This window comes from Amphiura filiformis, chromosome 14, assembly GCF_039555335.1.
Source record: "Amphiura filiformis chromosome 14, Afil_fr2py, whole genome shotgun sequence".
NCBI classification, from domain to species: domain Eukaryota; kingdom Metazoa; phylum Echinodermata; class Ophiuroidea; order Amphilepidida; family Amphiuridae; genus Amphiura; species Amphiura filiformis.
The window spans coordinates 21,773,294-22,009,593 of record NC_092641.1 but is presented as its reverse complement, the minus strand read 5'-3'; the positions used below and the strand labels follow the sequence as shown (position 1 = coordinate 22,009,593).

Here is a 236,300-nt window from a genome sequence, read left to right as displayed (position 1 = left end):
TATTCAAAATTCCCGCGCCGAAATTGTCTAAGTGCAATGACGTAATGGTTATTTGTGTTCAATTGTCGTCAGCCTTCATTGTAATACTGGGACGTCATTGCACTCGGCGCCCGGGAATTTTGAATATCGCGTGTTGAGAAACGGTGTTTTTATTCATTTTATGGTCACTATGAGTTTGTTTTAAATAAAACCATGTGATTCGTGCTTGACAATTATGTTTCTAACATATAAGGAATAATGTTGTGATTGCCGGAGACTTCCTTTAAGTATCTCCATGAATGACATTGAAATTTAGTTTTAGATGCAGAAAAACTTATTGTAGAATTAATTAATTTGAGACTTTAATACTGCGTTGCTAATTTAATTGAAAAAATCACAGCACTAAACAATCTATATTTTTTCAACCCGATCGAGTGACAAAATAGTCACTTTACTATTGCATTGCTTTATGTAGCAAGGGTTTTTCCCACCCAAGTCTATGCACTGGGAATCTCCCCAGTATATTTTGCATACATGTCTGGAACTGTATTGCTGAACATATAATGATAATACAGGGTTTATCAAAATGATTGGTACCGGGATATGTGACATTTTCAAAAATATATCAAAAATATAAAATTGCTAATTAATATATATTTTTGTACTATAAATAGAAAGGGGCATATGTTAACTTATTGATCTAATAATCTGAAGATAAGGCGCGTGAAAGTTGATTCCGAGTTTATCGTTCCCCGCCCGCGTCACTCTTTGGACACCAAAAACACCCGCGTCAGATTTTCAAAAATGCCAAAATAATTCATTTTTTCAAAGTATCAGTGTTTTCACCAGTTTTAGCAATTGAATATATGAATACAAAACCCACCCAAGTCCATACTGTGGCCAAATTGAGTTAAGCATGGGAATTTGTTGCTATGCATAGGCCTGTCATATGTATGAAAAAACAACTCAAATTCATCCACTGTGTCTATTGAGCATGTGAAAAATAGCATGTATGAAAGAATGACCCAAGTCCATGATTTGAGTCTTGTAGCACATTGATTGAAATCCAGTATGTATAAAAGTCCGCTTGTAACACATTCATTGCTGGAGAGTGACTTTTGAAAAAAAAAAGGTTTAATAAAGGAAAGTGTGTGGTTTATATTACATGGCAGAATGCTTACCAGCATTATACATACCTATATGCTTTATTTTGTATTATCTTACTAGTGGTAATCTCATTCAAACATTGTTGTCTTTGTATATGATTCAAAAAACCACCAAGTCCAAAATTTAAAATGAACCCCACGAAGTCCCTGAAATGCTAATCGTCATACTTAATACAGTTTAACCCAGTCATTTGCATGTAAAACTTACCATATCGACCAGGTAAATATATCTGAAGGAATTAAAATGATACACAGGTTTTTCTCTCAAAATCACTTCCCATGGACTTGGGTGGGTTTTGTATTCATGTATTCAATTGGAAACATATATTTTTGTTTGTAAAACATGTAAATTTATAACTTGGAACCAAAACCAGGCTCTTTTCTAACTTTTCTAGTCCCTACCCATATAAAAACATGTTTATAAATAACATGTATGAGTGTGGCTTTAAATCAACACGCACTTTAGGTCAATAATGAAATCTGAGGAAATAACGAAAATGAAAAAGTCACTTCACCAACCTGGGGAAATAAAGGGACGATAAACTCGGAATTGACTTTCATGGGTTGATGCATTTGGGAGCTATTGTCATTTAAACGAAGATCGACGTAATCATGGTTTTAGTTACACACCTTAGGATGAATATATTCCCTGCTTGAACTATTTATTGCATACATGCTCAATAATCAATATCTCACTTCGTGAAAAAATTGCTTTACATACTTTTAAACAGATAGTTCTTGATCTTAACACCCGGGATTGATCCATTTTGTAACTGCCCATATTGTAAGTAGCATGTTTGCATCGGGTCCTCCATGCTCTCGGAAACTTCTAAATCTTCTCTGCACTTTTCCATAGCTTCGTGAAAGCACGCCGAAGTGTGGAATACGGTGGAGCCATTCCAACAACTCTTACCAGGTCTAACCTAACAGACACTGTCTACAGTCTATTCTGCCACACCATCTACTTTGTAATGTCAATGCATCTTCTACAATTACCGCCATAGAAGGTGTAAATACACAAACCTCTTTCACCCCACTTAAATTATTCGAGTCAATAAGGTATTACAGCTTTGACATTACTCTCAACCAATAAATATTGATTGGAACATTTATACATCATGAATGAAGAAATAGGCAAGGACATAATAAAACATTTCCAAGATTTTCACCATATTAGTCTCACAATTTGAGCACCATATATCCGCGACCATGACCCAAAAAGTTGGTGAACTGCAGCTAATAATCTGTATCTGCCGACTCAACCAAGAAGAAGAAGAAAAATTTATTTGTAGTAAAATAGAGCTTTGAAAATGATGCACTACGGATCCAGCGTTACGATGAAAAGTGTAAAAACACCTACTATCCTTTAGAATCATGTAACTTCTGAACGGAATGTGCTATCTTAATGATCTAAAGTTCTTAGAAAAGTTAAAACTACAATAAGTTCCAATATTTAAACAATTAACCCGAAACTGGTACCAAAAATAGTTTTAAAAATTCTGCAAAAATGAAAAGGCGTCGGTACCAATCATTTTGATACACCCTGTACGCTCTGCAAGTTAAAGGCTACCCAACAAGATTATGTAAGGTATAAGGGTGCATGTTGATATAACTTTTTTCCGGACATATTATGCAATTATTTGCATATAAATTTGTGTTTTATAAGATTTCCATGGATGTAATAGTTATTTGCATGGAAACGTTCAGCTTGAATTTCAATAACAGATTTAACACCCCCCACCATAATTCTCAATCTTCATGTAAAGTTTGGAATACATCAATTAATTTCTTTTGAAACTGACAAATTCTGTATAAATGTCTTTAAATGTCTTCTTTTATACATTCCTTGTCTGCATTTCCCTTTGCTTTTATACAAAAAAACAGTGACTTTTTTTTTCTTGTAAAGGGTTTTTGATCATTTCACATTATTTTCAAAGTGTTTTGTTACATTTGCTGAATAAATTCAAACAATCTTGAGCAAGTGGTGTATTGTAAGATCACTTTAATTAGGTCTAAATGTACTTAAGTCCTCTCTGTTGATAACTTGAGTTCGGATGCAAAAGCTGATAAATGCCAGTTTCAAATGTATGATGGTTTAACTTTTTAATTACCCTTGAATATACACCTGAATACCAGTACCTTTTTGTTTTCCATAATGTGATTATTTCGTACCCTATGTTGTGTATAAAAGGGTATTTTTCCATTGCTAAATTTAGCTAATCAAATCTACTTTAATGTAATCATTTAAATGTTTGAAGTTACTCTTTTTTTCAACAAACCATTTTATGAGTTTTGCTATTTTGTGGGTGAAGGTGCTTACGAGCACAATTTTGAAATTTTACCCTATTTGGGCACAAAACACAGTAATTTTCGTACTAAAAACCCAAATGTACAGGTCAATTAAGGCTTTATGTTTTCTTCTGTTATAATTTTTAGTTAGGCCAAAAAAAAATGCTTGCCCTCAAATGAATTTTAAGAATTGGGTCGGTCGGTCAGGATTTTTTTTTTTTAATTACTAGCAAGCTCTACTGTTTGTTTTATTTAAGGCTCAAAATATGAAAAGTCAGACAATTTTGTTGTCAAAATGAATCAACTAACATTACAAAACAACTAAAATGTTGAACACAAGCTCTTAAAATACATTTCTTTACATCTTCAGAATGCAAAAATTTGAAAAAAAAAAACTTTTTCAGGAATTTCCAAAAATAGGGTCGGTATTCTTTTGTACAGTAAATTGAATACCGCCTAAAAGCACTGAGCTCCACTCGATACGCTCGCTTTGCTCATTTTCTTTTCTGACATTAGGAATTTTTCTAACCTTACCCAGTCTAGCTGACATGGCTGGCTACGCCCTTGACCAAGCTACGACGTATGTCATTTTAGAATAATGGATGTTAGCTGTTGGCGTTCAAGCCACCATATGTGACCGTACAGCACGAATGAGCCGTAAATGTCCTCAATTGTATTCTGAGTTACAGTGTAAAATGGGCATGAAGGTCATATTCATAGGTATTTCAATTTGGTGCTACGTGTATCTCATTAAATGAGGTACACGTAGCACCAAATTGAGGTACCTATGAATACGACCTTCATGTCCATTTTACACTGTAACTCAGAATACAATTGAGGACATTTACGGCTCATTCGTGCTGTACGGTCACATATGGACTATCTATAGCTTCACGTACTGAGCAGCAGTTGCTCAAATGTGCATCGATCCCGATACTGTTGATCGCCACCATCACCTCAAAAAAGTATTGAAAATTAAAACCTCACAATTCAGGAGATCAAAAGAGAATGAAATTCTTACCTTCTCTGCTGCCACGCTAAAAGATGTATTAATGTTTCCATTTGGCTGCCAGTGTCACGCGCTCAGACGTTGAACACGAAATGATGTTGATGGGAATTTCCAATGTTTTACGCAAACGTAGCGCAGCAAGATCGTCCTTTGTGTAAATACATCCATTTTGTTTTAATGTTACACATTGCGACAGGTTTCAAATTATTGCAGAGTGAAAAATTATAACAAGCTTTTCATGACCTCATACCAATATTTGTTTGGAGCGTTGTCATATACCAGATACGGCAGCCTTTAGGTGATCGTTGGTATGAGTGACTGATATTTTAATAAATTCTTGTCCCTATTTAAATTCATTCCGAGGCACAGGTGGCGCAGTGGAACTACTGCATACGCCCTATGTGCAGATGGTGGCCTCAATGTAATAATAATAGTAGGCCTAATAATGATAATATTGCTAAAAGTGTGCTGAGGCTTGCGGATCAACGTCTAGGCGTTATGCCTGTGCGTAGCGCACTAAAAATCACTGAGTTTGCTGCAAAACATGATCTGTTAACATGAATATTAAACAGATTGTCAGGCTCAACAAACCGCGGGTATTCATGCTTGTCGATGAACTTTAAAAACACCCCCTTTTGCATCTCATTTCGCGAAGTTTTTAAAGGAAAAGCACCCCTTTTTTAGCGATTTCGCGAATTATTTGCCCTTCGAAAATACCCCTATTTTCCCTAAAACGCAAAGAATATTTAATATTTTGAAGTAAACGTTATAAATCTGATGGTTTATAAAATACTTAAAGTGTAAGTAGGTGGGATGAAAAGCCGACGATCAATTGAAAATGTTGACCTTTCTTATTGAAGATATGGATTTTTTCCCAAAACACCAAAAAAAATAGGTCTTTGGGGGAAAAAATCCATATCTTCAATATAAAAGGTCAAAATTTTCAATTGATCGTCGGCTTTTCCTCCCAGCTACATACACTTTGAGAATATATCATTAGATTTGTACAATTAATTTCGAGGACTGTTATATATCAAAAATTTAAAAAATATCAAATTTTAGTAATTTGTCATCAAATTTGTATTGTATCGTGAATTTCAAAAAATGAAAATTATTTGCAATTCGATACGTCTGAGGTGCTCTCATGTCCCACAAAAAATACTGTCGAAACGCCATAAACGCTCATTCTTGATCCCTTAAGAATACAGGCCAGGGCACAAACTATCGCGATATCGGTAACATTTAACATATCAGTGTAAGCACAACAACGTTACACTTTTCATTCATGCCTACAGATTCGATGACCAATCAACATTTTTAAAAAAGCAAGAAATATCATAAAGCAGGAATTCGCATCCGAGTTGTGTTACGAGCCGTAAGGCCAAAATCCAGTGGCGTAACCAGTGGGGTGGCCGGGGGGGGGCAAGCTGCCCCCCCGGACACAAAAAAACTGGGAAGAAGAGCAAAAAATTGGGAAGGAGAAAAGGGGAAGGAGAGAAAAAGAGGGAAGAAGAGAAAGAGGAAAGAAAAGAAAAAAGAGGGGAAAAAAGGGGAAGGGAGAAGAGAAAAAGGGAAGGGAGAAGAGAAAAGGGAAAGAAAGAGGGAATTTGAAATTTGTACTCTTAAACACTGATTTTTAGCTTCTAATATGCCAAAACCAGGAGCTTCAGGGGCTCCGCCCTTGACCCCCCGGGGCTTTGCCCCTGGACCCCACCAGGGCCCCTAAGGCGGGCCCCTGGACCCCACCCGTTTAACGCTTCGTGGCAAGCCGCTCGCGACTTTTGGTCAACAATTGGGAAATTGATCAATCTTGCCCCCCCCGGAAGGTCAGGTCTGGTTACGCCCCTGCCAAAATCACCCTTTTCCCAAGTTCACACGAATACTCAACAATAATTCACTGTTTGATTAAGTTAACAATATCTGTTTTTTAATTGAAAGTAATAATATGATCGGTATATGAACACTAAATGCATATACAATATAATCACACAATCACACATTCCATAGTAATTAGTACTTAACCAGCAGTCTTCTTCTTGATAATTATACTGTTCTGGTACATTGTTCTGGCTGGTTGATGTATATATCATTGTTCGCTTTAATCCTGCGAAAAAACTCGCACAGAAATGATGCTGCTTTATCTTTTCACAGTTGCACTTTCTACACTGATACTTTTATTGACAGACGTGTTGTTTTATAAACCAGACTCCAGCAAGTCGACAGAAGAAATTGTATTCCTTCGGGGAGGAGGAATTAAATTACTCAAGGCACATCACAGTTTAACCCAAGAGCACAGGGCCAAAAAGTGGTATCTCTGCTATTTACAGACTTGACATTTAATATAGAATATTTTTCGCAAAATTTCAAGACTGGTTTGGACGTAGTCTGCATAGACCGCACGGGCTAAATATTAATTGGGATGTGTCGGGGGATGGTGTACAATAATTGTTTGATAGATAATGTGCTTTCCATATATTTACATTGTGGTGCTCATAATGTAGCGAATTTGCCTAAAATGGCGGATTTAGGGAGGCAGAATTTGAGCTTTGTGGGGGACACAATTTCAGACTTTATGCAACATGGTTCTGTTATTATCAAATTTATAGGGGTTTGAGGTGATATTTCTAAAACTTCGTCAGCAACTCTCATTCATCACAGCAGAAATACACTTACAATGTACCCAGTTTTTTAGACAGGGGAGGAGCATAAAATGGGGCTCTTAGAAGCTATACGTACTCAGAAAGTTTGAATGGCCCCTGGGGTCAAATGTTATAAACTTACGGTACAAAAGCAACTGTGTAGATTCCTGGTTGTCCAATGAACTCACACTGCTTCTTTGTGTACAGTAAGTTTATAACATTTGGCTCCAGGGGACCATTCAAACTTTCTGAGTACGTATCACTTTTGAGAGTAATATTTTAATTATAAGCTCCTCCCACTTTCAAAACTGGTAGATCACAGGTGCATTTCAGTTCAGACGAACACTTATTGGTATTCAGGTTCAGTAAAATCGCCGCAAACCTCAATTAATTTGATAATATCAGAATAACGTTGCTCAAATTTTAGGCTAATTCACTACATTATGAGCGCCATAATGTTAACTAATGGAAAGCACATTTTCTGTCATACAATAATTATGTCGTACCATCTCCCGACACACACCCCATATATATTTAGCCCGTGCCGTTTATGCAGACCTCTACCAGACCAGTCTTGGAATTTTGCGAAAAAGTATTCCATATTAAATGTCAAGTCTGTATTTATTTATTTTTATCTTATAGTGATTTTCAGATACATATTGGTACTACCCATCCCCAGAGCTAGATACCTATATAAAAGTACACACAGCTCAATCTAGGGGTCACATTTTCCCCTACACATTAATGAATAGGAAGGACAGCCTTCTCAGAAAAGTTATGTCCACATTTCCCCTGTAATTTTTTTTTTCATCATAGTCAACTGTGTTTTGTCTAGAAAGATATTTTCAAGTCTTGTGATTAAGCAATTAATTAGGCAAGTTTTGGGTGACAAGCTATGATTAGCCTATGAATGGTAAACGGGCTCCATATAGGTATTTTAGCACGTGTGATGTAAACATGCAAAACCATAGGGTTGTGATTTTCATGTTGGCATCATTTCACCTATTCTTCCTCATGCATCTAGCTGCATAAATGAGAATAAAATTAGAATAATTAAGAATATTGGAATATAAATATCACAACGCCCTTTGTCACTTTCAAGACTAATTCTCTATTATTTTCCAAAAAGGGGATTTCTACAATGCATTTTTTAATATAAAGAATGCAACATAGAATCTCAGTTTTCTTACAGATACAGTTGGTCATAGGGTTAGCCAGATACAAGAAAGCAGATGATCACAAGAACTTAAAATCCAGCGGAAAATTGCCAGGGGATTTTTTGGGGCGATAGCCAAACCAAAATTAAGCAGCAAAACAGCGCCTATTTACAGCAACAGTGGAATCGGTACTGCTCTATGGGTGTGAGGCATGGAGTGGACAGTCACTTCCAAACTGGCAAATGAGCTGGATGGCTGCTATACCAGACTGTTGAGGTCAATGCGTAATGTCCACTGGAAACAACACATGACAAACAAAGAGCTGTATGGCGACCTTCCAAAGTTATCGGACAAGATCAGAGAGAGAAGGGCTCGGTTTGCGGGTCACTGCTATAGAAGCAAGACAGAACATGTATCACAACTGGTGCACTGGATTCCGAAGCATGGGAAAAGGAAACAAGGAAGGCTTGCCCTAACATATGTCGACATTTTGAAACAAGACACCGGACTTGAAACAACTGACATGACAACAGCAATGCAAGACAGGAAGATATGGAGGGCCATCACAGTTCGAGGACACCACTCGACATTGAAATAACTTAACCATTTTCAGTCTTCAGCAATTGTGACAAAATTAGGGTGCTATTACACAGTTGAACAATCACATAATATTCTTTATAAAAAATGTGATTTTAACATAATTTTTAATATGATCTTCGAAACTGGATGTATAGAAGGCCTACATGCTGTTGAGAACAAAGTAGGTAACATGTATATGGCACATTCTGTTAAGAACTTTTAAACTTCACAACATTTGTGGGCCTACTTCCAGTTTCGAAGATCATTAATTATGAAGTAATTGAAGTTAAAATCACATTTTGTTTTGTTATTACCTGAAGGAAACAATAAGATGATTAAAAATCTCAAAACGCAGCTTGCGAGCAAGATTTAGAAGAATTCAAACTGCTACGTGTACTTCAGTATCTTCGTCATCGCTAAAGTTCACATCATCATCGTGGTCATCTTCATCATTTGCTGGGTGATTTACAATTATGGTTTTATTTGCATCCACTACAACGGTGAACACATCAACAACCTCCGCTTTTCTCTTTGATGACACGCTTTTCAACAAAGCAATATTATTAACTTCGACAGAAGTATTCAGTGAATTCCATAATTTACACTGGTTCTTAAGTTATGTTACTGTAAGTTGAGCAAGTTCATCTCTTGAATGGATAAGAGATCGGTCATTTTTGTTTTCGCTTCAACTGCATTTTGTTTGATCCCCTTCTTTTTCAGCAACTCTCTACCAGCGTGGCACTTACACACAAGTCATTTCTGATAGTTGGGGTTTGGTGTTCCAGAAACTCAACGATGGTGCATGATCATGTTTTGATGACACATTTCCACTGCACTAAGCATGAAAAGTGATATGGGGTTGCTTCTGTGACATTTTGTTATTTCTTGGTCAACTGAGGCGAATTGGCCTTCTACAGCATTAGTGGTAGAATCTCCCACTATTCTTGATGATGCATTGGTCAGCTGGCGGCCAGGAGTGTCGAAATATTCAAAACCTGGCAAATGTTCTTGTGTTTTCGGAGTTTTTCATCACTTTTAGTAGATCATCCAGCACGTGTTCATCGGTGTTACTTGTTTCCCGTATTCTCTCCATGTAAGCATGTTTCTTGCAGGTGGAACTATCATGCCGTTGAACTATATATATTGAGATCATTCTCTCTATAAGAAGGCCGTGAGGGTGTACAGAGAACATTACCAGTTTCTGATTGAACTTTTTAACAAGAACATGTAACAAGAATTCCAATTCGTCCCGATTTTAACGATGACATAGTGCCTCACAAGCCTTATTCAGCCTATTACTGGACTCTAGTACGACAAGTTTACAACAACTTGTTACAGGTGTCAAGATAGGTGATGTCAAGATCAACAACATTCGTCATGGGGATGACACAACCCTACTAGATGTGGGTTTTGTCAAGTTCCAAATTGCAACAGATAAATTATATATCACTGTATATGGCATGCAAGAAATTGGTTATGAAGATCAACCCAACTAAATGCACAATTAGGAAAAACGACCCACGGGATATCATCCTCAATGATGCACCAGTGACCAGTTGAAAAAATTCAACTAATAGTTTGTATTCCTGGGGAGCAAGATGTGAAGAGACAAGCCAAACTTGCTGTGTGGTCCTTCGCTCCGCTTAAAACACAGTCGAGTTCAGTTCAGTTCACTTTTATGTTATCCAAATACCATAAAAATACAAACAACATTGTGCAATATAAATCATAAAACTATATGACAAAATACATACGATGGGTTAGTCTTTGAGATGAGATGTTTCGCTCCATACTTGGTGTATCATTGACAGATAGGTTGAGAAATGTGGAGATTCGTGCCCAGCTCAAAATTATAACGACAATCTCAAGCAACATTGCGTAATCTGACTGAATTGACGATCGGAATTATTTTTACAGAAGTGCGGTATCACATTGTAGCTAACAAATGTCTTCACAATGTTCATACCAAATTGAATGTTATTAATTGTAAGTATGTTATTAGTAACCACTGAAAGGAGATTGGACTTCCTTTTTGCGCGGTGTTCATTTTGAACACTTTGGAAAGGTCTTTGAGATTTCCGGAATACTATCCAAAATTACTATTTTGTGAATTTTAGAAGGGAATGTAAATGTTTTATCAATAGAAATCGACGATACGACTAAATACTGAGGATAGTTTTAGCTGAAGCATCTGTTTACTATAATCATTTTAATCTTACTTTAGGCCTTTTACTGTCCATCATTTTTAATAATGAATATTGCTGCCATTCCTCCTTAACAAAACGGTACAAAATGTTTGAATAATCACGCATCCACCAGAAACACACTGGTATCATGACCTGGATCAATATAATAATGCGTAGGTGCATTTACCGACTATTCTCCAGACTTGTTGCCTGTTATAAAAGTTGTACGAAGTCATCCAATTCTTCTGGTTGAACACCATCAGGTAGTAAGCGTCTCGTGAACCTATAAATATAGAAGAAAAAACCCAATTACGTTATTGTAATACATAATTTAGATAAGATTAATAAAGACTAATAACGTTATTATCTATATTAATTGAAATTCCTGACCATGGTAAAATTGTAGAGGTGAACTGGTCATTTGTTTTCTGGTTACCTGGTTTTGTTTATTGTTATATTAAATTTAAACACTTAATATAATAACAAAAAATAAACAAACAAGTGGTTTAACATATTATTACGAATGTTAAATAAATCCGATAAGGAAAAATAAAGAGTAATAAATGTATAGAATAGAAAAGGTGAAATGAAATGTGACTTATTTTAAAGAAACTTTACTATTTATATTATTAAAGTTCTTGACATTACACGAACTAACAAAAATGTGAACAAACAAGTTGTCTGTTAAAACACAAGTACCAATTATTTTTAAATAGAATAGAATAGAAAAAAATAAATTAAATGCAACTTATTTTTAATGCAGCTTTACTTTTCCTTTTATGAATAGGTCTAAGCATGTGCAATTATTGAGGTTGAGTTTTCACATTTCACGTTACACTATATCCTGCCTCCTGATTAAAAATAATACTTACATAAACTCATTAAGGCATTTCAGTCGACATAGTCGTATCAGTTCATGAAACGACCCCCTGTCTAGACGTATTCCTAGCAAATACAACCTCTTGATATTACTTGCTTGCTGCATTCCCTGCATGAATATCGTCACACAATCGTTAGGAATTAAATCCATGCATGAAGAGTTTAGACTAAGCCCATTCAATTGAGTGCATGATATCAATTCTAGGCCACCGTGTTTCACTAACTCATCTGGATGTGGACTGTCATTGACATTCAGTACATGTAGACGCGTGAGTTTGCAATGTATTGAGTACAATAACTCCCTATGCTTACTTTTACTCAGATTGTACACACTGATTCGCAGCCTTTCCAAATGCCGAGGTAGAATGACCATAAGATGTGAAGCTACTGCATCACTCATCCCATTACTGGCAATATCTAATCTTGTTAGCTGTGATGGTAAATTACGTGCCAATAATTCCATATTATCTGATGGTGCACGCATGTTGATACAGACAACACCTGCAATGCTTTACATTGGTTGAGTTTGTTAGCCAGGATTGGGATACTTTTTCCTGCCTCAGCTTTATTGTGTGAGATATCCAGTACACGCAGTAGTGGCATCTTGTGAAGGGATGACACAAGTTTTGTGATTTGTTGCTTTGTGGATGCTGTTGATCTTGCATTCATCACCAAGAGTGACTGCATATCACCTTCTTCTATTGATTTTAGTAAATAATCGAAATTACTACCAAGTTTGAAGTTGTTTATAGTTAGTTTTTTTAATTTGATATTCTTGAAGCTGTGTATAATAGGTACAATGTTTGTTTCCGATGAAGATGGTAATCCCTCATATGCCTGAATGCATGGAATGTAAGCTACTAGCTGTATTGAACTAGAAGTACGAATCCAGCTCTCGTGTACGTTTGAGTTGGACTCAATAAAGGACTGCCGCATTTGCTGTATTTTGTCATCAGAAAGATATTTCATCTTACGTAGAGAATTTGCGAACATTGCTCGAGATGGTCCAATACAAACGTCTGTATCACTGACGTGTGCAATTGGTCGTAATGTTATATCGGAGATAGCCTCAGGATAACAGTAACTCATGAAGTATGCGAGTGCAATTGCAGTCTTCGATGAAATTCCATGAAACAAGACCTTGCCATCCACGAATAAACTTTTAAGAATTGACCCAAACTCTGCCTTAGCATCGGCCTCAAAGTTGCAATCGAGACACATTTCAATGTATTGTTGAATATATCGCGCCTCTTCTAAGGATAGCTGTTCTTTATAATATTTCTGTGATTGAATTTCAGACTTGAACATTGACAACAGTTTTTGCAGAATAAAATTGGCGACAAGTTTTGATCTAGATGCAAATATCAACACAGGAGCTATACTTAGGGCATCTTTGACAGTTTTTACACTTTGTAGATAGGATGCTACCTTGCAGATATTATTTTGGAGATACTTTCCAGCACAAAATTCCTGTCCTGATTTATGGAAGAATTGCAATGTATGTTCTCCTCTCCTACATAAAATTTCCATGCCGCGTGCTTGGTCTAGGTATTTCTGGCCACACGATTTCTTGACTTCTTCTTCTGTAAATACAATCTTTGTCGTTGTCGGTGTCAACCTATTGATAGCTAATGCTCCGAGATGGGAACATAACATTTCCTGTAACATAATTTATCAAATGGGCATTTAAGAATGCGTCTTATAAGACTGACGATATTATAGGCGTTTATTTTGATTATGTTGCATTTTAAAACGTTATATCTATTATATTTTATTCCTAGTTTTAAAACCTTGGTGGTATCAATACAGACCTCATCAAGCATAATAAGAATTACTATTATGCAACACAGTTTCATATCAACAATTTATCAAATAAAAATACAAACGTCACACCTTTTTAAATTACCCAGAACACACAGTTAACTTCACAAATCAATTTATAATTAATGAAATAGAACTCAAATAATCGCAATAAACTGATTTCATAGTTTCTACTATATTGGTTATTCCGGAAGATACATTTCTAAATAAATACAAAAATATATAAATAAATAAATAAATACATAACATTAATTTTACCTTATTTCGATTACATTCCACGAAGTTATCATACATGATGGTTACTATATCTTCATAGAATTCACCGATTCTGTCTGGTATGCCTCTTTCGCCGTTTGTTGCAATCCAGTACCACGAAGTTAACAATACCATTAATGGAGTAGAAGTATCCAATAAGAGTTTGTTTTCGTCGATATATTGAAGCAAACGCTTTCCTAATGCTATTGTTGCTATATCTGAAGGATTCTGTCCAAAGAGTTTCTTAACGTATGATCTAACATCAGATCGCTTCATCTTTTCTAACTCTAAGCGTCTATATACAGGCATCTCTGATGTAATTTCCGTTTCCCGCCATGGCCTTGTCGTCAAAAGTACACAGCAATGACGGTATTGATTGAATCGTATGATCTCAACAAGATTCCCAGTGATTTTGTATTTCAATAAATCAGTAGGGGCTTCGTCTAACCCGTCTAGTACGATAACAACCTCTTTACCAAGAGTATGAATAACTTTCGCAAGGACAGACCTATTCACATTCGAAGACAACAACTGCGAACAGATAGCATCTTCAATATTGCTTGAATGTTTTAATGTTGCTAATTGAATAATAAATAACAGTTGTGTGTTTTTGAGGGGAGACAGACTAGATTTGTGACACCAGTCAAATGCCAATTTGGAGCAGAATGTAGACTTTCCTTGACCAGGACTGCCTGTCAGTATATAACGTGTATCTTCCTCGTTCTCGAAAATCTCTTGATATGATTTCAAACGCTGCTTTATCGGCCGCATTCCAGGTATTGTAATGTCAATAGTGACGGGTATATAGATGCTATCTAAGTCCACATAATTTCCAGGTTGCCATGGATACATTTGTTTTTTGCAGTAACTATTCAGGTAGTACTTCTTTAAATCTGCAGCTATTGATTGCACCAAGTCTGGAAACAAGAATATTGAATTGGAAGAAGAAGAATATTATTGGATCGTTGAAGTAAATATAACTAAATATCTAGGCCCACGAATACCTTTGAATGTATAGGTAGCTAGCTGAATGATAACAATATATATCTTGATTTAAGAAGCAACGATTTTTAATGCACGTTTCTAAACTTACCGTCGTAATTTTTTGGATTGTTGGACGGAGTTACCGGTTCTTTATCAGACTCTCGAAAGTGTTCACCGATATTCGTTTGGTTTCCAGACACAGGGGGCTCATTTGTCAATTCGCCTGGCTTTGAATCAGCATAACCAGCTAAGACCAATATAAAAATTTTAAAAAAGTAAGCAATGTTTATATAATTTATATCTATAAGTCCAAAATGTTCGAAGACATACTTAGATTATGATATTCTGATGACGTCTGAATGGGCATAGTTCTATTTGTTTGGTAGAGCAGCGGTACAGCTCAGGCGCGGATCCAGAAGTTTTGAAAAGGGGAGGCACAAAATGAGAATCATTATGTGCTGCAGCGTCACGCCTGCAGGGGGTGTCTGAGGGGGGTGTGCCCTCGCCGTCAGTAGTGAGAAGCTTTTGCAAAATTGAAGCCATTTGGTGGAACATTTTGGCACTATTAACGTGTATAACGGCCCAATTGAAGCCATTCGTGGACAAGTTTTCACTATTATGTAAATTATTGCTTTAAACATAACTTATGGAGTGCCCAAACCAAAAGCGAAAAGGCTCCTCAGAAGTGAGAAATGTTTGCAAAATGAAGATTTGTAGTGGACCATTTTAGCACTATTGTTGTGTAAAATGTAAATTTGAGAAACCCGAGAATTTGATAAATGAAGGCCAAATTGAACCCATTTGGTGCATCATTTTTACACTATTATCATTGCTTTAAAGCCTTAATGTACGATTTCCGTCAAATTTTGATTTTGTTATTATTTATTCAAAATGTTGAAATAATATTAGTAATAACTGACGAGAAGGGTTGCTGTCCATTTTAGCTTGAAATAACAAGGTAAAGTGAAAGAAACCCCACTGGTTATTTTGGCTATTTAACACGCAGTTCTATGGGAGGACATATTATCATAATTTTTGATTTATGATAATATGTCGAACTTTGCTCTGTTGACCTACACAGACAACAACTTTGGCCGATTCCATTTAGGTGCAAGTTGCGACATGTGTAAACATTACAAATATGCAAAATTTAAAAAAAAATTCATGTTATAAGATCGTACATTAAACAAAAAAGGGCCCGAACTCAATTTACAAAATTTTAAATATTGCACTGGTCCCGACTGACACTTGTAATTAGGCTAAAAAGGTCACCAAATTATTCCTCTTGTCATAACGATCCAGGTCCAGTAAACATATTTTTGAAATTGGTGGTCTTGAGAAGCAGAATCTATCCAAAAAAAATATGTACACCAAAACAACGCCAAACCCACTGGCAGCCAGACAAAGTAGTATTATGGACAGAGTGAGATATGTGTGTTAGAGGGAGGTATTCAGTGAGCGAGGAACGGACGGACGGATGAATGAATGGAACGAATGATGGTGAAAACAATTGCTAGTTCCTGAACTAAAGTATGATATACTTAAATATCTTACGAGAAACCAGGAACTTGGCTCTAAATGTAGTATTCGCTTACCTTGGGAAACAAAGGACCATTTTTTAACTAGTATCTCTTTTGCATCGACCAAACGGCACTCTTCCAAAGCCAGAATGACTGCGTTTCTTGTTGCTTTTGCTCCATTTCTTTGTCGCCAGGATCGTAACACTATATTTGATTGTAGTTCAAAATCCCTTGTGTCTGCTCTTCGCCTAGCATTCTCAATATCTGAATCTTCTATGCGAAGTTCTTTGAAGAGATGATTTAGCTCATCGCGTCCAAGTTTGGCTTTGGATGCTATATCATTTATGTCATTGTCAGAAACCTGAACATCCATACCTGCAGGAAAGAAACGCATTAGCAGTACAATCATGCATAACATTTGTACCGCACTTCATTCACCTATATCGTATATAATAATTGCAGCAATATGAAACAAACACAACCTTAGCAAAACAACGTTGTTAATTAGGGTGTATATATGCGTTGGTCCGACACGCCGCTAGTCCGATTCTAAAATACACTCTGCCAGTCCGACACGCTGCTAGTCCGAATAGGAAAAACACTGCGCTAGTCAAAAACTAAAAACCACTGCGCTACTAGTAGTCTGAATCTGGAAAACACTCCTTCAGTCCGACACTGCGCTGGTCCGAATCTAAAAAAACCACTGCTCTAGTCCGAAACTGAAAACCATTGCGCTAGTTCGAATTTGAAAAGCATTGCGCTAGTCTGAAAGACTGAGACCATTATTATATTATTTTGCATTAAACCTTTGACGAGAGCGTATTTTAAGCGTACATCGCGTATCTGCTGCGTTGAACGCACTCGTCTCTGATTGGCTGCTGAGGCGATCTGCTGTTGCCGAGTGGAAATTTATGAATGAACTTTGCGCCGTACGCGTTGCTAGCTTCAACTTTGCAACATCACGGTGTTACGCGCTCGTCAAAGGTTTACTGAGACATTGGTTGGATTCTCACCCATGTTAATTCACTACTGTTTTGTCATCAATAACTGTAAAGTCATTATGTCCATAATTATTTTAAACTTAATTTTAAACTAATTCACACATGCAAAATTATGTCCAATTTATGTTTGAATCCTTTGAGTATAATAATATTGTGGGATACAGTTTGACTGTTACATTGATAATTACGTCCGTCTAACATCACAGGATAGTAATTGTGAAAATTGGACGATTGTAAGCACTAACGCGTAAGGCTCTCAAATGTATATAAATTTTTGTTGCTGGTGGTAACACCTGTTCACCCCCTTCCATGATTATACGACTACTATAAAACAACATCCATAATGACGGTTATTAGTTTGATTAACTTTGGCATTCCATTTCAAAGTTGGGTGCAATGGGGGAGAATGAAACAATTTGATTTTCTTTATATCCCAAAGATGGTGCAAATAATGTATAAATTCTGGTATAGGCAGGACTTGGTCAATACATATCCTACAGGGAAAACATTAGTTATAGTATCCAATTTACGACTGAGTTGCTTATGCGGCTCATACGCGTTCAATTTTATTTCAATAATATTAAAGACCCTATATACAAAATCTGCCGTTGCGCACTATTAATGATCGTTTGTACAATGTTAGAAGTTGTATCGAGGGTCTTTGATATTGCCCAATATAATTTAACGTGTATGGACCGCATCTATAAACATGGTAAATATAGAAAAAGGTGTAGAAATGAAAAAAAAACCCTCTGTTATCTATTTTACTAATCAATTTAAGGAATTAGGGTGATATGGAATTTGAATTTTTCAATGAAAATGGCTTTGATTTTAGCATATTTTGGAGAAATTCGCTATTGTATTTTCTTTGTGATACAGTAACACAACTTCTAATTTCCCTTATTACAAATGTTTGATAAATCAATATAGTTTCAACCAATTTTAGAAAATTAAGCAGCATTATATCGAATAACATGTTGTACATCGTCAGTGTTAAAATCGTTAAAATGGTTATCAAATTTTTTAAATTGGTTGAAACAATATCGATTTTATTCATAAATTCTTCTAATTTCCCTTATTACAAATGTTTGATAAATCAATATAGTTTCAACCAATTTTAGAAAATTAAGCAGCATTATATCGAATAACATGTTGTACATCTTCAGTGTTAAAATCGTTAAAATGGTTATCAAATTTTTTTAAATTGGTTGAAACAATATCGACTTATTCAAATATTTGTCAGAGGGAACTTAGAAGTTGTGTTATCTGTACAGCAAATGACCATTAATATGTTGTCCAACTTCCGAGTTGTCCAATTTGTATATTCGTGCGTTTTGGGTTTTTTTCTTTCGAAAATATATTCACCTTTAGGAACTTTACTTAGCCAAAGAAACATTCATTTTGATATGTGGTGCTGGCTGTTGTGCTTGTCGACTTCTAAAGTGGTACACAGGGATGTTTGAGTCACAGGACAACACCACCAACGATAACGAATGAACGGCTGTAAGGTGCAAGGTGTCAGGAGCATCCTCTCTAATAAAATAACGTTTACGTACTTTTATCCTGGCTTCATTTAATTTGCCGGATTTTATCTTCTCAAAACTACTTTATGTATCGCCATTTGAAGCTTATTCCAAAACAATAAAGCAAGCACTTACCGATTGCACAATAACTAATGCATATGCAGGGCGGTACCAATGAAAAATAACGACAGTAGTGAGGCGGATATGTGAAATAGATGTTCACTTCTGGCAGAAATCATAGAAATTGGTACCTAGGGGTTCTGAAGTATGCTGATTTCAAAAATTTACGGATACAAATGATACGAGTATCCGTTTGGCCGCCATCTTGGATTTCAAAATGGCCGCCCTTGAAATATACAGAATATTCAATATCTCAGCCTGTGAAGGTCACATGATGCTAAAATTGGTGGTTATACCTATATTTGTAATGCCAAGGGTCCCATTAAAAGTATTTTTAGATATGAAAACTGTTACCTTAAGGGACCAGCTTGGATTTCAAAATGGCCGCCATTTCAACATGGTATGTTGAATATCTTGGTCTGTGAAGATCACATGATGCTAAAATTGGTGGTTATACCTATATTTGCAATGCCAAGGGTCCCATTAAAAGTACTTTTAAATATGAAAACTGTTACCTTAAGGGACCAGCTTGGATTTCAAAATGGCCGCCATTTCAACATAGTATGTTGAATATCTTGGCCTGTGAAGATCACAGGATGATAAGATTGGTGGTTATACCTATATTTGTAATGCCAAAGGTCCCATATAAATTATATAATTATATTATTGTAATCATGAGAAATGCTACCCTATAATTTGATTTCAGACATATCTGATTTCAAAATGGCCGTATCCTTTGTTATCTGTGAGCATCACAAGTAAAATGGTGCTTGGTAACCGTCGGTAGTCCTATCAAGGGTAGCAAATACCACTATTAAATAATAGAGCTATTTCAGTGAACTTGTACATCTTGAATTTTAAATTGGCTGCCTTGGTATGTGTTTTGGTAGTATGTTATCAAGATCTGTTCATTGAATATATGTTGAAATGATTGAATAATAATTATGTACATTTCCATTTTCATAACAACCTTAATACTGGACTCTTCTGTTATAAGATGGTTGGAATTAGCTGGTATTGGATATTAGAGTTATAACGTCATTATTGTTCACACTGACCAGCGCAGAAAATTTCAAATTTGCATTATAGTATTTACATCTTCCATGATAGTTCCTCATGCAGTTACATTTGACAAGTTAACTACATGCTTTGGATGCTTCTGGAAGTGTTGTCCAAACAGAAGCCCATTGTGCTGTGTTGTCTTCTTTTACCCAGCCGCAGTATGAAGGAGAGGGAATTACTGGATTGGAAGTTAGTGGTTGTCCCAAATAAATCAAGCCTGGAATACAGGTCGCTTGACATGCTGGACAAGTGCAGACCTAGTTGGAGGAATGTTCTCAACCTGATGTTCTCTTATATAGGAGAATAACATACCTCTCTAGCTCATCCATATCGTTATTGTTTGTGGAGCTTCAGATACGCGTTTGAAGACTGGTTTTAGTTATGGCAACGGTCTCTATACTTTCCAGGCAGTCTTCTTACCAATCTCGCTAAACAATAATATGGCATCACATCCAGAAGAAGAGCATGCATGAATAGAAGCCCGTCGAGCGCCCCCATGACCAATATGTGCCTATACCGTGTACCGATATGTACCTGAAGTTGGATCCATGTCCAAATACCAGCCGCAGTTCACACCCGGGTAAAATAATTGCTGTTTCTATAGCTAATACAAGGACATCTGTATCTGAGGCAAGTATCATTGCTTCTCGAGGTCTCCATGAAGGGCACCCATATGCGTTTGAAGACTGGTTTAGTTGTGGCAGCGATCTCTATACTTTTCAGGTAGTCTTCTTACCAATCTCGCTAGACAATGTTATGGTATCCAATCCAGAAACACAATACATGAATAAAAGGCCCCATGATTATGTGCCTGGCTGATTGGCAATACCGTGTGCCGATATGTACCTGAAGTTGGATCCATGTCCAAATGCCCGCCACAGTTCACACCCTTTTACCCTTGTTATTGCTATGACTAATACAAGGACATCTGTATCTAAGACAAGTATTATTGCTTTCTCGTAGTCTCCATGAAGGGCATGCATAGCATGCATCATCATCCTGTAGTCGGCCTCTTCAAGATTGCATTGTTGAAGTTTAGGTACTTCTGATGGTGGGTTTGAAAAAACACGTTCTTCATTGGTTGTCAGGAGCAATTTACCTTCTGTTACCAAGACTGCTATAGCAGAAGAGAGAAACCGGAAAAGTCTTAACATGCTTAATGGAATCCACACGAAGGAAAATTTTCCAGTTTCTTGGGATTCTTGTGTTGTCAGGAACACGAAGTGCTTCTTGGCCATCACTACGACATTGCCTTGCAATGATTTGAGGTTGTCAGGCTTGTATGTGTCCCATATCATATATGAACATATAATTCATGTAATATGGACTTGCCCGACCTGACGGCCCGAGTCATAGAAGGGTTTGATTGTGTCTGCAAGACGTTCCTGTACAAAATCATGGTGTTGGGTATCACGAAGTTCCTTGACTGTCTGTACAGCGAGGACAACTTCATCTGACATATGGCATTATGGTGTCTAAGGTAAACATTCAGTACCATCTTCTGCGAAGGGGTTTTCCAGGTCTTCAATTATCTTCACTGTATTCGTAGCGCCCCTCCCCCACAATGTCAAATAGTTGAGATTTTGGTGGTTATGCCCAGGTTTCTGGGGTCAAAGAATCTATTGGAGTAATCAGATATTACATAGCGTCGTTGTCTTTACCAACAATCCAAATGGCCACAAGTATGACTGCCATATTGCCTCCAAAATGGTGGATATAAGTACAGAAATACTTGTTTATTTGGCATATTCCAAACTTAAGGCATATATTTTGGTGTACTTACTATTATGCATCATTAGCTCTACAGACAGGAAGAGTTTTTTCTTCTTGTTGAACTTCTCAAAATGCTGACCGACGTTTGTGCTGTTCTCCATCACCAGATGGCTCAATGATATATGTAATGACAAATATTGAGTTTGTTTGTTTGCATCATGAATAGATGCAAAAATAAATATTTCTCAATTTTGGCACCATTTTGGCGGCCATTTTGAATTAGTTGTAGATACAGCGACTCTACATATTAACTGATTCTTTCAGTGGATTTGTTGACCCTCCAAAAAATGGGTATAGCCATAAAAACCACAACTCTATGTACAATGTGGACTGAGATATGGTCAAAAATAGTTTTGAATGGCGGCCATTTTGAAAAAAAAGGCCGCCATATTTTTTTCAGTAGCATATGTCAGGGTTGTCCACCTAGAGGTTGTTCAGAAAGGTCCCCTGAACTTATTTATACCACACAACCTTTTACAGCAAAAAGTTGAGTTGTTATGTGCTGTCTTCATATAATACCAATGGAGACACATTCTAAAATAATTACGGCAAACATATTTTGAATTGGCGGCCATTTTGAAATTCAAGAAGACAAAAAGGTAACAGCTATCATGATTAATAACACCTTTATTGGGACCCTTGGCATTACAAAATGCCACTAATTTTACCTGTGACCTTCACAAGTGGAGAAATTCAACATACTATATATTCCAACGGCGGCCATTTTGAATTCCAAGATGGCCGCCAAACGGCTGCTCGAATGACTTGTATCCGTAACTTTTTGAAATCAGCACACATTTGAGCCCCTATATACCAATTTTCATGATTTCTGCCAGAAGTGAACATCTCATCCAATATATGTCACATATCCGCCTCACTACAGTTGCTCTAACTTAGAAATATGTACGTCATCGACCTGTTAGTCATCATTCGGGTCATGTTAGTGCTCAAGAGTCTTGAACACACCATTCTACGTATTATATGAAAGAGAAAAACCAAAACATGTACTTTTGTTGACCAAACGTATCTTACTTTAATGTTTCATAAAAAAACCCACTATGAACTAATAACAGGGCGGTAGCAATGAATAATAGCGACCTTTGCTCGAACCGGGCCATGCTCAAACTTTGGACCCCGGGCTTAGGAAGTGCCAGCCCTTCTCGTGGTTACACGTCAACGTTACTCTGTTATCAGCTGTGGCTTTAATGCACGTATACCACTGAGCGGACTTTGTTTTCTATGCAAAGGTTGACTCTAAACAAGAAAGGTCGATGCCACCCCGACTGTCTGCCAGTGTGGATCATTCGTCACAGAATTAGAGGTCCTTTGTGCAATACGCCTTCACATGTTGCATTATTCGTACACCGGGGCAACCGAGGAAGATGGGTCAATATTTGCAATGATAAAATGGACCAAAATGAGGTCAATGTTGGCATAAAACCGGGTCAAAGGAACTTATATTTGCACATTACAACCTTGTCCCTTTTTTGAAGCCGGGGGAAACTCCCCCTCCTTTTCCCCCCGGTCGGTACGCGTCGGCTAGTATAGATATTACTCTTGCTCCAAAGCCAGGGCCGGTCGGACAATATTAAAAAACACAAGTTCCATACCGGCAGTTACTGTTCATTTTCCTATACACAATACACAGTGGTCTCACCATTGGCGCGTGACCTCTTCAAGCACGTTATAGGTATAGGGTATTGCCTAGTTAACGTCACTGTGTGAAAAATAACCGGCCAGTATGTTTTATGCTCAGTCTCTGAACTTCTAGAAAATATAGTTTTGTAACATGTCCTAAATTTTTAGCTAATTTAGATGTTTGGAAATATTCGCACTTTGGTGATTTAGTAAGGAAGGGTACGCAAGGCCTGCAAAATTCCCTGTGTAAATCCAAGTGGTACAGTCCAACCCCCGGGCTCACATACTATTATAACATGTGTTTAAAAAAGCATCAAATGGGCAAGATATTTCAACAATAAAAGCTTGCATGGTCTGACGATCGTAAATAAGGAGATCAGGTATTCGGTGACGGATATTGAACATCAACGAGTGATTGAGTATCAAGAAGGTCACCTGTTATGGGCTGCTCACTGAAAATGTCAAACTGGGGCTGTAGTGATTCCCTCCCTAATGAGAGCCACAATACCAAGGATAATAGAATCAGGAGGTGACAATTACTAATTAGCATGTGTCCATTTTCTTATTTAAATAGCATATTGTTATTAAAATGACGTCGTGACCTTGTTAGAGGGCGTTGATATGTTAGACAGGCAGAGCTTGACTCGACAGTATGATGACGTCTCGTATCTTTCAATAATATTTTATGTTGGGTTAAATGGGTTGATTAATCTACTTTTTATAGTGTATATCTTATCCTTATAGCATCTAGAAAGTGCATAGCTACATTGCGCAACACCCTGGCTACGCCACGGGGGCTGCGTGAGAGAATTCTTGTCAAATATTATTGACTTACTACAGATAGGGCGGTCGCAAACACGGTTTATCTGCATTGAAAACATATAATTTAATAATCGAGTATACCCAATGGCCATGACTACACTCAACTCTGTAAAACGAGCCGTGAATGTTATAAAATCGTAATTTCACGCAGTTTCACGAGCATGTGTCAAGTGCAAAATATTATTGTGTAACTATTACTTTTTCACGCGCGCGAGTAGGGCTACCGACGGGCCGATTGGGTCATATTTTGTTAGATTTTGGATAGTTATAAAACCTTGCTTATGCATGAGATTAGTAACCTGGCTTAAAATTGTTGCATCGATAACAAGCACTTTGAAGGTAATATAACTGATATAAAATGATGTGTTGATGAATGGTCTGGTGAATTAACTCAGGTAAAGACTAAATGAATTTACGATGAAAATACCAAGCTAATAAATGTTCCTTTTTCTTGAGTTTGATATTTATTTAGATCCCATTCTTCAACTTCCAAAACTTAACTAACTTTCAAAAACACATTTCCTGACCCACATCACTCACATCCAACTACACCATCCAATCATCATTACTAAAAGAATGTCAGTGTTATGATCAAAGTTGAGTGACCATCGTGATCTTCAAGTCTTCAAGTGTTGGTCTCCTAACAAAGCTAAGCTTATCCAAGGAGTAAGGTGATTATGCTCATAAAAATGTGCAGAAATGTACAGAGTGCGGAACAACAAACGATGTGAGTAAAAAGAACTGGAGAGCTGGTTAGATGACTTGGTGAGTAGCTGTAGACTGCAAGACCCTCACTTCTAACAGAGCTATGGCCTGGAAAACGTTGACAGATGGTGCTGCAACTGCTTCCGCAGGTAGCCTGTTCCAAGTTGGAATTGTCCTCACAAAGAAGAGTATTAGTAGTGGTAATAACCAACAGTTTCTTTGGCCTATGATACTATCACAGAACCTCCAGCACAGTGTCATCGCCCCGATATTATCATGGCAGGAATCGCCATATATATAATGGTAGGTTGAATCCACAGCCACGCATGGCCATTTTGTTCCGACTTCCGACCTGTTTGAGACGCATAATGGGCCGAGGGACATGCGCTAAGGCTATTGACAATAGCCTGGTGACTGACCTCTGTAGATGTCGGTGAGCATAGTATACGTCATGACGTCATCTGATTTTAGACTGCCTCCACCAGTGGCCTACGCTGCGCTATCATCCGTGTATCTTCCGTGACCCGAGGATTTACGAATGAGGGCAGTTGTCTTTTTTTTTTTGTTCGGCACATATAAAATCAGAATTTTTGTCATTTTTTGAGTTCAAGACGCACGGTTCTTTCTCAATACGCCAGCTAACGACTATCATATCCTTTCAGCACATATATTCAAGTGCAAACATCGAAATCGGCTTCTTTAGAATAAAAAATTACGGGAGATATTCATCATTTTCTATCCCACTATCCAAAGATTTATCGTCTGAATATCAAATCGTGCATAGCACATTCACGTGTATCGATCCCGGGTATTGATTTTAGTGTCTCTGCTGTACAATTATTAACCAGCGATGACACGCTGGCATTGATCCGAGAAGACGAGACACCGAGATTAGAATTTGCCCGTTATCCATGCCACGGTTGACAGACATATCAATCTAGTTCATCAGCATCGGTATGCGTCTCGAGAGGCGCCACGGACTCATTCGAGCACGCTTGGAATCGAGACAGAAAATTACGAAATAATGGTCCAGGCAGTGCTAACATGGCATGGTTACTATGTTTCATCCATTTTTTTGACACTACTCATATACAATGGTATATGGTGCACTGTCTAAAGGTAGCCATAGGTCAATACCAAATGTCATATAGGGTGTACTAATGAATATAATAGCATATGAACATGAGCATTCGTGCCACGAATATGGCAAGCTAAGCGGCTCATTACGTGGAGATGGCTACGCGCAGCTTATTTAAAGCTACGTGCAGCTGTTTGACCAATCAAAATAGTCAATTTAATCACGTGGTTAGGTCGTTAGCTGCGCGTGGTATAGTGCTAGGTATCCTCTTTCACAATTATTATATCGTGTAATTAATTTACGGAATTAGCATAGATAACGCCTGGCTAAAATGACACAAAGCATATTTATTTAGTGTTTCCAAGTGTATACCGTGTTCTGTATTAGCCGTGCAGGGGATATGAAGGTCAAAAACAACTACTACTGATGTAAAGCGCTGTGTAAAGATATTGCAGGGAAGGCGATATCACATGCCACTGTGTAAATATGGAGAGAGTAATGGGTCATCATTTTCTTCGGAAGGGGGGAGTCCTAAATTAACAAAAAGTCGGCGTCAATAAAATTGCGGCCCTCACTATTTCGGCATCAAAAATGTTATGACCCCCGGCTCCCACCACGGGTACACCTTACCCCCTAACAGGCTAAAATTGTATTGAAATCAGTCTCTTTGAATACAATAAACACACTATCTGTAGTCATCTTGTGACTCCCTACATTTTGTCATTATCAATTTATGACCACCTCCCCCCTTATTTTTCTTTCCAAAAAAGTATGACCCCCTATATTTGGGACCCCCTTCCGAAGAAAATGATAGCCCCCTAAATATAGAACAATCATCATTCTGTTCAGATATTACTTTAATAGCACCTATACCATTTTTTTGCTGATATACTACAGATATTTTCATTTACAAAAATTAACAACGTAATATTTGTGAGAGAGGATGTTTACATCAGCTCCATGTGTTTAAAAGCGCGAATCTGATTGGTTAATAAGCTGCTCGTAACGAGAAAGAAGCTACGCGTAGAAGTTCCACGCTTTTGGACCCCTTGGCTTGCCATACACGAAGCACCCCAATAATGGTCCAGGCAAGTTTTCATCCATTTCGGACACTTGTCAAAGTTTACAATTGTAAATGTTAAAACATCTCAGCATGCGCTTTCGTGCCGCGATGCGTAAATTTGGGTAACTTCGTTCAGATATTTCCCATTTTAAAGGTGAATTAAGGAACCAATTACTTGTTTCATGTCTAAGCAAGTTTTTAGTATCCTGGAACGTAATGATGAAGGAAGAACTGTTTGAATGACCCTCGTACGTTTGTTCTCTTACAATAACACCAATCATCAGTGTGATACAATCATGTACCATAGATATTAGTTTTTAATACTTAAAAGTATTACTATACCAGTTTTTACTGTAAAGTTTATGCTAATTAGGCCATAACCTTTAAATACTGATGCAAAACCTTTTAAAAATTACCACGATTTACGTCAATTATAACAGATTGATTTCAAAAGAAAAGTTTGTTTGAACACCGATGGCGCTATTGATCATAAATCTTGTTTGCATTTTTACAAGGGGTAGGCACTTGTATAATGACATTAAAACATCAGAAAACAAGTAACAAATAGCTAGCTAATAAAAATTTTATCATGAAATGAAAGGAATAACTCATATTAAATAATATACAAATAGCGCCTTCAATTTGCACACAAATATACAAATTATAAAATAAATATTACCACAAAGAGGCAAAAAAATCTATGTTAAAAATGTGTGTATTCGAATGATATCTGTTGGTATTGTCCAGGTCTAGAATTGAATATTATTTTAATAATGTTTTGTTGGAAATATTGATAAATGATTACATCAAACAACCGTACCACACAAAAAAAGTAATCTGACAAATTTACGGGGGACGCCATTATAGTCCCTCGTTTCAAATAGTGACGTCCGAAATGCTCCGTATCATACATAGTGACCTTTTGGATTTCATACCATTAAATAGAAAAATAATATAGGTAAGTCCACGCTAATTATTGACTGGTAATCATAGGGTACTTTAAGACATTCCGTCGGCCGTATCACATACTGACGTATTTGCAAAATACGCATTTAGAGAAAATCGAACTTGAAAATCTAGCGATTTTCATTTGGTGCATAATCTTGATTAAAATATTATTGTCGATTAAAACCAGGTTAACAGTAATGCAAATATACCATATTTTCAATATAATTCACTTATCACTATCAGAGCATAACTTATTCTGCAAAAAATCAATATTAAATAAAATACGTCACTATGTGAAAAGGACTAATGTCAATTTCGCCGTTCAAATGACAAATACGTCGCGCAAATACGGCAGTATGTAAAACTGTTGCGCAAATACGTCAGTATGTGAAAAGGACAAAACAGCAATTTTGCCGTGCAATACGTAGCGCAAATACGTCAGTATGTGAAACGGCAAATTCGTCAAATTGCAGATGCGATATACTGGGCTTGCGCAGTATAGGTGATCGACAAATACGTCGTTATGTGATGCAGACATTTCAAGGTTTTGTAAATACAACATAATTAAATTAATTAATATCTTACTAATTAAGCCACTTCGAGGCATGGTTTTTGGTGAATATATAGAGTAGAACATAACAAACTAATAATATACTAATTTTCTCAAAAATGTTAAAAATGTCGAATACGTCAGTATGTGATACGGCCGACGATTCGATGCGTGATAACGTGGAAATGAGGAAATGTAGCTGACTGTTGTTACCTTACAACTGCTGTCTACTGTAAAGTTATATTTCTTCCTAATGTGTTCAGTCGTAGTGATGGAACAGTAAAATTAAGTAAGATTTTTTCTTTAGCTAAAAGGTTGTAGCCAAGTAACTCCATAACATCTGCGCATAAAGCTTGTACCTGTTGTACTTCTTCCCACTTCATGTAGTGACGCCATTTTGATGCGGTTTCTACGGAGTTTTTGCGAAGTTCCATGTTGTTATAGCCGTGGTGTGAAGCATTTGTATTGTCGTCCAGCCATTTAATGACGGCCTCTGGGGTCTGAAGTCCAAGAAAAGAGTAGATTTCTTTAGCGATACGCTTCGGGTTAGCAGCAAGATCCTCATACCTTATTAATTTATATCGATTTTCCAGCAGATTCGGCTGAAGCAGTGCAAGTTGAATGTCGTTATGTAATCGATCACAATATTCATTGATTGATCCTTTCCGACCGATTTGCGTCAACATGCCCAAGCTTTTCAATTGAGGCCTAAGTTTCGATTCACCCCGCACGTATGATTCAAATGCCATAACAGCAGCTCGCCCACCATGCACCATTCGTCGTGAGTTTGCCACACCCCGCGGGTCTCTCACATATTGGATGATCTTCACATTTTCAAGGCGATCAGTGTTCTCTAGAAACTGTACCACATCTTTTAAAGTAGCTCGAATGGTTTTAGTCGCAGCATTGCCCCTGTAACTTAAGCACATATTTCTCAGCATCTGTGCTTTGCTCTCAAATTTGGTGTCAGCGTTAACTCTAACGACAGAAAGATTTTTTGTAAATTGAACTCCTACACCAAAGTTCAGAAAAGAAGTAGCAAACCGCTTGGAAAATTCACAGCGAAGAATCCGCTCTAGTAATTTTGCAATTGTATTTTCATAATTCTCACGTTGTCCGTTGATATCTAAATTTTCAAAAACTTTCAATGGCTCAAAAATATAAAACATATCAGGATTCACATTGAATAGTTGTCCGATGAATGTTGAACCACTTCGAAATTGTGCCAAAATGATGACAACTGTCGGGCGTTTTACCGAACCTCTGGTGATTGGTGTTGTGGGTGTAGTCAACCTATCATGTAAAGATAAATTTCGCTGTAGATTGATGTTGTCATTAACATACCGACCCTGAGTTAGTGTCATTCTAGCCCATGCTTCATCCTTGGAAATCCACCAAGTTGCAAATATGAGAAAGAGTATAATTAAAAGGGGAAATACTTTTTTCGCCCCAATCATGTTTTAGTTTGTAAATTTCGCAGAGAGTTTAGTTTCTATGTATGCTCATGCAAAAAACGGTGATGATAATATACACAGCAACTGCAAGCTATCGATCGGTTATGTGATGTTGGTATATCGATGGGTCGGCTTTCAGTGTTGACAAATTAACACAGGCTGTATAAAAATGATTGGTACTCATCAGAATTGATGGTTATTGAAAAGCCTGCCTCTTCCAAATGCAACGTAGGATCTTCTTCAAATGATCATAATTTATAGTTATGACTGTTTATCATATTCATCAACAAATTATATCTTAATTTACAAAATAATATCAACAAATTATGTTGATCCTATGTTGCATTTCGATGTGGCAGTGATGTTTATATCCAACGCACTGAAGGGTCTATTGTTCTATTGTGTCCGATTTGAGCACTGACATATTGGAAAATGTTGCCAATTCATGAGAGTCTACATTCAACGTCCAGTTATCGAAATTGGGTGACTTGTGTTGGGCAGGTGTGAAATACATCTGACTGGGTGTTTTAATTACGTAACGCATAAAGGTTTTGGTATCATTGAATGGCTGCCTAGTGCTGTTGTACGCTTAGTTTCTATAATAATAATTATTATTTTCTTTATTTTTTCCTTTCTCTGTACTTATTCTTTCTTATAGGCATAACTTAAGCAGTGGCGTAGAATTCTTTTTGACATGGGGATGGGATATTTTTGTAGGCCTACCCGGTATAGTGAATCCAGTACCTGTACCTTATGGTACAAATGCGCGCGATGCACTAAAGAAATGGCATTTTTTTTGCTAACATGGTCAAATATAAGGTTGATTTTGACAGAAACCCATACACAGGCGTCAACGTGGGGGGGGGGTGAATGTATGGACCACCCCTAGGAAAATATTGGGGGGATTTATTCCCCCCCCCCCCGGATTTATACGCCTGCGCACTTTAGGGACCTGTCACTCCATCATTTTCCTTCTAACCCTCTCTCTCTCTCTCTCTCTCTCTCTCTCTCTCTCTCTCTCTCTCTCTCTCTCTCTCTCTCTCTCTCTCTCCTTCTTCCCCTCTTCCTTTTTTTCTTTTTGTCTTCCTCCCCTCCTTGCAATCTCGATTACCCATCTGCTTCTCCTCTTTTCACTCCTCGACCCCTCCTTCACTACCTCAATTACCCCTACTGGTTTTTAAAATGGATATTCGTGATATTAAGATACCCATTAATTTGAGTTTATTGAACAGGCCTATAACCATGATAACAACATGTAGGCCTACTGCGAAGGAGTTAATTATAGAAAGTGGCAGATAGACTTATACATAGCAGCCATGGCACGTTGTTACGGGTAATCGATTAGCAACTCTATTGAATTGATTTAAATGAGGCGCCTAAATAAAGCTGGGTGGTAAATAATTGTACTCCGATGGTGAAGTGTGATTTTGTATGCTGGCGAACACTCAGTCACACCCTTGGGTTGAATAAGGACAATAGGTAGGCCTACCTCTCACTAAAGTGGGCGCTTTCACATGACATTATTTTGATCACTTATTGACAGTAGCCTGCCTGGTAAATCGTTAATACGCTGTCAGGTTAGTTACCGATTTAATGGCGGAAGCCCTTTGTCTGGAACAAAAGGTACCTCTCGATGAATAGCTTGGCGGAACTTCTAATCGGCACAAAGTTACAATGCGTTACATAATCTATTGCGCCTCCACGAATATGATAGCTCCGTGTTTATATCACTGAAACTTGGTGGGTACCAATCATTTTGATACAGCCTGTACGCCCATATTGGGCGCATTTGGGAAAATACACTTAAAAGCACCCAATTAGGGCAAACTGTGTTCTTTTTGTGAAAATTTGGTATACTGGTGGGTTGCAAAAACAGTAAAAGTATGTATAGAGAATGTCAGCATTCGAAAGTCTGCGTGGTAAATCCCTGGGCAAAAGTTTTCGAAAAAACCCTCCCCAGGTTTTGAATAATTAACATATGGCATAATAAGCCGCCGCTAGTTTAGCGGTTCAGGGAACTTTGCCTGTTTTTTGCCGGTCATCTAATTTGATGCGGAATTACTATTTTGCAATAGTAATGTCGAATTCGCCGTAGAGGTAGTGATTTAATTATTTATATTACCATAGCTATGGGTAAAAACAGTCTTTGAACTGAACTCATCACTTATATGCGTACACTGCCGGCATACGCCTCATATCAGAAAAAAGATGATCGTGAAATATAAATACATACATAGATCCCTCCCACATCAGACCAATCACACTAAAGAACTCCAGTAGAAATCTTGGAATGGGAATCCTAGCTAAAAACATGGGCGTCAATCCCGGGGAGGCGCGGGGAACATGTCCCCTCCATAGTCAATGACTTCCTCAGGTGGACACGCAACATGAAAGCCAAACCAATCAAATGCCGGTCGCATGCAATGAAGAGATTCATCACAAAGACGAGAAGGACACAAAACTCAGTATGCTGCCTACGACCGTAGATTAACAATTGATGGAGGAGAGATTGCTAGCTTCCACAATCAGCCGATGAGAAAGACTTGAAAGACCATGCCATCAGATAATCCGTTAAAGACAAACTGGCACATAATTATGCTAAAATCAACGGACAAGTTTTTGTTTACACTACACGGTTGAGTGCATAGCATCATAAGAGCTGTGTGAGATTCTAAATGGTGACTAGTGGAAAATAGGCATCTGTGATTGGTTTTGTCAAAACTCAAGTGTTTTTTTATCATTTTATCAATTTTTTTTTATCGAACGCAATCTAACAATTTCCCCTAAAAAAACCTTTTTTCAAGGCAAATGTGGAAAATCTGTTGAAAATGACCTATGCAAGCACAATTTTTGATCAAAATGTAGGTTTTAAAAGTCAATACCTCAAGTGATCCTTACAATATTTTTCAGATTTTATGTCATCAAATGAAAGAGCTCACTTATATTGTCCATATACTAGCTTCATTTTAAATTGGAAATCTTGTGCGAAAAGTTACTAGTTTCAAGCGCCTGTTTTGTCACACGGTGGTAAATTCGATGAACAACGATTTTACTTAAAGAGCGCTTAAAAATTCATATGTTACTGCACCAAACACTTAAAGCGATGGATTGGAGTAAGCTGATGCACCACCAACACCGCCCTGTACCGAAGGAATAGATACGGCCTCTAGATGAATAACATTCGAAATCAAACAAAAACAAAAGGAAGTCATGAATCGCAGAGCCAAACGTAACACAACTACGCGTATATTCAAAGAATAATATAAAGAACACAATACAAAGTATGTTAGAATGGATTAAAGGAAGTCTCCGGCAATCACAACATTTTGCATTATGATGTCAGAAAAATAATTATCAAGAACGAATCACGTTATTTTATTTTAAACAAATTCACATTGGCCATAAAAATGAGTCAAAACAGCCGTCTCTCAACACGCGATATTCCAAATTCCCGGGCACTGAAATTGCCTGGTGGAAAGACGTCCCAGTAATACAATGTCGGCCGACGACAATTGAGCACTAATAACCATTACGTCAGTGCACTAGACAATTTTGGCGGGGGAATGTTGAATATAGCGTGTTGAGAGCTGGCTGCTTTTGTTCGTTTTTATGGTCAATATGAGTTTGTTTTAAATACAACCATGTAATTCATGTGATTAATTATTTTTCTAACATAAAAGGCATAATGTTATAATTGCCGGAGACTTCCCCCGCTTAAGATTACCTTGTCTTTTGTTTGATAATCTGATCTATTAATTTATGAAATAAACTATAGGGTGACGATGAATTTTTGTGGGAAAGCAAAAATCCAGATTTGAGGATCATAAAGTGCGATTAGAAGTTATAAGTATGATTTGAGCGACTCGATTGTGTTTGGTTCCTTAAAGGAGTATTTCGTGATCCTAGCATCCTCTTTTTATGACATTTTTCAGTACATATCCACAAAAAAGCATATTGTCAAAATTTCAGTTGATTCCGATATTGCGTTTGCGAGTTATACATGATTATGTGTATTACACTGTTCCATAGACAATACGTTGTAATTTCGTTCTGGTGCACCAGAACGAAATTCAAATTTCACGATATCTTTGCTAAACGAATTAATCTGCAAGAAATATTTTGTACATAAACATTATGTAGCCAGAGGTTTCCAGTGATATAAAAATCTCAACTTTTTTGAGAAAAGTGGGGGATGAGGCTGTGGATAACGAAATGCCCTTTTAAATGTCACCACGTGTTTTAATATGAACAATATGTGAAAAACAAATCCACGAACATATGGAATGATCAATATCCATTCAAAGACAAAGGGGTCTCGTCAATTGAACATATTAGCATAAGCTGTGGTATAGAAAATAGCGTGCAAATATAAATCAAAAATTTGAATTATTAAAACATAGTAGTCCTCCAATGTATATATGCGGAAATCACTGTGTTGTTTGAGAAAGCACTTCGAATGTTTATCTTGTACTTTTCCAGAGTATGAGGTAGTACATTAACCTCGTTATACTCGGGGAGCTAGAGGCACCTCCTGTGCATCCCCCCAGGACTAAACCAAACCAACTTTTTTAGGTTCCTGAGATGACCCCAAAACATAATCAGGATATTCCCAAAAATATAAACAGGCCCCAAATGGGTTTTTCCAAAATGGCCCCCAAATGCAGGTTATCACTATAAATGACCATATATGAATACTTTTTCTGAATCAAACTAACTTCTCTAGCCTAATTAAAGAGCCCAACATAAACTCAAGTTGATATAAAGGATAAAATGTCCCAAAAGTCAGTGTATTTTCAAAATGGCTCCCAAAATGGCCGCCAAATGCAGGTAATCACTATAAATGACCATTATAAATACTATGACTAAAAATTCTCAAATATTAATGCTAATTCAGTCAAACATAAAGTCAAACTTGAGACATCTTTGACCCTGAATGAAAAAAAACCCAATTCAAATACATAGCAAATATTGTTTCCTCCCTATTGTCCGTGGCATATTCTGTATTCCTACTTTTTGTCATCGTTTTGATAAGACCAACTTCCAGCAACCTCGCGTTTTTACGTTATAAAGTAATCGACAACACATCAGAAGAAGCTGGCCCACCAGACGAAAATGATTTTGAGCACCATGAATTAGAAACACTAATGAATTAGAAACCTAATTAGTAGGTGAAATTGGTTGGCTCCTAAACGGATCGTAATCATAACCCATTACGTTTCACTACCTAAAGAGAATTGATCAGATCGAAAATTGAATTCCCTCCTGAGGTTGGTATATGTCAATGAGTTGACCACACCACCAGGCTGTCATTATAGCTAGAGGCAGCATATGGTACACATGCGTCAATGAGTTACATAAAAATGACCTTGTGTGGTATTTCGTTCCCAGGATGTGAGTTTGCCTGAGGCAATTTGTGGTTAAATGTTGATTCCTCACTTCAAGAGTTATTACCGTCGATTTGGTTGAAAAGGGATGTGAGACATGAGCAAATCTCTCCAGTCTCCAGGTAACAAAAACGTAATGCAGAATTCCTCAGTGCTTCCTGGTACGTGGTATGGGGGAATGGCAGCGTCGAAAGATTCCTTGTCAGACGAGATGGTAGAGAGTCTTCTATTGATGGATGATGGAATGTTGCGCAATATAGATGGCGGGTGGTTACTTACGTAGAGGGGTGTCATTATTTGGTGTATTGAATGGTTTGAAAAAAATACCAAATGACAATTTGAATGACTTACGCCTATCCTTCTCTTTTAAGCAATTTATAAACAATTTTAATTTTTTTACTCTTGCGCTGGGATCACTGAATGGGTCTTTAAGAAATGTGGCGTATCATGTCAAAAACAGACATCTTTTGGACAGCTTATAAATTTGGAGGCTTTCACATAAAGAGCTATTTTGCTCCACAACGCCGTTTTCCCCAATAAAATCGGACATTCCTCAGCGAAGATATTGAGTTCGTAAGTTATGGTATTAAAAAATTGGAAATTGAAATATCGTGGGTAAAAAGCTGAAAAGACAAATAAAACCAGAACAGAACAATTTAGAGAACAATAATGAATTAATAATAATGAACAATAATGAATTAAAGAGTTGACAGGAGATTAGGAGTTAATGTTTTCTGCAGTTTCAGTGTACATCTTCTCACCGTTGATGGTTTGGTGGACTGTCATGTAACATGGATGTAGTAAGCCGTGATCCTAAAAATGCCTTTCACATTGACCAAAACTAATTACAAGACCTCTTCTACATTGAGGCTGGCTTTCCCTTTTAAAGGGAATTTTTATTTTATATTGTATTATGCGGATTTGAAATAAGCATCTCAAAAAGCTTATTCTTTTGTTTGACTTTGTTTTGTGAAATTTATGGGTTTTAAAATCTGTTTCTTTTTTTATTTTTTATTGTATTATGAGGGACATTGTGAGAATTTGAAATAAGCATCCCGTTTTCTTACCAGGATAAGCTGTGCCGTACTTGGTCCATTATTGGGCCAATTGAAGACTACCCGAATATGGCATCGAGCCGGCACATACATACTGGTCCAGTTGCGGCAGACACTTGTAGGCCGGGCTTGTAGGCCCCCGAGTGCCGGCCATGTATTGGCCCAATGTTGCATTAATGTGGGCGTGGCATTTTCTACTATCAAAATACAATATTTGATCAGTATCATCTTCATTTTGAAGGGCCACATGTTATTATTATTATAAAGAAGAGGCAGTGAGTTTGCGCTTGTTCCGAATATTTCATTTACTGCCTTGTAAAAAATCTACGTGAGCAAGGCATAATTTTTATCTGATGACACCATAGAATATATATTTCATTTATCAATGTCTCCGTTTTGTGAGCTTGGTTTGTTATCGACCTTTAATACTTTGCACATCAGTTAACACAAATTCAATTGTGCTGAGTGCACGTAACCTGTAGCAGAGAGTAGTTATTCTTGAGAGGGCACTCACCTCATTTGCATGGCAAAATTACCCGTCTCCTCTGCAGCCAATTTGGTTTCGCTCCATCGAAATCAAGCTGGTCACGGAGGAGACTACTTTCCTTTGTGTTTGTTCATTTGTGTATGGAGAGCCCTTCTTGGAGTCCGTTTGGACTCAGGCTACGCTCTCAGCTAGAGTCCGACGCTGCATTGTACTAGAAACACCTTCTCTGTGAACTCGCTAGAGCAAGGAAAATAAAAACTGGTTTCATTACTATCTGTTTTGAGCTTTTTTTGCAGGTCTGCGACCATGGTGTTACCACAACTGTCTTTGCGTCATTAACATGTGCTGGAGTCTAGCACAGGTCAACCAAAGTCCCGGATTTTAATAAGACAATAATGATTGACACACACACCAGGAATTTTCTCATCCAAAAGAATGAGAAAATTTAAATTCTCACCATTTTGGCCGTTTCTCATCAAAATGTCCGTTTTCTCATCCAAAACTTCCTTTAGTGTATTAAGTTAGCTTAGGCCTATTGATCCTAAATTTGCTGGTAGGGTAAAACTCGTTTTAGGGGGGTGTTTAAAAAGTTGGCCACACATGCGTATAGGCCTACATTATCATACTTGAGTGCCCCTCCCGGTGAAATTTGAGACTCATTTGGTCACCGTCCTAAGCGTCCTTGCCCACATGAGTCGCCCAGGAGTAGGCCCTACCGGGCATTATTAATTATTAGTGGTTAGCCTCCCTAAATACAGTCGCGTATCGTGTTGTCAATTATCGTTACTTGTGTCCATGGATATGACCCCATGTATAAGTAGGCCCCTAGTCTTCATAGAATTCACACAGTCTATGCCATGTCATTTACGGATACAAAGAGGATAATAATGTTGAGGGCGCCCACAAAATCTTACACCGTCTTACACAATGTTCCAAGGCAAAGTTCAGTTTAATATTTACTCATCGTAAAAATACAGACGTTTTATTATGTGATGATGTTGTCTGGATGGGTGGACAGTTGTCACACTGTGGAAAAACAACAACCGGGAATCCGCATTCATTTACAAATAGCATTAAATTAGTATCACATAGTGGCCTCCGTGCAGTGGAAAACCTTAAATCTTGCATCAAAAAGAAATGAAAATGACAAAAAAAACCGGATCCACCTGTACGCCTATAAAATGGGCACAGAAATTTGTCTCAAATATGAATGAATTTTAAGAAACATACGGGATATGAACCAATGACCTGACGCCATGATAGTATACAAATATTAACTGTCTATGAGTGTGCTGGTCGAAATATAATCACGAGGTGAAAGATGGATTGTTCCATTCCACGAGCCGGAACGGCGAGTGGAATGGAACAATACATCTTTCACCGAGTGATGATTATATCGACCATTACACGAATTTAAGACAGTTAATATTTGTTTTATATCACTCATACATAAATTCTATTACTAAAATACTATTTAAGGTAGGAAATACATTTTTCATCAACATAACACCATGTTTTGCCGTGATATACTTCACATTTTGGGGTCCACCCATAATTAAATCGGCGAGTCCAAGAGTCAGCGCACGGCTTGGCGCAGGCGCACTACGGCAGAGCACTGTGATAGTAAAGACTATCACACGGAGAGGGTGATGGTAAAAATGATAAATGGTAATCAACCAATGAACTGTCTAGAATTTATGTATGAGTGATATAATAGGATATATTAGTCGTTTTATATACAATGTATATACCGTGTTGTCATAATACCAATATTTGACATAATATATAACGAGTAATATTTAGTATTGTAAATATGCAGTTCATATGCACAAACGAACACTGATCTTTATGATATTCAGGTTGTTGTACATCTCATATAACGTGTCATATAGGAGGTCATATGTGTTGACCTTCTCCTATTGTATTTGTTCATCTGTGTATGGAGACGATTAGCGCCATTAAAACTCCATCAGTATTTGGGCGTAGTTCAGTGAACTCACCAGATTGCTATTCCAAGTACTTTGATAAATACAGATTATGTATTAATGGGTCGAGGCGATTGCATTGAAAAACTAATAAATTATTCATAACAGTTACGTAATCAATCGATAGTGCGGACACTTTTCATTTACAAACCACCAAAATTCGTAATCTTTTAGCGTTGGAAAAGAAACCACGTGAATAGAGTGTCATCCCCCTGCCTGTAGGTCTCCTTTATAAAGAAGGAGATCTGGTTTAACAGGTGAAACTGACCAATAATGCCTGAACCAACCGGATAATCGAGGAATGAATAGAAGAATATTCCACACGATGAGCTAGACGTGGACCAAAATGAAATAAAATAAAAAGGACCAAAATTGGACCATTACCGTTTGCTTACGGTTGCATAATGGGAATATATTGGCAATATTATATTGGCCCAGTACAGTATTGAATAAATTGGACCTCTACTGGGCCAATTTCAACCCATTTTGGCCCAGTGCTGGCAATATCTATTGGGCCAGTCGAATGCCCGTGTGCACGACACTGTCGGACCAATACAGGCTGCCATTCTTGGTCCTTTATAGCAGCTTTTATAGAGCCAGTATCGGGCCGATTGTATAATGTTTGCTGGGATGGTAGCCTTCATGGATCGCCTCATGAAAGATGAAACGCGTTTTTGGTATTACAAGAGCGAGTTTCCGGTGCCACAGACTTGCGGAGAAAAGGTCATACCTCTTTGGGATGAGTCTACTGAAAAATGGTTAGTAGTTCAACCACCAACCACACCTCACTCAGACTCCCATGTGGCAAATTCCATAAGGAATGCGATGAAAGAATCCGTCATCCACAAAACATCAAATGTTACAGTTGGGCGAGCAAAGAACAAAGTAACACATGTTATTGGAAATGGCAATTACACATTAATTGTTTACGCATACACTTACTCAAAGAACATATCTCAAGTTGACATTGAAGTTGACTTTCAATCTGCAAATGGCTTTCCATCAATTAAGATACCCAAACTCAGTATTGCTACTAAATTTTATATGATGTAATGTGCTGTGTGTACGTGTTAGAAACGATTGCATGGTTCGATCTCATTGCCTGCAATAGGAAAATATTACTAAGAATTCACTATGTGATGAGTTTGGTGCTTTTAGTTAATGTATTAGCATGCATCTTTGACGCAACTTTCTACTATAGGTATAACAGATTGGTAGATTTTGTCGACACCCCCTCTGTCGCCAAGTTTGTTTTATATCGTAATTTTATATTGGTGGTTCGTAAAATCTCTTCGTTTATATTTCATGATATTATTTAGTCTTGGAGAAGCTAGAAAACTTAAACTCAGCAGACGTTTACGCCCTGGACGTTTGCGTAAGTTCGTACTATTTGTAACAACTCTAATATTACGCTCTCCCCGATACCTATGTCCCATCTTAGGGTCTTACTTCATAGTATACGGCCGATACATGAACGTCCATAGCTTAACCTCCAACCTTATCTATTTATTAGCAATACAAGTAATTACATTCGGACTTCCGTTGGTTGTTGGGATCCTTTTCAGTTGGGTCAAAACAATAAAGCTTCTTTACAAACAGCACGATTTCGGAAAGATAATTTTGTACATATGCGTGATGTTCGTGGTTGTTCTTTATGGGGTGACAAGCACCGCTTCAATAGTATGGCAAGTGAAGACTTTCAACGCAAACACTTGCTTGCATGTGATGGGAATTCTATACGCCGATGGTGTCTTCTTGTCCGTGGCATATTCTGTATTCATTCTTTTTGTCATCGTTTTGATAAGACCAACTTCCAGCAACCTCGCGTTTTTACGTTATAAAGTAATCGACAACACATCAGAAGAAGCTGGCCCACCAGACGAAAATGATTTTGAGCACCATGAATTAGAAACACTAATGAATTAGAAACCTAATTAGTAGGTGAAATTGGTTGGCTCCTAAACGCTTCGTAATCATAACCCATTACGTTTCCACTACCTGAAGAGAATTGATCAAAAATTGAATTCCCTCCTGAGGTTGGTATCTGTCAATGGGTTGACCACATCACCAGGCTGTCATTATAGCTAGAGGCAGTATATGGTACACATGCGTCAATGGGTTACATAAAAATGACCTTGTGTGGTATTTCGTTCCCAGGATGTGAGTTTGCCTGAGGCAATTTGTGGTTAAATGTTGATTCCTCACTTCAAGAGTTATTACCGTCGATTTGGTTGAAAAGGGATGTGAGACATGATCAAATCTCTCCAGTCTCCAAGTAACAAAAACGTAATACAGAATTCCTCAGTGCTTCCTGGTACATGGTATGGGGGAATGGCAGCGTCGAAAGAATCCTTGTCAGACAAGATGGAAGAGAGTCTTCTATTGATGGATGATGGAATGTAAGGTTACTTACGTAGAGGGGTGTCATTGTTTGATGTGTTGAATTGTTTGAAAACTCCTGTGCTAGGCATGTTCATAAAATTTTGAAATTTAATAAATTCATCTAAAATTGCTTTTTCATTAAAAAGAGAATCATTTAACTTAAAAAATGAGGGGTCAATCATGTATGTAGGCCTACAATTGGCAATGTTATGAGGAAAAGTAGCTCGCCTGAAATTCCCAAATTGTGTGTCCCAGCATTATCAATGGCTTCCTATGTCTTAACATGTGTGTATGTATTTTAGGGCCAAATTTTTGAGCACGCAGGGCCATTTTACAAAAATGTGCTAATGTTTCATGAAATGTGGCTTTCACTACTTGATAGTAAGTAGTATTCCACAGATGCACTTTTTCTAAAAATCATGCTAGGTTGGAGTTTTGAGGGTCAAAATCCAAATTTTCTTCATTTTCCTATTGGATTACACAGTTAAGGCAGGATCTTGGTGCACATGAAGCTTAATGAAGCCCGCCCTCACATGTTAAAATGTGACCATGGCTACCTGTGCATAATTTCAATTATATATCTAAGTAACTGACTGATCTCTTATTTGCTTCTATAGTCAAAGTTAAGTTGTGTTCATTAAAAACCTTGCCGATGTCCTTCTTTATTATGTCTATCTTTTTGGGTGTTTCATTAAACGCTGCAAGGCTGTCATCTCGGTAAAGGCCTATTTGATTACCGTACTTCTGTGCAAGCTTGGATAAAAGATAGGAACCCATCAACTCACACGTTTCGGCCCCATCGTGACTCCCCATTGTTACATCACCTTAGGGAGTCAGTGTCGACGCTGGGTTTTGTCGAACAACCTTCCAGACTCGCGCGACGTTTGCCTGAATTCTTGCTGTACTGGGGCGACCAGATCGAGGAGAATCTAGATTCTTTACTGTTCTATGTTCTTCAAACTTGTGGCAAATGCCATATTTTGCTGACTTTACCATACCGGGACTCTTGCTCTGGGGAACCTGTTTCGAAAGCGCTGTTGTGTTTGCACATAGCTACGCGTAAGTAGGGTGTGATTAATCAAAACTCGTTGGGCAACAGTATACCGAGGCCGAGGTCTAACCATCTTGTCTATACTTGGTAGCAGCTGAAGAGAAGCTTCAAGAAACTTACTTGACACAATACTTCTTTTGCATTTTGAAAGGCCCGCCCAGGTGATATTTTCTATAGACAAGATCAATAGGTAGGCATATATACGAACTCTTTAATAGCTAGCTGACATTCAATACGCCTATATACCAGAGGATGTTTAAAGGCATTCCCATAACCCAATGGGGTTTCTGACCTTGGTATGTCTGGCTTTTGTACACATGTGGCAAGTTGACCATACCTTGCATCGGGATTGTGTGCAAATATCTGGTGTTTTCATCCTATTATTTAACATTCAAAACATCGAGACTTATGAATAAAATTAATGCAGTGGGACAATATGAATGTTTCCTGTAAGAAGATCAAATATCAGTCCTAAGTCTCAACTATTAGCTCGTTGGCTGCAGTTTTAAAATGACCATTTTGTGTGTGTGGTAATGGGGACTTTGCCTTTAAAATTAGGTCATATTGATCAAATTTCCCAATCATAGTGCATTGTAGGAATGCCTTTAAGCCTCCTCTGCCTATATACATGATTTTGTGGAGTCTCGTACATTAACGGAAAGTATCAATTGAATGAAAGCATCGACTGATTCATTTTGTCGAGGGTTGAGAGCCGGATAGCCTCAACTCACAATAACCTGCTCCCACAAAATGGGCACTATAGAAAATGCAGTCCAATTATCATGACAAAATTCAATAGAAAACAAAAGACATTGTTGGGGAAATATGATTTTTGAAGACCAAAGCAAGGAGCCAGCTGTATGCTCATTTTGTGAGAGCTGATCATAGTGACTTACGGCTGTCTGCTTCTGAACCCTCGTTGTAACATATCCTATTTTTAAATTTGAAAAGCCCGCGAAAATCTAATTGAAAAACTTATTATGTTAAATATACCAATTAAGATTAGCAACTATTTTAAACTGTTACGATTTGGTAGGTCACAGCATCTTGTGAATGGTAGTGAGCTTTTGCAAAAAATTATGTTGATCATTTCATAGCGAGTGTGTAGAAGAATTCACTTGAGTTATGTTGTAAAGATGGCTGAACCAAGAACACTTTTGTAAAACGTACATAACTCATTAGCAACAATAAATCAAGCAAGTTTTCGAAGTATATGATTTGTAGAATGAACTTTTGCAAAACATCAAACTGTTATTTTTGAATAATATATTGATTAAGATAAAGAAATATAATATTTTGGCTGCTTCGTCCAACAATACCACGTCTACCTTTAAATGACGTTTATCGCACTAGTGAATGCGTTCCGAAGCCTAAATGTTGTTATATATACCTTTCCATGTCATTGGACAGACCGTCGTTTTATCTTTTCTGTTTCTGTTTCAGTTTTCGGTTTCGCATCTCATTGTTATTTTGAAGTGTTAGCATGGTACGTATGACCAACCCTTTTATTCTAGTCTTTTGTTACCTACAGATAAGTTGAACGAAGATCATTTCTGTTCTCGGTTTCGGGAGTTATGTTAATTTTTGACATGCAAATGTGAGATATGAGAGGGTTGGTGCTTATCTAGACAAAGGAAGTGTCTAAATTTTACGGTCGTAAATTCGCGATAAATTGTACGGCTTCAATTGACTTACGTTGGGTATATAGGTACTTCCGCCTAGGCAAGAGTGGCTCGTGAAAATAGCCTAGCGTAGAAATATACATTAATCACTAGTAATCAGTGTTGCCAAGAATTCCGTATACTTGCAATCGCGCAAAAATCGGTCATATGATTATGTAGAGACGAAACGGGGAATTATTTTCGTCCCAAATACACCTTAAAACTTGGTATATATGCAACACCAAAGAAGTGCGTTGAAGTGAAACTAATTGGATTTCTTATTCCGTTGGAATTGGTAATCTGATAATTGCTTCAGGCAAAATTGCCAGACTCAAATCTATTTTAAATGTATATTATTTAGAGAATAAATGATAGGATTTTGTCTTTTGCCTATACAGTCCCTCATTTCAAATATATAGTTTTGGTTTCTCTATTGTTCAGAAACCAAAAATCAAGGGATTAAAATGTGGAGATGAACTGGTATGCAATCATAACACTATTGTGCTGGGAGGACACAAGAGGGTATATATAATCAAAAGTATAATGGCCTATAACCATACGTATATAATAGCCTATTGTGCTAACATTTGTATTATCGATATCTCTCAACGCGGGCGACTTTTGCCGTAAGTGGCACACTTCCATGACACCATAAAATTACACCCGAGTTCCGAGATTCGTTTGATAAGTTATGCATAGACATCGTTGAGACATAAAGTATATACGAGACCTAGGCCTACATGTAGAAATCATGTGCATATATTGAGGGGTGGGGGGGGTGTTTTGTTTATTTGTCTGAAATATAAACGAGGCATGTTGATGTAGATGATTTGATTATGAATTAGATACTTCCCCGGAAAGCACAACCCATACCTCTTACCTTAGTTACCTATGTTCCCTCCGCCACCTATATATAACCTCCTCCCTCCCCACACTCGATATCGACTCTTCCCTATTATTCCACTCCACTCTTCAGCCCCCCTCTCCCCCTCCTTCCCTTCCCACTTCCAATGCTCTCTCCCCTCTGTTTCTCTTTCTCCCTTACCCTTACCCCTCCCCCTCACACACACACACATACCCTCTTTCCCTGGCGATCTCTTCTATCTCTCTCTCTATTCTCCAATAAATAAATTGAATAAAAGTTAGTTTAAACCAGCTTTCTATGATATTGATCTTCCGTCATGCGACATGCACATAAATAGAGTTGTGCATAATAGTGTTTATATCAATGAAGTCATAATCTGTCAAGTGGCTATTTTAATGTCTGTGGAAATATTTCGATGGTCTATATATTTTCACAGTGAAATCAGCTTAGGCTAATTCGTAGTCTCAAGTCAATGCTTTCAAACTAAATCAATGCTTTCAAATGTAGATTTGCTTTGTTCGACTTCTCTGCTCGTGAATATTGCACTGCGAAATTTAAACATTTCTTTTGTATACTTAGAGTAGGTAACTTCAAATCAAATAATTTTACGATCCACACCACTTATAAGAAACTGAAACCAAAACCGAAACTGACTGACACAAATGTTCGGTTTTAAACAAAAGGTAGAAACAATGAGTTCGATATCTTATGATTCAAGTGGTTAGGCAGGACAATAGGACCACGTGACCAAAACCAAAACCAAAACTAAAACTATATATTTGAAATGAGGCAGTATCGTGTCATAATGGATGGGCTGGCCAATATTTTGAGTAGTGGATGCCGGCGCAGCCGGTATACTACGATAAAAATATTGGCCAGCCCATCCATTATGACACGATATTGGATAGGCAAAAGACAAAATCCTATCTTTTATTCTCATTCTTATTCAGTTTTAATGCAATTTTTGCGAGAAAAACTGCCTTTTTTTCAGAAAAAAATAAAGTTACTTTTGTGAGGACATCCCCGTTGTTTTAAATGAACGAAACCATCACGAACATCTAAGCCGCCGAATCGCGTTCTTAGTGGTCGCACGTGTACTACGCGAACGCATTATCGCGCGATCATTGAGGAGCAACAAGCATGCCGCCGTTGCGTGGCGGCGCGCGCCCTGACAAATATCACTATCAACTATTGTGAGATATTATACACCCGAAAACCAATCAAATTACGTGAATTTTTTACAAGACGCACCCATTGAATAAGAATTGTCATTCATTGACGAGCGAAAGGGGCGCTAGACCACTAAAAACACCGGTCTTCCACACACTGTGGGTGTTCCATAATCTTGTCTTCAGCCTTTATTAACAACAGGCATCTACCTCTATTGAAATAAGCTGATTGGTACTTCATACTTAACAATGAATTCAAGGAACAGATCAAGTCACATAATCCCTTGCGTTTTCGTTTCTGAACAATAGAGCTCCCGAAACAGAAAAGATAAACCGACAGAGAGTGTAAAACGGGTACTTTTCTTAAAAAGAACATATCTTCATAAGTTAAGAGCCGATTGAAATAATTGTTTTGGTTTATTGAAGCTAACGAGGTTTCCTTACATACTAAAATATATTTGATCAGCGTTTAAAAAATAGGAGAAAAAAGGGGGAAATGAGGGTTGTGTATTTTGGGGACACCCTGTATTTATTATGACTTAGGCCTAAATTGGGCGGATTTGAAATACGCAAAAAAAAAAATGAAATTCCCTCAGAATAATTATAATGCAAAACACAAGAAATACATTTCGAAAGCCTCGATTCGTATGTTTGATTTTGTTTGATAAGAATAAGTTTTCTGATATTGTAATATGAAGGAGATTATATGAAGAATTAAAATAAACGTCTCAAAATTATTGTTTTGTGTGACTTAGATTAATGAGGGTTTTAAAAATTACTTCTTTTGTTTTATATTGCATTATGCGGATTTGAAATAAGCATCTCAAAAAGCTTATTCTTTTGTTTGCATGACTTTGTTTTATGAAATTTAAAAAACTTTTTTTCTTTGTTAGGCCTAATGTATTATACGGGAAATCATGAGGCATTGAAATAAACAGCTCTACAAATTTTTCTTATATTTGACTTTTTGGTTTTAAAATCTATTTTTTTTTCTTTTATATTGTATTATGAGGGACATTGTGAGAATTTGAAATAAGCATCTCAAAAAGGTTGATTAGTGTGGTTGATTTTGTTTGATAAGGGTTTCAAAATCCATTTTTATTTTGTATTCTCTTATGAAAGAAATAATAAATTCGAAAAAAGTGAATTACTACATGTAGTATGTTTTACTTTCTTATATGAGGGTTTTAAAATCTATTTCTTTTGTTTTATACTGTATTATGAGGGAAATTATGAGGATTTGATGATAAGTATTTCAAAATCCATTTTTGTTTTATATTCTCTTATGAAATACGCATTTGGAAAAAGTGAATTATGTTTTACTTTCTTTTATGAGGGTTTTAAGATCTATTTCTTTTGTTTTTAAGTTAATTATGAGAGAAATTGTAAGGATTTTAAATAAGCATCTCAAAAAGCTTATTCTTTTGTTTGACTTTGTTTTATGAGATTTAAAAATCTTTTTTCTTTTTTATTGTATTATACGGGAAATCAGGAGGCATTGAAATATACCTCTCAACAAATCATTCTTATGTTTAACTTTGTTTTATGAGGGTTTTAAAATCATATCTTTTCTTTTGATGTATTATGAGGGACATTGTAAGGATTTCAAATCAGGATCTCGAAAAAACTTGATCCTTATGTTTGATCCTTATGAAAGATTCCTTGTCAGACAAGATGGAAGAGAGTCTTCTATTGATGGATGATGGAATGTAAGGTTACTTACGTAGAGGGGTGTCATTGTTTGATGTGTTGAATTGTTTGAAAACCTTCTTTATTATGTCTATCTTTTTGGGTGTTTCATTAAACGCTGCAAGGCTGTCATCTCGGTAAAGGCCTATTTGGTTATCGTGCTTCTGTGCAAGCTTGGATAAAAGATAGGAACCCACCAACTCACACGTTTCGGCCCCATCGTGACTCCCCATTGTTACATCACCTTAGGGAGTCAGAGTCGACGCTGGGTTTTGTCGAACAACCTTCCAGACTCGCGCGACGTTTGCCTGAATTCTTGCTGTACTGGGGCGACCAGATCGAGGAGAATCTAGATTCTTTACTGTTCTATGTTCTTCAAACTTGTGGCAAATGCCATATTTTGCTGACTTTACCGGGACTCTTGCTCTGGGGAACCTGTTTCGAAAGCGCTGTTGTGTTTGGACATAGCTACGCGTAAGTAGGGTGTAATTAATCAAAACTCGTTGGGCACAGTATACCGAGGCCGAGGCCTAACCATCTTGTCTATTACTTGGTACATGGTAGCAGCTGAAGAGAAGCTTCAAGAAACTTACTTGACACAATACTTCTTTTGCCTTTTGAAAAGCCCGCCCAGGTGATATTTTCTATAGACAAGATCAATAGGTAGGCATATATACGAACTCTTTAATAGCTAGCTGAGTACGCCTATATACATGATTTTGTGGAGTCTCGTACATTAACGGAAAGTATCAATTCAATGAAAGCATCGACTGATTCATTTTGTCGAGGGTTGAGAGCCGGAAAGCCTCAACTCACAATAACCTGCTCCCACAAAATGAGCATAAAGTCGCCAGGGCACTATAGAAAATGCAGTCCAATTATCATGACAAAATTCAATAGAAAACAAAAGACATTGTTGGGGATAATATGATTTTTGAAGACCAAAGGAAGGAGCCAGCTGTATGCTCATTTTGTGAGAGCTGATCATAGTAAGTTACGGCTGTCTGCTTCTGAACCCTCGTTGCAACATATCCTATTTTTAAATTTGAAAAGCCCGTGAAAATCTAATTGAAAAACTTATTATGTTAAATATACCAATTAAGATTAGCAACTATTTTAAACTGTTACGATTTGGTAGGTCACAGCCCCGGGGTCACAGCATCTTCCGAATGGTAGTGAGCTTTTGCAAAAAATTATATTGATCATTTCATAGCGAGTGTGTAGAAGAATTCACTTGAGTTATGTTGTATAAAGATGGCTGAACCAAGAACACTTTTGTAAAACGTACATAACTCATTAGCAACAATAAATCAAGCAAGTTTTCGAAGTATATGATTTGTAGAATGAACTTTTGCAAAACATCAAACTGTTATCTCTTTGAATAAGTTCATCAGGATTGTTAGATATCAATAATTGGTAAATTATGCTTTACAAATCCACTTGATTACTCACGTTTTTAGACGTTTCATCTTCCTACGGAAGACTTCATCAGTAATGTGATGAACCAGCAACACTCCTACTCTCATCTCCAGAGGGTGTAGTTCTTTGTATTATGAGGGAAATTGTCAGGATTTGAAATAAGAATATCGAAAAAGTGAATTCTTATAATATCCCTAATAATGTACCGTAATACAAACCACAAGAAATACATTTCGAAAGCCTCATAAGCAAAGTGTAACACAAAAATAAGTTTTCTTTCTATTACGAGGGAAAGTTTTAACAGGTGAGGGTTTAGTAATACTAGAAATAAACAACAGATGTCTTGGTGTAGATTATTCATCCAGTAGTTCAAAACATTATTTTTGTAAATTAAATCAAATACTGGAACTAAAATTTGCAACTCACTTTGCTACGTTGGGTCAGGCATCTGATTGAAGATGTTATGATGACACCCCGGACTGTGGCGACTCCTATGTAGGCGAGACAAAACAATCTCTACGAGCGCGATTGAACCAACACAGGCGCCCTAGCTCCAGCGAAGCCCAAAACTCTGCGGTTTACAACCACTGCAACAAGAAAACTGAACATATCTTCAACCCTGAGGAAGCGGTTATTCTAGATAAGGAGGAGAAGTGGTTTGAGCGAGGAGTCAGAGAATCCATATGGGAGAGAGTGGAGGAGCCCGCCATTAACAGAAAAGGGGGACTCCGCTTCCAGTTGTCACACGCATGGGACCCAGCGTTACGAGACATTCCTCGCCGTCTGACGTCACAACATCTGACGTCATCATAACATCTTCAATCAGATGCCTGACGAAGTCCGATGCTTTCGGACGCAACGTACGTAGCAAAGTGAGTTGCAAATTTTAGTTCCAGTATTTGATTTAATTTACAAAAATAATAAACAACATTTGCTCCTCAAAAGACAGTCCCAGCTGAAATACATTTATTATATTATTTTATTCTCTCATAGAGAAAGCATAATTGAAAACATCTGGAACAGGGCCTATTCACCCATTGCACGGTTCCATCACATGCGAAGAGATCCTCGATCTGGCAGCATACATGAATGAACATTCACTGGAATTGCATGAGCCGATGATATTTCAAAATATAAAAAAATTTAAAATTGCAACTTTACACATGGTTCGTTGTGCACAGACGGTCGATGTCAAACGCTAACATCTTATATATCTCTGACATATTTTCTGAATGAAATATCTTTCTAGTACTAAAATGACAAAAGGCACTTTTGTTGCATTAAATATTGGACTAATGTTTGGTCTTGCTTCAATCACACATGGTATATTACAATGAACATTTACTGTTGAATAATTTGGTAACAAGTACAAAAACTGAAGTTATGCTAAACACCCCAAAATAAGGGGAAAATCTGTTATCACAAAAATGCTTAATAAATAAGATCATACTCTTATAAAAATAGAAAGATTATACTCTTTATTTCTTAAAATAGATTACACTTTACACACACTATTATGAAAGACACTTCAACTTACAAAATTTACTGCTGTTCTAGCTGCCCTGTGAACATTTGGCAATTTACACATAGTATACTGTACTCATTTACACATGGCAGCTTTTGACTCACACACACACATTTGTACAATCAAATTGCACTTGATCATGATTATTTTTTAATATAAAATGTACATCCGTGGCAAGTTTTCTGTTTTGTATAAATGTCAAATACTGTTTTTTTTCCCTACAACTACGATTTTAGGAAAATCTGATCGTTTCAATTATGTTCTGGAAACACCATGTAAGGCCCTGTATCCATAGGCTGTTCCCTTAATGTGGCGTGTGCCCTTGTTCCGTGTTCACTTGTTCCCATGTGACCTGCCACACAGACAACGAACCTTTGTTTTGCTTAGTGGCCGAAGCAAAACAAAGGTCCGTTGTCTCTGTGGCTTTCGTTACTATTGAGATCATGGTACTCAACAGGAAAGGAAATACAATGACAAACTTACGACCACTAAAACTTTGTCCAGTGCAGCATTCAAGAATGTGTGTGTGTGTGTGGGGGGTGGAAGGGTGGTTAGAGGGCAAAATTCTCAAAACATTTTCTACACTCTTTTAGGTACATAAAAATAGCATTCAATTTTGCAACCTCAGCAGGCAAAAAGTTCTTCACTCTGCATAAGCAGTGCACACTAATTTGTCTGCTGTTGACCCCATTATTTTAACCAACACGCTTTGTGTACTGACAGCCTTAGATGAACCAATGGCCACGATGAGCCCCACACCACCACCCTACTGGCTATGCCAGTGCTTATATTGCCAGTTAGAACTAAAAGATTAAGATCTACATTTCATTTGGTAAAACAGGATAATATTTTTTAATCCGAAAAAATAAGTGCTGTATTTTTCTGGAATCAGGAGTAATAAATACAACCACATGATCTACCCTCTATTCCAGAAAAATACAGCACTCAATTTTTGGAATTAAAAAAATATTATCCTGTTTTGCCAAACGAAATATAGCTAAAAAGTTCTAACTGGCAAGAAAATTCTCATTTTAATATTTGGCCAATTATTGGAAATATGGGCCAAACATGCATTTTCTTATATCTTTTCCAATGATCAAAATTAACATAAAAATATCAAATTCATGAGCAAACTCATAGCATATAGTCCTACTACAGATTTTGAATGCTTAGACTTGTACCAAGTCTTTGAATTTTGTGACTGAAATTGTCAGAAATTATGCAAATTGCATGTTTTGGGCCCATTTTCCCTCAAATTGTAAGACTATTAAAATTTGACTTTCATTGCTAGTTAGAACTAACTAAAGGATTAAAATTTAGCTATGTTTCATTTGTTTGTACTAAATTCACAGACGAGAAAGGAACAGACCGCATGCAATCAGTCAAAGTCCCCCTGTATTGTATGATGTGAGTTCTCGCATATTCATGAGGGCCGATTGTTCGATTGTGCCATGTCTAACAATCACGCCAGCGCTGCGTGCCTTCGCGTATACGCGATAGAGCGTTGTGTGCTTTTGCGATAATGCGATAGACCGTGAAAATACGCGGTAATTGCATAGCAGTCTCGCCTGTCGCATTTCATGGAACAATTGGCCCTCATTATCGGGTGACGCTGAGACTGACTGATTGCACGCGGTCTGTTTCTTTCTCGTCTGTGACTAAATTATAATTCTATTCAACTGAACTTGCTATTTTTGATGGCTGCAGTATCACGTCATATTCATGACGCATCATCAGGCCGACTGATCTTGAATTGGCTCTGTATTCTTGACCTGTGAAGTCCAGTTGAATAGAATTATAATTTAGTACAACTATTTGATCCACCTGGATGATTGATAAAATGTATTATTTGGCAAAACAGGATAATATTTTTTTTCCTTCCAAAAAATGGTGCTGTATTTTTCAGGAATCAGGGGTAGATGATTCCTTGGCCCTCCGCACCATAGTCTAGTAACCTACAACAAAAAATCCTTGTGACAGGCCTGCTTGGAATACCTGGTGACAGCCCTGCTTGGAAAACGCTGCAACATCTCTTGCACCATCACAAGACTTTGAGCTGTGACCTGACCTCATTGGCCATTCCTCCCACGAAAAACAGATGCTGTGTCACTTGCGCCTTGTGGCTCCTTATTCCTTGTTAGCTACCATGATACTAAAAAGTGAACTGGAATCGGCAAGAAGATTGCATGGGGTGTCGAATTCTGCAACCTGCCATTCCTTGGCACGAAAACAGGTGACTGTTATCAGTTACCTTCCTGTAATGCTGTGTCCCTTACGTCTTCTGGCTCTTTGTTCCTTGTCATATTAGCTACCATGATGGTAAAAAGTGAACTGGAATCAGCAAGAAGATTGGACGGGGTGTCAAATTCTGCAATCTGTGGAAAGATGAGAACAAAACAGAAAGTTATACAAATTGTATCACACAGTAATCCTTCCACTCTCCTTAGAGTTGGGTAAATGAACCATTAGAGAATTGGGCTATTCCAATTAACTATTGGACCCTACTGTCGTAAGCATACTTTGGGGGAGGGGTCCAGGTCCGTTATCAGTGGAAGCACGCTGGCAAAATTTGGTTTGTAGGCCTACATGTTATATTTAAGCGGCCACTTTTCTTGCGCTCAGCAAACATTGTTTTCTTTATTTTGTGGTCCTGGTTATCGCCGGTGCGCAAAAATAACATTGACACGCACAACACGCATCGTTCTCTGCGATGTCTGCAACGCAACGCCGAGCACGACGCGGAGTACGCACGCGTTGAAAAGAGGCGCAATAGTCGAGTCGAATCGGGTGATGACGGAAAACCCTTAAAGTGTATGTAGGTGGGATGAAAAGCCGACAATCAATTGCAAATTTTGACCTTTCGTATTGAAAATATGGATTTTTTTCCCAAAAACACACACAAAAAATTAGGTCTTTTTGGGAAAAAAATCCATATCTTCAATATGAAAGGTCAAAATTTTCAATTGATAGTCGGCTTTTCCTCCAAGCTACAATACACTTTAAGAATATATCATTAGATTTATAAAATTTACTTCGAGGACTGTTATATATCAAAAATGTGAAAAATATCAAATTTTTATAATTTGTATTATCTCGTTCAGGCGAGACAAAAAAAGATGTTTTTGAAGTAGAATAATTTAGTTATCAACAAACCTTTCCATCATCAATGACCATAATTTTGTCCGAATCTAGTACTGTCTGCAGCCTGTGTGCTATAGTCAGCAGTGTACAGTCACTGAAAGCCTCTCGTATTGTTGATTGCACTAAACTGTCAGTCTCTGTGTCTATTGCAGCTGTGGCCTCGTCTAACATTAAAATCTGTGAATAAGATACGCATGATAATGATACAAAAATAATTCTCTATTCATTTATAACACAATTTTGACCCATTCTCACAAAATTTGGAACATGTGGGCCATTTTCACAAAACGTGGAGCATATAGGCCATTCCCCCAAAACTTGGAACATGTAGACCATCCCAAACAACTTAGAACATGTGGGCCATTCCCACAACTTGGAATGTGTGGGCCATTCCCACAAAACTTGGAACATGTGGGCCATTCCCATACAACTTGGAACATGTGGGCCATTCCCACAAAACTTGGAACATGTGGGCCATTCCCACAAAACTTGGAACATGTAGACCATTCTTACAAAACTTGGAACATGTAGGCCATTCCCACAAAACATGGAACATGTGGGTCATTCTTAAAGCCTTAAGTTTGTAAAAAACTACCGTAAAAACTCAATAGTCACAATTTCATGTTTTCAAAAGCATTGGATAGTAAGTATTATATCATGAATACAGTGACTTTAGCTGTGTGATAATTTTTACTATCACATGGCATGAAAAGAAACCATGTAATATCATGATATAAAACAAATATTACATGCCAATATTCGTGTAATAGTAAAAATATATCATTTGGTCAAATTTTGACTTCAAAATTTGACCAAATGATATATTTTGTACTATCACACTCATAGGCATGTAATATTTGTATACAATATGCTAACTATCGAGTTGTTACGATAGTTAAAATAGCCATCAAAGATCTATTGAGGTTGGAATTTTCAATAATTCACACTTATGTTACAGGGAGGGAGGGAGGGAGGGACAGACGAACGGGTCAGCTTTCAGAAGAAAGTGATTTTCTTGACAGGACGTCATCATACTTCTGGGTTGTTCCCTTAGTTGCCACGGTTCTCTTGACCAAAATGGTCAAATTAAAGCATCAGCAGGGTTGTAGCTACACTGGGCGGTGGAGGGCGAACCCGCCGGCACTCTTAATTTCCACCCGGCACTCAAGTTAATTTTGAGCCCAAATATCCGGCACTCTAGTCTCAAATGTTTCAAAATCAATGAACAATCAGTGTAAAAATTAACAATTCTTATCAAAATTTTTACCATTTCATATAAATTTCACCCGGCACTAAAATTTGCCTAGCTATAACCCTGAGCACCAGAAATCACAAAACAAAAATTACCCCTAAATCCTTTGATTCTTTTAAATTCAAATATTATTAATCAGTCAGGCTCAGTAAAACATACCTTGCTTTTACGTAGCACTGCTCTAGCCATACAGAGTAACTGTCTCTCTCCAACTGAGAAATTGTCACCATTTTCTACCACAGGAGCTTCTAGCTGGTTGTCTAACTTGCTTACCTGAAAACAACATACGATAAAGATAAAAGTTTTGACATTACCTTCAATATCTTGTTTTTCCACATAAGCGGCATACCACTTAGCAGCATGCCACTCCAAAAACCAGTGTTGTTGCTTTTTGTTCATTAGTCAAAAATTGTATCATGTGTCATATGTCACGAGCAGCAATGCTACCAAGCGATTTGCCACATTGGGCAAAGTGATGATGTGATTGATGTATTGGCAAAATGCTGCTTGCTGCTGGTCAACGCTGATGCTACGCACCACTGCTTGCTGCTGGTCAACGCTGGTGTTGCTGGCCAGACAGCATAGTGATGTAAAATTTTCATTAGAGCCGCAAGTAACTTGACACTCCCAAAACCAGCATTTTTTTAATTTGAGTAAAAATTGGTCACCAAGGTGATAAAACTTTGAAGGTGATGAGACTTTTTTTCCATACTTTATCAAATTACTGCAACTGAATATTTTCCAGCAAACATGAAAAGTTACAAAATCAGGGGACATATCCGAGATTTAGTACCATCGGGTAATGCCTGGGCGATTCTGGCCCAATGGCTGGGGGTCCAGGGACTGCCTTGGACCTGACAGGGGGCAAAACAATGGGAAATCCTGGGGTTTTACATTTTTAACATCATGCTGCCGCACTTTGGTACCATCTGCATTTTTTTTGCATACCTCCGGTGCCCCCCTCCGCATGCCCTGGAAAGCATTTTTTAAAGTAAAAACAAGTTTACATTTTCAACTTTCTGGTATAAGTTGAGTAATGTATCAATTAATAAAGCCTAGTGTGTGGCCCAATTGAAAGCCTCATCCCTCGCATTTGGCTCGGAAGAAAGCTCTTATTTTTATCATGTGATATGTTATGAACAAAAAACTGGTAGTCCCAACCCCGATGATTGTGTACTAAACCTTTTAAGGTACTGTTGATGGTCCATTATTGTGATTTACCTGTACACTCAGATTGGTGATAGCTGCTTTGTAACGCAGAAAACACTAAGAAAATACCACCATCTTTAAATAACAGAAAACTTGCCATATCTTTCACATATGTTTTCTCTAAGGCACTCCAAATTTCTTCATCATTATGCAGCATAAATGGATCCAAGTTGTACCTGCAAATAATAAAATATAAAATCACACCATCATATTCATCCTTCATTTATATCCATTAATTGATCAGAGCCATTGTCATCTAGTTGTAACTTACTCAAAATTTGATCATATTTGCATCCTTGTAACCTGATATGTGACACAATCTGGTCCATGGGGGCCAAAGGTGGCAAATTTGAAACTGAGATAAAGGTAATAATATGGAATAAAAAACAATAAAATACATAAGAAAATAGACATCAAAAAACTTCATAACTTAAGAACCAAGTATGCTAGACCTTTGGTGTTTTCAGTAAATGATAGCCTATTGTATGTATAATGTTATGATTACAGTAACTCAATTTTCAAAAATGCCTCCTTTGGCCCCCATGGACCAGATCGTGTCATATATTATCGGTGGAATATATAATTAGAGCAGGCTTTTTTCGATACAGAGACGGTACAAATATTTGGTATTTTCCACTATTTTGGCCCATGATCATGGTGACTTTGGGTGAGAAAGAGGCTCCTTGTCCCTTTTCTTTTCCTTTGCCTTTCTGATTTTCTCTTTCTTTTTTGTCAGAGGAGCACTCTTCTCTTTCATTATTTGTCAGGTGAGTATATACACTGCCCACCCCCACTGGCTATGCAACTGCCTGGTCCCTATTATCGTACCTAATAGTTCCAATGAACAACACAGGATCTTGTGGAATTATGGCTAGTTTTGAGCGCAGATCATAGAGCCCTATGGAACTGATATCGATGTCATCAATCTTGATTTCACCTGCTGCTTTCTCCACCAGTCTAAATAGGCTCACACCTAAGGAAGATTTGCCTGTATAGGATATATATATAGAAGCATTATGTAACATAATTTGATCAAATCGGTCAATTCACAATATGTACACCTCTACTGGTTGCTAGGGAGAGGCCAAAATATGCAGTGCATCATGGGAAAAAAATGACATCCAAAGTCTGCGTAATATGAATACAACGTCGGAACATATATCATTATGTGTTTATATTTATAAGGTGGTACTACACCCCCTGATAAATTTTTTGACTAATTTTGCATTTATTTCAAAAAAATAACTATACACACTGGTAACAAAAGTTATGTATATTATAGGGGCAAGGAATCCAATTACTTCACTGAAATTTCAGTGATTCAAGATAAGTGGTTCATTATATATGTTAAGAAATGAGATACATTCTAGTGGTACCTCTTTTCTTATCATCATAAATAACATACCGCTTGTTGAGTCACTGAAATTCCAGTGTACGTAGTAACTGGATTCCTTGTTGCCAGCAAGACTTCCTTTTTTCCCCTCAAGATTTCTTTTTTCCTCAAGTCAATACCCCAGTAAATTGCTGCTGCTGAGAATTGAATCGGTATCGCATGCACCAAAGGGGAGTGAGTACCCTCTTCCTCACAATACTTCATACTATTGGTCTGTTTTCAGATGAAATCACACAAAAGGACAAGAGCAAATTTAATCCGATGGAATTGAACTGGAGCCCTTCTATTTATTTTACTCACCAGAACCAGTTCTCCCAACAATTCCTATCTTTTCTTTGGGTTTTGCTTCAAACGAAATCCCTTGTAAAACTAACGGCAGATTATCACGGTATCTCATCTTCAATTTATCAAACTTTATACGACCTTCTTTAGGCCAGTCTGCTGGAGGTTCATGATCTTTGACCTTTGCTGGTGCTTCTGATGTTAAATTCTGAAAATAAACACACAAAAGAGAGTATCAAAAGCATTAAAAAGTAATGTCTAGACTGTGTTAGTCCATTATTTCATCAGAATTTGTCAGCCTAATTCCGTAGTAGCGTAAGATGGAGCACCGTGAAGAAACAACTTTTCAATAAAATTCCAATAAATTGGAAGTTACCCAATTGCCTATCTATAATAAATTACTGAGTTTTTCGAATTGGTAAGGCTAAAAACCTCTACGTTTTACATTATTTCGGAAAACGGATTTTTGCGTTGCGTAGAGTAAAGTTGTCCGCACCCCAATAAAACGTCCAATTTTGTTTTTGTTTACGTTAAGGGTGTCAAATTATGTTAATTAGTTTCAAAGGCAGGGCAAAGGCAGTGGCAGCGCAGCTGCATGCTAAAAGTTTTCACGCCAACACAATACACTAATGTTGACATAGCCTGATAGCCTGAAATTGGCCTTCTGTTTTGGCATTGGTGTGAAGATACTATGCCTGTAGTCTGGATGGTCATTGAATTACCTATTATACAATCACACAGTATTATATAATACCAGGGACTGTGTATGAACACCTAATTAGTCACACATCAATAAAGTCAACATTTACTCAAAAGGATGAAATGTCCTTTTTGGAAGATTGGAAGATCTCATAATGTCCTTTATGCATGTAGGTCAAGATTGCCATCATGAACGTCTCATACCTATAAGGGATGCCCCATTTGATACTCGGTGGGGAGGGGTAGGAAGTTAGGGTCGGGGAAAGAAATTTTTGTCGGTGAATTGCTTTTGGTGGCGATTTTTTTTTGCCAGGTGGCAAGTTTTTTTTTTTTAATTTCATGCATTTATACACAGTGAGGTGGGGAAAGTGTTTTTTTAGTGTTGGTGGGGAAAGTTTTTTTTTTGCTCAAGTAGTGGGTGAAGTTTTTTTTTTCAAAAACTTCATACCCCCACCCTGAGAATCTAATGATGCGTCCCTAAGGGCTGTTGGTGTAGCAAAGTGAGGAGGGTATTATAGTGAGGAGGGTATTATAGTTCAATTGTGCTAATTATAATATGGTGCAATTGCCTATTTGCCTCTCAAACCACTGAATTTTATTTACCATGAATATGACTACTCTGCTCTTTGTGGTAATGCTATGTTATCAGCATTGTATGATCATAACTTAATAATATGAAACAGAGTGTAAGGAAATGTGAATAAAATAGTTTCATCTGCACAGTGGTGTAGCCAGGACTTTTTCAGAGAGAGAGAGAGGGGGGGACACTGCAAATTTCATGCAGGGGGGGGCAAATTGTCACAAATGGGCTAAAAATAAAAAGTACAACAAATTTATCCAAAATGGGCTAACAAATAAAAAGTACAATAAGTATATGTGCATACAAATCTTAAATATCTGTCAGCCAGCATACCACAGGGGGCCAAAAGGGAATTGAATAAAACTGTGTTCATCCGCTCAGTGATGTAGCCAGGACTTTTGCAGGGGGCAGCAAGGTACATTTCAAGGTGGGGGACAACTTAAAACTTGGACGAAAATGGTACAAAATGGCCAAAAAGTACAACAAAATTGTCCAAAATGGGCTAAAAAGTACTGTAAATGCATAAAAATCTTAAATATCAGGGCGGCCAGCATCAAACAGGGGCAAGACTTCTCACGGTGGATATGATATGGTGGCAAGAAGACTTGCTTCGATCACGATGTAATTGCAATTTCAAGTCATTGATTTATATGGAAAGGATACTACATATTATATTTCCAAATGATATATATATATAATCTCCTCTCATACCACTAATCACATTAAATAAAACATTTACATGTTCACAAAATATAAAAAAATTTACAAACCGCGAAAGACTCTGACCGTGCAAGACGGGTGATCGCTAGTTATATTAGAAACTCGTTTATTCCACAGGGTAGTGTGGATTTTAAATGGAATAGCCCATTCATTATTCTTGATACTTCTGGTGAGATGTATATTCACCATGTACTTTCCCTGCTTGCTTTTTAAGCACATGCCATCACTACAATTTACAAGACCCATTGTTTTGTGTGATTTGGCAGTGTCTGTAGTTTAGTGATTTGGTGCTAATGATGTTACATAAACTATGTGGTATCATATATAGGCCTACATATGGTTTGGAAGACAAAAGTTAGTCTCTATGTGATCATAAAGAAATTCTATCAAAATATTCGATATATAGTGTCAAAGGTCAACTTTCCTTACATATTGACGGACCCTGGTATTGTAGGTACATATTAAGCATATGTGCCACGCATTAGTGTGCACACATTTACAAATGAAAATGTAGCTTGAAGTAAACTGTCCTCAGCTCAATACGGAATATTGTCCAAATTAAAGAACTTCTTTTGCAATCTAACTATTGCCACAGTCTACACATACCTTGATATAATCTACAATTCTTTCTACTGATGCAAAATGAGCATCTACTTCTGTCGTCAATCGGATGGTGTACTGGAATAACCCAAGAAGCTATGGAAACAAACAAAGGTAGAAGCAGATTATCAGACATTTGGGTCATCCAGTGGCCTATCTTGAAAAGTCTGTTAAGATATTGGCATAGATTCAGCAGCTGATTTGATTTTTGGGGTCAGGTCAAATTAGTCAACGAGTGTGGATCGAACAAGACTGAGCCAGGCCACACTGTCGACGCATGCAATTCTTTTTTAGACCATTACTACCACAATGTGTTGCATGATTGCAAGTTGTTGTTTTTCAGGACTCACAAAAAAGTTCTGAGCAAATCTTATATGTTTGTTTAAAACTACATAAAGATAGAAAATGAAAAGCTTAGGAATGAAAACTGAATCATACATACAGTCACATTTCAGTACTTAATTGCATCAATTATGATATCGTATTTACATAAAAAGAAATTCTAATGATATAGACTTAAATGACTGAATGAGTGGTTTAAAAAGTTGCAATTTTAAACAGATTAGTGTAAAATTGCATAGCCCAACATGTTCCACACACCTGAAGTCAGTGGCAGTCAGCATGTGTCACTTAGAGGTTAATAACTGTTTTGTGCATCAGTTATTTGGAGGGCATTGTGAAAAATCTAAACATTTTGCCTTTGGAATGGAGGAATATCTTCCGAGGGTCGAAGCACCAAGGGATATTTCAAAATATTTTACAAATACTAATAAAAATGAAAGATTGGATCACACGCATTGCTTATATGATCAGTAAGAATGCACACTGACATCAGTCTTTTCAAATGGGAGATTATTTATGCATGATTGATACCACTGCATAGCATTTTACACAGCAACTTTGCAAAACATTTCAAATTTCAATCAATCATTAATTTCTTGATCATTTACATTTTTTCACAAGGATGTCTAATCGAAAAGCCAGCCATCTATTAGTTATGCAACGCACACATACGCCTCCACTTACCGATGTTGCATATGACAATGCCAGTCCTGCTAATGCTGGTGGTATATGACCATGAGTAAACACAACACACAATGCAACAGTCGTTGTCAGTAGCATAGTAAGAACATCTAATCGAAAAGCCAGCCATCTATTAGCTATGAAAAACATAACCTTAGGTACCGTGTTCTCATCAAGCAGTCTATGGAACCTAAAATGTGACACAATCAGAGCAACATGCTGTCAGTTCATGCTTGCACAAATTGGCTATTCTGTTTGAAATCTTTTACCCCTGTGGAAGATTTAAGAAAAGAAAAGTCTTCCACCCTGGGCTATTCCAGTTAAATTCCATACACCCCCTATGGCAGACATGACCTTAATATCCCAGAGGGGTAGACTTTAAAATGGAGTCACCCATTCAGATAACCCAATTCATAGGCGTAATCCTGAGGGGATGGGAGGGGGATAAATCCCCCCCCCAATATTTTGCCAGGGGGGTGGTCCATCAATGTTGATGCCTATATGTGGGTTTCTGACCAAATTAACCTCATATTTGACCATTTAAGCCCCAAAAGTGCAATTTTTTTCAAGCTTCGCGCAAATTTATTCCATTTTTGCACCATTTTCAAAAGTTTAGCTTCAAAATGGCAAATTTTTTGTGCGCTTTGCGCGCATTTGTACCATAAACTTATTATGTTACCAAAAGATGCTGAATTTACTTTACTTCAAATTTTTTTTCCAACCCCATCCTCCCCCCAATGTCAAAAAGAAATCTATGCAACTGACTCCATTTGAAGTACATACTCACTGATGAATAGAAGGCCATGTCTTCCATAACTAGGATTAAATACCTCATAGATTCCTGTCATATGATTAATTAAAAGTGAGGGTATTGTTTTAACTATGCCCTGCATTTAAGAGAATTTCATCAAAATGAACTATGGACTGGTCATGGGAACGAACTATGGACCGGTTGCGTCCCGATCAAACTCTACGCGCATGTGATGGCATAGTATGCATTGCGCACATGGCGTTGATGCACTGCCTGGCAGTTGTGGTGACACGATTGGGAAGTCATGAAACTTTCTTTGTAAATTTAACAATGGTCTTTGAGCAATGAAATAGGCCTTTTAACCAATCATGCCAAAAAGCTATATTATTTGGTATATAAAACAAATTTTGACTGCTTTGGGTTATGGTTAAAATGAGAGGCCCGCAGTGATCTCAAAACCATGCTATAACCCTGGGCTGCTAAAAATATATGTATGACATGTAAAAACAAATATGTGACATGATCAAGAGGAATGAGTCACATGTCGACCCTGGTCGAAAATGAGTTTTACTTATGTTTCTTGAGAGGACATTTAGAGCTTTCAGTAACTGAAAACCCCATGTTGATATGACTTTTCTTTGTGAAGTTACATCAATTTATCAATATCTGAAAACAATATAAGCAAAAAAATTTTAACATTTTATTTACCAATATCTCAAAATCAATATTAGCGACATCCAACTCATTTCCCTTGATCGTGTCACATATAGACTGCTCTATATTCAGGAGAAGGTGAGAACTGTTTCTATTTGGTAATCTTGAGACATCATTCCGCCGTACTTTGGTACCATCTACACACACTCCCACCACATGCCCTGGACGGTCTCAGAGAAATTGTAGACCCATGGTATCAATCAGCTTCTGGAAACAGTTCTCACCATCACTCATGGGAAGTCTATATATACACACACATCTACCCCCACAAACACCCCATGAATGCGTAAGACTATCTATATGAGCACAAAAAAACAGCCACACAAACACACAGACATAAAAAAAACGGCAAACACCTGGTTATTCCTTCATGTAATTTTACATGAAATTAGTGTTAGGGTTAAAAGTTAGGGTTAGTTTAGAATTAGGGATAGGATTAGGATTATGATTAGGATTAGGCTTAGGATTAGCCGACACGAAATAATAACATGAAGGATCGACCAAGCACCCCTCATTCTTACTTTCTCATAAATTCATCAGATTTTCCATACGCATGAACAGTTGATAAGCTTTGTACTGTCGTCATCAGATGTGCAAACCATGGTGAGCGTGATATGTTTTCTACACGCTTTATGTGAGTGATGGTGCGGTTGAAAAGCGCTATCACTATGGTATAGAATGATGCCAAGAAAACTACAGCGATGAGAAACCATGGAAATACCATGGCAACAAGTCCAATGGTGAAAAGTATGCGCAGCACGTTTTGAATCCAGAATTCCAAGTACAATGGAAGGCGAACATCAACTGTAAGATAAAGAATGCAAGATAACTGATTGATTGATTGGTAACTGATTGATTGAGTGATTGACTTATATAAATGACGCTGGTTATCAAAGACCTTTGTTGGCCCTCTTTGGTCACTCTACTCCCTATTCCAAATACAGCAATAATTTTTTGGAATTTTGGAATTTGGAAAAACTATTATCTTGTTTTAACAAATGAAAATAGCTAAATCATAATCCTTTAGTTAGTTCTAACTGGCAATAAAAGCCAAATTTTAATATTTGGATAATTTGAGGGAAAATGGGCCAAAAATATGCAATTTTGCATGTTTTCTTACATTCTTACAATTGTCACAAAATTGTAAGACTTGGCACAAGTCTAAGCATTCAAAATCTTGATTAAAGGCTAACGAGTGAGCTCAAATGTTTTGACATTTTATGTTATTTTTGATAGTTGGTTATGGAAAATATAAGAAAATGTGTTTTTCAAAGGATATATAAAAGCATTTAACTTGAAATTTCTCACTGTAGAAGTCTTTAGGCTTGATTGTCACATCATACGAAAAACACCCTAAAAACGCATGTTTTTGGCCCCTATTTCCAAGAATTGATCAAATATTAAAATTTTATTTTTATTGCCAGTTAGAACTAAATTAAGGATTAAGATTTAGTTGCATTTCATTTGGCTAAACAGGATAATATTTTTTTTAATTAAAAAAAATAAGTGCTGTATTTTTCTGGAATAAGGAGTAGAGCTCACACTGCGTAAAGTGGAGTTTTGATTGGCTGGTTTAATCATTTCATGAAACATTGGTCTGTGCTATTCCATTTAAAATCCATACTACACCAGTGGAAGATTTTAGAAATATCTTCTAAGGGGGAGTATGGATTTCAAATGGAACGCAATAGGCCACAGTTGTTTGATGGGCTTATTTATTAGTTTTCAAACAAAACATCATGTACAACCAAAATTTAGGCTTAAACAGCTAAAAGTGACATCATGCTAATGTATACAGATACTTTTGAGTCATTCTCAACTTTAATTTCCCCTCTTTTACAAAATTATTCACTTTTATAGCATTTTTAAAGCTTTTTCGGATATAAAATTATCTATTAATGAAAAAATTGGTGGCGCTATTTAGTTACTGGACATTACTCTTTCAAGCTTTTAATACAAATAATTCCTTTTATTGTTTGATAAAATATGTTTATAAAATTTCCTTGTTGCTTGTTTCACCTATTCCAGGTGTTTTAACGGCAGTATTAATCACCTACCCCTTGCATATAAAGAAATATAATTTAGGATAAATAGCGCCATCTATAGTTTGCATTTAGTTAATAATGAAGCCGATTCTATATACATCAAACAACCGTGAGGCAGCTCCAATTGAATCTTATACACCCAGGTATTCAATTCTGTTTTAATCTCACCCACCTGTGGAAGATTCAAGTTGAATCTTTATCAAAGAATGTATCAGGCCCTTGACAGTAAATTTTGCTGGCATGGGTGCCGACATTTCCAATTCGATTTAGCCAGTGATTCCCGTTGTTGTTTTGGTTCCAGCTTTAGCACCCCGGTACACTGGGGTGCTGGGATGCTAAAAACCAACTGTCATTCATCGGGGGTCAATCGCCTCGAGCTTGACAACGATATCTGAACAGACTATCGCCAAGTCTTACGTGTTTGAAACAGTGTTTTCTTGTATATCTTGGCCCGGATAGCACGATTGTTTTTCGATTTGAGGTATGTAATAAAAATTTGTTCATGGATGTGCTAAAAATGTCAATAAAATATTTAAAATAGCTGTTCAACATTTGATAAAAATACACTGTAGCAGGCTTGATAATTAAAGCCAAACCTTGGATGCAGCAAGCCGCGATTTTTACGGGCAATTTAATTACTTGAACACGGAGCACGTACGGACATGATGTAGCCGGTAGAAATTGGGGTAGTGTTCCCGGCCTATGCGATGGCAGGGTAATGGCGGCTTCCATAGTTTTATTACTTTTATATAGAATGACACTTCCCAATCTTCTGTTGTGCAGCTGTGTTCATCCAATTGAAATTCCCCGTATAGCTCAAGGTCTTATGCAGATTAGTTAGACTGATATGGCTAATTGACCAATTGATTATTGATTGATTGATCAGTTGATTAATCAACTGACCTGATTTATTGGTTGATTCTTACCTTCATCCATATCTTTAGAAAACCTGTTCAATATCGTCCCAGTTGGGGTGGTATTGATTGCTTGATTCTCACCTTCATCCATATCTTTACAAAAGCTGGTCAATATCCTTCTCAGATGGTGAGGGTATTAATTGTTTGATTTATTGGTTGATTCTTACCTTCATCCATATCTTTAGAGAATCTGTTCAATATCCTCCCAGATGGGGTGGTATCAAAGAAACTCATTGGACAGGAAACTACTTTGTTGAAGACCTCGTCATGGAGATGAGTGGTTGCTCGTAGAGTTGTCTGAAATTTGAAAGCACAGCAAGAACTATAAAACATATCTGAATTTTAAAATGAGCTCATTAATAATTTTCAAATGAGTTGACTCTACCTTATACCTTATACAGGAATCCAGCAAATCTTTTGTGGGGTTGGCCCTCAAGTGGTGGCTGGCAGAGGGATGTAAATTACAGAGCACCCATAGATAGTTTAATACATCCATAGATCTGGGTTTTACTACTACAATCAATCAATCAATCAAATTTATTTTATCAATCAATATCATACATAGCATAGCATATATAATAATAACATTGAGTACAATAGACATAGTTTAATAAATATAATAACAATTAATAATAAGAGTAAATTGCAATAATATTAACAACAAGATATGTTGATAATAATTTGTGATGGTTAATATAACTTGAATACATAGTCTGTGTAACATATAATATTACTGTTCATGACGTTAATATACAATTATAATAATATGTTTATATGTGGATATAGGCAATTTACAAATCAGATAATTTATCATATATAATAATTAATATGACTAGAATAATATTGACTGGCGAGGACCCTGCTAAGCGCATAGCGTGGAGCTGCAGGGACCTCAATAATTAATCAAATATAATTTATCATGTGTATAAACTGGTGACGGTATAGGGGACAAAACAATACAATACAAGTTATCCGACTAGATTATAGAAAGCAAAGAAGGGAAGAAGAAGAAAGAAGAAGGAATAGGGATAATTGAGCGTAACTATAATAGGATCAGAATAGGGACAGCTGAATGATTAGGAGCACACGTTACGGGGTAGTAGCATGACTATAACAACCGATGAGGGTTTTTTTTAAACAATATTTAAATGAGGCTAAAGAACGGGAATTTTTTATGTTTGAAGTAAGACTGTTCCAAACCAGCGGACCTTGTGAACAGGATGTATTGCTTGCCAGAACAGTATTGGACGGTTCAATAAATGGGTCGTGAGCGTGTCTAGTGTCATAATGGTGGGACAGTGTTTGAACTTTAAAAAAATTGTTTTCAAGGAGGTCAGTAGGTAAAAGGTCATGGTGAAATTGAAACATAAATGAAGAAAGTTGGATTTTATAAATATCATGAATTTTAAGGGTTTTTAAGGATGCGAAGAGTGGGTCTGTGTGGGCTAGCCAAATAGAATTAGTACATGTGCGAATTACCCTTTTCTGCAATTGAAAGAGTGGTTCAATATTGGAATTATTGGGATCAGCCCAAATCATTGCACCATATGACAAATATGGCAATACAAGGGAATTGTACAGAGTTAGAAGAGACTCTTGAGGCAAGAAGGGTCTGACCTTTCTAATAACTCCATTGTATTTAGAAATAATTTTAGAAACATGTTTAGTGTGAGAGGACCATGACAAATTATGATCAATGAGTATTCCAAGGAATTTGGTGGTCTGAACTTTTGGATGGGTGTATTATTAATTTTAATATCAATTTCAATATCAGGTTTGTTATTATGTTTATTTTTGAAAATAATATAATTAGTTTTTTTAATGTTTAATGATAATTTATTTAGTTTAAACCAATTTGAAATATGATTAAGTTCATTATTAACTATTATTTCTAGTGTCTTAGGGTTTTGATGTGAGAAAAGGATATTTGTGTCATCGGCAAACAAAATAAAATGGGGTTCTTTAGAACAAAGTGGGAGATCATTAATATATAAAAGAAATAATAACGGTCCTAGAATCGATCCTTGAGGAACTCCGCAATTGATATCTGCAGGAGTAGAAAGGGCATTATTAAAGGAAACCTGTTGTTGTCTTCCAGATAGGTAGCTCTTAACCCAATCATTAGCAAGACCTCTGATACCATATTTATTGAGTTTGTCAAGAAGAATGTCATGGTTTATGGTGTCAAAGGCCTTGCTAAGATCTAGGAATATGCCAATTGTGTGAAGTTTGTTGTCCAGGTTGTCCGTTATTTTACAATAAAGTTCGTTAATTGCCATGTATGTGGATCTCTTAGGCCTAAAGCCAAACTGGTGGGGAGTTAGAATGTTATGATGCTCAATGAAGTTAAAGATCCGTGCATAGACAATTTTTTCAAGGAGTTTGGAGATAGATGGAAGGATTGATATAGGCCTATAGTTGGTGACATCATGTTTATTATCTGAAAAAAAAATGGGTGTTACATTAGCATGTTTTAGTGCAGTAGGGACAGTTCCAGAGGCAATAGATAAATTGAAGATATGGGAGAGGACACCACAAATGGATGGAATTATTTGTTTTAGAAGATTATTACTTATGTCATCAGTTCCACTACTGTTGCTATTTTTTAAATCATATGTTAATTTAACAAGTTCTTCTGGAGATGTAGGATGCATAAAAAGTGAATTGGGGTTTGAATAAGACGACAGGGGAGGTTTAAAGTCAGTAGGTGGATCAGATATCTTACTAGCAAGGTTGATGCCAATATTGGCAAAAAAATTATTAAAGTGTTCAGCAATAGTTTGATTATCAGTTATTCGTTGACCTTCATTATTGTTTAAAAAGAAATCAGGGAATTTAGTTTTTTTATTGCGACCAAGTAAATTATTTAAAGTTTTCCACATTTCTTTAGTATTATGTTTATTGTTTTCAATTTTTGAGGTGATGTGTAATTTTTTACTAAGACGAAGTAGAAGGTTTAGATGGTTACGATAGTTTTTATATTTTAGTTTATTATCATTTGATGGGTTTAAAATGTAAGCTTTATATAACTTATCTTTTGTTTGGAGCGATTTAATTAGTCCTTTAGTTACCCAAGGTTTTTTGGGTGAGTTACGTTTAGATATTATATTAGTTTTAATTGGACAATGTATGTTCAGAAGTGTAGATAATTTAGAATTAAATCTGTTGTAGGCCTCGTCTGGATCTAGTATGTTGGTTAACTGATACCAATCAACAAGGGACAATGCGTTGTTTAGACCTTTGATATTGTTAGGTTTCATATGCCGTGTTTTCTTTGTTACAGGTGTGCGTGGTACTGTGTTAGGCCTACATGTTTTTTGTTGGGTGAGGAAAATAGGGAAATGGTCTGAAAGGTCGGTGACAATAATACCGGAGTTGATTTGGGATAAAATGTCATTGGTGAAAATGTTGTCAATCAAGGTCGCGCTGGTATGTCCATGGATGTTGGTTTTAATGCGGGTTGGTCGATCAATTGATGGGATAAAATCATGGGAATAAAGTATGTTAAGAAAGACACTAACTTTGGGATCGGTATCATGTACGAGCAAATCTAAGTTGAAGTCACCCATCAGGTAACAGGGTTTTTTTTCATTGGAAATGGTGTTCAAGGTATTGCTCAGTTGGTCTAAAAAATCACTGTGAATAACGTACTCGGGTTTATAAAGAATACCGATGATAGTTTTTGTAGAATTTTGGGACACCTCAATGAAGAGAGAATCGCAATCTGCACAGTCAAGGGAAAGGTCGGGTCTAAGGCAATAATTTATATCATTGTTGATAAAAAAGAGACACCACCTCCACGACGGTTTGGACGAACACAGTTCTCCCTTGAGTAATTATCAATGTCAATCAATGCAGCCTCATCTTCAGAATTAAACCAGGTTTCAGAAAAACCATATATGTTAAAGTGATGGTCCAAGGAGGCCAAATAGTTAACAATGTCGTTGGAATGTTTGTTGAGACTGCATGCGTTATGGTGAAACAAGGACAGGGTACATGTATTGATAGGGGATCGTGAGTATTTATATTTTCATTGGTGTAGTACTGGCAAGGAATATCTTTGGGGCTGGTAACATCGGTGCTATCAAGAAACTTATCAAACGGGTGCAGAGAGCTGTCAAAGGCAAAGGGTTGGAAAATAGAGTTAGATATAGAGTCGGACATAACAAGTATACAAAACAAATAGACTTAATATATTACTTAACAAAAAAGAAGCAAATTAATTTGCAAAACTATCCGAATTAAAACAAAAAAATATAATTTGGATCAAGCGAGTGAGCATCTCGCTAAAAATGGAATATAATGAAAATAACTTAATGACATTAATTAATTAATGAAATATCTGTCCTCAAGCCGATCTTCAGAGTACAACATTAAAGAAGGTTATTCATGTGCCGATACATATGGATAGGAAGTAATCACACAATCTTAAAATGCCGATGTTAATATACAATAGAGGTTGTGCATATTACATATCATACCGTAAATATGGCGGACTACTCAACTGTATTAAAAAAAAAGCATGATTGCAAACCAACCGTTCGTCTCACATACATAACAAATGCACTACGATAAATAGGTTGATGACAACAAATGATTGAATGAACTGCACTGCGCAATGATTGCGGTGAAGGTCACCGGTACAAGTTTTTTGTTGGAGCCACTCAATAATATCACGCACAACCTCTACAGGTACATTGTATGTATAGTAAACAACGATGATAATCAGGTCATTATGAGGACGAGGGACCCTGGATTAAATTGATGAGTGATCCGAATGATTACACAGAAGGCGTAATATTGGAGTGATCAAGAAGATATTCAAAAGGGATCAACACAGGGCATCTCATAAGACATGGTATTACATAATCATAGATCAATAGTGGTAATATATATATACACATGCTATTTCTTTCACAATATAATCAGTCCCAGAACAACGCCAAATATGGATTAAAAGACCTTTGACCTTGGATGTACAACAGCATGTTATGATCTAATGGGAAACTGTGCACATCAACAAACACCATTTCTATCAAAAAGGCAACGTCTGATATAATTTGAAACCACATAAATTACTAGAGTTGGTTCTTCTCTTGGATTTGGATGATGCATACATGTATGATATAATACAATTTTACCTGAATTAATTCCAGCATGGTAGCATTATGCATATGAACCTTGACTTTATACACATATTTGTGACTACTACTCATCATGACTAACCTTAGTGAATACTACTGATTTAAAGAGAGTAATCAGTATGAGTGCTGGTACAGAGCACCCATAGATTATCTGATACCACCATAGATCTGGGTTGTCTAAGATACTACCAGGATCCGCTGATGATGTGCTATTTGATGCACCCTGAAAAAAAAACAAAAAAACACAATAGCCTAAATGAATGATTTAATAACTTTCACTTTGAATTCAGAATCCATGTTTGGGATAGGTATCTCACACAAAAGCAGTTTTTGGCGGGATGCTCATCTTACCCAAGCATTCCGTCAAAAACTGTTTTTGTTGAAAACCTCCATATATCAGTCATTGTTTTGATGATTTTTTGATGTGTTCTCAAAAATGGGCAAGTGGATGTAAGGGGCTTTGAAACAAAGCTCTTCATATACTGAAATATGATTGGATCGCACACATGAAGTTCATGACGTTATGAATATGTCACTTACCCCATCACCTTGTTGGAACCAATAACTGAGCCACCAATTGGTAAATACAAGACCAAAGGTAACCAGCAAGAAGAGGAGAACCATGAAGAAAGCGATGATAAACCCACCACACGCCCGGATATAGTTCAGCAGAGTCTTGAATCGGCTTACTCTAGCTTCCGCCGATTCAGCCTCAATTAGACCACCTGTGATAATGAAACATAAGAACAAGAATGAAGGTTAGGAAATAAGGCCAGGCTCTTGTGTTAGGGATAGGGTTAGGCTCACAGTTATGTATGATTAGAGCCAGGGCTACATTTGGGGTTGGGATTACAGTTAGGAATATGGCATATGTTATAGGCTAGGGTGAAGTTTAGGGTTGTGTTAAGGATTAGGGTTTATAACTATATTTTAACCAAACCTGTAACCCTCCAATCACGAGTCAGCTCCCGGACCACTAGCGTCACCAAACCTTCATATTCCGGTTCTTCTATACCATTGATATATCAGACATACTGCGTGTTTACACTGAGCACTCTGTATTTTTACCCGATATTACCTGGATACCCACAATCCGATTCAGGCAACAACCAGCACGTTTCTACGGATGCTTAAAATAAGGGTTGTGGTGTGTACCGGAAGTACTGCAAATGTTTTCCTGACCCCAAGCTGCTTTTAAGGTCACGATGTGATACATTAAATGTACATAAAATAAGTTCAACACCCAGCAACCGTTAACCGTTGTGTTTCCACTGGCAGAAATACCGGTTGTCACATCACATGGTCTACCTCATGAGGTGGATCACGGTTGCCAGGTGTCCACATCACATCACTCTGAACCGATCTGTTTCCACTGAGCACATTAACCGGTAACACTCTAAACTAAAATGCATTACCCGCCAACCGTTCCCCAGTAGAAACACGCAGATAGACTTTAGGAAGTTTGGCCTCATGTCCTTCTTGCTTCCGATCTCATCAATTGATGAAGTCAAGCTATGATGACTTGCCCCACAAAGACTTGTGTGTGATACAAGATTGCACCTCGTGTCTAACAACTCGTCACCTTTCTCTTCATCCCATATTTGCGGCATATCCCCGTATGGTACACATCCAGATTCTCATTCACGGTTTACCACCGTGGCAGATTACCTTCGCGGCTACACCTGGTGTAGCCCTAAAGCTACACCTTAATAGAGCTACTCTGAAGCTACTTCGAAGTAGCTACACCTTAGAAAACCCCATAGTGGATACACCATATCAGAGCTACTTCGCTGTTACTCCATCCATTGTCTGTCTAGAAGCCAACTCCGGTGCTACACTAGTGCCAACTTCTAGATACGCCATATCAGAGCTACTCCAAAGGTACTCTTATAAGGCTACTCTGAAGTACATCTGATAGCTGTCAGCCACGAGCCAACCCTGGGGTAACACCGAAGTCAGCTCCGTGTACAACCGCAGCCAAACGGGTCATTGACCGGCAGCGGTAAGCAACTCATCGAACAGCGTAATCGCCGGCGTACTAGTGCGCGATACCTAGCTATTTTTAGCAAAGCGAACGTTTGTTGTTTTGATTAATTGATTGACCATGTTTGCATCGTTTGCATAGGGCGTCATGTCATGACGGAGCGAGAATCACTTGCCGATGTCACGGAGACATTTTGTTTCTCTTTAGTGGTTGTTTCCTTTGTAGAAACTTGTTCTTTTGTTTAACGACAGTACCAGTACGACTTCTTCTCAATTTGTTTTTAAAATCATTTTCAATCATTATTTAATTTTGTGTTCCTTGTTATGTTTTTAGTTTTGCTAACTTGAGATGCTTGTGTGACGTTGTTTTCCTGTGTGCATACTGCGGTTCGCGGTTCCACTTTCTCATGTTGTTTGTTTATTTACCGTACCCAGGTTTATTATTACAGTTAAAATTTACTCATAATTTATACTCCTTGAATTTCTTGTTTTTATGCTGTTTTCCTAACATTTTGCACCGCATTACTTTACTGTTGCAAGGCGTGGGCCTAGGCCTATAATACACCTTCTTGCAATACAGTTTGGGTTTGATTCATTTGGCTAGGCCTTAGGCCTACTAGTCTTTCATCTTTCATTGATGTTATTCACAGTTTTCATATTTTTTTTACTTGGTTGTTATTCATCTTTTAATTTGACTTACCTATTTGATATGTGTTTTTTCGTTTGTTTGAGTAGGCCGTATTTTGTTTGTTTTTAATCATTTTTTCTTTGCTTATTATACTTGAATGATTGGTCACTTAATATTAAAAAGTAAATATTTAAATAAGTTACTAAACAATTAAAAAGTAAATAAGTATAATATAATACATGTAAATAAATAATAAATATAAAACTAATAATAAATTTAATAAAAGCGTAAACAATAAATGAATAAAAGTGGGGTCCTAAAATAAATGACCAATCATTCAAGTATAAATGCAAAGAAAAATGCTTAAAAACATACAAATGCAGGCCTACTCAAACAAATGAAAAAACATGTAATCAAATTAAAAAGCTAAATAACAACCAAGTTAATGATAATTATTATCATTCTAATATTGATTATTTTACATAGGCCTAGGCCTATGAGTACTATTTTTTTTTATTTAGGCCTAAAAGGCCTACACATGTTTACTTATTTACTTTCTTATTTGTGTAGTTTTTACTTGTTAATTTAATTAGGCCTACCTATTATTTTATTTACTTGTTTATTCATTGATACATTTATTTAGTCAGTTATTTACTTCATTAATTTTACTTGCTTATTTCTGAACTTGTTTAAAGGCCTATTTACTTGTTTACTATTTTCTATTATTATACTATTAACATATATTTGAAAAAAAAAATTTAAAAAGAAAGAAAGAAAGAACAAAAATCCCTAATATATCCTAATAAAAGCATACAATAAAGCTAAATTGAGAAAATAGCATTAAATCTGGCAACAGATCATCACACATTTTTTACGGAGTACCTCTAGAGGTACTCCGCTATAAACTGTCTCTACGGGAGGTACACCGTGGAAAACCGGATAGGAGTAGTCCACGGATTTTTGACTCAAGCGTTCTGTGCACCGCTACAGAGTAGCCCTGGGGTAATCCGGAGTAGCTCTAGAGTACATCCAGTGAGAAATTGGATGTGTGAATTTGTACTGAGTACCCCCGGGTCCACTACTAACCTTCATATTCCGGTTCTTCTTCCATATCAAGTCCCATGTCCTTCTTGCTTCCCATCTCTTCCTTTGACGAAGTCAAGTTATGAAGACTTTCCCCACCAAGACTTGTCTGTGATTCGTCCCCTTTCTCTTTGTTTTCATGTTCATCCATGTGGAATGTACGAATTAGATTTGCATATTCTCCATCTTCTGACATCAATTCATCGTGTTTACCCTCCTCGGCTATTCTACCATCACGCATCAGTATGACGTAGTCACAGTCGGCTAGGTACTGAAAGAATAAGTCAAACGTTTATATTTAGACCAAATTTAATTGGCATGTGCCATCTTACCTAATTAATGCCTCCTGTACATGTGGACTTTGTGATTTTACAACTGTTTATTTATGCAATCCTGCCTTTTTATCTTCACTCAATTAAAATGTCATTTTGGTTTAATATGATAGAAAAAGCAGCTTGCTTATGCTTGCTTTTGTGTTTTAGAAATCAGCTTGCTTATGCTGGCCTTTGCTCCATGTCCAGCCTTTTTTTGTTGATTGTGCATATTTAACCAATGTTCTTTGCATTTCTTATCTATAAAATTAATTGCTTTAGTTGTCAGTGTTTGTTCCAATTGACAAATTTGAGGCAATGCTGAGTTCAAATCTGGCCTTGTTTCTCTCTTTCCTATGTTGTCCGGAGGTAATCGGTCAGTGAACAAACTATGTCAGCTATTGCAGACCATGCCATTCTACAAAATCATGTTAGCAATTGGCAAGATGCCCTAGTCTGCAAGAAAAAATATAACTCGGGAGCCCACCGTATCAGAGAAGTGATCTGGATAAGAAAGATACCACTTACCATGAAAGAGACGAGGGGCACATTACTTACAGTCACATACGAAAAGCTTGTTTCCAAACCATGTTAAGTCCACAACCACATGTTTCTCATTTAGCAACAATGAGTTGTACCATCAACAAGTATATCAACAAGCCATTATTTACCACAACAATGCAGCTTAACAATGTGCAGACTATTGTTCTCATTTAGGAACCAAAGGTCTCACACAGTATTGTTACTGTGCATCCATCCACTGTTTGCTTTGTAATGGTGCATCCAACTGAAATTACTATACCTATAGCATCACAACCCATTCCAATATTGCACAGGTAAATCAGAAACATGTGTTTGTGAACTTAACATGGTTTGGAACCAAGCTCTTGATATATGATCCTCTTCTGGGCACCAGTCCATCCTCCGTTGGTGTACAGAAGTTGGATCACATCACTGTTAAGATAGCCAACGTCCAAGATGGTCAAACCTGTCTGGACACTAAATAAATTTTATTTTTAACAAGGTGAAATGTATATTATAAACTAGTCTTTTAAAGGCCTAATAAACCTACCTGTAGTTGATGAGTGACAAATACAACCGATTTTCCATTCCCTTGTAACGCATCTTTGATGCAATGTCTAAAGATATGCTGTCCTACGTGAGTATCCACTGCGCTCAAAGGGTCGTCTAATAGGTACACATCTGTATTGGAGTAAAGCGCCCTCGCCATGCTCACACGTTGCTTCTGACCACCACTGAGATTGATACCCCTTTCACCGATCTGGACACAAATATAAATTATAATTTTAATACTGCTCTATGTAAATGGTACTTCAGTTACCAATAACAACTATACACTGGTGACATTTGAAATTAGTATACATATACCAGTTGTATACTCACTCCACCAATCAATAGCTCAATCAGTCAACCAATCACTTCGTCAATCAATCGGTCAATCAATCAAACAATGAATAAATCTGTCACTCAACCAATCAGTCACACAATGACTTCACTTACTACTCACATTTGTTAATTCTCCCTCATTCCACCAATCAAGCAACAGAACATCAATTGATCAATCAATCAATCAATCAATCATTCTTGCCTCAGTTTCATCTCAATGTGCTAAATCCTCATTTAGTAGTCAAGCACACAAAACTCGGCTTGTCTTGTTTTTCCACGACCACAAACACAGTGAGCATCAATGGCTTTCTCATATCTCTCCTCATTATAACCATCAATCAATCAATCAATCATTCTTACCTCAGTTTCATCTCCCTGTGCTAAGATGTCTAAATCCTCCTGTAAGCTACAAGCATTGATGGCTTTGGCATATCTCTCCTCATCATAATCACCCCAAAATAAGATGTTTTCTTTTACAGTTGCATTGAATATGCATGCTTGTTGTGAGACATATGCTATGGAACCCTCCAGTGCTACGGTGCCATTCATTTTCACCATACGGCCTAGCAGGGCGGATATTAATGAGCTTTTACCACTGCCAACACTGCCACAAATACCTATAAGAGAACCCTAAATTTAAAGAAATAAAAAATACTTAGCATTTGATGCAAAAGTGCTTAAAATTGACATCATTGAGGTTCATTAAAACTTTGGGATTGCAAAACACAAATTTCATACCTGAGAAACACATTTCATATACATGTGTACTTGAATTTTTTTTCCGGCTTTACCAGTGGAAAATTGGGGCAACTCCGGCTAAAACATGATTTACATATATACAGTCATCATCATCAGTCGGCTGCGGAGCAGGCGACTACAAGCTTTCTCCAACTAATGCGATCTTGGGCAAGCGAAACAATTTTGTTTGGCTGCAGCATCCCTTCAGTATCTCCCAGGAGGTGCTGGTCATACTGTAAGTACAGTGAGCGCGGCCGTCCCGGTTTCCTCTTCCCATGTGGTGGAATATAAAGCGCATATTCTTTCACAGGCTCGCCATCTTCAAGACGCAATATATGGCCGAGAAATTTGAGTTGATGAATCTTGACTCTGGCAACCAGTGGAGTGGTGTTGGTCAGGTTGTAGATGGTTTCGTTTGGAATCCGATCCACACGCTTGATGTTTAACATGACTCTGTAGCAAGATGTTGCAAATGCATTGATCTTGTTTTCCATGTCCTTGGTAATTACCCATGACTCGCACCCGTACAGAAAGACAGTAACACACGTTGTCTGAAACAGCTTGATTTTTGTTTCGATTGGCAGGGACGGGCTTCTCCAAAGCTGTCCAGTTTCCAGAAAGCTGCCCAGGCTAGTGCTTTTCTTCTTTTTAGGTCTCCAACACTAGAGCCCATCTTGGAACCCAAATACCTGAAGTCTGTGACATGGTTGATGGTACTACCATAGACTTCAAGTGTTGGTTGGGCGTTACAGTATTCAACTGAATTAGCTTTATAAAACATTTGAAGACATAAAAGATCTGGCATATTGTTCACTGGTTGGTATATTCACCCTCTTAGCCAATCACAAACTGCATTATAATTTGCCATTGGTAGACTGTCTGTGTTCAGGGAGTGGAACTAAACTGGCTGCTGAGGAGACTAACATACAATGTCATCACCCAATAATATACACACCTTTTTAACAACCAAATTCATATCAAAAAGACATGTGATTAAATGCGAGTTGTCATCAAGCAAAATCTCCATTTCTCCATTTGTCTGCTGTAGCTCCATTTCTCCATTTGTCCGCTGTTGCTGATTATCTTTCCCTTTCTCCTGCTGCTGTTGCTGTAAACTCTCATTGCTGGACTCAGATGAACCAGTACTCTCTTTATCCCATGCAAATGTGGCCTTGTTGATTTCTATGGCATTCTCTGGGTTGTTAGGCTTGTTTTGAATGGGCTCCATTTCTTCCATTAGCAATAATTCCTGCACAGTACAGTAAAGCAAATAACAACTTTCACATTGTCACATTTGAAAAGTATAACAAAGTCAAACAGACTAGACACAGGAGTATTACTCTACCATAATTGGGCATCACTTATGGGGTGCAAAATAGTATATCTCCAGATTATTTTGCAATGAGCCTGGAAAAAAATTGATTTAAAGTGTGTGCTTCTTTGCATTGTGTTTAGTAATGTGTTGTGCTGATCAAGCCAAGTAATGTGCACACAAATCTTTAAGACACAACTGATCGTTCAATATACTTTTGCTGATAATTCCTGGAGTTACACTTTTTCAGTCTCCAGGTGTAACAAACTAACTTCTTTATTTATATTGTGCCTGTTCCAATGGCGACAATATAAACATCAAAAAGATCAAATACAGAAAACAAGGCAACAATATTATCTTAAAAGATATGTCTTGAGCATAGTTTTCAATGAGAGTAGCAGCATTCCTGATACGGAAACGGATAACGTGTTGCACAAGCATGGCCAGCATCCTTCTTGGAAAGAGGCACCATAAAGAAGGAAATACTATCTGCCTATATAGTGGGTCTTCATTGCCCTCTCTGATAATCTTTTCACAGTGATGCAGTTATTTATGTACTGGGGAGAGAGCCCATTCAGAGATTTAAATCCATAAAACAACACCTTATGGTCCTGTGTCGCAACCTGGGGTACCTTTGTGTTACATAGTAAAAAAATGAAATGGTTCAAACATTTTACCTACACATCTCATTTGAAGTGGTTCATCCTTCTGAGCATTTTGACACCTTTTTCATGGAAATCGGTTAAAAAATGAGAGAGTGCGGGCAAAAACAATCACAAAGTAGGAGGATGTAACCCCACCTCTTTTTTCCACATTTACAATCATTCTGAGCAAGTATTGGTCTTTTAAATGAACTTTTGTATTTATTCACTTGGTTTAGATGTCTGGGAGTTCATTTAGACATTTTTTACTAGATTCAAATTTTTAAAGGGGTTTTAAATCAAATTTACAATATGAATCCCTCCCCTAATCCTCCTCCCCTAATCCTCAGCCACCCTTGGCACATTTCATGCCAAACGTCATAAGAAAATAATTGAAAAATATTTTAAAACAGGATAAAAACATGAGTAATATAGAATAAATTAGCCTCAATTTAAGACCTAATTGAATTTTCTAAGTGATGGAATACTCAAGAGACAGTGTTTTGAAATCCAAACTGCACATCAAAATGTAACAAAGCCACCTTTTTGTGTACCCCAGTATATGGCACAGGATCTTATACTAAAGCCAAGAATTGTCTGCCTTACACTTGAAGACACAAATTATCCTCAAAGAATGAGAACAAACAATATGAATTTTTTATTTTTACTATCCTCTGCTCGGCAGGCAGGTCTTGATATTTTAACATAGTGTTTAGCGTGCCACCATCCATTACTCTAAATATTGGACCTGCCCGTTATCCATCACATGGTACACACCGACATCGCCTGGTTAATAATTATATTGTACAGCAGAGACACTAAAATCAATACCCCGGATCGATACACGTGAATGTGCTATGCACGATTTGATATTCAGACGATAATCTTTGGATACCGGGGTAAATAATGATGAATATCTCTCGTATTTTTTTATTCTAAAGAAGCCATATTTTTATGCTTGCACTTGAATACATGTGTTACAAGGATATGACAGTTGTTAGCTTGCATATTGGGAAAAAAATGTGCGTATTGAGCTCAAAACCTGACAAAAATTCTGATTTTATATGTGCCGAACTATAGCGCACCGTAGGCCACTCGTGGAGGCAGTCTAAAAGCAGATGACCCCATGGCGTATACCATGCTCACTGACTGTACAGAGGTCAGTCACCAGGCTATTGTCAATATTCTTAGCCGGATGTCCCTCGGCCCACTATGCGTCTCAAAACTATTAAATAGGTCGGAACGAAATGGCCATGCGTGGCCGTGGATTCAACCTACCATGGAGATTTCTGCCATGAAGATATCGGGGCGATGACACTGTGTGGTAGAGGATAGTAAAAATAAAAACTCATATTGTTTACTCTAATACTCACCTTCACCCGTGGCACAGCTACCAGAGTTTCTGCAATTGCCTTAGCAGCAAAAGGTGTTCCAACTATAACAAAACGAATAGAATTCACCAATACCAGGTATGTGAAAGCCTGTAATGAATCATTAGAAAGAGAATAATTAGTTTTAAATCAGAATTCAAATCTTGGTGATAATAGTATTATGAGGGTGGTCAAAAAGTTTGTAGAACAAGGTATATACTATGTCGCACGGTAATGCATTTGGTCTCAATTGGAAAGCTTGTTCTTTCAAAATATTATTGCCAAAATATTCATTTTTTTTGCATTCACTGTAAATGGGTAGGACAGCCTGCAGAGGAAGCCTACCTCCTTGAATTCACAGGTTCTACCAGAAGTGAAAACGGGGTGGTTCATAACCTCCGCGTATCACGCCATTTGTGTGTCCCAATCAAATTGGTCGTTAGATGATTTACGCACACCGCGGTGTACCGGCGCGGAGGTTATTGATATCCATCAATGACCTCCGCGTATGCTTACGCGGTACAATTACTTCGCGCGTGTGTGCATCTATTGCGCCGGAACACTTCACGCGCATGCAACTACCATATTTGCACATGGCGTGATTGCGCAGTGCTGTAATTGGTAAGTCCGTTTCAGCCTTTTGAAGGGCGAAATATAAGTTTTGATACAAATTGTTTATTTCAACAAATTTCAGAGAATAAAATCTTAAGATTTGATTGAGTGATGAATTAAAAATGAAGGTTATGAATTTGGTTAATAACTTTGCATTAGTTATATGTCGGGCATTGTGAAAAATCCCTCGGGGCTGCGCCCCTCCGGATATTCCTCGGTTCAAAAGGCAAAATGTTTAAATTTTTCACAATGCCCTCCAAATAACTAATGCATGCAGTTATTAACCTATAATCATGAAATTTGCCCCAAGGAGGTGAAAACTCAAATGAAATTTAATAATGTATAGTTGCTGTAAATGCAGTGGCTGGTGATGAAATCCTTTGTTATTCAACAGTAAACAAATGGTCAACAAACATGCAAAGAAACAAACAAACAAACCTGTGGTACGTCTATGTCATAGCCCAATGATGTATGAAGGATGATGGTGAATGTTGCACTCAGAATTGGCACAACAGGTAGTGTACCGGTACTTATGCTTTGTATATAGCCAGTCTTCTCTAGGGCACTACGTTCTTGATTGCGTATAGCTGAAAATTGAAGGAACAGTAATTTTGTATTACAATCATTATTGTCACATTACTATACAAATCAAACCACAAACTTAGTAGTGGAAGAACAGGCAAATTTGTAGTTTCAAATCGGCCTGATTTGATTTGATTAGCTTATCGGTTCTGAATCAGAGTCAGTAAAAATCCTCGTATTTGCCGATTTAGAGAACTGATTAATTATTTTTATGCAAAGTAGTATTGAAGCTTCAAAGTGAACAACAGCAATTATAGCTAATATGTTGTATTTTACAGTAAAAGTTGATTACTGGTGTTTATCACAGGTAGGTGCATGGACCTTCCTAAATACATGACCAACAATCACTACATTTCCTACAAAATGGCCCACATCTGGACAAATTTTGTTTATTGTTATGCAATATGCCTCTTGCCTAATTTGTGGAAAGAAATTGCCGCACAAAGTGACCTCCCGTAAAAATAATCTATTATTGTCAATAAGAGTTCATCATGCCACCTGAGATGGTGGTAATTGCATACCTGCCAACCCTAAAACCTCACAAATAGGGACAAATGGGAGAAAAACAATCTGAAAATAGGGTCATTCCTGAATGTCCTATACATTACTAGTTTTATAGTCATATTTTTGCAAAAATAGGGACACATGGTAAAATTGCTCTTTTATGATTTGGACAGTTGGCAGGTATGTAATTGGGTGGTTCCAGTTGAAATCCATACACCCCCTATGGAAAACATGATCTTAATCTTCCACATAGGGAGCGTGAATTTCAAATGGGGCTATACCCCAATGAGTGTTTCACATACCACTGTCAGCAGAAGATAAAGAAACCATGAAAAAACCTCATAAATAAATAAATAGATAATGAAATGGTCTGCTCCTCCTATTTGCTTTGCAAAATGATTTTCCCAAGCGTACATTTTTATTAGCTTAATGCTAATAAGTGATAACTTCAATCATGAGGCGTACATGTTTATTAGTGATTTCAATGCAGTGTTGACAGAAATGAGTTATCATCATAGTTATGGGGTTGTGATCTTACCTCCTATTTGCTTTGAGAATGGAATCTCCCAAGCGTACATCTTGATAAGCTTAATGCAAGTGATAACTTCACTCATGAGACGTACACGTTTATCTGTGATTTTAATGCAGCGTTGACGGAAGTGGGTTATCAGTTTGGACAAGATCCCCTGTATATAAATAAACAAAAACAAACCAATTGACAATATGTGACCAGCTCCAACAAAACCAGGAACAAGTCACCAGACATTTGAGTTCCCAGTAACGTATACAAATATTGACTGCTATGAGGGGCATGGTTAAATTAAGTTATAGGCCTTTAAAGATGACATTCCCATTAAAAATCAAATCAAATTTTGGAATTTTTAATCAATAATGAACAGTTGAACTATGATAATCCCTATTCAATCCTGTGTGATACAGGAAACTAATTGACCCATACTCAGAATAGCAATTTGGCGAAAATATCAAGATACCATTTACAAAGTTATCCATATCGTGAAAAGTATTGATGCTATTTATATAATTTTGGTATCATTTTAAAGCTTATTGCCTTGTGCTTACATATTTATTCAAATTATGAAACGTCAAAAATGCGATTTGTTCCTGGTTTTGTCAGAGCGGGTCACATATATGTGACCCACTCAGCCATTTCAAATCTGGCGGGTCAAAGTTGGGAAAGGGTGAAAAACCTGGCACATTTCATTTTTCAGTTTTTACTAATTTTATTCATTATGTTCACTTTAACCTACCATTGAAAACAAAATATTCTTTTACGTCTAAAGCACCCAAATTTAGCATTTTCTGAGCCAAACAGAGATCTTTAACATGTCACTTTATAAATAACTTTAAAGTAATTTTTCTTGCATTTGCCTTTTTTTTAATTTTTCTCTTCCCCTCTTCCCGTTGAAAGACCGTAGAATGAGAACCACATGTCCCAGAAACATAATTTAGGTATCAAATGAAAGCTGAAGACATATACTAAATGATGACATCAAAACCTCAATTTTCAAAATTAGTGACCTATGTCTGGTTTTGTTGGAGCAGCTCACATATTTTAACAACTCGACTCATTTTTTAAAATATAAAATGCTAGAGTGAACAATAGCTAATTATGAGGAGTGACCCAGGTCAAGAACAGGACAAAAGTACATTGGCACTATGGGCCAAAACCACATGGGCCAATCAGTGATTCACAACAGCTTAGAAACAAGAGTGGTGAAGAGGTACAGTAAAGCATCAGCCACATGAAATAAGATGCTTATGCACTCTGCTCTTGAAAAATGGTGCACCACGCTGTTGCCAGATATGCCATATCTATGTCTATGACTACCAAACATGAACTGCAGTGTGGATGAAGGTCCTGCCAGTAGACATGGGCATAGTCATGGTTTTGAGATCACCTTGGGGCCTGTAATTTTAACCATGCCCCTCGTCATATAGCAGTCAATATTTGTATACTATACTGGGAATTTCAATTGAATGAACATAGCCTGACATAGCACAACGATTTCTTGCCAACACTGCGCGATGTAGGCCAGAGAATCCAACCATGCAAACGCACTTGTGATTGGTTAGTATTGTATCCAAGGTTGTGTGTTCGCATTGTAGTTTGAAATATGCAACAAACAATGGATTGGATCATGTTCAACTATAGTCCACTTAGTTGTGCAAGTATTTTGTATCTTATCAGTAAACTTTTTCCACTTGTGGAAAGCTCAAAACCATGGTAACTTGGTCTGGTTTCTACTGTTTGGTACAGTAGCAGACGATTAAATTGCTGGCTGTCAGGGTGCCAGCAGTGAACCGATGTTTGGATTTTGAAGTCAGCCCTTACCTGTAGCGGATAGAACATGATCAAGCATACTGTCCCAAGAACCGCTGTCCATCCAAGTATTACATAAGAGGCAATAAGACCAAACACACATACAAAAGGGCCACTGATCCCCAGAGGTAGATACATGCCAAGATCAAACACTCTTTCACTGTCGTTTGTACACAGATTAATAAGCTGAAATGACCAAAAAAAGTGTAATTATTTATAGTGCAGGCATGCATGAAAACCATGTTTTTGTACCATTTTCTGTGAAATTGATTCAGAAATAGGGTGAAAAACACTGAAAATAATAACAAAAAATCACTGAAAGTTTTCATGCCTGATAGTGCCCTACATGCAGGTACAATGCCTAGATGTTGGCCCACATCATTCCATAAACCATTTAACAACTCGGGGACTTTGCTGCTTAGAAGCGCACACCCTAGACATTCCATAATTGGCAGTCACAGCCAGGATCAGACAGGGCCCAGGGCCCCCCAAATTTTGGGGCCTCCAAAATTGCCCTGTGCAGTGTGCATCTTCCATTTTAGCTGAAAACACCATGTTTTGGGCCAAAATAGGATACAAAAACTGCAAAATTTTGCGCGCTTCGCGCGCACTGGCCAGTTATCACAGCAAAATTCAGCTTCTATTTGGGCTAAAATAGTCTAAAATTGACATTTTTCACGCGTCGCGCACAAATGTCCTAGTTAGGTCTAAAATCTTGGCCACTTGAGTGCACATGCCTTCCTCACAGTGCATTTGGGGGCCTCCGAATTTTGGTTTCGTACAGGTTACAACAAGACAATTAACATTAAGTTCCTTGTTCAGGGGAATTGCAAGCCGACTCAATTTTTCCAGGAGAGTATACTACACCACCAAGGTTCGAACCCGCAACCTCTTGCATCATAGTCAAACGCCTTATCAACTTGACTGCTATGAAAAAACAAATGGGCTATTCCAAATATTTTCCAAACACCCCCTATGGAGGACATGACCTTTAATCATTCACATATGGGAGTGTGAAAGTCTACATCCCCTGTGTGGAAGATTAAGGTTCGATCGTCTTCATGGGAGTGTCTTAGTTCATTAGTTATAATTTATGCAATATCTGAAGCCAAAACAAAAATAAAAACTGAGACTGAGCTTCCCACTTGCATTGGTTTTAAAATATTCATTTTATCACATTTCTTTTTTCTTCCCATGTTTTTTAATTGTCTAGCTAAAAAAATTAAAAATCGGCCACGATGGGGGCAAAAAAAAGAAAGAAAATAAATCAGTGGGCCCAAAAGGCAATTTAAAACAAAAAGAAATCCTACATCTGCATACTAAAACAACAACAATATTGACAACAACCTAGCACTGAGGGTTTGTAGCCAAAGGAAACTGAGACAAACCTTTCTTTTTTGGCCTTATTATTGGTAAAAATAGTGTTGAAAAATGTGGTCTTTCAGTAAGGATTTCAAAAAGGAAGTGGTCTTTGGGAGGGGGGAACAAGAAAATAACAGGTACATGTATCTTTGGGGTGGCATATTGAGTCAACCCCCTGGTGTTGTCACTTAACATTGACTATGTGTACACATGATTGTTCCCAATTCCGGGAAAAAGGGGTTATTTTCAAACTATGTTCGCGAACATTTTATGTTTGTGATGTTTAAAGAATAGGGTTGTTTTTGACGATGGTGTACTTGAAATCAAAAAATAGTATATATTTTTTTAATCATGAGAATGTTGAAATACTTATCATGCATACTCATGAATAATGCATGGCTTTTTGCTTGAAGTATACAATGTAGATAACTATCATATCAACCACATGATGCATCCAATTGGGTTTATTTGTATATATTTTCTGTTATTTGTTTTCCTCATATATAGGCCTATTAAAGGCCCTTTCAGTGATTTCACAGGAACATTAAAAAAAATGGAAATTTGTCAGAGTTGCTTAGAAATCAAGAATAAGTCTACAGAATTTCATTAAACCACTTTTCCCTGAATACATCGACAAATTAGTCAAAAACAGAAGTTTTAGAAAGGTTTTCTACTTCAACTCAGATCGACTCGAGAAAATCGAGATTTTCATACAGTGCGCCACCACCCGACTGTAAAAACTTCCTAGTCCAGTGTCTCTACCACGGTGCAAGTAGAGGCTACATTGATTTAAAACAGACGCTTAATTTTTGTAGTAGAAAACAAAATAAGCAATTAAAGGTCACCGAGGCAAACTAACGGTCAATTCAAATATGAAAAACAGTTAAAATTGTGTATTTTGTTTAAAATAGTAGCTACTGATGTAATAAGTAGTAGAAACAATACATAAGCGCGTGTTGGTGCGTGGAGAGTGAGCTTCTTTCGATCTCGAGTCGGACTTTTTGTACTGTCAGTATCAAAAGTCCAGAATCATGCAAATGCTTTATTTTGTCTAAAATACACGGCTTTCGACCGAACCACTAGCAGGCTATGTTAGCACATCTATGCCAATTACAAAGGTACCAAAATCTGAATTTTGATGATTTTACGATCGTCCGGATGAGCAAATCACTGAATGGGCCTTTAAAAGGACAATAGAGGTCGCCTCGGAAAAGAAAATGAATCAGAACAGGTGTTTTTTGTGTGTGTTCTTGAAATGTTAAAAAGGGGTGCTTTTGTAAAGTGTACTTTTTAAGGCTAACTTGTACCTGTTTTTGTGTAAAATAGAGGTAACAAATGCTGAAAATGTTCTTGAAACCGAGCAAAATAGGGGGTATTTTTGACTTTGGGAATGATCATGCATTACGCCTTTGAATAAGAAGTGTCCGAAGTGACAACACCGGGGTCAACCCTCTCCCCTAAACCTGTTAACTTAGGCAACATTTACACCATCATATATCTGATAGCTTACCTCACCGACAGATTTACCCTTCAAACTCCGCAGTCGTACAATCTTATGATAAATCATCGCCACCAAAGCTGCCCGTGCCCTTCCAGCCACACGTGCACCCAAGTAGAAAGACAACCCGGAAAAGGCAGATGCTGTAACTTGGAGACACATGAATGCTACCACTAATAAGGAGCCGTAAAGGAAGTCGGGCTCAGGTAATTGTGTAAAGGCTATGAGTCTACGCATTACGACGGTCTGAAATAAATGGATTGACAACAAGTTTAAACCTATGGTAATGTGCACTACTGCTCAAATTACAGGCCTAGCTGTAAGAATTATTTTGATTGGTTGCACAGATTCCTATATCATGTATTGTGCCAATCAGAGATAGAAGGGTAATCAGAGATAGAAGGGTATTACTTAAAATTGATCAAATTGACAAAATATTTAAAAGTATATTTGATTGGTTACTCAGGTCATGTGATCATGTAATGAACTAATCAGGGGCTCTGTAAGGTAATCGAGTACCGGGGGGGGGGTTACTCAGTACAAATGACCATACGGGACGTGCATAAACATGGGTAGCATTTTCAGCCTTCTGGTATATCAATGACCCCTTTTTCAAAGCCTATTTTGGTATATGACTGGGTCCTTTTTTCAAAATTTTCTCAATTTTTTAGGAAAACAGCCCAATTTTTCCTTAATCTAGCCAAAATTTTCCCAAAATTTTGGGGAAAATTTGTAAAAACTAAGACAATTTTGGGTAAATTCGCCGAAAATTTTGACTTTTGGTATATCAATGGGTCCAAATTTCTTGAAAAATTGGTATATTTATGGGTCTACTTCCAAAATCTCATGCACGTCCCTACCAAAACCAAACTTGAGTACCCCGGATTGAGTATAGGCAACAAATCTTCAGTCTGAAATCAATATATTGACAACAAGTTATTTAAAAACAATTTCCTGCCTTGCGTTGGTTTTTATCGAGTTTTTAATTTTTAGTATGTTTTATATCTTAGACTGTTGGTGTATGCGTTTGATATATTAGATGTATATTGCCCAATTAAACCAATACAACTTAACATACAATAACAATATGTGGCCAAAAATAATCAGTTTGTTTCAAGTATAGCATGTCTAAAGAGAGTAATGAACAATGCAAGGTGTTTTTTAATTATCATTTGATCATTATTTTAAATACAAAAACCTGCAATGCACAACATGAACCACTTCAAAATGTGTTTGTTTGTCGCTGCCATGTAGTTAACTCCTGATTATAAACATTTTCATTGCTTCACGTACGTTTGCGTCCACTGATTGTGTAACTGTGATGCGTTTTTCAATTTTTATGTTTGCAAGCTTTTTTTTGCAGATTTGGATCTAAGAAAGTCCTAGCTACACCACATACTACATCCAAGGGTTGAATGTTGGAAAGACATGATGATTTTGTGTGTGGGGGGATGGCTGAGGCACAGCAAAGTTAGAGATAAAAAAGGAAACAGAAACATACACACACACACAGAGTACTCACGGCAGAGACCATAGCTAAGCAGAATCCTATGGTAATGGCAATTGAACTAAGGATGACACCGCTTCGCATGACATATAACAACGCACTGAACAGTGACGCATCTTTGCTTCCATGCTTGCTTAGTAAATGAGCCCATCTTGTCTCAAGCCTAAAATGAAATGAACAAAAATCAATCTACATTGTACATCTACACAAATCAGTGTCTACTGATGCTATCTTATGATGTTGTTCATTGTCTTCTTGATCCCATACGATTCCATATCCGTTTCAGAATACTTTGATGAAAGCAGCTGGGTATGTCAAATTCCTTTGCTAGCTATAAAGCAAACTAAAACAATACCAGCTGTCTGAGCTATGATTAAAAGAAAGTGTACAAAGAAAAGGGAAAACAAAACAAAGGAAAATGAATAGTAGTGACAGCGCAATAGAATAAAAAAGGGGGTTGAATGAACAACAACATTTAAAAAAAAAAAATCTGAGTTTATTCCCCTGATAAGAAATCAAAACTTTTTGAATTTTTTCACCAAAATGTTTTGTGCTATATCCCCCATCCAGTGCAATGGTGAGACAGTGAGTGTTCCCTCCATGTCAGGGGGTGCAAGATGGAACAGCCAAATTAAAAAAATGACCAATGTGATGAAACAATCTGTCGCAATTAAGGGGGTACTGGTCAATTTTTTGCCTATTTTTGCATTTTTCTCAAAAATTATAGTGCATTGGTGACAAGTAAGATATGTATAAAGGACTACAACTACTGCACTGAAAATTCAGCAACTCAAGGCAAATAGTTATTGATCAATCAAATATTGGTTTTCCCTAATTTTTGACTGTAACTCCACAACTGTTGTCTGTGTTGAAATAAAATTCCCAGTTCAGTAGTTATAGTCCTTGCCCATATAATATACATATCTTACTTGTCACCAATGCGCTATAATTTTTGAGAAAAATGCAAAAATAGGCACAAAATTGGGCATCGGTGTAGTACCTCCTTAACATCATGCCGACTGACCGAATGAGTGCTTCTTTCTATTCTCATCTTTCTTTCTTTTTTTGGAAAGCTAATGTAATTAAATATGAAAAATGATGTCAATGTTTATGTTCATATGTGATAAAAATGAAAGAGAACTAACCTCATGTAAAATTTGAAAAGAAAAGAAAGGATAAAAACTTTCGAGTTTGAACTATGAACTATACAGCATTATCTGTGATATCTTTCATGCTACACTGGGCATAATTTGTTAACAATAGATTGATCTTACCCACATGATATGCAGGGAATAACTCCATACAAATCATGTGTACTTGTGCCATTTATGCACTATCCTTGAACTGTATGTTATGCATCATAGCTGTGAATGTGATATCTTTCACGCTACAATGTATGGACATAATTTGTTAGACACAAGTAAGGCAAAGTAAAAAATAAAACATGTTTCTCGTCCAGGTTTTGGAAAAATAGGAGGAAGAGGGGCTTTTTATTTTTTATTGAAAAAAAAATCTTTTTAGCTGAAAAACATGAAGAGGCTCTTTTTATTTTGTTGTTTTGAGATGTCAGCCCCTCTGGTCATCACAAAACACTTCACAAATGCTTCTCATACTATTGTAAAGGCTTATACGAAGAAATTGCAACTTCTCTAGTATCTTTACAAAAAGTTATGACAGAAAGATTGCAAAATAAAAAGAAAAATGCAAAATCTTCAAAAAAGGAAGCGGAAAGGGACGAGAAACATGTTTTTTTATTTACTTGGCCTAATCTAGATCAATCTACCCTTGGGATCGTCTGGGGAACATAACTCCATACAAATCACAGATACATGCATATGTGTACTTGTGCCATTTGCGCACTATCCTTGAACTGTATGTTATGCAGCATATAGCTATATATATTGTGAATGTGATATCCTTCATGCTACATTGTACACTGCTGATGGGCATTATTTTTTAGACACTTTATTTTTTAAGCAATCTACCCCTCCCTCGTGATCAGTGGCGTATCGTGGCCGCTTCTACCCTAGGGGGGGCTGCAGAAAAGGTCAATTTTGATGCCCCTTTCATCAACAGTTGGAAAAGGCTGACCTTTTCTTTGATGGTTTCAAAAAGTGAAGAGCCCCCCAAAAAAGGTTTATAGGCGCTAGTGACCTTAAAACACAAAATGTTAATGTGTATATTATTTTTCCAAAATTTTCATAAATTTTTCATAATTCTTTATTAATAATTCTTTTTGCCGCCCCTTCTTCCGCCGCCCTGCCTTTTTACAGCCCCTGCTTTTACCACGGGTGGCACACACCCCAAAGCCCCCCAAAAAATATGCGCATGGTGATATGCAGGGAACGTAACTCCATAAAAATCACAGATACATGTGCTTGCAGCATTTCTTCAAAATGTATCCATATATACATGTACTGCACACAAACAGTATAAAAGTGTTTTCTTAACGACACTAAAACTAAATTACAAACAAAAGTAGTCAATGGTTGGAGAATTTTGTTCTGCATTACATTGTGATACCTCATTCGCACAATGCTCATGTTATACCCATTTGAATGATTACAGGTGGTTTTGAAAATGACAAATTTTGATTATTATTCCTTCAGGGTGATCCCAACACCTTTTGTGAAGGGTGTATTACAGCTTAACAGATTAAAACACTCACTGGTATGCAGTAGCATAGTCAGTCGTGGGGCAGGTGGGTAGAACCCTCCCCCACAAATCCTGTTTTCCAACAACGTTCACCTCGATCATGGGCCAAAATAATGCAAAATATCAAATTTTGCACAGTGCCCCAAATAAAGTCCTTATTTACAGTCTTTCCAAATAACCCACTTTAAGTATCCCATCGATAATAACGCCTCAAAATGATGCAACCATTTTTTTTTTTTTTTTTTTTTACTTGACTACCAAATTTCTATTTTGCCCCACCTAACCAAGAATGCTGGCTACATCTGCTGGGATAATTTGCATGTTTCGAGGGAAAAGTAAAATTTGTCATTTTTGAAATTCTCTCTTCTTTTATTCTACATCAGGAAAATAAAGTAAAAAAACACAGATAGCAGAGCAAAACACTTCATCTATCATGCCCTTGATTTGATAATTTAGTTTTAGTGTCTTTATGATATCGCTTCAGAGTGTACAGATCATTTGTGTGCATAGTGTTGGCAGCTAGTAGAAGTATGATGTAACAGGATTAACTACCATAGTACCGCAACCACTCGGGTATAAGCCTACCTTCAGCTATAAGCCCACCCCCTATTTTTCAATCCATTCTGGGAACAATTGGTGCACTCTGGTATAAGCCCAGTAGTCATTTTGGCAAGTTCTTAGATCATATCAGTGCTTTTCTTTCACATATAAAAAAAATATCAGTTAAAAATTAACATTCCATACTTATAATTTTAAAAAATTGACATAGATGATAGAAAATACTGGTACATTGGGCATTTTCAAATGAGGAAGATTGTTCTTATTTTTAAATTCAACTACTAGCCCCTCCCCGGTTATAAGCCCATCCCCATTTTTGAAGTGAAAATGCCCATCTAGGGGGTGGGCTTATACCGAGATGGTTACTGTAATAGATGAATACAATTTCTGAATATATCGCCCTACACTATAAGCAGATTGCACTCATCACTTGTGTATGTCTGCAATATATATTGAATACAATGCTACTCTTTTCAAAGCCATTTAAAATCTTACAGGGTGATCAGCATTTCTTTGACATCTGTGTTCACTGTCAGTGGCGAAGCGTGGGTCATCAAATTGGGGGAACCAACCATGCCCCTATGACACTACGTCACTGTTCATTTTATTCATCTATTGCTATGGTTCTGGTAGTTAAGTTAATCCTGTATGAGTCTATGACTTTTACTAGTAGATGAACATTTCCAAAAACCAGGAAAACAAATGTTTTTCTATAATTATGTTCAGCAAACATGTGGACAGTTAAAGATGCAAACAAAGAAAGGGAAAGCAGATGTTAATTATGATCAGAAAACATGTGTACAGTTGGTTATAAAGATGTTAAGATGAAGAATCTAAAGTGCTACAGAATGAGTTCATGCTTTGACTAATACTGCAGAATGACCTCTTACCAGTGCTGTACGGTGCGACTAAATTGGTCGCATTGGCGACTAACATTTTGCCCATGCGACCAAAAGTAAAATTCTTAGCGCCAATGGCGACTAAACATTTCACATGTTAGTCGCCAGGGCTAATCAATATTTACCTCAAAGACTAAACAAAAAATATACAGTGATGATGAGTGATCCATAAAGTATCCATTTAATGCTCATTTTGTACACAAAAATCGACTGGCATTCGGGTGAATTGGCAAATATTTTTCGTAAACACGAGTGTTCAACACTTCCGGGTAGGGATAATCATTAATATTCATCATTCCCGGGATTCCCCGTGACCCCGCGAGCATGTACTGTTCAGCACGTACACTGCACAACGGCGCTGTGCCTCACTACTGTACCACTGTGACCTGTGCATGTCGTGCTGTGTCACTCACATGCACAATGAATATTCAACGCACGTGGCTATACAGGCTGACATCGTGAAGTGTACATGTGCTACACAGTGAGCCAATGCAGAGTGTATGGTCGAGTGTTTAGCATGTGAATACATCGAGGGTGCGCTGGTGTGCTGAAAGTTTATCAGGAGTAGGAGTTTAATAATGGCAACAAAGAGGACATTGTTGGATTTTTTTGGAGGCAAATCGGGAAATACTGTTGCTCCGGAAGTTCGTGTTGAAACTGATGATGGAAGCAGTGGGGGAAATACAGATTCTTCTACCCAACCCGCTCAACCTAAAATGATGTAAATTTCAACCAACATGGGCCGATGACTTCGATTGGTTGGAGTATCATTACTCGTTGACTGCCGATAAAACGCCCAATAAAGACTTAGTCACCGGACCGCGCCGGCCAGTTAAAGTACATGCCCTATCACACCACTCCACACCATACATAAATTCTCCCAGTCACATTTCCCAAATATGAAATTAAAAAAAGTCAAATTTTAATTTACTTCTTTTAAAGTTTGGCAGGCGGGGTTCGAACTCACGGCGCAACACTTAGTACTCTATGAGCCTAGCGCTTTAGACCACTCGCCCACTTGTCTCGTTGTTATTCATCTGAAACTTATTTAAAAATATAATCGCAACTTCAACATAGGCCTACCACGTGACAAGCAAAGGCAGAAAACGTATTATATTTTGGAATTTTATCTGCTTAAAACATTAATGTGTATTATAATAGAGCTACCATTATTTATATTGTTGAATTCTCAAGCGCATAGAGACAATTAATATGAGCGTCCTATGATACATACACAATACATAAAATCGATTTTGATCTTCGGCATTACTCGGTGACCTACGATAAAACGCCCAATAACGCCAGTAAATTAAAAAAAAATGCTTAAGTACATGCCCTATTGAGATAAGCAATCCTTTTGTGATATGTCCATTCATCCATAATAATAGCAATCAGATTTTTGGATGGATGTTTTACACAGTAATTGGAGAAGAATATGTAAATAATCAAAAGTACATGTCTACAAATTGACAAGGACAACTCCTTTTGTCAAAATTGTTTTCACCTATTGCTCAGTATGTTAATTAATCCGATTAATTACGTAATTTCGCCAGCGTATGATATATCAGTACTAATATGTAGGCCCAAGGAGGTTAGATATAGAAAGAAGAGGAAATAGATTACGTATCGCATATTGGTCCTTTGTGCCTATTAGAGTTTCCGCCAAGGGGAGGAAGAAAAAAAGGAAGGAGGGGGGAGCGTAACATCAAAAAGATAGAGCAGGTCCAGCGCAGCAGCGCCCGCTATGTCACTGGCAGCTACGATCGGCACACAAGTGTAACATCCCTGCTCAAGGACCTTCAGTGGCGTCACTTGAAAACAGGCGACTTCAGTACAGATTAACCATGTTATATCGCATCAGGTTCAACTTGGTAGACATCGACTGGAAAGACTACCTCCAAGAAGCGAAATCACGCACCAGAGGTCACAACTCCAGGTTCTGGTTGCCTTACTGTAGCACGCAACAGTTTGCCTCATCCTTCTTCCAACGCTCAAGCCGAGACTGGAATAAACTAGAAAAGGATCCAGCAGACTTCAGATCTCTTGATGCCTTCAAGTTGGCATTAAGGGACACCACCAAGTAGCCAGCATCCAATTATTTTTATCGCACATCACTGTACATATTGAATTGCACCTGATTTTGCTGACTACTCTTTGATTGAGCTACTAGCGCGTGCACCCATCCGCAGTCCGATATTATTCAGGATTCTGAAGTTGGTACTACTAAGGGAGAAGAAGAAGAAAGAGAGAGAGGGAGAGGGAGACCGATGGAGTCACAGGGCTCTAAATTACATAGGCGTAGATCGGGGAATGCCACAATATTTTGCCAGGGGATGGTCAATATAATCACCCCCAATATTGACACCTGTGTATTGGTTTGTAATAAATTAACCTCATATTTGGCCATTTTATAGCCACAAAATGCCATTTTAGCGCTTTGCTGTGAATTTATTCCACTTTTGTCCCATATTTCACCAGTTTAGTTTCAATAGGCCTATGCTAAAATTGTCGCACTGTACTGGGTACTTTAAAAAAATCCTAACCTAACCTAAAACATAACTTTAACCCTAAGATTGGAGCTCTACTAGAAGTAAAAATATAGATAGTGAACGACTTTAGTATTTCTATATCTATGTGAGAATGATACAATAGAGGCCCTGCATGAAATTATTGATTGGCTCCAAACAAAGGTTTTCAACCGGTGTCCTTCACCGTAGTTATGGCGGAGTGCAGTCCATTCAATCAAATGTTGTCATCAACCTATTTGATCGTAGTGCAGGATTATGTGTGTGAGACGAACTGTCACGGTAGATTGCAATCATGCTTTTGTTGAATGCATTTGAGTAGTAGTCCGCCATATTTACGGGATGATACGTCGCATGCAAGGCCTCTATATGTGATGCGATCAAGCCAAATCAGTCGGAACTCGGAAATATTGATTCTGAGATATAGCCAAACAAAGGAACTTTTTTCTTTTGTTTCCTCTTGTTTTAGAAACTCTTTAATTACTCATATCTTTGGAACTGGTTGTTCAATTTCAATGGGGTTTTCTGCAAAATACAGCTGTATAAATGCTTTTTACTATCCTATAGGAAATTGAAAATTTATTATTGCCGAGTTCCGACTGATTTTGCTTGATCGCATCACATATGACATGATGAACATAGTCATTGATGCATCAGTTTTAAAATAGACTAGGCGGTTACCCATATTTGGCGGTTCTCGGCTGGGCGATTACCAGGCTGATGGTGACATGCCCATATGACAATTTTACTAATTTGACCTCAGATGACCCTGGCGACCCCCAAAATGACCTTCCAAAAATTTGTCTCTAAATGTTGACTGTACCCACCAAGTTTCATGCCCATATGACAGTTTTTAGTAATTTGACCTCAGATGACCCCAGGGTGACATTGGGTGACCCCAAAATGACCTAAACTTATAACTCTAAATGTTGACTGTACCTACCAAGTTTCATGCCCATATATGAGTTTTTACTAATTTGACCTCAGATAACCCGTGGTGACCTTGGATGACCCCAAAATGACCTTCAAAAAATATTGCTTTAAATGTTGACTGTACCTACCAAGTTTCATGCCCATACGACACTTTTTAGTAATTTGACCTTAGATGACCCCTGGGAGGGGAACCCGTGGTCAGATGACTTAACGAACATAAACATCTTCTTGCCAGTACAGAACTATACCCACCCACGAGTTTGAGCCCGTGCGACCTAGTTTCATGCCCATATGACAGTTTTTAGTCATTTGACCTCAAATGACCCCTGGGAGGGAGCTCCGGGGGACGGACGACTTAACGAACATAAACATCTTCTTGCCAGGACAGAACTACACCCACCCACCGAGTTTGAGTCCCGTCGACCTAGTTTCATGCCCATATGACAGTTTTTAGTCATTTGACCTCAAATGACCCCTGGGAGGGAGCTCCGGGGTCGGACGACTTAACGAACATAAACATCTTCTTGCCAGGACAGAACTACACCCACCCACCGAGTTTGAGTCCCGTCGACCTAGTTTCATGCCCATATGACAGTTTTAGTCATTTGACCTCAAATGACCCCTGGGAGGGGGGCCCGGGGTCGGATGACTTAACGAACATAAACATCTTCTTGCCAGGACAGAACTACACCCACCCACCGACTTTGAGCCCCGTACGACCTAGTTTCATGTCCATATGACAGTTTTTAGTCATTTGACCTCAAATGACCCCTGGGAGGGGCCCGGGGTCGGATGACTTAACAAACATAAACTTCTTCTTGCCAGGACAGAACTACACCCACCCACCGAGTTTGAGCCTCGTCCGACCTCGTTTCCTGCCCATATGACAGTCTTTAGTCATTTGACCTCAAATGACCCCTGGGGGGGGGGCCCGGGGTCGGATGACTTAACGAACATAAACTTCTTCTTGCCAGGACAGAACTACACCCACCCACCGAGTTTGAGCCCCGCACGACCTCCACGACGGCCTCACATTAGCAGTCACAGACAACCTAAATCTACAGAATATATCCATTACTCGTCGATACTCGAAAGAGCTCAAAATAAATAACTTAGAAAATTTTCTTGATGTCCTTTAACATGTTTTCATAGTTAACCATCGTTAGCCATGGAAATCTATCATGAGAACTGACCGGTGACTAAGTCCGATTTATTGGGACGTTTATCGGCAGTCAACGAGTAATGTGATGAAGCCAAGGACACGATGGGTTGTGAAGCAAAATGAAATCACAGAGGAGAAGATTGATTATGAGCTCAATGGCGACCGACTGTTGAAGCTTTTAATCGCCAGCAAATTTGTGCAAAATGTGTACATCCCGTACCATCCAATAGTATGAATGTATGCCTATGAATATGCATTCTTACTTTTTTTACTTGTGAGCAAAATTGATGGGCGCCTAAATTTATAAAGTTAGGCGCCATTGGCTCCTTAATCAGTTTTTGCACCGTACAGCACTGCCTCTTACCCTTTGACATCAAATACTCACAGAAGCTAATTAATCTTAATGATGTTCCCGCACAGTTCACCATAACCGCACTACATTATACACCCGATTGCATGTCCTTGAGCTCTTGAGTAAAACCCGGAAAACAGATGCCTCATCCTGCCCGCATAGGCCTGCATTCAGCCAATTCTTTTTGCCATAGTGTATAGAGCCTTGAGAAATAATAGTACATTTCAAAAACAAAAGCATTTGGGGTCATTTACAGATAATTCTAAAATAGTTCCTGCCGCAAACTTTAGTAGATTGAAAAGACTTCTGGTGTCCCAGTCATACATGTACCTTGTACACGTGTACATGTACTGCATGTACACATATATGTGTACATCTACAAGTTATATGAAAACCAGCAAAACCCCTGTGGCTACTAGTTGGTGAGTGTGTGCTTGGCACTTGAGTGGTTTATGGTTTGAATCCCAGGGGTACCAAATGACTTCTTTGGTCATCTTTTGTCTTTTTTTTTTTTTTTTAGCAAAAAGCAGTGTTCAGTGCTGTGTTAGGGTTAATGCAATTTTTGAATTTCCCTGAAAATTTGCATATTTAAATAGTAGCTGCATGCTGAGTGAAACACCTAGTTGTGACACAATCTGGTTATTTTTGCGGTAGCTGCATTGAGCACAAAAAGCGCAAAAATGTACCGCATAAATTTCCACTTTTACAGTAAAAGAAAAGCAACTCCCAATAAATCAAGTGAACAATGCAAGTGATTGCCTTGGGGTCTATAGAGAGGAAATTTTCAATCCAATCTCAACTGCTGCAGTTGTGCATCCCGGTGTTTTCACTGCCTATTCAAAGGCGTAACACATGATCTTTCCCAAAGGATTCATAAAAATATACCCTATCTTTTAATTTCAAGTACACCGTCGTCAAAAAACAACCCTATTTTTTAAATATCGCGCCCGTAAAATGTTCCTAAACATGGTTTACAAAGAACCCCTTTTTTCACGAAATTGGGAACTGTAATCATGCCTACACATAGTCAATGTTAAGTGATAACACCGGGTTGTGCATACAAGGTGCACATATACAGTATGCAAAATATGTTTACCCCTGCATTTCCTATGATTAAACACAGTATGTCAAAATTAAAACAAGCAGTTAGTACTTAATACCTGTACTCTAAGCTCTGATTTAAGACCTCATTTGTTGAAATTGGTTGAGAATTAAAGAAACAGTGATCCAAAACATTTAATAAGGAAGGAACAAAATCAAAAGTTGCACTTTTATGTTATAATCAATAAAGCAAGACACAAGTTTTAATTAATGTGCTAATCAATGGAAACTAAAAGCACAGCGCTAGTTCTTGTTTGAGAACGCTTTGTGTACAAATCAATAGGGCATGTAATGGAGCAAAGTGCAACTTTTGAATTTGTGTCTTCCGTGGGTTATTTGGATCGTCATCTTTATTAATTTTCTTGAACGATTTCATCGAATGAGATCTTAAATCCAAGCTAAAAGATGCAGGTATTTTAACTGCTGGTTCTAATTATGACATGTTTAGGATATAAAGAGCTTGGTTCCAAACCATGTCCACAAACAAGTTTCTGATTTACCTGTGCGATATTGCAAGGGGTTGTGATGCTAATAAGGTACATATTAATTTCAGTTGGATGCACCATTACACTGGTGCAAAAAGTAGACATTCAAACACAATTGAGGTGTTGCTGTGGAGCAAATCACACATTCAGCGTTCAAATAGGGCGGTCAGCCGGCTATTGGCATGTAACTTTTGGCCGGGCCGGTAACTTTTCTGACTGGCATCTAGTTGCCGGCCCAGCTGGCCGGTAACTTTTTAAGGTCAAGCCCGGCTGGCCTGTAACTTTTTGAGGCATATTTCGAACGCTGCACACATTATATAACATGAGCGGTTACATTTGTATGTTCTTGGACAACTTTGAACTTCACAATAAAATAAATTAATATGTTTTACAAACCTGTGACTGTTCTTCTTGGCTGAGTCTTTACGAGAAGGAACTGTTAGATCCTCTGTCTTCAGGGTTCCTTTCCATCCCTTGATAAACAGTGGCGTTACCCATGAAAAAGTGAGGATTGACAACCAGTTAGCACCGTCTATTGGAGGCCTGCAACATTCAAATTGACAAGACATTACACATTTCAACTGAGTTATTCCAGTTGAAATCCATACACCCCCTATGGAAGATCTCCCACACACAGGGTGTAGACTTTAAAATGGAGTCACCCATTCAGGTAACCCATTTGAATGAAAGTTTAAAGGTCATGATATTTCAAGCAAAAAATGAACGACAAAGTTGTTCAAAAGATTTTTTTCTGTTTCGCCAACATTGTGAAATCAATAAATCCGATGAAAATGATTCAATAATTTTCCTAAAACGTATCATTTTCATATCTAATCTACTCTGCACTAATTTACAATTTCGTATAAATATTGAGATTTGAGGAATTTTTACATTCCACTGTTTGGAGTAACTTTTATTTTTGTACAGCTATTATTATCAATTGACATGCTCACTGACTCCATACTATGCAGTTAGGAGGCACTGTTGGCAGGGCACCCTTTTTAAAGGGTGCCACTTGGAAATTTGGAAAATCCTTAAAAGGGTGGGGGTTTAAACTTTGTTGGTAAAAAGGGTGGATTAATATAAAAGGTGGGAGTAAAATAAAAAGGGTGGGAGTGCCAGCTTACAATATATTTTCATTGAATGATAAAATCATCCTAGTTTCCAAGAATAAGTGCCAAACCACAAGAATAAGTGCCAAACCACTGCCCGCAAACCATATCACAAGATAAAATTCCATTTGATGCATGTTTACATCCACTAGGTTATCGTGTGATGATAGGTGCAGAACTCGGCGTACTTGATTTACTTCGAACCAAATTGCCTGTGACTTCATCAATGTATACAAATTATATAGGGGAAAAAGCAAAAAGTGGTGGGGGTCAGGAATTTTCAGTATAAAGGGTGCCTCAGTAAAAAGCGTGGGGGTCAGGAATTTTCAATATAAAGGGTGCCTCAATAAAAAGGGTGGGGGTAAAATAAAAAGGGTGGGGGTCAAACCCCACTGCCAAGTAGGCCTATGGGAGGAGATCAATAATTCTTAATTTTATTCAAATAATGTAAAAAATGCAACTTGTTCCTGGTTCCTGGGTCATATGTTATTGATCAAAATATTTGTTTACATTACAATTCTTTTATTTATCACAATCCTACATTGAGCATTGGCATATAAAATAAACATAAAACATAAACAATGTGATTTATAAAGCGCCTTTTACAAAAGTAGGCAAAGCGCTAAAAGAGAGAAAGACAAGAAAGGAAAAAGAGCTAATGAGTGGGAAAGAGGTGGGTTTTAAGGAGATTCTTGAATGTGGTAATATTTTCTTGACCTCGGACAGTGGTGGGCAACTCGTTCCAAAGGCGCGGCCCCACTGTAGAAAAGGCGCGATCGCCAGCTTGTTTCTTGGAACGAGGCACTTCAAATGTGACAGCAGCGTCAGATCGAAGCGCATAAGATGTTTTGTGGGTCCGAGGTTGAAAATAAGAAGAGATGTAATCAGGTGATTGGGTGTGAAATGCTTTGAATGTCTGGAGAAGACTCTTGAACTGTATTCTTTGGGCAACAGGCAACCAGTGGAGAGATTGGAGAAGAGGAGAGGCATGACTGCGACTCGGTTGCCTGAAGATAAGACGGGCAGACTTATTTTGGAGGACTTGATAGTTATCAGGCTGCAACTAGCCATAATTAAAGTTTATTGTGGGTCACAAAACCTGCTGTAAAAATGAAAATTTTCACACAATTAATTTTTTCGCTCTTTACCAGTTTTGAACTGTTTTTCTATTTTTCAAAATTCTAACAAAAAGAATATATTTGCACGTCATTATTTTTGGGGCAGAAGCTTGTGGAAGCTTGAAAAAAATGTAGCGCGCACAAATCTCCACTTTTATATTATATTCATTGAGCTTAATTGTTGTAATTGAATGAAAATTTTGAATTCACATATTTAACAAAATATGGCTGGATTTCTCTTGTATTTCAATGGATTTTTTTTTTCACTTTTTTAGTTTGTACACATACATTACCTCGTATCTATTTTCCTTTTCCTTTTCTTGCGCGAATTGATTTTGGTATAAGTTGGGTTGTACACAGCATGTGTAGCTTCCTGGTATGATCCAGATGATTCTCTTCTACTGTTGCCATGGTTACCTCTCCTGCTGTAGTCATTGTTATGATTGGTCACATCATTTAGACGCATCGGCTTGGTTGAATTCATTGTTTGCACTGCAAAATATAATATGCACACATGGGGTTGTGGCAAACTGTGTTATTACTTTTTCAAAGAAATTGCACACTCCGTGAGAAAAATTCGCATTATTTCGAATTTGGCCATAAATGTAATTCTCATAATTTTATGTTAAATGCATGTGGAAAGCGGTCGAAAAATTTCATTTTGAATTAGTTTTCGGCATGCAAATTATTTCGAAATAATTGCCTTATTCCAGCTGCCAAAATAATTGTTCACATGTGGTGAAAATGCGAACATATTTTTTAAGTTAAGAAATTATGGCCTACATCAATTCACTTTGATCCCAGCGTGTGACCTAGAATCTTTTCACGCGATAATCAGACAGAGCAGACGAACACCGCTGAAGTAATTTGCTGAATGGTACGTATAGTGTCAACTGTCTGTCAATGTTAATATTTTGCGACATAAACTAGTGAAAAGAGTTTACACTGGAGCCTTCCTACAAGTGCAACTTGAGAACGAGTCCTCAAAGTCAAGCGTTCAAAATTTGTAGTGTACTACAAATACAACTGGTACACCCATCGAATGTGTGAGTTTCGGCTTTTGACATTGGACAGCTTATTACCTTGTTTGTATAGTCATCAGTATGGAGGTGGTTATAAACTGCTCAAATAAAGAAAGTCCGCAGTCATGAAACTCGTCCTACTTCAAAACCTGATCTTGTTATGGCAATTTGATTGATACGGTCGTGTGCAGGATCTTGTTAGCTCTGATTTGATACCAAATTTACTACCAAACACTCAACAGTAACAAGGATTGATACCAGTTTATGGCATTTGGTGCATTTTCAAAAGTTGCAAATCAAAACGATACACGCGGTCGAAATTGCTTAGCGTGGCAATGTGGTCAAGCTTGTTTGCCCACGATGAACCCACGTCGACTATCCGAAGCGCGCGCTTTATTCAATTGTTAATTTAAACGCATGGATTGTTACAGTGCTTTACTGATGAATACTAGGGCACGGCGCGATCGATATGACCAAGCGGTTGTTTTGGGCCATGTTAATGGTCGTACTCTGCCATTCACAGATCCGCGTGCTTCGCTTTTTAATTTGCAACTTTTGAAAATGCACCAAATTTCATATACAGGTATCAATCTCTGTGAATTTAGAGTTTTGGGTACCAAATTTGGTATCAAATTGGAGCTAAGATTCTGCACACGACTTTATCAATCAAATTGTCATAACAAAATCAGGTTTTGATGTAGAACGGGTTACATGACTGACTGCGGACTTTCTTTATTTGAGCAGTTTACATTCGGTGTATGTATACAATTACAAGTACAACTCACAGTTCACGGATCTATGTGGTGATTTTTTTATTTTGGGTGGATCACCAAATTCAAATTGAAAAAATATTCTATGACTTGTTGTAGTGTTTCTTATTACTGTTTGTTACCTTTTTTTATGATTTTGCAGCGACAGTGTTTCTTACTATTTCGCCGGTCGCAACACATAGTGGCGTGACGTGAAGGACAAAATCGTCTCCGAGCAAAAGCGTTTTTGAAGGATATGCTGCTAGTAACTGAGTCAATACTCGTCCATTGTTATCTCTCAGTGGCCCGATTCCATTTGAAATTGAAGTTTAAGGTTCAAACTATTACACTGTATCTTTAATAGCAAATAAAAATAACTATTATAGGATAATAGCTAGCTCTAAACCTGTACGCCACTATGTGAAACGGAAAGTTTGAAAAATAACTCTACGCCACTATGTGTTGCGGCCGACGATTTGTTACCTAATTACCTGAGTGGAAGAAGGGCCCAACTCCATCAAAACTGTTTTTGAGATATTAAGAAAAAACTTAATATTTGGAAAAGTTTTATAGACAGAATGTTTTCATCTTCAGTGGACCTTTAATACTTGAACATACAACATTACATACATTCGAAATTATATATGATGTTTCCATGGCAACGGTACAGGTCTTAATACGAGCTGGAGTTGGGCCCTTCTTCCACCTGCAAGTGCCAGTTTCGTAAGCAGATGTGTTATAAATAGCTACAGAAATTTGGTAATTATCCATTAATTGCACATCTAAGCATGTTACATGTTAGTAGTAAAAAGCAGATTTCATGGATGATTAACAAAATTCCTCTTTTTACCAATATTTGTGGAACACTGGGAAGAAGGGCTGCCCCAACTCATGAACTCCATGGAATTGGGCCTTTCTTCCATGAAAATCATGATAAAGTGTGCGTGGAAGACTAGTGAATTTTGGCTCATCTTTTACACACAAGGAAGAACAGTCTGCTGGCAATAAAATGCTGGGTCTAACTCATTTTTGTAAAAAATTGGGAGTTGGGCCCTTCTTACCCTGAGTAAAGATAGTCACTTGTGCTGAGCATCAAATTGGTCACTTATCGCTCACTGTTCAAAATGTGACATCTACACCAATTACAGTCCCGAAACTGTCTACTTTTTAGCCGACCTCAATTCGAAACATTTAGAGATAGTTAAAAATGCGATCCCCAACCCTTTGGTTACCTTTGGACGAATTTGTCGAAATCTCCGCGGAGTCTCCGTGTCTGAAATTCCCCGGTACAAACATCGAAAATGTCGCAATTCTCAGTTCCGGTGATGATACTATATCCGCATCGCTGTTTTCATACAGATTCAGATTCAGATTTTATTGACATTCATCTTACAACAAGATATGGTCAAAACATATATAATAATACGATACGATATATATAATACAAATAAAGTACAAGAACAATTACAGTTTACAACTATAAAGAATACATGAATATATGCATATCTCTGACCCCTGTAAGGTCAAAACGTGGCGTTGATTTCAACCAATCCGATCCACCGTTTATTAAGCAGCTTGATACTGACGTCATATCTGAGGTGACCAGGAGGCAGGAGCTACCATTTTGGTAAACTGAACTCGACTCGTGTGTTCTTTTGGTTCACATAAATCGAACAAAATTTTCAATAACGGGTAATAGTATGATTTCAATTTTTTATTAATGAAGTTACTTGTAGTTTTGAGGAATGACAAAGTTGTTTTTGGAAACTTTAGATGTTTGTTTCAACTGTATACCTGATCTCATGTACCAATACCTTGTGTATTGGTACATGATTCGGCGGGTATACTTCAGCAATAGCGAATAAGTGGTCGTTTTTTACTCTGTTCAAAACGTCACATGTACACCAAATACAGCCCCCGGAATGGTCTACTTTTAGCGTGCCTTAACTCCGAAACAGTTTAGTCAAAGTTAAAAATGCGATCCCCAACCCTTTGCTTACCTTGGACGAATTTGCAGTATTTTCCGCTAGCTCCGTGTTGAAAAATGTCCAGTACTTGCCCGGTACAAACATAGAAATGGCCACATTTGCTTCAGTCCTGGTATGAATATTTCTTCCGTAATCCAATGGTTCCAACGTGGATAGTCTCCTACACAACTTGACGCTCGTCGATCCTAAAAAGTGAGGACAGCGTGAGCTCTTACCTGCGTAAAAGTCTGTTCGACAAAGGCAATAAGGATGATTGACAGCGCCGTTCATTGGGCGGAGCCATTATATTACAGCAGACAGGTTGCGCTGTTCTCTGACCTTGACTGTTCGTCGCGTAGACATACCGTGACCTGGGTACACGTACAAAGCTGGGGGATGCGACTGCGGCCGCCATTTTGACACGCGGTATCTACTCTTCAGAAAAATTACTTTTTGTGACTTTTTATATCAAACAATTTTCGATAACGGATTTCTACTAGGATTTCAATTTTTTATTAATGAAGGTGCATGTAGTTTTGAGGAATAACACGGGATGTTTCGAGTTTTATTTCAACTGGTGGTGTAGGAAGGTGAGTGAATTCGTGAAGAGGCCGGGGATTGAGGTTTTGTTGTTTCAACGATCCGATAGTAGGTTGTTCGAGCATATTCTCTAACACGTAATGCGAGGGCATCCGTGAGCAAATTCGTGGCTAGTGTTTCTCGAGCAAATAGTAGGATACGAAACGTAGGCTAAAAATGTCTAATGACGCCATGTTTACATGAAAACATTAGCTGCTGCGAGGTCAGTGTTGTTGAATTCTTTACCTAAATTCCTTTCAGGATATTCTGATTTCACCTATTTATGATGTGTACGAAAATTCACCATATAAACTCAAAAGTATGAATGCAAGCTGTTATTGCTAACAATAGAAACATTGTTGCAAAGTCATTAAAAACAGGTATGTATTACAGACGTTCTTTGGCCGAAACGAGATACAGGCTAGTCAGGCAGTCTATTTCAACTGATGATGTACATGTAGGATCGCAAGGTGAGTGAATTCGTGAAGAGATTTGCTTGTTTGAGTGATAGTAGGATACGGGATGTAGGCTAGTCCTCTGTGTTTGACCGGCTCCGACGTCTCAATTCACGACGTCTCAATTCGTACCTGCTTACCAGACAGCAATACTACGTATTGCTGTATGGAACCAGATATAGGCCCTTCTTGCACTTTATGATTTTTAAGCTTACCTCGACATACGTACCGATACCACTGTCAGTGCAGGCTGTGCAGCAGAGCCTGAGTAGTCAGAGACAGAGTGAAACAATTTTGCAATAAGATATACCGTAGTCAGTTATTTAAAACGATGAAATGTTCTTTTCTCAGATACACATTCAGGAAAAGTTGCTAGTGCCGTGCCGGTGCTTTTCTTCTTCCATGCTGGGCTGTACAACTTATGGGCGCATACCACTAAATAAACGTCCCATTTTAAATACAATCATGTGAAATAAATGGTCAATTCCAAGCATGGAAATAGTAATAGTCCAGTCAATCTAAACAAATTAGTGGTGTCACCCACCACTAATTGCAACAGAATTTTTTTCACTTTTATACATTTTAGAGATGTCCCCTGAACATCATACCAAAAAATATACTAAAATATACTTGGTGGAAAGGTAGTTTTTGGCGGGAAAAGGTCATACAGGGGTCAAATTTCAAAATTGCTTTAATCTTTTAAAAACTATACCAAAGCATTCCTCTAGTCTTAAGGATTCAGAAAAAGTATAGTTTGTCATATCTGTGATGTACCATTCTCAAGTTATAAGCAAAAAGGTCAAAGGTCAAATTTTGGGCTCCACGTGGGTCAAATTCGAAAAAATGCTCCGATCTCCTTAAAAATGGTCTCAATGTGTTCGTCCTTTAAAAACACTCCAAAATAAGAATAGTTTGCCATATCTTGGATGTTTCGTTACCTAGGTAGCAGGGTAAAAGAGGTCATTGACCATTGAACTCTATTGACCCCGACCTAGTTTTCGATGTTACGCATGTAATAAACAACCTAAACAGTGCAAATATTCTTTAAATGAATTATGTTTGCAAGCCGAACAATTTGAGACCATTTTGGTTAAAATCAGACAATTTTTAGTTTTTTGACCTCTGTTGAACCCAACATTTGACCTTTGACCTTTTCGGTTATAACTCAAGAACCGTACATCACAGATATGGCAAACTATATTTTTTCCGAATCCTTATGACTAGAGGAATGCTTTGGTATAGTTTTTAAAATGATTGGAGCGATTTTGAAATTTGACACCTGTATGACCTTTTCTCGCCCAAAACTACCTTTCCACCAAGTATATTTTAGTATACTTTTTGTATGCTGTTCAGGGGACATCTCTGACATTTATAACAGTGCAAAAAATTCTGTTGCAATTAGTGGTGAGTCAAAACCCACTTTGACTGGACTATAAGCAAGCTCGCCCAAATTGTCAATATTTAAAAATCAAGTCAAGTAGCTTCAGTATGTGATTTTGGTCTCATGTTGTAGCTAAAAAAAGCTATATTTTCTGAAAATGTACTTTTTTCTGAGGAAATGTACGCAAATCAACAACATTGGATTTGTAATCGCTCGGGGGACATGAGACAACCCTATTTTTTTTTTGCCTACAGTCTGTGCACTTAGAAGTACAAACCAAATCTGTGGCATCGGGGGTCGATGCTTTGCATCACACGCGAGCGAGACGGAACGCGTAAAGAGCGTAGTGTAGGGCCTACAAATCGCGCAGCAGTTGGCGCGCCAAAGAAACATTGCGCTGAAATAATTATTCTCATACCTCCAATTTCCGAGGTCTATTTACTTTGTACTAATTCTATGTGGACAGACTATAACAATATATTTAAATTTTTTGAGCGGTTTTTTTTTATTTGATTTTTTGAAACAAGTTAAGACGAACTTGAGAGATATGAACCCCTGAACGGCGACATTACGAATTTCAACCTGCCGAATTTCAGCCGACACCGTCGCGCCTCCTGGTTTTAATCCCGGCTTTAATATGTTCCATATGGGGGACAACTGATTGCTGAGAAGGCCTCCTTGAGTCCTTCCTCTCACATCCCAACCTCCTGTCAACCTACTTAGGCCTGAGACGAATATACCTGAAGGTAGGCTATATTCGTCTCAGCTTGCCTACTGAACCCGAACAGTAGTGATTCTGCACTGCTATATAGTTGCCTTAAATCTGGGTTTCTCCGGCACCAGAATATCCCTTTAAACGTTGATTAAAAAAATAACATGAATCTGACGTTACAAAATTATTCCCAACTTTTTGACAGCTGTCGGAATGATCTGACACCTGTTACGAATTCAGGCCTACGCCACTTGATGCACAAATGCAGCACTGCCGCGCCGCCATGATTAAATTAAATATTGGATCAGATTATAATTATCTTGACATGCACCCATCGACAGGGGCGGACTGGCCACTGTGGCGTTGTGGCGATCGCCACATGGGCCGCTTGGTTCTGGGCCGCTCAGGGCCGGTTGCTCGAAAAGAAGTGAAAAGAAGAGAAAAGAAAAAAAAAAAAAAAAAAAAGAAAAGAAAGGAAGAGGGGAGAAAAAAGAAAAAGAGAGGAAAGGAAAAGAGGAGAAAGAAAGGGAAAAGGGGAGAGAAGCCCGGGAGAGAAGGAGTAGTAGCTTAAGACATATGCCGGCCCTAGGGCCTGAGCCATAGGACCGAGGGGCTATGCATACTGAGGCCTAAGGTATAGGCCTAGGTCCTTGGACTTAAGGCATAGGCCCTAACACTAAGCAATATGCCGGGCCGGCCCCTAGTTCACCATCGCGGCATCGCCTATAAAGTGGCCTTTTGAATCAATTCTCTAGACCGTATCCAGCATAAGGCCAATAAAACATAGATATAGGCTAATCATGCTGATTCAAGAGCAACAACTGGCCTACTCTGGATGCAAATACAGTAAAATTTAAATGAAGAGAGGCCATACCACGTGACGTGGCCTTCCATCCAACTACAAAATACAATTTATACAATAGGCCTATTCGCCTAAGCCTACAGCAAAATATTGGGCCGGCTGGCGATGGAATATTGGTATTTCAATGTGGCTGCGGAATGAGGCTAGGGCCGATTTGGGCATTTGAAGGAGACAGACATAGGAGAAAGAAAGGAAATTAAGAGGAAAGAGAAGAGACCAAAGAGGAGAGATCGGGGTCGGGGGATAAGGGATGAGTAAGCCTATAGAACCTACAGTGTACCCACTGCTTGTCTACTGTTGGTGATAGGGCCTATAGGTCTGTAGAAATAGGGGCTGATAGCCTAGGCCTATACATTTAAGTCACTCGACTTTGGAAGTGAGGGATGTGTGGACACCAGTTGAGTTCAAAAATATGGGCTTTTGGTGAGAGCTTTGACGCCATAACAAGGGGGTCATTCAGCGAGGAGGACTAAAAAAGGGGGTCTTTCAGTGATACTGTGACAAAATTTGGGTAAAAATATAAAAGTTGACAAATTGTTGATAATTGTTTTTTAGAAAGTCATCAAAATTGATATAATAAAAAAACAGTGAAAGACTACCAGAAATTTGTCAAATTTTCCTTAAAAGGGAGGTCTTTTGTGACAGGAAAAGAAAAAAATTGCATGTAGGCCTACACAATTCTCAGCATTTGTCATTTGATGATTGAATATACTCATGATATGATAACTCATGACAGTTCCGCAATGATATGTAACATGACTTGTATACATGTATGTGCAGATGAGTTAAAACATAAAACATGCTCACTTAATTAAAGGAAACATTGAATAATTGTTGGTTTTATCTTGATTATTGCAAGTGATTGACAATGCAATAAAGAATATCTCAAGTATGTACAAATGGAATTTGGCTTGAGAAATCGTTGTCAAATACGGGCTTCCTGACCCCCTAAAATAGCTAAAACCCCTAGTTTTCCGGGGCTTCGCCCCCTGGACCCCCACCAGGGGCCCTAAGGCGGGCCCCTGGACCCCTAGCGTTTGTCGCTCCACTCGCTTCGCTCGCTACGCTCTATTTTTTCACAGGGCCGGTCTTAATCAATTTGCCACGGCCGCCTACAACAACCAGTCCGCCCCTGCCCATCGAAAATCAAACATGCAAGCAAACAAACAGACAAGAGTTGAAGTCGAATTGTACAATTCTGATTACCAACTTCATCAGCGGCTGGAACTCCTGGCCTGGAGCCCCCCCCCCCTGCTGAAAATTTTAGCTGTGTGGCGCCCTCAAAATTCAGTTGTCAAAAAAGTTTGCATGACGTCATTAGGGATCCCGAAGTTCTTGTACACAAAATGAAAATGATTCATTTGTCACTGAAGAATCAGTAGGGGTAAATCACACAATTTGTTACGTCCTGTGCCTTCACCAGCTGGATTTAAACCAAGGATACTTACCAAAATGGGGAAGGATATTATTATGAGATTACTACTTTACATAGCAGTATATTCGACGTGTGCAATAATGCAAATAGAAGGTAAGCTTAAAAACATGTTAAAACCTTAAACCTTAGATAGTCAAACATGCAAAGTTCCAACAATTTGAACAAATGAACAGACAAAAAAGTCCTTTCACTTTAACTGTTTCAAAGTTAAAGGGGTGACCCTAATGGTTTAATATGTGCATTTTCGTCATACTTATGTATTACAGTATTATCATATAATCATGAAGGCAATTTTTAAGTTAAAAAAAACCATGTAGGCCTACGACGTCATATAGTAATTACCGGTACAATGACATGAATGATGAATAGCATCTTACTATAAATACATGTAGGGGAATGTTGTATCTATGTATCTATGTATGTATCGCTATAAAGGCTCCGTCAGTTTCGATCCAAATGTCGCCAAATTCATACACGGGAGATCGGGAATATACGAGGAACGTGTTTAAACTTTATTTGGTTGAAAACGGTCAAGAATTGGCTGCAAAAACAGTGAAAATATGGGTAAAAGCGGGTTTTTGTTATGAAAATCGGTTGCCAGCCTCACGCGTCACTGCAGCTGGCCGGCAGCGCGTCGGCGCCAGCGGCGTAATCGCGATTACGCCAATGCGCGAGTAACGGCGCAGAGCCACGCGACTTGCGAGCCAGAGACCAGTGGACATGATAATACGGGAAGAAGGAAAAATAAAGGACAAAAAGGTGCATGGACTGGTCACAGGATTATGGTAACGGGTAAACATAGTGAACACGTCCGCAGACATAGACACGCTATGAGAGGACGTAATAAATACGGGAAAAAGATGTGTGTTGTATAAACAACATGAAGCGGTACTATAAAGAAAAATAAAATTAAAATGAAGACAAAAAAAGGTATGAGTAGGCCTAATAGGCCAACGGGTTAAAGTAACTAAATGAAACGGGAACGAAACAAAGAAGGAAAGAAACTAATCAGGAAATGTAAGAAAAAAAGAAGCTAGTCTTACTATAAATAGGCTAATGTTGTATCTATGTATCTATCTATGTATCTATGTATGCCTATAAAGGCTCCGTCAGTTTCGATCCAAATGTCGCCAAATTCATACGGGAGATCGATGAATATACGGGAACGTGTTTAAACTTTATTTGGTTGAAAACGGTCAAGAATTGGCTGCAAAAACAGTGAAAATATAGGTAAAAACTGGTTTTTTGTTATGAAAATCGGTTGTCAGCCTACACGTCACTGCAGCTGGCCGGCAGCGTGTCGGCGCCTCGTGCGTAATGCGCACTACGCCAATGGGCGTGTAAACGGCGCAGAGCCACGCGACTGCGAGCCAGAGACCAGTGGACATGATAATACAGAAGAAGGAAAAATAAAGGACAAAAAGGTACATGGACGGGTCACGGGATTATGATAACGGGTGAACACGTCCGCAGACACGATATGAGAGGAATAAATACGGGAAAAAGAAACAACATGAAGCGGTACTATGAAGAAAAATAAAATTAAAATGAGGACAAAAAAGTACGAGTTAAAAAGTAACTAAATGAAACGGGAACGAAACAAAGAAGGAAAGAAACTAATCAGGAAATGTAAGAAAAAAGAAGCTAAAATAATGAGAACAGAATTAAATAAAAAACATGGAAACGGGAAATCACAAGCAGCAAATAAACAAAGAAGCTAAAGGGAAATGTAAGAAAGAACAGATTTAGAAAATAATGGGAACGAGGTTAAATAAATAAATAACATGGAAACTAGTGATGTGGTCGGCACCGTTTTTTATTGTCGACATGTCGATATAATTCGTATACCGACGTCGACAGTGTGTCGACATAAAAAAAATTCAAAAAAAAACAAAAAAAAAAAAAAAAAAAAAAAAAAAAAAAAAATTTTTTTTTTTTTTTTTTAATTTTCAAAAAATATTTTTGGCCAGAAAATCAAGTTATAGGCCCAAACTGACTTGTTATTCAAGGTTGGAAACCAGAGAAATACTGCTACTAAAAAAAAAACACACTGACAAATTTTTTTGTCGACATGATTTTTTGATGTCGGCATACGTGCCGACGTCGACATTATGTCGACATAAGGCATGTCGACCACATCACTAATGGAAACGGAAAATCACAAGCTAAGCAAAAGAAACTAAAAAAGAAAATGTAAGAAGAGACAGGTTTAGAAAAATAAAATGTACCTTTTCAATGATTCTACCTGTTCATTAATTATTCCTGTTATGGTGAACGCTCCCCATCTGGCGGGGACCAGCGAAGCGCTGGTATCCCGCTAGTGATTATAATCCATGCATGCATGGCATAATATCATCCGGACTTTTTCAAAAATCGGTGAGGGAGGCCGCTATGTAACAGCGCGTGATTGGTCGAGAGCCGGGCATTACCGTATAAACAACGTTTATGCCCGGTGTCCCAGATGTGAGATCGCCGCTTATTCGCCGGGTAGGGAAAATGCATGAAAATCATGTTTCATTTGTTAATGTTACTTGTACTTTTTTGTTATTATTTTGATGAAATAAGAATCGCAAAAAGTTCCGGTATGTATGAACGGGGTTCATTCATATATTTTTCATGACTAAACGTTGTTTAGCCATGAAAATATATAAATGAACCCCTAATTTATTATAGATGTTATTTTTTACCATTCATTTCTGTGTAAAATTGCATTTGCAAAGTGTTTGTCATAAAATCGGGACGGGGGGTCTGATATATATCATAGGCTTTGGTAGGCATGATCACATTTTTAACATGTGAGGGCAGGCTTCATTAATCTTCTTGTGATCCAAGATCCTGTCTTAACTGTGTAATCATGGTAATCCAATTGGAAAATTAGGATTTTGACCCTCAAAACTCCAATCTGCATGAATTTTAGTAAAACTGCATTTGAATAATATTTGATACTATTACTATCAAATAGTGAAAGATATATTTCATGAAACATTAGTGCATTTTTGAAAAATGGCCCTTTGTGTTCAAATAGCCATAAAATACATTTAAAAAAAAGACATAAAGGAAGCCTTGATATTAATGATAGGCCTAATGCTGGGACACAAAATTTGGGACATTCAGGCGAGCATACTTTTCCTCATAACATTGCCAATTGTAGGCTACATGATTGATTTGACCCCTCAGTTTTAAAAACGATTCTCTTTTTAATGAAAGCAATTTTAGATGAATTTATTAAATTTCAAAATTTAACGAACATGCCTAGTTTAAGAACCAGGGGGTGGGGGGCTCAGCCCCCTCAATAATTTTGATGCGGGGGCTGGAATATGCCTACCTTTCAGCCCCCCTCTCCAATAATCTAATGTGATCCAAATTATGATAAAATAGCAGGAAAATGGGTGTTTTTGACCTATATTTTGCAAAATTTTCTGACTCAAGGGGGAAACCCCCTCAAAAACGAGCACCCCCAGGGTGCCCCACCAAATTTTTTTCAATTTTCAGCCCCCCATTGTTGAAAATCTTCTTAAGGAGGCTGTGTACTCTCAGACATGCATGTAGTAAAAGTGCAATATTAATTTTGTAATTATTCGCGCAAGACATATAAAAGTAGGCCTATAACCTACATTTTTATGAAGGCAAGACATCAATAAATCTTAATATCAATACAGATTTGGGGTAAAAACAACAATTATGAAGAAAATCACAAAAAAGTGAGTTTTTGGCAATATTTGTTAGGTACATCAATCCATCATAACAAAAAAACACTCTTTCCAAAATATTTTATTTCTTGAGGCTCCATTCCAAAAACGTTTTTTTAATTTTTTTGATATTGGCCTTAATTTTTGAGATATTGACCATATAAGGCATCAAATTGAACTTTTTGAAATTCACAAACACCTATTTGCACAAAATGATGCCTAAAATCGGAAATAGACCAAAATATAAAAAAATGAGAAAAACGTTTCTTGAGTCGATCGTGATATTTGTAATGATCAAATTTGCTTATATAGATGCTGTATTTATTGAGTTATCGTGTACCTAAATCGTCATTTTACAGAGAAAATGAACATTGAAATAGTGGCCGTTGAAGTTTAAAGTGGTCACATTTTGAACTTTCATCGAATCTCGCAGGAGAATGCGGCAGTTTTTTTAAATATTTTTCTACCTTACATTACATAAACATCGGGTAAATCCACGGCCCCTTGAGAAGTTTGAGCGAAATCCATTCATAACTTGATATTTAAATCGGGGGAAAGAACTTGAAAAAACCAACATTTTATCAGCTAAAATGGAGCCATTTGACCACTAGGTTTTTGTGCTTCCGTGGTGTTTCCATAAGATGCGCCGCGCATGCAGATAAGCGTCGGGTAGCGTATTTGTGCATTAACAAATTGCGGGATACGCAACGCGATGGGTTGTTTCGCGCGTGTACCCTGCTGGTACAACAAAGATTTTCTTTCCTTTTCAATTTCAAACACGAGTGGAATATGAAATAAAATCCTTAAAATATATTGCAGTTGGAGTTTACAAATCTGGATTTTCATTCCTTGTATTTATAAAAAACATAACAAAGTACAAACATATCAGAAAAACTCAATTTTGCAAAAGAAACAATGTCTAGAGTATACACAGCTGCCTTAAGGGATCTGGAATGAGCGTTTGTTTGAAGGGGGCGACTATTTGAGGAAATACAGTAATTTTGTATTTTGTACATTTTTATTTCTTTGAAAGCATTACAGATTGCAGGAAACGCTGAGCAGCACATGACCATTATGGAAGGAACACAGAATATAGCATTGAATTGCCCTATCACAGGAGCCACATCACCAGTCACATACAAATGGTTTCACAGTCCATCCCAACAAGGACTGAGTGAAAGACAGGTAAGCTAAACAGAGGATTGGGCTGTTCCATTTAAAATCCACACATCCCCTGTGGAAGATTTTGGAAATATGTGTACATCCTTATCAAAGGATGCACTTGTTGCTGCTACATGTGCATTTCACATAATAACTGGGAATAAATACCAGACTCATTTCAAGTGGGGTCACTTTATATCACCCCAAGTCACATGGCTTATTAATACAAAGGACATTCCATAACCATGTCACTTGGGGATGATTTGAAGTGACCTCCACTTGAGATAAGTCTGGAATTTATTCCCAGTTATTATGTGAAATGAGGCACATGTAGCAGCCGACAAGTGCATCGTTTTGATATGGATGTACACATGATCTTCCACAGGGGGAGTATGTTTGTCAACTGTAATTGGTCAGAGTTAATCATTTTGAAAGCCATACTCCCCCTGTATATATGGAATACATATAGATATCTTCCACACTGGAGTAAGTAATTCAAATTGAAGTTACCCAATTGTCTATTCTATTCAAAACTCATACTCCCCCTGTGGATGATATTTCCAGTCTTCCACAGAGGGAGTGTGGATTTTAAATGGAATAGCCCATTGTCACAAATAGTGGCAAACAAAATTTAGGAAAATTGCCGAAAACGGGCTTGTGCCCTCCAGTTAATAGATCCGGTGCCCCTGCAATCATGGTCGGTGCCCCCCCCATATGCCGGGCCCATATATGATGACCCACGCTACGACACTGGTCACAAATATAGCATTGATTTGTCCAGTCACAGGAGCCACATCACACACCGACATTGCCTGGTTAATAATTTTACATTGTACAGCAGAGACACTAAAATGAATACATGGGATCGATACATGTGAATGTGCTATGCACGATTTGATATTCAGACGATAAATCTTTGGATACCGGGGTAGAAAATGATGAATATCTCCGTAATTTTTTATTCTAAAGAAGCCATATTTTTTTTCCTTGCACTTGAACATATGTGTGACTGTTGAAAGGATATGATAGTCGTTAGCTTGCGTATTGAGAAAGAAGCGTGCATATTGAGCTCAAAAACTGACAAATATTCTGATTTATATGCCAAACTATAGTGCAGCGTAGGCTAGCTGCACTCACTCGTGGAGGCAGTCTAAAGGGCAGATGACCTCATGGGGTATATATTCACACACAGAGAGGTCAATTACCCGGGGGTGGGGGGGTCACTCTCATTGTGGCCTGTACACCATCCGCAATAATCAACTTTTGAAAAGCACCCTAAACAAGGATTTAACCCTTGGCTAAAACGATACCCTTTTCACACCCTAAACAGGGAGTTTATTCCTTGTATCAAATTTCATACCCTAAATTTCATTTCCGCGTATTAGCAATTGCAATTTCGCTATCCTTTTTTCCCCATTTTTCATGTTTTTGACACCCTAAACACGGTACACGCGTATCGTGCCTACCCACGAAAAACTACCCTTTTTACGCATTTTCATTATCGCGGATGGTGTACACCCGGGGGTGTACAGGCCACAATGGGAGTGACCCCCCCTCCCCCGGTGTCAATTACCATTGCCAGTAGCCTTAGTCGGATGTCCCTCGGCTCATTATGCGGCTCAAAACTATTAAACAGGTCGGAACAAAATGGCCATGTGTGGCTGTGGATTCAACCTACCATGGCGATTTCTGCCATGAAGATATCGGGGCGAAGACACTGTGCATCACCAGTCACATAGTGATTTCACAGTGCTTCTAGCACTTGTTCAGTGCCTGTATGGGACCATGACATCCCCTCTCTGACATTACAAAATCCACCGGTGCAGATTTATACCACAGATACTTAAACAAGTATCTGTGTTATACCCTTTTTATTAAATAACCCTGACTGACATAAACTTTTTCTGTGAAAGGTTTTGCATTTGTTGGTTCACCAATCACACATAAATTTCCCTATTGGTTTCTTAAGGGATCTGGAATGAGCATTTTGAGCGTTTCAACAGTATTTTTTGTGGGACATGAGAGCACATCAGACATATCGAATTGCATTCTGAATACGAAGAATGTCTTTCTGATATCAAATAATTTTCATTTTTTTGAAATTCACGATATAATACAATTTTTATGACAAATTATTAAAATTTGATATTTATCACATTTTGATATATAATGATATATTCGTAAAGTGTATAGCTGGGAGGAAAAGCTAATGATCAATTGAAAATTTTGACCTTTGTAGATATGGATTTTTTTTCCCAAAAAGACCTATTTTTTTGTGTTTTGGGGAATAAAATCCATATCTTCAATACGAAAGGTCAAAATTTTCAATTGATCGTCGGCTTTTCATCCCACCTATACATACATTTTAAGTACATATCATCAGATTTATAAAGTTTACTTCGTGTACTGTTAAATATCAAAAATATCAATTTTAATCATTTGCCATAAAAAAAATCAAAATTATTTGATATCAGAATGCAATTCGATATGTCTGATGTGCTCTAATGTCCCACAATAAATACTGTCCAAACGTTCATACCCCATCGCTAGTTACAAGTAACTCAAATTGCAGCATCAATTCAGATACTTTTAACACAAAGTATCTGTGCTTTCACCAGCAAACATTCCTTCATGACTTTTTAATAAATAATATAACCACAAGGTATTAATGCTTGCAATCAGTGCCACCAGGGTATGTTACAAGCTGTATCAGGCTAAGTTTGGAATTGTTGTTGGCACCAATCTGTGTTGGCACCAGGCAATTGGGCTATTGACAATTCTAATTGAAATCCATACACCCCTGAAAGACATGGTCTTAATTTCCCACACAGGGGGGTGTAGATTTCAAATGGAGTCACCCATTCAGGTAACACCATTTGAAATCCACACTTCCTGTGTGGAAGATAAAGTCATGTCTTCAATAGGGGGTGTATAATAAGATTTCAACTGGATAGGAATAGACCGTTTTATATCCTGATTTAAAAAAAAATCCCTGATGCTGGAAATTTCAAATTTTTTCTATGTGCATTTCTATTTCCACTTGACATTAAGGGCTGGGGTATGAACATTTGGACAGTATTTATTGTGGGACATTAGAGCACATCAGACATATCAATTCCATTCTGAATACGAAGAATGTCATTCTGATATCAAATAATTTTGATTTTTGAAATTCGCAATTTAATACACATTTTATGGCAAATCATTAAAAATTGATATTTTTGATATTTAACAGTACTTGAAGTGAACTTTATAAATCTGATGATTTATACTTAAAGTGTATGTAGGTAGGATGAAAAGCCGACGATCAATTGAAAATTTTGACCTTTCGTATTGAAGATATGGATTTTTTTTCCCAAAACACCAAAACAAATTAGGTCTTTTTGGGAAAAAAATCCATATCTTCAATATGAAAGGTCAAAATTTTCAATTGACCATCGGCTTTTCCTCCTGCTACATACACTTTAAGAATATATCATTAGATTTATATAATTCACTTCGAGGACTGTTATATATCAAAATTTGAAAAATATCAAATTTTTATAATTTGTCATAAAATTTGTATTATATTGTGATTTTCAAAAATGAAAATTATTTGATATCAGAAAGACATGCTTCAGATTCAGAATGCAATTCGATAGGTCTGAGGTGCTCTCATGTCGCACAAAAAATACTGTCGAAACGCAATAAACGCTCATTTTAGATCCCTTAAATAGGTGACACTTTTGACATGTCGTACGGGGTACCTTGATTATGACACTTGCAATCATTAAATAGCATCAAGGGAAGTTGCCCTTTGCAATAGGAAATTGGTATGTTAAAGTGTAGCATGACCCATGCAGCTACTAAAGAACCCATTCGCTTTTACTAAATTTACTTCTGATTCTAGGATAAAACTTACTTACCGACTCTTGATATCAGGGTTGGTTGATTTTAAATTGATGTTGATTTTAAAATCACATTGATTTCAGTCACTCATAAATCATGATCTAAATCAAATGATTTTTTGTATAAATCAGTGATTTAAAGGCACATTCAGTGATTTACCCATCCGGAGGGTCATATCAAATTTCAGATTGTGGCACCTTTGTTAGTGTCATAGATGTGCTAACATAGCCTGCTACTGGTTAATCCGAAAGCTGTGTACATTGAAGACAAAATGAGACATTTTACATAAATTTCTATACTTTGGAAATAATTAACTACATCATAAAAAATGGGACTTTGCTGTGACACTGTTTTTCTCATTTTCCACCCAAATTTTTCAAAGCAAATTGACTTTTTTCTTCACTTTTAGACAATTTATGCACAATTTCACCTTTTTACACCTTCTCTGAGATTACTGAATGAAGTAACAATTGTTTCTAAATTGTTTTAATTGTTATGAATAATTCAAAGCTGTTTTGGTAATTAGCATTTTGATGTTGCATAGTAGGTTTGGTAATTATTTTAAGAAAATTGCACTATATAGGCCTATGCACATTTTCCAGTTTGTTGTGGAAAATGAGGCAAGTGCACCCTTCTCTATTTAACCGTTTAACTGAGAGCTTGAAATGGGCGAGAACTACCCCTCATACACGCTCTAAGAACAGGTCTGTAGCCAAGATTTATTTTGTGTGGTGGTGCGGCGAGCTAAAATATGTTTTTTTTTTCCAAAAAGGGGGACTTTTTGTGCATTTTTCCATTAGAAAAGGGCTGATTTTTAATGTTTTACAGTTTGCAGAAAAAGTGGACCTTTCTTTTGGATTAGCATTTTGGAGGCATGACACACCTTGCACCCCTTCTGGTTGAACCCATCTTTACTTTCTACTAACATTATGCCTATATGTGATGTGATCAAGCAAAATCAGTCAGAAGTTGGAAATATTGATTTTGAGATATAGTCAAACAAAGGAAATAATTTCTTTCCTATTTTTTTTTTAAACCTTCAAATGCTCATATCTTTAGAACAATTTATTCAATTTCAATGGGGTTTTCTACAAAATGTAGCTTTGCAAATGCTGAGTAGAAAAATAAAAATATGCCCGACTTTAGACTGATTTTGCTTGATCACACCATATAAATGACTCCCCTATCATCACTTGAACATGAATTAGTAATGAATATATGATTTTTCTTTCTAGATCACAGTGTCCACAGCCAGCTACATCATAGGCAAGAGGTGTCCTGACCATAACAACAGTATCTAGGGCAGACCAGGGAGACTTCAGGGCAGAGGTTACTGATGCTGCTGGTGGGTCTGGGACCTGTAGATTCAACCTTAATGTGGCATGTGAGTCAACCTAACATTCACTATACTTTGATCAACTCGTAATCAGCGGGGATTGTTAGGCTTTTACTACTGCACAGAAAAGTAGACCAACGTTTAGAGTGCTGTAGTTGACCTGTATGGTCTATATTTTGCATGTTAAAGAAAGAAGACAAAGTATAGGACTTCAATAAGTAACTTGTGATGCTTCTGGTGAGGTGTCACAAGACAAGTTTCAAAATAATACATTGATATTAATCCGCAATGTTATTGTTATAAGGCCCACTGATTACGAGGTGATCAAACTGTAGAGTTTACTTGTGAACAGTTACAAATCTAATATAAAGAACATAATAAGAAGACATGTGAAGTTTTTTGATCATAACATAAAAAAACTTTTGACGATAAGCCTGACAGTTTGTTTTGCGCACAAATTTGATACGAACGAACATGTCAAAAAGTGGCCCAACTGGGGCGATTAGGTAAAATTGGGCATAACGTTTGAACCTACAGTGGTTTGAACCTGAACTAGGAAAGAAACCAAGTTAAAAAATGTTAAAGCCAAGATATTACTGATTCTACTGCATATCATATTTACTCCATCAATCTATTTTATTTTTTTCTGAGAAGCAAAAATGCAATTGCTAATCATGACAGTCAATTTTATGTCATGCACGCTTGATGTGCGTGGAAATGCCAAAAGTGGCCCAACTCGTTTTCTGGACAATTTAGTTAATTGAGCATAGCGTTTGAGCCCGAACTAGTAAAGAATTAAAAAAAATTTTGTTAGCCAAGATGTTACTGATTCCACTGCATATAACATTGTTGCCATGATCTCTTATTTTTTTCTAAAAAGGGAAATTGCAGTTGTATAATTTTTATTGTTATACTTACAGTCTATATACTGACTATAAGGCCTAAAAAAGAAAATTTTTTGATTGGCGTAACATTAAAAAAAAAAATTAGGGTAGGTAGGTAGGGATTTTTTTTCTACTTTTAAAGCTGTAAATTGTATTTGATAATGGCTTTGGAACTTGTTTTCTTCCTTTTTTTAAATTTAATTTTAAATTAATTGTTTTATTTATTTATTTATTTTTTTCAGTGCAAAAAATTTTTAAAAAACAAACTCTAGGGTTGGGCCTAATTTTAGGGTCGGTTGGGTTATGCCAATCAAGCAAATTTTTGTTTGAGGCCTAATTAGTAAAAAAAATCACACTCAGGTAATGTTTTCTTCATGCAGATCCACCAACATTTGTAAACGTACCACCTCCAGAGATCTATGTCAACCTGAGTCAAGCATTCGCACTGGACTGTGTCGTAGATGGGAACCCTGCACCTACCATTGGCTGGCTTAAAGACGGAGGTCAACTTGGAAATAGGGCTAACATTATGTTTGTTGGATCGCAGTTATTATTTTCAAGTAAGTGACCGGTTCGGCCTATTCGTGGATATGCATGCTGTTCCTGAAATTCATTAGATAGGGGGAAATGCGATTTGAGAAACACATAAAAGGGGGTATTTTTACAAAAATATTCTTCAAATCAAGAAAGGCACTATAGTCCATGCATTGTACATATACTTTGATCAGCTCGTTAGGCTTTTAACACTACGCCGAAAAGTAGACCCACGTTAAGAGTGCTATAGTTGACCTGTCTGCTCTATATTTTTTCTTTTTGATGGTAGGCAAATTATAGGACTTGAATAAATAATTTGTGATGCTTCTGGATGTCACAAGATAATTTTCAAACTAAAATATATTGATATTAATCCGCGATGTTATAAGGCCTGCCGATTACGAGCTGGGAGGTCGGGTTAGTGTAGTGGTCTTCTCACTCGCTTCTCACCACTGTGGCCGGGGTTCGATTCCCTGTGGCGCCACATGTGAGTTTGGTTGCCGATCCATGCTCGTCCTCGCAGGTTTTTTCTCCGGGTGCTCCGGTTTTCCTCCTGCATCTAAAATCGGACCTCTTCCCATATCCCTGTCCCGTCATATCCGGATGGTGTCCCTTAAATTTAGTAGCCTCTGAGCACTATTGGGATTAGCCTGGCTTCGGCCGAATGTTATAAATAAAAAAAAAAAAAAAAAAAAAATGATCAAAGTATAGTAATACATGTAGTTATCATCATGTTCCGATGAAAATTCATTTGGGCCAATCTGCAGGTATAGTTCTCATGAGGTTAAAGTTCAGGGATCAGCATGCATAGAGATTAATTAGAGGAAGAATAAGGGTGTCATAAGGTAGGTAAGATTTATTCACTTGGGTCTTTCAGCAATGCTTCACGGTTGTTTGATGGGATCATTTATTAGCTTTTCAAACAAAACATAATGTACAACCAAATTTTAGGCTTAAACAGCTAAACGCGATATCATGCTAATATATACAGATGATTTTGAGTCATTCGCAACTTTAACTTCCCCTCTTTTACAAAATTTTTCACTTTTTTATAGCATTTTTTAAAGCTTTTTCGGATTTAAAATGTGCCTATCAATGACAAAATTGGTGGCGTTAGTTAGTTTATGGAAATTACTCTTTCAAGCTTTTATTACAAATAATTCCTTTTTTTGTTTGATAAAATATGTTTATAAAATTTCCTTGTTGCTTGTTTCACCTATTCCAGCTGTTTTAATGGCAGTATTAATCACCTACCTCTTGCAAATAAAGAAATATGATTTAGGATAAATAGCGCCACCTATAGTTTGCACTTAGTTATTAATGAAGCCAATTCTATATACATCAAACAACTGCGGCTTCCCACCAGGGATGTAAATCTTCCAAAATTTATCCAAATTCAGGAAATTCCCCCCCCCAAAAAAAATATCCTTACTTTTTTCATTTCCGGAATTAAATGACATGATAATTTGATAATTCATCATAAAATTTAGAGCAAAAAAAAAAAAAACTTGTTTAGAGGGGGTGTTACCCCCCTGAATGTTCAATACTGTACGCAATCCCATAGCTACCTGTCCAAGGACAAGATGGATTGTGGGATAGACCTGAAGGATATCATCAGGAAAAGGATATGTCAGTTGCCCATTTACATCCCAGTCCCATTCAAAAGTGATATAGACACATGGTATTACCCCTACAAATACACACAAATTCAGAAGTGCTTCTCCACCATTTCCAGTGGTATAGCCAGGACACTTTCAGAGGGGGATGAAGGGGGCAAGCAACTTTCATTCATGTTGGGCAAAATTTGATGAAAATGGTAAAAAATGGGCTAAAAAGCACAAGAAAGGCCAAAAAATCTTAAATATGATGGCAGTCAGCATCCCACCCACATAGGCGGCAAAAGGGTGAAGAGACTTCTCACAAAGCAGGGGGTTGCAGGTTGGGGGAATCTTACCTCTTTGCCGTACCCCCACCCTGCGGCTCGGCTATACCACTGCCCATGTCCATGTCAACAAAAAATGCCCAATAAACTATTCCATGATCTTCCTATAGATCTTCCACCGTGTGGATTCACTATGTTGACAAGCTATCACAACACATGGGTATTCAAGAAGACTATGAAGTATGGGTTGCTACCCTAATAATACAGGAACTAACACTATGGACCATAATAGCCTCATCCCAATGGCATAGGTAAATAACCTCAATAAAACAATCATAGTGCAAAATTTGATCTAAAGAATCAGAGTATGAGTTTTTGTACCCAAATTTTCAAAGGTCATTCAACAAATGTACAAATGTATTTGGGTTACTGGACTGTGCACTGATAGATGAGCATGTTGTGGATCCTAGTGTAATGACTCATGAGTTGACGTAGATAGGGACATCCTCAAATCTAGACGTGGAATATTGCCAACCAAGCTAATCATATTTTGACAAAATATGATCATGCTTTCAGGAAACTTGTGATATACATATTAGGCAATTCTTGTTAAGGGCGGTTGTTATAAATTTGTTCAGTAGCCTATACGCTGTATACTAGCTACTTAAAACTCTGACTTTTTATGCGTTTTACATTGTGTGCAATCAAATATATGATTTTATACAAATTGTCTTTAAAATATTTATTACTAGCTATGACCATTCTCAGCAAACACACAGATATATTTAAATGTTTTAAACATTTTGTTTTGGTTTTGGTGGTTGGGTTTAAAAAGATCATGAAAACAATTTTAAAATGATTTATTTAAAAAAAAACCACTACAACAACATTGTAAAAATGTTATTGCAAAATGTTTTTTAGCAAATGTTTGGCAAAATATTTTAAAACTTAATGTTTAAAGTTTGGTAGAAGTTTTCAAAAAGGTTTTCTAAATTTTGTTGAAAAGCTTTATACCCTTAAAGCCTTAATGTACGATTTCCTTCTGATTTTAAATTTGCTATTCTATACTCAAAATGTTGAAGTAATACTAGTAGTATTATTGTCAGGAGGGTTTCTGTCCATTTTGAGCTGAAATAACAAGGTAAAGTTATAGAAACCCTACTGGTTATTTTGTCCGTTTAATATGCAATTCTATGGGAGGACATAAAGTCATAATCATGAATTATGACTTTATGTCAAACTTTGTTCTGTTGACCGACAAACACAACACATTTGGCTGATTCCATTTAGGTGTTAAGTTAGGACATATGCAAACATAACTAATATGCCAAAAAACAGGTTTGGAAAAAAAAAAAACCAATTTCATACTATAAGATAATACATTATGACTTAAAACCTGAAACGTTTTCTGTAGATTGTTTATATTATTCTGTGGTGACTTGGCAACAATCTGATGCAGTAATTTACAGGTGAATGCAATAGCATGGCGCTGAATTAAGGAAGTCTTTAATACTTGGGTATAATAATGTAACCGGGCGTATCATGAACAGTAGCGTGTCCAGGGGGAGCTTTGGGTGCTGAAGCCCCCCGCACTTTGTTAAAAATCATGTAAAATCAGCCGTTTTTAGCGATTTTAGCCATAAAGCCCCCCACATAAATCTGAAAAAGGGGCTGAGCCCCCCGCAGGAAAAGATCCTGGACACGCCGGTGATGAAAGGCAGCAGGGGAATACTGCCGACCTGACATTACAGTATTCAAGGGGGGGGGGGGTATAAGCCCTCTCTAATGACACCTGTATGAACTGTCAGTCCAGGGGTAGCGCTAGAACTAAACACTCCAGTGTCCGCAGGGACCCCTGAACTTACCAAAAACTAAAAAGTAGGGGGTCCGGAGTAGAGTTTGGTGAGTCCGAGTTGCACAAATGCAGCATAAATAGTATGCCGCAATAGCGCTGGATTGAAAAACTGGGGGTCTGCAGGGACCCCTGAACTTGCAGAAAATTTACAAACAGGGGGTCCGAACTTTATTTTGGTGGGTCCGGGACCCCAAAAAGCAACTTAGCGCTACCTCTGTGTCAGTCTATATTTAGGGGCTGTGCAATAATTATGAGCCCTGGAGGAAGGTAAAATTGGGGGGGAGCAAGAAATTTTTGGCGAGCCGAAAAGGGGGAAAGCAATTTTTGGCGGGCAGAGAGGGGAGGCAAGCGATTTTTGGCGAGCCGTTCAGAAATTTTACCCGGGGGGGGGCTCATAATTATTGTACAGCCCCTTGGGAAGCAGCCAGGGGAGTAGGGTCCTGGCTGACAGTGGCATAGTCAGTGGATAATTAAATGGGCTCAAGATCCATCATTTGACTTCCTGTTTACTATAATTTAGGCCTTTTAATTACTTAATTAATTTGGACACAGTTTTCAATTGAATTATTGAAAACTGTTGTTATTCCAATATAATATCTTAAAAGAAAAGTGTTTCTCCATCCTAGGACCTAACATGCTTTACCCAACAGCAACACATTCTGTAGGGCAATGTATTGTTTATTCAATATAACGTAAGTCAGATATTATATGGGATTCGGTGGCCAGTACTCCAGTGCATGACATATCCTGTTTTAAATATCAATGAAATCAAGTTTTGTTTAATCCTACTACTATTTCTAAACCATGATTAATTTGTCAATAAAACAATTTTAAAATGTGTCTAATTTAATTCAGTACATAGCAAATTTGTATGAGCATGGATAACTGATTTTCTTAAAACTTACGTTTATTTTATTCTCTTTAGGAATTGCAACCTTTGATAGAGGAAGTTACCAGTGCAATGCAACCAATGAACATGGTAGTGTGATAAGCCCTAGCACTCTGATTTATGTGGATGGTAAGTAATCTCAGCTAATACCTAATTTCAGGGATCCGCTACTGGTGGTGCACACACTACTTGTGAAGCAGTGATGTATTCCAAACGACGTATTAAGTAGAAAAAAGATGTGTACATAGATTAACCATGTTTAATACACACCTATGACGTCGCGCTATTGTTTTACCGCTCCATTATTTTCCACGAATGGAGCGATGATTACAGTAACACGCCATTCGTAAATGCCTTTCTCTTTTTTCTGAAAAGCAAATACTTTTCAGGGAAAAAGTACTGGTATTTACGAATGTAGTGTTAATAACAATTGCACTTTCGAAAAGCAACTATTTGCATTAAATTGCAGTATTGTTATCATCACTTCATTCATGCAAAACAACGATACGAAAAACAACAAAACTATGATTTTCATTAATACAATAAATTAAGGAAGCGGATAGCAACATTTGCACATTATTGTTATGGGACCTGAGAGCACATCAGACATATCGAATTACATGCTGAATACGAGGATTGTCCTTCTGATATATAAAAAAATAATAATAATTTTGATTTTGTGAAATTCGTGATATAATACAAATTTTATGGCAAATTTTTAAAATTTCATATTTTTTAATTTAACAGTCCTCGAAGTAAACTTTATAAATCTAATGATATGTAATGAAACTGTAGGCCTATGTAGCTGGGATGAAAAGCCGACTATCAATTGAACATTTTGACCTTTCATATTGAACATAAACATTTTTTCCAAAAAGACCTACATGTTTTAGTGTTTTGAAGAAAAAATCTATATCTTTAATAACGAAGGTCAAAATTTGCATATGATGGACAGCTGTTCATCCCAACTTCATAATCTTTAGGTGCATATCGTTAGATTGATACATTTATTTTTCGCCAGCTAAGAGCTGGCTATTTAATTCGGAGATCGTCTTTGTTTGCTAAAGAGATTACAGGGTAGGGGTCCTACTAGCATTGGTATGCATTATTTTGCGGACCTCTTTATGGTGAAAATATAATGTAAGGCCTACTATTTGATTTGTAAGAAAAAGAAAGTATGTTTTGCCGTTTCAACGAATGAAAACGCGTGAGAATTTCAAAAGTTATGGTTTGAAGGAAATATGACATTAAAAGTTATATGCCAGGCCTATAATAGTTACCACAGCATATCAACGAAAGAAAATTATAGTATCCTTGTTATCAGGCGTTCTTAGATTTACATTTGCAGACCTCCTGTAGACCAACACAGCATGATATGTGAGTGTATTGATAACAGAATTAAAACCTTGATGGATATAAAAGTCAAAGTAAAACATATCCTATATCCTATATCGTTTTATGGATCAACATGATTTTAAAATGTCATGAATGAAATAATTGATATCTTAAACATCAGTTTTGTCTTTTCAATGGGAAAAATGCGATGCTATTTCAGGGCCTATCTATGATATGGGCATAATTTATAGCCTACATGTAAGCCTATTGAACAATATACCCCCATTTGACATGTATTATAAATAGGTAGGTAAACAAATGAATTAGGCCTATTGAATTATTTTATCAATAAATAAAATGACACATAACTAAAGTGAATCCAACTTTTTTTATTTTATCATGTTGATTATTAAATACTTATTATGGTATTCAACAAAATGTGACCGTACACCACGAATGAGCCGTAAATGTCCTCAATTGTATTCCGAGTTACAGTGTAAAATGGGCATGAAGGTTGTATTCATAGGTACCTCAATTTGGTGCTACGTGTACCTCATTTAATGAGATACACGTAGCACCAAATTGAAATACCTATGAATATGACCTTCATGCCCATTTTACACTGTAACTCAGAATACAATTGAGGACATTTACGGCTCATTCGTGGTGTACGGTCACAAATGATTGAAGAGAAAACACACAGTGCAGACTATAGAATGGAGTAGGTAAGATGCCATTTTCATAGCTTCGCCGGAGTATCGGACTAACAATCAACACATTTAAAAAGTTAAAAAGATAAGATTGGAGTGAGTAATTAGTCTATACATTTTATAATGTGCTATAGTAAACTATACATTGCAAATTAATGTAAAATTAACCAAAAAACTAAATTATATGAGCTAAGAGTAAAAGGAAGAAAAGACAAAAAGTTTGCTGTTTCTGTGTGCACGTTCTCATCATTGATGGTTTGGTGGACTGTCATGAAACATGATGGATCCTAAAAAAGCGTGATCCTAAAAATGCCTTCCACCCAAACTAATTACAAGACCTCTTCTACATTGAAGCTGGCTTTCCCTTTTAAAGGGAATTTTTATTTACAATTTACAATTTCACTTTAGTACATCTGATGTTTCATCTGATAGTATTTTGGCATGTTTGAATATTTACTTACATCGATCAGTAGGCCTATCCGATAATTAAATATTATACTGTTAGGGACGCTCCAGTTGATTTCGGGAGGGGACGGAAGTTGAGCTTTTATTTCGCTGAGAGAAGCGGCGAAGTTTGTTGTTGTTTTTTTGCCGCTTGAAGTTCAGGGACATAATAGGCCTAGGTAAAATGGATTGTAATAAGGCCAACCAAATAAAACAAAGTTTACACATTTAAAATTTTCGTACCTTACTTCGGCTTAAAGTAGAATCATACCTGATTTAGGTCCTTCCTTCGATACATCAACGATATATATCCTCGGAATGATTCCATCACAAAATTATAATTACTAGTATCCAAGATAAATAAATAGTGTCCATAATTGCAAGGTTGTCCAAAATCGAACACTCGATTCATAGAGAAGAGTATCATTGCTCAGGTATAGCGGCAGGTCTAGCTTTCTTGAGGTACAAAACTGCAATGATCTGCATTTTAATAGTTAAAACTATTTCATATTAACCTATGACCATTTTTTATGAGAAAGGTTTTAACACAAGTCAACACATACAAAATGACAGCCAGTGAAAAAATTCACTGACTATCCAGGATTTGAACCTGGGACCTTCGGATCACCGGACCGATGCTCTACCAACTGAGCTAATAAGTCAGATGAAGAAGAGCAGTGATGTTATTATCTATAGGCCTTCAGTTCAATACCCGCCCTCTATCATCTTCTCATCCAAGAAGCTTTAAGAAAGAGGTTTGGAAATCATTCCGAAATCATATTCGAGACGGAGAAATAAAGTTTAATCTATGTGGTAAATTAAATATGAGAAAGGTTTTTAACACAAGTCAACACATACAAAATGACAGCCAGTGAAAAAATTCACTGACTATCCAGGATTTGAACCTGGGACCTTCGGATCATCGGACCGATGCTCTACCAACTGAGCTAATAAGTCAGATGGAGAAGAGCAGTGATGTTATTATCTATAGGCCTTCAGTTCAATACCCGCCTCTATCATCTTCTCATCCAAGAAGCTTTAAGAAAGAGGTTTGGAAATCATTCAAATCATATTCGAGCATGTATGTGTTGACTTGTGTTAAAAACCTTTCTCATATTTAATTTACCACATAGATTAAACTTTATTTCTCGGTCTATGACCATTTTGCCAATTTTCTTTATTATGCAAAATAGAGACCTAAACGCAACTACTTCAATCATGTCAATAGTTTAAAACACATTAGAAGTGGGCATAAAGAACTATTGATTGTACCTCTAATCACTTTAATGATTTTACGAATCTACGTTTATTCAATTTGGGTGACAAACATTTTAGATTTTTATAATTCAAGAACGTGGTTACGGATGATTTGAACTAAACACCTGGATCGTGATATGATGGGTAATTCTATAGAAATTTTACATAAAGCTGAGTCCGTGTATTTTTCACCCGCACCTAGTACGATCATTCTATTAGTGTATTTGATAGTGTATTGTGAGCAATTGATCAATTTGTAAAGAGCACCAAATTTCAATAACACTCCATTCGTGGAAAATAATGGAGCGCTAAAACAATAGCGCGACGTCAGCCATTCTTATCCGCTAATGTTCTAATCCGCGGCCATTATCCTATACATATCCAAGGAGAAATAACCTAAGCCATTCTAAAAGGCTAAAATCCAAGAACTTTCAGTGACCCTATAGACTTTTTATTTGACGTAAAATATTAAAAGTATTAGTTCTAACGAATGTTTGATGACATAAAATCGACAATCTATTTCTACCAGATATTCTACGTAACTTATTATCGATTTTACGTCATCAAACATTCGTTAGAACTTAAACATTACTGTAAATAGAATGGGACTAGATTAAATAACGTAGATATGTTACATCATAAATATTCTACATCAAATACACAGAGCCTGTAGCAGCCCTAAGGATTGCTGCATCCTGGTAGACCAGGTAGAGGCCCAACGTGCCCATGAACCCCATACGATGCATGCCTGCTGATACAGACAGCATTTGCCTGTGTAAAAATGTTTGTCTGCGAAGTCACCAAGATGGACCCAAATTTGCTGATTCAACATCAGTCCATGGCATTACCTGTTGTTGATTTGCAAATCAGCAGACTTCAAAAAAGTGTCACAAAAAGTGGACCAGGGTAACATTAAAAGTGTACAATTTTAGGGACCGTTCACAAACACTGGTTAGGGGGGCGGCCTGATGCAATATAATTTAATCGTGAAAACTTTTTTGCCTCCCCCCTTTTTCAGATCTCAAATTTCAGGGCCCCTCCCTTTTTGACATGAAAATTATGGGTCAACCCCATAGAAAAGCATATAAACTTAAATTTCCCAGGAGAATTTGTGGTCAATTTTTTCAGGGCCCCCCTTAGGAGGGTCAAAACTTTTAAGGGCCCCCCATTTTGCATCAGGCCCCTCTAACAAGTGTTTGTGAACGGTCCCTTAGTTCAGGTCCAGAGCAGCTGAAAGGAGTATCCCATCATGCATTGCGGTATATCTGCATGTTACATAGCAAATGTATACAAAATATAAGCAAGAGCCACTTATAGCGTGTTTCTATTGAGTCCCCTGCATTTTACCGGTAAAACTGTTCGCCGTCAAATAGCGGCGAAAGGCGGATAACGGTCAGTTTTCATTGCACATTGTTTACCGGTAAACACTCGGTGAACAGTGTCATTTGACACACCTTAAAAGTTTGCCGACTGAAGAATAATGTTTTTTTATTGGCGTTTTCATTCGTTCTCGTACTTCAAATTACGCCATTGGGGAATCCCCCTCAGTGATATCGACGTGAATACTCAGTATTGTTAAAAAAAAAAAAAAAATAGGTCTTAGAATTTAATCTTTCACAGTTTAATTTCAGTTAATATTCTTTTTAGTGAATATTAATTTAACATCAACAACATAATATTAAATTCATGAAATCTTTCTAATCTTCTGAAGCACACACCGCCGCGGATCCGAGTTGATTTCTATTTATTTCGCATGCACAGCTGGATTCATCCGCTGTTGTTGTTGTTGTTGTTGTTTTATTTCATGGCTTTTACTAGGGTTAGTCATAACTCATGTTAAATATTTAGCATAATATGTATAATGCAGGGATAATGCATTATGAATATTTCTTCCATTTACTTTATTTATAGCAAGTGAGTCAAATATTTGTATGTGATTAGGCCTAAGAATTTTTGTGAACGGAATATAACAAGCTAGCTCATTGATGATGCAGTGGTCAATTTCGCGACTCAACTTCCGTTTTCTTCCCTGTATGCGCATTCAATCGGAACGTAGTGAGTTTCTATTGATGTTCACCGGTAAGCGTCCCTTGCTATTTTCCTTCCTCAAGAAGGAAAACGTTACCGGTAAAAACTCGCCTCTGTTTACCGGTAAATAGCGGGGAAGGTCAGTTTATATTGAACAGAATTAATCCCTTTACCGTCTTTTTACCGGTAAATGGTCCCAATAGAAACACGCTAATAGATATAGACGAATCCAATTTCACATATTCCTACACCTCAAAGGCAGCCATAGCTGGGTCCCCCATTAGGGGATCTCACCTAAAATGTGAAATGAAGTGGCCTTGGCGGGGATATTAAACTGCATGCCATCACCCGTGTTACACATAGACAAAAGACAACACCAGTTTGGTGCAAACGGGACCCCATGGCCGACTGAATCCATCACTTGGCTCGTTGGATTTGTCTATTAAGAGCTATGGATAGTTTCACGATACTTTTGGGGTCATATTTTTCAAACAAAATGCTCCCCTGATTTAAGCAAGTAATTGCAAGTTGAATTTAGAGATTGTGTGTACATCCTCTATGGCACGTTCAGATCTATTATGGTACCGCAAAGCATAATGGGATACTCCTTTCAGCTGCTGTGGTTCGGGTCAGTGAAAATTGATGAGGGCCGATAGATTTCAAACTCATGACTAGGCCTTGAAGATTTTGGCTTATTATTTTAACATGTTCTTTTAGATTTTCCTTTTGGTAGGTTACCTCCTCTTTCATTTTGAGTTTCATTCTCTTTCTAATTGCTGACTACAAAAGTAAAGAAGCTTTTTTTTTTTTTCAACCTTTTACATTTTTTAATTTTCTCCTTTGTAGGCCTGCATATAGAAAACTGATGCTATTCGCTTATTTCGCTACTTGCATGGTACCGCCATTATGCACTATGTGCTGGTAGAACCTTGAACTGGCAGCATACATGAAAGGATGAATTACGTAACCTTACACAGAATGACTGGTTCTATTCCCATTCATGTATGCTGCCAGTTTGAGGCTCTCCCCGCACAAAGTGCATAAGTAGCGGATATTACTATACCTCATAAATATTTATTAGGTAATCCAGACATCTTATTGGTTAATAACGCTAGCGTCCGAGTACGGTATTTTGACTACTTCCCCGCGCCTGTGCAATTACGCGAACGCGGGAAGTAGTAAAACTTCCGCACCCTACTACCACACGGTGTCTCGACCCCGCGCGTCACCGTTCCTTCAGACGTAGCATTATGCTACACAACGGCGATTCTGCAGATGCGTTAATCGTGAAAATGGATCGGCTGCAGTTATTTTGCCGAGATTACCGATGGATAATAACACGCGAATTTGACGTTTTATGAAACAAAATAATATTTATGGAAAGTTAAAAAGAAAATTTGAATAATATAGGCCAAAATGTAAATATTGATTGAACAGAAATCCTGCAATAAAATCAGGTAAGCAAAATATTAAGCTTATTTACCATGCCGGCCGGCACGTTGACTGGTGTGTGTTTTGAATTTTGTTTACGATTTTGCCGTGATAGTGAAAATATTTATGAGGTATAATAAAACAAATACAACATGTTTCATTTCGGGTAAGTAATCAAAACTACTGGTCCCTCGGTGTTGGATGATTTGACTACTTCCCTCCGCTGACAGCGTCGGGAAGTAGTCAAATCATCCAACACCGAGGGACCAGTAGTTTTGACTACTTCCCCTCAAAACATGTTGTATTTGTATACTGCTTTTCCATCATGATGTGGTAGTGACATCAATGCAACAAAGCAGCTGTTTTGTGCACACATCTATGCGGCGTCCATAAGTATTTGTGCATGTACACCAGTGCTTTGAGCGAATGCTAGTGAGTTGAAGTTGTGTCCAATGAAATGCGCACTGATGTCACTGCCACATTAAGGGTGAAAAATGATATAATGACCTTATCATCAGTTACCTGAGACACAGTGCATTAATGTTGCCCTTTAATATAAGAGAAAGCTATTAAACTTATTGTTTTCAATCTGTTCATATTTCAGTACCGTTAACTTTTACTTTAACGCCGGATTCAGTGATGTCATTACACGAAGGAGACAATGTCACATTGGCATGTAATATATCAGGATACCCACATCCTATTATCACATGGTATAAGGTATGTTTATAGCTTTTATCACCAACATTTTCAGAATAAGAAAGTAATAGAGGATGTATGAAGTGCTGCAGTCCAGCCCAGTTTGCTTAGGGTATTTTGTAACAGATCCAGGGGACTTTACTCTGCAAACAACCCCCTTCCCCCCCCCCTCAAAAATGCCAATCTGAAACAAAGTCCGCTTTTTTTCCTGTAAAAAAATGTTGAAAATCAGCTCTTTGTGAAGGAAAAATTCCTATAAGGTCTTTTTTTTTCCTGTAAAACATAAAGTAGCCCTTTTGAAGGCCTTTTGAAGGAAAATGCATGAAAACTCCCTTTTTAGCTCCACACACCCCACCCAAATGCATCCTGGCTACGAGCCTGCTTGCAAGCCTGTGATGTTTCACTATTCTGAGATATTTTGTAATATTTTAGGCTACTGATGCCCACTTCATCCCCACACACCCCTACCCTCCACACACATTCAGTATGGTAGCAGAATCTGTATTGACCATCCATCTGTGCGCACACCAACTCCCTTCCCAGCTTACACAAAAAGTAATTACAATTATTAACAATTTTATTTTGCAAAAGTGTTTGCTAAAAATGAATTTAAACAATAACATTTTGAACATTAAAAAAAAAATTTTTTTGATAAAAAACAGTTTAAACCGTTTTTATGACCTTTTACAGCATTTATAAGTTATTAAAACATTTTCACCAAAACACATTTATAACACATAAAAATTTTAAAAACATTTTGTGTTTGCTGGGTTTACACAAATACCTACATGCATGTGTCATTTTTCAAGTTCAAGAAACAAGAAGCTATTCCCGCTTTTATATGAATTTAATAGGAAGTGCAGGAAATTGCAATAATCTTTGCACCGTTTACATTTCCGCCACTTGAGCCATTACTATTTCAACTTGATATGCTTGAATTATGAAGGATTACTATCAGTAGCTAAATTGCCATGTGTAATGCTTAAATGGTTCACTAGTTCACCAAAATCTAACAGAAAACTTTCAATTAAAGTTTACTAGGCGGTTACCCATATTTCGTGGTTCTCGGCTGTCATGGTTATTGGCTTTTGTAGATCTCAAATTCAGGGTGTCCTTTGGCTGGGATCACTGTCCCCACAGCTAAGCTCAATTGCAGCTTTTTTCATTTTGCTCTCAATTTGAAATTTGACCTGACCTTTGACCATGGATGACCTAACGAACGCAAACGATTTTCTGATAGGAAACTATTCAGAAAGTGATTTAAACAGTTAAATGTGTTTGAATATGGTTACTGAAGATCCCACAAGCATGGCTTTAAACCCTTTGCATGTAAGTGCAGACTCTCGTTTTTACTTGTTTTTTGGTAGTTTTCAGAAATGCACAAAAAATTAAAAAAATGAACTGGCTGAAAAACTTAACCTGACAAAGATAGCGATTATCAAAATTGCAAACAACTAGGTTATTTTAGCTGTATAAACCTTATATTAGTATCATTATGAACCAGGCCCGTAACCAGGAATTTTTTTTTTGGGGGGGTAGCTGATTTTGAAAAAGTGGACCTTTTTTTCTTTCAAAATTTGGACCTTTTTGGACTGGGGGTGGATTTTGAAAAAGTGGACATTTTTCCCAAAATTTGGACCTTTTTTGACCAAAAAGGCATAAGAAACCCCAATTTTTTTTGCTTGCTACGCTCGCAAATGGCACTATTTGGGTCCGACCAGCCCCCCTGGTTACGGGCCTGTTATGAACCTTTGTCAGGTGTGTGAGTCAACCTTACAAATCAATTCGAAATGATACAGGTAGCTGGCAGGATTACTTACTTGCAAAAATTAATAATGAGAGACAATCCATTTGAAATTCACACTCCCTGTGTGGAAGATTAAGGTCATGTCTTTCTCAGGGGCAGAATAGGGTGTGTATATTAATAGATTTCAACTGTAATACTAGCCCAGTCTCCAATTAACAATATTCAACTATCATAGCCCAAAATTTACAACAAGTTGTGGAGTACTACATACTGTTTTTATTCATGTAGGCCTACATTGTATTGGGATTTAGAACTTAGCAGTTAAGCCCACAGACTCGAGTATTAGGCGTACAATATTGTATGCAACATATCTCGTTATTTAATCTATTGCCATTCTATTTCCAGTAATGTTAAAGTTTTAACGAATGTTTGATGACGAAAAATCGATAATATGTTACATATAAACATCTAGTAGAAATATATTATCGATTTTACGTCATCAAACATTCGTTAGAACTTAAACATTACTGGAAATAGAATGGCAATAGATTAAACAACGTAGATATGTTGCATACAATATTTTACGTACAATAAAAAGTCTGCATACTGCTTTAGGCAAAGGTACTCAAGCATGTAGGCCTAATTAAGTTTGCAATTCTAGTGCTATTTCAACATGTTCAAATTACAGGCACCTCTTAATTGCTATTGGTATAACAGAGAAATAAATCTAGCCATACAGGTTATTGTTTAATTAGCAAAGGTATAAAATATAATCGCCTCTAATTAAGGTGTTGATTATTAATCACATGCACACCCCATGTCCCTTTCACCGCTTTCCTGTGTTTTAATATACATGGGGCGGAACAACCTTATACTTACGCTAATTACAAGATTAACTAATGTATGTATGCTATAGTTTATCTAGGTCAAAAAAGGTCTTAAGCTGTCATGTTCATTTGCTTTCTGATATTTGGACCTATTTATTTATTTATTTATTTATTTATTGACAAAATGTTCATAAAAACAAGGCTTTAAAAGCATTGTTAATTACGCAATTTGTCAAAAAATCCCACACAAATGCGTCGTATTCAAAAAGTAAACAAAAACATTGAAATTGCTCTTCATAGCCTCACAGATAAATGTATTTTCAACCTTCAAACAAAATTTTAAGTCAATCGGATGAGTGGTTGTGGGTAAAAACTGCATGCATAAGGTTTGAAATAACATGACAAGTGGCTAAAAAAGGCATTTTGTGTTTAGAAACACTAAATATGTAAATTCAGACGAAATTATGCAAATGAGATTGATAAAAAACTTATTTTAGCCATTAAAGAATAAAAACATCTGCACCAAAATATGTTAAAATTGTATATCTTATAATATTTAGCTAATTTTCTGAAATATCGCACCTTGAGAAACAATAAAATACAAAAGAAATACAACGCACTCATTAGTATAGGACAAAAATAATGTTTGATCTAAATGTCCGATTTAAATCAAATAAAAAGCATAATAAGGCTCAAAATATGCACAATGCCATTTTCCACTTTATACATGTCCTGCCTATGCGAAAAAGGCATGGTTGAACTATGGTTAACCATGGTCAACCATGGTTCAACCATGGGTTTTGACCATGGTCAAACCATGGTCAACCATGCTTTGAAAAATGGCACCACGGCCAGAGACCATGGTCAACCATGGTTAAAACTTAGCATGTTTGACCATGGTTGAACCATTGTCAACCATAGTTCAACAACCAGGGTTTTGACCATGGTCAACCATGTTTTTGACCATGGTCAACCATGTTTTTGACCATGGTCAACCATGTTTTTGACCATGGTCAACCATGTTTTGACCATGGTCAACCATGTTTTGACCATGGTCAACCATGTTTTGACCATGGTCAACCATGTTTTTGACCATGGTCAACCATGTTTTTGACCATGGTCAACCATGGTCAACCATGTTTTTGAAAAATGGCACCACGGCCAGAGACCATGGTCAACCATGGTCTATCTAAAGTGACCATGGTCAACCATGGTCAAAAATTTGCATGTTTGACCATGGTTAACCATGGTCAACCATGGTTCAACAACCGTGGTCAACCATGGTCAACCATGTTTTTGACCATGGTCAACTATAGTCAACCATGTTTTTGAAAAATGGCACCACGGCCAGAGACCATGGTCAACCTTTTGACCATGGTCTATCCAAAATGACCATGGTCTATCCAAAGTGACCATGGTCAACCATGGTCAAAACTTTGCATGTTTGACCATGGTCTACCATGGTTGGCAGTGGTGCCATTTTTCAAAAACACGGTCAACCATAGTCAATATGATCATGTTTAACCATGGTTGACCATGGTCAAATTATCCATATTTGACCATGGTCAAGCATGGTTAACTTTTGACCATGGTCAACCATGGTCAAAACTGTTCATGTTTAACCATGGTTGGCAGTGGTGCCATTTTTCAAAACATGGTCAACCATGGTCAAATTGTCCATGGTCAACCATGGATGACAATGGTGCCAACAACTCCTCCTATACCTTTGTACAGGAGCCAACCGTTGTTAATCCGTGATGAATCCACACTTTTACTCAGTGTATAGCGATACGTGAACGTGAGCGAGACTACGCGTTCTGGCGAGAGCGCGTAAAATTCGTCATGCCTGGAACCTTTGTGCGTATGCAAGCTTAGAAGTTGAATTCAGTGTCTTTTAGGTAGCGGCTAAACTTTGCCGTTTTATTCTATAGCGTTATTGCTGATATTAACAGAGAAATCATCGAAGTTTTTGTAAGGCTTAGTGACAATGATTGGCTGACATTCCTCGTAAAATAATCGTGAATTATACGATCTTTAGCTTCTTGTCGTTGTTGAAAGGGATTCAATCATGTTTCACCGTTGTTCATCACCGTTTAACAACTCGCGTCCGGCGCGTCTACGTGGTTTACTTGATTTCAAAACCATAAAACACTAGTAACATTTATTTTGGGGTTAATTACATCATCAGGTGGGGCTTTAACCATGTTAACTGTAAACCGGCCTGCTTCACTAGTTATACTACACATACACAATCATATCATGATTAGCATAGAATAATAATATAATAATGTTGTTTATCTCATTGAATGCGCCAAATGCAACATTCAGTATGTGGGTGAAACTGGTAATAATATAAGAGAAAGAATGCGTAACCACAGATGTACCATCAAGCACCACGCCAAACACGTAGACAAGCCAGTTGCCGTGCACTTTTCCCTTCCAGATCATAGTATCGATGATGTCAAAGTCACGGTCATTGAATCACTTGGTCGCCAATCCAAATTTAGACGTCAGCAGCGCGAGAAATTCTGGATCAACAAACTTCATTCCTTCAACCCGAAGGCCTTAATCTTATTGAATAGGTCCCCCCCCCCTCTTTTTCCCGCGCGCGTTTTATAGATGCGCCTTCACACTGCGCTTTTTTTTTTTAAGTCGCGATCTTTTTATGCTTGTTTTTTTTCGCGTTACGCATTAATTTTCTTGCTTGTTTTTAGATTGTTTTCTTGTGTCATTTCATATGTAATAAAGCCTGAAGAAGGTCCGCCCAGTACAGAATATTTGCTGTACAACTGTTTCCCGTCTTCGTTTGTTTTATTTTATGTTATATATTTCACGGGAGTGCATCTTTAGAGATCCAGTTAAAGTATGTGTGTTTCGTCAACTTTCTGTCTACAAATTGAATAATAATATTGATATGTATCATTGACAGAGCCATCAATTTGTGGCATGAGATGTTCTAGAGTCATTATTATCCATGTTATCATGTCTTGATCTCTATCTGGTGTTTCCATGAAGAGTCAGCTGTAGCTTGTCGAACAGATAATGCATGCATGCAGCTCGCGTTTTTGTGCACAATACTCAAAAGTCATGTCATGACAGAAATACCACAGCTAGCTTTAACTTGCTTGAAGTCTACAGTTTTTACTCACTGCTTAAGCTTAACAGTTGTTTGGGATGTTTCCATACCAACTTCACCTCCAGTGGGTTCCTCAATAACTGATAAGTCTTTCAATTGAAACTCTTGCATTTATTCTGCAAATGTTAGATGTAAGAACGGAAACAATCTCAGCACATGTGTGCCATCCGTTTTGCTCATGCAGGCTGCCATTTTGATCTCCTACTGTATCCAGCCTGTAGGCAATTAAGCCTGTCTCCCATGGTCAGGTGAGGTGATGACCATGGCTGACCATGCTCAGCCATGCTAAAGCATGGTTGACCATGGTATACTTGAAGTAACCATGGTCAACCATGGTCAGGTGAGGTGATGACCATGGCTGACCATGCTCACACATGCTAAAGCATGGTTGACCATGGTATACTTGAAGTGACCATGGTCAGGTGAGGTGATGACCATCGCTGACCATGCTCACCCATGCTAAAGCATGATTGACCATGGTATACTTGAAGTGACCATGGTCAACCATGGTCAAGTGAGGTGATGAACATGGCTGACCATGCTCACCCATGATAAAGCATGGTTGACCATGGTATACTTAAAAGTGACCATGGTCAACCATGGTCAAGTAAGGTGAAGACCATGGCTGACCATGCTCGGCCATGCTAAAGCATGGTCGACCATGGTATACCATGGTGACCATGGCAACCATGGTTGACCATGGTCAAGCCACCATGGCTGATCATCGCTGACCATAGTTAACCATGGTCAACCATGTTTTGACCATGGTTGACCATGGTTGACCATGCTAGCACGGTTGACATTTCGCCTAGGCATGCCTCCCCTTAACTGTGTCCTTAATGGGCTTTAGGTAGTATAGCTTGAAATAAATATGTACAGTAATGTCAAGTTTGATGGAGTAAATCCAAAACAAATGTTTATGAGAAAATAAACATAATGCTGTGTTTTCATCATGAAGATGTTATAAATGTTATAGATAGTTGTGCAGCAGCATTGTAGCTGTGCCCGTTAACAAAAAAAAATTATATTTTTTTTAAAATAATTTTTTCCATCATAAAAATATCCAAAAAACAAGGGGCCGCAACCCTGATCCCTCACATTCGCTAAAAGGATTGTGAATTGTGGAATGCCTTTGTATCAGTATACAGTATATTGCTTATGAAATCTGTGTGAAAAGAAAGGATACATGCCTACGATGGAAGTTCCAAATGAAATTGACAGGGCCGTAGCAAGGTTGAAAAATGTGGGACGACTATCACAAATGTGGGGCGGCCCAAGTACAAATATATGCCCAAATTGAAATATAGATATAAAAGAAAAACATAACAAATTTCTCAATAAGTGGGGTGGCCATGGCATCCCTGGCTGCTGCTACGGCCCTGAAATTGGTGACAAAGAGCAGACACTTGAACGGAAAGATCCCAGGAAAGATCGGGGAAAGAGAACAGATCTATCCCGGCCCCCGCACTCCATGCATCCGCAGGTATTCATGCTTGTCGGTGGACTTTAAAAACACCCCCTTTTGCATCTCATTTCGCGAAGTTTTTAGGGGGAAAAACAACCATTTTTTTAGCGATTTCACGAATTATTTGCGCTTCGACAATACCCCTATTTTCCCTAAAACCCAAACAATATTTCTAATATACCCTTTTCTGGCAGAAATGCATAGGCTGCTCGATGAAAATAGCCTTTTTGTCAATTTCGCGAACACATGGTTTGAAAAAATACCCCTTTTTTGTGTGTTTCGTGAATCGCGTTTCTTCATCTGAAAACACCCCTTATTTCGTTTGAGCATGAATACCCGCAGATGAACGGAGTGCGGAGGCCGGGAGATCTCATACTATGAGAGTGGGAGTCAGGCTGTGATGTCCTAAGCTTAGGAACTTGATGACTGATTGATCACGAAATGAGGGTCCAGGGTCGGATCCAGGAATTTGTGATAAAGGGGGCGCCTTTTGGTCGACGACAAAAAATGTGTTAAAGGGGTTACCCCTCGAAAACTCAACGGTTTTGGCCCATTGTTTGCTGTTCATGGCGAATTTGTTCTTTTTTTTTCATTTTCTAACAATTTTTGTATTTTTAAGTTACCGGCGCCCTTTGCTAATAAAAAAATAGAGGGGGCGCGCGCCGGCTGCGCCCCCCCCCTAAACCGCCCCTGGGGTCAACAGTATACCTGGACAGTATACCGCTGATCATAAACCCCGTTTACACAGAAAGAAGTCGACTTCAACTGCGACATCGAATTCAACTTGCGACTAAGGATGAATTCAACTTTAGTCCATCACTTGCTCATGCTTCAAATAACCATTATGAAGTACGTTGACTTCTGATTACATGTTCATTTACACTGCAAAAGTCGACTTTGAATTCGACAAATGTTGCTCTGGGTCATCATTTGAAGTCGAAATCTGAAGTTGAGTCCCAGTTTACACACAAATGAAGTCAAGTTAAAGTTGACTTCAGGCTCTGTGTAAACGGGGTCATAGATATCATGTCAACATTAATGAGTCAGTTAATCAGTACCATAGTTAAATGCAATTTAGGGACCGCTCATTATTTACAGGGGAGGGGGGCCGGGGAAAATGTAGGGGGGGCTATGTGATTTTCACTTTAACAAACAGGGGGGGTTATGTGATTTTATTTTTCCTGATGGGGGGGGGGTCAGGTGAAATTTAATATTAAATTATTCACTATGATTATGATTCACTACAATATTTACCTCATATTTGGCCATTTTAGCCACAAAAATGTCAATTTTTGTGCGCTTCGCGCGAATTCATTCCTGCACCATATTTTGAGTTTATGGCAACATTTTTGTGCGCTTCGCATGCATTTTGTGTCATAAACTTATTCTCTCACCAAAAGGTGCTGGATTCACATTTTTTATACTTCAAGAAATTTTTCCAACCACCTCATGTCAAAAAGAAATCTACGCCACTGTTCATCAGCACATTAGCCATATGGCAGGGTGGCAAGTCAGTCCCCTCCCTAGACTATGCCATAGTCTATTTTTGATGTTAATCATGATGAAAGCATTCAGTTGAACTCGAAATTATACCGATATTAATTACATCAAAATACTAGTATAAAATTGTTATGAAAAAGTTTAATGATAATTATATTAGTGACAGTAAAAGTAAAGTGTACGTAGGCTTATATTATTTAAGGCAACATATCATAATGTCATAATTGTATTGGCACTTCAATACTGAACAATTCTGATTTTAGAATCTGCCAGTTTATTAATCGTGAAATTCCAGGTTAAAAATAGACTATGGACTTTTGATTTTAAACGGGATTTTGAATGGGCAAAGTCCCTAACACTCACACTGTCAATCATACTTGTTTATCAATCAAATTTAACTGCAAGCAAATACGAGACGCGTTCATGCACTTATTGACGCGTTCATGCAATTACACAACACAAAGGCGGGGTAGGCCACATACTTGTGTACCATGTAGTTATTAATGGTAATGACAGGTACCCGGAGGATTTAAACCATAACGAGATCGGGGCGACCAATCACAAGCCAGATCCATTTAGAGATGCATTACATCATGGCCAATTTTAGTAGGCCAGATTTCCGACAATCTCATCCATAGAAGCTCATAGACAGCCGTGTTAAGCATGAAAACCGCAATCCAATGTCAGTAGTCCACTTGGGAAGCTATAACAAACAGAGGGAGTCGGGTGACTGAAAAGAACAGATGTGAAAATCTATCAATTGTGCACACATTAATTAAATACAATATCCAGAGTATGCACAATGGGCAAGTGGACTACAGGGTAGTCTATCCCCTCCCCTGCTCAGTCGACAGATGTATTGTGACAAAACTTATGATTTGCATCTTCCTTTTGGTCTATTTTAGACCCTATATTAACCCCATTTTTTTAGTATCAAAATGCCAAACTGGCACGCGCTTCGCTCGCATTTATCTCAGAAAAACCATTCTGTGAGTAGATCTGCGAGACGTGCCCTTGTAAATTCTGGTGTGTTTTTTCATCTTGAACTTGAACACGAATCTCAAAAATGAGTTATAATTCCATCCATTCTAATGTAAATCATAAATATGAGTGCTAGGGCAGCTCCTCTGATGCTTGGAAAAAGCATAAAACTTGTATACTAGATCAAAATACTGGGACTTAACCAAAAGTTGTGAAAGCCCTATGCATCATCCTTTGGAATGATTTTAGGGCACATATTGTCTTCAATTTTGTTCATTTTAGCATATTTTTTTTCGCGCGCTTCGAGCGCATTTGTCCAGGTAATGTTCTTTTAGTAGCAGATCAGTGGGACGATGTGGAAATTTTGCTCCTGGCTCGGTGACTCCGATACATCTCTCTTTGAATTTTAGCAAATAGCATATTTTCTGGGGACAGCTTGGAAAAAAACTTGGATTACAACTGTGGGGATAGGGGTGTGAAGAGCCAGAAGGTGGCAATCATGTTGCCATGCCCAGGGGCCATCAAATGGTGAATCCGGCCATGGTATACCAGCAAAATGATGTATTTCTCAATGTGAGGGGGGGTTACAGTTTTTTTTTTGCTGCAATAGGGGGGTTATGTAATTCTAGATGCTGCTAATAGGGGGGGGTTGTGTAACTTTATGAACTCAAATTTGAAATCCTCCCGGCCCCCCCTCCCCTATAAATAATGAACGGTCCCTTATCAACACAATTTAACTTACAGGTACGTTTGGGACATTCTTACATAATATTACCAAAGATATTATAAAAATGAGTCATATTTATTAATTGCTGGATTGCATCAGAACTATGATTAAGTTCCTAATTTTGAAGTATATCAGCTCACCAATCATTACAAAAAATCCTTGTATTTAAATCTATACAGTCCTAAAACCTACTATTTCATGATTCATATAGTATATTCCTTGCATCTATTTTTGGATCTTTTTCTTCAACAACTGGGACAAGTGCTTGTAAAAGGCCTGCAAAGTAAGACAAACCGCTGACGTCATAGGTTGCGGTTGAGGAAGTAACTCATCATATATATGATGAGTTACTTATTCTTATATATAAGAATATTTGAAATTTTCACGGTATTAATATTTGCAATTCAGCTTCTTTTTCAAATAGTCTCATGTTATTTTTTCTGTTGATATTACTAATCACTACATTAATACTACATTTAAAAAATGTGTTTCAACTTTCACATAATAAGTTTGCACTAGTTAGAAAGTTTCTGAAAAGTACAGAAGTTAAGGGATCTGGAATGAGCGTTTTTTAGCGTTTCGACAGTATTTTTTGTGGGACACGAGAGCACATCAAACATATCGAATTTTTATGACAAAGTATTAAAATTTGATATTTTCACATTTTTGATATCCTCGAAGTAAATTATATAAATCTATTGATATATTCTTAAAGTGTATGTAGCTGGGAGGAAAAGCCGACGATCAATTGAAAATTTTGACCTTTCATATTGAAGATATGGATTTTGTTCCCAAAAAGACCTATTTTTTTTTTGTGTTTTGGGAAAAAAATCCATATCTTCAATACGAAAGGTCAAAATTTTCAATTGATCGTTGGCTTTTCGTCCCACCTACATAGATTTCAAGTATAAATCATCAGATTTATAAAGTTTACTTCGGGTACTGTTAAATATCAAAAATATCAATTTTTAATCATTTGCCATAAAATGTGTATTTACATTGCGAATATCAAAAAATCAAAATTATTTGATACCAGAAGGACATTCTTCGTATTCAGAATGCAATTCGATATGTCTGATGCGCTCTCATGTCCCACAAAAAATACTACACAAACGTTCATACCCCCACCCCTTAATGCAGCAATTAAAAAAAAACTCTACATGTATCATAAAGTTATTACATAGAGTAGGCAGTGAGTGGTACAACTGTTTTAAAATATCAGGGATGTCACTAGTAGTGAGTGCTAGTACTGAGTGTTTGAAAAATATTGGAAACTTCCCAATTTGGCTATTTGGTTCTAATTTTAAACTCTAGTATTAGGCCTATGAGCCTCAAATTTACTTTGTGACTTTGTGTATCTGCATTTTCGTCATGTTACAGTAGAAGTGTTTTTGTGTTTCAAATGTGTCCTTATTTATTTTTTTCAAAACTTTTTAATAAAAATAATTATTGCTTCTGAGACTGGTAAAATAGCTTAATATTTTTGCATTTACATATTTTCATAATCCATTTAATAACTGTAAAAATGGACCGTCATTTTCGTGCGATTAATTTTTTGTGCTTTGCCAATTTTGAACTGTTCCCTTGTTTTTAAATTTGCGATTCTAAGTTTCCATACATTGACCTAAACACAAAAGGAATATAAGCTTGTGCTTTTTTATTTTTGCGATAGCAGCTTGGAACGCGAAAAGTGCAAAAATAAAATGTAGTGCAACGATTTCCACGTTTACAGCAATAACTCAAATTCACTCAAAATGTCTCTTATGATGACTCAACAAAATGTCTTATATTATTATTACAAAGTGGGCAATTATTACTCTTCTGAAAGTGTGAAAGTCTTATTCCTTTGCCAGGCATGAGGATTTTGCAGGATTTCCTGCTTTTTTGTGGTCCAAATTTCGGCACTTTCTTTTAATTTCAGTCCGTTTTTGGCCTTTTTAGCCTCATTTCACGCGCTTTTTCAAACTTTTCAGGTTTTTTCATGGATGATCATTCTCATGCTTGCTTTGCTGTAAGCTTATCCCACATGTACGGAATCTAGAACTTGATTGTGACAAGCCTTATCTGACGCATAACGCAATAATTATTATGAAGCATAATTGATCACACAGGAAGCCTACCAATAGCACATATCAATTACCAACAATCATTGATTATTAGCTTAATTAATTTAAGTCAAATTGGGTGCGACTTACTACTTGAATTAGAGGATATCATTATACAGTCATCTTAGGGTATTTAAATAAAGGCACTTATTTTAATGCCCACGTGACCAGATGGGCGCAGACATTACAGCTTCTAGACAAAAAGTGACCTTTGGCACAGCGTGTGGTCTTCCTGTGTATTTCAATTGGAAACGGGAATGCATGTTCAAATTTTCTAGCAAATTTGTCATTTTATTGCAACTTTGTACTTTACTATTATTGTAAGAGTTCCGTTGATAACTTTTTTTTCCGTCTGCAAAAACTTTCGAAATTTAGTTCTTGAAAACATACTCAAAAAAGCAGAATCCCCCAATGTATAATTAATTTGCATTATACATTTTTAGCAATTTTGATGATATTTGTCTGAAAAAATCCTATCTCTTAGCATTGTAGCACATCTACTGATCACCGTCGGACATAATTTTTCAGTTTCTTAGAGCGTGTTAATAGTGGCTGTATCCGGAATGATTAGACTGCAATAACAATTGATTTCGCAGTAGTTATACGCTAATGCACGCTAAATAACGGATAATCTGGCTCACTATAAACATGCTCTTATAGGATTGCAAACAGCATGAGTTACATTTAGCAGAACCCCAATTAGATCCTAGTTTGGAATATCGTATGATGTTGCACTGCTTCCCTCGGTTCGCTATTAGGGTTTACAGGGTATTTTTGAACAGGAAGAATGAATTGTATAAATAGCCTGTAACATTTGGCTGCCAGCCTAACAGCTCTAAACACAGATTATTCCCATTACTTGTACCATTTGTACCCACTATCTCATTGCATCAGGGTTTTCTTTGAGTATTTGCTGAAGGGGTATATTCCGTTTTTGTACCCTTTCAATTGTGAATTTTCCGTCTAAAGGGTTATAACACATTGCCCAGGAAGATGGGTTTTTTTTATTTTTTATTTTTATTTGAACAATAGGCCTATGTAATTGTGTATCTCAATTTCACTGAATTGTTGACCCACATTTTCAGATTGATTAGAAGAAGTTTCGAATTTTCTTTAAAAATTCAAACATTTCAGAAATTGCATGACCATATGTGATGTGATAAGAAAAAGTAGTCGGAAGTCAGAAATATTGATTTTATAGCCAAACAAAGGAAGTATTTCCTTTTCTTTTCTACTGTTTTTGAATTAAAATTAACTGCTCATAACAGGTTGTCCAAATGCAAATATGGGGGTTTCTGCAAAATGTAGCTTTAAAATAAATGCTGTTTACATTGTATCAGAAACTGAAAATTAAATATGTCCGACTTTGGACTTCAGACTGATTTTGCTCAGAGGATGATTTAAGGAAGCCCAATCATGCACTATAAAAGTGTTATCACTAGAGTTTTAAGCTTTCAACTGCCACTTTACTTTTCAAATCCCATTGAACTCCGTGCAAAAGATGTTGTTTTAGAATTGTGTGTGTGTGTCATTATTACTTGGTCGATTTCAGATCTAAAGTGATGTATGCATAAAGGATAATTCCCACCTTCTGTATATATATAGATAACATAAAATGTGAAATCGACCAGCTTTTTGAAGGTGTTTTTATTGTAAATATATCTGTCCAAATTCAAATTTAACCATGCACGTCTATGCAGTGGGCGGGCAGTGGTGTCATGTTCACTCACACATGCAGCTGTGCTAACCGCAAGACTTGCTGGTAGTGCTTAAATCATACTCTGGATTTTGCTTGATCACAGTATTGTCAAAACTGAGGATAAAATATCCCAGTGCCATGTATAGACATATGTTTAATCTAACAATGTGTACAAGTGTGGATTACACATGTTGTTTCTTCAGTCCCAGTATTGATTAAGAGTGATGTCATGGGAAAAAGGTCTATAAATAAATAGTGTCACATCATTGTGAACCGTTTTGACGCTGTGTATTATAATGTGTCATATTTGTCACTAAAGCAAACCTGTCATGTATCATGCGAATAGTGTGCATTGTGCTAATAATGGTGCTAAGTGTTATGCTCATAAACCTTTGTTACATCATTAAGCTGAGCATCGTTTGATATCGGGTTAAAAACATATTATCTAGGCCTAAACATAGCAAACTAATAATGATAGATTTGCCTACAATAGAGTTATACACCACGTACAGTACACAGTGCAATAATGAGTTGGCACTCTTTGGTTTAAATCTCTTTGAGTATACATCAGTAAGAAACACTGTGACATTGTCTGAAGAAGTTCAATCAAAAATAATCCTGTCATTATAAGTATGCTATTTCCCATTGTAGCCCATGCCATATCTTCAGTCAGAATTAATAGGTAAAGTTTCACGGGAAAATTTTCTGGACATGTGACACCCATGGGCGCAGACATATTAGCATTATGGAATGTGACCCCGAGCACATCGGGTGTTCTTCTAATGTATTTGAATAGGAAGAATTCCTTCTTTGATGCAAAATAAGTTACTTGTCGCAAGTTAATAATGTTATGGTAAGAGTTTCCGTAGATAAACATTTTTTTCCGTAAATAGATATTTTTGAAATTACGTTTTGATGATATTGTGAAAAAATTAAGATAACATAATAGTCAATAAATTTGCAATGCACAAATTTCTATCAAAATTGCGGTCAAAAATACTATTCCAATTCAAAATTACTAAGAATAGCGAGGTCACCGCCAGGGGTCAGAGATCAGGCTCGAGGTTACACTCACATTGATACGCATTGGTCACGTGTCCAGAAAATTTTCCCGTGAAAATTTACCTATTAATGTTGACTGATCTTAGTTATTGGTTCATGCTTGGTTTGCACACACATTGACTCGGGCATTGACTTTGTAAACAGGTTTTCAATTTGTCAAAACCAGTGCTATTTTCTTATTTTGCCGTGGGTGCCCATCCCCACTGCCGTAATGCCCTCAAAATATGTCCTTTACCCAGGCAGTCACTTGCCGTGCCCTCTAATGAAGTTGCCGTCGGTGCCCCAGCCCTGCCCCTTCATTTATAAAACCATCTATCTATGTTTGTGTGTGTTTTCTTCACTTTTGAGAAATTGCCTTGGTGCCCTTCTCAAACTTTCAACAGTTGCCATGAGCCTTCTTGAAATATTACAAACTGCCGTGCTGCCTTGCCTTTTCAGTGAAAATCCAAGGCAATTTCCAACTTGCCCTAAAAAAGTTGCTGTGCCCTTACAGATCCTTAATTCGAGGGCTGCTGACAGTTTCGTCAGTGAACCACTGACTTTATCGAAGCTTCCCAGCAAACACAAAAGCGTTTTCGGCGTCATTCGCAAAAGGTTATAAAAGGTTGTCAGAAAAGCGTTTAAATGTCGGGTTATATAAAGGGTATATTAAGAGTATAAAACGTTTTCATAATCTTAAAAAATATTTTTGATAATCTACTGCTCAGCAAACAAAAATGTTTGACAGAAAAGCGTTTAAATGTCGGGTTATATAAAGGGTATAAAAACGTTTTAATAACATTCCAAAAACATTCTCGAAAACTTGATACAAAACATTCTAAACAGAATGTTATTTTGGGGTTGAAAAAATATTTTGCGAAAAATGTTTGCTCAAAATATTTTCAATAACGTTTTAAAAACGTTTTCATAACCTTTATATAACCCGACATTAAAAGGTTTTGAAAAAACATTTTAAGAACATTTCTGTGTTTGCTGGGTTCAAATATTTTAACATAATGTTATTTAAGTATTGACACAATATTTGACAAAAATGTTTGCAAAAATAGTTTACAATAACATTTTTTGAAAACATTTAAAAATATTGTTGTAGTGTGTTTTCATACAAAAGCGCTTTTAAAAGCGTTATCATGACCTTTATATAACCCGACATTTTAATGTTATTAAAACGTTTTTACCTAAACCAAAAGCCAAAATATAACTTATTTAAAACGTTTTTAAAATGTTTTTGTGTTTGCTGGGTTGTTGATGTTGTGATTGTAACAGCTGATGACTGGCGAGAAGCTATGTCACTTCGGGTAGTGATGTTAGTCTTACTCGCAGTCGCCAAAAGTGGATCCTAAACATGACTCAGATTGTAGACCCCCTCATCTCTGTTCATCACTCCTTGCCCCCTCCTCCTGATCTGAATTGACTCATTGATCCATTGTGCTTTTCTGTCACTCTCTCTCTAAGATTTTTGACTTCCCCAATTGATAATATGATTTTGACGTCACACTACATGTATGACTTCAAATATTAGCATGAAAGTTCATCTGTATTGGTAATCCATATATAGAAAGATTTAAACTCTTGATCTCAATACAAAATATTTACCTCCGTAAGTTTCAGCTGTTGCTACTACAGCCTTCGTCAGCGGAATGACCCGATCGTGCACTCTTGAAGTGTGACGTAATGACCGGGTCATAGACCTTTGGTAACTTGTAGCGCCCTCCGTCTTTGTTCAAATATATTTAGTTGTAACATGTCTTAATTTTATTTCTTATTACATAGGATAATTACATGTTGAACAATGACTACCATCGTACCATCACAAGGGTTTACAGTGAGCTGTATTCCTGGGCACATCTTGAATTCACTACCATCAAATACACAGACAGCGGCTTGTACGTATGTGAAGCACAAAACAGGAATCAGGCTATTACGTATGCATCAGAAGTTATTGTACAGGGTGAGTAAACACACCACACAAAAGAAAGTCCACACTTGTTAGAGTGGTCATCATTCACCATTGTAGTGAATATATGTCATACCAGAAGTAGTAGACTAATGAGATACGGTAATCTGTACAAATGGCCTATACCGATTTTGAGGACATCACTTCTCAAGCATCATCGCTGGGCAGGTCTTACAACGATCAAGTAATTGGAAGATGGTCTAGGCGGGGGTCTAGGATTTTGTGCATAAAAGAAACATACAAATTTGAGCTGCACATCTTTATATCAAAGAGTCGTATGTGAGCTCAACTTGCTGTGAAATTGATGCAAACTAAGACTGCTGATACTAAGCTTTTAAAAGTTTTCAAACTATGGGCTTCCTTAAGAAAACTGGGATTTTAGACACAAACAAAAAATGCCCTCCCATGAAAATCCAACCAGCAAATAAGGGAATATACCCTCAATTGTTGGGAATTTTAGAGGAGGGAGCTCTCTATTTGTACATGAAGTTGACCCCATGGCAAAGGAGCCCAGGTGCATTTTACAGTATCATAGAACATCTCTGTCCACTAAATTTTAAAACTATTCAAGTATGGACGGTTCCGTGAAAATGTGTCTGCTTTTCAAATTTTGTTCCACTTTTCTTTAATAATTTCAAGAGTCCAGCCTTTGTTAGCAAGTCTATTGTTGATGCCTGCATGGAACTCCAATAGTTTGCCACCCTCCCCCAAAAAATGTTTTTACTGCCAATATTTTACCCATCTAAATGTAATAATAAATTATAAGCGGATATCGATAGCCTTAATGCAAATGTTTTAAGTGATGGATATTATTTTTTGCCTCAACAGTTACACCACAGATTACGACTCATCATCCTAAAGGAATGATAGTACACATTGGAGATCCGTTTACATTAGAATGTAGGGCGACTGGTATACCTCCACCAACGTATACATGGTATCACAATGGCAAGGTATGCGTATCATCCCTTCAGTTACAGTATGTAGGCCTATGCCTATTCTATTAGCTTCTATTAAGGTTGGTCTGACGTAAAAAAAAAAAAAAAAATTCTTGGGCCAAAAATGTTTTTTTATTAATTTTTACAAACTAGATAAAAATATCTAGGAGCCGTTTTTTTATTTTGTTAAATTTTGACCAACTTCACCAAAAATATTTGAAATTCGGGCGAAAATCTGGCTTTTTTACGATTTTTTTTGAAAATTCAGCATTTTTGACAATTTTTGGTGCAAATTTCTCGAAGTTGGTCGAAATTAAAAAAAATGAAAAAATGGCTCCTAGATATTTTTATCTAGTTTTTAAAAATTAATACAAAAAAAAATGTTTGGCCCAAGAATTTTTTACCGTTTTGGAGGATTTGGGGCCAAAAATGAGCATTTTGGCCCAAATTTGACCTCACAGATGAACTTATCAAGTCTTTGCCATTCTAAATATGTATACTTTTTTCTACTTTACATCAACAATTTAGCACTTATGAGGCCCGAAAGTTTCCATAATTCCAGGGTTCAGACCAACCTTAAAGCATTTTCCAACCTGATGTGACAGTGATGTCATTGCGCATTTCATTGGGTGCAGCTACAAATCGCTAGTGTTTGCTCAAAGTGCTGGCGTGCACACGCTTAAAGATGCCGTATAGATGCACCCGCGAAACACCTGCCTCAACACTTTGACGTCACTGCCACATCAGGGTGGAAAATGCTTTAGGTGGGGGAGGCTTTATAATTATTTGTCTCAATATTTGATACAAATACCGCTATGTCAGGTTTCCTTCCGACCCGCCTTAAACACCTATATATACACCTTGAGCGTGTTTAGTGAGCCAGATTATTCGGTATAAAAACGGACTATGTACTTTGACTTTTAAGCAGAACTTTACCCCGGAACTTCGTTCTCTAAAACACACTGTCAATCATAGATCACACCACTACTTGTTTATCAATCAAATTTAACCACAATCACTAAGCATGGTGGTACAATACGCGCTAGATTGTATGTTCATCCACCAACTTTCGCACCAGCACAAAAGCGCCGCATTCCATAGATAGTTGTGTACCATGTATAGTTAATAGTAATGGCACGTGGCAGGAGGATTTAAACAATAACGAGATCTGAGCGACCAATCACAAGCCAGATTCATTTAAAGATGCATTACATCATGGCCAATTTAAGTTAGGCCAGACATTGGTCTAACTCGCCATAGAGTACCATGTAAAAGAATCTTAACCGCAAGTCAAAGTAAGTAGTCCACTTGGGAAGCTAACAAAACAGAGGGAGTATGGTGACTGAAAAGATCAGATGTGAAAATCTATCAATTGCACACAAATTAATACAAATCAGAATTTTATGCTTAAATGTAATAGCCAGCGTATGCAAAATGGGCAAGTGGATTACGAAAAAGTCTAGGTAATATCATTTGATAGAGTCATCGACTTATCATTACCATGATTTACAGACTATAGTTGGCAACAGGAAGACGGGTTTGTTTCTTGTGGTTTTTGGGTGTGAATCTTGCATGGTTGGACAGGGAAGGCATCGCAGCGATGACACAACGCTTGGCAGTGATGACAAAATGCTGACAAGATATTTAGTGCAGATACCTGTCATTAGTGCATACACAATTGACCGAGATTCCACTGGTGGGCCCTGGGTCTTCAAAATAGTCTGTACGGAGATTTGCCATGCAGACTTTTGGATGCTGACCTTCTCTATACCTATTTTTTGCTGTTTTTACAACCCATCGCAAAAAGCACCCAAATTGGGTGCTTTTTAGGGCAATTTTGCCCAAAAGACCCCAATTTGGTGCATTTTGTCACCACTGAAAACCCACCCATCGATATACCAAAACTGATATACCAAAACCGTGGCACATCCCTGTACACCTTCAACCAGAAAGAACCCCAAGGATTGGGGCCACTGGGACTAGCCATTTTCAGTCAATAGTGCAGAGTCAGCATAATCTATGTATAAAAATTGTGAAAATCAAATTACATTTTTTGTTGAATGGTGAATTATCCATTTATGTTGCATTAGAGCTCCATGGATACACGCTTATCCTTTGATTGACCGCATAATATGATTCTAGAAATTGGTCTATCTAGCGGCTTAGGGTGTTAGCTAGCAACCTGTCTGTCCATCGTTTTGGATGGGTACATATAATTTGCTCCATGGACAGGCAAGCAGGCCCATACGTAGCGGGGTGCGGGGGGTGCGACTGCACCTCCCCAAATTTGCAAAAGTATACAAAAAGTCCCAAAATTTAAGAATTTGCGAGTGCAGCTAGCAAAAAAATCAGTTTTTGAACTGTTTTTGGGTCAAAAAAGGTCCAAATTTTGGGGGAAAATCCTGCGCACGGGCCTGCAGGCAAGATTAATGCCCGTTTGACAGATGCAAATTTACAAATAATGCTTGTTCAATTTCTGTGAACTCAAATCAAGACACCGGTAATAAATCAAGGTGATTGCAATAGCTTCAGAAGGTCTGGTTTATGTTTTCTGAGTCAAATTTTGGACGGGCAGTTTTGGTGAAAATGATGGGCACTTGTCAAATCCTAGCTGCTGCTGATATCAGTGCCCCAAAAACAGAAAATAAAAACACCACAGTTGTTTTTTTTTTTTCAACACATAGGTTTTCAGTTGACAAAATTTATGTTGTTGAACTTTGAAAATTAGGTTCTCCCCTCCTTTTTCAAATGTTGCTCCATTTGAAGTGACCTTAAATATTGAAAGTTTTATTCAACATTCTTAAACCTCAGACAAAGTTTATGAGAAACATACTATTAAAATATACTTCATGAGCAATAGAAATGACAAGATATTTTTGATTAATATCTAGTAACACTGAGCTGTCAAATTGATTAGCCCATGGCGGTGTGTTTCAACATTTTGAGCTAAACAAGGTTAATAGTATGGTTCAGCTTTGGGTTCACATTAAATCATTGTTTTCCTGAAAACAGATTCTAAATATAAATCAGGAAGTTTATTTTTAGACTTTCTAAATTTGGACAGGGTTAATGAAATAAGTCTTGTGAATAACCTTCCTTACTACAGACTTGTAATGACGTTGCCTAGTGACGTTGTGACGTTCAGGGTTCAAACTGAATATTCATTGGGAAAAGTGGTAATTAACACATGTTAAGGGTGGTCCCTGGAATTATGGAAACTTTCAGGCCTCATAACTGCTAAATTGTTGGTCTAAATTATATAAATGTATAAAAAAAGTATAAAAATCCCCCCCCCCAAAATATATATATCTTGACCCAATTTATTTTACAACTTTACAATTTATTTTTGAAAATTAGGTATAAATATCTAGGAAAAGAATTTTGTTTTTGCAATTTTGACCAACTTTGAGAAATATTAACAAATACAGTTGAAAAATGCTTAATTTGGTAAAAAAAAAGTCACAAACAGCATGGATTTTCCTCCAAATTTCAATTAATTCAGTGAAGTCAGAAATATTGGGTAGAATATGATAAATAATGTTTCTCTTTCTCTCTGTTCAGTCAATTGCAAGAATTGCAGACAGTCATTTTACAGAAAACGAGGGGGTACTATCCATCCAGGAATCGTTTGGTACTGATGCTGGGGAATATTACTGTCAGGTTGTCAACACTGTGGGAGAAGTCTACAGTCCTGTAACAGTTCTCTTTATAGATGGTAAGTTTAAATCCCCTTGCTGAAACCCTGAAGGCAAGTGTATTATTTCTCGACCCATACATCACTATATCAAAAGTCAAGTTTCAGCAAATTGAACACAAATATTCTTAATTTTTACAACTTTTCCCAAAAAATTTTGGGAAAATGTTACAAATTTTGGCTACAGTGAGGCAAAATTGGGCAATTTGCCAAAAAAAATTGAGATTATTTTGAAAAAAAAGGAACCATCCATGTACTAAAATTAACCTAGAAAAGGGGTGATTGATATCAAAAGGCGAAAATGCTACCCATGTTTTGCGGCACTTCCCGTATGGTCATTTGTACTGAATACTCCCTGGATTATTTCTATTACCCTTACAATCGATTATACTAAATAGCGGGGATGTAGCTTCCCGGCCAAGCTTTCCATCGCCTTGTTCGCAGTGATGATGCAATCGCATCACATGAGATACTCGCCCGTACATATGTTGTTGGAATTGAGGTGTTTTGATGTTTGCTACGGTTAGACCGGTTAACTCCCGGTCCCATTATTAGGGCATACAACTGGACAGGTAGCATTAGTATTGGCAGCTATTTGCTGCACACATAATTATTATATCATCATCAGCAGCCATTGTCGGTCAACTGCTTGGCGAAAACCTCAGCATGTCTCCGCCAGGTAGCTCTATCTCTCGTCTTGCTGAACCCATTTACTGTTTCCCAGTATTGGTCTATCTCATCTCTCCATCTCTGCACCCGGGGGGGGGGGGCACTGTAGTGGTGAAGGGGGGTATCAGGCGCGTCCGTAAATTCACGTAAAAAGGGTATTTTTTCAGACTGTGGCACGTTACGTGCATAACGTGAATAGGGTATCAAATTCATGTAAAATTCGTGTAAAAGGGTATGTTTTTGGAGCTCTTACGTACTTAGGGTAGTTTTGCCAAGTTTGGGATTTTGTGCTTTCTCCTTCATTCTTGAAAAGTGAAAGAAAAATCTGCGGTCTTTTTTCCCTACTTTAATGCTACACCCCAAAAGGCAACCTTCAGCTGTCCGCCGGCACATCAACAAAAAGCTCCTGAAGGCAACAACTGCCTATTTAGGGTTAAAAGTACCTGTTTCTGTGTGTTTACTTGTTTAGGGGTAATAATTGCATAAATTACTTGTTTAGGGTTGGGTGAAAGACAACTACTTGTTTAGGGTAGCAAATCGTGCTACTTATACTTGTTTAGGGGTGAAAATTTCAGTCTCAGAATTACTTGTTTAGGGTGCTTTTTGAGAGTCCACGGACGTGCCTGATACCCCCCTTCACCAATACAGTGCCCCCCCCCCGGGTCTCTGCACTGTCTTCCCCAGTTCCTGTTTGCCATCATTGGTCTCCATCTGTTGTCTGTTCTTCTACTGATACGTCCTGCCCAATTCCATTTCCTTTGTTTAGCTGTTTAGATGTTGCGAGTCTTTGTTTGTTCTCTAACCCATTTGCTTGTCTTCCTGTCTTTGCAGGTGATCCCTAACATGTTTCTTTCCATGTTGTGTTGTGTTATAATTATATAGGGCCTACAAAAATATTCCTAAAGCAGTATTTAGACTTTTTATTGTGCGTAAAATATTGTATGTACAATATCTCGTTATTTAATCTATTGCCATTCTATTTACAATAATGTTTAAGTTCTAACGAATGTTTGATGGCGTAAAATCGATAATATATTTCTGCTAGATATTATATGTAACATCTTATCGATTTTTCGTCATCAAACATTCGTTAGAACTTACACATTACTGGAAATAGAATGGCAATAGATTAAATAACGTAGATATATTACATACAATATTATACGTATAATACTCGGAGTCTGTGGAGCGCGCTTAATTGAGTTTTGGATTTCTTGAGAGTATGGTTAATGGTTGTTCCTGTTTTAATAAACAGCTGTGGCACACCTGGTATTATTACCCAGACAACACTTACGTAGACAAGTACCTCAAGATTAAATTGCTTAAACAATCAATTATAGGCCTACTGTCATGCTTACTAACAAATTAAATGAGATGGGAAGTAAGTAAAAATATTTTTAACATCTTAATTGTTGTTTTAATTATTTTATTCAGTTCTTCCTTCCTTCAGTTCCTTATACATTCATTCATTCATCATTGCTTTCCCCCCTTCCATTCTTCCTTCCTTCTTTCCTTCCTTCCTCCTTCCTTCTTTCCTTCATTCCTTCCTCATTCCTTTCTTCCTGCCTTCCTTCATTCATCCTCTCATTCCTTCTATTATTCCTATCTTCATTCCTTCCTTTCTCTTATTCCATTCTTCCCTTCCTTCATTCATCCTTCCATTCCTTCTTTTATTCCTTTCTTTTTTCTTCCTTCCTTAATTTGATTAATTCATTCATTTTCAAATAAAACCTTAACCAAATAATCCAGTTTTCATTTTTTTAATCCTATATGACCGAAAATTTAACCTTTGACCTTTTTGTTTATAACTTGAAAGGGTATGTCACAGGTAGTTCAAACTACACGACAGCTTCATTCCAATTCAATTTATTTCATCCAAAACGGTCCTGTGATACACCTTCCCCAATCAAACACATTTCTCTTGCATTTGATCATCTTCTACTCTTCCCTAGAAAAAATCATTATAATACCAAATCTAAACACCATGCCATGGAATTCACCATATGACGTCCAAGCTCACATTGGGCGTCCCATTCCTTTTTTAAAGGAATTTTTATTATTCATTAGGATGAGAAGAGCTATGTTGGTACATTGTGGTTTGTTACCAAAATTGACCAACTTTGACTCCTGTATTACCCTTTAAATTCAAAATCCCCCCATGCCCAAAGGCACTACTTGTAATGTAAGCACCAACCAAATTCCCATTTATAGCCATAACATACGATCTTATAATATATGAAATCAGTTAAGGGTACTACACCTCGCTAAATTTGTGTCTATTTTTCATTTTTCTCAAAACTAATAACACAGTGGTAACAAAAGTTATGTATATTATAGGGCAAGGAATCCAATTACTAAAGTGGAATTTCAGTGACCCAAGGCTAGCAGTTTGTTATTTATGATATGGTACCGCTAGGATGTACCTCATTTCCTATCATATATACTGAACCGCTTGTCTTGAGTCACTGAAATTTCAGTGTAGTAATTGGATTCCTTGCCCCAAAAATATACATAACTTTTGTTACCAGTGTGTTATTATTTTTTGAGAAAAATGCAAAAATAGCCACAAATTTACCACAAGGGTGTAGTACCCCCTTGATTTTTTTAAACCTGATTTTTTGGCATGTATGTAATGTTTGCAATGGATCAGCCAAATTTGATTTGTTTAAAGGTCAGCAGAGCAATTTTGACAAGTCAAAATAGTCATATTCATAGAATTCCATGTTAAATGACCAAAATAACCAGTGGGGTTTCTTTCACTTTCCCTTGTTTAATATTTAAACTTAAAATGGACAGAAACCTTCCTGGCAGTTATTATTACCATAATCAGCATTTAAGGGTAAAGAATAACAAAATTAAAATTTGACAAAAATCATACATAATGGCTTTAATTTTATTCAAGAAAAAAATTGTACCCAAATCTTTGGATAAATTTCATTCCAAGTGTACTATAATTTTCAATGATTATGTTTCTCATTTTTTCTTTTCTTCAGGTCTGCATTTCTTAAACCAGCCTCCTCCAAATGTGTACATCTTAAAAGGCACATCTAAGGAGTTGGAATGCATTGTAGCAGGTACAAAGAAGGCAACCAGAGTAGAGTGGTACCGAGATGACAAGAAAATCAGACCAAGATGTACACCTAAGATCTTTCCACCGTACGTAGTCTAGGAAGTTTATTACAAGAACAATTATGTTGTAATATCAATGGATGAAAACACAAAGGATGCAGTCCCGGGGTGGGGGTCTCAAAACATTCATTTTACAAGAAGAAAGGTGTTTCTTTAAGGACGATCCTCGCTTTGGGTATTTTTTTAATGACCCAATTAACGGCCAGTAGTGGTGACATATTTGTCAAGTTATTTGGCACAAAAGAGTAGTTTCTGATTTTACAAACTAAAAATTCTGAATGATGCTCATACCAACACCCAACACCCCCTACTTGACTTGCTACACACCTGTGTCCAAGAAAAACATCTAAAAGGGTATGTTTTTCACCACACAGCGTCGTCGACGTCTTTTTGAAAAAGGGGTACTTTTTCAGAAGGCATCGCCATTTAGGGGTCCTTTTCAGCCAAATCCTTAGACGTTTAGGGTTAGTAATATTATTGTTTGAGTGAGTTTGCACTAATTTGATAAAAATCACCACTTTTTAATTGATTCTTGTTACTTTTGTGCATGTTTTCTTCAGTTTGTCTGCAACATCAAAAAGACACCTTGGGTATCAAATTAGATCATTTCCCTGTTTACGCCACTTAGGGTATCAATATACATATTTCTCAGTTGACGCCATTTAGGGTATGGTTTTTGCATTTGCTACACCATTTAGGGTAGGATTTTGCATGTGTTTCGCCATTAAGGGGTGCAATTTGGTTATGTGAAAATTCGCCATTAAGGGTGCATTTCAGAGGTGTTCGGACGCGGGCGGGGGGGACTTTTTTGTGAGAGTGGCCCCCCCCCCCCCGGGACCAACACACGTAATGTCTGTCCTTGTTTAGGAGCAAATTTCAAACCAATTCCTCACTTTATAATGCCTATCCTTGTTTAGGGGCATCTTTTGAACCAATTCCTTGCTTAGGGTGTTTTTATTTGAGCAAAATCCTCGACTAGGACTAGTTTGACAAATTTTTGACACCCTAGCTTTTTGAAAGTCAATTCACACGGATGCTTACAACTTTCAAACATGAGAATTTCCAGCCAAACTCTGGAACCAGTCTTTTTGATGTCAAAATTCCTGCAGTTTTATTTATTTTCAGCCCATTTTCAGGTGTTTTGGCCAATTTTATGCGCTTTTCCAGACTTTTTCATAAATGCGTAGTCCCATGCCTGAACTTTTATACATGAAAGCCTCCCTCAGATGCAGGATATATGGTGGTATACTAAATATCAGAACATGAAGTGAAACATTCAGTGTTTAAAAGACACCATTCTCCCATGACTCCAAAAACAACCTGGCATTATTAGAACTGGCTGCAAGGTCTTTGTCATAAAAATGAATTTCTTGATTTTCAAAGAGGCCTACACGCATGATTATTGATTTTACAAACATGCACGTCAGGTTTTGGACAGAGGATTTAATTAAGATGGCCTAATAAGTTGAAAGTTCCATATGGGTTTCAACCGAATGCAGACGACCTCGGCAGACTACACATTCCAAGTTTTCTTTGAAAATTGAAAAATTACAGAATTGATCATTTTCATTACCATACTTGGAATAAGCATTAAAAATGCATTAAAATGAGTACAAACAAGCGCAGTATTGGTTAAATCCATGATTCCTGACTTGAGATACTCAAACTTGAAATTTTGAGCAAATATCTCAAAACTTTTTATGTTGAAATATATGGCCCATATGCAAAATATTAACAAACATTCTTTTTTCTGTTTCCCGGTAGTGACTGTCAAGTTGATGTGCAAGGCAATACATTATTCTTAAATTCAGTAGGCATAGAGGAACAGGGTACCTATATGTGTGTTGCAAGGGAAATTGAAGGCATAGACCCGCAGCAGATCAGAACTAGAGCAACTGTACACATTATGGGTAAGTACTTTTGTTACAATGTATGGTCAGTGGCTGTCCCCCTTGTGGCAATGTATGGTCAGTGGCTCCCCCTATTTGATTCAAACAGTCAATGTTTATGTCACCTCCAAATCAATGATATTTTATGTGATTTTGACAACAGAGTCAGTTTCAGAAGAGCAATTTTTATTATGTTTTTAATTTTATAAATTTCCAGATGCAGCATTTATTGATGCTTTTTGTTTTATAATATACATATGGAAAAGTTTTCCTATGAAAGAGTCTTTAAATGAATTATACTCGACTCCAATGTGTGCACCTGTGTGTACAGAGGCGTTTGAGGTCAATGCACAATGCATACATTACCACGCACACTAAGCAGGGCTGTACTGAAGGTATGGTTTTTCCTACGGTACGACCGCATTTTGTAACCAATCAGATTCCTTTTTAGAGAGTAGAATCTGGCAAAGTATTTCTAGTAAATACCGTTTGAGCCAAGTCAATCAGACTGACTGTTATCAAGTGAGGGCCGTCTATAGCACGCTACTTTAATGACACGGGGTGCATGTCAGTGTATTTCGCCATAAATTGAATGAGATTTTGGGAATACCTTGCGGTGTTTAGTGCTCCTGTACGACGAGGTCTTTCATCAGATTTCCTTAAAAATCGGGGAAAGTAAAGTTTAATATATACATGAGACAATTAAGAGTGAGCCAAAAAATAAAAGACTTTCCCTTTATAAATTATAATTGAAGTTGAAAGTGAAAAAAGACAATTTTTTCCCATCGCTTAACTTTTATTTGAGCAAAAGAGACTACTGTTCCATATGTTTAGGTGTGGCACACAGGGGTGGCCACACCCACTTGTGTTGTGTATCACATGTCTGGGTGAACGTAATAATCAATTTTCTATAGACCCTGAAAGAAAGTGTCAAAATGATGCACCAAATGGTTTCAATAATTGAACCTTCATTTTCCGAAATTTTTCAACCCCTTATACACTATATATCATACTTATAGCAGTTAATTTATATTAGTGAAACTAGGGTTGGGCAAATCACCATACTTTTTTTGAAACGAGTGTTTTCTATGGCCAAATTTAGTGTAGAGTCCAAATCTGCTAACGTTTTTACGTATGATGACGTTTGATACCACTAAAGTTCAAAAAATTCATATTGGCCGCCAAAATCACATTTTTTAAGCACTAAATCGCTTATTTTTATACTTTACCAACCTGTGACATGTCTTTTCATAGGTTATCAGGGTCAAGAAACACATTTTTATCACTTTTAACATCAATTTCTGTACATGAAGGGTGTTAAGTGGTAAATATTTTTTAAACATCCCCAAAACACCAAAAATGTTGTTTTTCCAACATTTTTACACCATTAATATACCTTGTATGATTTTGTACTGTCTAATATTTAATAGCTGATTACATTACAAGTCAGCCCCAGATATTTATCTGGTATTATTGTCCAAACAGCCAATATTATTTTTGGTCAAGATTGGGAAGAAATAAGTGAAAAGGAGGAGTGGGATAGTGAAGATGATAAAACATCAGAAGACGATACAGCAAAGCGTCAGAAATCTGCTAAGGACTTAAACTTATGTCTTTCCAAGTCACAGAACTGTGATTCGATATCTAGAGGATGCTTCCTGCTGAACACTAATAAGAGTGATGATGATGTAATTACTGTAGGTCTTGACGACACAACCAAAGCAGCAGGGCATCAAAATAATGTATGATGTGAAAGCTGATCACATTATCAGGTCCTAACATGTCTCGAAAGACCATGACAACAGTCTACAGAAAATATCAGTCACTCAGGAGCTGATGGTGCTGTTGCATAATGATCTAAAACTGAAATGCCTTGCAGCGATAGACTTTTGGATGCCAGATCGTGCAGGCGATTGTTCCAAGCTCTTGCAAAGTCTCGAGTGACTAAAGAGAAAATCCTCAAATGCAGTGCACACACTATACTAGGCGCGACTCACGTAGACTCAAGTCTTTAAGAACATCGAACAGAAAATCTTCGTTCAAGTGAGAAGGTCTTCACATCACCAGGATCAAGTGTCTACACGCTGGCCCTCATTGCAATATCAAAACTATTTTCTCCTAGCCATGCTGCACACTCCATATCACTGTGTAACGAATATACATCATGGATGGAGATGGAAGACATCGAACATGCCGGTTTCAAGGGCTTCACTGGTAATAGATTCGGTAGAATTACAGAGATCACAAAGCAATATTTCATGCAAAATAGAGCTAAGCGTGTCATATTGGTCTGCCAACGAATGCATATGAAAATCATCGTATTCAACCATTGAGCCACCGCAGGGCAGTTGGAGCAGCCAAGCTCCATCGTATGTTTTACAAGGAGGGCCCGAGTTATTATGCCAGCTGATGCCAGACATCCACGTCCATGACCCCAGGTTGCGACCGTCTGTGAGATCCCATGACCTAGCAGTGGCAGATAAAACCTTGTCAGCCATGAAAGATCATTTCTACCATCTACAGCCCACTTATGGAATTCTCTAACTGCCCAAAATTCCAGCCATTAGATTGAGGGCCAGCTTCAGCCGGGAGGTTAATCGCTTTCTTGGTGCTTCCTCGTCAGTAGCTTCTTAATGATTTTTTGTCTCTGCTGTTAATGCCCAGTTATGCCATGTCGTAAAGAAACAAAAAAAAAGCTAGCTAAAAAGCTAGTTTTGGCTAGTCGACGTATATTCAGAATAACTGGTTATTGTGTTGTGCTAAATTCTACTCCAAATTGGGAGATGCTTTCATTTTCCCTCTCATGGATCTCTTAGGAATAGATGACAGAGGCAGGAATGTTGATAGAAGTGAGCGTACCTGGTTAGGATTGCGCAAGTTCTTTGAACGAAAGCTACCTGAGCTTAAGCAAGTCAGAGATGAGTCTATGGATAGTCATGATGGCAAGAGTAGACTGCATGGTGCGGTGCTTGATGAAGTGATTGATACGTTAGAGAGACAGTTATCTGAAATGGCATTCTTCCGCAGTGGTGAGGGTATGGATGTAGAGATTGATGAAGACAAGATGGAATTTTCACCTCTTACAAATCTAGGGTGTGAATCAGAATTCGCCAAACTGGATGTACGCATTGTTGCAAGAGGCGGATCTACATCAGTCCAAACCCATTCACGTAAAAACATCGTAACAACAAATTGGTTACTTTCTGATCCGTCTTTTACGACACTTAGCAATGTTGAAAAATGCAACAAATGGAAATGGGCAAGGACCTCTGACAATGTATCTGATGTAAAGGAGATAGAGTCAAACTACCTTTATACAGTCAAAATTACAAAAAGACTGGCTCTCATGAAAAAAAGCAGAACTGAAGAAGAAGGAACGGACCAGAACAATGAAACTCCATGATGAATGCAAGGCCCAGCAGGGCCCAGTGACACCAAGCAAAGTAGGAATACTTGAGGACCGAACAGAAAAGGAACTACTCAGTGAAGTAGGTTATCTTACGGTAACAGTTGCCCCTGATATTCGTCAGAGGCGAAAAGAAAAACACGATGGAAAATTCAGAATGGTGAAGTTTTCATGCAATGAACTGAGGCAGTCTATACAAAATGCTGTGAAACCAGAATCTAACTTGGATATTGATATTGATGTTTTATTAAGGAATGTGCTAAAACCCTGAGTTTGACATGGATTAACAGCCAAATAAGGTGTCCAAAGTAAACTACCATAGTGACACTAGAAAGAACACTGTTACATCACCTTGCTCTGCTCAAAAAGACGATTTTGGAAAAATTTGTGCTGAAAATTGGATTAAATTTAATACAAACTCCACATAACTTGTTACAGGTACATCTATTCACTTTTTAAGCTTAATATTTGGGTTTCTTGACACCAAAAACCTATAATAAGACATATTGGATGCTATAAGTGTAAAATTTACAATTTATTGACAAAATTGCGTAATTTTGGCGGCCATTTTGAATTTGTGAACTTTAGTGGTATCAAACATCATTGGAGGTCAAAAATTTTACCAGATTTGTGTTCTACGCACAATTTCGCCATAGAAACAATATGTTTTATAATTATTAATATTGATAAAAAAGTTGATGTATGCCCAACCCTAGTGAAACCTTGTCCAGGGATGGCTTCAATTGACGCGATTCCAAACACAGCGCGCCACCAACGACGGCAGTGAAAATTGGCATTTCCCGTGTCTGGGGTCGACATCCTTTTTCATCAACCATAGCTGACCATGTTTATGATTATTACTCTAAAAACACAATGTTTTATAGTAGGCTACTTTTTGAAAAAAATTTCTGTGTTGAAGTGAAATATTGCAGTTTGATATTCACAGATGTCCTTTTCTAAAACCCACAAACTTGATGTTGATACTAGGTGTTTCCTCTAAAACCGCCCTTTTTTGTTTTTAAACTTTACGATGCTTTTCAGCCCGATACGCGCGAGCCTAGTCAATGCGAAGTAGGCCTAGGCCTGTCCTTTTTTAATGGAAAACGCATAGGTTTTATTTTGGTTATTAGAATAAATTGTTTTAATTCTTTCTGAATTTATTGTTTGTTCAATACGATAATAATATAACACCAGCATACTTAAGAACATCCATACTATAGGTGTTGCGTTTTTGTAATCGGCCTACATTTTCTAAAAATGGGTTTTTTGCACGGTTAAGGCGCATAGCGTTCGCCCATGTGGATAGGCCTACAGCAAAGAAATTCAAGTAAATTTTAAAAAGATTCTTAATGTCTCATTACTTATTATATGCATCACATTGGTTTGCCGTCTTTGTTATTATTGTAATTGTTTGATTTGTCCATATTTTATTTTAGCCTAAATTTGTATTTTTAATTATAGGCCTATTAGGCTACTATCAAACATTAACGTTGGTTGGAATGAGTTTCTTTTTAGACATTCAAATAAATATTCAATTGGACAATTTTAAACACCTAGGCATATACATGTTTTTTTTAAAGAAAAAGAAAATGAGAAAGATTAAAATCTTTCCCATTTTCTTTTTCTTTCTCGTGAAATTATAAGTCAACACTGTGAAAAGAACTGAACTGTAGTGTAGCCCAACCTTTACGGCATTGTGGACTTTGGCCAAATTGGAAAGGTTTAAATTCGGAGGGTCAACATTTCTTGCATATTAAATAATGGATCAGGCCCATGGATCAAGGACTCAACCTAAAGTAAAGAGGTCAAATCTGGTGATGGACGCATTGTTTAGGTTAGGCCTGCTTCATTTGAGACTGAAGGGGCGAACAGGGGCCCCCCCCCCCCCCACACACACACACCGATTTACGGTGAAGGATATACTGTACAATAAGGGACAATTTGCAGTTGATGTATTTGACAAAAACAAGATAACTTAACATGCTTAACAATGTAGTTTGGAGGCCATTATAGGCCTAAATGAAAATGAAAACGTGCCTATTCATACAGAAGGGTAGGCTTATTGAGGGGCTGAGCCCCCAGCCCCCGGTATAAGCCTATGTAATTTTGTTGACAGAATTGCACCACAAGAGTTTATTTTAAAAATTAACAGGTTTATTAATTTTGTTTAGTGCAAGTATATATTTTCTCCCGACATTATACATTGGGGCCGAAGTGTTTTGTTTATAGAGCTATATAGAAGGAAATGGCTTCTAAATTTACGACGTTTCGTGATCATACAGTAGGCCTACATCATGCTACAAAGAGCGTTTCAAAATGTCACACGAAAGATGCTTTAAAACAATTAATTCATATCTATTAAAGTTTGTAAAAAGGTTATAAATGTAAAACATCTATAGGCCTAGGAAAAAATAATAAAAATAAAAAAAAATAAGACAAGCGTTCAAAACATTTATGAAAACCAAAAGCTTTTATCTTAATCATATATCACGCATGGTAATAATTATGGGAAAAGTATCCAAACAAGAAATAAAAAAAGGCACAAATTTGTGTTTTAGATTAAATTTCCTATTTGAAATTGTCTTGCATCAAAAGCATTTGCTATTATAGGCCTACCCAAACTCGAAAATTGACATTTTGACATCGGGTTTATAGGCCTCGATGGTCGATCAGAGACATCAACATTTTTGACATCGAGTTTTAACCGTAGATGGTTACATAGGAATAGAGTAGGCCTACATTTGAAATTCGAAAACGTTTTAATCGTATTTAAAAAAAAATGCTTTACGCTGTTCATGCTGTTAAAATATGTATTGAATATTTCGTTATTCTAAATATTGAGAATTAGGCCTACCGTTTACTTAAAACAAACAAGGTTTAAAAATTGGTTTTTTTAAAAGGATATATGCATGAGGGTCTAAGTAGGCCTATCCCCAATCATATTTTTTTTAATCAAGTCTATTATAGGCTTACTTACAACAAAGCTTAAAGACCTGAAAGTGTTTTCTTTTCTTGTAAACGAGAGCCTGAAGTATTTTCCCAAGCGCCTCGGAAAGTTCGGAAAAGTTTGAAAATAAGGGTTTAATTGATGCCCATTATTTTGTGTGGGAATAGGCCTAACACTCTGAACATTCACAGACCATGACTGTCGGAATTAACTTTAAAAAGGAGGCAGAAATGAAAAAAAAATCGTCGGAGGGTTGAATCAACAGCTGATCATCATCAACGTAAATAAACAAAAGTGGTTGAGTAATCGATAGCAACACTCGTTTCCGTTTCCTTGGTCGATGGTTCATCGTCGACGCGTGATGGATGTCGACTTTTACCCATGATGCTCTGCGCGAAGTAGATCAGCCAGGCTTGATCGTAGGTGGCGCGCTGTATTTGGAATCGCGAGAATTAGGCCTTCATTTAACCCATTTTTGGATTTTTCAAACTAAAATTTTACAATAATAAAAGTTTCTCAATTCTCAGGGGGGAACATCCTCCTTCAGATATCCCCCTTTCACTCCTGCTTTGGACACCCAATATGTTTAAAGCAATAATAAATAATAATAGTGAAAACGTGAAACATTCTGTTCTCTGGAGGACACATTCCACCTCAGACACTATTTGCAGCCATTATTTACATTTCTACATCCCTTACTGACTGGCCCTACACTTTCAAAAAATTGTTTCGCCGCTGCTGCATACTCATATCTATTTTTTTTTTTTAACACCTCTACATGTTCTAATCTTGTTGTGTTTCTTCCTTTTTCAGTTCCACCTGTGTTTTCCCCACATTTACCGTCAGTAATAGAAGGCAGGAGATTGGGGGATTTGACCATCAACTGTACCGCCGCAGGAAAACCACCACCAAAGATAGAATGGCTCAAGAGTGGAATTACCATGTCAAATGATACTTTTAGAGAGGTGGGTGACAGCTAGACATTTTGACTGCTAAGGCCTAAAAAATTGTTTGATTGGCGTAACTAGACTGACCCTAAAAGTAGGTCCAACCCTGACTTTTTTTTCACAAAAAAGAATAAAAATCAAATAATGATAAAAAAATTACATTAAATTTTTTTTAAAAATAAGAGAGGAAAAAAAGGGCTTTTGTCAAACGCAATTTATAGCTTTGAAAGTAAAAAAACAAACAAATAAAAAATCTAAATCCCTACATACCTACCCTATTTTTTTTTATTTTTTATGTTACACCAATCAAACAATTTTTTTTAGGCCTAAGGTGCATGACAACATTTTCAGTCGCCATTCTAGGTGACAGTGGTGTCGCAAGGTTGAAAAATGTGGGACAGCCATCAAAATGTGGGGCATGCAAAATTTAAAAAATTGGAATAACCATTTAAAATGGTTCCTTGACAAAGAACCATTTTTAAAGGTTCTCTATCAAATTTAAAAAGCTCAAAAATCCATAAAAAGGGTTTTTTTGTTGTTGTAGAACCAACAAAGGTGATAGAGCCTTAAGGGGGTACTACACCCCTGTGGTAAATGTGTGACTATTTTTGCATTTTTCTCAAAAAATAATAACACACTGGTAAAAAAAAGTTATGTTTATTATTGGGGCAAGGAATCCAATTACTACACTGAAATTTCAGTGACTCAAGACAAGCGGTTCAGTATATATGATAGGAAATAAGGTACATCCTAGCGGTACCTTATTTCTTATCATAAATAACAAACCGCTTTTCTTGGGTCACTGAAATTCCAGTGTAGTAATTAGATTCATTGCCCCTATAATATACATAACTTTTGTTATCACTGTGTTATTAGTTTTTGAGAAAAATGCAAAAATAGACACAAATTTAGTACCCCCTTAAGGATATCTCCAGCAATCACAACATTATGCCTTATATGATAGAAAATTAATTATCAAGCATGAATCACATGATTTTATTTGAAACAAACTCATATTGACCATAAAAACGAACTAATACAGCCGTCTCTCAACACGCGATATCCAAAATTCCAGGGCGCCAAAATTGTCCAGTGTAATGACGTCCTAGTAATACAATGAAGGCTGACAACAAATGAGCACAAGTAACCATGATATCAATTGCACCAGACAATTTCGGCACAGGAATTTTGAATATCGCGTGTTGAGAGCCGGCTGTTTTTATTTGTTTTTATGGTCAATATGAGTTTGTTTCAAATAAAACCATGTGATTCATGCTTGATAATTGTATTTATTATTTTCGTGTATGGTGTTGTCTTTTTTTAAGACAGTTCTTGTTGCTTCTGATATCCAAACTGCTGAACAAATGAAGAGTTCTGTTTCAAAAGCCCTTACATCCAATTCTGGCTAAAATTTAGTTTTTTTTGTTTTTTTTTCCCGTGCTTATATTTTTATTCAAATCATAAAATGTCAAAAATGCGACTTGTTCTTGGTTTTGTCAGAACGGGTCACATATAAACTGAGCTCAAAAAGAAACTTATAATTTTTTACAGCTTGTGAATCTTAAAATACTGTCCATCAAAATGAACCAAAATTACACACATGATAACTTCAATATGTTTAGTTATTGGCATGATATTATAGTGTGGGTAAATATACACATTTTGGTGGTTGTTTGACCTTCATACTACCTTCCCTTCCAGAGATATCGTATATTTCCCGTTTGGGAAATCTCAGGGAATTTCCGGAAATCTGAACATAAAATGAATATAGAATTGTTTTGTTTTAATTTTTTGATGTATATTAGTAGCATGGAATGTTCTTTACCTATTAAAACCAAAGGGAACTGTTTTTGGGTCACTATGTTATGTTTGAAAAAAACATTTTGATTAACAAAAGGTGGAATGCAAAGGGGGTCTTTTGGAGCTGCAAATTGGGCCTTTCATTGCTTTTTGGTTGAAAATCACCTGGGAAGAACCCAGAACTGTAAGGAATGAACAATGTCTTTAAGAGCTAGAACTTTAAAAATGAGAGGTCTTTCAGTGCTCTATTTTGGTCAAATTTAGGGGGTCTTTCAGAGCTGCGAAATCCAAAAAGGTGGGTCTTTTCAGGGGAACATACATGTATGGTATTGGTAATTTGTGTTAATTATGATAGATGAAATGAAATGAAATATGCAATGATATACACATTTTTTTTGCTTCATGTATCCAAATCGGTAGCGTAAGCAAGTTGGAATAAGAATGTTTGTGTGATGGGCCAAAATAAAATGCAGAAAACATAATGTGGCGTAGCCAGCACTTTTTCAGAGGGTTGGCAAAAGGGGGGGGGGGCAAGACAATTTTAAGGGGGCAAAAAATGCCTAGAAGTCTTAAATATCAGGCGGCCACCATCCTACAGGGGGGAAAGAGAGCTGCCCCCTCCCCTTTGGCTGGTCACACGCCGAAAACTTTTAATAAATTTTTCTAGCCTTGTCTGTTTGATTTTTTCATAGATCAAAGGTGGATTATTTTACATTAGTGAGCTGCACACAAGGGACAATGGAAAGTTTATATGCACAGCAACCAATCCAGCAGGAACAGTAGCCCAAGTAATCAGGATACATGTTAACTGTAAGTTTTCTTCTAAATTACACAATTTATTGCTTCTTGAAGCAATCAACATTTATAATGGGTAAATTTTTAGGAAATTTGACTGAAATTTTTTTGGACATGTGACACCCATGGGCGCAGACATATTACAGTACTTAAGCAGTCTGCCAATTTGGTGCAGATTATGTCGTATACAGAAGTGGGGTTCTGATTGGCTAATTGAATCACATCATCATCACGTCTGCACCTCATTCGCTAGTCAAACTGTAGTACCACGTGGCCTAGACTTGCGGCATTCTGGTCCACTTTTTGTGACAATTTATTTATGATTCTCTAATCTTAGAAATTTGATTATGAATCCCAGAACGGCATGCTTTTTTAAAAGAAATCTTTTCTGACTGGACTAAACTGAAGCACAAGAGTAACTTATTCATATCATTGTTGTGTATTGTTTCCAGCTGGACCTGCCAGATTAAACGCCACCATCAAAGTCACAAGCTGGTCAGCTACCTTGAACTGGAAAGTACGACTCACCAACGGCAATAAAATTAATCATTTTGAAATGGAATATCAAGAAGTAGACCCAGAGATAACGACATGGATGGGGGTTGGTGGAGACATTCCAGGAGATGCAGTAAGTAAATCATCATTCCGGTGGGTTCAGTTTGTATTTAAAGGTAGGACGTATGACCGTTCCAGGATTTGAAAATGACCCCTATTTCATGGGGAATAGAGGACATTTGCAGCTATTTTGCGCGAAATCAAGGAAAATTTGCCCCCAAATACCTCCCCTATTTTTAGCATTTTGAGGACGCATTTTCATTTCACCCCCTTATCACGAGGAATCGAGGAAATTTTTCCGAAATAAATACCCCTATTTATACCATTTCAAGGATGCTTTTGAATTTTTCCCCCTATTTCACAGGGAAATGAGGACAATTTTTTTAATGGGAAAAATACCCTATAAATTTTTGTGTGGAACTACTAAAAAACGGACAGAAAAAAATACAAAAAACCAAAACTGTAGCAGTAAAACGTGGACGAAAGTCCTAGAAATACACCCTATTTTTCATTTCAAGGACAATTTTGCTCCAAAACACCCCTAATTTGGACAATCGCAAACAATTTTGTCGTCAAAAATTCCGCAGACATTTCTTGAAGAGTACCCCTAATTGGAACCATCATGCGTACACATCGTCAGTGAAGACTGAACCCACCGGGATCATCATTCCCTAGTAACGGGTAGTATATGTGTTAATAAATGGGCTATTCTAGTTGAAATCCATTATACACCCCTCTGTGGAATATATGACATTAACCCTAAGGTCTTTTTTTAACTGGAAGGGAAATAAGGAAGGAATAAAGAGAGAAAACGAGCAAAGAAGTTGTTTGCTGTGGGTGGGATTCGAACCCGAGAAATCTCGCATGCCAAGCACTAGGTCGGTGAGTCATGGGTCTTTCACTGACCGGGCCAACAAAAGCATGCCTTTAATCACTTAGGTTGGTTGCATCATCATATCATGTGGGATGCACGCACACACAATGCATATATCAAGTAGTGTTTTGTAGTACTCAGGCGTGTTAAGGTTAATCTTTCACACAGGATGTGGTAAATTTCAAATAGGGTTAGCTAAATGGGAGCGACTTGGATGGCATTAGAATATTCGGGCCAGTTGCATTTTTGAAAATGTGGAATTTGTGGGGGTATCACAGAATTTTCTTTGTTACCTTTGTGAATTAGGAGTATACATCCTTGCTCTATGGCTATGGGTATGTGAATACTGTGTGCAAATATAACTATTTTGTGTTTTGGAATCTGGGAAATGCATCTTACGAGAAATGCATAATAAACACTTCATGAGCAAACTTGTGCAATATCCTAGATGATAAGGAATGTCTTAAATTTAAACATGACAAAATTTAGGTTTTTGTATCAGCCCAGACCTTGCAGAATTTTAAACTTTTCTCTTACCTCTTGAAACAGATTCATCAGGATCGTTCATAGTTCATAAGATTGATAAAGGTTCTTGTTCAGATCCAATAAAATGATACTACTCACTCAGAAATATTTCAATTCCTATCAGGAATCTTGTTCACTCTGGTACTGGTGTTTCTAGGTGTTTTTAGAACCGGCAACACTTCTGTCTAGTTTTGAAATTTATGACCAGGTCATAAATTCTCGGCAACAAGAAAGTTTGGTGACGTCATCAAAACCAGACAGAAGTGTTGCCGGTTCTAAAAAACACCTAGAAACACCAGTACCAGAGTGAACAAGATTCCTGATAGGAATTGAAATATTTCTGAGTGAGTAGTATCATTTTATTGGTTCTGAACAAGAACCTTTATCAATCTTATTTTCTCTTACCGATCAGGCAAGTCCACTTAGAAATCCACTTGCCCAACTCATTACATTCCGAGCACCAACAATCTTGATCAAATGTCCGCACGTTATACATATCAAAACGTTAGGGTACCCTAAATGCCATTGATCATTTTCTTATTTCATTCCATTACAACCATCCATTGACATCAACAAAAATCAAACATTTTCTCAAGACATTTGTATTACTAAAATCAGAACTTTGAAATTACTAGTCCTATATCATGCTTCTTTACACCAAAACAAACATGAGAATGTCCTGCAATTTATGATGATATGGACAATAATGTAGATGATATTGTTCACTCGCAAATAATTTTTATTCACCTTCACCTATGCATTAATATTGCTTCATTCTCTGCCTGCGATCCGCGTTTTTCAGCTTTTTCACTGATTTTCTACGTATTTTGACCATTTATCTCAAAGCATTTCAACGTCATGACACCATTTGTATACCTGCTTCCTGATATCCAATTGGAGCTTGGGATGTTTCTAAGCTTATCATCTAAGAAAGAATCTGATTGGTCAAGTATCTCACTCGCAAACAGCGGAAAAACTAAAACACCAGTATTGAACTTTTATACAGCAACAGCCAAATCACCTCTGCGTGAACCAGATATCGTTGGTCTTTCCGCACTCTGTATACAATCACGTGCAGTGAGGCGGTTGGTATAGTGAGATTTCGAAAAGGTTAAGACTGGTAACATGAGCCTGCACAGAACGATATGCACAGATCTCGTTTGACCTTGTGATCCCTATAAACAGTGTTGGAAATAAGTAATAAGTCGCAGTTTGTAAAGGGTCTATCACAGCTAAAACGTTTTGATATGGTCGTGCGAGAGCCAAGGCCTTTTCCTGTCACATCATTTTGATTACTACGAATCTGGATTTTCATGTTCACTCAACCTGTACAGTTGAAGGCTGGCCACTTACATAATAAGAATCGGTGAGTCACCGAAGCAAATTATCGTGACCGTTGGGGTCCACCCATCTATTTAAATATCAAACCAGTTATGTGATTTACCATAGAAATTCTAATGCCTTCAAAAGTCCCTGACAACAGAGTACAATAGGTCTGCAAGCTCCTAACGTATGACTAAATATTACAATACGTAGTTGTTCACAGGATTCTCATGTTGATATTTTCTTGACTTTGCAGAGACAGTTTACATTGATGGACTTAAAGGCAAACACAACATATCAGGTACATATGTGGGCAGTCAATAAAGAAGGCATAGGAGAGATTCTGACAAAATTATTTGTCACAGCACCAATAATGAGTAAGTAGGCCCATGCAATATGCATGTACAGTATCAGAGATGCCAACATTAACACCGGCATTAACATCCAGAAAATAGGGAGGATTCAAACAAAAAATAGGGAGGTTTTCAAAATTACATGCAACTTCAAGGGCAAAAACTTGCCAGAAATAGGGAGGTTGCCAAATTTGGGTGTCAAAATGCACAATTTTTTTTACAAAAATAGGGAACCTTCCTCTAAAATAGGGAGGGTTGGCATCTCTGCAGTATACAGATCAAAGGTCTTTGGCTTTTATCGTGGCGTGACACGCGAGACAAAATTGATACTCAACTACACCCAAGGTCATGTGGGGGTCATTGAAATAAAGTTGAATAAAGCATATCAAAACCTTTAGTAACATTTCAGAATCAGTGAATCCACGACAGACTTGGCCATTCAAAAGCGCAACAGAAAACTGGCTAAAATGGCCAAATTTTTCTTTAAATCGCCATCAATTTCGAACTAGTGAACTCAGAATTCTATTCCCACGTTTATATTACCTTGAGATATTCCTTAACCCTAAAATTATTTTTTTTTTTTTGTTTTTGCTTCCATGAACCCGCCTGAATTTTTATTTATTCCATGTTTTCACTAAATTGTGTTCCTTTCCCTGCGTGGAATCAAGTTTTTGTGGGTTTTCCTGTCAAACCTGCCCTGTTCCAACAGTCACTCTCCGAAATAGCGCTACGCTATTAAAAATGTCCTCGGGTTAATCGACTGTATAGACATTTTCCCTAATGGTCATCTAAAAATGGTTATGATAGACCTGAATTTAGTCTCGCCAAGCATACAAAAACTATGGGTACCCCGAATCAGAAGTCAATTCTAGTCCCTTCGATAACTCGCTGGGTCTGCTAGTCTTAGTCACAGTCTATATGGCACAGCATAATTAGCATTACAGTGAAATGCGACCAAGCGTAGGCTTTGCGTAGACTATACGATCTATTTTTAGCATGACTCCACTGAGCTCGCGTTGATCAAGGTCACGCTCGCTTTTCATTGCACAGTGAATATTATTTTGGGTAAAAAACATGTTACTTTTCACATAGAAAGGTTTTGATATGCTTTGGCAAAAAAAAGTAAATATAATATACACCCTTTTACAGTATTACTGTTGATTCAAGAAAAATGCAGTGCTCATTATCAGTCCAAGAGAACGCCAAATATGGATCAGGAGTATTACATAATAATACCCTGCTATGACAATAGCTGCACTAGGTTAATCGTATAATCTCCTTATGTGGTTAGCATGGCTGGGCCAGGAAATCCACAAGGTCAGCCAATGTATGTACATGTATTCGGTACATATGCCATATCTTTTACAATGGGTGATAAATTTCTGGTTTGTTTTATTTCAAAAGCGCAACATTCGATATTCTAAAGCTTGGTCCAAATCCAAGAGAAGAACCAACTCTAGTAATTTATGTGGTTTCAAATTATATCAGACGTTGCCTTTTTGATAGAAATGGTGTTTGTTGATGTGCACAGTTTCCCATTAGATCATAACATGCTGTTGTACATCCAAGGTCAAAGGTCTTTTAATCCATATTTGGCGTTGTTCTGGGACTGATTATGGGGAAGAAATTATCTTGTTTTGCCAAATGAAATATAGCTTGATCCTTTAATTAGTTTTAAAGCCATAATATAACATTTGCTGAGGAGAATGCCCTCAATTTTGTCATAATTCTGCCAACGATTGTAATATACTATATTAAACTAACATGCCCTGCAAAAATCAAGACTTTAGGTACTGTAGTTTTGTCAAAATTCGCGATTTTGAATAAAACGCAGAAACCGTCGTTTTATTATTACGATGGAAATATTAACGCGTACACGATGTTCACATCGCAGTACGTACACTACATGCAGGATGGTACATACACATCAAAGGCCCGTGCAATAGCACAACCGACGGAGTGACACTGCATTGGTGACATCTGCGCTGGTAGTAAATTTCAGTTTTCTTTGCTTTACCTCAGTTGTCCGGCTCAAAATTAAAAGGGGTCATATCTACATTAAAAGCTACCATTTTATGGAAAAGAAATACTAATCTACTTTTTGTGGAAATGTTATAACATGGCTTTAAACTGGCAATAGATTTTTAATTTTAATATATGGCCATTTCTTGTAATTAAAGACCAAAAACATCCGTTTTAGGGTGTTTTTCGTATGCTGTGACAATTAAGATGTGACTTGTGCCAAGTCTTGAATTTTGTGAGTGCAGTTGTAAGAAAGTTCATTTTCTCTCAAATTGCAAAAATATAACAACAATTCACTTTTGTTTTTTAATTTCTTTTAGCTAATACTGTACCAAGAGGTATAGCCGGTAATCATCTTATCATAGTAGTATCGGCAGTATCTGTCATCATATGCCTCATTCTTCTCTTAGTATGCATTGTGTTAACTCGCAAGAATTCACGCTTCTGGTTCAGCAAAAGTAAGTGTCAGAAAAAATCAACCATTGTGTGTTTATACAGGGGGGCTTGTTAACACCAAATGGGGACATTTCCTGGTCTAAATCTCGACAAACAGGGACATTTGAGACATTCCCGGTTGTAGATACTTCTCCCCATTCACCCTGTATGACTAAAATTGCCAAACAATGCCATTAATTAAGATGTCCCTAGTTGTCAGGTGGTGTAGGACATGTACCCTATTGTAGGTTTCAGAAAAGTGTCCCCTAATTGACACATACAAATGTCACCAATTGACACATAAATACCCCCAAAATTGGTGGGTTTTAGGCTATAATTGTGTGTAACCCATTTGGTAGGTCTAAATATTGATGGGCCCACTTTAGAACTTTTAACACATCTCCCTATCCAAACCAAACATGAGACCACCCCTCTTCCTCTTGCATGTTTTGGTATCTCCTTAGTCAAACAATGGCCTCCGACACATAATCGGAAAGTTGCGGGTTCGAGCCCCGGCGACGCCATCGTGTTGTGCCCTTGAGTAAGGCACTTTATCTCGATTACTCCTCTCCACCCAGGTGTATAAATGGGTACCGACATTCTTAAATGCTGGGAAGGTAACAGACTCGCTGTGGAGGAGGTATAGCGATCCCCCTATAGCAACATTACATGGAGGAGTCTTTACCCTTTACCTTTTTTAAACAAACAAATATGTTTGTCATTTTGCTTTTTTGATTGTGTTTTGCGGTGTTTGTTTCTTTTTTGCTTTGTAGCCCATTTCCCCCATTTTTTTGGTATAAATAAAGCCTCATGCATAGGGCTACAAAAACCAGGATGGCTTTCACAAACACCTTTTTGTTTTGCCTTTACCAGCGTGCATAGGCTATTTAATAAAAGGCACTAAATTTAATGCCCACATGACCACCAAGCCAAGACCACCAAGTGATCAGTAGATGTGCTACAATGCTAAGAGATAAAATAATTACACATTGTGTGATTCTGGTTTTTTTAGTATGTTTTCAAGAACTAAATTTTGGAGGTTTTCACTGACGGAAAAAAAAGTTATTGACAGAAATTCTTATAAAGTTGAAAAAAAAATGACAAAAAAATTTCAAATTGAAATACACAGGAAGACCACCCGCTGTGCCAAAGGTCACTTTTCCAGACATCCTGTGTAGAAGCTGTAATGTCAGCGCCCATCTGGTCACGTGGGCATTAAATTAAGTGCCTTTATTTAAATACCTTAAGGCGACTGTTTACACCAACATTATTATACAAATATTGACTGCTATGAGGGGCATGGTTAAAATTATAGGCCCAAGGTGATCTCAAAACCATGACTATGCCCGAGGCGAAGCGGGCCTATAATTTTAACCATGCCCCGAATAAAAAGCAGTCAATATTTGTTTTATATACCAAATCTTAAGATTCTTGTCATCTGTTTGGTTAAAAGCATCAATTTTGGGAAGAGAAATTAATAGTTTCAATGCGAAGCGTAACGGCACACAGATTACAATCTGCGATTTCTGCGTAATTATAAGCGTGGAAACATTAACGCGTGCGTAATATCATTTACGCTGGGAAAAGCGCGCAGTTTGGTGCGTGGCGCACGTGACCGGTCCATAGTTCATTTCCATGGACCGGTCCATAGTTCATTTTGCGGGCATAGTTAATTCAATGACTGCACTTTCAACCAATCAGATGACAGGAATCTATATATGAGGTATATAAAACTTGATAGTAATCATCTTTTTGCCATTTTCTTTTCAGATCAAGAAGACGGCCATTCACTCATAAACAGTCAGCAAGATTCACCATCATCTGGGTCAGTCGTTAATCCAGCATTCGGCACAGAGAACGGCGGCAAACAAGGAGGCATGGAACTACACGAAGTGACTCCCAGGAGTACCGTTTACGGCACTACATCAGGAAAACAAGAAGTTGTTGACACTAGCGCATAGTGTATTGCAATCGATTGATGTTATAAGATGTTTTTATTTAATACTTTATGTGGCAGCGCTACGGGGAAGGGACATTACTCCCCAATATTTTTCTTGCACCCGCCACGTTTGAGGCAAAACCTCCAAAATTACGTAAAATTTCCACTTTTTGCGATAATTTTGCACAAAATTCAGTCAATTTTGCCCCCCCCTGAAATTCCCTTTCCCCTAATCCCCCACAAAAAAAAGCGGTGCCGGCACTGTCTGTGTTTATCAATGAGGTAGAAGTAAAGAGTACCAACTGCCATATTTGAGTGCCGTTCATGAATGGCAAAATAGTGTACTTCTGTATTATTCCCCTCTGCACCAAGTAAACTTTGATGATTAAAAGTACCATGTAGTTGTTTGCATTCTTCTTCGTCCTATAAACATATGCATACCTCAAATTGAGTATTGTCGCACAGCCTTAACGTGCACAGTTTTTTTACCTATGCACGATCCTGGAACCTAGGATTTATTGCAGATATCAGAACCCCCCTTCTCTTTTCGAATAGCTCGTGACAGGGTTTGACTCATCCTGTACACAGGACCAACGGCTTTACGTGACTTCCGAATCACGGACGAAGCACATACACTACCTATATCTGCACATGCTAAGCAGTGTATGGGGGCGAGAAGAAATTCTTCAATTATATTCTGAGATTAAATAATTGAACTTAATTGAAGGATTCCCGACCATATAGGAACTTTTTGGGAGGGAAGAGAATTTTCACCTAAGGCAAGCCCAAGGCTCGAACCCTCGTCGATCGTATCTCCCGGCCGGCAGGGCAACGCCTTAACCACTCGGCCATCTCGCCCTCCACATTGGCATTCTGTGTGTAAACACATTGGGCTATTCCCTTTAAAATCCACACTCCCCTGTGGAAGGTTTTGGAAATAACAAGGGAGTATGAATTTCAAATGGAATTAGCACATTAGGCAGCTCCATTTGAATTTCATCTGAGAAAGATTCTACCTAAATCTTCCCCTGAGGGAGGGTGAGTTTCAAATGGAGCTGCTAATGTGTTAATTACATTTGAAATTCATACTCCCCATGTGGAAGATATTTCCAAAATCTTCTACAGGGGTAGTGTGGATTTTAAATGGAATAGCCCAATTTGTGCCACCCATTAAGAGCTGCTTGTACACACCTTTGTAACACTCAAGCTTAAAGATGCAAATTTATCGTTGCAATTTTGGGCTCTTAATTGCCAATAGTTGCTAGACTTGTTTCAAGTCCTTTGGCGTCCATAGTTTAGTGAATGTAAAATTCATGGAAGCTTTGCCACATCTTCCAAATTTCTTTCCAAAGTTTTGAAGTTATCTATTCTTTCAAAATAATTATTCAGTATTTACCATCATGACTTTGTGAACATCTATTTGACATTTGAATTGCTAGATAGTGGACTTTCTTATCATACTTTACCCCAGGCATACTGTGCACTGTAGGGGTAGTGTTTGGGCAAAATGCACACCATGCCCACAAGGTATACTTCCTCCCTAGCTCATGTTGCCAGTCCTACACAAAAATTCTGACCTGACTAAAAATCTGAGGGAGCCCAGTAAATGGCAGTATATGATACTTCGACCATGGGTCCTATTAAAGAATAGCATGAATAGAGAAAAAGTGAGGAGGAAGACTTGATCAAGGCTAATAGTTGCCTGAGGTACATTATTTCCCTCTCCCCATGGCTGACAAACCCATGGCAGAAATCGCCATGGTAGGTTGAATCCACCGCCACGCATGGCCATTTTGTATCGACCTGTTAAATAGTTTTGAGTCGCATATGGCCGAAGGATATCTGACTAAGCTTAAAGATGCAAATTTATCGTTCAATTTTGGGCTCTTGCCAATAGTTGCCTGAGGTACATTATTTCCCTCCCCCATGGCTGACAAACCCATGGCAGAAATCGCCATGGTAGGTTGAATCCACCGCCACGCATGGCCATTTTGTATCGACCTGTTAAATAGTTTTGAGTCGCATATGGCCGAAGGATATCTGACTAAGCTTAAAGATGCAAATTTATCGTTCAATTTTGGGCTCTTGCCAATAGTTGCCTGAGGTACATTATTTCCATCTCCCCATGGCTGACAAACCCATGGCAGAAATCGCCATGGTAGGTTGAATCCACCGCCACGCATGGCCATTTTGTATCGACCTGTTAAATAGTTTTGAGTCGCATATGGCCGAAGGATATCTGACTAAGCTTAAAGATGCAAATTTATCGTTCAATTTTGGGCTCTTGCCAATAGTTGCCTGAGGTACATTATTTCCATCTCCCCATGGCTGACAAACCCATGGCAGAAATCGCCATGGTAGGTTGAATCCACCGCCACGCATGGCCATTTTGTATCGACCTGTTAAATAGTTTTGAGTCGCATATGGCCGAAGGATATCTGACTAAGCTTAAAGATGCAAATTTATCGTTCAATTTTGGGCTCTTGCCAATAGTTGCCTGAGGTACATTATTTCCCTCTCCCCATGGCTGACAAACCCATGGCAGAAATCGCCATGGTAGGTTGAATCCACCGCCACGCATGGCCATTTTGTATCGACCTGTTAAATAGTTTTGAGTCGCATATGGCCGAAGGATATCTGACTAAGGCTACTGACAATAGCCCCGATTAGCTCGGTGACTGACCTCGCTGTGTGTCAGTCGAGCATAGCACACCATATGTCATAATGCTTTTAGACTACCTTCACGATTGGCCTATACACTGCGCTATATAATTCGGCACATATAAATCAGAATTATGGTCAGTTTTTGACTCAATACGCAAGCTACTGTCTCAAGACGCAAAGTGTAAGGATCCACATCTGGTTTCTTTATACAAAATCATTTACGGGAGATATTCATCATTTTCTACCACGGTATCTGAAGATTTTCTTCTCATATCAAACTCGTGCATAGCAAATTCACGTGTATCGATCCCGGGTATTTATTTTAGTATCTCTGCTGACAAAGTAATTATTAGCCATGCGATGTCGGTGTGTACCAGTAGTTTAAAGTCAGGTGGTAAAGGTGGTTCGGCTTATAATAAACAAAAATTATTCTTTTTTGTTATAAATGACATCAATAAAGCCCCAACTCGCGTAAATTCACATAATGGCGCGCCAGTCATGCATAACGCAATGCGCAACTAGCTTTAAGTGCTGCACCCAACTGTGTGCATGCCATTCTATATCAATACACGATGTTATGAGTCTCATTTTTTGGCCATTTATTAGCTGAACAAACTTTAATGAAACAGGTCTCTCTGAAAAGTGCCTTATATTTTTTGACCAATTTAATGTTAGGTAATCGTCAGAGGATGATTTAAGCACTTCCCAGCAAGTCTTGCGGTTAGCACAGCTGTGTGAGTGAACATGACACCACTGCCGCCCACTGCATACACACGTGCATGGTTAAATTTGAATTTGGACAGATATATTTACAATAAAACACCTTCAAAAAGTTGGTCGATTTCACATTTTATGTTATCTACAGAAGGTGTGAATTATCCTTCATGCATACATCACTTTAAATCTGAAATTGACCAAGTAATAATGACACACAGGCAATTCTAAAAGAACATCTTTTGCACAGAGTTCAATGGGATTTGAAAAGTAAAGTGGCAGTTGAAACTCTAGTGATAACACTTTTACAGTGCATGATGGGGCTTCCTTAAATCATCCTCTGGGTAATCGTTAACTGAATAGAGGTTCAGATGTTATGTGCTTGAGCAAAATAAATGATTTGCCAAACATATATGAAATATGTTTTACATGTGAAATAAATTTGTCTTGCCATATATATACCTTGCAAAATTTGAAGTTTTGTTCCAAAGATTCTGCCAATTTAGCCATTTGCGTTTACTCAACAAACACAAAAATGTTTTTAACATTATTTTGGTTTTGGTCAAAATGTTTCAATAACATTTAAAAATGTTGGGTTATAAAGGTCATGTAAACGTTTTTAACAACAAAATGTTATTGCAAAATATTTTTTGGCAAACATTTTTGCAAAATATTTTGTCATCACTTTTAAAAATAACAATATGATTTTTGAATGTTATTAAAATGTTTTATACCTGTTATATACCCTTCATATGACCCAGCATTTAGACATTTTCTATATTGTGCTTAGTGTTTGGTGGGTAGTTGGCTTTATGCAAATATTGTATATATTGTAAATAAAAAAATGTACATAAAATCAGTTTCAGACAAATGTTATTGCTGAATATTGATATTGATGTTTCAATTCTGACAAAAGTAAAATATTGAATTTGATGTCAAGCCTTTTGATTCAAGACAATATTTAATTATATTTGTACTTGTTTTGAAATTTGATGCAAATTTTGTTACACAATTGTATGGGGTTCTTTTTTATGAGCCTTAATGTGTCTAAAATGAGGCTATAGTACCCTTTCCCGGGGGGATCACTCACATAAATAGTCTGTACGCATGTGTGACCAAAAAACAAGTAAAAGGGGTGTTTTTTAGGCAAGGCAAGTTCTGTGGCGCATTTAGGGTCTAAAAACACTGATTTTCAAGAATAAGGGTAGTTTTCTGAAACTGGACAACTTGTTTAGGGTACCTTTTCAAATATTATATTTGGTAAATTACGAGTCCAAAAAGGGTACATTTGTTGCATTTTCACCAGCCAAAATCTCATTAGGGGGTAAATTCTGTACTAAATTACCTTATTAAGGGCTAAATTTGCTGGTAGGGTAAAAACTCGTTTAGGGGTGTTTGAAAAAAATTTGGTCACGCATGCGTACCCTGTCATATTTGAGTGCCCCCCCCCCCCCAGGTACCCTTTGCAGCCTCTAATCTTCATCTCTATAGACTTTACATGCAAAATGTAAAGGTCTATTAAAAAAGAACCTCATTCAAGTATGCCTTGAAATTTGCACAAAATGGTAATTGAGCAAGTCTTTTCAAATATAAAATGTTTGTATAGTTTGATCAGCTCGTAGTTGGCGGGCCTCATGAGATCGGGGATTAATATCAATATATTTTAATTCAAGAATTGCCTTGTGACATCTCGTCAGAAGCATCACAAATTATTAATTCAAGTCCTATACTTTCTTCAATACACATATTAATATAGACTAGACAGGCCAACTATATCACACTTTATGTGGGTCTACTTTTTGGCGTAGTGGTAAAAGCCTAACAATTCCCGTCGATTACGAGCTGATCAGACTATAGGTGGGGGTAGCTGGTCTCTTATGGGAATTTTTCTAAATGTACTTTATTTTGAGTGTGAATTTAGTGTACATACCAAATATATAGTTGCCAATATTTCAAGTATTTCTCTATGTGCAATATGTCACTCTGTAATCTGTATATAATAAATATGTTTTTGTCTGTGCAATTTCAGCTCTTTGAGAGGTTAACAATAAACAAAGGAAAGCTTAACACAATTTATTGTGTATTCAGTTTGAATTGCAAATTTTGCAATTATAGAAGCAGTATTAACAAGTTTTTGAAAAAGAATAAAATGTTATCAGTATTAGTTACTGATGTGTTTTGATCATTTTGAGATAGGATCAGTGGCTGAGGAAGTATTAAAATTTAGGTTTTACTGGAACTCTTTTTTTTTTCGACGTCAGACTTTTTAGTCCAAAATGAAGGTGAATTTTGGTATTTGATGGGCTAGTACGCAAAGCTTAAAATTCTTGCAATTTTACCTATTTTGGCCAAAAACACAGTTTGTTTGGGCTAAAAAGGAAGATGCACAGGATAATTAATGTTTTCTTCCAGTAGAATTTTTACAGGGATGTTTAGCCATGGAAAAATTTAAGGGGACATGTCTCCCTGCCCCATACTTAATCAGGCCTCGAAATTCACACAAGCCACCAAGGCTATGGCTTTGATCTGTTGCCTTTGTTGTCTTTCAATTTCAAAGCATTCTGTAGTATAGTGGTGTTTGTGCACTTTACTCACTGGCCTTTGAAAACTGAATTTCGAAGCCTGGTATTTACAATCTGATACATTTGCATAATAATTCTTTAGCTACAAACCTGTGAAATCCAGAGATATGAAAATGTTAATTAAGTCGCATGTAGCATATGCTTGTAAATTTGGCTTTTGCAGTTAAAATCTATACATCTCAATGGAAGACATGACCTTAATCTTATACACAGGGAGTGTGAATTTCAAACGAGGTTACCTGAAAGAGTGACTCCATTTGAAATCTACACTCTGTGAGAGAGATTACAGGTCTTCAATAGGAGGTATATGAATTTTAACTGGAATATCAAATTTAAGAAATCACCATTGGTTGTGTTTTGAGTTTGTTTTGTATGATTTAAAGTTGTTAACTATGGTAAAGAGAAAAAATAAAAAGTGTACATATTTCTTAAGATTATCTTTTAATGTGTTCAGATGTTTTCTGTATCAGATCAATAATATATGTGACCCGGCAGCACAAACAAGCCGTAAATTCCTTAAATTGTATTCTGTGTGACGGTGTAAAATGTGTACGAAGGTCATATTCATCGATAACTTAAGCAGGCCCGACATCCGTCTCATTTGGATAGTCAAAAACTAATCAATAATCCTATTGTTGAAGTGGATAATAAGTTTCTACCTTAGATGGCGGCTATAGAACTTTTAATAGCTCTGGTCTTTGTTTGCTTTTGCTAAATCCTGGTGGTGCAGGCATTGTATTTTGTACAGGTATGCATAACCAACAATTAACAATGAGAGAACTTTCTTAAACCTCGTTGACTTGGGGATGATTTGAAATTACCGCCAATTATGACTGTTTGATATATATTGCCAGCAATGTGGAAAAAGAGACACATGTAAAAACGTATAAAGCTATAATTTTGTTGAAGGAGCAAAGTTTAACAAACCATAACCCCGCTTCTGGATATCGTTTAAGTCAAATGATATACCATTTTTAAGTTTATGATGTTTATTTTTTAAACACGAAATAAAACAAAATTGACTGGGGGAGGAATTTACGGCTCATTCGCCGTGGACGGTCACATATGCATGATTTAAATAAATTGATATTTATGTCCTGCATAAATGGATGGTGTGTACTTTTTTAGCCTCTAAGTTCTAAGTATGTAAGCTATCATTATAGTCATTGCACAACTTGATCCCCTAAAATGATACTATAGCATTAGGACATGATTACCCAAACTAATCTATGTCACTGCACATCCCCTTTAAAAGAATTTTTATTTAGGTGTTTCTCTGCTGTGGCAGTCCTATCCAAATGTCAGCATGCCTCACTGACCAGCAAGATTAAATTCTTTTATAAGAAGTTTTAAATGCTTGCTAAATTATGACATATCACATCCAAACACAGCAGTTGTTGGAAACCCACATTCAAAATTAATATGACCAAAATAAAGAAAATAGTATGCATTCTCCAAAAATGACAGTTGAACTAGCCTGTTAGTTTTCACTTTTTTGTGATATGTGACCGTACACCACGAATGAGCGTAAATGTCCTCAATTGTATTCTGAGTTACAGTGTAAAATAATGAGGTACACGAAAGCCTCAAATTGAAATACCTCATGAATATGACCTTCATGCCCATTTTACACTGTAACTCAGAATACAATTGAGGACATTTATGCTCATTCGTGGTGTACGGTCACATATTATAATTACCCATATCGTCACCCTCATAACCTAATTGCCCTAAGTCATTTTTTTGCAGTTTTGAGAAAAAGGCAAAATACTAAAAAATGACTGGTTATGATGGTGACATTTTAAACATGTTAAAAATATCTATGACCCGAAAGGTCAAAGTTTAGGGGCCATTTCATCAAAGGTCATTTAGGTTCAGATCTATAGCTAGATCTAGTTCCTTTTGTTACAAGGTGGCAATTGTTATAAAGACTGAGTTAAGCAAAAAAACTCAAAACCTCAAAAAATGACTTGGGCAATTATGTTATGAGGGTGATGATATGATGTGACACGATCTGGTCCATGGGGGCCAAAGGCGGCAAATTTGAAACTGAGATAAAGGTAAAAATATGGAGTTAAAAAAACAATAAAATACATAAGAAAATAGGCATCAAATAACTTTGGAACCAAGTATGCTAGACCTTTAGTGTTTTCAGTAAATGATATCCTATTGTATTTATAATGTAATAATTACAGTAACTCAATTTTCGAAAATGCCTCCTTTGGCCCCCCATGGACCAGATCGTGTCACATATATACAACATTTGACCTATTTAGTACCCCTACACTAATAAGCGCCCCATGCAGGATTTTTCAAGTGACAAAACTAATGCTGCTTGCATACCGTAACGCCGCTGAGCAGCGTGACACTTGCATCTTCTGACACCAAGAGGCACACCGCTTAGCCTGTGCTCATACATCACTCAGAGCAGCAACGCTCCAGATTTGACTTGTTCAGTTCCTAGTGATTTATCATTTGCCGCTATGGGTAGAGCGGTGGCATGATCGATATATCGGCTTACTACAGGTCACAACAAGCAATGATAGGCTGATTGTGTATTAACAAAAAAAAAACAAACAAAAATGGTCATCAGAGCAGCATGACAGTACGAATAAGCATCATCTTTTCAATGCACCTGTGAAATTTTTCCATCAATGTCAAAATGATACCACCATCGTAACAATTTGATTTGCATTTCATCAATCAATCAATCAATCAATCATCATCATTTTAATAACCCCCTAAAGTGACCAAAACTGATCTGGTGCTAATTAGGTTAACCCCATGAGCACTACCTGCCGATGTAACATTGCCTCTGATTTGTCAATTACATGATATCTTCACTTTAATCACCAATCAGAATGGAGCTTTGCAAATAATTCACCTCAATTTTTTTGTGTGGTGAAATTATTCTAACAATGTTGCTGATTGGTCTAATTGATAATGAAAACTTCTTTTTGACCAATCGACAGGTAGTTCTCATAAAAATACAGTATAAAAAGTGACTAAAATTGAGAGCCCCAATATTTTCACTTCAGTAGCAAAGCCACAGTAATAAATATTGTGTTTTAAATTATTCAAATGCTTTTTTCAATGTCTACAGTTTATATTCCCCTAAACACAACAAAGAGACAAACATTTGGAGCAAAAGCTTTCATTTCAATGATTTCATAATTTTTATTTCACTTTGTAGATGCATCGTACAAAAATAATTATTGTTACATTAACACAGATTACCATATATCACATATAGGTATAAAATTATTGTTACATTAAAACAGATTGCCATCACATGTAGTTATAAAAGATGATTTAATCCAGACTTTGGTCTTCAATTCATGATTTTATGAAAGTTACTTTACAATTAAAGAGCCATTCAGAGATCATTCACAGACCAATATTTCCCACATGTGTCACTTTTTGGCCAGTAATAATTCGGTTTATATAAGGCGGAAAAATAAGACCCATAACACTGTGTATTGATATAGAATGGCATGGACGCAGTTGGGCGCAATGTTTACGCTAGTTGTGTGTTGCGTAATGCGTGACTGGCGCACGCTTATGTGAATTTATGTGAGCATGAGTTGGGACTTTATTGATGCACACAGTAACAGAAGTCAAATAATTTCCGCCTTATATAAGCCGAACAAACTTTAGTGTAGTAATTATAACCCCTACAATGAATAAGCTAGACGCATCATTTTCATGTCAAAATGGACAAATCAGAATTCTTTATGCCTAGGCAAAAAAATAATTTCATGTAAATTCACAAAATAGCAAATGCTACCTCAAAGACAGACATAATTCAGTTTTCTTGATATTTCATCAATATTTTGGAAACGCAAATAATTTAATGGTATTTTCACTGATTTAACAACCATTTTTTAACGACTTCAGAATTTTTTTTTATTTTTTAGTCTTTCATGGATCTCTGAAAGTCCTCTTTAATCTTAAATGTCCAGCAATTCAAAACACATCCATCAAGATGTACAAAATCACAAGACTCAATTGTATAATATTTCCTTAAAACTTACAAATAAAAGGTATAAAAATTATCAGTGTTTCATCTGATTTGCAGTACATTATTTTTGTTTATTTTTTGAAAATCATTTTTCAGTTATTTCTGCATCAAAATCACACACATATAGAATAAAATAGATCTTTATGGCGTTTTTTTTTCAGTGTTTTATGTTATGATCAGTTTTTCATATCTTAAAACTTGACAATATTTGGCTTAAAATATTTCAGTGTAAATAAATTAAGTGTATTTTAAAGTGCACAAACATAACAGAAAGACAATGGACCTACAGGTAAATTAAGTAATTATTGGCCAATTGGAACATGCATGTTGCGTCCATGTAGCGTACAAAGCATGTACGCAATGTAAGGCATGTGTATGCTTTCTTCTGTACTGCACTATCTGTGTGTGTGTTTATCGCGGAGCCACCAGCATTCACATTGTTCAAGATTAGCCAAGAATTACTTAATTTACCTGTACATCTTGTATTTTATTAGGCCCTGGGATGATTCGTCATTTTCGTCTCAGGTTAGGCCTAATGTAAATGGATTTTTCTGTATTGTTTTGATAGCCAAGTGACTAATAACCAAGAGGTTTCAGGATTCTTTTGAAATCCTCAATCACACCCCTGAAATGGATGGTTACAAATATGTGGAAAATGGTTACACAATAGGCAAGACAGGATAGAAATGTAAAAAAACTGTTGTAGTAAAATTAGCATAAACATGTATGTATCAGAAACATATACATATAAAAAACATGTGAGAATGCAGAAGATGTCTATTTTTTCTGTTGATGAAGAATTGTGTGCTTTCTAATGCCCCCCTAGACATCAAATTGTGTGCTCTATAATGCCCCTACAGCCACCAAATTGTGCTCTCTAATGCCCCATAAACATCGCAGTGTTTGCTCTCTAATGCTCCAGACATCAAATTGTGTGCTTTTTGATGCCCACATATACTAGACATCAAATTGCATACTCTCTAAAAGCCCACATAGCAATCTATCAAATTATCTACATAGAGTAACTTCTTTTTATATAAAAATAACTGTGCATCATCTACTTTGAGGTTATTGTCTGAAATCAGAGGGTTTTGATTTGGGCAATGATATTTCTCCAGGGAAAAACCCCAGGCCAAAACAAAACCTGACAATTTCACACAATGAACTCAAAATAGATGGTGCAGTAAGTGTGCAGACAGATAATCAAGTTCTTTTGATTGGATTGCACTTCCTGCATATATTCACAAGGTTATGAATGAAACATGATACAGTGATGCTGAGAATGGCATCAGTAGAATTGCATTTCACTTGCACTGTTAAAATTTTTGACGAAATATGGAATGATTAGTAACCATCCAAGTTTCCATGGTATTTTGACACACAGAAAAATGCTCATCCAAAATATCACCTCAGGTGATATCAGTTTTAGGGCTATGGAGAGAATTAGATCATGGAAGTAAGAGAAGGTGGTTTAACATTATATCAAAGTGAGTATCATACTTGCCTCAATACTTTTTTCTAAAAAAAGTAACATACTAGAAATATAATTAAGAAAAGCTTTTTTTGATAATAATAAGCCTGTAAATAAACGAACTGGCAATAAAGACGGCAAGTTTGATCCACATCAAAGACATGCTGACTACATTGTTAGCACAATAGGTTTGTTCAATAGATGTTGGATTGACAATCTTCCATTTCTCACTTCCCTGGTTAGATTAAATCCTGACCCTCACCCAGATATCACCTCAGGTGATATTGTGGATGAGCTATTCCCTGATGCATATATGAATAATAAATACATTTAGCTCACTGTTTTACAAATCTTGTCTGCAAAATACAACTTATAACAAGATTAGAAATCACAAATTTCAAATTATATCCAAACACATGGATAGATTCAATTTGCCTATCATGATTAATACTGGCTTTAAATATTTTACTTAAAATGTAAATTTTCTTGTGATAAAAATCAAGGTTTTTGCATTGGTTCAGCATTAATATTTTGCTCTGCAATTATATACACAAATAAAGCAATAAAAATTGGCAATACATTAATTGATCAAGTATGATAATAAAATCATATTTCCGTTCATCAATGATACTTTGGTACAAAAATATCACAAATAGCTACAAATAAAGAGTTTAATTATAATACATATAATTAAGTAATATATAACATTTATAATATAATACATAGAATTATATATATAATTGTTGATGAAAGAACACAACAAAGTACAATGACCTCTAGTGGTTTCCATGGAAATCAGACCATCAAAAAGATGCCCAAAGTTTGTATCAATATCGTCTCAAAATCAGTATTTTTTTAATCAATTAACTAAAAGCTGCGGATGTAACATCTATATGGTGTACTACATTGTATGTCATAACAAAATCTACAAAAAAAGGGACTGTGATCTGATTTTCATTGAAATCACTGGTGGTTCTATTATGCAGCATTATCGAAAGTATTGTTTTTTCTTTTACAATCAAATTTTAACTACAGAAGAGAAATTTCTTCTGGAACTATTAGACATGCCTACAATATAAGCCATGACGATGTTGCTATATCAACATCACATATGTTGACGACATCACCAGCATTTCGGTCTTACACTTTTTATTGTGTCCTTTGACCTAAACGAAACACATCAAAAATCACCAAAGGCAGTTAGTTATAGCTCACAAATCAGCAAAACCCTGCCTCACCAGGTTTAATCATTTACATATTTCACATTCCAAGCAGCCACTGGAAAAAAACTGACTCCTGTTTTGTTTGTGTATACATCAAATTAAGCGACAAAGCCCTAAAAGTTAATTGGGCGAAAATGTTCACTTTAATTATATTTTGCTATTTTGTGTGCAAATCCTTGGGCTCTTGACATGACACACACACACACAAAACATGTGTCCTGCTGAGCAATACTTAACACTCCCATAAATGGGAATATTCCCTTGCCTGAAGATCCAAGATGGCTGCACTGCACATCCAAGATGGCTGCCATGGCATCTGCAGCCATCTTGGATATACAGTAAAGGGTGCATTACACCAAATCACTAAAATAGAGATGAAATTGATACAAATCGATTGCACAAGAAAAGTAGGCCTTGTCCGAATTACTGCTAACGGAACAAGTTTTAATGCTAGTTTTGGCGTTGAAACAGCGGCACCGCTTTTCAACATTTTTAAATAAAAAACTGAATCTGTAAAGTTAACCAAAATTGAAGCTTAAATGAAAATTCAGTCCTTATAATTAACACAGGGACAACGTAAAAAAGTGAAAAATAATGCCAGTTAAAAAAGTTAATTTCTACACGCTTTCCAATGGAGAAGTTATTTGGTGGTCTACGCCCTAAAAGAGAATTTAAAAACTATTTAATTTGGAATGTTTGTAAGTAATTGTAGTATATGTTTTCTCTCACTTACATATCCAAGATGGCTGCAAAAGGGCCATCTCCACATTTATGCGCCGTGATCAAGTACTGTGATTTTTCTCATGGCGCATTTATGCGTGTGAGCAAGTGTAAACTCTCCTAACAATACCATAAATTTTCACTTATTAGATTACTATGATACCAACCGCAGGCATAGGGTCATAGGTCGTGATGCCGCACTTCCTGCTCCCTTATCGTCGCAATTTGAGAATAATGGCCGAGAGTATGAGTAGTACAATGCTCCATCCTATAGTCACAACATAGCCTATCCAAACAGTGAAGTATGACAACCCCCAACCTGTAAGGAAAAAAACAACAGGCATAGAAATTTTGCAATTCTCAATGCAAAGCGTCTGACGAAATGCCTCCACCTTGAACAAATTAATTTGAATTGTCTATTCCATCTATGTGTTACGTGGCTGATGCTCCCTTCTGTGAATTTACAAAAGGCCAATTCCATGCCAAAAGTGCCTTTTGTAACGTCCGTAACAAAATTTTGGAAAATTATTGCTCAAAACAGGAGCATTAATTTTAAATTTGCTAATGATGCCTCCATAGATTGATGTCAGACCCACTTCAAGATAGTAAAGAAAAAAATCTGAGGAAGCACCTTGACAGTTTTTTTTTCATTATGAAAAACGTTACGGACGTTACATTTGAGATAAAATGTAACGTCCGTAACACTAAATTAACAGTGTAGGACGATACAGGAGTATTAATTTCAAACTTGCTTTTCATGTTTACATAGAATGGAGTCGGGCTTGCTCAATATAGTTAACAGAAAAAATAAAACACATAACTAATTGGAGATTTAAGGATATGTACCATCTGTCAAAATGGCAGGCACTTTCGCGTAGCGTCCGTAACGCTCGTTTCTAATTTCTGTAGCTAATTAACTAAGAAAGCCAAAACAAAATTGCTTCATTATATTGAACATTAGAGTGTGTACTAGTAGCATACAAAGAAATAAAGTGTTACCCTAACAGCAAACATGTGTGCTATTCAATTAAAAGTTGCAAGTTGCATGTATCTGTAACGTCCGTAACGGTGGAATTGGCCAAAAGTGTTGTTGGGACATTGGGCTATTTCATTTAAAATCCACACTCCACCTGTGGAAGATTTTGGAAATATCTTCCACATGGGGAGTATGAATTTCAAATGGTGGCTCCATTTGAATTTCATACACCCTCTGAGAAAGATTCAACCTGAATCTTCCACTGAGGGAGGGTGAGTTTCAAATGGAGCTGCATGTGTTCATTCTATTCAAAATTCACACTCAGAAGATATTTCCAAAATCTTCCACAGGGGTAGTGTGGATTTTGAATGGAATAACCTAAAGCCAAGAATTTTCTGCTTTACAAATGCTAAATTCCGCTTTGTAATTTTAGCACATTTTCTGACATAATAAAATTTCACAAGAATCTTACGTTCAGAAGGTCGGGAAAGCCCCAAGAGCTATTTTTAGTCGGGGGCGCAAAGGATTGTGGGATACTCGAGCTGCAATGGAAGGTAGGGCAGGCGTTGTACACTAAATCTATGACGGATTTTACTTTATTTTGATGAATTTTGAAGACCCATTTCATTTAGTATTTTATTTATTTATTTTCAATTGTATTTTTTTTCTTTTTCTAGGTCATTTTTGCTTATCTTTTTTTCCAGAAATGCGTTTCCGCTTTACCTCCGAATTCCGCGTTTTTCGCGGAATTTCTGCAACGCGGAGAATTCTTGGCTTTAGAATAACCCATTGCTTAGTCTGGCCCAATCACTTCAAAGAGAGATGGGCACTCTGGCCCCTGACCACAGGTTCGTCCACTCTACCTTTTTATGTGGGACTTTATTGTCGCGAGCTGTATAAACAAGAACCAAACTAGATGTACGATCGGTTGCGGTCACCTGCGACCGCGAGCACAGCCACCAGGCTATTTTATTGAAAACCGGAAGTGATCCCTTAATTACCTTTGACCCCGCAAAACTATTACATAAACTGGGTAACCACAATTCTTGTGTGAACATACCGTTACTGTCCTGTGTTTTCCTTAGCTAATAAAAATGTTTGTAGGTATTTCGTTTTATACCGGAAGTGGCCCCTTAGTGACCTTTGACCTCAAATAAAAAAATATCATATATTTACTATGTAATAACAAGTCATGTGTGAACATACCGTGACTCTATCTGCTATTTTTTTTCAAGCTAATAAAAAATGTTGAACATTTTTGGTTTTTGACCGGAAGTGACCCCTTAATAACCTTTGATCCCCATTCTGTGAAGAACTTTTAGACACTGGCCATAGATGATGCATGTGTGCAAGTGACGTCACGGTGCTATGTAATATGTGGAAGAAGAAGCATTTTTAGTGAAAAACTAAATTTTTGGTTTCTAACCGGAAGTGGATCCTTAATGACCTTTGACCGCAAATGAAAAAATACTATATATTAACTATGTAATAACAAGTCATGTGTCAACATACCGTTACTCTGCTATGTTTTTTCTGGCTAATAAAAAATGTTGAACATTTTTGGTTTTCGACCGGAAGTGACCCCTTAATGACCTTTGATCCCAATTCTGTGAAGGACTTTTAGACACTGGCCATAGATGATGCATGTGTGCAAGTGATGTCACCGTGCATTGTAATATGTGGAAGGAGAAGCATTTTTAGTGAAAATCAAAAATTTTGTTTTCTGACCGGAAGTGACCCCTTAATAATGACCTTTGATCCCAATTCTGTTAGGAACTTTTAGACACTGGCTATAGATGATGCATGTGTGTAAGTGACGTCACAGTGCTATGTAATATGTGGGAGGAGTAGCATTTTTAGTGAAAATCCAAGTTTTGGCCATTGACCGGAAGTGGATGACATTTGACCGGAAGTTGATCATGTGACATCTGTGGCACCACCAAACGGTTCTACTGACCAAGTATGGTCAACATGCCTGAAAGCATGTGGCTACGATGGCTGATCATAATGTTGACAGAAGAAGAAGAAAGAAAGAAGAAGAACGCGGTAAAAAGAATGCACAGCGCCGATGGCGGCTGTGCAATGATAAATTTTGCCTATTACGAGTATACTCTGTTAAAGGTGCTTATTTGTCTCATAATTTATGTTTATGAAAAAAGAATAGATACCTTAAGATAAGCTTAACAGTGCAAATGGACTCCTTTGCCTTACGGTAATTCAATGTATATATAGAGAGCGTGCTGCTCTGAAAATCCCTACAAGAATTAAGGGTTCATGTTTATATGTGTACATCCATATCAAAACGATGCACTTGTCGGCTGCTACATGTGTCTCATTTCAAATAATAGCTAGGAATATATACCAGACTCATCTCAAGTGTAGGTCACTTCAAATCATCCCCAAGTCACATTGTTAAGGACTGTTCTTTGTATTTTGTAAACCATGTGACTTGGGATGATTTGAAGTGACCTCCACTTAAGTTGAGTCTGGTATTTATTCGTGAGCTATTATTTGAAATGAGACACATGTAGCAGCCGACAAGTGCATCCTTTTGATATGGATGTACACATATGTTACTTACTTTACTGGGGGATTTTTAAATGAGGGCACTTTATTTTGTGCCTAAATGAAATGAATATTATATCAAGGGAGCCCATATGCACCTTTAGGCAGATCTCTACAGTCACTACTTTTTTACTACTTTTTTACTTTTTTACTGTCTACAGTGGTATGATATGGACTAATAATCCCTAATAATACAAACAGATGGTCCACTAAGGCGATAGGAACAAATTAGTTCCATCTTTCGATCGACCATCGATGCTTGGTCGATCTTTATTATTCATGAAATCAATTAATTTACTATTTTTAATTGTGATTAAATAGTAATTTGTGCCTGTAGTGATATTGACCAATATAGATTTAGCGTTAATTCAGATTAATTAGTTAATAATTTATTAATAACAAGCATCGAAGCAGAATCGACGGTCGATCCAAAGATCGAACCAATTAGTTTCTGGTGCCTAAGTGGCACAATCCAGCATCATCTGTTCATGAGGGCCAATTGTTTCATGAAGTGCAAGAGACAAAAATGCTACACCCAATCTGCACCTGTTACACATATTTTCCAAAGCGTAGTCTTGACATCTTTTGTGTAAAGGCCGCTGTGCGTGATTTGTTAGACACAAGCAATAGGACGTTTGACCCTCATGAATATGCAAGAATTCTCATTGTATATAGGGAGTTTGCCTGTTGGTGTGCTATCTGTAACTATTTAATCTATGATGGTAGCTTACCTCTAAATAGTATAGCCCTCAATGCTTCAGATGCATAGGTCTGCGGTAAGATTACACTGATGTAGGAAAGACCTTTTGGCATGGCTTGAATGGGCCAAATAATACCTGAAAGACCAAAAATATTAACTCTATGAGAACTACCTGCCTATTGGTTAAAAAGAAGTTTTCGTTATCAAATGGACCAATCAGCAACATTGTTAGAATAATTTCACCACACAAAAAAATTGGGGCGAATTATTTGCAAAGCTCCATTCTGATTGGTGATTATAATGAAGATATCATGTAATTGACCAATCAGAGAGAATGTTAGATCGGCAGGTAAGTGGTCAGGGGGTTAATGAGCTGTAATGGTTACAGATTCAATTCAATAGTTTCTGGAATGTTTGACAAAATGAAAAATGATACAAAACACCTAAAAACACAAAAGAAGAAAATAAAAGGTATGGACTTGGTTGAATTAATAAAGGCACACTAAAATCAAAATATTCAAACATTAAAAGTTTTTTACTTTCAGGGACACCCTGTACGACAGAGCTGTCAATCAAAGATTATTGATTTTCAGTATTTTGAACTGATTTTATTGAAAAATACTGCCATACTGAAAATCCTAAAGAATACTAAGGCACAAGAACTAAATTTGTTTGACCTTTGCATTGACTGTTGATGCTACTTTGATGTTTTTAAAATGAATGAACTTTCAACTAATTAATCAGAATTACTGGAAAATTTGTATTGCTCAATATCATAACATGCACAGATTCATATGTAACATGTAACAATAGTCAATTAATTGATTTTATGAATAATAAGGAAAAACCAAGCATCAAAAGATCAAACTAATTTGGCTCTATTGCCTTACGTACATGAAAGTGAGAAATGCCGATTTGGGAAAATACAGATTTTCATCAGTCTTGAGAATACTGGGAAGTGCTTAATAAACAGAAAGTTGGCAGCTCTGAAAGAAATTTACTTCCAATTTCATAAATAATACAGAACTAACTTTTTGGAATTCAAAATATTACCTTGTTTTGGCAGATAAAACATAGGTCAATCTTAAAAGAATTTATAGTTAAATTATGGACCTAATTGGGTGGAAAAAAGGCCACAACAAATAAACTATGTTTAGGGTGTTTTTACAATATTCTCTCCTATAAAAGAATGACATTGAGAGTTATATTAGACCACTTGACATCATTGTTTGTCAACAAGGGCAAGGGACTGGTCTATCGATATGTTGAACGAACCGCTATTATAGTGGTTCAATGGCTGTTCAATACTGTTCAACGGCTTTCTTGTACTATATGAAATGTGGCGGGCGATTTAAAATGCACATGCCCTGAGCAAACTACGATAAGTACGCACACTGCAGGGCAAAGAACAATGGAAATTACCATAATTTGAGCGCATACTGCCGGGCATTGACGTCACATGTCAAGTGGTCTATTTGCATGATTTTAAATGCTTATAGACTTGATCCAAATCTGTGAACTTAGTAAAAGTAATACTTTGTAAAAGTAACATGGAAGGTCGAACTAAAGGATTGGAACTGTGCTATATTCATCTCGCAAAAGAAGATAATATATATTTAAGGGGTACTACACCCTGGCCAATTTGTGCCTATTTTTGCATTTTTCTCAAAATTATAGCGCATTGGTGACAAGTAAGATATGTATATTATAGGGCAGCAACTCAAGGCAAGTAGTTATTGATTTATTGATCAAATATTGGTTTTCCCTCATTTTTGACTGTAACTCCCCAACTGTTGTCTGTGCTGAAATAAAATTTCCAGTGCAGTAGTTGTAGTCCTTGCCCCTATAATATAAATATCTTACTTGTCACCAATGCTTTATAATTTTTGAGAAAAATGCAAAAATAGGCACAAAATTGGGCAGGGGTGTATTACCCCCTTAAGTAAAAAAAAATAGTTCACTATTCTGGAATCGGGAGTAGACCTTTGCACTTACCGCTAAGTAATAAAACAGGATAGAAAGAACCCAGTGCAAACTGCATGGCTGACATCTCATCATCAACTAATGCAGATATTAACAGGCCATATGCCATACCACAGAGGCCTTGTAATAACGTCATCACTACTACTAGTGCCAAGCTACCGCGAGATGGAATCTATGGATAAAAAATATTAACACTTATGACAATATCAAACTAGAAATTCATACACTTTTAGATAGTGAGAACCAATCAGAGCAAATGTTAAATAAATGCGAACCGTGCATTGCTTGTATGTAATGCGCGGGCACGCACTCTGCATACTCCCTGCTTTCGAACCCATTCATTTTCCAACATATGAGACAGTTTGTTATAAAAAATGAAATTTTTTTCTTCCTTGTGTATGAAATAGGTTACTAAAGGCATATCACTTGTTGCTCAAGAAATTGTACAAACTAATTCACTTGCACTGAGATATTGATGCCTCTAATGCACTCCCTCTGCAGGGCTATTGCATTAGACATTTCAACATCTCAGTACCGTATGCATTATCTCAGTTGCATTACTTTGTACAATTTCACTCACATCAAATGCATTAATTAATCTCTAACTGCAGCATGCATTTAAACATCACCACTGGTAAAACTCTGGTAGCATTTGAGCAATTGCTACCAGCATTCAGTTATGAATTATCAGGGAATTTCCAGGAGAGTATTAAATAACCCTTCTGGAGCCTTCAAAGGAAGCATGTATAATAGAATGTAAGGAGAGAATGGTCAACTAAGGAGAGCTAAAAATCACTCTCCTATATAAGATTTAAAGAGAGCAGTAAAGAGTGATTGCTCTCGCTCTCCTCAAAAGGCAGTCTCTGCATTATGAAATAGTGTCAATGTTGTCTTGCAGTCAACTTTTCTGATAAGCGCCGGAAGTAGCATCATAATTATGGATTCAATCATGTTTCACCATTGTTCATCACCATTTAACAATTCACATCTGAGTTTAACAATTCAGACGTCCTCATTTGGATAGTAGAACCCAATGTCTGCGATGGCTGGCGCACACAGGTAGTGGTGCGGGGGTGCATTTGTAAATGCCTCCAAAACGAGGAACTACATATGGATACACACCATACAACGAGGACACACCTCCAAACGAGGACGTCCTCGGTTTGTTACTATCACCAGGATGTCGTAAATGATGCAAATATGCATATAATTAAGATAGCATATAAGATAGGTCCACCATAGGGGGTATATGACGGGTCACAGTTGGATAGTAAGTTGTCTGGTGTGTCTGTGTGAGGTCCACAGTGTGTCGATTAAAAACGGGAGTGTGAGTCCTCGGTTAGATCCTCGTTAAGTCAAGGTCCTCGTTTGGAGGTATTTACAAACAGGGGTGTGTGTGTATCCAATACATTGTAGTCATTACTTACGTGGAATACTGTAAACATAAAGATCATAACCAGAGCTATTTGTACGATCATGATCAGTGTCTGTGTGCAGACGTGGGCTAACATCAACTCAGTTGCACTCACACCTGCAACACAAATAGTACAAGTAATATGTATATTTATTAGAAGGTCATTCAGTCTAGTGTAACTGGCCACTGTACTTGTCCCATGTCCTGACCATGCACAACCCCATCCACTATAATACCTGGCACACCAATGTCTATTAATATACACTAGGATCCACAACATGCTCCTCTATCAGGGCACAGTTCTTTAACCCCAATACATTTTTACATTCATTTAATGACCTCTGAAAATGTAGGTACAAAAACTCATACCCTGCAACCTGAGGTCAAATTTTGCACTATGATTGTTTAATGGAGGTTATTGAACAATGCAATTGGAAGGAGGCCATTGTGGCCCATAATAACATAGTCAGGTAAGTATTTTGCTTGTTGAAGAATAGCCTGTGCTTGTAGTCACACTTTAATTTTGTTAGCCTTTTCCCAAGTTGATATGATCTTAAATTGTTTTTTTCACTGGACTGTCAAACATTTTCATATTATTTTATGAATTCATGTTTTTAGATTTGGACTGGCCCATTCCTAGTTTTGTTGGAGTGAGTGGAATTCAAGCTATGAGGGAGGAAAAGGGGAGGAGGGATATGGAGAATGAGGGGGCCGACAGGAAGGGAGAAAAAGGACAAATGAAGAGAAAGAAAATAATGAGAAGTAAATAAAATAATAGAAAGATAAGGACATATTTATATTGGAATGACAGGGAGAGTGAGAGAGGACAAAAAGAAAAGAAAGAGGGGGAAGAAGGCAAGAGAGAAAAGGATAGCGAGGGAGTGATAAAGTTAGTGTAGGAAAGAATAAATACAGAGAAAGAAAATAAATGAAAATAAATGTAATAATAATTATTATAAAACTTAACACATAACAGCACTAAGCAGCCATTCGATGACATCAATGCCGTTGTGCGTTACGTAATGAATGAGCCCAGTCAGGTGTATTTCGCACCTGCCAAGCACAAGTCACCCAATTTCGAAAACTGAACGTTGAATGTACACTCTCATGAATATTGATTGGCAACATTTTCCAATATGTCAGCGCTCTAATCGGAAACAATGGAACAATAGACCCTGCAGAGCGTTGATTTTCACAGTAAAGGGTGTAACTTTTGATTTTTAGGGTCAAAATTTCAAACCACTTAAATATGTTTCTGTTTACTGTAATCATGCATAGAAGCAACTTAAATTCCAGTAAAATAATGTTTCAAGGCTTAAACCTTTTGATTTCTGATAAAAAATTTGACATTTCCATAACATTTTGGTTAAAATCTAAGAAGAAATGTATTTTACATAAGCTCAGAAAATTATGACATGAAAGCTGGAATACATGTGAAATCCCATTCCAAAGTAAGTCAGCAGATATAAGTTAAATTTTATACCATGTTTTGCTATGTTTGTAATTGCAATTTTGAAAATTTTTAACATCAAGGGTCATTTGCAATGGAAATTTCCCAACCTTAAACATATTTTTTAAGTTTTAATTGGGTTCCTAAAATAATTTGAATGTCTAACTTCATGTACAAATACTACTTGATGAAAGGAACCTCCCAGCCAAGTTTCACAGAAATTGGAGTTATTTTTTAGAATTGGCAATTCAAGCGATTTGTGTTTCGGAGGCTTCAGTTAACAACACAGGTGATCATAAAAGTAAAATATTTGGCTAACTACTACAAGTTGACATGAAAAAATAGGTAAAATATATCACAATTACCAATTTTCATGCTTTGCTTCTAAGTACTGAATTTCAGTTGTGACAAAAATTAAATTATCACAGCAAGTCATTTTTTTTGTTTTGGAGGCTTCATGTTAACAATGGTTAAACATTGCAGAAGTAGTTTTTTTGAAAACAACACTGTTGGGATCATCTAAGCTGTTATTTTCCTGTGTGTATTGAATCAATGATTCTATGCGGCAGATATTGTAGATTTATAACATGGTAATTTTTTCACCCATTTGTTAAGTATTTGCATGTGAAGCCTCCGAAACGGACTTTCTTGGGTATCAGTATATTTTTCAAACATTAACCATAATATCAATTTTTTTTTTAATCTATGACATTCTGCACATATCATGTAACAATTACAATGCAGATATCAATATGGAACACACCAATTTAGATATGCATAGATGATAATTCACCTTATTGTTGTTTCAGAGGCTTCATTTGTTTCGGAGGCTTCAATTGTTAACAGAAAGTTTGTATTGGGTCCCATTTTCAAACGGTGATATATATCTCCACGATTTAAAAACAAGTGACTTGAGGATCTACTTTGCTACATTTTGATAAATAGATTGGATGAGCTCTTTATTTATATTTGCCCAAGCTTGCTGAACAGTTTGTTTCGGAGGCTTCAAAAAAGTTAACGGAAAATCGGCTCTTTGAAGTCAAGATTTTATAAAAATTTTAAAAGCTTGCAAATCGACTAATTTTTGTTACCCATTTCAAGTTAAGATATCAACTGTTATGAATCAAGAAGAAGTGAAGAAATAACCAAGAATTATGAACCAAAGCTATATACCCACAAAGTTTGTTAACAATTGTTAACGGAAAATGAAGCCTCCGAAACGACAAATCTCGAAGTCCGGTTCTCAAAAATACAGGGCTGTTCACAATTAAATCTAATGTGGCAGTGTTTACTGAACATGTGACCGTACTTTCAGGATAAGAAAAATTATCCATGAACTAACTGAAGAAAACACAGGGTTTTACAAAAATGTTACGGGTTTTTTTATAGTTTTTCAAAATGGCAATATTAGGTACATTTAAGCCTGCTAAAACTGAACGCAGTAACTCCCGAAGATGATTATGCTACCCAAGGTAGCTGCTAACTAGATGACTTATGTGGCCAAAAATCATGGAATTCTGTGGCTTTATTAGAACACTACGGATCAAAATGTTAAAAATCCAAAGTTACACCCTTTACCGTGAAAATGACCATATACAAACAAGTACTATTGTATGACCATTCTATTGTATTGGCATATTTACAGTTGTTTCGTGTTAATTTAGCTTTCATCAAAAACATTCTATATACTTGTAGACGTGGTTTTATAGTATTAGATTAAGTAAAAAAAAAGCAATAGGGATAATTTGCTAACCTGCAACCCAGGTCCTGTCTAGCAGGCCTTCTTTCCTTTCTATTACAAATGTGAGAGCTGTCAAACCAAGGGCTAAGAAAAATATTATACTGCAATGGAAACAAACAAGATATTCAGTGCATACAGATAATATTCAGTTGTAACTTAAAAACAGCATGGATTTAGAAATAAGCACTGTACAGAATCTCAGCTAATCAGGTCATGGCTTATTCACCATTATTCCGCATTCAATATTATAGTTTCACATAACAGGCTTCTTATAAAAACTCTGAACAGATGTACATGTATCAGTGGTTTTCTCGAGCCGTTATCCGTGGAGAACACATGACATTGACCAACATTGTTTTGGGCATCCCTCATCAAGGCACTGTGCTTGGACCGCTGCTACTCCTTGTGCCGATAACTTACATTTAATTTTTCATTACTTCCGTGATCTGAGCATACACAAATGTAAATGCAAAAGATATTAACAATCACATTGATTGTCTGACCAACGCTCTTGACAACAAGACCGCTGACCCATTGGCACAGTGCATAGTAGGCAACCTTGTCACTTCTATGCGATCACCTTAAATGTATCTCAATTTTGATCAAAATCAAAATTTCATGTTGCCCCTATTGCTACAAAAGATTGTTTTCTGGATAGAACTCATCAATAGAAGTATTTTGGTAGTTAAATGGTCAAAATCGGTCAAAAACTTTTTGAATTATGAATGTTCAAAGTTTCCCATTCTGACCGGTCATTGGAACGAAATAAAATGACAAGGTCCAAAAATAGCAATTGGGAGCAAAATTGGCACAAGCATATATTTACCTTTATATATTTCTTTATTTTAACATATATGCAAACATGAAACAAGCATATTGTGAAAGTATCAAAGGGGTTTCTTATGAAATGGCACTTTACTAGTCAATGGCATAAATTATTTTTTCAAACCGAGGCATTGAAATGAGGCAGGTGAACTTTTTTTTTCACAACCAAAAATTTCAATGTTAATGGGTTTAATAATGACCAATTAGTAGGTGTATGCAAACAAAATCTTAAGTGTCATTGAAGGTCACTGACTCATTCACAACAATAGAGGTTATCCACTTCACTCATCATGCTCATGTGTGACTTCTAACAAAAGGTGCTGGTTCCCGTAGTATTCCTCATTCAAAACAATTCAATGCATGACCTCGGAGTTACCTGCATGACTTTAGCGGGCTATTTTGAAACAGTTATAGTTGCACATTCAGGTACTTCTTTTGAAAGTTCTAAAGAAGGTATAGCCAGCAGCAAGTTGTAGATGGTACAGGCCTATATAAGAAAACGTTTAGGGTTGAAATCAGGTGAAAAATACATCGAATGAGCACGAAACTTCACATTTATGTTCAGAAAGGTGTCTTCTTAGCATGATTCGAAAGGAATATGGAAATTCCAAAGGGAAGCTGGTGATTTAATTTGTAACTCTAGATCTACTTTGTTCAATTTTTTAACCTTTTTACAGAGGGTATGATATAGGTATTACTGGCAACTCTTGCCAAATTACAGCTCAGTAGGTCACGTTTTTCACCTGGTCTTATTGACATGAATATTTTGTGCCATTCTTGAGCAGTGCTGAACTCAGCCTCTGGCAATTAAGCGCACTGTGGCGATGGACCAATTTTGACTCGCACTTACAAGAAAATGAAATAAGTTATGTTGCTGTAATTTGCAAGATAGTTACAAAATAAAATTGGCATGAACTTCCCAATTTTGACAGAAAAATATTGAAAAATAAAAGAATGAGATCAATTTATAAATGTCTGTGCAAGCAGTGCACAGTTGAGCTCCCTGCATGTCTATGGGAGTGTTCTAATCAAGTTGATGGTTCATTGGTCATCCCTACTTTAAGGGGGTACTACACCCATTGATTTTTTTTTTGCATTTTTTTTGCATTTTGTGAAGAAATTACAAAAAAAAAATTGGACAAAGTGGTATGCAAAATGAAGGGGCAAAGCTTCTCGTTTTATTGGTGGCATCGGTATCAACGTAGCTTACATGCTTTTAAAAGTAGAAGCCAAAAGGTGGTACATCACTGATGATTTAAATTCACTTCATTTTGGAAAGCTTACTATCAACGGATTTCGTTAAAATTTTGGATATGTGTTGCTAACACATTAGGGAAATAAACTTGATATGTAAAATGGGAATAAGTGGTTCCTGATTTCTTTTATGACTTCATGAACTTGGTGCTCCACAACTATCAAAAAGGAACTGGTTAAAATGCTTCTATTTTCAATGTTGAGCTATATTTTGTATTTTTAACTTGCGACATTATTTCACAGAAACTTAATTAAGCCATAGGTAACAGGTTACCACAACCATACTACAGCAATGTTGAAAAAATTGTATTTCTTGTCACCTATACCACCATATTGGGTAGTTTTCCATAAGCTTAACTTTTGTGATTTTGGTAACTATTTTATATTTATTTATGAAATCCATCTCAACTAGGCATTCTAAATTGTACTCACCATTTACATCAAGGTATATTAGTATATCCACATTGCACTTCTTGATATATACATTTGTATCCAGTTAAAGACAGAATATCAAAATTATACATGTGTATTCAAAATTGATGCTTAAATTTGACCTGAACCAATTGACCTATAACCTGACATGCATACGGTGACCTAATAGCCTTTTCTTCTCCTAACAACACATTATAGTATTAAATTGACTAATGACTATGCATCCATTTATTTAATTTATTCAGTGTTAATATTAACTGTTATTTTGCATGCACCACTGGATTTTCTATAGAGAGTATAATGAAGGATTTAATGTATTCTATTCATGTACCCTACTTGAACATGTTGAATGGAATAAATTATGGTTTGTTATGAAACACATATCTGAGTTACTAGGATACAGTAAACAAAAAATATATAGGGCTAAAATGATTTACCAAAATGGGTTTAAGGGCTGGGGTATGAACGTTTGGACAGTATTTATTTTGGGACATTAGAGCACATCAGACATATCGAATTGCATTCTGAATACGAAGAATGTCATTCTGATGTCAAATAATTTTGATTTTTGAAATTCGCAATTTAATACACATTTTATGGCAAATCATTAAAATTGATATTTTTGATATTTAACAGTACTTGAAGTAAACTTTATAAATCTGATGATTTATACTTAAAGTGTATGTAGGTGGGATGAAAAGCCGACGATCAATTGAAAATTTTGACCTTTCGTATTGAAGATATGGATTTTTTTCCCCAAAACACCAAAAAAAAATTAGGTCTTTTTGGGAAAAAATGCATATCTTCAATATGAAAGGTCAAAATTTTCAATTGACCGTCGGCTTTTCCTCCCTGCTACATACACTTTAAGAATATATCATTAGATTTATATAATTTACTTCGAGGACTGTTATATATCAAAATTGGAAAAATATCAAATTTTTATAATTTGTCATAAAATTTGTATTATATTGTGATTTTCAAAAATGAAAATTATTTGATATCAGAAAGACATGCTTCAGTATTCAGAATGCAATTCGATAGGTCTGAGGTGCTCTCATGTCCCACTAAAAAAAAATACTGTCGAAACACAATAAACGCTCATTTTAGATCCCTTAAAAGCACTTTTTATGTAGATATATTTTATAAGTTCAGGACATGAGGTGATGAATATATTTATGTACTTTATAAATTTGCAAGAAAAAAAAGAAGAGGGGTACTGATGAAAATCAGGGTATTATTCCCCCTTAAGGGAATATACTTGTCAAATTGCAGTTATCTTCAGCAGTATACGGTATATTAATTTGTACACTATACACCAACCTGAGTATAACACCTGGAGCCATAAAGTTTGTTAAGTCATCATTTGCACTGCCATAGATTGGGTCTTCTATCTGCAGATAAGAAATCAACATCAGGAGAATTTTGAGGTTTTTTTTTTTGATAATCATGTGTTCATCCCAAGATAAAAATCATGGTAACCAAATGTTGTGGTTTATCTGTTTTAACTCATAGTAAATTAGTAATTTTCTGATTATATTCACTAAAACCAAAAAAACAATTTCACTTGAAACCAACACATGTTTTGGTGTTATTATGCATGATTGTGTTACTAATGTTTTAATTACTTTTTCAGCCTAGCTAATTTTACAAAAATTGCAATAATTTAAATGGGATTTAAACAATCAGTGTCCCAGATTCTGGGAGTGAAGTCTTAAGATGATAATTACAGTTTTTCAGCCATATCACCTGGGGTAATTCCATGCTCAAGGATATCTGGATGTGCTGCCCAAATGTGTCTGTATTTGACAATAAATTCCTACACATAGGGGGTAGGTAAGTTTAAACATGGGTCCATGTTTTTAAAAAAAATTGTCCAAAAACTGCAAAAATGTGGTAGTTTTTTACAAAAAGTCAAAATCAAAATGTAATTCAAGTACCCGCCAGGCCACGACACTGAATGAGGGAGGGTGCAAGAAGTATAGGTGCTACTTACAATAACAGGTATTGATGCTATCAGTGGATTCATTTTTAACTTCGTCAAGACTTCGTCTATGAAAGTCTACAAAAAAAAGCACATAAAATTTACAGATACATGATCAAGAAAAATATTTCTAGCGTGGATGGTATCAAAGTAAGCGAAAACCCCTATGTGACCCCAAACGGGGTCACTGTTTAAGACTAGCAAACATATATTAATTCCTGATTTTCGTCGATTAACTGGGACGTTACACAAATTGTCAGTCGCAACACATAGTGGCAGAGAGTGATTTTTTTCAAAATCTTCCGTTTCACATAGTGATGAATAAGTTTAGAGCAAGCTATATCCTATAATGGTTATGCCTTTTTAATAAGATAGTTCAATAGTTTGAACCTAAACTGCAATTTCAAATGGAATCTGACTGTAATTAGTAACATATTCTTCAAACATGTTTTTCTTGGAAACATATTTTGTCCGTCACATACACCACTATGTGTTACGACTGACGAAATTATACACAATTTAATGACATTTTACCAATCAACAGGGCCATATGTTTTTGTCACTGATAAAACACACTTGGTGCTATGCAAGCAAACCTCTTTAACTTTCAAGCTTAAAGATGCAAATTGTCATTCAATACCGCAAAACCTTGTCTACAAGTGTTTTTGATGAAAGCTTTTGAAAACAGCCATAAATATGCTAGTACAATAGATTGGTCTTATAAAAGTACTTATTTGTATAATATGATTGTATCGGTAATATTATTTGCTCAAACTACATAATGTTATCATTTCGTCGATGAATGGCGAACGGATTAATTTAGCTTTCATCAAAAGCATTCTATATGCTTGTAGACAAGGTTTTACGGTATTTGCCTTTTGCCATTAAATGTCCATGGTACACAATTTGGTCTCCATTCATGGCAAACCAATATGGCGGATTTAAAGGGGCAATTTAGTACATAAACAGTCCCATGATGCATTGCGCTGAAATCATGTTTTCGCTGATTGACTTTTCATTGTTGTTTAAGCTCATATCCTTTGATGCTATATCGAAATAACAAAATATTTAGATTTGTTAAGATCTGTAATCCCTTTAACATATCATTACGCATGGGCAATTTTGAGTTGATTCTCTTTGCTCTTACCTCAAAAGCTTCTAGTACCTGCTGTTGAATAACCAATGAAATCTGTGCATCTGTTGGGAGACAAAGACAATAACAGTAAAATTAAAATTGTAGCCAGGGAACATTGTAGATTCAACAACTCTTCCTTTTCTTTTGTACAGGAGTCAAGCATTGTTAATCCGTGATGAATCCATACTTGTCCAGTAGCTTATACGCGAACGCAGGGTTACGCCTATGCGTTACCCGTGAGCAAACTGGAACTTATGCGTCAAACACTTTTTTAATGTTATTTAAGTAGCAGCTAAACATTACCGCTTCATTCTTTTGTTTAATTGCTGATAGCCTATCAACGTAAGAAATCACCGATGTTAAGGTTGAGTGGCAATAACAAACGGATATTCCAAATGGAGGCATCATGAGAATTAGGCGATATTTAGCTTGTTTTCGTTGTTGAAAGGGATTCAATCATGTTTCACCGTTGTCCATCACCGATTAACTTCCGGCAGCTGAAGCTGCCCTCGTGAAGTAAACCACGCAGACGACGCAGACACATTGTTGTTAATCGGTGATGAACAACGGGTGAAACATGATTGAATCCCCAATTCAAGAGGTTTGATGCAACCCTGTGAGGTTCCCCTGTTGGCTACAAATGCAATTGCGACTCAACCTGAATCTTCCACAGAGAGGGGGGGGGGGGCAAGTTTCAAATGGAGCTGCTAATGTATTCCATTCCATTTGAAATCCATACTCCCCCTGTGGAAGATATTTCCAAAATCTTTCACAGAGGTAGTGTGGATTTTAAATGGAATAGCCCAATATCACTGTACGCAATGCCAAGGAATTGCCATGTTTGAGTGGTCACAATAATTCCACATCGATCAATATTGCCCAATTACATTTAAAGCGGAAGCTAGAAACAGCAACTAGAATTGACCAGTTGATACCATGATGTAGTCCTACTATTTGTGGCACATTGGATGGCCCAGGGGAAAGTCTGATCTTTCTGTGGGAAAGATGAAATTCCAATCTCTCCCTGTAAGTAATCACAGAGGTCGGTATACACAAGAGTCGCATAACTTTACATGTTCACGTAACCTCCTTCAACTCATTTGCATAGAACTGGATACCAGGATCGTATTCTGATTCGTCGTTCCTTCTAACCTGTTCTAATTAGCATACTTTTGGATACCTCCATATTTGGTATTACCTAATTAATTATTTATACCTCTATGTTGTTTACATAGTGGCGTCATTAGAGCTGGTCACTTAGTCAAACATCCGACAAACGAACGTTTGCAGTTTTCTTTTAATTACTGTTATATCGTGAAATACCATATAGCTGAGGTGTTAGTCCAATATGCATAGGAAAATATTTCTGGCGATGACCCATGTTCACATTGGCTAAATAAGCTGTATTTTCGCTGGAAAGGGGCCGGGACGAGTCGGCCATTTTGTTTGCAAAAGGCATGTTCTTCTCCCGCGTTACCCGGAAGTGGCAGCACCAGAACAAATGATGTCATTTCTGGATTTCAGCCGTAACGGTTACGTTCACTGCCGTGCATCAGTATAGGCATCAGCTTATCTAGGTTTTACTAAAGTAAAACATCTTTGGTAAGTAATCACAGACTGCTACCACTATACACCCAAGTACGAGTTGCAAGAATCCTTGAGGGTAGCATTTAACATCCTAATTTTTGGATCAATTTCAGTTCAGTGATTTGCTCCTCATATGGAAGTTTTTTCGTACAAGTATTAAAGATGGCAGTGATATTTGTATTAAATCTGACTAGATTGTGACCACACATTTTCGGAGTAAGGGATTAAAATCATTGTGTCAGTAAGATTATCAAACTAAATTAATTTTACAAACAAGTTGGAAGATAATAGAATTCATGTTCACTGAAGGTTAAAATCGTAATCACCCCATTTGTTCTCACAAAATACGGGAAAATATCTACGGCCGGGTTACCAGTATTTCATGAACAAACAGGGGGTAACTAATAATGTCACAAATACAAATAAACTTACTTGACATATCAAGGTATAGATGAACACTACTGCCCTCAATGGTGTCATTTGTGACATTTGTAGTCTGCGCAAATCTGTAAAAAAAATTGTAGACAAAAATACTATCTTCATTGCTATTTAGGCAAAATCAAACTAGAACAAAACTCTTCAGCAGTAGAAGTAGGGCATTGATAAACTACCTGATATCAGCAGTATATAATGTGGTATTGAACTACCTGATATCTGCAAGAAATATGGGGCAGTAGATGTGAGGCATTAATGAATTACTTAATATTAACAGTAGATATGGGGCATTGATGAACTACCTGATATCAGCAGTAGGTATGGGGCATTGATGAACTACCTGATATCAGCAGTAGATATGGGGTATTGATGAACTACTTCATATTAGCAGTACATATGGTCACTAACTACCTGATATCAGCAGTAGATATGGGGCATTGATGAATTACCCGATATCAGCAGTAGATATGGTCATTGACAAACTACCTGATATCAGCAGTAGATATGGGGCATTGATGAACTACCTGATATCAGCAGTAGATATGGTCACTGACTAACTACCTGATATCAGCAGTAGATATGGGGCATTGATGAACTACCTGATATCAGCAGTAGATATGGGGCATTGATGAACTACCCAATATCAGCAGATATGTGTCATTGATGAACTACCTGATATCAGCGGTAGATATGGGGCATTGATGAACTACCCGATATCAGCAGTAGATATGGGGCATTGATGAACAACCCAATATCATTAGATATATGGGACACTGATGAACTACCCGATATCAGCAGTAGATATGGGGCATTGATGAACTACCCAATATCAGCAGTAGATATATGGGACATTGATGAACTACCTGATATCAACAGTAGATATGGGGCATTGACGAACTACCTGATATCAGCAGTAGATATGGGGCATTGATGAACTACCCAATATCAGCAGTAGATATATGGGACATTGATGAACTACCTGATATCAACAGTAGATATGGGGCATTGAGGAACTACCTGATATCAGCAGTAGATATGGGGCATTGATGAACTACCCAATATCAGCAGTAGATATATGGGACATTGATGAACTACCTGATATCAGCGGTAGATATGGGGCATTGATGAACTACCCGATATCAGCAGTAGATATGGGGCATTGATGAACAACCCAATATCATTAGATATATGGGACACTGATGAACTACCCGATATCAGCAGTAGATATGGGGCATTGATGAACTACCCAATATCAGCAGTAGATATATGGGACATTGATGAACTACCTGATATCAACAGTAGATATGGGGCATTGACGAACTACCTGATATCAGCAGTAGATATGGGGCATTGATGAACTACCCAATATCAGCAGTAGATATATGGGACATTGATGAACTACCTGATATCAACAGTAGATATGGGGCATTGACGAACTACCTGATATCAGCAGTAGATATGGGGCATTGATGAACTACCCAATATCAGCAGTAGATATATGGGACATTGATGAACTACCTGATATCAACAGTAGATATGGGGCATTGAGGAACTACCTGATATCAGCAGTAGATATGGGGCATTGATGAACTACCTGATATCAGCAGTAAATATGAGACATTGATGAACTACCTGATATCAGCAGTAGATATGGGGCATTGATGAACTACCCAATATCAGCAGATATGTGGCATTGATGAACTACCTGATATCAGCGGTAGATATGGGGCATTGATGAACTACCCGATATCAGCAGTAGATATGGGGCATTGATGAACTACCCAATATCAGTAGATATATGGGACACTGATGAACTACCCAATATCAGCAGTAGATATATGGGACATTGATGAACTACCTGATATCAACAGTAGATATGGGGCATTGACGAACTACCTGATATCAGCAGTAGATCTGGGGCATTGATGAACTACCTGATATCAGCAGTAAATATGGGGCATTGATGAACTACCTGATATCAGCAGTAGATACTGGGAATTGGTGAATCTACCTGATATCAGCAGTAGATATGGGGCATTGATGAGCTACCTGATATCAGCAGTAGATATGGGGCTTTGATGAACTACCTCATATCAACAGTGGATATGGGGCATTGATGAACTAACTGATACCAGCAGTTTATATGGGACATTGATGAACTACCTGATATCAGCATTAGATATGGGGAATTGATGAACTACCTGATATCAGCAGTAGATATGGGGCATTGATGAACTATCTGATATCAGCAGTAGATATGGGGCTTTGATGAACTACCTCATATCAACAGTGGATATGGGGCATTGATGAACTACCTGATACCAGCAGTAGATATGGGGCATTAATGAACTACCTGATATCAACAGTAGATACATGTATGGGGCATTGTTGAACTACCTGCTATCAGCAGTAGATATGGGTATTGATGAACAACCTGTTGATGAACTACCTGATATCAGAAGTAGATATAGGGCATTGATGAACTACCTGATATCAGCAGTAGATATGGTCATTGAGGTAGTGGTTTAGAAATAAAATAGCCAAATTGTGACCTACCTGAATACAAGATCCTTGGAATAGTCTGGTCCTAGATACATAGCACCCCAATATTTGCCAGCCTTTGCATCATCTAGTGCTACTGTTAAGTTGTCAATGGGAACCTGAATCAAATCAAGAGAAGGTCACTGCACTGAAAGTTTTTGTAAATGAAATATAAAGAGGCTGATACTACATAATAAGTGGACATTTTTGCACCATACTAGCTCTGGAAGAGATGAATGGCATTTGTTTGCATTTTAAGAGCATGCACAGAGTAAACACGGAAGTGGGGTTCTTATTGGCTGATTCAATCGTCTGACTATCATAACAACAAGCCGATAATCTGATTGGCCGATTGCACTTCTAAGCATTGGTCGACCCTGAGATTTTTCCCCACAGAAAAAAAACACCAAACTCCCCTTTAAAAATGATGCGTCGCTACAAATAAGTAAGTATGCGGCCGATTACATGTTCCGAGATTTGTTTACAGGTGCCAGTCAATGACCCATTTGGCTGCGGTTGTACACTGGAGCTGACTTCAGTGTTACTCCAAGGTTGGCACGTGGCTGACAGCTATCAGATGTAATTCAGAGTACCTTTAGAGTAGCTCCAATATGGCATATCTAGGATGTGGCACTGGTGTAGCACCGCAGTTGTCACCTAGATGGACAGGGGACAGAGTAACTGCAAAGTTGCACTAATATAGTGTATCAATTATGCATTTGCTAAGAAGTAGCTTCTTCGAAGTAGCTTCAGAGTAACCCCATTAAGGTGTAGCTACCGGGTTACACTAGGTGTAGCCGCGAAGGTAATCTGCCGTGGTGGTAAACCGTGAATGAGTATCTGGATGTGTATGTAACTCCCCAAATGCCAACTTTTCAAAATGGCCGATTGTTAAAAAAACAACTGACCATTTGACCTACCCATTTGAACTTTTGGAAGGGCGACACAACAATTTATATTATGGGCCTTACCTGATGTATAACTTTGGGGTCAACATCTGCCAAGAATTGTTCACCGAATTTTTGAAAAAGAAAACCTGTATCTTCGTTAACCACTGCAACCTTGAGGTTCTTGGGGTCTCCACCGATGCATAAGCAGAATAAGATAACTTGAATAGCCGGGATCAGAAACTGGAAGATTACTTGTCTGTAAGATACAAAATGTTAATCAAGCTCACTTTTGGCTTTAAATTATAATGATAAAATGTGTACATCTGTATCAAAACGATGCACTTGCCGGCTGCTACATGTGTCTCTTTTTACATAATAGCTAGGAATAAATACCAGACTCATCTCAAGTGGAGGTCACTTCAAATCATCCCCAAGTCACATGGTTTAGGAATACAGAGAACATTCCTTAACCATGTAACTTGGGATAATTTGTAGTGACCTCCACTTGAGATGAGTCTGGTATTTATTCCTAGCTACTATGTGAAATGAGACACATGTATCAACTGACAAGTGTATCATTTTGATATGGATGTACACAACTGTAAACAAAGTTAAATAATTAAATCAAATTACCCAGGGCACATCACAAATGACACACCTAATATCAATGTCTCCTTTATATAACTCATACAATTCCTCTTGTGTGTCAGCTGTATTTGTCTCAATATTTGAGTGCAAACATTGCTAGGTGATGCTCCTCTCTGACCCACCTTTGTGTGAAATCCCCTTTTACATCTTTTTTGGATAAATGGGTAACCCTTGTCCTTGACAAGTTTGTCCTTCATATTTTAAACATCACTTCACCTGAAATAAATCTGATTTTCTAACAACTCACTCATTTGACAAGGTCTACTCTTACATTTTTTCACACAGGGCTATTCCAGTTTAAATCCATACACCCCCTACGGAAGACATGAACTTAATCTTCCACACAGGAGGTGCAAATTTCAAATGTATTTACCTGAATGGGTGACTCCATTTGAAATTTACACCCCTTGTGTGGGAGATTAACATCAAGTCTTTCATAGTGGGTGTATGGATTTCAACTGGGATGGCCCAATGGTATAGGTTCCAGAAACTTACCCAGGATTCCTAGCCATTCTGATGATGCCCTTCAGAATCAGTGCCCACATGTTGTATATACTGGGTAACATGTCAGAGATTTTCAACTTCGGAGGATCTGCAAATTAAACAACGGAATTAAAATAACATTAACAAATCATAGAAATTGTGTACACTATCGAAATGTTTAAAACAAAACTGCCAACAGGTTTTGCTTTTAACATGTTCAGGGGCCAATGACACAGGTTTTCCTGCCCAATGATGATGGCCCTGAACATGTTTAAAACAAAACTGCCAACAGGTTACATTGGAGGGTTTGATTTAAACATGTTCAGGGGCCAATGACAAAGGTTTCCCTGCCCAATGACGATGGCCCTGAACATGTTTAAAACAACTGCCAACAGGTTACACAGGTTTTGCTTTAAACATGTTCAGGGGCCAATGACATATAGGTTTCCCAGCCAAATGACGATGACCCCTGAACATGTTTGAAACAAAACTGCCAACAGGTTACATTGGAGGTTTTGCTTTAAACATGTTCAGAGGCCAATGACACAGGTTTTTCCTGCCCAATGATGATGGTCCCTAAACATGTTTAAAACAAAACTGCCAACAGGTTACATTGGAGGTTTTACTTTAAACATGTTCAGGGGCCAATGACACAGGTTTTTCCTGCCCCAATGACGATGGCCCCTGAACATGTTTAAAACAAAACTGCAAATAGGTTACATAGGAGGTTTCGCTTTAAACATGTTCAGGGGCCAATGACATATAGGAGGTTTCCCTGCCAAATGACGATGGCCCCTGAACATGTGTAAAACAAAACTGCCAACCGGTTACATTGGAGGTAATGATTTAAACATGTTCAGGGGCCAATGACACATACTCACCAGGGTTGATGTAAGATGTCTGTGTGCTACTTCTAGATTTTGTCTCAAATGTCTCATATTTTGGTCCAGTTAGTAACTGCCTCGTCCCAGACGGGTCATCAACATGCTGTTGATCTGCCATGATTTCTGGCTGTATAATTGGGTTCGTTTCTGCTGTGTCCACTGCTTTGACCTTTGAAAAAGACAAGAATATATGTGGTGTGATCAAGCAAAATCAGTCTGAAGTCGGTCATATTCAATTTTCACAAGACACACATTACCAATGTGTAGCTATGAGTCTCCTATCCACTGACACCAATACCAACAGTAGTGTATCTTGTCGGGTTTTGTATTATAAGTCCTTCTACCCTGGACAGGGCACTAACGCATCGTAACAAGCTGCACAGTGGATTAATGAATTTGCTTCTGCCCTGAGAGCCAGCCAGACAGCCAAACTAACAACCTGGCAGGCAACCATCCGGATAATAACATATGTGTGGGGGCCAAAAATCATGACGACAATGCCAATGGTGGTGCTGCCACTGACAACAACAAGTGTTTCTTTACACAATGACACAACAACAACATACATGTGTTTTCCAGCAACCGTGTAGATTTCTTTTTGCCATGGGGGATGGGGTTGGAAACAATTTCTTGAAGTGTAGTGAATCCAGCACCTTTTGGCAACAGAATAAGTTTATGGTACAAATGTGCACGAAGCGCACAAAAAATATTGCCATATTCAAACTAAACTGATGAAATATGGTGCAAAAACATGATAAATTTGTGCACAAAATTGCACTTTTGGAGCTAAAATGGGCAAATATGAGGTTATTTTTTTTTAGAAACCCACATACAGGTGTCAACATTGGGGGGGGGATGATTGTATGGACCATCCTCCCTGGCAAAATATTGGGGTGAATTTATCCCTCCATCCCCCCGGGATCTACGCCTATGTTTCCCAGTTTTACCTCTACGTCATCTTCTGTGCCGTCCTGCATACACAACTTCAGGAACACATCTTCTAAGGTCTAAAGGAGAGAAAATAATACAAATTACTTGCATATTCTTGTTGTGTGACTTGGGACACATAAAATTAATTGTGCACATTTCCTCTTTACAGTAATAACATTTTAAGTGAATGACTTCTGATGACCTTGAAATTACCTTGTAAATTTATGCCACTTTTTACTGGTAATTTCCTCTAAGTTTCATGATAATTCAACAATAAATACATGTATTTCCATTTTGCTTGACAAAACCAAGTGAATTTTTACTCACTACAATATTTATCAGTCATATGTACCTGATGAAGTCATCTGATGTGAAGGACAAAATATTGTAGTGAATAAAAATTCACTTGATTTATCAAGCAAAATGGAAATATTTTAATCAACAAACCTAATGACTATATTCAACTAATTCCACAATCAGATGTCTTCTATCGACCTGGTAACATTTTGGCTTTTCCACCAAGTTTTCCTAAAATCTGGATGCACGCTAGTCATATTAAGCTTCAACATAAAAAGTGGAAATTTTGAGATATGTTTTCAAAATATCAACAGCCATCGCAAGAACCACTGAACTAATACCGTGCTTGTTTGTACTCATTTTAATGGATTTTTCATCCTGATTCCAATTTTTTTAAAGTTCCAACGGATTTATCATTCTACGCAATTTACCATTTAAAATGTGTGTGTGAAAAAAATGCGGACAGACCTACTCTAATTTTTTTCTATGTTACGCCAATCAAACAAAATTTTTTAAGCCTTATGCTCCACAACAGCGCCTTGCAGAGGTCCACTTGGTGGATGATACATTGCACATTATAAATCCCAATATTTATTTTACTTCTAATTATGCCTACTCGCTTGCTTGATTTATTGGTTGATTCTTACCTGCATTTGGTGGTAGTCCATAAGCTCTTGTGGTGGTGACTCTGATAATAATTTACCATTACGCATTAGACCAACCTAGAAACAGATACGTCACATTAAAAATGATGAGATCAAGAGAATCATCTCCTACTGTATAACTTGCATTTTAATGACTTTATGACAATCACATGCAGTAAAATGCCATAGGGATGTCTGGCTGCATTCTGGCTCAATCTGCATCAATGATTTTAGGATGTAAAGTTGTTTTCTTTAAACTTCCGTGGTCGTGCCTGTGCGTATCGCGTACAAGAGCGTAAACACAAAAGCAATAAACAATCACGCTGATTGGCTGATCAATGCACTTGACAACAAGCCGGCTGACCCATTGGTTTTCGGCGCGGTGCGTAGTAGGCGACCTTGTCACTTCTACGCGATCGCAATTCACCAGCGCGTACCCGGACCACGGAAGTTTAAAGAAAACAACTTTACACACCTATACTGCTTGTTACCTTGAGATTGATAGTGGGCTATTCCATTAAAAATCCACACTACCCCTGTGGAATATTTAGCTGAAGTCTTCCACAGAGGGAATATGACTTTAAAATAGAATAGACAATTGGGTAACTTCCATTTGAAATACTCACACCAGATGTAGCAGCCGACAAGTGCATTATTTTGATGGATGTACACATATTATGTGATTTTGTGAAACGTGCGCACATTTCAAGTTTTCAAAGCCTAAATGTAGGGTCTAATTTCCGACTCGTTCTTGAGTCTATCGCTGCACATTAGCGAACCCTTTTGTTCTATTCTTGAAATCACAAATTTGGTCTGACAAGACTCGAATGACCCATATCCCAATACACGCAAGATTTGTTTATGATATGACAGCTAGGAAACACAATAGTACTTATCCGTTCTTGTTGGATCTCAGACTACAAGTGATTTATTTCCTTCCTGGCACAACATAATATCCATCCACTAGATAGCTTTATGCAATTAATACGTAATCTTTACGGTAGAAAGAGGTAAATCTTCTCCGAAACTTATCAAAACAATTGTGTGACTTTCATTTTATGACTTTTGCTGATCTCTCAAGTGATGCAAAATAGAGGGCGCCAGTCAGGTAAATTTCCAAGTCAGAGGGTGGTGGCTACACTAAAACATACAGTGATATCACTACCAATCCCACACAGGTGACTAGCAGTATATACTAGTCAACCCAAGACGACATCAATTCTGTTTTGTTGAAATCTGCCAAACTTGGGGCTTCTACCCCTAACTTGCAAATCATTCAAATTCAAGTTAACCTTGTTTGGAAGTAGGGGTTCTTTTTATTTGTTCACATCTTACCATATTGGCCTGCCTAGCCTCTTCAATGTAGTGAGTTGTCAGGATAATAGTTGTGCTTCCTTCATTGGCAAACTGAAGAAGATACTCCCAAATCCTAACGAAACAGGGGTGAAATGAATAAGAATTTCATAATAGCATTGTGTGGCCATGTGCGTTCAATATTTTTCATATTTAGTAGGTCGCACCTATACGATTAGTATCTTTGAAAAGAGCAGTATTGTATTCAATCTATTATTGTAGACATACACAGGTGATGAGCGCAACCTACTTGTAGTGCAGGGTGATATATTCAAAAAATGTATTCACCTATTGCTGTGGTAGTTAATTCTATTACATCATCACTCCTACAGCGAATAAAAGGTTGTAAAATTACAAACTCTGGTCATTTCAAAAGGATCTCATGCTGCATTTACAACAAGCAGGTTTTTCAATAACTTTTCAAAACTGATGGGTACCAATCATTTTGATACAGCCTGTAGTTTACTTACTTCATTCTAAGTACTGGATCCACTCCCACTGTTGGTTCATCTAAGATGAGCAGCTCTGGCTTTTGGAGCAAAGCACAAGCAAATGATACACGCCTCATTTGACCCCCACTGAAAATTAAACAAAACGATCATATTTTATAAATCCAAAGCAGACATGAAGCAGAGCAGACATGAAACACCCCCACTCGCTGTACATACAAAATCTCCTAAAAACTCATACATTTTCTATGTTCTTACGATCGCATGGCAGTCTGCTTGAGTGTAATAAAACTCACACAACATATGGGGATAATGCCTTCTGGAAGCAATTACCTTTAAAACCTTTATTACCTTTGTACTTCACCTAGTCTGGCCATGCACTTTTAAATCTAATCTGGAAACCAATTTGTTTCCATACTAATTGATCACAAAAACAAAAACTTATTTTTTAAAATTTTTTATTTCCAGTTAAGTTGTACATGTATGTAATTGCTCACTTAGTAACAAACATCTAGACAAATCGCAACTACATGTAGCAAAGGTGCTGTGCCCTACTGCATATAAAGTCTGCACAAAAAGTAACTCATCTGTTATACATACGCCTATAGCTTCAGAACTAATAATTGTTTCCACAATATTTCTACATAGAAAGACGGACAATTTATTTACGCGCATTTTGATACCCCATTTGTCAAATGTTGCTCAATATTAACAACACAGTAGTGCTTTTAAAGAAAAACACCTGAATTTAAAGGTTGCAGTTTACAGCAATCAATTGTTATTACGCAAGCATTGTGACACGTAAAACCCTCCATTTATTATCTTCGCGCTGACTTCAAATCAATACAAATAACTGCAACTTTTAAATTCGGGTAATTTTCTTTAAAAACCCTGCTGTGTTGTTAATATTGAATGAAATTGGACAAATGGGGTATCAAAATGCGCGTAAATAAATCGTCCTTTTTCTATGTAAAAAATATTGTGGAAACAATTATTAGTTCTGAAGCTATAGGTATTTATAACAGCTGAGTTACTTTTTGTGCAGACTTTACATGATATTCTATATCCCACTATGTTATGAACCTTAACATTTATAAGTGGAACACAGTGGCAAAGCTAGGGGGCAAGGGAGGGCATGTGCCCTGGGGTCATGTGAGGGATCCAAATCAACTAATTCAGCATTCCCTGCATGTAGATCGAATCTGCGACCTGTCCTATCACTATATAAAGACCTATGTTCACTTAAGAAATGGTTTGAGTGTTTGAAGGTGCAAAACTAAATACATACAAGGCATGCTGTTTTTCTGTTCATCACGATAACTTGTGAGTCGTAAACAAACTGATTCTGAGTTTGATTGACAGGTGATGTCAGAACAAACTAGTATCTTTAATTCTGACTTTTATTATAACAAAGATGATGCATAACATAAAGACCTATACATAGTAGATATCAATAAGCCAGAAACCAAGAAAACAAACAAACAAACACATACTATTATCCTATAGCTATTAAGCTAATGCCATATATACTATAACCATCTTGGGGAGGGGAGGCAAGTCGACCAATTCAGTGCTCCCTTAAATTTGTTCGGTTTATACAGGGTGTCCCAAAAAAAGAGGCCCCTCATTGCGCCCTCTTTTTCTCCTATTTCTGAAAAGTTGATTAAATAAATTTTGGTATGTTAAGAAACCTGTAATCGTTAGCTTTAATAAACCAAAACAATTATTTCAATCGGCTCACAACTTTTGAAGATATGCCCTTTTGAATAAAAATACCCGTTTTTCACTCTGTCCACAGATAGCAAAGAGAGTGGGTGGGATGGCTCGTGCTGTGGAGTGGCCTGAACGATCACCAGACCTCACACCACTTGATTTTTGTCCTTTGTGGTAAAATCCAAGATCTTCGCAAACGTATTACTGAATACATTCGCATGAAGTATCCGGCGCACAAGGATGGTACATAACACAATTGATGCAATGAGGACCAGGGCTGAAGCCTGTATTCGCCAAGGAGGCAACCAGGTAGAGGGCAGAGCAGCACAGTAAACTCACTTCAGAAGTATCAAAGACAAACCAAACAGCCTTTTAGGCCTACCTTTTATCCTAAGAGAAATGACTTATGTTGTAAATAAAAAAAGAAAGAAAGAAACAGCAAAGTAAGAAAGTAAGAAACATAATAAAACAAAAAGACATAAATAACCAAGAAAATATAAGTAATTGCAAGTAAATTGCGTAATGCGTGACTGGCGCACGCTTATGTGAATTTACGTGAGCGTGAGTTGGGACTTTATTGACGTGTGCAGTAACAAAAGCCGAACAATTTCCGCCTTATATAAGCGGAACAAACTTTACGTAGATCGATTGTGCGAACCTTGCTGTCCCTATATAAAGACCTACGTTCACTCTTGGAATGGTTTGTATGTTTGAAGGTGTAAAACTAACCATAAGGCATGCTGTTTTCCACTGCATGTAGACATTTCAATTATTAGGTCAAATCGTAAAACAAACCGATTGTGTTTTTATTGCGCATTTAATATGTGATGCACAAGAACACAGTCTTACTTGCATACAATTGTGTGTTATAATATTTATGTGCAAGACTGGAACAAATACACACTATATTGTGGTCAATTGTGAGATATTAATGATCTACATAAATTTGCATCTGCATGTGTACAAATAATAAAATATGATTTATAGATCACAAGCATTGTGTACAAGGTTATGAACAGGGTTTTCTTTAAGCATTTTGCTGAAGGGGTATTTTCAAATTTTTTTGACCCTTTCAATTGTGAATTTTTCCTCTGAAGGAGTCAAAAACATTGTCCAAGGGGTATTTTTATAATATTATTATCTTCCCCCAATATTTTGCCAGGGGGATGGTCCATATAATCATCCCCCAATGTTGACGACTGTATGTGGAGCTATGTTAGTTTCTGACCCAATTAACCTCATATTTGGCCATTTCAGCCCCCCCCCCCAAAGAGCAAATTTGTGCGCCTCGCGCGAATTTATTCCACTTTTGCACCATATTTCAACAGTTGAGAGCTTCAAAATGACAAATTTTTTTGTACCATAAACTTATTCTTTCTCCAAAAGGTGCTGGATTCACTATACTTCAAGACATTTTTTTCACCCCCCCACAGTCAAAAAAAGAAATCACGCCACTGTTTGGACCAGTGGCGGATCTAGAGCAGTCAGAAGGGGGGTGGGGGCAATTTTAGAAGAAAATAATAATATTTAAAAATGCCCCCTGAGAAGTAAGAAACTTTTGCAAAATGAAGACCTAATTGAAGCACTATATTACTGTGTAAAATTTAAGTTTGAACAGTTGAAATGACGGTCCATAAAGCCTTTCGTTGTCACGTTTTCCCCATTAGACCTATACATTCTGTTAAACATAGGGCCTAAATTGGCAAATATCGAAAGCAGAAGCGAAAATGGTCGCTTGTTTATCCACTACGCATGGGGGAAAATGAGGGGGGAAATTTTGTAAAATTAAAGTCCAATTGAAGACATATTTGGTGCATCATTTAAACAGAAAAAAGGACCCGATCCCAATTTGCAAGATTTCAAACTGACACTATACAACTTTAGACACTCGCAATCACTAAAACATACATGGATTGATGCTGACAAAATGTGACGGGCCCTACATATCGGGAGTATGTCCTAAATGCCAAAAGCTTAGAATAAATGCACAATATCGGGTGTTTCTCTATTCAAATCTTGCAATATCTGAACGCGTACGTTTTCAAGATTTTGTACGCATTGGACTTTGGGACTATGGATTTGAAGGAGTCAGAAAAGTGTCTGAACGCGTAGTTTGTGCGTTAAAGAAAACCCTGGTTATGAATGCCATACTAACCTTAGATTGCCAACTATTGACCTGGCTGCAGGAAGCATTAATAGGTCCAAGAGAAATTGTTTTCTCTCTGCCAACTCTTTACCAAACATACGATGTAGAGTGCCAAAATAGTTAAGCGTCTCCCCAATAGTGAATTCACCGAATAATGCTGTTTCCTACAGAACAGAAAACGTTGCGATTTTTAGTTCTCTGATCATCTCAGGATGCGATGTTTCGGTTCTCGACAGAGATTTCTCTGCTCAAATGATAAGCTTTGTGTTTGTGGTTTTGTTTAATATTCTCCTCAACGCTTTTTAAGCACAGACCAGAGGTCGATGGGTGTTTTTTAAACAGAAGACCCCAGTGTGTTTCCTATATACATGTGGAATATATAGCCCACCATTCTACCTGGTATCCCATGGCTCGTAGTATTGGGTGATTTTGCACATGTTATTGGGTGATTTTCTACATCTTATTGGGTGTTTTTCCACATATTTCCTACCTATGGCATATAGCCCATCATTCTGCCTGGTGTCCAATGGCCCGTAGTATTGGGTGGTTTTTCTTATGTTATTGGGTGGTTTTCTACAACCTATTGGGTGTTTTTCCACACATTTCCTACCTGTGGCATATAGCCCACCATTCTGCCCGGTATCCCATGGCCCGCAGTATTGGGTGGTTTTCCACACGTTATAACTGAACCTTTGTCAAATTTCAGTCTGCCAAGTACACATCGTAACAGAGTTGTCTTTCCACAGCCACTAGGTCCCAACAATCCATATCTGAAACAGAGAAGATCAATTTGTATTACAATTAGTGCAAATCTGTGTAAAAATATTTAATTTCATTTCAAACATACCTGAAAAATATTTAAGTATTTTGGTCTTTAGCATGTACTATTTATAAAATAATGTTTCTTCATTTTGCTTCAATTAAAATGAATTTGAACTTCCTGAAATCCAGTTTTTAAGCCCTGAACATATTTATATTAATTGTCAATATATTAAATTAAATTAAATGTGTATTAAATATTCTTTTCCATTAAATAAAAAGACAGAAAAAAGAAGAAAAACAAACAAATAACAACAAAACACAAGATTATTAAATGGAATGCACAATTTGAAAGAGGATTTCTTGATCCTAGCATCCTCTTTTATGACATTTTCAGTAGATATCCATGAAAAAAGTGTATTCCCAAAATTTCAGTTGATTCTGATTTGGCATTTGCGAGTTATGCATGATTATGTGTATTACACTGCTTCATAGGCCAGTGTTGTAATTTTGTTCTGTTATACCAGAACGAAATTCAAATTCGACGATATTTTTGCAAACGAATTAATTCGGCAAGAAATTTTTGGAACATTAAACATTATATACCCAGAGGTTTCCAGTGATATAAAAATCTCAACTTTTTTTGAGAAAAGTGGGGGGGGGGGTGAGGCTGTGGATCACGAAATGCCCTTTTAAATCAACTGATTTAAATCACAATTTATTAAATCAAATGATTAAAAAATCATTGATTTAAATAAACTTTTTTTTACCATTTTTGAAAAAAAGTTTTCCAATTTATTTCTTAAATTGGCTGTTTTACCTCATTAATGCTTACTACAACTTTTGCATACAATTAAAATACCTGTGTGATGTTATTTAATTGCTAAAATTTCATCTTCAAGGTACAGAATTCAACAGGGTTTTTTCCCACGATTTTACTGAATTTTTTCTTTGAAATTTTCACATTAAAACATGTTTCGATTTTATTGTAAATACCTGATAGGATTGCCAATTGTCTAACTTTCCACTGTCTACCTCTCTTGTAATTTTTGTGCATGTAATATTTCATGCTTTGCTGATTTTGAACTACATTGCTTGCTTTTAATCGCGATTTTGAGTTTTCTTACAAAGACCAATACATTTTAAAAAGAACATATTCACATGTTTTTATTTTCCCGGTAGCTGGTTTGCACGCGAAAAGCGTGAAAATTAATGTACCACGAAAATTTCCACTTTTACAGTATGAGAAGTTCAATAACTTCAAGCTTGGGTTGGTTTAAATTGAAAGCCAACAGGTTCATTAAACTCATAGACATATGTGAGGTACATTATACATTTCACATACATGCATGTCTTGTCTGGAGTTGGGATTATAATGGAGTGGGTGTTAAATGTACATCATTATTCAGTGTTCAAGTTACAAGTGCAGTCTCAAGTTCAACTTGAGGTAGGCCTACCTTACTGGGAAGGGGCCCAAGGGGGGTACTGAAGTTGGCTATTTTCCACAAAAATGGAGAAAATTTTGCAAATATGCTACGCATGTTTGTGGTACACCCCTGTATGGTCATTTGGACTGAGTACCCTCCCCAAATAATTTAAAAGTAAAAATGCAGTACTTGCATTGTCAATCATGAACAAATACTTTGGTTAAAATGATGAATATCCATGGGTGCATTTTTTTGCCGACAATACAGTTGCGTATCTTGTTACGATAGATTGGGGTCTGATAACAAATAACAACATGTTTTACACTCACATTTGGTCATAATGAATAATAAAAAGGTTACCGGTACTGTTTTCAGAAATTACATGTACGTGACCAGTGGCGAGTGGCGATGCCAGGAATTTTTTCGGGGGGCATGGGGGAGGGCAAAGTGAATGCGCAAAATTACAGCATAAAGGTGAAATTTTCGTAATTTTGGGTTTTTACTGGGGGGCAACAATCATGAACTGATAGTTCTGACTGGGGCATTTGCCCCCTCATGCATCCCCCTGTGGCGCCGCCACTGTAGGCCTATGTGACGGGAAACTGAAGATCAATTGTCAGTAGCCTTACTTGAGAAGACATGTTATACAATCTTAATATAGCACAAAGTTCATTAGCCCAGGAATTTATTTACTGCGGAAATGGACATTGCCTTTTAACCTTGTATATCAACAAATTTATTACGTGCATACATGCACATACAAATGTACACAGATTGTTGTACACAAGGAAAGAAGTTTAATACCCTTTTAAGGTCACATACAGTACAAGTACCTTTCAGACTTTATACAAAGCCTTTGGTTATTTTTAATTTAATGCATACAATAGTGCTTTGTGTGTACGAGGGGGTATCAAAAAGTTTTTGAAATCACATAGAAATGTATGTTTGCTTTCTTTACAGGTAGCGCTAGATGGGCGGTAAGCGCATAACCTCTTTAAAAAAAGATCCTCCACTTTCTTCACTGTAGCCGCATCATCTCTAAGTAATGGACATCCAATTCTTGGCTCATCTGTGAGGGATATGTGGCCAGTTTGGAAATTCCTTTAAATTGCAGTGCCATATGACGGGCAATCATCTCCGTAGACAGTCTTAATAATGTCATCATTGATTTTCTGAGCATTTGATTTAATTTGTTCGGGTTCTGACAACCCTGGATAACCCAAGAAAGCCTCTAATGAAGCTTATTTCCATTGGGGTCCACTTGAACACCGGGACGGGTTGGGAACAGTCAGAGGTTAACACCCTACTCTTTTCAAAACTGGCTGCGAAATACAATGTACATGTAGGCCTACTGTATGGCTCTCCCTCACGAAGGACAGAGTAAGTTTCATGATTCATTTACCCAATTCTAAATGAACCATGGGGAGAGCGGAAGTCTGAATTTAATCTACAGAAGTTGCCAATTAATTTCAGACTTTTTTTTCCAAACAATAAACAATAAACGGAATTTATATAGCGCCTAAGCATAAGTATGAACAAAGCGCTTTACAATGATCTTAAGTACAACTTACACTACATCTTAGGCTACACTTAATGTACAACTTAATTAAAAATAAAAAAACTTAGTTTGGAAATAAATAGGTTTTCATGTTAGATTTAAAAGTGGCCAGACTATTTGAAGTACTAAGTTTTACAGGTAATTTGTTCCAGAGAGCTGGCACAGAATTGCAGAAGGCATTATTCCCATATGTTGTGTGAGTTCTTTTACATTCAAGCAGACTGCCATCAGCATGTGATCGTAGGAACATACCATCAGAAAATGTGTGAGATTTTAGGAGATTTTGTATATGTACAGTGGTGTTGTTTCATGTCTACTTTTATAAGCGAATGTGAGTAGTTAGTAGGTAATACGCTCATTTACTGGAAGCCAGTGAACCTCTTTCAGCAGAGGAGTTCCATACGGTTTGCCTTGAAAACAAGTCTGGCAGCTCTGTTTTGTATCTTTTGTAGTTTTGTGTGTTTTTTACAGTTGTTCCATATAATAAAGAGTTACAATAATCAATATCCCTGCAAATCGCCACTGCCGGGAATTGAACCTGGGACCTCAAAGGCAAGTACCCTAACCATTGCGCCTAACCCTTCAAATGCAGGAACTTAATCAGCTAGGCTACGTGCCTCAATTGTCTCCATCTTGCAGATTATTTGCTTACCGCCCATCTAGCGCCACCTGTAAAGGAGGTAAACATACTTATGAGACCATTTTTGGACCATAATGTACATAAGGACCAGTGATTACACTGACAAAATTTCATCGATATACATGTAGTTCCTTCACTTCTGGGTGATTTCAAAAACTTTTTGATACCACCTCGTATGTACATTTGTTTTTGAAGATAATAATAATTTTTGGTTTTACTATCTATCATGTCATAGAGAATAGGCAGGTCCAATGCACGCTGTCATTGCATGATCTGAATTAAGTATGAACCTCAACAAGTGCTTTCCACGGCAACACGACCAGTGTCATCTACTACTACCTATAGACAACATCCAGGAACTAATGAAATTTTAGTTTTAAATAGTGATTACACAAGCTAAACCACAGCAATTAAGATTTTTTAAAGATTTTAACATACATCCCCCACCCAAACCAAGATAGAACTCCATACCTTTCTATCAAGTCATTGAGAACATTGTCATTGTTTACTGTTTACACTAATAACTGTGCACCACCTACTTTGATGTCGTGCACTGCATTGCGTGAAATTGGGGTTTTAGTTTTGGGTCAAAGGACGTGGTGTGTTAAATTTATAAGCAACTTAAAAACAGGTATATTGCACACTATAATACCAAAATTATACACAGTTTGAAGTGAACTCAAATTGCTTGATATCGCTCATTCTACAAAATCCGGTGCCAATAGCCTTTTTTCCATTCTTTGGTCCACAAACACTTTGTCGAGCATCTAGGGCATCAAATATGTTGTTTTTCTGGTAGAACTCAACGAGATCTACACGGACATATATAGTTTTTTCCATACTTTAAATGCTTTCTTAAGCCTGATTAACCCTTGCAAAGGCTCCAAAATCGCTAAAAATGCGTTTCCACTGCTCAAGTGTCACATCTAACCCTGAATATTTTCTTTGAATAAATGCGATTTCTTTACATATTTGTTTTTTTTAATTAGATAACGCACCATCATATTGTTTATCAACATTATTTTTAGTGATTAAAACGTCTTTGTGTAATTCTAAAATAAATTGCACTTTCCACCAAAACGCTGTGAGCTACGTTACCTTTTTAAATGCGTTATTGGAAAGAAGTAAAACAGAGGTATCAATGTAATTTGCGGTTTTGAAAGGAAACACTCATAGGTTTTAAAATCACAGTAAAAAATCGTGATGCTGTAGCATTTTGGCATAGATATGTTGTAAACATCGAAATTTCGACCGACCATGTTAAGATTGGTGAGCTACGTTACCAGAATTCTATAGTATGCACTTGTATTACATATGTACTTCCTAATAATATGTGAAAGCTACCAGTGGTCGAACCCCATTTATATTAGAATTAACCGACATAACATTCTAACGTTCGCAAATCACATTAAAAACATTAAAAACCAGTGAACTATGTTACTGTGAGCTACGTTACACACTCATTTACGCATCTTCAAAACTTCTATGAAATGGTGAAATTTGTTTTACATTTCACTCAAGTGATCTTTAGTTTGCTTTTTATGACCTTGGATTGAGTAAAACCAGGCCATTTTGTAGTCGGTAACGTAGCTCACATTACATTGAGTTTTAGTGTTAAAAAACATCATGACTTCCTGAAAGAAAAATATGCAAGTGGTGTTGGCAATTTTTTACATCTGAAAGTAGTGATACATTTACTCTTAAAAAACACAAAAAGCAGGTCTTTTTGAACAACTTTTATTTTTCAATTTTTTAGTGGATTGGCACGGATTTTGTAGAATGAGCGATATGGTCATAATATTCTGTCCCGTGCAATTTACTTCCAGTCTGTTCTCTCTCTGTGGCCATTTATGTTTGTGCTTGTATACACATCAACACTCTACATGTATAGGCCTACACATTGGGCTATTAAAATCCACACTACTCATATGGAGGATTTTGGAAATACATGTATCTGCCACAGGGGGAGTATGAATTTCAAATGGAAAGAGCATTAGTAGCTCCATTTGGAAATGGGGAATATTCATGTTGAATCTTTCTCATAGGGTGTAACATGAATCTTCCACTGAGGGTGTATGAAATTCAAATGGAGCTGCTTAAAGCCATATTATAACATTTGCTGAGGAGAACGCCCTCAAAAAAAAAATTTAATTCAGGTTTTTACACGATTGTAATGAACTTTAGTAAACAAAGATTCTCTGCAAAAATCAAGACTTTAGGTGCTGTAGTTTTGTCAAAATCCGAGATTTTGAATAAACCGCGATGTCAACACACCCTTACGTACAAGGCGTGCGGGACACACACACACACACGCCAGAGGCTCGTACCATATTACAACTGCCGGCGTGACATGCATTGGCGCTAGTTAGTTGTAAATTCCAATTTTCTTTGCTTTACCTCACTTGTTCGGCTCAAAATTAAAAGGGGACATATCTGACAGTAAATGCTAATATTTTATTGAAAATTAATACCAATCTATTTTTAAAGATATAATATGGCTTTAATGTGCTCATTTCATTTGAGATTCATACTCCCCTGTGGAAGATATTTCCAAAATCTTCCACAGGGGGAGTGTGGATTTTAAATGGAATAGCCCATTGCAGCATACACAAGTTATGAAATTCAGTACCGAGTACTTACATAGCACCCCTTGGCACCGTCATATTCAATCCCTGTAACACTTCCAATTTGTTCTTTCCGCTGCCATAATGCTTGTATACGTTCCGGCATTCTATGGCCAACTCTTCATTCACTGTGTGCATCTCTTGTTGCAGGTCGTCCATTGTGACTATCAAATTAGATCACTGGATCTGAAAGATATATATTCAACATTTTCAAGGGGTTAAAAGTCCCAGTGAAATAGCTACATGTACATGTACATGTAGGACCTCGATAATAATCAATTTAAACTCAAGACCAGCAAGGCTTATTATATTAAGCAGGCACCCAGACTTTGTTTAGCCCTTAGTTGCCCAGTTTTTGCTCCTGGTGCGTCCAATATTTTACACTTTAACTATATATAGGACCAGGAGCCATCTTTGGGACAAGGAGCTCATTTTAGCTCCTGGTACAGGCATACTCAATTAAGGCCTGAAGACCAGCGACCAGCGGCAAGGATTTTGTTTCACACTGCGAGAATCAATCTTGATTCTTGCAGAATAAATTTTGGAATCATTTGATTCTCGCAAATCAACTTCTATGGAAACTACAAACGTTTGCGAGAATCAACTTTGATTCACGGAAATCTGTTAAAACGAGAATCTTTGCCGTAATTGATTCTCTGATTCACGCCGAAATTCTGACCCTGCTGACCCCCTTAACTTTAAACACTAAAAGTTGGTAACCATTTGGGTTACCAAATCTTTCGAAGACTCACTTTGCAATGATTTTTCTTCATATTTCCCCCCTTTTTTCATGCCAAATCGGGGACAAAAATTTAGCCAAAAACAACCCCTTTTTGTGGTTTTCAATGACTAGAATTTCAAACAACATTTTTATTTAAACCCCCCTTTTCAGTGACACTAAATATTGACATAAAATCAAATGCAATATAAATAATTATAGTTTGATCAGCTCGTAATAGGCGGGAAATGTAAGGCTTTTACCACTACCATATGACTACGCCGAAAAGTAAACCCACGTTAAGAGTGCTATTAGTTGACCCGTCTGGTCTTGGGTGGTAAAGAAAGTGGACAATGTATGGGACTTGAATTAATAATTAGTGATGTTTCGGGTGAGATATCACAAGACAATTCTCAAAATAAAGTAGGCCCCCTATTTTGATATTAATCCGCGATGTTAAAGGCCCGCCAATTTACAAGCTGATCAAAGTATAACTATATATTAGGACCTAGTCTGAATAATCAGTCCCAGAACAATATTTTTATTTCTGACATGATCGTGTTCTGGGTCTGAAGTTCTGTTTCCATGCGAAATCTTAATGGCAAATTGGACTAAAGAAGCACATGGTTCGACTTGACAGCTTTTTAATCCCCATTCATATTACGTGAATCACGTAGTATCATAGGTGAATTCAAATTTGCCATCAAACTGCATCATTTTACATATCAAATTAAAGCCCTTGAGTAAAGAAAGCCAAAACTGAAAACATTTTTGTCATAGCACTTTCCGTAACAAAGTTACATCTTGTCAAAGATTGACTTTCATCAAAAAGATTCTGCTAGCAAAATTCCCCAAAGCGGCATTTAGGGGTGTTTCTAGATCTTAGTCTCATGGCGATAGCAGCTTTTTTTTTATTGAACGGCCATCAAAATCCCCCTAAAAATCCATGTGCGACCTGATTATCACCATAAAAAATCATATATTTGGGTCAAGTGAAGTATAGAAAACATATTTATGTAGGTTTCCTTCACCGACCTATTCTCGAAAAAAATTCAAATTTCTATGTAAATGCATTGTGTTTGGGCCCCGGTCTCGCAAATTTAAGCTGACTAGCAAATGTGTTAACTAAGGTTTGCCTGGGATACCTAAATCACGCTATTGTGGACCATCCTTCTGATACTTGACTGAGTGTTTGGACAAGCGGAATGATCTTTTGTCTACCTCTCTGTTTGTAAACACACACGAGGAGGTCGAAATTTACCCTTCAGGAGTAAAGATTATAGATAGTCACTTGTGCTGAGCATCAAATTGGTCACTTATCGCTCACTGTTCAAAATGTGACATCTACACCAATTACAGTCCCCGAAACTGTCTACTTTTTAGCCGACCTCAATTCCGAAACATTTAGTGATAGTTAAAAATGTGATCCCCAACCCTTTGGTTACCTTTTGCCGAATTTGTCGAAAGCTCCACGGAGGCTCCGTGTCAGAAATTCCCCGGTACAAACATCGAAAATGTCGCAATTCTCAGTTCCGGTGATGATACTACATCCGCAACCGCTGTTTTCATACATGTATGCATATCTCTGGTCCCTGTAAGGTCAAAAACGTGGCGTTGATTTCAACCAATCCGATCCACCGTTTAATAAGCAGCTTGATACTGACGTCATATCTGAGGTGACCAGGAGGCAGGAGCTACCATTTTGGTAAACTGAACTCGACTCGTGCGTTCTTTTGGTTCACATAAATCGAACAAAATTTTCAATAACAGGTAATAGTATGATTTCAATTTTTTATTAATGAAGTTACTTGTAGTTTTGAGGAATGACAAAGTTGTTTTTGGAAACTTAGATGTTTGTTTCAACTGATGATGTAGGATCGCAAGGTGAGTGAATTCGTGAAGAGATTTGCTTGTTTGAGTGATAGCAGGATACGGGATGTAGGCTAGTCCTCTGTGTTTGACCGGCTCCGACGTCTCAATTCACGACGTCTCAATTCGTACCTGCTTACACCAGACAGCAATTGCTGTATGGAACCAGATATAGTCGAAATTGTCCAGTGTCATCCTCCCCGAATAGAAAAGTCAGCGTAATAGTACGGCACTAAAGTTAATTCTTTATTACTTCCGTGGTCCGAGCTTTGCGCCAAGCATAGGAGAGCATACATGTACACACAGTCTACATGGTCTACAGAAGAAATAAACAATCACACTGCACTGATTGGCTGATCAATATCAACGGACTTGACAACAAGCCGGTTGACCCATTGGTGGTCGTCGCGGTGCGTAGTAGGCGACCTTGTCACTTCTACGCGATCGCAATTCAACAGCGCGTACCCGGACCACGCAAGTAATAAAAAATTAACTTTAATTAGGACCATACCAGTACGTCCAGGACGCAATGGCCAATGCTCATGCTGTCTTTAACCGCTTGTCAATGGCAATGCTTCATTGCTTGTCAAATGTTTAAGCTTACTCACCAAAAATAGGTATAATATCCACATTCAGAACCTTCAGAATGAATCTACTTGAACCTTGAAAATGCAGAATGTTCTTCCAAACCAGATGATTTTGTCGTGTGCAGCAGACAAATAAACCCGGGCAAATAAATACAAACCACGACCGGACCTAAATTCACCTGACCTGGGGGCGTTGATTGATTGACGTATTCTTTCCCGCAGGAGCAAGTGAAATGCACAGATGAACACGGAAGATGATATAGGAAAACAATGTTTTAACTTTAATTTAACTGTGTGAAAGACTACAAACCATTGTGTCCTACGAGCTGAAGGGCGCACACCACCAATTCAGCGTCCCATTGAAACACACGTGAAAACACGCCTTTTCGGCAACAAATTCAAATTGACTACAAAAGTAGGCCTACTCCCAATCGATGAAAATTTAATATATGTTCCAATGTAGGCCTACGGGTCCGGGTAGTCTTGTGATTAATTTTCGAGATATGGGCGCTTAAG

General features: G+C 37.2%; 5 protein-coding genes and 2 non-coding genes across 8 annotated transcripts; 1 reads left to right on the top strand and 6 right to left on the bottom strand.

The window, feature by feature from the left end:
* Positions 1-28,934: 28,934 nt before the first annotated feature.
* Positions 28,935-30,110, bottom strand: LOC140169281 (carbohydrate sulfotransferase 1-like). The gene has a single exon (XM_072192537.1). It carries the CDS (start codon positions 30,108-30,110, stop codon positions 28,974-28,976), a length of 1,137 nt encoding a protein of 378 aa, XP_072048638.1. The 3' UTR covers positions 28,935-28,973.
* A 20,698-nt stretch (positions 30,111-50,808) lies between these two features.
* On the bottom strand, positions 50,809-87,977 carry LOC140169829 (ATP-binding cassette sub-family C member 5-like). 2 transcript variants are annotated; one of them, XM_072193129.1, is made up of 21 exons: positions 87,727-87,977; positions 84,867-85,040; positions 83,052-83,199; positions 81,866-82,014; positions 80,819-80,926; positions 78,448-78,741; positions 77,115-77,384; positions 76,420-76,629; positions 75,040-75,307; positions 71,883-72,067; positions 71,425-71,565; positions 66,366-66,495; positions 63,758-64,040; positions 61,775-61,961; positions 60,755-60,844; positions 58,168-58,357; positions 57,303-57,462; positions 56,572-56,650; positions 55,425-55,538; positions 54,026-54,190; positions 50,809-53,247 (listed from the first exon to the last, which is right to left on the bottom strand). In XM_072193129.1, exons 1-21 carry the CDS (start codon positions 87,949-87,951, stop codon positions 53,116-53,118), a joined length of 3,702 nt encoding a protein of 1,233 aa, XP_072049230.1. In that variant the 5' UTR covers positions 87,952-87,977; the 3' UTR covers positions 50,809-53,115. The 2 variants fall into 2 exon arrangements, with proteins under 2 accessions (XP_072049230.1, XP_072049231.1); XM_072193130.1 differs by lacking the exon at positions 71,425-71,565.
* Positions 87,978-88,827: 850 nt separating this feature from the next.
* LOC140169280 (ATP-binding cassette sub-family C member 11-like) lies at positions 88,828-107,282 on the bottom strand. The gene is made up of 5 exons (XM_072192536.1): positions 107,123-107,282; positions 102,415-102,613; positions 100,288-100,434; positions 89,237-89,384; positions 88,828-88,842 (listed from the first exon to the last, which is right to left on the bottom strand). Exons 2-5 carry the CDS (start codon positions 102,603-102,605, stop codon positions 88,828-88,830), a joined length of 501 nt encoding a protein of 166 aa, XP_072048637.1. The 5' UTR covers positions 102,606-102,613; positions 107,123-107,282.
* A 3,912-nt stretch (positions 107,283-111,194) lies between these two features.
* LOC140169827 (protein turtle homolog B-like) lies at positions 111,195-180,830 on the top strand. Its single transcript, XM_072193128.1, has 17 exons — positions 111,195-111,376; positions 116,006-116,157; positions 121,257-121,405; positions 122,622-122,801; positions 127,438-127,530; positions 135,211-135,326; positions 152,325-152,502; positions 153,337-153,461; positions 157,008-157,161; positions 160,803-160,965; positions 162,703-162,848; positions 169,994-170,145; positions 172,620-172,737; positions 173,175-173,350; positions 176,256-176,376; positions 178,695-178,832; positions 180,580-180,830. The coding sequence occupies exons 4-17, from the start codon at positions 122,771-122,773 to the stop codon at positions 180,768-180,770; spliced, it is 1,902 nt and encodes a 633-aa protein (XP_072049229.1). The 5' UTR covers positions 111,195-111,376; positions 116,006-116,157; positions 121,257-121,405; positions 122,622-122,770; the 3' UTR covers positions 180,771-180,830.
* Positions 130,480-130,553, bottom strand: Trnat-ggu (transfer RNA threonine (anticodon GGU)). The gene has a single exon. It is a non-coding gene; the product is annotated as a tRNA-Thr (tRNA).
* On the bottom strand, positions 130,775-130,848 carry Trnai-gau (transfer RNA isoleucine (anticodon GAU)). The gene has a single exon. It is a non-coding gene; the product is annotated as a tRNA-Ile (tRNA).
* Positions 180,831-192,903: 12,073 nt separating the features above from the next.
* Positions 192,904-235,969, bottom strand: LOC140169826 (ABC transporter G family member 20-like). The gene is made up of 21 exons (XM_072193127.1): positions 235,806-235,969; positions 232,627-232,796; positions 226,213-226,372; positions 225,612-225,766; positions 221,765-221,872; positions 221,277-221,370; positions 219,945-220,019; positions 219,018-219,077; positions 218,068-218,239; positions 217,199-217,295; positions 216,137-216,311; positions 215,181-215,284; positions 212,622-212,695; positions 210,615-210,664; positions 209,480-209,545; positions 208,807-208,877; positions 204,985-205,073; positions 201,795-201,898; positions 200,380-200,539; positions 198,416-198,520; positions 192,904-194,462 (listed from the first exon to the last, which is right to left on the bottom strand). The coding sequence occupies exons 2-21, from the start codon at positions 232,767-232,769 to the stop codon at positions 194,356-194,358; spliced, it is 2,169 nt and encodes a 722-aa protein (XP_072049228.1). The 5' UTR covers positions 232,770-232,796; positions 235,806-235,969; the 3' UTR covers positions 192,904-194,355.
* Between the last annotated feature and the right edge of the window lie 331 nt (positions 235,970-236,300).

Excerpts from the sequence above, each read along its gene's own strand:
- LOC140169280 (XM_072192536.1), bottom strand. The coding sequence starts at position 102,605 with ATGAATTCAACCAAGCCGATGCGTCTAAATGATGTGACCAATCATAAC. Across the intron at positions 100,435-102,414 it reads AAAAGGAAAATAGATACGAG|GCCTCCAATAGACGGTGCTA; the intron begins GTAATGTATGTG and ends TGAATGTTGCAG. Across the intron at positions 89,385-100,287 it reads GCCAAGAAGAACAGTCACAG|GCTTGAGACAAGATGGGCTC; the intron begins GTTTGTAAAACA and ends ATTTCATTTTAG.
- LOC140169826 (XM_072193127.1), bottom strand. The coding sequence starts at position 232,769 with ATGGACGACCTGCAACAAGAGATGCACACAGTGAATGAAGAGTTGGCC. Across the intron at positions 219,078-219,944 it reads TGGACTACCACCAAATGCAG|ACCTTAGAAGATGTGTTCCT; the intron begins GTAAGAATCAAC and ends TCTCTCCTTTAG. Across the intron at positions 212,696-215,180 it reads TCCAAGGATCTTGTATTCAG|ATTTGCGCAGACTACAAATG; the intron begins GTAGGTCACAAT and ends TTTTTTTTACAG.
- LOC140169281 (XM_072192537.1), bottom strand. The coding sequence starts at position 30,110 with ATGACACTAACTCAGGGTCGGTATGTTAATGACAACATCAATCTACAG.
- LOC140169827 (XM_072193128.1), top strand. The coding sequence starts at position 122,771 with ATGTTTGTTGGATCGCAGTTATTATTTTCAA. Across the intron at positions 157,162-160,802 it reads AACAGTTCTCTTTATAGATG|GTCTGCATTTCTTAAACCAG; the intron begins GTAAGTTTAAAT and ends TCTTTTCTTCAG. Across the intron at positions 160,966-162,702 it reads ACACCTAAGATCTTTCCACC|TGACTGTCAAGTTGATGTGC; the intron begins GTACGTAGTCTA and ends GTTTCCCGGTAG.
- LOC140169829 (XM_072193129.1), bottom strand. The coding sequence starts at position 87,951 with ATGCGTAGACTCATAGCCTTTACACAATTACCTGAGCCCGACTTCCTT. Across the intron at positions 71,566-71,882 it reads GGTTCCAACAAGGTGATGGG|GGTGCATCAAATAGCACATC; the intron begins GTAAGTGACATA and ends TTTTTTTTTCAG. Across the intron at positions 53,248-54,025 it reads TGGTCATTGATGATGGAAAG|ATTGCAGAATTTGACACCCC; the intron begins GTTTGTTGATAA and ends ATCTTTCCACAG.